The sequence below is a fragment of the Narcine bancroftii genome, chromosome 10 (genome assembly GCF_036971445.1).
Source record: "Narcine bancroftii isolate sNarBan1 chromosome 10, sNarBan1.hap1, whole genome shotgun sequence".
Classification (NCBI taxonomy): domain Eukaryota; kingdom Metazoa; phylum Chordata; class Chondrichthyes; order Torpediniformes; family Narcinidae; genus Narcine; species Narcine bancroftii.
The window spans coordinates 39,077,208-39,365,565 of record NC_091478.1 but is presented as its reverse complement, the minus strand read 5'-3'; the positions used below and the strand labels follow the sequence as shown (position 1 = coordinate 39,365,565).

At 41.2% G+C, this 288,358-nt stretch overlaps 4 protein-coding genes and 1 pseudogene across 6 annotated transcripts; 2 read left to right on the top strand and 3 right to left on the bottom strand.

Moving 5' to 3' along the window:
• Positions 1-21,740: 21,740 nt before the first annotated feature.
• On the bottom strand, positions 21,741-45,756 carry tfam (transcription factor A, mitochondrial). The gene is made up of 7 exons (XM_069899496.1): positions 45,648-45,756; positions 38,100-38,233; positions 34,655-34,725; positions 34,343-34,492; positions 34,067-34,162; positions 28,547-28,603; positions 21,741-22,461 (listed from the first exon to the last, which is right to left on the bottom strand). Exons 1-7 carry the CDS (start codon positions 45,725-45,727, stop codon positions 22,216-22,218), a joined length of 834 nt encoding a protein of 277 aa, XP_069755597.1. The 5' UTR covers positions 45,728-45,756; the 3' UTR covers positions 21,741-22,215.
• Positions 45,757-56,199: 10,443 nt separating this feature from the next.
• LOC138744474 (ubiquitin-conjugating enzyme E2 D4-like) lies at positions 56,200-85,107 on the bottom strand. Its single transcript, XM_069900686.1, has 7 exons — positions 84,951-85,107; positions 67,009-67,072; positions 66,881-66,912; positions 66,701-66,778; positions 66,499-66,604; positions 57,468-57,561; positions 56,200-56,346 (listed from the first exon to the last, which is right to left on the bottom strand). The coding sequence occupies exons 1-7, from the start codon at positions 85,083-85,085 to the stop codon at positions 56,301-56,303; spliced, it is 555 nt and encodes a 184-aa protein (XP_069756787.1). The 5' UTR covers positions 85,086-85,107; the 3' UTR covers positions 56,200-56,300.
• A 7,309-nt stretch (positions 85,108-92,416) lies between these two features.
• cisd1 (CDGSH iron sulfur domain 1) lies at positions 92,417-100,982 on the top strand. Its single transcript, XM_069899495.1, has 3 exons — positions 92,417-92,552; positions 96,031-96,233; positions 100,847-100,982. Exons 1-3 carry the CDS (start codon positions 92,528-92,530, stop codon positions 100,934-100,936), a joined length of 318 nt encoding a protein of 105 aa, XP_069755596.1. The 5' UTR covers positions 92,417-92,527; the 3' UTR covers positions 100,937-100,982.
• A 26,349-nt stretch (positions 100,983-127,331) lies between these two features.
• LOC138745142 (U6 spliceosomal RNA) lies at positions 127,332-127,428 on the bottom strand (annotated as a pseudogene).
• Positions 127,429-140,318: 12,890 nt separating this feature from the next.
• Positions 140,319-254,062, top strand: ipmkb (inositol polyphosphate multikinase b). 3 transcript variants are annotated; one of them, XR_011345561.1, is made up of 7 exons: positions 140,319-140,563; positions 145,935-146,020; positions 178,181-178,277; positions 180,251-180,423; positions 203,438-203,519; positions 248,725-249,759; positions 252,437-254,062. XR_011345561.1 is itself a non-coding variant. In XM_069900685.1 (6 exons), the coding sequence occupies exons 1-6, from the start codon at positions 140,437-140,439 to the stop codon at positions 249,351-249,353; spliced, it is 1,194 nt and encodes a 397-aa protein (XP_069756786.1). In that variant the 5' UTR covers positions 140,319-140,436; the 3' UTR covers positions 249,354-254,062. The 3 variants fall into 3 exon arrangements, 1 of the variants encoding a protein (XP_069756786.1); XR_011345560.1 differs by having other exon boundaries at positions 248,725-252,611; positions 253,027-254,062; XM_069900685.1 differs by having other exon boundaries at positions 248,725-254,062.
• The last annotated feature ends 34,296 nt before the right edge of the window (positions 254,063-288,358 follow it).

Here is a 288,358-nt window from a genome sequence, read left to right as displayed (position 1 = left end):
CTTTGGTGCACCTCTGTCTCAGTGGCCACTGGAGAGCTTGCCATAGAACACGATCTTGGGAAGGCGATCGTCCTCCATTCTGGCGACGTGACCTACCCAGCGCAGTTGCATCTTCAGCAGCGTGGATTCGATGCTGTTGGCCTCTGCCATCTCGAGTACTTCGATGTTGGTGATGAAGTCGCTCCAATGAATGTTGAGGATGGAGTGGAGACAACGCTGGTGGAAGCGTTCTAGGAGCCGTAGGTGATACCGGTAGAGGAGCCATGATTCGGAGGCGAACAGGAGTGTGGGTATGACAACCGCTCTGTATACGTTAATCTTTGTGAGGTTTTTCAGTTGGTTGCTTTTCCAGACTCTTTTATGTAGTCTTCCAAAGGCACTATTTGCCTTGGCGAGTCTGTTGTCTATCTCGTTGTCGATCCTTGCATCCGATGAAATGATGCAGCCGAGATAGGTAAACTGGTTGACCATTTTGAGTTTTGTGTGCCCGATGGAGATGTGGGGGGGCTGGTAGTCATGGTGGGGAGCTGGCTGATGGAGGACCTCAGTTTTCTTCAGGCTGACTTCCAGGCCAAACATTTTGGCAGTTTCCGCAAAACAGGACGTCATGCGCTGGAGAGCTGGCTCTGAATGGGCAACTAAAGCGGCATCGTCTGCAAAGAGTAGTTCACGGACAAGTTGCTCTTGTGTCTTGGTGTGAGCTTGCAGGCGCCTCAGAATGAAGAGACTGCCATCCGTGTGGTACCGGATGTAAACAGCGTCTTCATTGTTGAGGTCTTTCATGACTTGTTTCAGCATCATGCTGAAGACAATTGAAAAGAGGGTTGGTGCGAGAACGCAGCCTTGCTTCACGCCATTGTTAATGGAGAAGGGTTCAGAGAGCTCATACTTGTATAATCAGATGACAATAAACTTGACTTGAGTACAGGTTCTTTGAAGCAGCATTTCTGTGCCAAGATATAAATATCATAGAACTTTACAGCACAATACAGATCCATCAGAACACGATGTGCCAATCTATATAAACCTAATTAACTGTAATTTTTCCCATTACCCTCTATTTTTCTTACATCATGTGCCTATCTAAGGGTCTTTTGAATGCCCCTATTGTACCAGCCTCCACCACCACCCTTCGCCATGCATTCCAGGCACCTACCACTTTCTGAGTTAAAAAAAAACTTACCCCTGTTATCTCCCCTAAACTTTCCCCCATTAATCTTAAACAGATGTGCTTTGATATTCGCTATTGTCACTCAAGGATAAAGGTGCTGGCTGTCCAACCTACCCCAGCCCCTCCTAATCTAATTCACGTAAATCTTGTATATCAAGTTAAATTATTCCTGAACTGTTGACATTAAACAAAATGTAACGTAGCCTTGAGTATCTGAATTGTTATATTTATCCATAATGTTCACAGATACAAAAACTGGAATCCTTTCCCCAAACAAGAAAAGGGGGCATAGTGGTTAGTGCGCCCTTACATAGCCAGCGATCAGGATGGAGTTTGATTCCCCTACTGTTTGAAAGGAGTTTGTACACTCTCCCTGTGTCTGTGTGGGTTTTCCCCAGGGGCTCCAGTTTCTTCTCACCATTTGAAACGTACTGGGGTGTAGGTTAATGGGGTGTAAATTGGGCAGTACAGACTCGTGGGCCCAAATGGCCTGCTATCGTGTCCAAATTTAATTTTTTTTTAAACTGTTTCATCTTTTTAATAATTTTCGATAGAGCTGTGGATGTAATTATAGATTTATTCATTCTTCTTTCACCAAATACCTCTGCTTTATTACAGCATTTCACATCCCCTTCTAGCCTACCATGGTGGACATGCAATTCTCACTGAGGCTGCAGTCAGAATTTACCTCCCAATCCACGTGTGTTTACACTTTTAGGTATCCCAAAACCCTCCTGTACATTAAAAAATAGAGGAACAGATCGCTGATGATTAAATATTTTATTTCAGTCTACTGATCTTAATTCATTATTTCACTAGTCGTCTTCTTTGGAGGTTAATGTGGACAAAAGAACTGAAAGAGATCAACTAAAGATGTACACCCGAGATCTGTAAATATAGTCTCCATATTTGCAGAAATATGTCATTCTTAGGTCATCAGTAATTTTCTCAAAGGGAACACTATGCATTTCTGCATTCTAGCGTACCCTACCTAGATGGGAGTCAGACTACCAAGTAACTGCAAACCACTTTCTGGCCACTGCCAATGCAATTTTAACAAATTCAACTTGATATTTAGGTAATATTTAGATTTGGGGCCAACAATGTTTTTATTAAAGTGTACTGATGTGGAGACACTGATTCAAAAGGGAAGCACAAAGAAATTCACTTTGGCAATGTATTTCTTATTTCAAACAGGAGCCCCTAAACAGGGGATTCATAAGTCTAGATGGGCATCAGGTGTAAATGTAAGTTTTTTTCTTTGGCTTGGCTTCGCGGACGAAGATTTATGGAGGGGGTAAAAGTCCACGTCAGCTGCAGGCTCGATTGTGGCTGACAAGTCCGATGCGGGACAGGCAGAGATGGTTGCAGCGGTTGCAGGGGAAAATTGGTTGGTTGGGGTTGGGTGTTGGGTTTTTCCTCCTTTGCCTTTTGTCAGTGAGGTGGGCTCTGCGGTCTTCTCTAAAGGAGGTTGCTGCCCGCCAAACTGTGAGGCGCCAAGATGCACGGTTTGAGGCGATATCAGCCCACTGGCGGTGGTCAATGTGGCAGGCACCAAGAGATTTCTTTAGGCAGTCCTTGTACCTTTTCTTTGGTGCACCTCTGTCACGGTGGCCAGTGGAGAGCTCGCCATATAATACAATCTTGGGAAGGCGATGGTCCTCCATTCTGGAGACGTGACCCATCCAGCACAGCTGGATCTTCAGCAGCGTGGACTCGATGCTGTCGACCTCTGCCATCTCGAGTACCTCGACGTTAGGGGTGTGAGCGCTCCAATGGATGTTGAGGATGGAGCGGAGACAACGCTGGTGGAAGCGTTCTAGGAGCCGTAGGTGGTGCCGGTAGAGGACCCATGATTCGGAGCCGATAAGTATTGATGAGCAAATCTGGTCTGATTTATGCAAAGACAGTATGACAAATACAATAAATGGAAGATATAGATTAGGACAATACAATTTTTTTGCATCAATTATATCTCATGCCACAGAAATTAAATAAGTTAAAGTCAGACTTATCAGATAAATGTTTTAGATGTGGTGAGGAGATCAGAACTTTCTTACACTCAACTCGGTCATGTTCCAAAGTGAGACCATTTGGGGTGGATTTAGGACTTTATTTTCTTAGAACAGATTATTGGAATTCCATTCCCCAAAACCCAGCATTGTTTTTACTGGGAAATATAATGGGGATAAGACCAAAATTGAAATCATTTAAATATCAAGGTCCTGCTCCTCTTGCATTTTACCTTCCATGATTCAAGTGGTGGAGGTATGCAATTATAAATGGAGGTCTGTGATTGGTGGTGCTCTGCAGAGATCAGTGCTAGGATCTTCGTGTGCAATAGATATACAAAAAATATTTGGATAAAAATGTATGTGGGCTGATTCGTAGTTTGAAGACCACTCAAAAATCAATAGAATTACGGATAGTGCGGATAGTCGTCAAAGCTTACGGCAGGATATCGATCAATGGCAGGGTTCCCTGAAGAGGTTCTCGAAGGTTTTGCCTGTGAGATCCTGGGCTGTGTCCATTATCTTTTGGAGGACTTTACGCTCAGGGATATTGGTGTCCCCCTACCAGACTTTGACACAGCATATCACAACATGCACAGGTCCTTTTTTTAAAAAAAAACATACATTTCTGTCATTAATTAATGAGCAAATACTGTGATTGAATAAATGAAAATGGTGCTTATGAGATTCTTGCACACTGAATAGTACAAATGTTACTTCCAGCTGTACATATCTTGGTAGCAATCTACTAGATTAATTATTCACTTTTCCCCTTTGAAACTTTCAATTGACTTTCAGTTTGCAATGTAATGATTAATAAAGTTATGTCATTCCCAGCACCATTTGCTCTGTAGAATCATATCTCTTAAGCATTAAATAATAGTTTTGAATCCAATATTTCTAATCTTGATACCTGCAGTGAATTTTGGACTGAGGGGTGGATGAGGAAAATACATGAATATATCTGCAGCATTGATAATAAGTAATCTAACCCCAGTCGGGCCTTGTAAAAGCAAACTCTAAAATCCAGTCATGATTTTTTTACATTTCTCAGCAGCCATTTTTGAAATCTTGCTGAGAAAGAAAAATTACAAATGCTTGATACTTCAGTTATAAGGATCAGAGCAAGGGCAAAGCTGTAATTTACCCAAAATCTTGAAAGAGCACTGAATGTAGAATTAACTCAAAACCCTATCCATCAGTTAATTGTTCTGAGAATCACTGAAGCAGTAAAACTCAAGTATGATTTAAATCCCAAATTAACCCTTGAGATAGAGGATGTTCTATTATTACAATTGTGGCGCAGCTGTTCATGACTGCTCGACTTGCTCAATTCTTTCTGTAAGTTTATGTATTGTAGTTAGTTGCTTAGAGACCCATCATATGCTCAATTCAACTAGTGTGATTGATTCAGCATACAGATTATAATGACATATATCTTAAATAGGTCTGCTGCTAAATCAAATATAAACAGTTCAAAAAACAAATGTTAAGCCAAAGGTCAAACAAAGTGCTTCCAAGTAATATACACAGAAAAGTGTCATGGATAAACTGATTGCAGAATGACTGAGCATAACTGGCCATGTTAACTAGCTGCATAGTTTTTCGCTTCCTTGACGTGGAAAGGGCAATGAACAGCATGGACTGCAATAAAATGTGCTTCAGTGTACAGCTTAATAATTCCATTCTCAAAAATGGTTTATTCATTTCTGTAATGACGTTGCTTTCTTTTCTTTTAATTTTCATTGAAGCATGGTCAAATCCTATTTATTTGAAATTCAAGCAACTGGCAAAAAAATATATTAAATTAAATGGGTAAAAAACACTGAAGTTAACCACTTGGCACCACCTAGTGGTTAGTTCGCCAATCACACAACAGACAGTTTCAAGCAAACAGAAAATTCACTTATCTGGCATCTAATATTCCCCATAGCTGCCAGATACCGTGGGTTTTACTATATTGCTGAAGGAAAGCTAATGCTTTACTCATAGCCATGTTCAGTAAATAGATCAAACAAATTTAAAGGTAAGAAACAATTAATATGCATCACTGGGTTATTAGATAACACCATAACCAAATTAGTTTTACTCAGCATACTTGATGTATCAAATACAGCTGAATAGTGTTATATGTTTTGGAAATAGCTATTTATTGGTCAGTTAAACTTTGCATACAATGTCAGAGGCAAGACTTCATTGCAAAGTTTCTATGGATATGGGTTTGATACACGAGCTTGGGACAGCTTTGACTTGCTGTATTAAAGCAAAGACAAACTGGCTCTACCAGTTAAGACTGCCTAAATAATACTAAAATTCCTGAATTCTACCAGCAGCTCATTTTCTGCACAATGTAATTAAACACCTCTGCAGTCTTGGTCAAATTTTAAATGAGTTTATAACTTCTGCAGCACTAATGTTCCACAAGCACAAAAGGAGATAAATCAGTTTGGCTCAGAGCAAAATTATTCCAAGCAGACATTTCTAGGATATGCAGTAATACTGGAAAAATTTAAATTCAAAATTCAAGTAGTGAAAAATTTACCTTTGAATTGGATTGAATAGTGTTTGCAGCACTTTTAACAGGTTGATAGCATTTCTCCCCCTCCCACACACACTTTTTCTCAGCCCCTAGCTCATTTCTCATTGCATTCTTGCTTCTTATACTTACTCAGCTTTAAGGGCCTCAATGCTATTTACCTCAATTAATCCTGTACAGTACAAGTTTCACATTCTTCTACTACTGGGCCTGCTGCAGTGTGCCTTCTCATTCAGTCCCCCCCCCCCCCCCCCCCACCAAAGTCCAAATCTCCATTGTAGAATCCAGTTAAAATAAGCTACCTATTGCTGCTCCTTGCTATTGTAATACCTACTGTGCAAGGTCAAATATTAGCTGAGGGTCTCATGTAAGCACAGGTGAAAGTAAATTTCTTATTAGTACAATCTGATTACAACTTCAGCTACCATCTTACTAGTACTTTTTATACAAGCCCACACCAGCTTACATTCACCTCTGCATATAGAGCATTTTAAAGGTTCTTACTTTTGAACAGCCAAAAGGACAGTTTAAGAGGCTCAAGAAAGCTGTTGACCAAGTGACATCTGCATTCTTCCAGTAAAAAGAGAAGTCAAAACTACAAATATCTTCGCTCAACCCAGGTTGGCAACAGCACATCATTTGGGCAGAGTACTGATGCAAGTGGCATTTTCTGCCAAATGGAAAGCTCCGAGGTGAGATTGGAAAAAACCCAATGCACTAACACAATACAGAAGAAACATCTACTGAACTGACACCTAGGTACAAAAGCCCCAAGAGTTTTCAGCGTCTGGAGAAAGCTGATCAATATACAAACGTTCAGGTCATGCAGCATCTATAGGAAGTAAAGGTTAACCAATGCTTCAGGCCTGGGTCCTTCATCAGGTACAAGCAATCTACTGTTATGTGGCAATGTTCTTGTGTCCAAGGTGGATGGCTATATCCTTAAAGTGCACTCCACAGAAGCCATAATCCATGTTGAAACTCCTGTTGGATACCAAGAGTGTTGGACATCTCTCACGAGACCTTTAATTGGAGGTTTCATCAACTCCCTTGGAAGATCTAAACATTTCCATCTCTTTGTTTTGTCATCGTATCTTGGCCAAGTCACTTTTCAAATAATATTACTATGATGACCCACTGACCAGCATGCAAACTGGCTCCCAAAATGACACAGGTGCTGTGGAAAACAAGGAAATTTGACTCAAATCCAACACAGGTATTTATCTGAGCTGGTGATATCACTGATGACATCACTTCCTGTCCATGTGATAGAAGCAGTGATGTATACAAGCCAAACATACATGCCTGGAGGTGTCGGTCTTGCATTAGACTCCACAGCACGTACATTGACTTCCCTGCATATACATCAACTTGACAACGTGTACACCAATGTCTATAGTAGCTCAATATAGAATACTTCACCACAACTAAATCATTATTTCAGGTTTTTTTTAAAGCATACATCGGACATTGGTTAGATAAATACTTAGGGACGAAAAAAAGGCAACATGGAATTTCAGAATGATTTTCGAAGACACAAAGAGAAGGTGTAGGACTACACCTTCTCAGGTAGGGAAGATGCACCTTGTGGGGTGTTTGAGCTTCCTTTTTATAAAAAAGGGTTTTTTTTTATTGTTATGCAGGTGCCTAACCTTTTATCCGGAATTCAGAAAACCGGCACCTTTTTTTGGGAGATGACACCTGCTCAAAGGTGGAGTTTGGCACCAAACATGATCCGACGTGACCCTCGCTCATCTCCCATGTTTCCCGTTGCATTCTGCGTCAATAATTTGTGATATCACCGCCTAATAAGTGGCCCTTCATGGCACGAGCCGTCGCTAATTAGTGCGAATATCACTTGATAAGAGTAACACCATCGGGTGCCATCTCTGATTAGTATGATTGTTACCTTAAAAGAGTCCTCTCCCTATTGAGCATCATCACCACTCGCCAACTCAGTCGACACTACCAGTCAGAAGCCTCTGGGAGGCCTATGAACACGGCAAAGAGGGCTGCAGAGTCCCCTATGGGTATCAGTGAGATGCAGAAAAGGAAGCGTCTTTCAATATCGATTGCGCAGAAGGTGGAGTCATTGAGGAAACTTGATCGTGGCCGAATTTGTGCACAGTCTAACAGAAAATTATGGTGTGGGATTGTTCACACGGGTCCTTGGAAAAGGCCAACATCCTCACTGCTTTAAAGGTTAACTGAGCATTATTATGCCAATAGGAAAGCATGGGTAATGCAAGAAATTTTTACTGATTGGTTCAATAACCACTTCGTACAGGCTGCATGCGCACATTGTATGGAGGCTAGCCTTGAAGAGGACTGCAACAATTTTATTGCTCCTCGACAATTGCTCCACGCATCCTCCTGCTGAAGTTCTTTTATCATTTATATAGCCTTGCGTCCAAGGAATTGTACTCTCAATGCAGAGCAACTACAAGGGCTTTTTTTTCCCTGAACTGAATGCTTAATGCATTCAACAGAGGCATTAAAGATGTCTTGAAAGCTTTCACTCTAAAGGATGCAATTTATGCACGTTAATGCATGGAGAAATGTAACTGAAGCAACATGCTTGGCGTAGACTTTAGCCATCAACAATGTTCAATGAAAATGAGCCTAGAGGTGAAGACTTTGAAGGTTTTTGTGCCAGTAATGAGGAGGACGGCCTACACCAAAAGTGTTGCTGCAAAAATGTAAACACATTAGAGGCAGCTGACATCGGAGAAGTGCTGTTGTGCATTCCTTGTGTGAAGGGGAAATTGCTGAAATGAGCAGGAGGAGAGTAGTGAAGGCGAAGACATTGTGGCATAGCTGAAGAAATGACCATTGATGATATGGTTAAAAATGTGCGAGCAGTTAATTGGTGGGATGGAACAATGTCCATTTATCATTTATAAATGTCCATTTATCAGGCTGTTTATTTAATTAAAGAGAGACTGCTTAGACAAAAATCTCTTCATTAAACAGACGACACTGGAAGAAGTCTTTAGAGAGTTCATTCTGATGCAATGTTTGAGCTGCAATGTGCATTTACTGCATTTGCAATGTTTGAGATGTCTGAGCCAGTTTTATTTTGAAGTTTTACTTTAAAACAGTGGTTCTCAACTTTTTTCTTTCCACTCACATATCACTAAGTATTCCCTATACCATAATGCTCTGTGATTAGTAAGGGATTGCTTAAGGTGGCCTGGGAGTGGGAAGGGAAGGTTGAGAATCACTGCTCTAGCCCCAGTTGTTACTGAAATATTTTGCTTGAGAAAAATTGTCGTTGGCCCATATAACGACCTTGAACATAATGAGTCAATGAGGTACAATTAAAACAGTGGTTCTCAACCTTTTTCTTTCCACTCACATACATTCCCTGGAGTCACGTGATGGAGTAATGGCTGGTAGGAGAATACCAGCCCTCTCCAGAAAAGAAGGAAAAAAGTAAAAAACAAAGCCCCAGACACATAAACCACAACAGATAAGAAACAAAGGTGTGGAGGAAATGGCACCAAAGAAAGAAAAGCTAAAAACAACAGGAAGAAAAGAAGGAAAGATGCCGGAAGAGAAAGGTGAAGGGCTTACCTGTACGAAGAAGCAGGGACCCGCCGTGGAAAGAGGAACCCACTCCCTGAGGTCAGTGGAAACCCCACAGAGTCGCGCAAACGCAGGACTACAAAGATGGCTCACGGAGCCAAACAGAGGTGCGCAACCGCGCAAAGAATCGCACGTGCGTGATGCGCACGACAAAGACAACACCGATGGGAAGGGGGATCAACTGCGGAGTGGCTTGAACAGCTGAGAAAGACCTGACAGCAGGGCTCCCAGCGGGAAGATACAGAAAATAATGGGAATGGGAGGGATGAGAAATCAGAAAGGAAATCAGAGACACAGCAGATGACCAACCCAGAAGAAGAGGACCAACATCAAGACACTATTAAAAAAAACCCCAGCAAACTGAGACAAACAGCCCAACAGGAAGGTCAGGGGAGACACAGATACAGAGAAGAGAGGTAGAGAACACAGACCCTGGAGCAGACACAAAGGAAGAGGAGGGAGAGCATCAAGCTCTGAACAGAGAAATGGAAGATGAAGGGAATGGATAAAAAAAAATTCAAGAATATATGGAAGCATTAAAAGAATGGCTGACACGAGAATTTAGTGAAATAAAAATAAAAGGTAGAGAAGAAAAAGTGAGTAGATTAGAGATGATCATGACAAAAATAGGGCAAAGAGTAGACAAGGTGGAAGAACGAGAAACAGCCGTAGAAATGGAAGTGGACGACTTAAAAAGAAAATTGGTTGCCTGTTTCTAACAGTACACACGGAGCTGTATTGTGCTAGTTTTCATTCTGGGTCAGTGTATTGCCAGTAAAAAAAAAACTGGAGGGAGAGTGTTCAGCACCGGTTACGCATTTTTTTTTAAGTTGGTGCCCTTTGTAACATAAGTGAGACATTGTAACATCTTGATTGTTGACAAATTGTTTTATGGTTATATGGAAGAAACTGATAAAAAAGTTAAAGAAACACAGGAGTTGTTAGCTCGGAAGATGGATATAATGGAAAACTATAATAGGAGAAATATAAAGATAGTGGTCCTTGAGGGGACGTGGCAAGATGGCATAGAGTCTAGACGTGTAATCTCGACCTCTCTGGCCAGACTTTTAAGTACCTGTTTTTTAACTCTTTGTTTTCAAGTTTAATTTTTTTAAATTTTAGTTTAAAGTATTAAGGAATTATTATGGCCACTAATGGTAAAAAGATTAAACCTCAAGTGCAGAGGAAGTTACATTTTCGAAGTGCTGAAAATTTGGGGCCTAGACGACTTGATACAGCCTCAGGCTCAATCTCTTCAGTGTCTAAACCTCAAAGACTCCCTGTGGGAGCTGGAAAGAAAAGGTATATTACTCACCAGGTGAAGGATGGCGCTGGAATTACCCGTTCTCTGGAGGAAGGTGCGTGTTCCCAAGAAGTAGACCCCAATTTGGAAAGCCTTTCGATTTCAACAGAGGGAGCACGCAGGAAGACGACTCCATTGTTGGAAATGCATCAGGTAGCACTTCAATCTGAAGAAATCGCTTATCTTCATGAATTGATGGAAAAACATCGAGATAAGGGGGGAGTCCAGCGACGACTCCCTGAGGAAGTCGAAGTGCCGTCACTGGGAGTCCAGACCCACAGTAAATCTTTTAAAATGCCTTCTGTTGAGTTGCAGCAGGAGCTGCAGTTACCTTGTTCTGCCACCATGTCAGAGAGAGCAGAGTTGAGATTTAGGGATTCACAATGTATGCAATTAAATGCAGTTATTCAACCTATGTTGACATTTTTAATGAATGAGATGGTTCAAGTGAATGCTGGTGTAAGTTCAGAATTAAATATGGTTAAAGCACGTGTGGATGCATCTTATGAAGAATTTTAAAAATTTCAGACTGCTTTTTTGGACTGTAAACAAGTGAGTTCTAACACAGAAAAAGTGCTGAAGGTGGAAAAATCAGTCATAGAACTAGGAGAACGTGAGAAGGAGTTAGAAAGAAAAATAGATTACTTGGAGAATCAAAGCAGAAGGAATAATGTGAAAATTGTTGGTCTGCCAGAAGGTATAGGACAAGATCCTCTTCGTTTCTTTAAAGAACACCCTCAGCTGGTCAACCACTGATGTTTGAGTTATTTGGACAGAGAAGCAATACTTCGACTAGCAGTGCAAAATGCGAGACAACGACAAACTCTGTTAATGATTCAGAATAGCAGAGTTTTTTTTATCCTGATTTATCCTGATTCAACGTCGATTCAATCCAGTTAAAGAAGTTTTGTGGTGTAAAGGTTATAAGTCTACTTTTCATTACCCTGCAGTGTTGAAGGTGTTTTATGGAGACTATCAATTTCAGTTTTTTGAAAATGAATGTGAAGCAATGATTTTTGCTGATTCATTGCCAGATATAAAAGGTCAAAGACTTAGTCCACCATTATCCCCTAAAGAAAAATCTGGTTGTTCTGCAAACAGAAGAAATGGCAGAAATGAGAAAAACGGGAATGGAAAGAGTCTACCTCCTTCTGAAATGGGATCTCCGAGATTGGAATCTTTTGGATGAAAAGAAGAATTTTCTTATTCTATTTTTTTTTGTTATTATGATATTTCGATGTTATTGATTGTTTGGCTGAGGAGGGTGAGATTTGCACTAGGTTCTTTACTAGTCATCAGCCACTGGTGGGTGACCCACACCCAATTTTTGTTTAGGGGATTACTACCTTTTGATAGTTTTTTTTTGGGGGGGGGGGGCGATTTTCTTTTTTTTCTTTATTTTTTTTAATTTTAATTTTAGTTAGTTTTTAATTTGTGATTTTTTTCCTATTGGAGGGCCTATATACATTGATTTGAGTTTTTATATAAAGATACTATTGGTATTTAGTAATAATAGTAGGTATGTCAAAGTTGAGGTTTGCTACTTTTAATGTACGAGGATTAAACAGTACAATTAAGCGTAAGCGAGTCTTGGCGTATATTAAGAAAATGAAAATTGATATTGCTTTTTTACAAGAAACACATTTGAATGTGAAGGAAAGCATGAAATTAAAGAGGGACTGGGTTGCGCATGTATATTCTTCTTCATTTAATTCTAGGGCTAAAGGCGTAGCAATTTTGAATTACAATCAATGGATGGAAAAGCAGGGTGTAATCTTAAATTGAATTGTAAGATTTTTAGTGAATTTTGGACTTTACTTAATATTTATGCCCCAAATCCAGATGATGAAATATTTATTTCGGATGCATTTTTTAATGTTTGGGTCAGGCTGATAATATTTTAGTTGGTGATTTTAATTGTGTTTTGGAACCTTTATTAGATAAATCTCCAAACAAAGTTAAGAAATCCAAGATGGCAATTCAGGTCCAAGCGTTGATGAAAGATCTTAATTTAGTAGATATTTGGAGACGTCTTAATCCGACAGAGAAAGATTTCTCTTTTTATTCATCTAGACATGAATCATTTTCGAGGATTGACTTCTTTTTAGTATCAGCATATTTACAAGGGAAAATATAACAAGCGGAATATAAAAGTAAGGTGATTTCAGATCACTCTTTGTTATATTTTACATATGCAACTTCTAAAAAAATCCAAGTGGCCTATCGTTGGAGGTTTAATACAATGTTGTTAAAAAATACGGAATTTATTGATTTTTTGAAAAAACAAATTAATTTTTTTTAAAAGAAAATTCTAATTCTGTTCAAAGTAAGTTTGTATTATGGGATGCTATGAAAGCTTATTTGAGAGGCCAAATAATTAGTTATACTTCTAAAATGAAAAAGAATCGATTAAATCAGAGTTTTGAATTAGAGAAACAGATTGATGAGTTTGAAAAGGAATTTCAGAAAGATGCTACAGAAGATCAGAAAATAGAATTATCTAGGTTGAAATTGGAATATAATACTTTGCAATCTTATCAATTTGAATGTGTGATTAATAGGACTAAACAACGGTATTACGAATGGGGAGAGAAAGCACATAAGGTATTGGCGTGACAATTAAAGAAAGAACGGGTTTCGAGGACTATTAATGCTGTTAGACGGAATTCTCTTATTACATAAACCTCGTGAGATTAATGATGAATTTTATTCATTTTATAAAAAGTTATATACATCTGAAGGAAAACAAGACACTGGATCGATTGATCTTTTTTTAAATCACAGTTGAATTTACCGATATTAGAGGATGCAGATATACAGGAGTTAGAAGAACCATTTACTGATTCGGAAATTAAAATGGCTATGCTGGAAATGCCGAACGGTAAATCGCCTGGTGATAATGGATTTTCAGTTGAATTTTATAAAATTTTTTATGATGATTTATCTAGTGTTTGGGGATGTATTACGTCAAGTTGGAGAACATTATGAATTACCTGAGTCTTGTTCTAGTGCTTTAATAACAGTAATTCCTAAAAAAGATAGAGATCCTTTTGAAAGTATCTTCATATAAACCAATTTCATTGTTAAATGTAGATTATAAAATAGCTAAAATATTCGCAAATAGATTTGCTAAATTTTTACCCAAGTTGATTCATATTGATCAAACAGGCTTTTTTAAGAATAGATATGCTTCAGATAACATTTTGTGCGTGATTAGTTTGATTAATTAGATTTTGACCATCCTCAGATCATCCGATGGTGATATCCTTAGATACAGGAAAAGCATTTGACAGAGTTGAATGGAATTTTTTGTTCAAAGTTTTGGAGAAATTTAAGTTTGGTCCTTTTTTTATTGGTTGGATTAGGGCTCTATATAGTAAACCAGTAGCTAGAGTATTGACGAATGGTTTGATTTTGGAATCCTTTAAGTTAACTCGATCAACTTGTCAAGGTTGTCCTTTATCACCAGCTTTGTTTGCGTTAGTGATTGAACCTTTAGCACAGTTGATAAGACAAAATACAGATACAAGGTATGAAAGTTTTAGATGAGGAGTATAAAATTAATTTATTTGCTGATGATGTATTGGTGTATTTAACAAACCCAGCTCAGTCACTTTTGCACTTGAAGGAATGTTTAATACAATATGGATGTCTTTCTGGATATAAAGTTAATTGGGAAAAAAGAGAACGAGGAAACAAGTTGTAAACCCAAACAAAAGTGGGAACAAGATCTAAACATAAAGATTAAAAAATGAAAAATGGGAAAAGCTATGCTCCAGAACTATGAGAAATACTATAAACATGAGGTTACGCATGATACAATATAATTGGTTACACAGGCTATACACCACGCCCCAAAAGTTAAATAAATGGGACCCAACAGTATCAGATAGATATTTTTGCTGTAAGAAGGAAACGGGACCCTTTCTCTTTCTTCCTTTTCAGTACAGGACAATTTACTATTATGTGCCCTGGCTTCTTACAATAATGGCAAATAACACTTGAAAATTTTTCCTTCACCCATTTCTCTTGCTCTCTTCCTTTAACCTCACTTCTAGATTTTCTTTCCACTCTACTTGGATTATCACGCAGGGTCCCTTCTGTCATTTAAGAAAAGGTTGGATGTGTACATGGAGGTGAGGGGGTTGGAGGGTTATTGGCAGAGTGCGGGAGCTTTGAGTTAGTGGAGTTGTTCTAGTGAACCGGTGAGGACTCGAAAGACTGACAGGCCTGTTTCCGCTCCGTATATGGTTATATGGGAACAACAGTACCTGCAATTTGGGCATGTGAGAAAGTGGAAAAGTTTTGGGAAAATCTAAATCAGGTATTAAATAAAATCACAAAAAGCAACATACCAAAAAATCCAGAGATCTTTCTTCTAAGTAATATAAGAAGTAAAGAACTTGGACTCGATTTGGATGGAGCACAAAAAAGATTTATTATGATAGCCTTAGCTGTAGCAAAAAAATGTATTATGTCAACCTGGAAATCAGAAGATAGCCTGAGAAGACAGCAATGGTACATAGAAATGAATAAATGTATTCCATTGGAAAAAATAACATATAATTTAAGAAATAACATCACAGTATTTGAACAAATTTGGGAACTGTACATGGAACACAAGTCATACCGCAGACCTCCACCACCTAAAATGACAGAAGGAGAAGACAAAATGAAGTGACCCAGTAGATAAAAGTGAATATTTTCATTGTGTGAGGACATTGTTTAATGGGTTTAATGCATCTTATATGTTGAACGTTGAGTGGGTGGGGAGGAGGGGGTGAAGGAGGGAGGGGAGGGGGAAAAGGGGAGAAAATGACACTGTGTATATTCAAGAGGGAAATGTTTGATGTGTATTTTGATCAATATGGTTCATAGTGTGAAAAATAAAAAATTATAAAAAAAAGTATTCCCTATACCATAATGCTCTGTGATTAGTAAGGGATTGCTTAAGGTGGTGTGTGAGTGGGAAGGGAAGGATGAGAATCGCTGCTCTAGCCCCAATTGTTACTGAAATATTTTGCTTGAGAAAAATTGTCGTTGGCCCATATAACGACCTTGCACATAACGAGTCAATGAGGTACAATTAAAACAGTGGTTCTCAACCTTCCCTTCCCACTCACATTCCACCTTAAGCAATCCCTTACTAATCACAGAGCATCGATGGCCTAGGGATTGCTTATGGTGCTATGTGAGTGGAAAGAAAAAGTTTGGACAGACTTTAACACATTTATTGCTTAGGCTTGAATACATTCCATGCCTTAGCCTTCAAGCCCCCTCAATCACCGAGTGCGTAGACCCAGTTTGCCTCTTCTGCATGAACTAATCCCACATCCACAAAACGGTCAGGTGAATCTTCATTGTTTTCTCTTCTGCAAGCAAATCCTTCCTTAGGTAGGGAGCCTTATAGTAAAACCAACATCTCTTGCCTTCTGCATATACACATTCAGTGTCTTATACAGGCACAAAACTATGTGAATTTTTGAATCTAGCGCTATTTAAATAAAATTCAAATATTTCTACCAAAGTGGAAGAATGGTTTCTTTATTAATCTGTCATGTTCTTGCCTAGTCATTTAGCCCTCAACATAAACAAACCCTTCTCACAGTAATCCCACCCAGCATGAAATCAACAGCAAACCTAGATTTACTGCTCTTGGTTTGCTTGACCAAATCATTGGTACAGATTGCAAATATCTGGGCTCAAACACTCATCGTTGCAATTTAACACTAATTACTTACAGCTCTTCATCCGAAAATGTTTATTCTCAATTTCTGCAGAATATGGTTTCCAGGTTGATCTGAGCTGCTCATTCCTTGTTTACTTCTCTGTTGCAAATTCACGCGAGTAGCTTGATAGATGTTTTTATACACAAGTTACACTTGCTTCGAATCAGATACAAGCCAGACTGGGCAAAGTCAGATTCAAATCATTATGCAACATGTTTGATAACAACTTAGTAACATCTGAATGTGCTGCATCAAGGAGAACTAATAAATTTTAAGTAAATTGGCATTTAAAAAAAAAATAGGGAATTTAACAAACATATCTTGCATTCGCTTCATTCCTGGTATAGAGATGATTGCGATTATTGGAAGTTAACTACTCCAGTCCCAAGTCATCACATCAAGTGCTCCTCAGGGCAGTGTTTCTATCCAACCATGTCCGATGATCTTCCTTCTATCATTAGTGATGTTCAGTTCAATATTTGTCCTTCAGCAAATATGGCAAATCATAGTTACACACAGAAAGGCTTCAAGCACATTCAGGCACAAACTTGAAGTGTCAGGCAATGATCATCTCCAACCACTTACCCCTGGCATGCAATGACACTCCCATCTCCCATAATAAACATGTTGGGTTGGTTACTAATGACCAGAAACTCAACTACTAGTCTCATTGGCTACAAGTCAAAGTCACAACTGGGCAACCTGTATTGAGTAATTCACTTCGTGACATCCCAAAGTTTTTTGCATCTGCAAGCCACAAGTCAAAAGTGTAATGAAATATTCTCCACTTGCCTGGGTGAGTGCAGTTCCAACTCTCAAGAATCTCAAAACATTCAAGACAAATCAATCCCCTTAATTAACACCCATCAACTATTGTAAACATAAATTCCCTCCACTGCTAGAGCAGTGTGTATTATTTACAAATTGTACTTGGCTAAGTTACTCTGACAGCACTACCCAAACTTAACTAGCAAGGAAAAGAGCATCAAGTGCAGAGAACATCACAACTTGAAGGGTTCCCTCTGTCAAAAGCTATCTTGATTTGGAAAAATATTACAGTTCATTACCATAACTAGGTCTACATTCTTGAACTCCCTATCCTATAGCACTATGGGAGCACCATAGTTCACCAGGAAAATTGAGGATGGACAATAACTGCTGACCTTACCAGAAACTCCCAAATTCTTGGGACTGCCTTATTGTGGGAATTGTTTTTAATTTTAGATTTATTTAATTGAGCAAATATAAATTGCCCCAGTTAGTGTGACAGATTCTAAGATCAATCCTCTCGTGTCAGTGTTCAACAACAGTCGGCAAGCAATGATGGATTCCAGCTGTCCTCTCGTGTCAGTGTTCAACAACAGTCGGCAAGCAATGATGGATTCCAGCTGTCCTCTCGTGTCAGTGTTCAACAACAGTCGGCAAGCAATGATGGATTCCAGCTGTCCTCTCGTGTCAGTGTTCAACAACAGTCGGCAAGCAATGATGGATTCCAGCTGTCCTCTCGTGTCAGTGTTCAACAACAGTCGGCAAGCAATGATGGATTCCAGCTGTCCTCTCGTGTCAATGTTCAACAACAGTCGGCAAGCAATGATGGATTCCAGCTGTCCTCTCATGTCAATGTTCAACAACAGTCGGCAAGCAATGATGAATTCCTGCTGTCCTCTCGTGTCAGTGTTCAACAACAGTCGGCAAGCAATGATGGATTCCAGCTGTCCTCTCGTGTCAATGTTCAACAACAGTCGGCAAGCAATGATGGATTCCAGCTGTCCTCTCGTGTCAGTGTTCAACAACAGTTGGCAAGCAATGATGGATTCCAGCTGTCCTCTCGTGTCAGTGTTCAACAACAGTTGGCAAGCAATGATGGATTCCAGCTGTCCTCTCGTGTCAGTGTTCAACAGCAGTCGGCAAGCAATGATGGATTCCAGTTGTCCTCTCGTGTCAGTGTTCAATAACAGTCGGCAAGCAATGATGGATTCTAGTCTCGTGTCAATGTTCAACAACAGTCGGCAAGCAATGATGGATTCCAGTTGTCCTCTCGTGTCAGTGTTCAACAACAGTCGGCAAGCAATGATGGATTCCAGCTGTCCTCTCGTGTCAGTGTTCAACAACAGTCGGCAAGCAATGATGGATTCCAGCTGTCCTCCCGTGTCAGTGTTCAACAACAGTCGGCAAGCAATGATGGATTCCAGCTGTCCTCTCGTGTCAGTGTTCAACAACAGTCGGCAAGCAATGATGGATTCTAGTTGTCCTCTCGTGTCAGTGTTCAACAACAGTCGGCAAGCAATGATGGATTCCAGCGTTCCTCTCGTGTCAGTGTTCAACAACAGTCGGCAAGCAATGATGGATTCCAGCGTTCCTCTCGTGTCAGTGTTCAACAACAGTCGGCAAGCAATGATGGATTCCAGCTGTCCTCTCGTGTCAGTGTTCAACAACAGTCGGCAAGCAATGATGGATTCCAGCTGTCCTCTCGTGTCAGTGTTCAACAACAGTCGGCAAGCAATGATGGATTCCAGCTGTCCTCTCGTGTCAGTGTTCAAAAACAGTCGGCATGCAATGATGGATTCCAGCTGTCCTCTCGTGTCAGTGGTCAACAACAGTCGGCAAGCAATGATGGATTCCAGTTGTCCTCTCGTGTCAGTGTACAATAACAGTCGGCAAGCAATGATGGATTCCAGCTGTCCTCTCGTGACAGTGTTCAACAACAGTCGGCAAGCAATGATGGATTCCAGTTGTCCTCTCGTTTCAGTGTTCAACAACAGTCGGCAAGCAATGATGGATTCAAGCTGCCCTCTCGTGTCAGTGTTCAACAACAGTCGGCAAGCAATGATGGATTCCAGTTGTCCTCTCGTGTCAGTGTTCAATAACAGTCGCCAAGCAATGATGGATTCCAGTTGTCCTCTCGTGTCAGTGTTCAACAACAGTCGGCAAGCAATGATGGATTCCAGTTGTCCTCTCGTGTCAGTGTTCAACAACAGTCGGCAAGCAATGATGGATTCCAGTTGTCCTCTCGTGTCAGTGTTCAACAACAGTCGGCAAGCAATGATGGATTCCAGCTGTCCTCTCGTGTCAATGTTCAACAACAGTCGGCAAGCAATGATGGATTCCAGTTGTCCTCTCGTGTCAGTGTTCAACAACAGTCGGCAAGCAATGATGTATTCCAGTTGTCCTCTCGTGTCAGTGTTCAACAACAGTCGTCAAGCAATGATGGATTCCAGCTGTCCTCTCGTGTCAGTGTTCAACAACAGTCGGCAAGCAATGATGGATTCCAGCTGTCCTCTCGTGTCAGTGTTCAACAACAGTCGGCAAGCAATGATGGATTCCAGCTGTCCTCTCGTGTCAGTGGTCAACAACAGTCGGCAAGCAATGATGGATTCCAGTTGTCCTCTCGTGTCAGTGTTCAACAACAGTCGGCAAGCAATGATGGATTCCAGCTGTCCTCTCGTGTCAGTGTTCAACAACAGTCGGCAAGCAATGATGGATTCCAGTTGTCCTCTCGTGTCAGTGTTCAACAACAGTCGGCAAGCAATGATGGATTCCAGCGTTCCTCTCGTGTCAGTGTTCAACAACAGTCGGCAAGCAATGATGTATTCCAGTTGTCCTCTCGTGTCAGTGTTCAACAACAGTCGTCAAGCAATGATGGATTCCAGCTGTCCTCTCGTGTCAGTGTTCAACAACAGTCGGCAAGCAATGATGGATTCCAGCTGTCCTCTCGTGTCAGTGTTCAACAACAGTCGGCAAGCAATGATGGATTCCAGCTGTCCTCTCGTGTCAGTGGTCAACAACAGTCGGCAAGCAATGATGGATTCCAGTTGTCCTCTCGTGTCAGTGTTCAACAACAGTCGGCAAGCAATGATGGATTCCAGCTGTCCTCTCGTGTCAGTGTTCAACAACAGTCGGCAAGCAATGATGGATTCCAGCTGTCCTCTCGTGTCAGTGTTCAACAACAGTCGGCAAGCAATGATGGATTCCAGCTGTCCTCTCGTGTCAATGTTCAACAACAGTCGGCAAGCAATGATGGATTCCAGCTGTCCTCTCGTGTCAGTGTTCAACAACAGTCGGCAAGCAATGATGGATTCCAGTTGTCCTCTCGTGTCAGTGTTCAATAACAGTCGGCAAGCAATGATGGATTCCAGCTGTCCTCTCGTGTCAGTGTTCAACAACAGTCGGCAAGCAATTATGGATTCCAGTTGTCCTCTCGTGTCAGTGTTCAATAACAGTCGGCAAGCAATGATGGATTCCAGTTGTCCTGATAGTGCTTTTCACCATGTGAATGTCATTTGGTGCTCTATAGTTGTCCATAAAATTCTCAACCACATCTTTAAATGACTTCCAACCATATCCAGGCCTAAGACAACATTTCCATAGCACCTGCATCCTTGACCAAACCAGCTTGCTTTGTGGACAAAATAAGGGGAAAAATCATGAAAATAGGCTACACCTAAAAAAAAGTATGTGATATGAAAAAATATAAGTAATTTTCATAATCAGCAGTTCGATATCCATAAAATACACCCAAGAGTGTTCAAGAAGCACTGAAATACTTCAATTCTTCTGTACCTGGATGAAACTTTTGTGTGCTCATTTTCAGATGATTCCAGCTCTCCTCTGCAACTATATTAACACCTGAATGCAATGAGACATTGTTCAGCAAGACATTTTGTCACCAAGTCCTCCAGGTCATTAATCCTGCCACCAAGAATTCCACTGTATAGGTCAGGCTCCATTATATTGTACTGGAGCAGGTAGTAATTCACCCCTCCCCCCAACTACACAAGTGCAGTGATCAAAATCCAAAGAAATTCTGAGATTCAGTCTCCAATACTTTGATGACACCACATCCTCACAACCACTAAACAATTCTGAACAATTACTCAACTTTTAAATTGTAATTCTCTTATTCTTTAGTTTGGATTAAGCAACTTTTAGTGCCCCAATGACTCATAACAGAATCAAATTCCAAATATTTTAAATCTGGTCACTCCTCTCTTGCCACCCATCATATTCAGCCTTATTTTAAGGTTACTGTTTGTAAACAGAATACGAGCACCCTTTTTACACTTACAATTGATCCACAACTCTGCTACTCATATCCTGTGGAAGAAATCTCACAACAATGCCCAAAATATAATTCCAGATGTCAACTTTCAACTCTACCTTCACAAGTACTAAGAGTTGCACAGTCCATCCCAGACTTTGGCTCTACCTACCCTAACCATTTTTTTTAATGAAAGTTGAACTTTTTACTATTTATGGTCTTGCATTCTACAATTCCACCTCAAATTTATTTTCCCTTCATAGCTTTGGCTAACTTAGCTCACATTGGCCTGTACATTTCTATCCCCAATTAAATACCAGGTAACGTTTCGCTATATTGATTATGCAAAAAGTTGTGTAAATATTCTCTGAAAATTTGAATCTTTATTTACACATCATAATTGAAGATTCTTTTAGCTGATTATTTGCTGCATTCATGATTTCAGTTCACAAAAAAAATGGGAAAATTCAAACAGATCATGTTCACAGGGGAGTTTCTGACTCCAGAATACATATCACCAAAGTAAATTTAGTTGACATTATTTCAGACAAGTCCTGTATATTTACAACAGGTAAATTATAACCTTTCTACTGAGGCGAAGAGGCTCATTGCGTCAGCCAATTTAAACTACAAGCACTACCTTTCTAAGTGATAACTCAGACTGTGCCTTGTACATCTGCTATTATCCCTTTTTCAGCAGACAACCAGAAATCTGATGAAATCTTTCAAAAAAATGTTCCATGCAGATCCTTGAAATGGCAGAATTAGTCTGTTTTCACCATCAGTTACCAGTACAGACAATTTTTAAAAAATGATCTCTTGGGCACAGCCTTATTTTTCAGTTTTTTTTCTTGCTTTTTACTGCCTTGGCTGTTTTTGAAGTTGTGGACAATTTTGAGGCTTTAGCTGTTTTGGGAGTCGTTCGTAATACAGCTCGTTTTCTTTTTGCTTTCGACAACTTTTGTTTTCTTTTCTTTTTTGTGTGAATGACATCTTCATGCCCTGTCTCAATCATCTGTTCCTCCCAGGATTTGATTTCATTCCGGTAGCGGATTTTATCATCCTCAGCCAGCTGTCTGTACACCTGAAAAGTAACAGCAAGTGCAAGAGGTTTACACAGCAAAAGGAAAACAGTACTTCTGATGGCAAAAGGGGCTCATGTGCCTCTGAGTTGGGTCAAATGGCACATACCTGGGTTGAAAATGCATACACAATAGATCCAAAAAAATGCAGGAACCCTGTTCTGTTATTAATCTTTCTTTGACCATTGAATTCTCTTTCAAAAGAGAGCATAATAGGTACGAGCTTGGAACCAAAATTTTGCCAAGAGGCTCCAATTACCTCCACTTGTTGTGAGTGCAGGCTTGGAAATGGAGAACATGGGAGCAGTGGAAACAAGTGGTGGATTGAAATACAAATAATCTGCATCTAGACAAGCCATGAAATTAACAAGAATCAAGGAACGCTACAGCACAGAACACAGGCCATTCTGCCCCTCTAGTCTATGCCAACCATCATCTCGCTAGTCTCACTGACACTCCCATTCCATAACCATCCAGACCACTCCCATCCATGTATCCATCCAATTTATTCTTAAAACACAAGATCAAGCTCTCATTCACCACTCCCACCATTCTGAGTAAAGAACTTCTCCCTAATGTTCCCCCGAAACCTTTCCCCCTTCATCTTAAAACTATGACCTCTCATATTTATCTCCCCCAATCTAAGTGGAAAAAGTCTTCTTGCATCCACTCTGCCAATACCTCTCAATCTTGTAAACCTCTATCAAATATCCCTTCATTGTTTTTCACTACAAGGAATAAAGTCCTAACCTGTTTAATCTTTTCCTGTAACTCAACTCCTGAACAATCGGCAGTATCCTAGTAAATCTTCTTGGCACTCTATCAATCTTTTTGATATCCTTCCTGTAGGAAGGCAACCAGAACTGCACGCAACATTCCAAATTTGGCCTCTCCAATGCCTTAAACAACTTCAACACAGCATACCAACTCCCATACTCAATACTTTGATTTACATGGCTAAAATGCCAAAAGTTTTCTTTACAACCCTGTCTACCTGCGACACCACCTTCAGGGAACAATGTATCTGTATTCTCAGATCTCTCCGCTCCTCCACACTCCTCAGTGGCCTATCATTTACTGTGTATGTACTACCTTGGTTTGCCCTTTCAAAATGCATCACCTCACACTTGTCTGCATTAAACTCCATTTGGCATTTTTTGGCCATTCTCTCAGTTGTTACAGATCTCTCAGCAAGCTTTGAAAATCTTCCTCACTGTCCACACCTATCTTTGCATCATCATCAAACTTGCTGATCCAGTTCACTACATTATCATCCAGATCATTAATATATACAACAAAGCCACCGTGACAGAGGTGCACCAAAGAAAAGGTACAAGGACTGCCTAAAGAAATCTCTTGGTGCCTGCCACATTGACCACCGCCAGTGGGCTGATAACGCCTCAAACCGTGCATCTTGGCGCCTCACAGTTTGGCGGGCAGCAACCTCCTTTGAAGAAGACCGCAGAGCCCACCTCACTGACAAAAGGCAAAGGAGGAAAAACCCAACACCCAACCCCAACCAACCAATTTTCCCTTGCAACCGCTGCAATCGTGTCTGCCTGTCCCGCATCGGACTTGTCAGCCACAAACGAGCCTGCAGCTGACGTGGACTTTTTACCCCCTCCATAAATCTTCGTCCGCGAAGCCAAGCCAAAGAAAGAAGAAGACAACAAAGAATAATGGTCCCAACACAGATCCCTGAGGCACACCATTAGTCACAGGCCTCCAGTCTGAAAAGCAACAGTCTTCTCCCACACAGCCAATTACAAATCCAGTTTACAACCTCACCATGGATACCTAATGTCATAACCTTCTGAACTAACCTCCCACGTGGAACCTTGTCAAAGGCTTTACTAAAGTCCATGTAGACAACATTCACAGCCTTTCCTTCATCTAGGTAACCACCTTGAAAAACTCTACAAGATTTGTTAAACACGACCAACCTACCTACCTATATCCTGTCTCTCAGAACTCCTAATAATTTACCTACTGTTCACTCTATTTACTAGGCCTTCCAAATCCCTGATGATTAAATTTGAACAATATTAATGTGGTCAGTTTCATTCCAGGCTTTGAATTTAATCTGGAACAGTTCTGCTCAAGGAGCAAGGAGCTGTTGCACTGTGCAGGAAAGGTTAAACTAGAATCACATTTTCTATTTTTGTGATTAACTTAGCTAGTCATTAAACATTTCATGGCACCAAACAAGGCCCAGGATTTTCCATGTGATCAATAACACTCCCTCACCCTACCTCAGCTTTGGTTATTTAATGTGGTGAATGCTTCTTGCAGAATAGTTGCTGTCATTGAATAATACATTTGTCCACTGTAAGGCAAATCGTAGGCATTGGTCGGAACCCCTAACAATAAGAGAAAGGGAAGCAGAAGACAGAGCCTTAAGTGACATCAAATATCCATGCATTTGGTTCTAGTATCCCCACAGCCACCTCAGCTGCACAAACTCCAATTCAAGACATCAGCAACTCGAGCTCCAGATCCAAACTTTTGGAAGCCATTCTTGCCCTCAACATCCTCCTGGATCACAGTTACGATGCCTGGTCTCCAGCAGCCCATATAAGTCTTTCAACAAGTCGCAAGCAGCCCGCAGCCTGCGTGAGTCCTTTGGCCATCATTCACCAATAGCCCGCAGCCTGTGTGAGTCCTTCAGCCACTGAGCCCCTTGCTGGTTCACTGCCATGGTTACCATCCTGTTGGATTGTCTCATGTGCTTTTCTTTCTCAACAGGGGTGTTCTCCTGTTTCTTGTGCCCTGCACTGGCCTGCTGCTCTCCCAGAATGTGCAAAACCTTGTGGTATGCTGCCTAACACAGACTTTGCCATCTTGAGCACAGACCCCATGGTTTCATGATTTAAAAAAAACACTGTCAGATCCGTTAACAGGATGTTTAAAACCTGAACAGAGCTGTTGGCATTAGTACTCTGCTGAGTAGCACCATGTCTCCTCTCCCTGCTCTGCACCAGTGGCAGGGCAGCACCATTATTTATTCTAAATGCAGGATCATAGACCTACTATCCAGATTTACTTCTTTCCATCCATGTGAAAGCCAGATTCCACAGTTCTCTCCACAGGAAGGTAATCATTCATAATATTCAAATCTTATATTGACATACCAGCTTCAAAATCTGTTATCACTGAAATGTAAGATCTAATGCTTATTTATAACTGAAAATCCTGCAATTATAAATTCAATTATAGTGCTGTTGGTGTTTTGGGTCTCAATTCATCAGCTTAGACCAAGGAAAAAGGACTGTCCTCTACAAGATTTTATTTCATTGCTCATCAAGCCAGTTTTCAAAGCAGAAAAACATTTAAAAAAATAAACGAGGAATTGCTCAATCAGGGAAATCATCATCTCTGCATTTTAAGAATTCTGCACATTTCAAGAAGATTTGCTGAAGAATTGCCTGCTCACTCTTCTAATGTGACAAAAATACCATTCTTGCAACCAATTAACTTTCCTGCAATCCCTCACTGGCAAGTGCATCCTTTCTTACACATATTTAAATGCTCAGTGATGTTTCACATAATTCTATTTAGATTCAAGATAACATAAAACTTGGAAATGTAATGAAGAGTTGATATTTTCCTCTGGTACAGGAGCTGAAGACAGACACTCGTCGTTACAAAAACAGCTTCTTCCCCTCTGCCATCAGATTTCTGAATGGACAATGAACCTCTGGACACTAATTCACATTTTCTGTTTTCTTTTCCACTTTTTTTAAAAATCTTGTATTTACGGAATTGTAATTCATAGTTATTTTACACCTTGTTCTACAAAATACTGCTGCAACAAAACAACAAATTTCTTGACTCGTTCATGACAATAAACCTGATTCTGATTTCCGCAGACAGGTAAAATGATAAATAATTGCTCTATTAAATTTCTCCCATTATTTTCATGTCAACAAAAAAATTTATGATAGTCTATATAAATCAAATGAAACAATTTTAAGAAGTTTAGGAACAAAAAACTTCCAATCTTTGAGATGTGACAGATCTACGAGATGGCCAGTAAGAATCCTTGACTTTATTTGGAGGAAGACCTCATACTCAAACTGAGTATGAAACTAATCAAAGATGGGGATTTTAGAAATTGAAAAGAATTACAAACCTCGGAGCATTCTCAGCATTCAATTTGATCAAACTGTTCAAAGTCATGAACAATTTTGAATAAATACAAGAGTTAATTTGTAGTGTAAGTCACCAGCAGACCCAGATTTAAGTTAATTGGGCATTGGGTCAGAAGCAAATTTCTGTGATCTATACCACTGTGAGTGGTAGATACACACTCAACAACAAAATTGGACAAATACTTGAAAGGGCTGTGGAGTGGGCTCATTTAGTTAGCTTGACTAAAGAATGAGCACTCCCACAATGGGCCAAATGACCTCCTATGTTGTAACATTTAGTATAGAAACAAGAGAGGATATCTGGTTTAATATAGAGCTGAAATATTCATAATTATTTGCCAAATCTTACTCATCTGAAGATTGCTTAGGTTTGACTGTGTGGAACATTTTAGGAAATGTAGGACTCAATTTTACTGTCCAAAATAATTATAAGATTGCCACATAAATTTTAAACATACCCATTAAATGAAGTAGATTCAGGACTGATTCCCCCTTTTAATATTGATATTGAGAATAACACGAGACAAAGTCTCCAGGAATTCTCAGACATTATAAATGACCTCCTTGTCAAATTAATAACTGGGCAAAAATCTCTTGGAATTCTCAGTTGGAATGACAGTCTTAATGCTTTTGACAATTTAGAAACCTGCAAGTTCAGTTTATTTCCAATACAAACTATCCTAGTACCCTACAGATGTATTGTGAATCAATAAATACTTACCAGAGGGACCATGATTGGTTGTAATATAGATAATGACTTGGATAAGAATGATGAATGTTCAGCAATTTTGAACAAGTCACAAAAATTGGTGGGTAGTATTGGAGCTACACTGCTCTAGATCAGAAGCAGAAGACAGTGATGAATGCAGCTCAGAGCATCACACAAATCTGACTGATCTCCATCAACACATCCTAGTACCTCAGAATGGTAGCTAACATACTGGACACATCCCACCCCTTCTTCCCTCTGGCTCCTGTTATTGTATTCCCATGCTGCCCTTGTTATGTCCAAATTGATCTTTCCATTTTAATACCACAGCTCTTGGGATTTGTACTTCAGTGTGCAAAAGAGTCAGCTTGCGGAACTGCTTGCAAAACAAACCCCTCACTGTACCACAAATAATGTGACAATAAACTTGAATTTTGTGGAGTCAGAAAGAAATGAAAGTTATCTAAAGATACTGCAGGACATATTCTCTGATACTAGTTATGAATTGTTTTAGATACTAGCTTTTCTTCTCCATGTAATTCTTACATAATAAAGCTAAAAGAGATCAGGATATAGGTTACCTGATGCATGTTTGTCAAATACTTAACCCTAATCCAGCTATTGTTAGTAATTTTTTTTTTAACTCAAAATGGATACTACCACTTTCCATTTAAAACACTCCACCTCATCATTGAAAGTACACCCTCTCTTGCAGTGATATTATCTAATTTCCCAACCCAGTCATACTTTACTTTAGGGGGTTTTGCTCAGTGTTCAAGTATAGTCAAGAATAGATTGATAGATTAAGGAGACTAAGGTTTTGGGAATAGACAAAAGAGGAAATTAGATGGAAAAACATGCAAATCTCAACACTTGTTAGGGCATGGTTGGTCATGCAGGCTTTCAAGTCCTTAAACCAGCCTGAATAACTGAGACAAATTAGGGGGAGTCATATCATGTAGGCATTGATTAGCAAGAAAGAGAGAGCAAATAACCAAACTAATTCCACATAGAAGTCTTGTAGCCATCACAGAGACTCCCACAAGTCACAAATGGGTTTAAGGTTGCTGGTGTCAAGATGGTAATTTCTGCTATTTCACAGGAAGATGAAACTGAAAATATATCATAATGGTAATTGCAAATGAAATTGTAATAGAGATGAGAAAACGACAACTCATTTACGTAGCATTTAATCTAGAAATACAAACAAACAAAAGCCACTCATACCTGTTTCTGTGTATCAGATAACTGATGCCATTCATCTTGGAGGTTCTTCAGCTTTGCCTAGTAAAATAAAATTGATGTTTGTTTCAAAGAGAAATAAAAGACAGAAAACATACACAATACTAAATGGCAGCACTCGTCAAATTACACATACTGATATTTAAAAAAAGGTCATTCTTGGAAACTCAAATATATTCCAATTGTCCAATACTGAATGTCATGGAAACATTTCCAACAATTCACAAACCCTAAAATGAAAATAAACTCAACTAAACGTCTGAAGAATTATTTGTTAAATGACCTTATGAATGACAAACCAACTTACAGAAATTATTACACTGACCAAAAGCATAATTCAGAAATGTGCTATTATCTTCTGGAGGTCAAGGGCTCTCTCAAGCATGGGGTCATCAAATCAGACGAGCTACCATTAATCCCATCTGAAACTCCTGTTGCTACGTCAGAAATGTATCTCTGCCTTTACTATACAAAAGACACTGTTTGCCTGCTGAGTCTTTCCAGCATTACATGTGTTTTACTTCAACCACAGAATTCTGTGTTTTATCATTAATCCCTTTGAGGTTTAGAGCTACTGTGTATTCCCACAAGTGTTATCTGGGGCAGCACAACACATAGTCCAATATAAAACATCATTATTTCAAAACAGATTAAAAACAGATTTTCCATTGAAAATAGAATCAAAGATTCGGCAGAATCAGGAAATTAAGATTGAGGATGTTTTTGAACCAGGGAAATTTATTTCATTTAATAGAATGAAGGAGAAGTTCAAGGTACCTGCTAATACAACACTCAATTATCAGGTTATGGAATTTTTACGTGAACTTTGGTCAAGAGTTGTTATTAGAATTATTGTTGTGTAAAAGAGATATAAAGAAATTTGTTTCAGTGATGCACAGGTTATTACCAAAGAAAGCCCAAAGAGTAGGGAAGTAGATTTGAATAAACAAATAGATGAATATGGTTGGATTGAGATATGTAGGTAAAATATGAAAAGTACAATAAATGTGAGATAGACTGGTACAATATAATTTTATTCATCAGTTACATTGACACCATACAAGTTAAAAAGAAAAATTGAACTAGACTCTTTTGGATTTGTTTTAGATGTGGACCGGAAATTGGTACATTTTTGCATTCTACTTAGCAGAGTCCTCGTTAAACCTTTTTGGTTAGAAATAGGTAATTTATTTGAACGAATAAGAGGATTGATTCAGAAACTTGAACAAGGTTTGAAAAGGAGTGCTTCAAAATTTCCAAAATTTGAAAAACATCAGCCTATAAATATAGCATTGTTAGTAGAATAGTCATCAAGTTAAAGTGAGATACTTTGTGTTATTGAGGGAAGGAGTGAACATCGCAGAGGATCTGGCTTCAACCTCAAAGTATTCCTTAGAGATGGGCACAATGCCAAAAAACTGAAGTACTCTAAATGTAAAGCACTTCAAAAAAGTATGGAAGTAACAGAGACAATAATCCAGGGGGGAAAAAAATCACTTTGAAAAATGTAATTGTCACTCATGAACACAAGGCTCATTGTGTTTATCTAAATGCTCTGCGATCACTGATAAAATGGAGAAATCTGGTGACGGTTATATTTGTACAGACTTTCACACGGGTCTTTAATCAACATTTGCAAACTTGAAACTCAAGTGATTAAACATTTACAGAATGGTAAACAAGTTAGAAGAGAGGTAAATGGCTGCTTTCAAATCTGGTTGATGGCACAGAGCATGCCATTGCAGATGTCCAAGCAAAGATCACACCTAGTGATCAGTGTTAGGACCACCATTCTTTTTTTTAAATCATCAGCTTAGGCAGTCCCCTGCATTTGAGGATGAATCGTTTTCAGTCCAGGTCTGTGATATGAAAAGTGAATGAAGAGCCCTGTATGAGATCCACAGGCTCCATCATAAGTGAGGCAGGTAATATGGGAAGCAGTTCACTCCTTCACCACTTTATCTGGACTTCTGCACGCTCCTGAAGACATTCCAGGTTCTTGGTGCAATTTTCCATGTTCCTCCTTCACTCCAAGAGATCCAAGAAGTCAATGAGTATCTAACTTCCATCACCTTCCCTCCCTGCCTCCCCAAGCACTCGAAGCATTCCCTTAATTTTCCTAATAATCTCCTGCCAAATGGAGTTTATGATCGACAGCTAATTTCAAAGGTACGATGCAGACAATATGGCCCACCCACTGATTCAGGCAATTGGAGCCCCAGCAATAAGAACAGTGGCACGAGAAAAATGCTGACCTTGGTTTGTTTGCCACATCACGTAGAGGATTTTGTGGACATCAATGATGGTGCTTTGAAGTGCCATGTCTTTTTACAGGTAGTTCACGTCTCAAAAGTGTACCAGGAGATGCTAACTGCTGACATCCAGTGTGCATTAAATTTTGCGATTTGTTTGATGTCTTGATCTTCAAAAAAGTTGTTTTTTTTTTTAAAGTTGATCAAAGAATATGCTAACATAATGACATCCATGATAAATTTACTCTTCAATCTTTATCTCCCTAGAATATGGCTCCTGAATCAAAGAAAGTGAGTGTTTTCCACCCTCGTTGTCAAGGAATGCTGTCTTGGAGTTGGAACAGGTTACTTGAGGAACTATGCTTCAGTGAATGTGTCAATTATCTCCTAGAGCTTGAATTCTTGAGTGTACACACACAAGATTCACATGTATTGCAACTTGATAAATGAAGTTGAAACATTCTTGGATCTGGAATGAATGTAAAATGGGTTGAAACTGTTCTTATTCATCCTACAGATTAGCTCCTCTGCAGCAGCAAGCTGAATGGAGACAAGGCAGCATATTTTGGCACATAGTTGATTAAAGGGACCAAAAAAATGATACAGATTGCTTGGCTCCAGATTACACTGGGATTGGATCTACAGAAAACCCAAATGAAAACAAATTTATAAAGGCAAATTTCAAGATTTTCCAATTTCTGATAACAGAATTAATGTCTCTTGTTAGGTGGGCAAAGGCTACTTTCTGCACATTTCTGGGTGCTGCTGTGTGGCAAAAATCAAGTCATTGGACACATTGATACACAAAATCTATAATGCAACTAGGGGGCAATAGAATGCTTGGTAAGCTTGTGTTTAATGGGCAACATCTGAAGATCAGCAAACAGGGAAGAGAATATTCAGGATGGGTAAAGTCTGTCATATGAAATGCAAAAGATACTCGAAGAGATGTAAAATGAACACGTGGTACAAAAGAGAGATCACATGAATATACATAAAGCTCTGAGTCTTGAAAGTGCACGTGGGATTCTTAATTTTATTAAAAGAATAGGGGAGAAACAATGTCAGGAAGTTTCACAGCATCTTCACAAAATCACATTAGATGTCAATTGGTCTGTTAATCCAGCATCGTGTTTTAGGAAAGATATTAAGGCCTTACACAGCTACAAAGGATACTTATTTCTGAATGGACAATGAACCACAGACACTACCTAACTTTCTCTTATTTTATTTTTGCACCAACTTACTTATTGTTAAATGAAATTTATAGCAATATTTGCACCTGTGAATTTTGTGACATTCATGACAATAAATTCTGATTCTAATACTATATGCAGGGCTTCATTTAAATGGGGCAACTAAAGAAACAGTGAGTATCCTCTATATAGTGAAAAAGGATAAGAAGTGATTTAATGGTGGCGCTCAAACTGAAAAGGACTCATGACTCTGATATGGAATGCCTGGAGCACTAGTGGAAGCAGATTCATGCGGGTGCTTTCAAAGCGAATTGAAAAATTGAAAGTTTGCAGGATTATGGAGAATATAACTAATGGAAGGACTGACAATGTCAGAAGTACACTGAATGGCCTTGTGTGGCCCATTACGTTCACCGATTCTTAAATGCAAATATGTCCTTTGCTAATATAAAAAATTTGACTTCATAAACTTGCTTGGAAAATACAGATGCTTGAATAATAAAGAAATACCCAAATTGAAAGAATATTTTTAGGTCTTTCCTATCAACCAACTCTAAATGGTGAATCTATATTCATAGGCCCTTAAATTGGCAGAAGAGGAAGCAACTTTAACAAGATATTATTTCAATTCTTTAATTTTATACCTAGTTGCTCAGCTTGATCTCCAAATTTGCTCCTTTAAACAAAAATACAATGCATGAGGAACAACTGCAATTGTTATCTTTATTTCTACAGCAATGTTAGAATGGAGGATTTTATTAGAAATTGACTATGAAAATAAAACACATACATCCTGCTCCAATCTGGCTTTCAAAGATAACCAAGTCTTTTGAAATATGCTGATCCTTGAGGAAATTCCAATGGCTAAAATATTCAGTGAGCTACAGAGAGCCCTTCAGAATGAGAAGGTTCTTAGTTGGTCCACAATTAATGCATGAAAAGACCGTGGTTGCCGAGCATCTATAAAATATTTGGGAATTGCTGTGGGGTAGCACAGTTAGTGCAATGCTGTTACAGCGCCAGCAATCGGAACTATGATTCAAATACCATGCTGTTTGTACGTTATCCCTGTGTCTGCGTGGGTTTTGCCCAGGTGTTCTGGTTTCCTGCCAGTGTTCATAATGTACCAATGGTTGTATGTTAATTGGGTGCAATTGAGCAGCACAAGCTCCTGGGCCAAAATGGCCCTTACTGAGCTGTATGTCTAATTTTTTTTTAAAAAGAAAACTAATTTTATTTGGTATTATTCAGTTTCCCATTTTTGGGAAAAGAGCAACAAGAATTTAGCAGTCATGCGCAAGACCATATAAAGTAATTGAAGTCAGTGTTCTTAATTTGCCTTAATTTACATCCAAGGGTGATTCCTTCAATAAAATGAATTTTATCACATCAGGAGGATTTTACTGTGTGAAATAGTGTATAAAAATGGTTCTACTGGCCTAAAATCAGAAACAAAAAATTAACAAGTATTTCTCAGTGGGCTTGGTTTGAAGCTTTAAAATTGAAAACAGCAAAAACATGTCCCCAAGCTTTGTGACAGATCATATTAAAGATTAGGATTCAAGCATTTTTCAAATTCAGATTCCTTCTCCAGTGCTAACAATCAGTGACTTAAAAGATGTACTGAAACCACAAAAATTAGATTAAAAATATCTGCAACTCCAAAGCTTAATCTGTTAAGAATCTCAATACAATTCTCCATTATTTCACACCAACTGCTTCCTACAATATTTCCAACAATCAGAACATAGAATAGCATCACTTGCAAATCTCATTCCACATTGGATAGAATGTCTCTTTAAACCAATGCGCATCATCATTTATTTAAGGTTAGCTTTATAACTGTACCACAATTACTACCAAAAAAAGGTAATGAAATATTTGGGCAACCTTAATGCTCTACTTATCACACCGTTAAAAATAAATGCAACATATAAAGCAGTGGTGCTTTAATAAATGGAAAGACCACACTGGTCTTTCACGTTCCTATGAAATGGCATAAATGGGTTTTAAACACAAGAGTGTTTTAATTATAATTATTGTTTTATTATTCTTACCGCAGAAGTTGCACCTTTGGTTTCATCGAAATTTTCCGCCATGAAGATGTTGAAAGGCGTCCGCGGACGTTTAGGTTTCCCTAACATTGTAAGCTTCTACATGCAACAAAAACAAATTTAACGTAAGCAACAGCTTCTTAAACCAATGGTCGCAAATCGTGGTTCATCTGAGCTACATGGAGAAAAAGAAAGACACCACCAAGAACACCAAAATGCTGGCATAACCTGTAGAATTATTTACTGTCTGGCAAAATACAATCCTTACTTGGTACTTACTCGTTTCTTCCTCATTGTTCTCCGCTTGGCCAATTTGTGTCTCCTTTCTTCTTTCAATCTGGCCAATTCAGCTGGGGTGAGTTGAGCTGTGAAGGCCTCCAATTCCAATTTATATTTCACTTTACCATCATTTGCTGCAATTTCATATGGCTGGAAGCAAGAGATGAGATTACCAGGCAAGTCAAATCAGTGAGCCTTTTTTGATAGCAGGAACAGCAGCAAAGAAGTGAAAAAAATAAATGATTTTTTAACCATTTTTATGAGAGACAGTTATTACCAACAACTCTTGACCAGTAAGCTGAGTACACTCACTTGCTTCTGATCTGCTGTTAACTGTCTCCAACCCTGAGCAATCCATTTTGTTCTTTCGACCACACTGAGATCTGTAAATAGATTATTTCATCTTAGGTTAAAACAAAATGGCACTGGCGTGTGACAATCTAGCAAAATGGCAATCATAAAGCAACCCAAAGCTTCGATCTGGATTGTTAAACAGCAAAATGGGAACGTTCTTCAAATTGCCATTAGGTATATTTTTTTAAATGGCCTGACATCAGCATTAACGATGCCCAAGAAAAAAAAAAATCAGACACATGCATATTTTTGGTGCAAGTTTAAACATTTGAGTTCAGAAATCTGAAAAAAAATCAATTTTTAAAGCTTTAAAAATACATTCTAAAATTGCAAAGGTTAGTGTGAAACAATAAATAGAGCAATATACACACTCCAAATATTGTACTTAAAGAACTAGAAAAATTACTCCCTTTGGATTCTGTCTGAAAACGTGACATTGTTCGGAAAAAGTGGAACTGATGGATCTTGTATCTGAGAGTCAGTGATGTGGTCACTTTCATTTAAAATAATTTTTAACTTCAATCCAAATGCAGGCCCTTAAGCCCACAAGCCTGTGCCACTCAACTACATCCATGTGACCAATTAACCTATTAACCCTTGATTCTTTGGAACTTGGAAGGAAACTGGAGCTCTCGGAGGAAGCCCTCACAGTCACAGAGAGAGTGTACAAAGACACTGACTGCTTCAAATCTGGGTCACTGGTGCCCTAATAGCATTGTGCTAACTGCTACACTAACCATGAATGATGATTCAATCACTGAAGGCTTTATGCACAAATACACAAGACTGAGAATAATTGGCTATTTTTGCAGATGGTGAAACCACCAATGTGCAATGGGACCAGCCCAAAAGCTAACTTGGATCGTCCAAAGGGCCTGTCAATGACAATGTATCCCCAATCCCCAATTCAATTTATTTTTTCCTCATAGCGATCAACCTGCCCCACATATCAAGAAGCACTCCAAATGAGAAATATTTGTGCCCAACCTATTATCCACCACTCAACAATGCAGTTCTTTAAGTACAATATTTGGACTGTATATATTGCTCTATTTATTGTTTCACACTAACCTTTGCAATTTTAGAATGTATTTTTAAAGCTTTAAAAATTGATTTTTTTTTCAGATTTCTGAACTTAAATGTTTAAACTTGCACCAAAAATATGCGTGTCTGATTTTTTTTCTTGGGCATCGTTAATGCTGATGTCAGGCCATTTAAAAAAATATACCTAATGGCCATTTGAAGAACATTCCCATTTTGCTGTTTAACAATCCAGATCTGTCAGCCTGGGAGAGTATACTCAGTGGAGAGCAGTGGAATTATCAGCTAATAATGAGCTCCTTTCAAATTCTGACAGCTCAAAAATGAAAACAAGATTGCTTGTTTTATATTTTTCTGACCAATCCACTGTAACTGATCTCAACGATTCAATTCAAAAGACGCTTGTTTATTCCTATTCTAAGAGCGATTGTATTCATGAGGAATTCAAGGCAATAGCAATGCCAGAGCAAACAAAATGATTATAAAGATGCTACAGGTACACAGTCCTTTATCCGGAACCCTTGGGGGACAGTGTGTTCCGAATTTCAGATTTTTTTTGGATTTCGGAAAGCCCACCCGAATTGTGGTGCCGTATCCACCCCCACCCCCTTCCAGTCGCGCTGCCGTCTTCCCCCCTCTCACCCGCCCGACTTGCACTGCCGGACTCTGCCCCTTGCCCACCTTGCACTGTCGGTCTCCCCCCTCGCGTCTCTCGCCCACCCGACTCGTGCTGCCATTCTCTCGCCCACTGGACTCCCGCTGCTGGTCTCTTCCCCCCCCCCCCCCCCCGCCTGCACGACTTGCACTGCAGGACTCTCCCCTTGCCCACCTCGTGCTGTCGATCTCCCCCCTCGCATCTCTCGCCCACCTGACTCACGCTGCCGGTCTCTCGCCCACCGGATTCCCGTTGCTGGTCTCCCCCCCCACCCCGCCTGCACGACTTGCGTTGCCGATCTCCCCCCTCCACCTCCCCCTCTCCCGCCCGACTTGCGCTGCTGTCTCTCTCCCCACTTGCCGGATTTTGGAGCTTTCCGGATTTTAGATGTCCGGATAAAGGATCGTGTACCTGTAATGTCATTTGGTTTGAGAGTAGCCTCGGCTTGGCAGTCCATAGGGCTATGGATAGACATATCAGTGTAGGAATAATATGTGAAATTAGTTGGATATCTTTTCCCTCCTATAGATGCTGCGTGACTTGATGAGTTTCTCCAACACTTTTGTGCATTGCACAAATTATGAAGATACAGTGCATTTATATAGCAATGATCACAATTGCAGAATACTCAAAAGCAAAGTAAAGTGGAAAAAAATCTTTATGAAATGAGCAATACACAAAAGTGCTCAATACAGATCTTCTGCAGAAAGATCTGTTTAATGTGCTCTGTTGCAAGATAATGTAGTCGATTGCACATTGAAAATTCTAACTACACAGGTAACAACCCCATAGCATACATAGGCTGGAACTTTTGACTCCACCTCAGTGTAATACCTGGATGGATGCACATTTCTCAAATATTCCAGTTTCTTTCTCATGGAATCCAAGGGGGCAGTGAAAGTTTATGCGAGCCTCCCAGCACGCAGGGTGGAAACCTGGCTGGTGAACTTGCAACAGGTTTAACCAGTCCCACTGAAATTAACAAACCATCTTCTTTGGCTTGGCTTCGCGGACGAAGATTTATGGAGGGGTATGCCCACGTCTGCTGCAGGCTCGTTGTCCGATGCGGGACAGGCAGCCACAGTTGCAGCAAGCTATATTGACTCTGTTAATATAGTGACCTTTACCAGACTTGGTCACCGTTGCAAAGCTCATTTCGTGTTCTGCAAGTCCAGCAGGTTGCCAATGCTAGACCAGCACCAGAGACACAGAACTCCATTGAAGTGAGGTTTTCTATGCTCTTGTGTACACGACAACAAACAGCACGAGCAGAGGCAGAGAATGATTCACTCAATTGAAAATCTGTCCCTAGTCTTTTGCAAAATGCTGTCTGCTAAAGAAAATGTTGGTCATGATATTGAAAACAAAAACTAAATTTGGAGAGAAACAACTGGAAATGAAAACTCAGAACTGCTGATGCTGGATCTCAGATATGAAAATCAGACACATGGGTAACATGCAGGTCAGGCAGCAGGTATGGGAAAAGTTCACGTCTTATGGTCGCGATCTTTCCACCAAGATGATTTCAACCTAAAATATTAACTGTTTTAACTTTCCATAAATTCTACTGGGTATTTCAGAGTTACAGCTGGTCCTCGTGGTTTCCATATCGGCAATTAAAGAGGATTTCCTGAAGAATATGATGAAAAATACTACGCTTCAAAGGGTATCCTATCCTGATAACACAGAATTTCACTTTGATTTTACCTGTTTTCTGCTGAAGTAGGATCTGTTGCTGCTCCATCACATAGCGCAGGTAAGCAGTGAGTGGTCGTTTTGGAGGGATGATGGAGGGCTTATCCAATGATAACCTTCGTATTGCTGAGCAAACATTGATGCAGCTATTTCACAAAGAAATGTTTCTGTTACTCCTTAAAATTCACTGACCTCAATCAAAGATTGGAAAATGAGTATTTATTTCATTTTGACACTAACGATCAACCTTAAACTCATTCAAAAAAGAAATTTAATGGTTATCAAAAGTTAATGATGTACAAGGAATTTAAATGACTTAGTGCATAATTTAAAAACCTATTGCACTGCCCTTTCATACTGACATCTTGTCCTAGTAAATTACAGTTAAGAGTCCAGTGTGAAAGCTCCTTAATTGGCATGCAGGCGTCAAATCACGTCAAGGACGGATTGCCTAGGTAGGCTGTATCATCCCCAGGGTCATCGGATGCCTGTGTGCTGATTAGCCCAGTGTGAAAAGGGTATCTACTATCCAGGGACACATTGATGACGTCTTTGTGCAAATGCAGGAACGTGAAAGGAACAAAAGATTAAAAAGGTACAAGCTTTGCCGTCCTTTATAAATTTCTAAAAAACTGTGGGAAAGTCGCAGCAGGAGAGAGAGAGAGAGAGAGAGAGAGAGAGAGAGAGAGAGAGAGAGAGAGAGCGCGAGCGCACAATGGCAGACCTGCCCTCCCAGAATTCCGTGCGGCTGAGAAATCCCTCCAAGAGTGCTCCATGAATACAGCCTTTTCTCTGCCACATGCAATTCTGGGAGGGCAGGTCCACCATCGCTTATCCCCTCGGTCTTAATAAATTGTGCTTATTCCTGCTACCATGTTCCCACGGTTTTTATAAATTTATAAAGGTTTATATAGGTTGGTACAACATGGGCTCTGAGCTCATACTGTGCTGTACATAAGGCTTAATTATGTTATAATTAGGCATGATTAATTTTGTTTAAATATAAGATCATAATACATTGATCAAGAATTAAGGAAGGTGTTACAAGCCCAAAGGACCCCAAACCCCAGCAGCAATAGACATTCACCAAGTAGTTTTTAAACAAAAGTTGTTTTTAAATCAACTTTAAACATGAAAGCAGAATCAAACTTTAACTTAATACTTAACTAACCCCCTTCTAATTCCAAGCGCACGTGTAAGTAATATAATTCAAGAAAAGTTCTTTGGTTCACGGTTCAATCTCACTTCTTCTTCCAAGTTCTTTGGATGCAGCCAATTCTTATACAGTGCACAGAATTTAACATGTATAAAGTTCACCAGGCTTTGGTGCTCGAAAAGTAAATGTTTACCGCTCAGGAAGGTTCTTGTAGGGTTTTCAGAGATTTGTTGTTCCAGGATTTCCACAACTGTGGAACCACCATTAGTCACCTCAATGTCTCGCTGATGAAACTTGTCCCATCAAGGTTCTCCAAATGGTAACCTCTTTCTTTCAGGCCATCTCAGAGTTCCTTTCTGTTTCTCTTATTCCAAGAGAAACATCAGACAGATAGCACTTCCAGTCATCCACTGCTCTGGAACTTTTCTTCAGTTTCAACAAGCTTCCTGGCTTGCACTGTTGAGCTACTTTCAGTGTCGCACATACTAGCTGAGAGAGCTTCTTGAACTTTTTTTAAAATCCCTCTCTCTCTCTCTCTCTCTGAGACTGCCAGAAAGCCCATTTGACTCTCTCACTTGCAAAAACCCCCACCTTCTTCAGCAAACCACAGGAGTTCTCGTCCTTGGTCAAACTGTTGTCTTACAAAACCCAGGAGTGACCCTTCTGTGAGCACTTTGCAGAAAGGTCAGACTTATAGTTATCCAACCATCCAGCCTGTCTCCAATTCCAAACAATGGTCTATTCATTTCACGATGTCATCTCAATTAGCACCTACTTGTGAAATGTGCATACAAGCCTCCCTAGATCCTGCAATATTACTGAATATGAATTCTTCAGTATTTCAAATAAGATCTGTTTTAAAATGTGTGTATGTATGTAAGCTACTTTAATTTTACCAAATTCTACCAAATATTTATCCTCCATTACAAAGGACCATCGCTCGATGTGTCACTCAGACATCACTGGTGGAGGATAGACACTCCTGTCCCCGGGATGCCCTGAGATGTGTGTGAAAGGACACAGAGAACCGATTAACAATGGTCCAGTGTGAATGGAAAAAAAAGCTTCTTTAACTGGTTCACTGAGCAGCCAATTTACTGGATAGCCAGTGTGAAAAGGGCTATTGAAACTGCATGGGACTCAAAAGAACTTGCAACACCATTGGACCAGTTGGCTGCACGTTTGACAATTTTTTTTAAAATGTGGAAGATAGGTATGCAAATTTGACAAAGTCCCTGATAAGCATTTCAGGGTTAGTTAACCAGTGACAAGTTTTATTTGGAATCTTTACAAAATAAAATCTTCAAAACAAATTAGCCATGTGGATGCTTCTGTGTCCCCTTGTGTTGACACAAGTTCAACAAACAATGAAAAGTTCTTTGCAAAATTTAAAAGGTAGATTTCAAAAAATTTAATTTTTAAAAAATCAAATGAAGAGACAGTATGCTAGTCACCAAAGTTACATTGAGGGTATCTTCAAAGCACTGAACTAGAAACCAATCCAGAAATAGCTGGAAAATCTAGTCCTAGGTAGGGCTCTCAGCTTAAAAGCAAGGGGATACTCATTTAAGACATGAGCTATTTTTTTCCTCATCAGTTTGATAGAACTTAGAACACTTCTTTCTCAAAAGTGGTAGCTTTTTGAAGATTTTTAAGGCAGTAGTAGATTGTCCTTGATGGGGAGGGGAAAGATTATGATAAAAACGCAAGAAATCAAGTGCTAAGATTACAATCAGATCAAGTGTGACCTCCGTAACGTTCTTTCTTGCCCATCTTTGTGATATCAACAAAATTAACAACTATTCCTTTGGGATAATGGATTATACAACGGAGCAGGTACCAGAGTCCCAGGAGCCTACACCTCATCCTAAATCTTGTGTTCAAATGGGTAAATACACTTGCAATTTGCTGATGTTGGTTAAAGAGGGGCTTGAAAACTACTTGAGCTTCACTTGATGTGACATTGGTTTTACATTTCATCTGAAAGTTGCACCAGCCAACAATAAATCACTTCAGCACTGCAATGGGACATAATTCCAGACTTCTGGCCTATCACTGAATGAACCTGACACCAAAAACAATTGGATTGCTTTATTTTTATGCTGATACTACTTCTTTCCTGCCAATGAGTCAGAAGGCAGATGATGGGTGTTTGAATCCGTCAGCATCTTTCTGCCTTGTGAACCTATTTCTAAAATTTGCAGTGCAATAAACCAACACTAGATGCTCCCCAAATATTACTTCTAACCTGAAACCATTCGTGACTAGGTGGTGATTCAATCTATTCCTTATGATGGGAGATTTAAAAAGTTGATAAAAGATGGAAAATGTTAAAACTTACTGGCCATTCACTGCAGCAAAAAAAAATGTTTTCAGCAACATGCATTTCCACTATTTGCTGCTCCAACAGAACCACAGCATTCTGGGACAGAGGTGAAATGAACAAGAGGGACAGGGTGCATCTGAACTGGAGGAGACCTATATCCTGGCAGAGAGAATTACTAGCTATTTGGGAGAGATTAAACCAGTCTAGCAGTATAGTGGAATCAAAAGTATTAGCATAACAGATGAAAAAGTTAAGGTAAATGCAGAAAGTTAAAGCTAATCCAAAAGTAAGGACAGAGAGTGAGGAAGGGCTCATAGGCTAAACAGCATACAACTGAGAGTGAGGAAGGACTGATAGGCTAAACAGCATACAACTGAGAGTGAGGAAGGACTGATAGGCTAAACAGCATACAACTGAGAGTGAGGAAGGACTGATAGGCTAAACAGCATACAACTCCGATTATCCAACATAGTTGGGACTGGGCCTAATTTTTTTCCGACTCCAGTGTACCGAAGAGGGAATGCCACTGAGCCCAAGGTCCCGCTCCTGCCTGGATGACGCTGGGACAAGGGATTCTTCCGACTGCTTGCAGCTGTGAGACAGTGGCAACAGTTTGAGAGGGAAGAGTTGTAGAGAAAAGTAAATAAGGGAAGATAATGAAGAAACGGAAAGAAAGAGGGTAGGGATTTACCTGAAATGAGGACAATCATTGTTCTAATTTCATGTTTTTCCAACCTGTGAGGTCAGTTCGGCTCCAAAAACATTTTGGATAAATGAGGAATTCAGAGAATCTGAATTTGGATAATCAGAGTTGTACAGTATTTTAGTGTTAGGAATCTGACATGCAAGGTATATGATCTCAGGGCATAGACCAGCCCTTAGAATTGTGATGTAATTATAAAAATATGATTGAGAGATGGGCAGGGCAGGCAGCTATATATTCTGGGATACAGATGCTCCAGACAAAGTAAAGGTGTAAGTAACAGAGATGGGGCAGTTAATTTTTGATTAGAGAGAACAGTACAATGGTACTTAGAGAAAATATTCAAGGAGGAACATCCAGTCAGGCTGTTTCAGTAGAATTTATTAAAAAAAAGATGGGATTGAACTGTATGCATCTGAATAGAGAAGCCCTTTATTCAGATACCTGTCTGCTTTTTATTCATACTTCGACAGAGGGCACAGGCCCGAAATATTGGTTAAGTACCTTCGCTTCCCGTGGACACTGCGTGACCTGCTGAGTTTCTCGAGAACTTATAACATTGCACTACAATCATAGCATTTGCAGACTTTGCTGTTTAACAGTTTATGGATAGGAAAGGTTTGGAGGGATATGGGCAAAATAGGACTATTGGAGGAAGGCAGCCCTAAGTTGACATGGATGAGTTGGGCTGATGGGCCTGGTTCCAGGCTGAATAATTGTTTTTCTTTGGCTTGGCTTCGTGGACGAAGATTTATGGAGGGGTATGTCCACATCTGCTGCAGGCTCGTTGGTGACTGACAAGTCCGATGCGGGACAGGCAGGCACAGTTGCAAGGGAAAATTGGTTGGTTGGGGTTGGGTGTTGGGTTTTTCCTCCTTTGTCTTTTGTCAGTGAGGTGGGTTCTGCGGTCTTCTTCAAAGGAGGTTGCTGCCCGCCGAACTGTGAGGCGCCAAGATGCACGGTTTGAGGCGATATCAGCCCACTGGCGGTGGTCAATGGGGCAGGCACCCAGAGATTTCTTTAGGCAGTCCTTGTACCTCTTCTTTGGTGCACCTCTGTTTCGGTGGCCAGTGGAGAGCTCGCCATATAACACGATCTTGGGAAGGCGATGGTCCTCCATTCTGGAGACGTGACCTACCCAGCGCAGTTTGATCTTCAGCAGCGTGGATTCGATGCTGTCGGCCTCTGCCATCTCGAGTACTTCGATGTTGGAGATGAAGTCGCTCCAATGAATGTTGAGGATGGAGCGGAGACAACGCTGGTGGAAGTGTTCTAGGAGCCGTAGGTGATGCCGGTAGAGGACCCATGATTCGGAGCCGAACAGGAGTGTGGGTATGACAACTGATCTGTATACGCTAATCTTTGTGAGATTTTTCAGTTGGTTGTTTTTCCAGACTCTTTTGTGTAGTCTTCCAAAAGCGCTATTTGCCTTGGCGAGGCTGTTGTCTATCTCGTTGTCGATCCTTGCATCCGATGAAATGGTGCAGCCGAGATAGGTAAACTGGTTGACCGTTTTGAGTTTTGTGTGCCCGATGGAGATGTGGGGGGGGCTGGTAGTCATGGTGGGGAGCTGGCTGATGGAGGACCTCAGTTTTCTTCAGGCTGACTTCCAGGCCAAACATTTTGGCAGTTTCCGCAAAACTGTATAATTGTACAGTGTAATAATCACAAACATGCTGGCTATTGACCCCTGGAACTATTGCAAGCAAGGCCACTTCACAGAGTCAGAGAATCCTACAATACCAGTTAAATCTCAACTTGATTTTTTTTCAGTCACAAAGAAGCCAGATTATTAGTTTTCATTATTCTGCAAGACAAACAAATCCACTCCACAAAATAATGATGCAAATCATTGATTAAAGCATGCTTTTTCTTGTACAACATTCAAAACTGGGAATATCAAATAGCATTTGACAATTTCAACAATGTATATATCTTCTCCACTTCGACAAATCAAACTCTAAAACCCTCTGATTTGCATCCAATCAGAATGAGAAAATAATTCTTTTTGTTCATCCTCATATTTTTGTCAAGGTCAGTCTTTAATACTAATTGTAATGACCCAGAATATAGTAGTCCTCATGGGCTGCCTTCATCAGCTGAACTCTAAAGGCAGAGATTTCTTTGTCTTTATTTCAATATCGTTAAAATATCTGATACATTTACAGGCTAGGGAAATCTTAGGAATGGTAACACCTGGAGCATGATGGAGTGCCATGTATTAAAGGATTGATTGTTATTTAAAGGGAGCAACCAGTTGGGAATATAAAGAGTAAAATGAGTCACAATAAAATAAGGGGACGGTGGTGTTGGAAGAAGGCAGTGCTTCAGGAGGCAAAAAGAGCTTTTTTTTTGAAGTTTGAGGTGAGGGGAAGAAACGATGGAAATATGCCTCTGGGGAGCCAAGAGGGAGGTTTGTGAAAGGGTACACGAACACAATGACTGGCAGGTTGTTTGGGGATGAAGGTACTGTGTTATTCTTTGACTAGAGAGGGGTGTTTTTGACATTTCTGAGGAGGAAAAGGGTTTATCCTTCTCTGCGAAACTAGGAGGGAGAAGGGCTGGTGTTTGCATTTTTTGGGAGAGGAAGCTAGAAAATGAAATGAGGAATCTTATGGAGGTGCGGGAAGGATGGGGTGATGAGACACTTTAAAATAAACAGAGCAGTGGAGCTTGCTGGGGAAGTCTTTAGAGAGTCCATTTAGGGATTCAGAGACCACAAATCTTGCTCACCATTCAGTGCCTCCCAGTTTCTTGTGGTTCTCCTTATGGAGTCTCTGGGGCTTCAAGCAACGGGAAGGGGGGGTCACCCTTGTGGAAGCTCAGGGCTGCAGACAACAGGAGGGGACATCAATGTGGAGGCTTGGGGGCAGCAAGGAGTGTCCTTGTGGAGGCTCAGGGAAAATGGGAAAGGTCACCCTTCTGGAGCCTCAGGGCTGCAGGCAACAGGAAGAGACATCAATGTGGAGGCTCGGGGGTTGTGACGAGCACCCCGAGGTCGTCCCTGTGGGGCTGGGAGGTATGGGGGAGGGTCGTCAATGTGGAGGCTCGGGATCTCCCTGGGGTAGGCGGAAATGGGAGGGGTCCATGGAAGACTTTGTCCAATGGTCCATGGAAGAAATAAAGCTCGGAGAGCGCGGCTTAAGGAGAGCGGGGCCACTCACTGCACGGATACACGAGCGCAGAGTCTGCGGCCTCTTCAAACGGGGCGGCGAACGAACCGGGAAAGTGAGGCGCGCTCTAGCCGAGGGCTCGACTCGAACCCCCCCTCCCTCCTCCCCATCCAGGCCTCAGGCCTCGAGCCCTGGCCCCGCAGTGCGCGCTGAGACGCAACCCCTCCTGCCGGATGACCTTCCGCCCTCTCCCTGTGCTCACCTGACGGCCCGCGGGCAACCCAGCAGCCCTGCCAGTCCTCTCCCGAGCACGCCCACGCTGAGAGGCATCAGAGTCGCCATTCCCGCCTCCAGCCCGTTGCGCGTGAGGGATTGTGGGACGAGCTCGCAGGCGGCCAATCAGCATCGGCTCCGAGTTATGGCCAGGTCCGGGCGGCAAAGTTCAAAAGGACAACTCTCTCCTTGCTACAAGGATGCAGGAGACTTTATCCATGGTCTTGCTGCAAGGATGCAGGAGACTTTATCCATGGTCTTGCTGCAAGGATGCAGGAGACTTTATCCATGGTCTTGCTGCAAGGATGCAGGAGACTTTATCCATGGTCTTGCTGCAAGGATGCAGGAGACTTTATCCATGGTCTTGCTGCAAGGATGCAGGAGACTTTATCCATGGTCTTGCTTGCAATGATGGAGGTGACTTGCTTGAGAGCAGTGGTTCTCAACCTTTTTCTTTCCACTCACATTCCACTTTAAGTAATCCCTATGCCATAGGTGCTCTGTGATGAGTAAGGGATTGCTTAAAGGGGGGGGGGGAAAAAAGGATGAGAAATACTGCTCCAGACCAGGGGTGGGCAAATTTTTTGAAAACTCACTTTAAAGTGTTCTCTAATCCCATCGGTGGTCTGTGATTAGTAAGGGATTGCTTAAGGTGAGTTGGAAGGGAGTCACTGCTCTCAACCCAAATGTTACTGAAATATTTTGCTTGAGAAAAATTGCAACTGGCCCATTTCCTTTGGAGTTATGAAACTGTGCACATAATGAGTCAATGAGGTACGATTTAAACAATGGTTTTCCATCTTTTTCTTTCCACTCACCTAGCACCTTAAGCAATCGCTTACTAAACACATAGCGCAGATGACATAGAGATTACTTAAGGTGAGTGCAAAGAAAAAGGTTGAAAAACACTGGATTACAAAAACACATAATTGCAAATCAGGTCATGAGAGACTCACGATCCATGAATAGAAATGATCAGTCATTTATTTCAATAACTTTTACCAAGACGATCCTGTCACTAAATATATGGGATGGGTAAAGAAAGAAGCTGGAGAAGGGATGTGATGCTAAATACAATCTGCTGGAGGAATTCCACAGGTCAACAGAAACAGTAGCCCCTTTCACAAAGAGCTTGAAAGCTGGGTTTTATTCATCTTTTGACCTCTGTGTGAAAAAATATCAAAGGTGGATTGGGGGGGGAGGCCTAATCTTGCCCATCTTCGATCCACCAAGGTAGGCACTCTCAGTAGTGGAGCGTATCGATGCTGGACCCATCTAATACGGTGTTGCTGGGTCAAAACAGCAAGGGAAGATAACGTGATGTTGGGTCCAGAAATGGTTCATTGTCAGTATCGAGTAGAGCAGTGGACATTAGTAGGCGCATAGTGTCCCGAATGTCGGCAACACCTGTGTGGATCAGATTCGGTGGGTCTGGGCACAAGGGTTTTCAAACACACGAGGCTTTTATTAACACAACAATTTGTAGAAGTGTGGGGAAAATGTTACAAGAATAAAACACACACGTGCACAATTTATAAACAATTACTGCTCCTATGTCTTATAGTCTTATAAAAGTGTGCTAAAGGGCCCCTTGTAACTGCCGATTGAAGTTGGCAGGAAAAGCATATCTCATGCATTAGTTCAAATTACAATTTGATTACCTATCATATTAACAATGGAACATTTATAGACACTTATTACACTAGCATGCATTTGTTGGCAGATAGCTACAGTTGCTATAATGTAAAACCATTCTATAGCCTCAATCTTAGCAACCATAACAATTCTATTTTTTTAAAAATTTTATGTCTATCTAAAAATTGATAAAATCGACAGAAAATCTACCTTTTATAAACTGTGTGCGTGTTTTATTCCTTTAACATTTTCCCATGCTCCTTTATAAATTGTGTGCGCGTGTGCTTTATTCCAGTTAACATTTTCCCACACGCTTCTATAATTGTTGTGTGTTAATAAAAGCTACATGTGATTGCAAACCCTTATGTCCAGACACACCGAATCTGATTCTTTCCTCAACACATCACAACATCACACTAGGTGCTGATGATGCTGTGCTACACGTCCTGCCTTTTATGCTCTGGGAAGCCGGATTGCTGTGTAAAAAGACTCACAGAGCTGTTTTCTTTCTGTTCTGTGCGAACAAGCAAGCCAACTTCCAAAGACAGGTCACGTATACAGCAATAAAGTGGGTTTTCAGTGTAAAAGGGGCTACAGGGAGAAAAAGAATGGTTGAGTTTTTGAAGCAAAACTTTTTGTCAGGACTAGGATTTGGAAGTACTCAGCAGAGCAAGCAACATAAATACAAATGGCCAAGTGAAACAAAAGTCTGCAGACACTGTGACTGTAGTGAAAACAGCTGGTCTTTTCAGCTTCCATGGGAGACAGAGATATATTGCCAGTGTTTCAGGCCTGAGCCCTTCTTCAAGGAATAATCTGGAATCGTATCAGAAAATGGAAAGCTCAGGGATTCAGCTGAGTTCCTCGAACTTCTCTTTTTGTTTTAACAATTGTTTAGCATAGCCTATCATCATGCCAATGCCCAGCATTTTCTGAAATTAATAACCTGTTTACATAAAGCATGATTTTGGCAAACAAAAATGCCAACACTCATCAATAAATCCAATTGCAACCATTATCCTCTTGAGGGAAAAATAAATAATTGAGCTGCAGACACCATATGAATGACACCTTGATTGTAGAGCAGGTACTCGGAGAAATTTGCTTTCAGTGAGGTAAAGAAAGCTGAAGTAGGCCCCGTTCAGACTGAGCACCAGGAATTGTTCGTGGTTCGAAAAGCATTTGCCTCTTTTAAGAAGCCTATTAATTTTCCTGTATTTCTTTGGGATGTGGGTGGAAACAGTATTATCTTGGAGGAAATCAATTATTAAGGGACGAGATAATTTATCAGATTATGACAGAAATTGTACTGCAAAATTTAGGATCTTCAACGACACATTCTAAATGGCACCCAGTGGCACAGCTCGTACTGTTTCTGATCCAGAGTTCAATCCTGATCTGTCTGGAACTTGTTAGTTATCTCTGGGTGTTCTAGTTTCTTTCCATATCTTGTGCAGGTTGGTAATTAATTAGTCACCTTAAATTGCCTACTTCATAGGTGATATAAAATGGTGATTAAAATTGTATTGTTAGTCAGTGAGTGGTGAAAGGGTGGTGTGTACTCATGGGTCGAAAGGTCTTTCCTCGTTTTACACATGCAATTGGGAACTCTTTGTAACATCTTAAGATTTTTTTTAGACAGCTGATGTGTATCTTCTATCAAGATTTTCTCCCCTCCCATCGACGTGAGCTAACGGGATCATTGTCCAAAATCATTGCGGACCCCTTCCACCCTCCACACAGAATCTTTCAGCTGCTCCTGTCAGGGAAGAGATAGAGGAATATCAGAAGCAGCACCTCTAGGCTGAGGAACAGCTTCTTTCCACGGGCAGTGAGACTGCTGAATGACTAATGAAACCACTCACACTGACTATGGGAGACTCAACCTTTTATTAAATAATGTTTATTTTTATGTGTGTATATCTGCCCTGCAGATGTATTGCTTGTCAGTACGTGTGTTATGTTGAGATGTGTGTTTGCAAGTTTTGCACCAAGGACCTGACAATGCTGTTTCATCAGGTTTGTTACAAACTGCAATAGACAATGAAGCAGACAGAGTTTAATTTTAAAAGCTAATTTTATTTCTGACTCTTAAACTACATTCTTAACTCTTAAATTATCCTTTTTAAAAAAAATTATTTAATACATCACAATATAACAAATCTAACAAAATCTACACAAACTCAGTACATATATAGATAGTGACATTTTCCATTTTCCTTTCCACCCTTCCCCAAATAACTATAAAGAACAACAAAACAGAATTAAAATTAAAAAATAAAGACAAAAAGGAACGTGTCATCTAAATATTGTGTGATTCACTTTTTCTTTACATATATGTAGAGTTGGAGGCCTGAAGTTGGCAGTTACTAATAAACTTCATATATGGGTCCCAAATTTGTTCACATTGAGCATAATTATCCCTTAAATAAAAAGTAATTTTCTCTAATGGAATACATTGGTACATTTCTATGTGCCACCGCTGTATTCTCAGAGGTGTTCCCATTTTCCAAGTTATCATTATGCTTTTTTTTTGCTGCCGCTAATGCAATTTTGATAAATTGCTTTTGAAATTTATTTACATTTAGCTTTAAATCTTTATCTTTTACATCCCATTTTTTTATAATTCAATGTAATGTTGAATTTAAGTTGTCCCAAAAGGGTTTCACTTTTGCCCATCCAAATTGAATGTACCAATTTCTTGTTTACAGCAGATGCATTTGTAACACTTAAACTATCCTCAACACTAAATCTATCCCCAAATATGCGCAGGTGTACTATTGTGTGTGTATATGCCAAACTATTACTGTCCAGGCCAAAATCTAGAAAGTTACTTCAAAGTTCAGGCTTTCAAATTCAGCGTTGAAGTTTAGGCCTTTAAAATGTGATGCCCAGAATTAATGTTGCAGCTGCTACAGACACGAATTCTCCTTGTGTTGCCTTTAAAGAAATGTCCATCCACACAAGCTATGGTCATAACACTCTTGGTCCTTTTGTACGTTAGACTCAAACTGGCAGCCTCCATGAAGCTTCCAAGATTCTGGCTCCGGTCTCTCCAAGTGATCGTCACTGTTGATCACACTCAAAATGAAGCACTTTGGTTCCCAAAAGACCCTCCTGGCACAGGTCAATCCAATGAAAAGGCCAAGTCATTTACAGAGCATCCTTTGCTCTGAATTCCACAAAATGACTGACACAAAAGCTGCTTCAAAAAGCTGTTTTCTTTCCAGCCATCAGAATGGTTCTCCCTTTGCAAAAATCACCATGTCTTTGCAAATGTATCAAACCTGGAACAGAATGATCCCATTTTACTAAAACGGGTGTTCATAATAGGTTCTAGTTGTGCAATCTAATGATAAATAAACATGAACTTGAAGACTGACTCAACTAAATAGGAATTGCAAGCGTACTCAATTAATTTGCAAACTTGTACGTTTGAAAAAAAAATAAGACAAGGAGAGTAAAGTAACAAGGATTGTTTCAGATTATCTTAACTGTGCTCATACAATTCAACTATAGAGCTGGGAGGTTTAACCTATAACTTCACCGATCTTCAGAGATTGTCTGGCATTTCTTTAGATGGGTTCTTAAATTAGCTTGCATGTTGAAAATGGCCCACTATTGGCTCAGAATTGACATGGAAAGTTGAGATTTCTCTGCAAGCCTTGAATTTGTTGCAGGAATGTAGGCTAGGATGAATGGATTCCTAGATTTGTAGCAATTTTTCTTAGTTTTGTTATTGAAATTGCATAGTAAAATTGCATACGGTATTGGATTACAACTAAAAGTATTCAAGACTATAAAGCTAGCATCTGAAGATCTTTAAATCAATGGATTCCAGAATACTTAAGGAAATTAAGATGTAGGGGTGAGGCACAAGCCATAATTTTCTAATTATCTTAATAATTATATCATAGACTAGCAGCAATAAAAATTTGAGTTTTTTTAAAAAACAATATATTAATAACTTCTAATAATGTAACAGTTTAGTTAACTTAACCCCAATTTTTTTTTGGAGGGGTGGTGTGTGACTCAAACCATGAGTCAATTCTGGGAAGTCAATTCAAAGTTCAATCTTACAAATCCTATGTTGAAATTCAGACTTTATAAGATGCTTATAAGTAATTATCAGGGAGGTGAGAGACTGAGTGATCAAACTCCCAAAAACTTAAAAAATCCTTGTTGACTTGCTTCCAAAGAAATGTCCTTTCAAACAGTTGTCAGGACTCCCCTCTTCCTTGAGTAGTGGAAACAAAACATGTGACTTGCACAATACTTCCAAAACCCAGCCATAGGTCAGTCAAAATGAGAATCATAATTGTCACAATTCAATTCAGGAATCCACCTGCTTCCTTGACCTAGATATGGGTCGATCAAAATGACTTTTACAATGGTCACAATGATTCCTCTGACAAGAATTAGCAGAAATGTCCATTTCCACAGTTATTCCACCTCTGTGTTTTCCAGATGACTGAATGATCAATACTGAATTCTGTTTCTTTAGATAAGGGGGGGGGGGGGGGGTGGTTGGAGGGTTAAGGGCGGAAAATAGGCAGGGAGATCTACCGGAGTTGTTTGAGTGAACCGGCGTGGACTTGAAGGGCCGAGATGGCCTGTTTCCATGACATAAGCTGTTAAGTGTCCCAATCATGTCTCATAATAATGACTCTTCTCTCACCATCTGTTTTTTCTTAATAAACAACTTGGTTTTTTTTTTGTTCTTAGTTTAGAGCATCAGTCTTATTTATAGTTTGGACCTGATGGTGCCATAGTGTCTGTAAATGTTGTGAAATCTATTAATTTTTGCAGCCTGCATCAACCCCCAAAGTGTGTCACTAAATAAAACAGGAAGTTGTAATATAATAAATAGAATTGTCCCAAAACAATGAAAAGCAAGTAAGCACACTAATTACAGAATATAGGAATTTAACTCAAATTAGTCTTAGTTTGTCTCATTAAATAATAAGAACCAGACCATCAGGGATAATTAGTCTTGATTTGTGAAGTAAAGACTAATTTGTAGGAACTACATTAAAAACTAAGGGGGGGGGAAGGGTGCGAGAGTGAGAGGTTAATGGAGTAGGACATCGTTTTCATGGTTCCTGGGGACTCTATTTATAAAATATAGTTCAACAGCACTTTTTGTTCCACTGTTGATGCTCGGTGATGCATTACAACTGCATGTGTTGACTTTGAAGAGTTGAGAAGTCCAAAAAGAAAACAAAAAGTCAGAACACCATGCAGCTGCCTCTGAGTCCTACCCCACAGACAGAAGCCTCGACGTCACATGATTCTACCTCACTGGGCAGTTCATTACCCAACCAGGAAGACCTAGTAATTGACATTGAAGTGTTAAAGGTCGAAGTGTTAATTGCATTTTGTAAAGGTTTTGCAGAGATTAATAAAATGGAGATACAGACATGTCTTTGAGATGATGTATCTGCCATTGGGTCGGAGCTGCAGGCCATAAAAACACAACTCGCAAATGATAAAGTGACCATCGATAACTTTTTGAAAGAAATTAAAGATACTGTTGGTGAGATAGTGTTCATTGTCTTCCCTTCCTTGGTTCACCAATCCCCAAATAGCCCCATGACCAACCTGTCCTCCTGAAGTTGGATATCTCCCCTCTGCACTCCCAGACTTGAAGGGTTTCAACCCAAAACACCAACCATTTATTTTCTCTCACTGATGCTACTCAATTTGAGATCTTTCAAGATTTTTTTTTTCTCTCCAGATTTCCATCACCTGCAGTCTCTTGCATCTCTCCATAACATACTGTATTGTTCGGCTTGGGGGCAGACATTTAGGGACTTTTTTGCAGTTATCTACTTTCATTTTCTGATAACTGTACCTGGCTTGCAAAATCTTCCAATCTCATAATCCCATTATAGTTTATCAATAGAGATTCTCCGCCCTTCCAGAGAAATTTCCTGATGCTTTCATTTAAGTCTTGAAAAAAAAACTTCTGAAGTCATGGAATCGGTAATATCTGGAAGAGATATTGGGCTCTTGGCAACACATTCATTGTTATACAATTGACCCTGCCAACAATAGTTATTGGGAGAGTCATCCATTTACCAAGATCGCCCCAAATTCTCTTAAGCAAGGGAAGATAGAACTTACAGAATTTATAAAAGTTGAACTATCTACCTTTATCCCTAAATATTTTATACCATTTAGTGGCCACTTAAATTGTGAATTTCTCTGGTTGATTATAATTCCCTCATGTGGCATAATTTTGCTTTTATCCTAAAGAAAATTTCAAAAGCGTATTTCCTACTGTTACCTACAGGGGTTACATAAAATTGTGGTGCAATACAATTTTTTGCACCAACTGTTCCAATGCCAAAATTACACAAATTAAAATCATAAATATCAGATCAATGTTTTAAATGCAGCAAATAGGAACCTTTTTGTATTCAACCTGGTCATGTTCCAAGGTGAGGCCTTTCTAGGAAGACTTAGTGATTTGTTCTAGATTTCCCAAGATTTGATTTACACAGACACCAGATTTGTTTATATTGGGAAACATAGCAGATGTAAGACCCAAAATGAGATTGCTGAAACACCAATTGGAATTTGTAAAGATTGCATTTGTGATGGCCAGGAAGTGTATAGTGGTTACCTGGAAATCTGATTCCATCTAGATATGACTCACCGGAAAGCAGAAATTATAGTCTTGTATTCCCCAGAGAAAATTACTTATAACCTTAGGAAAAAATACAATGTTTTTATTAAAATATGGAGTCCACATCTTCAGGTGTAGATTTTAATGAATCCCCCCCCCCCCTCCCACCCATGCCCCTTGGGTTTCCAGGCAGATCAGAATATTTGTCCCTTGGCAGGAGATTGATGAATCCAATGAAACCTATCTTTTTCTTTTCTCTCTTCAATTTTATTGAATATTTCTCTCCTTTTTTTCCCTTGGGTGGATTTGGGAGGTGGAGAGAGAGAGGGTTAGGGCTGGTGGTTCTTGTTTTTTTTTCCTTACTCAAAATCGATATTGAATGATAAAATACTTCTTTTAAGTAATTGATAAATTTCATGAATCAAAAAAATACATTATAGACCAGTGATGGCCATTTGGCTCAGCTAAACAGGCTCCCATTTGCAAAAGATGATCAGGAAATTTGTTACCCAAGCCAAAATACTGCAAAGTCAGAAGCTTTCTTATTTTATATTACTCACTGGTTTCTTTTTTGGTGTGCAAACACAGTACATGAAAAATCTGAAAATCCCAGAAGGCAACCAGGACGGTTGAAAGGGGTTGGGTGGAAGGGTGCAGGGTAGAGGAAACACTAATGCAAGGTACATAGGATACACAGTTATGATTTTTACTGCAGTTGAGTGATTTTTTTTAACCTCTATTTGAACACAGACATACAACCTGTGTGAATTTTCAGTTTTAAAAATGATTTAAAATGAAAATCACAGATCCATAATTAACAATTCAGCAATTGTCTTGTGGATTCACTCTTTATCTACGTGTTGTTTTAAGAATTTTCTTCATGTTAGCTTTGTGCTTTCACAAAAAAGTGAACTGAAAAATGTGATGATTCTTCTTTAAAATAGATTTTTTGTTTGAATGCAACCAGTTCACAATTTAATCCAGATTTTGTACATCATGGACCAGCCAATATGGACATTAATGCGGAACAAAGCACAGCAGTTTAAGTACTTAAAACATTCAGAATATTCAGATCAGGTAGTATTTGCAGCACAGGAAGTTAGTCAGTGCTTCAGGTCCAATGACATACCTCAGAGGGTGAGCTAAAGCTTATAAGACTGAAACAATAACAATAGTTCCTCTAAGTGCTCTAAATGAGAAAGCAGCTTTTTATAAAGAATAGACAAACCACCTAAAAGCCATAAACATTTCATGCAGCAAAATAAAATTCCATACTTCTGGAAGTTTTGAATGAAAATCAATTTAGAAGGAGAAAAAATAGTGTCCAACTTTTTATAAATTAAAAAAAAAGACTGGTAATGCATTCAAATGGCTTTAATTACCAGTGCAACAGTTTAGTTCTCTGCAACCAAGATAAAGATAATCTTCAGTAATATTTTGTACATAGTAACATGGTTAAAAATTAGTTTGCAAATTCAAGACCTGCAATATGCATCATAATGAGCTGCAAAATCATTGTTTTCTATGAATTAAAATCCATTAAAAATGTATAAACAAAACTACTTGTTAAAGCATCTCTACAACATTGTTCAAACTTATGGAATTCATGCATCTAGTTGCAGCCCATTTTCACTTTTGCATCAATTGGCAGACTTGCTAAAATGATTAAATATCTGAAAAAATATCAAGAGGCTGACAGAAAATATTGGTTTGATGTTTGACAGGGTAATAAAGAATTTTAAATATATATGATACAATACATGCACTATAACACAAAGGTTGCTAAGTGATCCAATTAAATGCATGTTTAAAAACCCATTTGAAGAATAAACATCAGAATGATGCATCTCTTTCTCTTACAGTAAATAAGTGGAATACAGCTATAAAGGACAGGCTATAGTTTACACCACAAAATTTATTAATAGCAATCATTTGTGGCAATTCTAATTATTCCCATGTTTTAAACAATATTTTAGACCAAGGACAGGAAAGCAAAAAGGAAGTGGCCTCAAAAACACAGTGTATGTTAGTATTGGAGAAAAATGAGATGAATAGAATTGTTAAGTAATTTTACTGGGGAACTGATATATTTGAATCAGCATTAGAATGCTAGTAAGGACTGGGTTATAAAAAAACCATGTGGCACTTTATTAATAAACTGTTTGGTCCAGTGCTCATTTGACAATTTCTGGAAAAACATTTTTTCAGTTTTCATCAAAGTCCAATAAGCATTTATCTATTTGCAGTTTCATCTAAAAAAAAATGACAATACTCATCCCCAGAATGAACATTTATTGTGAAATCATGTGTTCCATTTCTTTAAAAAAGGTTGCCAGGTTTTCTTCTTGAGATGACTGTTATACAAATAATATAATTCTACATTGCATACTTCTGAGTCCAGTCTCTTGCTTGCTTGATGTATCTACCAAAAGTAAAACAAGCAACACAAACTTAGCACTCAAAAATACTTAACAGAGATGTGATTTAAGTCTGTGGGAATTTTAGAAGACCAATTTTATTAAAAGCACACAATACAGGAAAGTATCATCTATAATAGATTTGAAAATAGCAATGGCCTCTGGACCCAAACTGACACTTTACCACACACAAAAATTAAGGGACCACTGGAAGTATTAAGTATATTAGATAGTTAAATTGAATTGCTGATTGTTCTATATTTCCCAATTGGCCTTTGTCAGTCCTCTTCTCCATTGGTTGAGATGCATCCATCATCTGACTCATTTTAAACTGATCTGATGTCAGTCCTGGGCCAATGTTATAATAGTTTCTGCACAGTTTTTCCTCTTGACTTTTCAATGTTTAATCTATAGCTAGGGAGCTTATAATTAGGTGAATATTCAAAACATCCTTTCTCAGACAGTTCATGGCCTATAGACGTTTTCTTTGTTGAAAGGCTATCTGTATTCTGAAACAAATTAAAATACTGGCAGCAGTGTAGAATGATTCTTTGTCATTGCCTTGTGTGGATAATGTGAAAGTAAAACGAAGTCATGCATGTGAATTTAAGAGAGGCATTGGAAGTTGGCAAAAACAAGTTTTTGAAAGAAGTAAATGTTTTAATTAGTTCTGTAGTCAGATATATATATATATGTGTGTGTGTATATATATATATATATATATCAATCAATAAATGTCCATATCATTTCTTCAGTGATAATCAGATAAACTGCAGTTTATATACAGAGTCAAATGCACCAAAGGGGGGTGTGTGTGTGTTTTTTTTTACAGTGCTGAATTTCAAGAAGCGATCAATTAACAAAAAAGTAAGCTTCATTGAGTTTCCTGAGAATCTTACCCAGTTCTTTTCCCCAGGTAAATTTAAGCAGAACGATTACTGAACTTGTTATAGCTTTATAACAAGCATGCAACTGAACTTTATAACATGCATGCAACATATTTATAGGAGCAAATGGCCATTGCAGGAGTGCTTTTATTTGCACTTCAATATTTTAAAAATGCAATAAAAACATTGATTAAACTGCATTTGCTGATGGCTCCAATAATTCTGTGGATGGTACTTACTTCTCTTTATAGATTTTGTACATTTGTGCAATTTCTGGAACAAGTGGATCATCAGGATTAGGATCACACAACATTGAGCAAATAGACAACAAAACTGTCAGGAAAGAAGAATGACAGCCATTACTCCTAAGTGTTCTGCTACGAATCAGCATATTTGCTGTAATTAACCAAGACAGCATATCAAACTACAGTACAACTCTGGTTATCCAAAATGGTCGGGACCAGGTCTATGTTGGATAATAAACTTTTTTTTCTCCAGAGAACTGGTCATTTTTACAAATAGTCTAGTAGCAACAGCAAATCACTTCAAACATTGTTTAAACAACAACACACAAGAGAAGGCTTTAAGTATTAAAATAATGATTAATTCTCACAAAAAAAAGCTGATCACCAACACCTCCCCATTGAGGTCCGCACTATCGCTGGGAGCCTGAGGTCTGCAGCCAGTTTGGCCCCACAAAATTAGGAAAAATTAGGATTTTGAAGAATCCAATTTTGGAGAATTTAGGTTGTAATGTATATCAATTATTCTAACTTTTTAGGACATCCAAAGTCATTCATCAGAGCACATGATCATCGAGCCTGCTCTGCCATTTAATAAGATCATTATTGATCTACCCAATTACTCATCTGCTTATTCCCATTAAACTTTAATTTCCTCGAGTATGCAAAAATCTATCTGCATCTTGCGTATTTCCAACACTGTATTTATATTTTACCACTGTACTCCAGTTAGCAAACCCTGGCCCATACACAATCTATCTACAGCTCTCTGTAGACTCTCCATATCCTCTGCAACAGCTCTTCCACAGGATTCAGTGCCATCATCAAATTTAGATCCTCTTCGAAATCATTAATGTTAATCTTGAACAATTGAAAGTCAACTGAATCCTGCAATACTCCACTCACCACTGATTGCCAACTGGAGAAACAGATTTATCCCAACTCTAACCTGTCTGTTCAGTAACCCTCTATCTATTCTGATACACATTACCCTTACTTAACTCCATGCATCCTTATCTTAAGGATTAGTCTTTTTATGCAGCATCTTATTAATCATCTGGAAATCCAAGTACTCAACATCCACATGTTCCCCTCTATCTCGGACACTTGTTATATCCTGTTTAGGATGAACAATGTCCGAGGTATCAGGGAAAAGTCTCTTGCTTTTCTTTTAGTTGTTTCATGGGTTCTTTTAAATTAATTGTTCTGGGCAGTCAGGATATTAGATAAACATCCCATACAAAATAGGTAATCTTCAACAATTCAACCCTCTGAATGAGGGAAAATTAATGATAAACAAGAGAGGATACATGATTGAATTGATAAAATATAGAGAAGTCAGTTTAATGCTACTACTATAAAACCACTACTAGAAGAACTTACTTTTTTAAAAAATTTTTATTTTTCACACCATAAACCACATTAACCATGATACATACTTTTTCCTTTTCAAATATATACAGTGCCATTTTCTCCCCCCCCCTCCTCCCATCCCACCCTCCCTACCTCCCCCCCCCCCCGTCCATTTAAAGTACAAAATCTAGGATACATTAAACCAGTCAAACAATGTTGTCATTCAATAAAAATAAACAAGAAATTCCACTGAGTCAATTCTTTTCATTTCCTTCTCCTTTCGTTAATTTAGGTAGTGAATGTCCCCAGTAGGTTTTCTCTATTGTGTTTCATGTAAGGCTCCCATATTTGTTCAAATATTTCAATATTATTTCTTAAACTATATGTTATTTTTTCTAATGGAATACATTTATTCATTTCTATATACCATTATTGTATTTTCAAATTATCTTCCAATTTCCAGGTTGACATAATACATTTTTTTGCTACGGCTAGAGCTATCTTAACAAATCTTTTTTGTGCACCATCCAAATCAATTCCAAATTCTTTGTTTTTTATGTTACTTAGGAGGAAGATCTCTGGATTCTTTGGTATATTGTTTTCTGTAATTTTAACAATTCAACCCTCTGAATGAGGGAAAATTAATGATAAACAAGAGAGGATACATGATTGAATTGAGAAAATAAAGAGCAGTCAGTTTAATGCTACTACTATAAAACCACTACTAGAAGAACTTTCTGAGGGACAAAAATAACACATTATTTCCACTCCAGGACCAATTTCATCTCAACTTTAGTCATCATGTTGCATGAACTTTCAGAGGTCAAGGTCACGCGAGTCACATGATGTAGTAGTGGCCGGTAGGAGAATACCAGGCCTCTCCAGAAAAGAAGGAAAAAAAGTGAAGAAGAGCAGTCCCAGTCACACAAATCACAACAAATAAAAAATAAAGGTGTGGAGAAAATGGCACCCAAGAAAGAAAAGCCAAAAACAACGGGAAGAAAAGAAGAAAGAGAGATGCCGGAAGAGAAAGGTGAAGGCCTTACCTGCATGAAAAAGCAGGGACCCGCCGTGGAAAGGTTAGTGGGGACCCTGCAGTGTCGTGACCCAGGAACCGCAGGACTGCAAAAATGGCTCACGGAGCCAAACAGGGGTGCACAACTGCGCATTTGCGAGAAATCGCACATGCGCGATACACACAAGGACAACACTGACAGGAGGGGTGAAACTCCACAGCATGAACAGCTGAGAGAGACCCCTCAGCAGGGCTCCCAGCTGGAAGATAAAGAAAACAATGGAAAAGGGAGGGGTGAGAATGAAAAAAGGAAACTAGAGATACAACAGATAACCAGCCCAGAAGAAGAGGACCAACATCAAGACACCATGGAAAAAAAAACCAATAAACTGAGACAAGCAGCTCAACAAGAATGTCAGAGGGGACACAGATACAAGGAAGAAAAATAGAAGACACAAGCCTAAGAGCAGACACGGAAAGAACACCAAGCTCTGCACAGAGGAATAGGAGGTAAAATGAATAGACAGTACATAGATTAAAAAAAAAATTTCAAGAACAAACGAAAGCATTAAAACAATGGCTGACACTAGAATTTAGTGAAATGAAAAGTACAGAAGAAAAAGTGAGTAGAATAGAGCTGGTCATAACAGATGTAGGGAAAAGATTAGAAAATGTGGAAGAACGTGTAATGGCAGTAGATATGGAAGTGAACGACTTAAAAAGAAAAATGAAAGAAAGTGAAAAAAATGTTAAAGAAACACAGGAGTTGTTAGCTCAGAAGATGGATATAATGGAAAACTATAGTAAGCAAAACAATATAAAGATAGTGGGCCTTAAGGAAGATGAAGAAGGCAAAGATATGAAAGAATTTATAAAAGAATGGATCCCAAAATCCTGGGAATGCCAGAAATGCAGGAAGGAATGGAAATAGAAAGGGCACACAGAACATTAACCCCGAAACCACAGTCACAACAAAAACCAAGATCCGTTTTAGTAAAATTCCTGAGGTACACAAAAAGAGAAAATATATTGGAGAAGGCAATGAATAAAAAAACCACTGGAATACAAAGGTCAAAAAAATTTTTTCTACCCAGACATAAGTTTTGAGCTCCTGAAGAAGAGGAAGGAGTTTAACGCAGCAAAATTGATCCTATGGAAGAAAGGCTATAAATTTATGTTAAGATATCCAGCGGTGCTTAAAATAGTTATCCCAGGGCAGCAAAACAGACTGTTCTCGGATCTGGAGAAAGCATGAGAATTTGCAGAACGCCTGCAAAACAGAGAGATGAAGAGATGTAATAAGAACAAAAAATGATGACAAATTACATATAAAGAAGTAAAAATAATGTATAAGTAAGAACTAAAGGAGAGAAGAAAAGGGAAGTAAGGGAGAAGGGGGAAAAAAGAGGGGTTAAAAAAATTAATAAATAAATAAAACAAAAAGAGAAGAAATGAGGGGGAGCTTTGTTGTAATGTGAAGATAAAAGTCTTTTCTGGAAGGGGTTGCGTGGGAGAGAATAACAGTCACTGCAAAACAAGTTGACACTTGTGAATGGGTTTGCAGTCCGAATGGAGAGGGGAGTTGTGGTTGTCCAGCAAGGGACAAGAGGCAACTCAGAGAGGGGGGGGGGGGGGGGAGGGAATTTTAGATGTGGGAATGGTTGAAATATTTTATGTTTTAGAAGTGTTGTCATACAGTGTGTCCAAAAAAGAAAAACTGAGAAATGGAAATGGGAAAAAGGGGAAAGGTGGTGGTGAGGGACCGGAAATGAGATGTAAACAAAGTATGAAATGACCATGTTGAACTATATGACTATAAATATTAACGGAATACATAACCAAATTAAAAGGAAGAGGCTATTAAATTTACTGAAAAAGTAAATAAATTGATATAGCATTCGTGCAGGAAACACATCTAACTGAAGTGGAACACAATAAATTAAGGAGAGAGTGGGTAGGGCACGTAACGGCAGCGTCATATAACTCAAAAGCCGGAGGTGTAGCTATATTAATCAATAAAAATGTACCAATGAAAATAGAGGAGGAAATAATAGATCCAGCAGGGAGTTATGTAATGATAAAGTGTCAGATATATTCAGAATTTTGGAATTTGCTCAATGTATATCCACCTAATGAAGAGGATCAAAAACTTATGCAAGATATCTTTTTGACACAGAGAATGGTGGGTGCATAGAATGTACTGCCGGCTACTGTAGTGAAGTCAGGGACAATAGGATCTTTGAAGAGACTGTTGGATAGGTACATGGAACAGAGAAAAATGGAGGGTCATGCAGCAGGGAAAATACAGGCCATTGGTAGAGTAGGTTATTATGTCAGCACAATACTGTAGTTGAAGGACTTGTACGGTGCTGTAAATTTCTGTTACATTATACAAATAGTCTACCTATCAGCAGTGGTTACTGCCCTCCTTTGCACTTATAACAGGTACCTCAAACTTCTGGAGAGATGCCACCAGTGCCGTGGTGACAACATCCTCCCAATTCATTAGCAGGATAATTGAATCAATAGTAATTATTTCTCCGAGGCCAACGCCCTGAACATTGAGGACCCAAGTACAGTCTGTCATTTAGTTCTGATTGGTTGGTCATGTAATTTGCATATCAATACCAAGACCCCAAAACTTACATACCACTCCAAACTGCATCACATCAAGAAACTACCAGATGGACAGAACAGAATATACAAGGTTCTCAAAGTCTTCTTGAAAAATTCTGGAAGGATTTGATTTTCTATTTTCAATGAAGACATTTCTCTTGAATCCTGGACCAACAGGCACAATTGCAGAAAAAAGGACTGAGGTGAAGAAAAATTTTGTCAGAGTTGTGAATCTGGAAATTCGGTCATTAGATTCATTCAAAAAAAGAGATTGATGGATTTCTGGGTATTAATAATCAAAGGATATATATATATATATATATAAATATGGAATGCTGTTAGGAAATGAAAATGAGGTACAAGATCGGCCATGTTCTTGATGAAAGGCAGAGCAAGATTCAACGAGCATATGGCTTACTCCTGTTCCTTATTTCTGATGCACAAAAAAGCCTAACAATCTAACTGTCTTCTGGGAATCCTTGGTCCATGACCACTTAAATACTTAAATGGTGAAGCATCTGGGATAAAATCAAGACCTTTGTCCATTTACCAGGAACACAAAGCTGCCCAACATAAATGGCAGAAGGAGCACATCTCCCAGTTTCCAGTGTTTCATATTAGCCTTGTAAGTATCTCAATACTCATAGAACTGGAGCAGAAGCAAATTTTCCTCAATCATCAGATATTGCCCAAAAAGATGCACAATCTTTAATGAATCACTGTGCGGCAGCTTGATCGAGATTAAATTGTCCGTGGACGCAGGGGAAAACAGAAAGCAACTCGGCAAGGGAACAAACGATGATTGTCAGGAATTTCATGATTAGATTGTCAGCAGTGGTGTTCTGCAAGGGTCTATACTAACTGCTTGCTTTTCATGGTAAACCCACATGATTTGAACTGATATGCAAGAACATTTTTGTTAAATGCTAGTTACACCACTATTGGCAGTAAAGAAGAAAATTCAAGATGATGGGAGGGTAAGCCAGAGAAAACACAATAAATGGTACAAGGTTGGGTAAAGAAATCTGAACACTGGAAAGCATGTATCCTGATGGTATCAAGATATAATTAAGACAGCAAAATGAGATGCCCTACATGATTGTAGGCATGGAATAAATCAACAGGGAGGTTAAGCTTGAACTACATGGACCAGAGGTGTCGTACACTGTACCAAAAAGAAGGCCACCAGGCTACAGGAATTATATAGTAACAGAGGAAGTAACAGATTTCCAGAGGAAATCTGACATTGCCACAGTTGGGGAATTATGAGGTTTCCCAAGTTAGGGATATTTTCCTTGGAAAAAAACAAGCCTGGTGAAGGATTTGAATGAACTATATAAAAAGCAAGCTTAGTCAGTGTAAATGAGAAGAGTCTCCCTTAGGAGAGGTCGATATCTGGAGTAGCCAGCCTTGGGTTAATTACAGGAAGATTGCAATAAAGTGATTATATTTACTGATTGTTGAAAATCTGGACTTCACTGAAATAGTACTAGAAACCCTGATCATTTTTAAAATATATGACTGAGGACTTGAGAGACTCGATATACTTGGCTACACAGTAACAGTAAGAAAAGGAAATGAACCTGCAATCAAGTTTTGGCTTACCAACTCCCCTCAATCCCACCAATTTCCATTTCCTCAGTACTACAGTTAAAGAATAACTGCAAAACTCACAGGATTTTGACACTGATAGAAATATAGTAATGAAGGCATTTGTTCTAGAAAATATCTGTTCTAGAAAATAAACATAACAATCTTCTTTGGCTTGGCTTCGCGGACGAAGATTTATGGAGGGGGTAAAAGTCCATGTCAGCTGCAGGCTCGTTTGTGGCTGACAAATCCGATGAGGGACAGGCAGACACGGTTGCAGTGGCTGCAGGGGAAAATTGGTTGGTTGGGGTTGGGTGTTGGGTTTTTCCTCCTTTGCCTTTTGTCAGTGAGGTGGGCTCTGCGGTCTTCTTCAAAGGAGGTTGCTGCCCGCCAAACTGTGAGGTGCCAAGATGCACGGTTTGAGGCGATATCAGCCCACTGGCGGTGGTCAATGTGGCAGGCACCAAGAGATTTCTTTAGGCAGTCCTTGTACCTTTTCTTTGGTGCACCTCTGTCACGGTGGCCAGTGGAGAGCTCGCCATATAACAAGATTTTGGGAAGGCGATGGTCCTCCATTCTGGAGACGTGACCCACCCAGCGCAGCTGGATCTTCAGCAGCGTGGACTCGATGCTGTCGACCTCTGCCATCTCGAGTACTTCGACGTTAGGGATGAAAGCGCTCAATGGATGTTGAGGATGGAGCGGAGACAACGCTGGTGGAAACGTTCTAGGAGCCGTAGGTGATGCCGGTAGAGGACCCACGATTCGGAGCCGAACAGGAATGTGGGTATGACAACGGCTCTGTATACGCTTATCTTTGTGAGGTTTTTCAGTTGGTTGTTTTTCCAGACTCTTTTGTGTAGTCTTCTAAAGGTGCTATTTGCCTTGGCGAGTCTGTTGTCTATCTCATTGTCGATCCTTGCATCTGATGAAATGGTGCAGCCGAGATAGGTAAACTGGTTGACCGTTTTGAGTTTTGTGTGCCCGATGGAGATGTGGGGGGGCTGGTAGTCATGGTGGGGAGCTGGCTGATGGAGGACCTCAGTTTTCTTCAGGCTGACTTCCAGGCCAAACATTTTGGCAGTTTCCGCAAAGCAGGACGTCAAGCGCTGAGGAGCTGGCTCTGAATGGGCAACTAAAGCGGCATCGTCTGCAAAGAGTAGTTCACGAACAATTTTCTCTTGTGTCTTGGTGTGAGCTTGCAGGCGCCTCAGATTGAAGAGACTGCCATCCGTGCGGTACCGGATGTAAACAGCGTCTTCACTGTTGAGGTCTTTCATGGCTTGGTTCAGCATCATGCTGAAGAAGATTGAAAAGAGGGTTGGTGCGAGAACACAGCCTTGCTTCACGCCATTGTTAATGGAGAAGGGTTCAGAGAGCTCATTGCTGTATCTGACCCGACCTTGTTGGTTTTCGTGCAGTTGGATAATCATGTTGAGGAACTTTGGGGGACATCCGATGCGCTCTAGTATTTTCCAAAGCCCTTTCCTGCTCACGGTGTCGAAGGCTTTGGTGAGGTCAACAAAGGTGATGTAGAGTCCTTTGTTTTGTTCTCTGCACTTTTCTTGGAGCTGTCTGAGGGCAAAGACCATGTCAGTAGTTCCTCTGTTTGCGCGAAAGCCACACTGTGATTCTGGGAGAATATTCTCGGCGACACTAGGTATTATTCTATTTAGTAGAATCCTAGCGAAGATTTTGCCTGCAATGGAGAGCAGCGTGATTCCCCTGTAGTTTGAGCAGTCTGATTTCTCGCCTTTGTTTTTCTACAGGGTGATGATGGTGGCATCACGAAGGTCCTGAGGCAGTTTTCCTTGGTCCCAACAAAGCTTGAAAAACTCATGCAGTTTGGCATGCAGAGTTTTGCCGCCAGCCTTCCAGACCTCTGGGGGGATTCCATCCATACCTGCTGTTAATCCCTTTATTTTTCTTTCCATCTCATTCTATTCCAGGTAATTTTGTAGTTTCTTCCTCAATAGCTATTTGTGGTTAGCATACTATCATCCCAAAACTCTAAGTTTTCCAACCTGAAATTTCATTCTTTTGCTCATATTCCATTTCTAAAACCTATTTTCAAACTACACAAGGCAAGGTTCAGCACACAGGCTTTCATGATAAAAAGTTGCCTTGCACCTATCTATCCACCCACACCTCTGCTTCAGAAATGTACCTTACTCCTCTGAGCGATAATTTCATGTTTCCTTCTCTAACTTTGCCAAATGTACAAGCTGCATTGACAACAATTATGGAAATGAATTGCACCTCCAAAATATCAGTAAACTTGACTCATTTGAGCTTAGTTTGAAAATAGTTCAAATTTCATCTACTGATCTTCATTTTCAAATGTTGGCCTTGCTAAATGAAATATTTTAGTGCAAATCCAAAAGAGATTCAGAATGAACAATGAAAAGATATTCCCAAATAGTGCATTCAACAGGCCAAAAATGTCAGCCTTACCTTTTGATATCGTTAATGCAGGTGACCACTGTGAACGCAGAATATCAAGACATATACTCCCATTGCTGTTTATGTTTGGGTGGTATATTTTTGTTGTAAATACAACCTTAATTTAAAAAAAAATATATAAAAAGTGATTATTACTGAGAGAAGTTACCTTCTTTTATCTCCCAATGTGCAGAATATCCAAAGATCAACTTACCTTTGGTGGTTTAAAAGGGTAATCTGCAGGGAAGTTTATTGTAAGGAAAAACACTCCTCCTTGATATGGACTGTCACACTAAGGAAAAGAAAAATAGAAATTCCTGTATTAAATACACCCAACATTTGCCTCTTAAAATACTGTATGTAAGTAAAATGTGGAGAATTCTGAACTACTCACGGGTCCTGTTATAGTCGCTTGCCAAACGAACACTAAACATTGAAGGCAAAGAATATTAATCAATATTCAGGATGAGAACATTTGAGAAAAATATCTTGAAGATGTGTCTAAACAAAAAACACCCTTACAATTATCTCCTGCTGGACCTGCTGAACATTGAGCTGGTGGATCTTGCTGCAAATCTTTTAATTCCTAAATGATAAAAAAGAAAATATCATCACTGCAGCAAAAAAAAAAGACAAATTGCACAAAATAAATTGTTGAAATACATGGCTAGTAAAATACTCATTGTCTATGTTGTGGTTTTGTACAAATTTGGTTACTGTAATTTTTCTTTAATTTTTTTTAACAGCTACATCTATTTTTTTTTTCATTAAAATTCAAACTAACAGTTTGGTCCCATCAGATTCTTGAATTTTTCCAATTCTGTTTCAACAATGAACTCTATTCAGGAATCATTGTTTGACTGTGTCATCCAGTGATTCTATGGATTCAAATTCCAGTCAATGAGCTCTACTTGTGATAGATGCATTATTGATGTGGCTTCATTGATTCATATGTTTTGGTCATGTCCTGTGTTAGAAAAATTTTGGAAAAATATTTTTAAAACTCCATCAATGGTACTGGTTATTCAATTACAACCTAATCCCTTAACTGCTCTTTTCAGAATTACAGGTGTAGGTTGTTTACCTACTTCTGCATAATGAGTTGTAGCTTTTTCTACACTATTATCTGGAAGAGCCATTTGACTTAAATGGAAAGATTCTGATTTTCCTACATTATTTCAATGGCTTTCTCATGTTCTGTCTTCTTTAAATCTAGAAAAAAAATTCATGTTGTACTTTAGAAACAACTACTAAATTTGAAGAAATATGGCAACCATCTATTGATTACTTTCATGGGATATAACTGACGTTATTCCAAGATTAAAAGTTGCCTGTGCTATACACATAGAAATCACACAAAATTTAAAAGCCTGCTCTTTATCAAGACAGCAAATTTGTATTTCTGCTCTAACCAATGATAACCTTGTAGGGCTAAAGCAGCAGAGGTTCTCATCTGGAAAACCATGATGGGGCAAGTTTCTTCCGCAAGACACTGACGTGACTAATTAGAAGAGGTCAGTTTGAAGAACAGATCTCGCTCTGAAAACAGACAAGAACCTTCCTGAGCGTTAACCATTTACCTTTCAAGCACCAAAGCCTGGTGAACTTTATAAATGTTGAATTCTGTGCACAGTATAAGAATTGCCTGCAACCAGTGAACTTGGAGGAATGAGAAATGAGATTGGACTGTGAACCAAATAACTTTTCTAAATTTACACACACATTACATACACGTGCACTTAGAATTAGAAGGGGGTTAAGTTAGTTAATAGTGATAAGTTAAAGTGTGATCCTGTTTTCTTGTTTAAAGATGATTAAAAGCAACTTTTGTTAAGTTGGTGAATATCTATTGCTGCTGGGTTTTGGTCCTCTTGGATCATAGCATTTTATAGAATAAAACAGCAAACATAAAATTTTTTAAAATATTATGTCCAGAGGTTATGAAAGTAATCCAGGAATGGTCCCCACAACATCTGAAATTATATATTTGAATTATTAATTTAATAACATGTCTTTTCTAAATTTAAACAGGACATGATGCCCCTGAGCCAGAGAGCATGAGTGGGCAGGGCAGCATCCTTCTATAAACAATATTGCACATCTAGCCAGGAGAGGTTTAATTGGAGTTGGGAGGAATATCATCATCTCCAGTTGTGTCAAAAAGAGCAATCAGAGGATTAAGCTCTAAATTTACATTTAAAATTAAGGATAGAGTTGAAATAAGACAACTGAGCGGCCTATCCCAAGGATCTGTCGAATACCTACAGATTACAAAAACTGCAAGGATTATATTAAGTCTGGAAAGGAAGAGTTAATTCATAGAATAACGTCAGTTATATCCCATGAAAGTAATCAATAGATGATTGCCATATTTCTTCAAATTTAGTAGTTGTTTCTAAAGTACAACTTATGAATTTTTTTCTAGATTTAAAGAAGACAGAACATGAGAAAGCCATTGAAATAATGTAGGAGAATCAGAATCTTTCCATTTAAGTCAAATGGCTCTTCCAGATAATAGTGTAGAAAAAGCTACAAATCATTATGCAGAAGTAGGTAAACAACCTACACCTGTAATTCTGAAAAGAGCAGTTAAGGGATTAGGTTGTAATTGAATAACCAGTACCATTGATGGAGTTTTAAAAATATTTTTCCAAAATTTTTCTAACACAGGACACGACCAAAACATATGAATCAATGAAGCCACATCAATAATCCATCTATCACAAGTAGAGCTCATATTAGGAAAGATGTGAGCTCGTTTATCTTCAGACGTACAAGCTGTATGAAAGAATAACATGCATAAAGTGAAGTAATAACTAGTCTAGTAATTCTTCCCCGATGTTTCAGGAGATAATGTTAGTTGAAGTTCCGATTCCCATGTTTGTTGAATTTTATCCATGGGGACTGATCTCAAATTTAATTCAAGTGTATAAATAGTACCAATTAAACCCTTCCAAAAGGGGTTTAACTGGAACAAAGTGTCAAGTAAATCTGGTTGTTGTGATGTTAGATAATTAGACACTACGTATTCAGAAAATTTGTAATCTGTAGATATCTAAACAATGTGTGTATGGTAAATTATATTTGGTAGAAAGCTGTTCAAAAGACTTCAAACCTCCATCAGCGAATAAATCTACAAGAGATCATTCTTTTAATCTTCCAAACAAGGAAGGTTCAGCCAAGAGTAGATGGTGTGTAAAAAAAATACATCAGCCAAGGCAAAAAATTTTAATCAAAAAAACCTTCCAAATTGAAACCAAATACATAATGAATATTTAATAATTGGATTGGAAATATACTTACTGATCTTAGATAGTGTAAAAGGTGATGGTGGTTCTAAAAAAACTAACTCTGGACAGTTTTCAATTCCAAATCTATCGAGAGTGGATGCTCAAATTTATTGAAGTAATAAATCCAAAAAATAATATAGTGAATATTAACTGCCCAAAAGTAAAAGCTCAAACTTGGTAAGGCCATATCACCATCCTTCTTAGGTTTCTGTTAGTGAGGCTCGTTCAATCTGGCCCCTTTCAGATTAGCTTTCGTAGCATCCCAAAAAAAAACCAGACTGGAAGTTTTTGATGAATTGTTTGTATCAAAGAAAAAGGGGTTATCTTGCTTCTCCATAAATTTCACAAATTCATTATTTGAGAGCAAACTCGAATGAAAATGCAAATGTCTTTTAATTTGAGGAAAGCCAGGAAAAGTCATAGCAAACACAACAGGGGCACGATCTATTACTATAGTTCGATAACTACAGAACCAAATCAGAGGGGTCAATTGGTTAATCAGTAAGAAAATAATCAATTTGCGAATACATTCGATGAACGTGTGAGAAGAAGGAACACTCTCTTCTATTTGGGTATTAAACAATGAAAACATCAGAAATACCATAATCTTATATAAAAAATGATTTAATGAGGCAAATTTACTTATTATGGCAGATTTAAGAGAAGAGCAATGCAAAGAAAGGTCTAACCAACAATTAAAATTCCTACCAAGTACTAGAGAGTATAGTTCAAAAAACACAACATTATCTGTATTAGGGTCGTAGATATTAGCTAAAACTATCATTTTATTGTTCAATTTCCCTGTAATAATAATATATTGACCATTTATATCTAAGATTACTCTGTTGGACAAAAGGACAATATTGGTCAATAAGTATAGAAATCCCCCTAGCTTTAGCCTGGAAGGAGAAATAAAAAATCTTTTCCTCTCCACTTTATCATGAGACAAGAATTATCGCAACTACGAATGTGTTCCTTATAAAAATACAATATTAGCTTTAAGCTGTTTCAAACGTGAAAATACTTTCTTCCACTTCATCATACCATTTACATTCCAAGTGAGATAGTTAATAGAATTATCCATAATTTTCCCTTATTAATGTGAACTGATTAGAACAACCAACATCTAGGCACCAGGTGACAACCTTGAAGTGAAAATATGAAACTGGTGATACATTGAAAAAATCCATTGGACAATCAAAGTTTAAACACATGCCTAAAGCCATAATTACATGGAAGAAAAAGAGCCCCAATCTCCCCTCCTCCACCTTCTGGAATCCAGAATGCGATTAAAGATTTCACAGCTCAAACCCAATTATCTTCCAGCTGGAGTTTGTTGACAAAATCTCCATTGCTGTAAAAGTAAATATATAGTATTCTTCTAAGCAAAATAATTTATTTTGACTACAAACAATAGTTACTTTCCAAATTTCTCATGTACTTTTCCCTGTGAAGTAAATAATTAAATAATTTCACTTGAAAGAAAAATACCAAATATTAAGCCAATATTTCTGAAAAAAGTGAATATATATTCAAAACTCATTAAAAGAATAAAAATTACTTCCATAAATACAACCCTAGTAAGTTGATTATGCCAGAAAATAAATAAATAAAAGAAAAAATGCCCAAACAAAAAAAAACAACCAAATTTTATGTAGGAAAATCTCAGTTAATAGTTGATCTTCATTCTTCAAGCAGAAGTTCCCACAGGGAACAATGTAGGCGTAAATTCTTCTAAGAAGCTCTGAGCCTCGTCGACAAAACACAGTAGCCTCCTCTGTCCATTAGAAAGTTCAATAAGAAGCTGTACAGGATATAACAGGGAAGGCTTTAAACCATGCTCTGACATTACTTCTTTCTATTCGCCACACTGTTTCATGTTTCAGGACAGTAATCTTCTACAATTCTTATGCGTTGACTGCGAGTATCCATCTGTCGGGCTTCACAAATCAAAGACTCCTTTACTTGATAAAGATGTGGCCGATGAATAACCGAACAAGGTCTCTGCCCTGGATCTGGCTTATGTAATAAAGAGCGATGTCCTCCATCAATCACTGGGGCAGATGAAAGAAACTCTTTACCAAAGACCATGAAAACCAAGTCTGAAAATAATTTAGTCGGTTGCCCATTGGATTCAGGCAAACCCAGGATTTGTAAAATCTGTTGTCTACTCCTTCCTTCCAGACCAACTACTTTTCTCCTTAGTTTCAAATTACTGTCATTTAACCCCAAGCATGTATTTTCTACTTCAACGCGTTGAATTAAATTGCTCAGTTCTTCCTCAACCGTTGTCAAATGTTCTCCATATTCTTCAGTTTTTTTTTGTACTAGGTTGAGTTTATTATTAATCTGACTGAAGACATCTTTAAGATCATCAGTTATTGTCTGTCTATGCTGATTGAGTATCTCCATGTTAGACGTCATGGTCAGATTCGCTAACACTACTTCTTTCTTCCAAATTTACTTCTTGTAGCCATTTCAATACAAGTAGAAGAAAGAAAGACAAGCAATATAGAGCACTTTAGTTGTAAAATAAAGAGCTGGGAAGATGGAAGAAATAAAGTAATAGGAGCTGTAGACTGCTGCTGTTACCCCATGAACAGCCACTGGGTCCCGTTTAATTACATCTCCACAGATGCTGCCTGAACCATTACGTAGTTCTTGCATTTTTGTTTACTTCAGATTTCCAGCATCTGCAGATTTTTTTTTGCTTTTCGAATAATACATTCTGATGCTTGATCAAATTTAACTAGAATCAGAGATTTTGCATGACCCAGCACCATAAGGTTTTTTGTTAAATTTTAAGAGGTGAAGCATATCATATGCAGATGTATGATGCACATACAGGGAGGAGAACCTATGCAAAGGAAATACAAAGAGCTCAAGGAGCAGCGGAGCTGGGTTCAAGCAGCAGCACATGGCCAAAAGGAGGAATGGAGCTGGATGGCATCCTGTTATTGTCAACAGTGATGGAAAAGCCAAGGAGGAAGTGGTGCGCAAGGTAGAGGAAAGGCGGTAAGTGAGCGGGGGTCATGTTAGACTAAGGGCAAGCCCCTGAATCCCAGCTCTCCCGTCCATCCTGCTCTCCAATGTCTGTTCCCTGGTGAACAAAATGGATAACATCCAACTTCGGAAGTCTGCACAGTGTGAGTACAGGGGCTGCTGTGTCTTGGTCTTCACTGAAATGTTACTCAGTGACATTGTCCCAGATGTGACCATTCAGCTGGACGGGCTCGCTTTATTTCGGGCTGACAGACATGCAGTTCGGTGTGGTAAAGTCTGTGGCGGCGGCTTGTGTTTACATCAGCACAGAGTGGTGTAAGGACACTGTACTGGTTTCCAGTCAAATTTCTGAGTGTCAGTAGACCATTTTATCTTTTGTGGAAATTTACCACGATCCCAATAGTTTGAGTGTACATCTCCCCAGCGCTAATGCTAAGGAGGCAATCTGGAATCCGTATGGGGCTAAAAGTGAACTCCAGATCGCACACCGATGGAATGATTACTATTGCTGGGGATTTCAACCAGGTGAACCTCAAGTCAGGGCAATCTAAATTCCATCAGTTATGTAGATTTTGCTACGGGAGGGGTGAACTCATTGAACCTTGAGTTTACTAACTTTTCCAACGCACATCAGGCAGAGTTCTGCCCCACCTCAGATATTCAGACTACATTTCTGTAATGCTAATACCGGCATACAGATTCTCCAGACCAGTTCTGAAGCAGGTTAAAACCTGGTCAGCAGGAGTCATTCATGCACTTCAAGACTGCTTTGAGCGCACTGACTGGCGCACGTTCAAGGAAGCAGCAACTGGTGGCGACTGCATCATTCCGGAGGAGTATACGCATCAGTGACCAGCTACATTAGTAAGTGTACTGAGGACATCACTGTGCCCAAGACCAGCATTACTCACTCAAATCAAAAGCCTGTGCTGCTGAGGAACTGAGACTCTGCTTTCAGAGCAGACAACCAGATAGTCCTAGCTATTGCAAGAGCCAAGCTGTCTAAGGCCATTAGCGAAACAAAGTGTGCGCGTGCCCAGAACATTCACAGTCACTTCTTGGACAGCAAGGGCATGTGACACATGTGGAAAAGCATTCAAGATATCACCAACCACAAGACTACACCATCTACATGTGCTGGTGATGCCTCTCTCCCATATGCACTAAACAACTTCTACATGCATTTTCAGGAGATAAACCATGTCACAGAGAAGGACCCCCCCCTACCCCACCACCACCACAAATGATCAGGTACTGTGTCTTACAGTGGCCGATGTGAGGAGAGAGTTAGGCAAAGTCAACCCACGAAAAGCTGCTAGACCAGATAACATTCCTGGCAAGGTATGTGTAGCAGATGTTCTCACTGATGTCTTTAACATTTCCCTGAGAAGTGCTTCGAGAGGCTCGTCAAGGAGCACATCAAACTCCTGCTGCCCCTGTCACTGGACCCCCTGCAGTTCACATACAGATCCAACCCCTCTACGGATGATGCCATCGTCATCATCCTCCATCTAGCCCTCACCCACCTGGAAATTTGGGACATGAATGTTCGAATGCTGTTTATGGACTTCAGTTCAACATTCAACACAATCACACCTCAGAAAACCTGATAGGAAAGTTGAGCCTGCTGGGTCTAAACACCTCCCTCTGCAATTGGATTCTTGACTTTCTGTCGGGGAGATCTCAGGCAGTTCGGATCGGAAACAGCACTTCCAAGACAATCACACTGAGCACAGGGGCCCCCCCAGAGCTGTATGCTTCATCCACTGCTGTTCACTCTGCTGACCCACGACTGTGTAGCAAAACACAGCTCAAACCTCATCATCAAGTTCTCTGACAACACAACTTTATTAGTAACTATGATGAGTCAACATCCAGAGATAAGGTGCAGATGGTGCAGAGCTAACAACCTGTATCTGAACATTAATAAAACAAAAGAGATGGTTTTCGACTTCAGGAGGGCCCGAAGGGAACCACGCTTTGCTGACCTTTGACGGCTTGACCATTGAGATTGTCAAGAGCATCAAATTCCTCGGAGTGCATTTGGCGGAGAATCTCACCTGGTCCATTAACATCAGCTCCATAGCCAAGAAAGTCCAACAGCGCCTCTACTTTCTGCAAAAGCTTAAGAAAGGTCATCTCCCACCCTCCATCCTCACTACATTCTTCAGAGGATGTATCGAGAGCATCCTGTGCAACTGCATCACTGCCTGATTTGGAAGCTGTACCACTTCAGACCACAAAATGCTGCAGAGGATAGCGAAGTCAGTGGAAAAGATCACTGGGGACTTTCTTCCGACCATGACAGACATCTACAATACATGTTGCATGCAGAAATCAATAAACATTGTGAAGGACTTCACACACCCATCATGTAAACCTTTGTCCCTTCTGCCATCTGGTAGGAGGTACCATAGCACTTGGGCCCTTATATCCAGACTGGGCAAAAGTATTTCTCCCCCCCCCCAAGCCATCAGGCTTCTGAATTCCCAGAACATGTGTACCATAGACTTTTATTATGTCTTAATATTTTAACTTCTATTTTAACTTGTATTTATGTAAATCTGCTCAATGGTCCTGGAGAAACACCATCTTATCTTTACCACACAATGCATGGTATGAACAACAAATAAAGGTGACTTGATTTGAAGTGAATAAAGAGATTCCAAAATTGAGAGGAATGCCAAAGTTTTTTTTGATGAAAAAGTTAAACTATTTATCTCCCATACTTTATGGTCATGTATTTACAGCTACTCATTCATTTGGTGCCAAGTTCATTTTTGTTACAGAGTTATGTGTTATGTATTGACCTATGTGTTGGGTGGTTTTATGTTAAAAAATGACAGTTTGCCTTTGAGAGCCAAGGTGAAGGTGGACTGCTGAGAGTGAGAGACAGACTGAGCATGTGTTTCTGGACTTGGAAGACAAACCATGACTGAGTGTGGCTGTAGAATGAAAGGAAACCCAAGCATGAGTCATTGTCTAAGAGGCAGTTTGGAATGTTGGGCATCTTAAAAAGTAAATGAAGATTCCAAAGGCAGCCAGAAGGATCCGGACCAAGCCATTTTTTTTCTCTCTACGAGCAACACAAGACGACCACTTCAAATCTCTCTCTCTCTCTCTCTCTCTCTCTCTCACAAAGATCTTTTGGCTTCAGTTTATCAAACAAACTGAATTTTGTTTACCATCTTTACTTCGATTGCAATCAAAGTTTTGTGAGTCTTATGTGTTTTGTGTCTAAGTTTTTTTTTCTGTGGGCTGGTTGGGAATATAACTTAGACTTTGATTACATGTGTTATATTTAGGCTGGGGAATTTATTAGTTTTACACTGTTATAGATATTTGTATATTAACCAGTGGACATTGTTATAAAAAAGGGGGGGAGGCGGGAAGAGATTTGAATTAAAGTTTGAAGGTGAAATTCTGTTAATAAAATAATTGTTCATTTTTACCCCTGTGTGATATGCCTTCTTTGTGGTTGCTGGTTTGATCTTGTAACAATTTTAATTATTTTTTAAGAATAAAAGTGTTCTTCAGAATCAGGATTCACTGTCATGAAATCCAGGGTTTTGTGGCAGCGTCACAATGCGAACATTCATATTATAACCACCTTACCACATTACTATAAAAATACTAAAAATAATAGTGCACGAAAAGTAAGGCAGTGTCTTTGGTTCATTGATTATTCAGGAATCTGTTGGCAGCAGAGAAGAAGCTGACCTTGTGCTCGTTTAATGCTCATCTTTTGGCTCCTGTACCTTTTCCCCAATGGTAACAGAGCAAAGAGGGCATGGTCTGGGTGGTGGGGGAGTCTTTGGGGCACCTTTCCTTCAAATCTCTTAAAATCTAAGTTTATAAACTTTTTTTATATACATAAACTGCTGCATGGCAGAGTATAAGACAGTAATTAAAACGAGGAGTCCTCTAATACGATAAGTATAAAATCTGAACTTTACATTAAAACAATAAAAATGTATTATAAGTCTGTCTAACACATCTTACAGCATACACCAGTCGCCATTTGCAACAGTTGAATAACAGGAAAATCTCAGCACTCCCCCGCGGCATCCATCCATCCGCCCAGTTCGACTGCTATCAGCTCTGTACAGGCTTTAAATGGCTTGTTAAAGGAAGTTCGTTTTAGACTGTACTATTTAATCCTTTACTGGGTAATTTGCTTTTAAAATATTGTAAATTCATATTTTAAATGTGCCTAGCAGCACCACTCCACTGGTAAGTGCCTGACTTGGTGCAGTCCTACACAGTAGAGCTCAAACCTGATTTTATGTGGAATTTCTGGGGTTTTCTTATACACTGAAATATACAGTGTCTGTAATTTTGCTGTTTTGGTTCTCATTTGGACTGATTTTAGCTGATTAGGCTACATGTACTAAGGGATAGATCCATAGTCTTTCATGGCATTGCTCAAAGCAGAGCAGGAAAAGTTGGGGGGGGGGAGGAATGGAAGATATGTAGCTGAAGCATCCTGAATGCAGCTCCAGGGTCTGCGAAAGGTCAACCATAGAAATGGAGCATCAGCTAACAGCAGAAGAGGCATCTTCCACCAGGAGCAGCGATAGCAGCAATCATAGAATCCTTCTGAGATAAGATTCACAATCATTTAGTAGTACTGATGCTACTAAATGCAAAACTTAAGTTAACTTGATACCCTTGTTTTTAAACAAATTATTTGAATTTAATGTAGCTTGGAGTTTGCTGCCACTGGAAATCTAGAAAAGTGAAATGTAAATGTGAATGTGGCTGATAAAAGGAGGGAAGAACTTTCAAAATTACACTAACGATGAAGCAGAGAACAAAACCATAAAAGTAGAATCAATACAATAATTTACCATCCAATTCAAAGAAATACAATCCAGTAAGGAATAGATTTAAACTTTGGGAATCTAGATGCTTTAAATTGATAGGTATTTAAGGAAAGGTATTGGTGGTGTGGGTACAAAAAAACCAAGAATTTCATATAGAAAAGTACTCTTTACAGTAACATTCTTGCTAAAGGGATAAAGTATAGCACATTTTACAAAACAAATACTTCATTGTGTATCTCCCTAATAGATCAGCTGGTGAAGGCAGAGTTTGACTGAGTGACGTCAGCCAGAAAATCCTAGATTCAATTCCCAGTCTGTGCCGAGTTAGCTAGGGTAGCAGGATGAGTTCTCAATGCCCATGGACTGGAGAAAGTAAAAATCAGCCAGGGATCCAGGTGCTGATCAGAATTCCCCTGTTGTGAAGTGCATGCATGGACAAATCAGGCTCTGCTGTGATGCCCCTGAGGCAGAACAACTTGCAAAAAAACCCATTGTCTGGGTTCACATATGAAGAATGGCCACTTGCACGAGATAGCGAAGGGTGACATGTACATGTTGAACTGTGTCCCAGCATGAGTCAATGCCTTTAGTGGAGAAAATGATTGCTGGAGAGGAAAAATAAGTTTCATTTGTAAAAACTGTACAAAAATAGTGTTATACTCAAATTCCATTACTGTTGGTAGAAGCAAACCCTACTCTAGATTTGCAAGGCTTGGCAACCATTTCTACTGTAGGCAAGCTGCGCACAAACTGATACCCGCAGGCCGATCCCATTTCACAGGCTGCCTATATGGAAGCATGAGTTTCAAAAGTTCACTCCCAATGTTTCAAAAAAGTTAATCCAATGTTATTAAAATGTTATAAATGCTGTACTTTACAGGAGCTAAGTAATCTTAAAAGTAAATTTAAAAATTAAGTCACTTTTTTGTCATTTTGTGCACTTGAAGCTTGTATTGATAATTGAAAGACTTGGTATTTTGCAGAATTGTATTATTTCACCTTCAGAAATTCACAGCATCACATTGAAGAATGTTGAACAGAATAATGTAATTTTTCGACCGTCAGTCCAGATAGTCCCATGTCCTGCTCTTTCCCCATATTTTTCCATTAAGTATACATTCAATTCCACTACTGTGAAAAACTGCTGTGAACTTACATTAGCGATAAGATTAGAGTAGGTTATATACATGCACACATTTTGAAACGGATCTTATTTGAAAGACTGAAGAATTCATATTCAATTAACTTTTCAGAAACAATGGAGAATACGGAAGCACATTTCACAAGTAGGTGCTAATTGAAATCACATCATAAAATGAATAGACATTGTTTGAATTGGAGAGAGGCTGGCTGGTTGAACAACTACAAGGGTTCTGACTTTTTTAAACTACAGTGCTCACAAGAAAGGTCACTCCTGGATTTTATTTACCCAAGATAACAGCTTGACCAAGAAGGAGAACTCCTGTGGTTTGCTGAAGAAGGTGGGGGGGTTTTGCAAGTGAGAGAGTCACATCACATGAGCTTTCTAGCAGTTGGAGAGAGAGAGAGAGAGAGAGAGAGAGAGAGAGAGAGAGAGAGAGAGAAGACAAGCTCAACAAGTTCTCTCAACCAGTGTATGCATGACACTGAAAGAGACTGAACAGTCACGGCTGAAACAAGCCAGTAAAAGCTGGTGGGAAACAGAAAGCTCCAGAGCGGTGGACGGCTGGAAGTGATAGCCTGAAGGAAAGAGGTTATCATCTGGAGAACCCTGATGGGGCAAGTTTCATCAGTTGTGGAAATCCTGGAACAAATCTCTCTCTGCAAACCCTACAAGAACCTTCCTGAGCGGTAAACATTTACCTTTCGAGCACCAAAGGCTGGTGAACTTTATACATGTTAAATTCTGTGCACAGTATAAGAATTGCCTGCATCCAGGAAGGAGGAGTGAGATTGAACTGTGAACCAAAGAATTTTTCTTAAATTTACACACACATCATACACATGTGCTTAGAATTAGAAGGAGGTTAATTTGGGTTAGTTAAGTAAATAGGGATAAGTTAAAGTTTGATTCTATTTTCATGTTTAAAGTTAATTTAAAATATTTTTTGTTTAAGTAACTACTTGTCTTGATGAATGTCTATTGCTGCTGGGTTTTGGTGTCCTTTGGGCTTGTAACATTATTAATTTTACTCCAACACTTGTTGGTTTAATTTTTATTTATTTGTATAGCTATTAATGTAGCACTAAGAACATTGGCTCTCAATCGTGAATCAGGTATAAAATATATATACTGTATCTATAATACATTCGTCTATTACCTATTGAAGTGACTTCAATTCAGCACTGAGGAGAGTGCAGCATATCCAATTATATACCAAACAGATTTATAACTATCACTTACAAACTTAAAATGATTTCCAAAATCAATTCTGATATCCAAGTAATGCCAGTAGTTATTTGATAAAGGAATGTTTAATTATGTACATGACTTTCAAAATTAAAAGTCCCCATATTTTACAATGTAAACAATGGTGACAAATAAGGGTTATGGGGATAAGGCTGGAAAGGGGTACTGATGGTTGTGATCAGCCATGATCTGTAAAATGGCGGCACTGGCTCGACGGGCCGAAGGGCCTACTCCAGCTCCTATTGTCTATTGTCTATAAATATTTTTTTAACTATCAAATAATGGAAATCTATAACATCTTATTGATGGGAAATATATGTCATTACATCAGCATTCCTCATAGAACAGAGATGATAGTTGATTGGCACAATTTTTAGATTTTTTATTTCCTGGTGAAATTTTGTGGAATAAAACATAGGAGCTGGGTGGCACTTTCACCTCTTCTAAGAGGCAGAGTTAAGAATTATTCTCCTCTTACAAAATAGTTTCTGAGCTTTAAAGGCCACAAATCAACAATTGTATCTCATATCCTCTGACAACACCAATTTCCATATATTCCTCGGGTTCAAGGATCTGTATTATCTTAACTAAATATTACTCTAGTATAGTTCATATTTTAAATGCTTTAATATTTTCAGCATTTATCTCTGGACAGGTTGAGCCTGTTTCACATCAAGTACTTTTATTCTCTCTCTTTTAATTTCAACTTTTTTTAAAAATGGGCAATTCATTGAGGATCTCGGATATATCCATCAAATAAAAGATGATCCAACAGTCTTGGAATGAATCCGTTCATTATTTTTCTTGTGCCTCTGTAGCTGCTTCTCTTAATCTCCTGAATAATTAATGCACCAAAGACACTGCCTTACCTGCTGTGCACGAATTATTTTTATATAGTAATGATGTTTATGATGCTGTCGCAAAACACCGCATTTCATGACTTGTTCATAATAAATTCTGATATTAACCATCTGTGTTTGGATCAATGCACTATTCTTCAATGCTATCCAGAATTATGCATCGACATACACTCTATCTGCCACATTTTAATTTCCAATTTCTCTTTTCCAGAACAGAGAGTTCCATTTATTTTCACCATCCAAACTCGACAGATTGTCATTTCCTTTAGTCATTTCAATTATTCTATTCCTTCCATTTCATCTCCTCCTGATCTTTCCTGTATTTTATTTATTCCATTAAATGTTTTCAGCTTACACTATCATTTATTTTTGAAATGCAATCTTCCCTGTCCTTCATATTTCCAGAAACTTTTCCTTCCATTCTATCAGCCTTAACTAATCTCAAAATTCATTCAACAGTAAATTTTTCAGTAACAATTGGGTCCAGAGCAGTGGTTCTCTCAACCTTCCCTTAAGGTGGAATGTGAGCTTAGGGGAGCAGTTTGAAAACCACTGTTCTACACTCACAAAGTTATTTTCCTTGCCCCGATGCTACAAGTAGAAATAAACATAACTTTCCAACATTGATTCTTCAATTTAAGAGATATTCTTCTTTTTCTCCCCAAGACAAATGTGGTTCAGCATCCCTTTTCACTGCATTTCTCTTCACAGCTGCCAGGTTACAAGAACATTCAGCATTTCCTGTACCCTCCTTACACCAAATTTTCCATTTTATTGGAAAAATCAACCAGATATCTTCTGCAATTCCTCTCTTAGAGGATAGAATTGGCAAAGAGCTGATCAGGAGAATGGAAGGTGACGATACGATACAATGTGCATTCCTGCCAAATACCACTGAAGGTCTCCACCCATTTGTTTAAAAAGTCACTGCAGGCTTGAAAAGGCACACCAAACAATATTTGTTACAGCTGTTTTTCTTAAGGCATTTGATTGTTGAAATTTTCACAGCACATAGGTTCCTCACAGGACTGCAGTTCCGCCAAACTACCAAAATAAAATCTGACTTGGCTAAACACCCGATATATTTGGCTAATTTTTTTTTACAACTGAAACACCTTTTCATATAATTTTGTTTTAGTCCCAACTGCTTATTTTTACAGAGCAAACAAATTGCTGGAAGTCTATCAGCACCCATCAGTAGAAATAGTCTGGACCCTTTATCGACACTAAAGGGGTGCTATTATATCTACACAAAGGGGGAAAGTAGCTTGAAGAAGGGTCCATGGCTATTCTCCCTCCAGGTCCTATACTCTTTGCCATTATTACCCATCACATCTGGGCCACTTCCCAGCTTCTTTCCTTTTTTATACAAGTAGAATCACCTGATTTCTTCGGACTTGATAAAGAGCCAGGATCAGAAACCTTGACTGACAATTTCTATAAATGCTGTGTGACCTGCTGATTTCTTCCAGCAATTCCTTGTTTGCTCAAGATACCAGCATCTGCAGCTTCTGTGTTTGCCTATTTTTAATGTTGTCCTCTTGTGGCTTCAAACACACCTGGAACTGGGCATGACACTGCAAACTTTAATAATAGGTTAAACAATTTTGAATACGTGATTACAGACACAATGATAATTAAAAGATTTATAACAAACATGTACATCAAGCTGCAAAAGAAAGAGAATGATGAAATAAGCTGTAAACCCAAACAAAAGTGGGAACAAGATCTAAACATAAAGATAAAGAATGAAACATGGGAAAAGCTATGCTCTGGAACTATGAGAAATACAATAAACACAAGGTTATGCATGATACAATATAATTAGTTACACAGGCTATACACCATGCCCAAAAAGTTAAATAAATGGGATCCAACAGTATCAGATAGATGTTTTCGCTGTAAGAAGGAAATGGGAACAACAGTACATGCAATTTGGGCATGTGAGAAAGTGGAAAAGTTTTGGGAAGATCTAAATCAGGTATGAAATAAAATCACAAAAAAATAACATAACAAAAAATCCAGAGATCTTTCTTCTAAGTAATACAAGAGTAAAGAATTTGGCCTCGATTTGGATGAAGCACAAAAAAGATTTATTATGATAGCCTTAGCTGTAGCAAAAAAATGTATAATGTCAACCTGGAAATCAGAAGAGAGCCTGAGGGTACAGCAATGGTACATGGAAATGAATAAATGTATTCCAATGGAAAAAATAATATATTTTTAAAAATAAAGTCACAGTATTCAAACAAATTTGGGAACCGTACATGGAACACAACAGAGAGGGCCTACCGCGGACCCCCACCCCATAAAATGACAGAATGAGAAGACGACGAAGTGTGTAAAAGTAGATGACACAATTTTCTTCTTTATTTTCATTGTGTGATGACATTGTTTAATGGGTTTATTGTATTGTATATGTTGAATGTTTAGTGGGTGGGGAGGGGGTGGGAAGGAGGGAGGGAAGAAAAAGGGGTGAAAATGACACTGTGTATATTCAAGAGGGAAATGTTTATGTGTATTTTGGTCAATATGGTTCAGTGTGAAAAATTAAAAAAATTAAAAGATAGGTTAACAGAATGAGATTACCATAATCATTTATAATTAACGTTAAATAATGGAATGCAGAATGTTCAAAGAACAGGAACTCCCCATAAAATGGAAATACACTTGTTCCCTCAGTATTGCGGACACAGCAACACCAACTTTAGTTTGTCAGAAACAAGCAAAAAGTGGCAAGTATCAACTTTAACAATGACTGATTTCCTTCCATAATTAATTTAGGAGTCACCTAAATGGTTTCCACAAACAGAAACCAATCATAGGAAACCAATATTTTTCTCGAAGAACAATATTTTGACATTATGATGAAATGGTAGAATTCCTTTGGGTTCAATATAATCTTAAAACTGATAAACATCAGACAATCCTGTCCCATGGACCATCTAACAAAATCAGTGAGTTGAGTGATCAACAAGTATGACACTATTTACATATTAAGCAGAACTAGTCAAGGCAGAAGTCACACAGCAACTAATGCTGTGGTTCTCAACCTTTTTCATTCCACTCAAATACCACTTTAAGTATTCCCTATGCCATCAACTGCCGCACCTGGGTAGCTCTCCTGGGACCCAGGTGCATTAAATGGGTCTAAGGTGCTCGCAACACCTTTTAACCTGCAGGAGGAAATTGCCCCATTAAATCACCAACCCAGCGATTTAAGGGGGATTCCGCCCCCGCCACGCACTCCCGGATGAAATGAAGTAAAAGATGTTAACCTTACTCTTCTTGGGAAGCACATTTAAACCACATTATAATATCCCCTTTCCTGACCTGCACTGTTGAGTTCCTCCTCTACATTTGGCGTGAACATGCTGCCCAGTGGCGCCTGGAATAATCAAATCAGCTATTTTCAAGCTGCCAGTGGACAAGACCTAGGTAAGTTTAAGTGGGTTCCCTGATTACCTCCGAGGTAGAGCAAGGACCCAATTGATTTAGGAGCCCGCTAACCGGGTCAGATCCTTTCACGCTGCCTTGTGAGTGGGTCGCTAACCGGGCAAATTGCCCGGTTAACCCCATTTTACAAGGCAGCTTGAAAGTGCCAAATGGGAGGAAACGACTGGCCCAACCCTCCAACATTGCACTGCCAACTCCCCTCTGCACTTTCAAGCCCTGAAAGGGTCCGACCCAAAAGGTCAATCACTCTTTTTCTACCACAGATGCTGCTCGCCGAGTTCTTCCAACACATTGTTGGGTGAGGGGGAGGAAACAACACCCTTTTTTTTCCCGAGATCTCACGCTCCACATCGCAATAAATCGAGTTAACCCGGTTGGCTCGGGTCGCACCCGTTTACTTTGGTGGAGGAGAGGGCGGTAATAGAGCAGGAAGGAAGGAAGGAAGGAAGGAAGGAGACCCCCATCCCATCACCACCACCACCACCACGGAGGCCTCGGGCCATGACACCCGCCGGACAATGAGCTTGGGGAAAGAAAAAGGGCACGATAATTCTATCTGCGTAACTATCGAGGCCGAGGTCCGGCCCCGCACTCGCTGACTTGGCGAGGGATAATCCCGCGGACAGAGGGATGCCTTTACCTTCTCTATCCGTTTCTTGGCCATGATGTGGGCAGAAGGGGAAAGTGGTCCGGAGCAGGAGCCGTTCCCTATCACCAACCGGTCTCCAGGGGTACCTTCTTGCTCGACTTCCGGCTGCAAGGTGACAGTGCGCATGCCCACAGGCGTGCCTCCTCGCCGGGGGGACGGGGAAAGGGAAACTACATTGCCCAGAGTGCCTTGCAAGGTCACCTGACTCTGCTTACCACCAGGTTGCAGAGATGGAAACTGGGGTCAAGTGTCTCCCACCCGGACGTTGAAGCCTGTTTCCCTTTGGTAATCTTTTCTAGTCTCATTTCAGATTTACACTAGCTGAAGCTTTTTGAGGAGGCAGATTACTGGGTGGGTTTTCCATGGAGGGACTTCGGTTTTGTAGGGCACTATCAGTAACCACAGAGACAAGCGGAGGGAACTATAGGCTTTAATACACAGAAGAAGCTTGCTGGCATGGATCCCAGGATAGAAATGGCAGCAAGGGAAAGGTGGCCCAGGACCACGGAGGGGGAGGAATCATAGGGTACGAGTCATCCGTGGGTGGGCCAGCTCCACATATACCACCGACAGTGATAACTGGATCTTCTTTGGCTTGGCTTCGCGGACGAAGATTTATGGAGGGGGTAAAAAGTCCACGTCAGCTGCAGGCTCGTTTGTGGCTGACAAGTCCGATGCGGGACAGGCAGACACGATTGCAGCGGTTGCAAGGGAAAATTGGTTGGTTGGGGTTGGGTGTTGGGTTTTTCCTCCTTTGCCTTTTGTCAGTGAGGTGGGCTCTGCGGTCTTCTTCAAAGGAGGCTGCTGCCCGCCAAACTGTGAGGCGCCAAGATGCACGGTTTGAGGCGTTATCAGCCCACTGGCGGTGGTCAATGTGGCAGGCACCAAGAGATTTCTTTAGGCAGTCCTTGTACCTTTTCTTTGGTGCACCTCTGTCACGGTGGCCAGTGGAGAGCTCGCCATATAATACGATCTTGGGAAGGCGATGGTCCTCCATTCTGGAGACGTGACCCATCCAGCGCAGCTGGATCTTCAGCAGCGTGGACTCGATGCTGTCGACCTCTGCCATCTCGAGTACCTCGACGTTAGGGGTGTGAGCGCTCCAATGAATGTTGAGGATGGAGCGGAGACAACGCTGGTGGAAGCGTTCTAGGAGCCGTAGGTGGTGCCGGTAGAGGACCCATGATTCGGAGCCGAACAGGAGTGTGGGTATGACAACGGCTCTGTATACGCTTATCTTTGTGAGGTTTTTCAGTTGGTTGTTTTTCCAGACTCTTTTGTGTAGTCTTCCAAAGGCGCTATTTGCCTTGGCGAGTCTGTTGTCTATCTCATTGTCGATCCTTGCATCTGATGAAATGGTGCAGCCGAGATAGGTAAACTGGTTGACCGTTTTGAGTTTTGTGTGCCCGATGGAGATGTGGGGGGGCTGGTAGTCATGGTGGGGAGCTGGCTGATGGAGGACCTCAGTTTTCTTCAGGCTGACTTCCAGGCCAAACATTTTGGCAGTTTCCGCAAAGCAGGACGTCAAGCGCTGAAGAGCTGGCTCTGAATGGGCAACTAAAGCGGCATCATCTGCAAAGAGTAGTTCACGGACAAGTTTCTCTTGTGTCTTGGTGTGAGCTTGCAGGCGCCTCAGATTGAAGAGACTGCCATCCGTGCGGTACCGGATGTAAACAGCGTCTTCATTGTTGGGGTCTTTCATGGCTTGGTTCAGCATCATGCTGAAGAAGATTGAAAAGAGGGTTGGTGCGAGAACACAGCCTTGCTTCACGCCATTGTTAATGGAGAAGGGTTCAGAGAGCTCATTGCTGTATCTGACCCGACCTTGTTGGTTTTCGTGCAGTTGGATAATCATGTTGAGGAACTTTGTGGGACATCCGATGCGCTCTAGTATTTGCCAAAGCCCTTTCCTGCTCACGGTGTCGAAGGCTTTGGTGAGGTCAACAAAGGTGATGTAGAGTCCTTTGTTTTGTTCTCTGCACTTTTCTTGGAGCTGTCTGAGGGCAAAGACCATGTCAGTGGTTCCTCTGTTTGCGCGAAAGCCGCACTGTGATTCTGGGAGAATATTCTCGGCGACACTAGGTATTATTCTATTTAGTAGAATCCTAGCGAAGATTTTGCCTGCAATGGAGAGCAACGTGATTCCCCTGTAGTTTGAGCAGTCTGATTTCTCGCCTTTGTTTTTGTACAGGGTGATGATGGTGGCATCACGAAGATCCTGAGGCAGTTTACCTTGGTCCCAACAAAGCTTGAAAAACTCATGCAGTTTGGCATGCAGAGTTTTGCCGCCAGCCTTCCAGACTTCTGAGGGGATTCCATCCATACCTGCTGCTTTGCCACTTTTCAGTTGTTCGATTGCCTTATATGTCTCATCCAGGGTGGGAACCTCATCCAGCTCTAGCCTTAGGGGCTGTTGAGGGAGCTGGAGCAGGGCGGAATCTTGGACTGAGCGGTTGGTACTGAAAAGAGATTGGAAGTGTTCTGACCATCGGTTGAGGATGGAGATCTTGTCGCTGAGGAGGACTTTGCCGTCTGAGCTGCGCAGCGGGCTTTGGACTTGGGGTGAGGGGCCGTACACAGCCTTTAGAGCCTCATAGAAACCCCTGAAGTCGCCAATGTCCGCGCTGAGCTGTGTTCGTTTGGCGAGGCTAGTCCACCACTCATTTTGGATCTCCCGGAGTTTGCGCTGAAGATGGCTGCATGCGCGACGGAAGGCTTGTTTTTTCTCTGGACAGGACGGCTTTGTAAGGTGAGCCTGGTGGGCAGCTCGCTTCTTTGCCAGCAGCTCCTGGATTTCCTGGCTGTTTTCGTCAAACCAGTCCTTGTTTTTCCTGGATAACTGGATACAATGGAGGAAACCTATCACCATAGGTTTCCTCTCACCGTTCGAAACGTACTAGGGGTGTGGGTTAACTCGGTGTAAATTGGTCCGAAATGGCCTGATACTGTGCCGTATGTCATTCTTTTTTTTTAAATTGTAGAATCTGGCAACAAATCAAAGCTCCTCAAGATGTTTGCTCTCGACTCGTCCTGCAGGAAATGCTCATCGGGTCAGGCAGGGTCACTGGATTGGTAAACAGGGTTGGTGTTCCACTGGGAAATGCAATGGGGAGGAAACCTCTCGGCCCAAAGTGGGCTGGGAACGTGGGACCCTTCCCACCGGGAGTGGTGGGGGAGCAGTGCGGGAACACGTTTAAGGGGAATGAAGCGCAGAAGTCTGCAGACGCTGCGATTGTGGTGGAGGCACGCTAGGGTGCTGGGGGGGAGGGGGGTCGGCTAGTTTTCCGGGGTCTGGGCGGGGGGGGGGGTGATATGCGTGTTACTGATGTTCCAGGGCTGAGCCCCTCGTCAAGGTATAAGGAAGAAGGCAGGCGTCAGAAAAAAAGACTGAAAGCTGGCATTAACATCAACTTCAACAGTTTCCATTAAACGCTAACCACCCCTCTCCCCTTCTTTCCCCTGTCACTTTCTCTTTCTCTCCCTCCCATTTTTCCTCTGTCTCCAGAGCCAAAATCACCTTTCCTCTTATCATATCGACTGAACACCTTTTGTTGATCTGGACTCCTCCCCCTGCTAGACTTAAATCTTTATTCAGAGTCCTTCCTAATTTTTAGTTTGTTTCTTGAGGAAAGGCTCGACCTTGAAGCTTCATTTATGTGTCTTTGCCTCCTGTGGATGCTGCAGGACTGGTTGGGTTCCTCTGGTATTTCTGTGTGTTTTTGCTATAATCAGAGTATCTGCAGACTTTGTGTTTTACTCTGTACAATGATGAAGTTCCACTGTCCCCATTCAACCCCAACAACCATATCTTCCTGTCTCCTTGTAAATAATTAAAGACCTTTATTTATCACATTTCCAAGCCTGATCTTTTCCTACCATAGACCTGAACTCCATTGACCATGGCTTTCTAAATGCAGATGAATTCAGTGTAGGCACTTGAACCTTGGGTTGGTTAAGTGATAAGTTCAGAAAATCTCGAGGCATGGGATCCATGGAACAATTGGCGTGCCTGTAGACAGCAGAGAGTGTAGTGGACAGAAAGTATTCTGCCTGAGGTGAGTGGCTAGTGGAGTTCTGTGGGGATCTGCTCTAGTACCCCTTCCATGTGTGATTTGTATAAATGATTTGAAAGAAGAAGTAGAGGTATGGGTCAATAAGTTTGTAGATGATATGAAGCTTGGAGTGGTAGTAGATAGTGTTGAAGGTTATCGTAGGTTACAACAGGAAATAGATTAGATGCAGAGTTGGGCAGAAATGTGGGAGATTGTGTTCAATCCGGATAAGTGTGAGCTGATGCATTTTTGAAGGTCAAACCAGAAGACTGAGTACAGGGATAATGGTCGGATATTTAACAGTGTGGAAGAACAGAGGGACCTTGGGGTCAAAATTCATAAATCTCTCAACATTGCCACGCAGATTGATAGGATAGTTAAGAAGGCCTATGGGATTTTGGGCTTCATTAAAAGGGGGATTGAGTTCAGGAGTCAAGAGGACATGTTACAACTCTACTCATCAGTAATATATATTTACCTCCTATGAATGCTGTGAGATCTGTTGAGATCCTCCAGCATTTCTGGGTGTTTACGTTTAAAAGGAGGCTGGAAGAGTGCTGATGAATTTGGAGTGGAGCCTAAATGCCAGTGTGGAGTAAATATGTCAAAGGTCAGCAGGGAATTGTGCATGCCATTGACATGTTGGCCATCCACCGAACTGTAAATGCAGGTGAATGGTCGGATGATGTGACCTCCCAATTACAGACCAGTAGAAAATCAAAATAGTGCAGATGTAAGAAATCTGAAATAAGTCTGGAAAAACTCGAGATACACTCTGCCTCTGTGGAGAGCAGAACAGCTAATTTTTCAGGCCAGGGACCTCTCGACTCAGTTGTGTTGTAGCATTCAGTCTGTTTGCTGGTGTTTTTATTCACTGCCTAGCTTTTACTGAAAGCAAACAAAGGCCTGTCCTCCCTGGAACATACCTTTAGACTGGTGACTGAGTGGGAAATGCCAAAACTAAGTTGCTTGAGGAACAGGTTTGACGGGTCAGAAAAGTAACAAATCTAGGCACAGTTTGAATGTGAATGTGATAAAGAGCAGGGCACTGAGGAGTGCGGTAGAATTGGAAACTGGCAAAACAGAATTATTAAAAAGTTGATTCCCAGGTTCTTAGCTATTACTTGTACTTCAATCAACCCTACCAAAAAATGAAGTTTGTTCATTTTTGCACTGCACTCTGTTGGGATTTGCTACATACAAATTGGCTGCTGCATTTCCTGCAATGCATTTCATTGACTGTAACACATACTGGCTGTAATGTGGCGATGCACATTCTTGTAGTGGTGAACCGGCCCTGCTTGTCACGTGCGGTCGGCGGGGCAGCCGTGGCAAGGATGGCATTGCAGGACCGTCTCTTCTGGTCCAGGCCGGAAAGTCGCTTACGCGCTTGCATCATCAGGACGTTTGGGGCATAACCGAGATGGGGCTTGAAGGCTGCAGCGCGAGATTCAAATTAAAGCAGTTGTGATTCCGGAGCACACAGCCGTTGTCTCAGTCTCTTCACTGCACTTGCTCACAACATGCTGTAGTAACATATTTTCAACTGCTCTTTGCTGCAGTCAGAGGTTCCCACCTGCCTCAAAAGGGCATCAATCATCCTGGTGCCCAATAAGAGTAGTGTGAGCTGCCTTAATGACTATCGCCCAGTAGCACTAACTTCTACTGTGATGAAATGCTTTGAGAGGTTGGTCACGGCCAGAATTAACATGGACCAAAGTAAAGGACTGGACTCACTGCAAATTGCCTATCATAACAATTGCTCCATAGCAGACGCAATATCACTGGCTCTCTACTCAGCTCTGAATCACCTGGAAAACAGCAACTCATACATACGGCTGCTCTTCATCGACTACAGCTCAGCCTTCAACACCATTATTCCCTCAGTGCTGGTCAAGAAGTTCCAAACCCTGGGACTCAGATTATAGATTTATTGTCAGAGTGCATACATGACCTCACATACTGTACAACCCTGAGATTCCTTTTTCCTGAGGGAGTAGCAGAATTCCTACTAATTGGTAGTGCAAAAGATAAACTGTACACAGTGCAAAACATGTGAACAAACAAAGAACTGGCTGTACAATACAGAGAGAACAAAAAGAAAATCAATAAAGTGCTCAAATAAGAGTCCCTAATTGAGTTTGTTGTTGAGGAGTCTGATGGTGGAGGGGTAGCAGCTGTTCCTGAACCTGGTGGGGCGAGTCTTGTGGCACCTATACCTCTTTCCTGATGGCAGCAGCGAGAACAGAACGTGTGCTGGGTGGTGTGCATCCTTGATGATTGCTGCTGCTCTCTGACTGCAGTGTTCCCTGTAGATGTTCCCAGTAGTGGGGAGGGTTTTACCTGTGATGTCCTGGGCTATGTAAACTACCTTTTGCAGAGCTTTACTCTCAGGGGTATTGGTGTTTCCTTATCAGACTGTAATGCTGCCCCCACCAACCATTCCCCCCCCCCACAAAACTGGATCCTTGACTTCCTCATCAGAAGACCACAGTCAGTATGAATTGGAAACAACGGCTCCTCCTCACTGACTTTCATCACAGACGCACCTCAAGGATGTGTACTTAGCCCATTATACACCCATGACTGTGTAGCCAGGCACAATTCCAGTGCTATCTACAAATTTCCAGATGACACCAAATGTGTCGTCAGAATCACAAATGACAATGAGGAAGCGTACAGGAGGGAGATAGATCAGCTTGTTGAGTAGTGTCACACCAGCAACCTTGCACTCAACGTTAGCAAAACCAAGATGATTGTGGACTTCAGGAGAGGACAAGAACCAGTCCTCATTGAGGGTCAAGAACTTCAAATTCTCTGAGGATCTGCCCTGGAGCCTCCATGTCACTGCAATCATGAAGAAAGCTTGCCAGCAGCTATATTATGTGAGGTGTTTGAGGTGATTACCTGTGTCACCAAAGACTCTCGAAAACTTCTACTACAGATGTACTGTGGAGGAGAGCATTCTGGCTGGCTGGTGCATCACGCTCCAGTGCGGAGGTGCCAACACTCAGGACAAGATAAAACTGCAGAAGATTGTTAACTTGGCCTGTGACATCACGGGTACCAGGACTCCCACCACTCAGGCTGTGCCCTCTTCACTCCGCTACCATGGTGCTGGGGGAAGGCACCATCGCTGGCGTCGCACATCAGTGCAGCACAGCCACGGACTTTCCGTGCACTCTTTTTTATTTATTTTCTTTTGTAAGCTAGTTTATATTAATGTTTGCACCGTGATGCTGCCGCAAAACAACTAATTTCCTGACTTGCTCAGGGCAAATTCTGATCCCTTGGAACTTTCAGACAAGGTCAAGTCCTTGGCGGGGGTGGGAGGGGCGCCTGCGGCTGACGTCAGGTGGCCGCCAGTCGTCTGCGTCGCCCTGATCCCCGTCGCCGTGACGTCAGCAGCCGGCCCGCCTTTAACTCGGGCACGTGACCCGACAGCTGATCTGCTCCTTGTCGCCGCTCCCCGCCACCCGCAGGTGAAGGGCAAAGATTGGAATTGGCCGAGGAGGAATGGGGAGCAAGTCCGCGCTGAAAGGTAATGCGAGAGCGAGCGGGGTTGCCGTCTGGGCCTGGGGGTGCGTGTCACCTTGCAGTCCGCTTCCAGCGGGTTCGCCCCGATCCAGGCGGCGTGAATTCTCTTTCACACGAGGTTCACTTGGTGGGGGTGGGAGGTCGGAGGGAGGGGGTGGGAGGTCGGAGGGAGGGGGTGGGAGGTCGGAGGGAGGGGGTGGGAGGTCGGAGGGAGGGGGTGGGAGGTCGGAGGGAGGGGGTGGGAGGTCGGAGGGAGGGGGTGGGAGGTCGGAGGGAGGGGGTGGGAGGTCGGAGGGAGGGGGTGGGAGGTCGGAGGGAGGGGGTGGGAGGTCGGAGGGAGGGGGTGGGAGGTCGGAGGGAGGGGGTGGGAGGTCGGAGGGAGGGGGTGGGAGGTCGGAGGGAGGGGGTGGGAGGTCGGAGGGAGGGGGTGGGAGGTCGGAGGGAGGGGGTGGGAGGTCGGAGGGAGGGGGTGGGAGGTCGGAGGGAGGGGGTGGGAGGTCGGAGGGAGGGGGTGGGAGGTCGGAGGGAGGGGGTGGGAGGTCGGAGGGAGGGGGTGGGAGGTCGGAGGGAGGGGGTGGGAGGTCGGAGGGAGGGGGTGGGAGGTCGGAGGGAGGGGGTGGGAGGTCGGAGGGAGGGGGTGGGAGGTCGGAGGGAGGGGGTGGGAGGTCGGAGGGAGGGGGTGGGAGGTCGGAGGGAGGGGGTGGGAGGTCGGAGGGAGGGGGTGGGAGGTCGGAGGGAGGGGGTGGGAGGAATCGTTTTCATGGGCGTGTGACGCATCCATAGCCGTGCACTCATAGCAGCGGGATGGCCAACGTTGTCTCGGTGAAGGCACGGCGCTGGAGGACGCCAGAGAAAGCCCAGCCTTGCATTGGAATCGACAGCCCCCGAAATTCACTCTCAGTAGTTTCGGGCGTGCAGCTCGGCCCCCTGAAATCGCACCTTTTCCACTCAAATGCCACTGATCCCTCGGATCTGGCACGTTACAAAGATTAAGGAGGCTTGTAACCTGCTGACTTTATTAATTTGCAAATCAACGTTTCCGAGGGTGATGTCCAACGCCTGTTTAGCTCTGTAATGAGACTGTTTGCCAGTTGCCTCTCCTTTTCTCTTTCGGAATTCCCACAATGGTAGTATTACGGGCTAAATAATCACAGGGTTGAACCGCTTCAACATTTGTGTTTGTTTTTTTTTCCGGTTCACTGCAAGCTGCATAAACTTGTTAATTCAGCTCCGGAAATCTCCACTCTGCAGTTTAATGGGAAAATGCATGAATTCCACATGATTGTTAGCCGCACGTGGACGAATTTCCACTTGCATGCTGCAAAGTGCTACTCCACAGGCAATGCCTTAGCAATGCATAGGTTTCTATTCGTGGCCATAACTGCGTAACTGTATACTGTAGTTATATAGCACAAATCGATAAGTGTTTGATTTGACGTGTTACACTTTAAGGTTCTGTACCAGGCTTTCTTAGGCTTCACTGGTTCTGTACCAGGCTTTCTTGGGCTTCACTGGTTCTGTACCAGGCTTTCTTGGGCTTCACTGGTTCTGTACCAGGCTTTCTTGGGCCTCACTGGTTCTGTACCAGGCTTTCTTGGGCCTCACTGGTTCTGTACCAGGCTTTCTTGGGCCTCACTGGTTCTGTACCAGGCTTTCTTGGGCCTCACTGGTTCTGTACCAGGCTTTCTTGGGCCTCACTGGTTCTGTACCAGGCTTTCTTGGGCCTCACTGGTTCTGTACCAGGCTTTCTTGGGCCTCACTGGTTCTGTACCAGGCTTTCTTGGGCCTCACTGGTTCTGTACCAGGCTTTCTTGGGCCTCACTGGTTCTGTACCAGGCTTTCTTGGGCCTCACTGGTTCTGTACCAGGCTTTCTTGGGCCTCACTGGTTCTGTACCAGGCTTTCTTGGGCCTCACTGGTTCTGTACCAGGCTTTCTTGGGCCTCACTGGTTCTGTACCAGGCTTTCTTGGGCCTCACTGGTTCTGTACCAGGCTTTCTTGGGCCTCACTGGTTCTGTGCCAGGCTTTCTTGGGCCTCACTGGTTCTGTGCCAGGCTTTCTTGGGCCTCACTGGTTCTGTGCCAGGCTTTCTTGGGCCTCACTGGTTCTGTGCCAGGCTTTCTTGGGCCTCACTGGTTCTGTGCCAGGCTTTCTCCAGTTTCCTTTTTACGTTTGCTTCCCCAGTTCAAATGGTTGCTGAATGCCCTTCGGTTACTGAATGACCTTGGTTTATTTAAAAAAAACACAAAGGCATTCTTTTTTTTTAAGAGTGACCGTATGGAGTAGAAGTTTATATTATAAAACTCAATAAAAACGTTTTAAAAAGAAAGCAGTCAAATGTACCCAGACTCACTCCACTGTTTTGATCAGGAAAAAGGAATCAGTGTGAACAATAAATTGGAAAAATAGCAATTTGTAGAAAGTATAGATTAGTTTGAAGGGGAAAGGGTTTTACAATGCGAACTTTGCCAATAGCAAGGTTGCATGAGCTTACAGTACTTTGTGGAGGAGATTCGCACCTCGCCTGTCCACTTCGCCGCCGTTTTCACACAAAGGCATTCTTTGTGTTTTTTAATTAACTGTTGCCACACGTACACAAATGCATTCTCTTAAATGTTGCTTGATTCTTGAGTAATTATTACCAAATAACGCAGAAGGTTTTTGCAAATGATTTCTGTTTTAACTCCCTTGTCTTGGAATCAATGAATTCTGACTTTCAACACAATGCCAGGTGGCCAGAGAAAAAAAGATTCAAGTATTTTCTCAAAACCTCTGAAAATCTGCAATAACCTCACTTGGCCTTTGCAAATTCCTGGCCCACCCCAGCTCCAAGGGAAGGAGGAGAATTTGGGAATCTACTGATAACTTTGTCTATTGGCCAGGAGTGCACACAATCCCAGAATAGTAATAATTGGACACCACCTCAACAGCCATGGATCTATCCAAGTATCTGCTCTGTTGGGCACTTTCTGCCCAATCTGTGCTAGTTTGTGGATTCCATAGTGGAATTCAGAATCCACAGAACTGGAGTGGATATTAGTCAAGCTTGATTACAAGTGACCACTTGCATTGATGATGATAAACTGCCTGTCTTGATAAGTTATGACACCAAATTTCCTTGAAGAAAGGCTCTGACCCAAACTGTCTGCAATATATCTTTGCTCCTACGGGTGCTGAAAAGACCAGCTAAGTTCCTCCTGCATTTTGGTGTGTTTACCTATCGTGTTTCACTCAATATATTTATATTAGGACAAGTATTTAATAGCTCATGATTACACCAGAATATGATAAAGGCTGCATAATATGTATGAGCAATAGCCTTAATATGTTTATATTATGGGAGAAGTTGGTGTTTGTTGGATTTTGTATCCCATAGAGTATTGTACAATGTTTCAAAATTAATAACTCTATTTGATTTGGTAAATGTTGGAAGCTACATAATTTTAACCAAACATTTTTCTCTTGATTTCTTCCCTCAAACAGAATGGGCTGCAGCAATTTCACTGGCAGTTGGAACTGCTGCTGTTGGATATTTGGCCTATAGAACTTTATACTCAAGAGACAAAAGTCATAAGTCATTGGTTAACCTGGACATCCAGAAGGATACACCTAAAGTAGTTCATGCATTTGATATTGAAGATCTCGGAGACAAAGCTGTGTATTGTAGATGCTGGCGATCTAAACAAGTAAGAATGCTAATTCAGTTGCCTCATTTTATGTCATAGAGACATGAGAATGTACAGAATTATTAGCTGAAACTAGTTAGTCATTCCACATCATGTTTATGGTCACATTCATATTTTTTCTTGTTTTAATAATTTTAAAAATTTTGATTATTATTTTGGGGGATTTTATGTTCCTTATGATTTCCTCTACAGTCACTTGGTGGAAATAATTGTTTAGTATTTATTATCAGATATTCTTTGTATTGGTTCTAAGAAATACACATACCCTGCCATATCCCAAAAGAAAGAAACCCAGTTTCCTTTTTGACAGTATTGACGATATCTATTTCCACCACTCTTTCAGGCAATCTGTTCCAAATCATGTCTGCCGCTGCGAATAAATGTTCTTCATATCTTTTTTTTGTATTTATTACTATTAACTTAAATCCCATTTCTTGATCCTTCCTCCGATTGAACCAATTTCTCTTCATTCATGTTTTCTGTTTTGAATATTTTTTAAGCTCTATCAATTTTAGAGCTGATTTTGACAACTGAAAGAATAATGATGGAGCATTAACTTTATAACTGAAATTGGAATGTCATGGTTTTCGTCAGAGAAAAGAAGCATGCGATCACTGGGTATGGAGATTTGAAAGCCTAAATAAAATATTCAAGACTTGAATGCTGCTAAGACATGGCTCTGTGAAATCAGAAACCAAGGAGTGAAAAGTGACGTGGGAAGCAAAATTTTGGAAGACCTTGTGTTTGTGGCACATGCTGGAGCTTGGCCAAAAGTATATTGAAATAGATGCAGAGATGTCAGAGCCATAACTGCAGTCATTTGATTGACAGAGTAAGGCCATGTAAGGTGACCAGAAACAGGATGCCTTTCTGATAAAGGAGATGTGTTGCAAAAGTCATCTTTGGTCAAATATAGTATGAAAGTTAAGATTTCCTCCCTGCTTTGGATTGGAGTTGCTTTCAATTTGTACATGAGGCAATTTAAGGTATTAAATATGCTATCAGTCTTTTTCGATCCCAGGTAGTTGCTTGGAGGGAGAAAGTAACACTGTTTAAGAGTGGAGGAATTTTATTCCAAGTCCTTTGTCATGTACCTATTAAGTGTCTGTGGATTCTCCTCCTGTGCTACCATAACTTCTGCAGTCACAAGGCCTCCTGATCATTCCAGTGGGGAACTGGACTCCTCAATCCAAAATTAGGAAGCTATGAGCACCTGAAGCCCTTTGGAAGCCGTGCTTGCCATTGGCACCCAAGCAATTCCCATTCCCAATACCTGATTCTCACGAGTTTCTTTCCTGCAACCTGACATGAGTCCTTTTGCCACTGGACCCTATGTTGGTCTGTTGCCGTGGGCCTTCTCCTGGATGGGGGGGGAGGAATATTCTAGCACACTGGTGTCTGCTACTCATCTTTGGTCTGCTGCCAAATGTGGGTGTGGCCATCTTGGACACAGATTTCTGGGTTTGCTGATGTATATAAAAAAATTACTGCCAGTCCCTCCTACAGGCATTTAAACCTGTACGTACCAATCAGTGTAACGACTGGGCAGTAGGACCCTGAAGACGAACACTCTGTCTCCACTCCCTATTTATTCTCTCCGGTTTACTCCAGCAGCCACACCATTTGATTCCACAATACATTGCCATTGTGCATTATTTAGTTTGCATAGCTAACAGAAAATTGTACCTTTACCCTACTCTTGTCGCCACATATTTAACGTTCACCATAAAAGCACTAGTCACTTTACCAAAGAGTGGCTGACAGTGATTCATCATATGAAGCACTGAGATGCAAGGAAAAAGTAGATGACTTTTTGAAGCTTGTCTAATCCTGAAAATTTCCAGATATCCAACATCTTCCTTGTAATCATCAATGTCTGCCATAGTGATGGTCTTTTTTTTAAATTAATTTTACCGTTGTTATGTATGTTTCAGATCAGATGATATATGAGTATCATTTACGATTCAGCACCATATTTATTGCATCTGATGCTGCATTTTAAGGACCCTGATTTTTAAAAAAATCTGAGGTATACCCTGTTTTATGAATACTCGCTTTACAAAAATTTGCTTTTACAAAGAAATCTGTTTGCTTTTTTGAATGGGTTTTTGGTTTATGCCATTTCGTCTTACGAAAGGTTTGTAGCCACGCTCTAGTTTTGTAAAGCACGGTATACCTGTATTCACCGAACACAATGCAATTCTGTTTCCTGTTATTCTGTTCTTTTTTCTATATTTTAAATTTTACTTTCTCAACACCTCTTCATTTGTATTCATATGATAATGACTGCCATCTTTTACCCTGCAGGAACTCCCTTTGTTCATGCCCATAAAGATCATTGTATGTCATGTTTAAAAAATGCCTATTGATCTCAAATATTGTTTGAATACTATAAACATTTTGCAGCTGTCTGCCATTGAAGAACTAGCCCCTCCTTCCCAATAGCAGGTTCATTTTTATCCAGGGTCTCTAAAACTGACAGGCTCCAGCTCTTTTGTACTTCCAAATACAGAACTATTTTGACTTGATTCATTTTCCTTTTCCCTGCATGTTGTTGGCGCTATTTGACATTAGCAAGATGTGTGTCACCTGACAATACAGTTACACTTTATATTATTTTATTATTATGTATCATGCTGATTTCTTCAATGAGAAAAATTTAGCACAGAAATATTGTTGAGATAATGATCATCCAGTCTAAATTCACGTGAAATGTAGTACAGTATTCCTATGCCTCACCGTTGGAATGTACTCTATATTTAAATCTCCTTAACCTCCGATTTTGTTGTTGGTGGATGTGTATATACTGCAAAAGGTTGAGAAATTTGATGTTGGGAAAAATATTTGCATATTTATGACTGTATATTCGGATCCTGCAACACTCACCTTGGTGCTTGGATTTCTCTTCATTTTTTGGTCAAGCTCTATATTCTTTGGAAATGCGCTCTTTTGCAAATGCTTCTACCTATTCAATTGAATTCAGTGCATCCCACAAAGTTGCATCTCTTCCCTGCAAAACCACCTACGGTGCTGTTGATTTGTGGCCCCACCAACTCATTCGAATCATTACGAGGGCAGGATTAGGTTCCAGATAAAACAAAAAAAATTGCTGGAATATGAAACAAAAACAGCTGCTAAAAGAGCTCAGCCAGTCGGCATCTGTGAAAGGAGAAGTCATTTAACTTTTCAGATCAGGGACACTTCCTCAGAACTGGGGAAAAGCACAAGCATTGTCCATTAATGAGGAATTCTATAAAAATGGGGTGAGAAAGAGACATAGCGTGATAAATGGAAATTGATGAGAGAGCAGTTTACCTGAAGTTGGAAAATGAAATGTTCATTTCAGAAATTTGTAAAGTGCCTACATAGAAACTGAGTTCTATTTGCATATTGACAATGTCCATCTTCACAATATTGCCTGTTATTTTAGTCCATCTGTACTGTTGATTGACTACACTGACATTCTGGTAAATCAAAATGTCATCTGTCTGAAATAGTCACAGTTCCTTAACCTTTCTATAGGCCTTGATTCATTCCATGGACAGTGTCTTTGATGGAACCTGGCTATTAAGACATTATTTAACCTTGATTCCTTATTTCTACAATAACAAGGGCTTCCATCTGTTTCTGTTCAGTCCCTTCCTCAGTCTGAAACTGAGCCTATGCATCTGATTCATTGATAGCTCTCTGATCAGTTTCCATTAGTTTTCTTTCATTTGAAGCAGCTGCTCATGCCTCACTTGCTGCCTGACATACATTGGTCAGCAAACATTAGTGCCCAAAATGTAAAATTGTCATCTTTGTGCTAAATTAATGCAGTTCGCTACTGGACTTGTGCATTCTCCCACACACGGAAAACTTGGCATCACTGATTCCCACATTTTTGCATCCATGTTCCTTCATAGGTCCCTGCGTTTTCAACTGAAATTTTAAAATCCAACCATATTGTTTTTAATTGCCCTTCCTTATTGTCTTTGCTCATTGTCCACTTGTCTGATTATGCATTGACCCTGTGACCTATAATACTTTTAATAGGTACTAGTGCTTTTTTAAATGTAATTTATTTAAAATTGAAGTGCACTTGGATCTCTGTTCTGGTTCACTTGGTTAACATCACCATTATTTTTCCAAAGTGCATTCTTTCGTCTTGCATTGCTCTGTCCTAAGCTTCATTTGCCATCTATCTGCCCATTTCACTGATCTGTCAATGAACTGAAGTCTGTTGCTATCTTCTCTATTTACTTTTTAATTTTATGCCATTTGTTAATTTAACTTTTTCATTGCACTGAAGTTCAGGTCTCACTATTAAAAGACAATAGTCCTAATGCCAATCTCCATCAGGTACTCGTCCCCCAATCAGGTTCCAGGTTGGAAAAGCAACTGTTTACTGTGTTAGCATCCAGACAGTGACTGTCCCTTAGTTCCAGAGTTTTGCTATCAAGTTGGTTGTGCTTCATTATTTGAAATTTCCTTTGGAAATGTTTAAACACATCGGCTGCATTATTTTTTTTCAACTGTTTCACTGAGGACGAATTTTATTGTATCTTGTAAAGATGAGCCCATAGGCGGAATGTGAAGCAGAAAGCTAACTCCGTTTCTCTTTTGTGTTTCAGTTCCCAATGTGTGATGGTTCTCACACTAAACATAATGAAGAAACTGGAGACAATGTAGGGCCATTGATAATCAAAAAACGAGAGGCCTGATTCGAGGATAATTTTAAAATGTATTAAATGTGTTTGCTGCAAACCACCTCTGCTGGTCTAAATGAAATAGATGTATACTTTGTCTAAATTTCATCTAAATGAAATAGATGTATACTTTGTCTAAATTTCATCTAAATGAAATAGATGTATACTTTGTCTAAATTTCATCTAAATGAAATAGATGTATACTTTGTCTAAATTTCATCTAAATGAAATAGATGTATACTTTGTCTAAATTTCATCTAAATGAAATAGATGTATACTTTGTCTAAATTTCATCTAAATGAAATAGATGTATACTTTGTCTAAATTTCATCTAAATGAAATAGATGTATACTTTGTCTAAATTTCATCTAAATGAAATAGATGTATACTTTGTCTAAATTTCATCTAAATGAAATAGATGTATACTTTGTCTAAATTTCATCTAAATGAAATAGATGTATACTTTGTCTAAATTTCATCTAAATGAAATAGATGTATACTTTGTCTAAATTTCATCTAAATGAAATAGATGTATACTTTGTCTAAATTTCATCTAAATGAAATAGATGTATACTTTGTCTAAATTTCATCTAAATGAAATAGATGTATACTTTGTCTAAATTTCATCTAAATGAAATAGATGTATACTTTGTCTAAATTTCATCTAAATGAAATAGATGTATACTTTGTCTAAATTTCATCTAAATGAAATAGATGTATACTTTGTCTAAATTTCATCTAAATGAAATAGATGTATACTTTGTCTAAATTTCATCTAAATGAAATAGATGTATACTTTGTCTAAATTTCATCTAAATGAAATAGATGTATACTTTGTCTAAATTTCATCTAAATGAAATAGATGTATACTTTGTCTAAATTTCATCTAAATGAAATAGATGTATACTTTGTCTAAATTTCATCTAAATGAAATAGATGTATACTTTGTGGCGCAGACTTTAATTTTCAGCACCATATTGTAGTGAAAACACTAATTTTGGGTAAGATAATTCGAGATGTTCTTTTAAATGTCTGTTTGGTCATTTCTTTGAGTATGTTAAGTAAAATATTGGAGCAGTACAACATAAAATTATTTTCTTCCAATTGTAATTGACAATTTGATCTCCTTTATGAAGGTCGTATAAATGAAGGATTGGAAGTTGTTTGAAATCTTCACTCAAATAATAAAAAATCTTGCTCTTCAAGGGCTTTCCATCTTATTTTGTATGTAGAGAAACATGATAAAGTAAGTGACAGAAAAAGACTCTTCAAATGCAAGAGAAGGTGGCATTCAGAAAGCAATTTTGCTGTCAGGGTGCCCAAAATTCCTAAACTGCCGTGAAGTCCTGTTGAATTGTAATGTTGGTCAGGAGGCCAACAATGAGCATAGATCCCAGCTCCTGAAAATAGTAATGGATTAATCTATTTATTGTGCATAAGGATGACTATTTTACTGTTCAGAAGAATATATTAAGGCCTTGAAGCTAGAAAGCACACACTGTCTTGGCCAAGACCTGAACTGAAAGCTGGCACTGCTAACAATGCAACATTCCCTTAGTGGTGCCTTGGAACGTCGGCTTAGATTGCTTATTTACTGAAGACTCTGGGACTTGTATTTGGACCTTCTGTCTTGGATATGAATTTTATCCATTGAGGTAAGGTTTACAACAATGTTGCAACCTAATAAGAAGAGTTCCACTGCCTTGATTGACCACCCAGGTCTGAACTAACATTTTCTATGTAGGGATCTGGGAATGCAGATCCATAATTCCCTGAAAGTGGCATCACAAGTGGATAGGGTTGTAAAGAGAGCTTTTGGGATATTGGCCTTCATAAATCAAAAGTGTTGAATACAGGAGTTGGGATGTTGAGTTGAAGTTTATAACACATTACTGAGGGCAAATTTGGAGTATTGTGTGCGATTTGGGTCACTAACTACACGAAAGATGAAAAAAGCAGAAAATGTTTACTAGGATGATTCCCAGACTTCAGGAACTGAGTTACAGAAAAGGCTAAACAGATTGGGACTTTATTCCTTGGAGCGTAGAAGAATGAGGGGAGAGTTGATGGAAGTACTGTATTTAAGATTGAGGGGCACAGACAGAAAAAATGTAGGTAGGATTTTTTCCACTGAGGGTAGGTGAGATTCAAACCAGAGGACATAGATTAAGTGTGAAAGGGGAAGAGTTTGGGGGAAATTTCTTCACACAGAGACTGGTGGGAGTGTGGATCAAGCTTCCAGCTGAAGTGCAAATGTGAACTCGATTTTAACATTTAAGAAGAATTTGGGCAGGGACATGGATGGGAGGTATGGAGGGCTGTGGACTGGAAGCAAGTCAATGGGACTAGGAAAAGAGATGGCTCAGCATGGATTAGAGGTGGTCTGTTTCTGTGGTGTAATTGTTCTTTGGTTCCGTTATGTTCAATCTATTTGATTATCTTTGACACCATTCTCTAATTTAATGAAATCATATTGTCTGTTGCCTCTTGGTGAGCTTAAATTGCATTATGGTTACTTTGAAATTATCTTTTATATTTCAATGTTTCCCCATGTCTGTTCAGAATAATCAGCCTTCCAAATTTTCCTGAGTCAGTTGCCTTAAACAGTTTGTGCTTTGCTAAACAAATGCATTTAAATAAATAAATAATAATAATGATTCAGCATTCTGTATCCATTACTTGTCTGCCTTTGAGAAATAATTATTGTTGCTAAAGAATATGAATTAAATAATACATTTATATATTGTTTAAGACTGTTCCAAAATGCTTTCCAGCTAGGGAAGTTCTTTTGGTAGTGTGACAATTTATACATTGATATTTAGAAACATTTACAAATTTCATAAAGCTATGTCTTGTGTATTTTGTATGTGGTCAAATGCAATGTTGCCTGAATTTTCATGGAGCAAAATGTCAAATCCCTCCTTGAGGGCAACTGGATGGTAAGGTAGATTTACCACACTGTGAAAAATGGTATGAGGATTTAAAAAAAAAACAACTTTAAATTGAATTTGAAATATTCTAAATGTTTATAGTTTGAATTTATGGTGCATTGGGATAGAATTTTTTGTTTTGGATATTAGCATAAAATAGTCAATAGTTCTCTGTTTATATGGCCCTCCTGCTGAAAGTGAGGAGAAGGTGAGCTATTAAGGTCGGGGGCTTACTGGGGCTTGGGCCTACTTGGTTCGGCTGGGAGTTGGAGGAGGAGCTTGGAGAGAGTTGGGCTGTGAGTCCGAGGAGGAGGAGCTTGCTGAAAGTGAGTCCGAGGAGGAGGAGCTTGCTGAAAGTGAGTCCGAGGAGGAGGAGCTTGCTGAAAGTGAGTCCGAGGAGGAGGAGGAGCTTGCTGAAAGTGAGTCCGAGGAGGAGGAGCTTGCTGAAAGTGAGTCCGAGGAGGAGGAGGAGCTTGCTGAAAGTGAGTCCGAGGAGGAGGAGGAGGAGCTTGCTGAAAGTGAGTCCGAGGAGGAGGAGGAGCTTGCTGAAAGTGAGTCCGAGGAGGAGGAGCAGCTTGCTGAAAGTGAGTCGGAGGAGGAGGAGCTTGCTGAAAGTGAGTCCGAGGAGGAGGAGCTTGCTGAAAGTGAGTCCGAGGAGGAGGAGGAGCTTGCTGAAAGTGAGTCTGAGGAGGAGGAGGAGCTTGCTGAAAGTGAGTCTGAAGAGGAGGAGGAGCTTGCTGAAAGTGAGTCTGAGGAGGAGGAGGAGCTTGCTGAAAGTGAGTCCGAGGAGGAGCTTGCTGAAAGTGAGTCCGAGGAGGAGGAGGAGCTTGCTGAAAGTGAGTCGGAGGAGGAGGAGCTTGCTGAAAGTGAGTCCGAGGAGGAGGAGCTTGCTGAAAGTGAGTCCGAGGAGGAGGAGGAGCTTGCTGAAAGTGAGTCCGAGGAGGAGGAGGAGCTTGCTGAAAGTGAGTCTGAAGAGGAGGAGGAGCTTGCTGAAAGTGAGTCTGAGGAGGAGGAGGAGCTTGCTGAAAGTGAGTCCGAGGAGGAGGAGGAGCTTGCTGAAAGTGAGTCCGAGGAGGAGGAGGAGCTTGCTGAAAGTGAGTCCGAGGAGGAGGAGGAGCTTGCTGAAAGTGAGTCCGAGGAGGAGGAGGAGCTTGCTGAAAGTGAGTCCGAGGAGGAGGAGGAGGAGGAGGAGGAGGAGCTTGCTGAAAGTGAGTCCGAGGAGGAGGAGGAGCTTGCTGAAAGTGAGTCCGAGGAGGAGGAGGAGCTTGCTGAAAGTGAGTCCGAGGAGGAGGAGGAGGAGGAGGAGGAGCTTGCTGAAAGTGAGTCCGAGGAGGAGCTTGCTGAAAGTGAGTCCGAGGAGGAGCTTGCTGAAAGTGAGTCCGAGGAGGAGCTTGCTGAAAGTGAGTCCGAGGAGGAGCTTGCTGAAAGTGAGTCCGAGGAGGAGGAGGAGCTTGCTGAAAGTGAGTCCGAGGAGGAGGAGCTTGCTGAAAGTGAGTCCGAGGAGGAGGAGCTTGCTGAAAGTGAGTCCGAGGAGGAGGAGCTTGCTGAAAGTGAGTCCGAGGAGGAGGAGCTTGCTGAAAGTGAGTCCGAGGAGGAGGAGCTTGCTGAAAGTGAGTCCGAGGAGGAGGAGGAGCTTGCTGAAAGTGAGTCCGAGGAGGAGGAGGAGCTTGCTGAAAGTGAGTCCGAGGAGGAGGAGGAGCTTGCTGAAAGTGAGTCCGAGGAGGAGCTTGCTGAAAGTGAGTCCGAGGAGGAGCTTGCTGAAAGTGAGTCCGAGGAGGAGCTTGCTGAAAGTGAGTCCGAGGAGGAGCTTGCTGAAAGTGAGTCCGAGGAGGAGGAGGAGGAGGAGGAGCTTGCTGAAAGTGAGTCCGAGGAGGAGGAGGAGCTTGCTGAAAGTGAGTCCGAGGAGGAGGAGGAGCTTGCTGAAAGTGAGTCCGAGGAGGAGGAGGAGCTTGCTGAAAGTGAGTCCGAGGAGGAGGAGGAGGAGCTTGCTGAAAGTGAGTCCGAGGAGGAGGAGCTTGCTGAAAGTGAGTCCGAGGAGGAGGAGGAGCTTGCTGAAAGTGAGTCCGAGGAGGAGGAGGAGGAGCTTGCTGAAAGTGAGTCCGAGGAGGAGGAGGAGGAGCTTGCTGAAAGTGAGTCCGAGGAGGAGGAGGAGGAGCTTGCTGAAAGTGAGTCCGAGGAGGAGGAGGAGGAGCTTGCTGAAAGTGAGTCCGAGGAGGAGGAGGAGGAGCTTGCTGAAAGTGAGTCCGAGGAGGAGGAGGAGGAGCTTGCTGAAAGTGAGTCTGAGGAGGAGGAGGAGCTTGCTGAAAGTGAGTCCGAGGAGGAGGAGGAGCTTGCTGAAAGTGAGTCCGAGGAGGAGGAGGAGCTTGCTGAAAGTGAGTCCGAGGAGGAGGAGGAGGAGCTTGCTGAAAGTGAGTCCGAGGAGGAGGAGGAGGAGCTTGCTGAAAGTGAGTCCGAGGAGGAGGAGGAGGAGCTTGCTGAAAGTGAGTCCGAGGAGGAGGAGGAGGAGCTTGCTGAAAGTGAGTCCGAGGAGGAGGAGGAGGAGCTTGCTGAAAGTGAGTCCGAGGAGGAGGAGGAGGAGCTTGCTGAAAGTGAGTCCGAGGAGGAGGAGGAGGAGCTTGCTGAAAGTGAGTCCGAGGAGGAGGAGGAGGAGCTTGCTGAAAGTGAGTCCGAGGAGGAGGAGCTTGCTGAAAGTGAGTCCGAGGAGGAGGAGCTTGCTGAAAGTGAGTCCGAGGAGGAGGAGGAGCTTGCTGAAAGTGAGTCCGAGGAGGAGGAGGAGCTTGCTGAAAGTGAGTCCGAGGAGGAGGAGGAGCTTGCTGAAAGTGAGTCCGAGGAGGAGGAGCTTGCTGAAAGTGAGTCCGAGGAGGAGGAGCTTGCTGAAAGTGAGTCCGAGGAGGAGGAGCTTGCTGAAAGTGAGTCCGAGGAGGAGGAGCTTGCTGAAAGTGAGTCCGAGGAGGAGGAGCTTGCTGAAAGTGAGTCCGAGGAGGAGGAGCTTGCTGAAAGTGAGTCCGAGGAGGAGGAGCTTGCTGAAAGTGAGTCCGAGGAGGAGGAGCTTGCTGAAAGTGAGTCCGAGGAGGAGGAGCTTGCTGAAAGTGAGTCCGAGGAGGAGGAGCTTGCTGAAAGTGAGTCCGAGGAGGAGGAGCTTGCTGAAAGTGAGTCCGAGGAGGAGGAGCTTGCTGAAAGTGAGTCCGAGGAGGAGGAGCTTGCTGAAAGTGAGTCCGAGGAGGAGGAGCTTGCTGAAAGTGAGTCCGAGGAGGAGGAGCTTGCTGAAAGTGAGTCCGAGGAGGAGGAGCTTGCTGAAAGTGAGTCCGAGGAGGAGGAGCTTGCTGAAAGTGAGTCCGAGGAGGAGGAGCTTGCTGAAAGTGAATCCGAGGAGGAGGAGCAGCTTGCTGAAAGTGAGTCCGAGGAGGAGGAGCAGCTTGCTGAAAGTGAGTCCGAGGAGGAGGAGCAGCTTGCTGAAAGTGAGTCCGAGGAGGAGGAGCAGCTTGCTGAAAGTGAGTCCGAGGAGGAGGAGCAGCTTGCTGAAAGTGAGTCCGAGGAGGAGGAGCAGCTTGCTGAAAGTGAGTCCGAGGAGGAGGAGCAGCTTGCTGAAAGTGAGTCCGAGGAGGAGGAGCAGCTTGCTGAAAGTGAGTCCGAGGAGGAGGAGCAGCTTGCTGAAAGTGAGTCCGAGGAGGAGGAGCAGCTTGCTGAAAGTGAGTCCGAGGAGGAGGAGCAGCTTGCTGAAAGTGAGTCCGAGGAGGAGGAGCAGCTTGCTGAAAGTGAGTCCGAGGAGGAGGAGCAGCTTGCTGAAAGTGAGTCCGAGGAGGAGGAGCAGCTTGCTGAAAGTGAGTCCGAGGAGGAGGAGGAGCTTGCTGAAAGTGAGTCCGAGGAGGAGGAGCAGCTTGCTGAAAGTGAGTCCGAGGAGGAGGAGCAGCTTGCTGAAAGTGAGTCCGAGGAGGAGGAGCAGCTTGCTGAAAGTGAGTCCGAGGAGGAGGAGCAGCTTGCTGAAAGTGAGTCCGAGGAGGAGGAGCAGCTTGCTGAAAGTGAGTCCGAGGAGGAGGAGGAGCTTGCTGAAAGTGAGTCCGAGGAGGAGGAGGAGCTTGCTGAAAGTGAGTCCGAGGAGGAGGAGGAGCTTGCTGAAAGTGAGTCCGAGGAGGAGGAGCTTGCTGAAAGTGAGTCCGAGGAGGAGGAGGAGCTTGCTGAAAGTGAGTCCGAGGAGGAGGAGGAGCTTGCTGAAAGTGAGTCCGAGGAGGAGGAGGAGCTTGCTGAAAGTGAGTCCGAGGAGGAGGAGGAGCTTGCTGAAAGTGAGTCCGAGGAGGAGGAGGAGCTTGCTGAAAGTGAGTCCGAGGAGGAGGAGCTTGCTGAAAGTGAGTCCGAGGAGGAGGAGGAGCTTGCTGAAAGTGAGTCCGAGGAGGAGGAGGAGCTTGCTGAAAGTGAGTCCGAGGAGGAGGAGGAGCTTGCTGAAAGTGAGTCCGAGGAGGAGGAGGAGGAGCTTGCTGAAAGTGAGTCCGAGGAGGAGGAGGAGGAGCTTGCTGAAAGTGAGTCCGAGGAGGAGGAGGAGGAGCTTGCTGAAAGTGAGTCCGAGGAGGTGGAGGAGCTTGCTGAAAGTGAGTCCGAGGAGGAGGAGGAGCTTGCTGAAAGTGAGTCCGAGGAGGAGGAGGAGCTTGCTGAAAGTGAGTCCGAGGAGGAGGAGGAGCTTGCTGAAAGTGAGTCCGAGGAGGAGGAGGAGGAGCTTGCTGAAAGTGAGTCCGAGGAGGAGGAGGAGCTTGCTGAAAGTGAGTCCGAGGAGGAGGAGCTTGCTGAAAGTGAGTCCGAGGAGGAGGAGGAGCTTGCTGAAAGTGAGTCCGAGGAGGAGGAGCTTGCTGAAAGTGAGTCCGAGGAGGAGGAGGAGCTTGCTGAAAGTGAGTCCGAGGAGGAGGAGCTTGCTGAAAGTGAGTCCGAGGAGGAGGAGGAGCTTGCTGAAAGTGAGTCCGAGGAGGAGGAGGAGCTTGCTGAAAGTGAGTCCGAGGAGGAGGAGGAGCTTGCTGAAAGTGAGTCCGAGGAGGAGGAGGAGCTTGCTGAAAGTGAGTCCGAGGAGGAGGAGGAGCTTGCTGAAAGTGAGTCCGAGGAGGAGGAGGAGCTTGCTGAAAGTGAGTCCGAGGAGGAGGAGGAGCTTGCTGAAAGTGAGTCCGAGGAGGAGGAGGAGCTTGCTGAAAGTGAGTCCGAGGAGGAGGAGGAGGAGCTTGCTGAAAGTGAGTCGGAGGAGGAGGAGGAGCTTGCTGAAAGTGAGTCGGAGGAGGAGGAGGAGCTTGCTGAAAGTGAGTCGGAGGAGGAGGAGGAGCTTGCTGAAAGTGAGTCGGAGGAGGAGGAGGAGCTTGCTGAAAGTGAGTCCGAGGAGGAGGAGGAGCTTGCTGAAAGTGAGTCCGAGGAGGAGGAGGAGCTTGCTGAAAGTGAGTCCGAGGAGGAGGAGGAGCTTGCTGAAAGTGAGTCCGAGGAGGAGGAGGAGCTTGCTGAAAGTGAGTCCGAGGAGGAGGAGGAGCTTGCTGAAAGTGAGTCCGAGGAGGAGCTTGGAGAGAGTCAGGCTGTGAATCAGAGGAGGAGGAGCTTGCTGAAAGTGAGTCCGAGGAGGAGGAGGAGCTTGCTGAAAGTGAGTCCGAGGAGGAGGAGGAGCTTGCTGAAAGTGAGTCCGAAGAGGAGGAGGAGCTTGCTGAAAGTGAGTCCGAGGAGGAGGAGGAGCTTGCTGAAAGTGAGTCCGAGGAGGAGGAGGAGCTTGCTGAAAGTGAGTCCGAGGAGGAGGAGGAGCTTGCTGAAAGTGAGTCCGAGGAGGAGCTTGGAGAGAGTCAGGCTGTGAATCAGAGGAGGAGGAGCTTGCTGAAAGTGACAGGGTTAATTGGTCAAGGTCCCAATAAAAGGAGTGAAAGGGAGGGAGCGGCCAGCGAGGAGTGGCTCAGTGAGTGAGTGGAGCAGTGAAGGAGTGAGACTTCCTGGCTTTGGCTTATCAGGCTTCGGCAAAAGCAGGCAAGGAGAAAAGGTAAGCTGAGTTATTTGCCTTCGTATTCAGAGTCATGCCAATAGGGTAAGTGCTCTGTACTGGGTGTCAGATGTGGGAACAATGGGTGACCTCCACCCTCCCAAATGGCCACATCTGCACCAGGTGTACCGAGATGCAGTTACTAAGGGAGCGAATTAGGGATATGGAGTTCCAGGTTGATGACCTGCGGCTTGTAAGGGAGAGTGAGGAGTTAATCAACTCAACTTTCAGGGCAATAAATACTCCAGAACCCGTGTCAGGTAAGTGGGAAACCGTCAAGGGGGGAAAGAAAAAAGCGAGAAAAACGGAGAGCACACCAGTGACTATCCCACTCAGCAACAGTTATGTTGTGATGGATTCTGTTGAGAGAGATGACCGGACAGAAGATGGCCACGGGCACCAGGTCAATGGCAATGAGCCTGGCAGAGTGGTGCAAAAGAAAAGTAAAAGGAGAAATACAGTAGTTATGGGGGACTCCATTGTCAGGGGTACAGACAGGAGGTTCTGTGAGCCAGATAAGTATACCCGCATGGTGTGCTGCCTCCATGGTGCAAGGGTATGAGATATCACAAATCGGGTCCAAAATATTCTGAGAGGAGAGGGAGAGCAGCCTGATGTCTTGGTACATGTGGGTACAAACGACATTGACAAGAAAAGGGAGGAGATAATGAAAAGGGATTACAGTGAGCTGGGACGAAAGCAGAAAGACAGGAACGCTAGGGTGGTGATCTCGGGATTACTACCTGTTCCAAATGCAAGTGAGGAAAAGAATGTAAGGATAAGGAAATTGAACGTGTGGCTGAGGTGCTGGTGTACAAGGCAAGGATTTGGTTTCTTGGATCATTGGGATCTCTTTTGGGGAAGGCATGATTTTTACAAGAGGGACGGGTTGCACCTAAATCCAAAAGGTGTCAACATTTTGGCAAGTATGTTTGGTACAGCAGTGGGGCAAGGTTTAAACTAATTTGGCAGGGGTATGGGAACCAGAGTGATAGGGAAAGGGGTAGGGAAGATAAAGTAATGGCCAGGAAAAGTAAAATAGGAAAAGTAATGTTGGGAGGAGAAAGTAAAAAAAATCAGATGGTGCAGTGAGTTTTCGGGTCAATGATAGTTTTAAGAAAATTACAAAAAAAAATTGTGGGCAGAAAAATCAAAAGAAAAGGTTATAGAAGTCACTAGATATTAGAAGGACAAAGAGCATAAGGGCACTTTATCTGAATGCCCGCAGTATTAGAAATAAGGTTAGTGAACTTGAGGCGCTATGATTTGGTAGCCATCACGGAAACATGGCTACAAGGTGACCCTAAATGGGAATTAAACTTTCAAGGGTATCAGGTGGTGCAAAGAGATAGACAGGATGGTAAGGGAGGTGGAGTTGCACTCTTAATCAAAGATGAGCTCCAGGCAGTAGTGAGGAATGATATAAGATCTAAAGAGCATAATGTTGAGTCCATTTGGGTAGAGATAAAGAATAACAAAGGGAAAAAATTATTGGTGGGTGTTATCTATCGCCCACCATATAACAATAGTTTAGTGGCACAGGAAATAGAGAGATAAGTGAGGCATGTAATAATGATACGGCAGTCGTCATGGGAGACTTTAACTTCCTCATAGATTGGGAAAATCAAGTTGGTCGTGGGAGTCTGGAAGAGGACTTCATAGAATGCATCCGCGATGGCTTTCTTGAGCAGCCTGTTAAAGAACCCACAAGAGAAAATGCTCTCCTGGATCTAGTGTTGTGCAATGAGATAGGTAGAGTAAATGATGTAATAGTCAGAGACCATCTGGGAATTAGCGATCATAGTATGATTGAATTTCTCATTCAGATGGAAGGGGAAATAGATCTAAAACTAATATATTATGTTTAAACAAGGGTGACTACCATAGGATGAGGGAGGAATTGGGCAGAGTGGACTGGGAGTACAGGCTAATTGATGAAACAGTTGAGGAACAGTGGAAGATTTTCAAAGAAATATTTTGTAATGCTCAACAAAAATATATTCCAGTCAGGAAAAAGGGCAGCAAGGGAGGGAAAAATCAACTGTGGTTAACAAAGGAAATAAAGGAGAGTATAAAATTGAAGGCGCAGGTGTACAAAGCTGCAAAGAGCAGTGGGAAACTGGAAGATTGGGAAAACTTTAAGAGACAACAAGGGGTTACAAAGCAGGTAATAAGAAAAGGGAAAAAGGATTATGAAAGTAAATTGGCACAAAATATAAAAACAGAAAGCAAAAAATTTTATAAATATATAAAACGGAAGAGCGTGGCCAGAGTTAACATAGGACCCTTGGAGGATGAGAAAGGAAAACTGGTAGCAAAAAATGAGGAAATGGCCGAGGCATTAAACAAATATTTTGTGTCAGTCTTCACGGTGGAAGACATGTCCAGCATGCCCAAGTGCGGAGTTAAGGATGCGAATGTTGGGGAGGGCCTTGATAAAATAGTTGTTACAAAGGAAGTAGTGATGGAGAAACTAATGGGACTAAAGCCAGACAAATCACCTGGTCCTGATGATATGCATCCAAGGGTTCTGAAGGAAATGGCAGAAGTTATAGTTGATGCATTGGTGGTCATATACCAAAATTCCTTGGATTCTGGGCAGGTCCTGGCAGACTGGAAGACAGCAAATGTCACGCCACTTTTTAAGAAGGGATGTAGGCAGAAGACTGGAAATTATCAGCCAATTAGCTTGACGTCTGTAGTTGGAAAAATGCTTGAAGCCGTCATTAAAGATGAAATAGTGAAACTTTTGGAACGTAAGGGTTCAATCAGGCAGACGCAGCATGGTTTTAGAAAGGGAAGATCTTGTTTGACAAACTTGTTAGAATTCTTTTGAGGATATAATGGGTGCGGTGGATAGAGGGGAACAGGTTGATGTTGTATATTTGGATTTCCAGAAAGCGTTTGATAAGGTGCCGCACAAGAGATTTATCAGTAAGTTATAGGAAAGTGGAGTCCGGGGAAGTATATTGGCCTGGATTGAAAATTGGTTGTCTGACAGGAGGCAGAGAGTCGGGATAAATGGGAGTTTTTCAGGTTGGCAGAGAGTGGTAAGTGGGGTGCCGCAGGGGTCAGTGTTAGGCCCACAACTGTTCCTTGATGACTTGGAGGAGGGGACAAAATGTGGTGTAGCCAAGTTTGCGGATGACACCAAATTGAGTGGAAGAGCAAATTGTAATGAGGATGTGGAGAGTCTGCAGAGGAATATAGTTAAGCTGGATGAGTGGGCAAAGGTCTGGCAGATGGAGTACAATGTTAGTAAGTGTGAGGTTATCCACTTTGGCAAGAAAAATAAAAGAGCTGAATATTATTTAAAGGGTGAAAAACTACAGCATGCTGTTGTGCAGAGGGACTTGGGAGTGCTTGTGCATGAATCGCAAAATGTTAGGTTGCAGGTGCAGCAGGTTATTAAGAAGGCAAATGGAATGTTGGCCTTCATCGCTAGAGGAATTGAATTCAGAAGCAGGGAGGTAATGTGCAACTGTATAAGGTACTGGTGAGACCGCACCTGGAGTACTGTGTCCAGTTCTGGCCTCCATATTTGAGGAAGGATATACTGGCTTTGGAGACGGTCCAGAGGAGGTTTACTAGGTTGATCCCTGGGATGAAGGGGTTGACTTGTGATGAAAGATTAAATCATCTAGGATTGTATTCGCTCGAGTTCAGAAGAATGAGAGGAGATCTTATAGAAACATATAGGATTATGAAGGGTATGGATAGGATAGATGTAGGAAGGTTTTTTGAGCTGGCTGGGGAAACTAAAACGAGAGGTCACAGTCTCAAGATTCGGAGGGAGTAGATTTAGGACAGAGGAGGAAAAATAGTTTTTCCCAGAGAGTTCTGAATGTTTGGAATTCTCTAACCAGGGAAGTGGTTGAGGCTGCCTCATTAAACATATTTAAAATTCAGTTAGATAAATTTTTACATGATAGAGGAATTAGGAGATGTGGGGAGAAGGCAGGTAGGTGGAGTTAGGTCATAAATTAGATCAGCCATGATCGTATTGAATGGTGGAGCAGGCTCGATGGGCCATTTTTGGCCTACTCCTGTTCCTACTTCCTATGTTCCTATGTCAGTTTTTGATTTCAAGTAAAAACACACAGAAATGCTGGAGGAACTCACAGCCTCCACAGGAGATAACGATATATTACCAATGTTTCGGACCTGTGCCCTTCCTTAAGGTATCATACCCTAAAGAAGTGCTCAGACCTGAAACATTAGTAATATTATCTTTACCTCCTATGGAGTCTGCAAGACCGGCTGAGTTCCTCCAGCAGACTAAGCATTTACTACAGTCTCAACATCTGCAGACTTTTGTTTCACTCAATTTTTCGCTTCACTGTATTGCATTGTGTAGTCTATTTCTTTTTGCCCTTGATCAGAGTTTCTGGCCAAGATGTTCCTTTCCCAAAAATGGCCATGCTGGAGGCCTGGGTGGATACCCAGGATTCTTGCTATTCCTGCAATGAAGAAATGTGATTTTGTTTTTTAGTGGTGAGGTTGGATGCCACATGAAATGTGGAAACATTTGCAGTTAATTCTGGCTGTTTTTAAAATATGTATATATTCTATTGCTAAGTAATGAAACAGACATCCATCAGCCCTACAATTCCTGGTGTAGGCCCCTTTTATTAAAAAATAGTTATTCCATTTCTCTGTCAATGTACAGATGAGTGTTGATATTGTGCATGCTGTAGAACAGGTTTTGTGTTAATAAAGCAGAAATATGCTCTTTATTTAATAATCTGAAATTACACCAGGTTCTTTTTCAACATGACTGGCTAACTTGTTCAACCAAAGTGTTTTCTTGATATATTTACTAATTTATTGGGATACCAATGGGAAGCTGTACTGAATGGCAGTACAAGTCAGGGATGACTTCTATTCTGAATTTTGAAGTTGCCCTTTTTTTTAGCACTACAATTTTTCTTATTTTTAAGGACCTGGGGGTGCCACTGTCAAAGCCAGCAATTATTGTCTGTTATTTTCCTTGAGGAGGTGTGCTGAGCTTTTTAAATCCAACAAAAAGATAGATTTGCAGTAGCTTTTCAGATTTGTGATAGTTTGCCTACCAGATCACTTTCTCAATAAAGTAGTGCAGTCATACTTAAATTTCTGAATGAGATGGTAAGCTCATCCTATCTTGGATGGATAGAAAAGATTTGATTACATAATTGAAGATATTTTATCTGGGCTTCAATCAGAAAGGCTGTTACTCTTCAGAAATAAGACAAACCTGACTGATTTTTGTTTTAAGGTAGAAACGAGTACTTTATTAAAAAGATGTAGGAAATACATTTGGAAAGTATATGGCAATTAAAATGGAGAGCAGCCGCACTGGGGGATAGATTGTCCTCTTCCTTCATTGGAATTCTCTCAATGTAAATTTGCAATGTAAAAAGTCCAGGGAAATGGTTTTGAATGTAAAATCCATTGAATACCTAAATTGTGAAACACTTGTGCAATCTAATAAATAAAATATGGACTGGTTTTAGCTATTGAAGTGCAATATTATCTATGTATTAGCAGCAAATGTCCCATACTTGTTTAATATAGAGGGTTATGACCAACGTTGCAACCCTTTTCCTGCTGGGAGAGATGGAATGAATGGTTAGGAAGCATTTATGGCTGTGTCTGATGATAATAGCTTCTCACTGTTCAATATTCCACTGAAAATAATTCCCTGCTTATCTGATATTGCTGGGAGGCTATCTGATTTGAGGTGAAAATCAGTTCCAAGGCCTATCTGAAAGTTCAAAGAAAGTAGAGAGTCATGAGAGGTAATGGCATGGTTGAACTGGGAACAATGCCTATTCTAGGACAATGTTGTAAATGACCACAGATTTGAAGGAGCTCGCATCCAAGGACCAATGCTTGAAGCCTCCAGAAATGATATGGCAATGGGAAGAGAATGTATGAATCTTTGGCAAATATTAGATAAGTGAGAATGGAAACAGTTGTTGCCTAATCCATTTGGAGAAAGGGGAAGCCAGGAGGTGGAGGTTGATATGGTCTATGTTCATGGCTGCTTATAGGATGTTGCTTGTGCCTTTGAAAAGAAGTGTCAAAGGAATAAATCTTCAAATAAAAGTTCAAGAATGACCAATGTGAAAGCTGATGACGCATTCGGAGTCTAATGAGATTGGTGAAGGTTTTGAGGTTCTCTCCTAGTTCAGAGGTAACACACTTTCAATCATTGTCCAAAGAGCTAGTGAGTGAGTTCTACTTTGCTAAAAATGATGTGGACTAGGAGCCTGGCTACGTGTTTTTGTTTAGGAGATTCTGGCTCAACTTTGGTGGACATGGCCCATCAGGAAAAGGCAGCAGTAGCCAGGATCATGAGTGGCTCTGCTGTGCAAGAGGGAGGGAAAGAGCGGTCGAGCAATAGTTATAGGGGAACAGACAGGAGCTTCCATAGCTGCAAACAGGACTCCCAGATGGTGTGGCCTTCTGGGTGCAAGGGTCAGGGATGTCTTGGAGCAGCTGCAGGACATTCTGAAAGGGGAGGGTGAACAACCAGCTGTCGTGGTCCATATGATACAGGAAGATGATGGGATGAGGTCCTACAAGCTGAATTTAGGGAGATGAGTAGGACGTCAAAAATAATCTCAGCTAGCCAGAGTAGAAGCAACAGGATAGTTGCAATGAATATGTGACTTGAATGGTGGTGCGGGAAGGAGGGTTTGTTTCTTGGGGAATTGGAACTGGTTCTGGGGCAGGTGGGACCAGCACAAACTGGATTATCTACTTCTGGACAGGGCTGGGATTAATGTCCTAGGGAGTTTTTTTAAAACTAGTGCTGTTGAAGGTTTAAACGAATGGGGCAGGGGGATGGGAACCTACAAAGATAGAATGAGGAAGGTGGTACAAAGACCAAAGCTAGAGTTGGGAAAGAGAAAAAGAAAAATAGAGGGCAGAAAAGTCAAGCTAAAGATGCGGAGGTCACTAGATTCTAAAAGAACAATAAGCATAAGGGCACTTTATCTGAAGTATCGGAAACCAGGTTAGTGAACTTGAGGTGAAAATCAATTCCCAGGCCTATGATTTAGTGACCATCACAGAAACATGTTTGCAAGGTAGGCATGATTGGGAATTAAATATTCAAAGGTATCAGGTAAAAAGATGGATAAGAAGGTAAAGGAGATGGGGTGGTGCTCTTAATTAAGGATGAGATCAGGCAATAGTGAGAAACGATACAAGATCTAAGAATGTTGAGTCCATCAGGGTAGGGATTAAGAATGGTAAAGGGAAAAAAAATCACTGGTGGGAGTTGTCTATTTCCCAGCAAATAACAATGGCACAGGCAATTAATCGAGAGCTAACTGAGGCATGTAAGAAAGGAATGGCAGTTGTCATGGGGGGCTTTAACTTCCACATAGATTGGGGAAAATAAAATTGGTCGAGGTTGTCTGGTGGATGGCTTCAGAGAATGCATCTGTGATAGCTTTCTCGTAGTTAGGGACCCTCTTGGAAAAAGCAATCATAGTATCTATAACTAGTGTAAACTGCTTGAACAGGGGAAATTTGAACAGGATGAGGGAGGAATTGGTCAGCATGGACTGGGAGCACAGGCTAGTTGGCAGAATGGTTGAAGACTTTCAGAGATTTTTCACAGTGCTCAACATATTCCCATTTTTTTTTTAAAGGGCAATAAGAGAGGGAAGAGCCAGCCTTGGTTAACTCAGGAAATAAAGGAAAGTACAAAATTAAATGCTCATGTTTAAAGTCACCAAGAATGGTGGGAAAATGAAGGATTGGGAAAACTAAAAGGCAACAAGGGACAACTAAACAAGAAATAAGGAAAAGCAAGAAGGATTATGAAGGTCAATTAGCACCAAATATAAAAACATAGCAAAAAGTTATAAATGTATAAAACAGAAGAGGGTGGCTAGCATTAACATTGGTCCCTTGGAAGATGAGAAAGGGAAATTGATATTGAGTAATGAAGAAATGGCCGAGGCTTTGAACAGATATTTTGTGTCTGTCTTCACGGTGAAAGTCGTGTCCAGCATGCCAAAGAGTAGTGTTAGGGATGCGATAAAAATAATTGTTATAAAAGAGATGGTGATGGGCAAACTAATGGGACTGAAAGTGGACAAATCCCCTGGTCCTGATGGGATGCATCCTAGGGTACTGAAGAAGATGGTGGGAGTTAGTCGATGCGTTGGTAGTCATTTACCAAAGTTCTCTGGATTCTGGGCATGTCCTGGCAGATTGGAAGACATCAAATGTCACACAAGCTTTTTAAAAAGGATGTAGGAAGAAGACCAGTAACTATCGGCCAGTTAGCTAGTCTGTAGTTGGCATGATGCATGATGCTGAACCAAGCCATGAAAGACCCCAACAATGAAGACGCTGTTTACATCCGGTACCGCACGGATGGCAGTCTCTTCAATCTGAGGCGCCTGCAAGCTCACACCAAGACACAAGAGAAACTTGTCCGTGAACTACTCTTTGCAGATGATGCCGCTTTAGTTGCCCATTCAGAGCCAGCTCTTCAGCGCTTGACGTCCTGCTTTGCGGAAACTGCCAAAATGTTTGGCCTGGAAGTCAGCCTGAAGAAAACTGAGGTCCTCCATCAGCCAGCTCCCCACCATGACTACCAGCCCCCCCACATCTCCATCGGGCACACAAAACTCAAAACGGTCAACCAGTTTACCTATCTCGGCTGCACCATTTCATCAGATGCAAGGATCGACAATGAGATAGACAACAGACTCGCCAAGGCAAATAGCGCCTTTGGAAGACTACACAAAAGAGTCTGGAAAAACAACCAACTGAAAAACCTCACAAAGATAAGCGTATACAGAGCCGTTGTCATACCCACACTCCTGTTCGGCTCCGAATCATGGGTCCTCTACCGGCACCACCTACGGCTCCTAGAACGCTTCCACCAGCGTTGTCTCCGCTCCATCCTCAACATCCATTGGAGCGCTCACACCCCTAACGTCGAGGTACTCGAGATGGCAGAGGTCGACAGCATCGAGTCCACGCTGCTGAAGATCCAGCTGCGCTGGATGGGTCACGTCTCCAGAATGGAGGACCATCGCCTTCCCAAGATCGTATTATATGGCGAGCTCTCCACTGGCCACCGTGACAGAGGTGCACCAAAGAAAAGGTACAAGGACAGCCTAAAGAAATCTCTTGGTGCCTGCCACATTGACCACCGCCAGTGGGCTGATAACGCCTCAAACCGTGCATCTTGGCGCCTCACAGTTTGGCGGGCAGCAGCCTCCTTTGAAGAAGACCGCAGAGCCCACCTCACTGACAAAAGGCAAAGGAGGAAAAACCCAACACCCAACCCCAACCAACCAATTTTCCCTTGCAACTGCTGCAATCGTGTCTGCCTGTCCCGCATCGGACTGGTCAGCCACAAACGAGCCTGCAGCTGACGTGGACTTTTTACCCCCTCCATAAATCTTCGTCCGCGAAGCCAAGCCAAAGACAAAAAAAAACAAGTTGGGAAAATACTTGAAACTGTCATTAAGGATGAAATAGCAAGGCATTTAGAATGAAGGGGTTCCATCAGGCAGACGCAGCATGGATTCAAAAAGGGCAGGTCTTGTTTGAAAAACTTGCTGGAGTTATTTGAGGATATAATGGGTGCAGTAGATAGAGGGGAACAGGTTGATTTGGATTTCCAGAGGTGTTTGATAAGGTGCTACATAAGAGACTTACCAATAAGATACAGATGAATGGAGTCGGGGAGAATATATTGGCATGACAATAGTAACTGACAGAAGGTAGAGAGTTGGGATAAATGGGTGTTTTTCTGATTGGCAGATAGTGGTAAGTGGGGTGCAGCAGGGGTCAGTGCTGAGCCTGCAGCTGTTCACTATTTACATTCAGGATTTGGAAGAGGGGACAGTGTAGTGTAGCCAAGTTTGCAGATGATACTAAATTAAGTGGAAAGGTAAACTCTACAGAGGATGTGGAGAGGCTGCAGAAGGATACAGTTAAGTTAGATAAGTGGGTAAAGGTCTGCCAGATGGAATACAATGTTAGTAAATGCGAGGTCATCCACATTGGTAGGAAAACTAGAAAAGCAGGTTATCATTTAAATGATGAAAAAACTGCAGGATGCTGTTATGCAGGACTTGGGAGTGCTTGTGCATGAATTGCAAAAAGTTGGATTGCAGATATAATAAGTTATTAAGAGGGCAAATGGAGTGTTGGCCTTTCTCACTGGAGGAATTGGATTCAAGAGCAGGGAGCTCATGCTGCTTCTATACAAGGTACTGGTGAGGCCACACCTGGAGTACTGTGTGCAGTTCTGGTCTCCATTCTTGAAGAATATACTGGCCTTGGAGGCAGTCCAGAGGAGATTCACCAGGTTGATCCTGGAAATAAGGAGATTGACCTACAAAGAGAGACTAAATCGTCTGGGATTATACTCACTCGAATTCAGAAGAATTAGTAGATCCTATAGAAACATAAAATTATGAAAGGGATAGACAAGATGGAGGCAGGAAAATTTCACTGGAAGGTGAGACCAGAACTCAGAGACACCTCAAGATTCAGGGGATTAGACTTAAGATGGAGATGAGGAAAAACTTTTTCCCAGAGAGTAGTGAATCTGTGGAATTCTCTGCCCAGGGAAGTAGTTGAGACTACTTCATTAAACATATTTGAGGTTCAGTTATATTTTAACATTTAAAAAAAGAAATTAAGGGAATATGGAGAAAAGGCAGGTTGGTGGAGTTAAGTCAATGATCATATAAACCATAATTTTATTGAATGGTGGAGCAGGCTCAAATGGGCAAAATGGCCTATACTGTTTATGTTCTATGTTCTAATTATTTGCATTGGTTCGAGCCATGATATTGTGACATTTCACCTCTGACCATCTTTTATATGCTTGTTTTGAAATAATTCTTTACTGCAAATATCACGTGGTCTCAGTGAGATATTTCGTGACACGTGGCGTTCTTCTAACCTTTGTCTTTACCAACTGCATCCTAATTTTCCCCATACTTTGTTCCTTCACTATCTGACTTTTTCTTCACCTCTTAATCTTGGGATTAATACAATCTTTCTATCTCTGTAAATGGCCTGCATGCTGGGTATGTTTGTCTATCTTATTTACATGGCATTGCGATATCATTTGTCAGACCAAGAGTTTATTGCCCAATAAAATCGAACAGTATAGCACAGTATGGGCCCTTTGGCCCATGATGTTGTGCTGATCAATGATAATCTAATCCCTCCTTCCCCACAACCCATAATCCTCCATTTCTCTTGCACCCACATGCCTATCTAAGAATCTTTTAAATGTCCTCATTTCATCAGCCACTACCACCGTTACCAGCAATGCATTTCAGACACCCACCACTCAGATTGTTTTGGGGGGAAAAAAAACTGACCTCTCCCAAAAATGTTCCTCCACTCGCCTAAACTGGTATCCTCCGGTGTTGGTCATTGCTGCCCTCAAGTGGGGGGGGGGGGGGGGAGGTGTGGCTATCCACTCTGTTTTTGTGTCTTGTCATCTGTACACCTCTATTGTTGCCTCTCATCTTTCACCATTTCAAAGAGAGCCCTGAGCTTGAGAGAGAGAGGGAGATGGTTGGAATTTATGGCAAGCTGACAGGCTTGTTGAAAAGCCCATTTTAAAGACTGGTTGTGAGATCTGACTTCAGCCTGTTGAAAACCCTTGTGGTCCTTACAGTGAGAATGGCTCTGTGGTGACTTGGAGGAAGAGGTTATCTGGAAAACCCATGATTGGGTAAGTTTCTTTGGCAAGGCACTGAAGTGACTGATTGGAGGAAATCAGTTTGTTTGTGTCCAACGAGCAATAAATCTTTCTCTGAAACCAACAAGAACCTTCCTAGGTGGTAACCATTTAACTTTAAGCACCAGAGCCTGGTGAAAATTCATAAATATTAAATTCTGTGCACAGTCTAAGAATTGCCTGATACTAGTGAACTTGGAAGTGAAAAGTGAAAGATTGGAATGTGAAACAAAAGAACTTACTTGAACATGTACACACTACATTCACATGGGCTTAGAATTAAGTTAATAGTAAAAAGATAAAGTTTGATCTTGCTTTTATGTTTAAAGAAAATTAAAAGCAACTTTTGTTCAAATAATCATTGACTTGGTGTATTTCTATTGCTGCTGGGTTTTGGGGTCCTTTGGGCTTGTAACACTTCACCTGATGCTTTTCCCCATCCTAGCTCCATCTGCCCTCCCTTTCTCCTTCCCCATGTTTTCTGCTTCTACTTATCACCCACTACCTTATTTGGAGTTTGTTAATGCTGTCTGCAACCACCCCCCAACCTCTGTCCTTGAATTTTTTGACCCAAACAATCGACCACCCATTTCCCTTCAAGGATGCTGCTGTGTTTATTGCTCATTGGACACAAACAAACTGATTTCCTCCAATCAGTCACTTCAGTGCCTTGCCAAAGAAACTTACCCAATCATGGGTTTTCCAGATAACCTCTTCCTCCAAGTCACCACAGAGTTCCTCTTGTTTCCCTTATTTCAGGAGAAATGCTCTAGCCAGCCTTTTTCCTCTTGTAAGGACCACAAGGGTTTTTGGCTATAGGTTCCAGCATTTGAAATTTCTTCTCACTGTCTTAGTACCACCACAGAGTTGAAAATTTTAATCTGCCTCTAAATCTGAATAGTATCAATGTAGGGGTGCTTGGAATATACTGCCAGGGAAGGTCATGGATCCACTTGTAATATCAATATTAAAGGAGTATTTAGACAGGCATGAACAGTCAGGAGATGGAGGGATATTGGCCATGTTCATGAAGATGGGATTAGTTTACATTAGCATCATGGACAAAGCCTATTCCTGAGCTGTATTGTTTCATATTCTCAAGCTTCCTGATGCTGAGAAAAGGGGCAAACAAAAATGGAAGGTGGGGATCAATAAAGGGTGAGAAAAGATGATTCACTTCAGTTACAGAGGTAGCTTGTGACTGGTTTGACTTTTGCCAAGTACAGAACAAGGGATGTTTCAGGATGGAGTTGAACAGAGGCTTGAAAAACAACTCAAGTGGATATTCATGGAAGAATTTCTCAAATAATGTTATTGTTTTAGAACTCTTGAAAAATTAAATACAAAAATAAATGGTGACTCCAAAGTAGTACTTTTTTTTTTAAAAAAAGCTACACTATTGATGTGAGCTTTCTGCTATTTTTTTGGAGGCGATCAAATAGTTAATAGAATTACAAAATTGAGCGAAACACGAGATGACGAGTTGTTCATTTGGTATTGGTTTCACAGTGAAGCCATGTCCTCTGCTCAGACCTCCAACTCTATCATGAGACAATGAAAGTAAATATTGTCATCGATGTTAAAGTTTTGAGTTTGGGTGGTGACGTGGGACATTTAATGCAGAGCCACTGTTGAACCTACAACTTCAAATGGGTCATAAAAGCAAAATGGTAATGATTTCTGATGAGTGTACTTTGCAACATCTAATTAGAGAAGAAAAATTCTTCTGATTTCGTCAGAACATTATCAAAGTTTATTTTCATGTGTATCCAGGTACAGTGAAAAGAGTTGTTTCATGTGTTTTTAATCAATTCTATCCATACACAAGTGGAGCAAAATAAAACACCAGGCAGAAAGTAGACTTGGAGTGAGATCAATTTGAATAGAGTAAAGAGCAACAATGATCATGGATTCACTGATAAACCAAGCCTTCCTACATTTCTTTAAAGAGTTTGCATTTGTATTGTCTTCCAGGAAATGAACCAAATCAGAACTTTAATTGTTGGATACGATGATAGGATACAGTTTTTCTGCAAATTACCGCTGGAGGAAACAATCCTCACCAATCTCAACTGTACTGTCACAGAAGAAAGGAGCATTTTAATGTCCTCTGATGTTTGGAATAGACATGGGGAAAAGACATTTTGTTTAAATGGAGATCATAAAGGAGGTAGACTGACACCTACTGGAAGTAACCAAGACTTCTGACTTTTTAAAAAATAATCTCGGGACCTTTCTGCTTCAGCAGAGTTGGTTGTAAGCCAGGACAAGTGTCTTGAGTTCAGAGCAAAGTTTACTAAATAATTAATGACGTGTTCTAAAGCAGGGGTTCCCAACCTGGGGTACATGTACCCCCAGTGGTACATTTGCACTTTTCAGGGGGTACATTGGGTCAAAGAGAATAACCACGACTGTACAAGACATGGTGTTGTAATCTGCAGTCAGATTGCACAATGTCGTTTTTTTTAATCCTTAATTTTTAGGGGTACATGGGAACCTATAAAAATGCCCAAGGGATGCAGAGGAAGAAAAAGGTTGGGAATCGCTGCTCTAAAGCAACAGGTTTATAAAAAAAAAAATTACAGCAACTCCTGATCAAATAGTTATTTCAAGTGGTTTATTGTCATCTGATAGTACAAGTGCAACCTGACAAAACAGTGTTTTCCATTCATCGGTACAAAACATGAAAATAACCAGACATAATAACAAATACATATGCAGGACAGATATACAATGTTCTAATATACGAGGGTCCCGATGGTTAGTGTGAGCAGTTCTTTTAATTTGGCATTCTCACTGCCTGTGGGATGAAGCTGTTCCTCACCCTGGTGGAACTGCTCATATTAACTATCCAAGACTCCCGTATTCATGAAACAATATTTATTGATATGGATGAAATACTTGACCTGCCTATGTATTGTTTATCTGTATGTGTGTTATATCTGGATGTGTTTCTGTGTTTTGAACTGAGGACTGGAAAATGCTGTTTCATCAGGTTGTATTTGTAAAATCAGATGACAATAAATTCGAGTATCTCCAGCAAGTTTGCGTATTGAACCACCATCACAGCTTCAGTCTACTTTCTTGTTTAACTGATATACTTCCATTTGTTTTGTAGCATTTATCCTAACCCCTTTCCCCACTTCAGCAGCTTTATAGTTATCACAGGCCAGGGGCAAAAACTAAACTTCCAAGGCACAGATAGAAGCAAGAGGGTGGGAAGATTGCATATAAAGCTGCTACAGATATAATGGGGACCATTTATCATGTTCATGTCACTTTAAAACAGCAGCACGTTCTTATTCCAGCAGCCCTCCAAAAGGTAGTGGTCACGGCCCAGTGTATCTATTGAGTGTATCTACAGGGAATGCTGCCCTCAGAGAGCATCAGCAATCATCAAAGACCCTCATCACCCAGCACACACTGTTCTCACAGCTGCCATCAGGAAAGCGGTATCTGTGCCACAAGACTCGCACCATCAGGTTCAGGATCAGCTACTACCCCTCCAACATCAGACTCCTCAACAGCAAATTCAATCAGAAACATTTAAGGACTCTTGTGCAATTATTGATATTTATTCTCCATTGTATTGCAGAGTTTGTCGACTTGTTTTACACTGTACAGTTTATTTTTTCCACTACCAATTTGTGGCAATTCTGCCACACCTGCAGAAATAAAAGAACTTCAGGGTTGTATGTGATGTCATGAATGTACTCTTGTAATAAACCTGAAATCTATTGGAACAAAATATCCTTTAGTTGCAAATCTATAGGCAAAGTTGTTAACCAAATCAACTAAAGCAGCGTTTTCTTCACAAAGAGGTTTACATGCAGGTAAGCTGCAAAGTCTGCAAGTAAGACGTCTGTTAACATCAGCAAGAATTGAAGAAGCAAATCTTCAGCTGCAGAAAATAATGTTGTAATAGTAAGTAATTTAAACTGGGACTCCCATCCTTTAATAGGGCTGAATGGGTTGGAGTTTGAAAATCTTTCCTGAACACATTTAACAATCAATATATTGAGAGATCTGGGATTACCGAAGCACAGTCCCCTGAAAGTGCCATCACAGGGAGATGGGGTCATGAAGAAAACTTTTGGCACATTTGCCTTCATAAAGCAAACTATTGAGTATATAGAGTATAGAAATGCTAGGAAATTGTACAAAACATTGGTGAGGCCAAATTTGATATATTGTGTGCAGTTTTTGTCACCTAATTTCAGGAAGGATATCAATAAGATTGAAAGTGTGCAGAGGAAATTTGCAAGGATGTTTCTAGAACTTGAGGAACTGAGTTACAAGAAAAGGTTAAACAGGTTAGGACTTTATTCCCTGGAGGGTAGAAGAATAAGGGGAGATTTTATGGAGGTAGACAAAATTATAATGGGTTTTTCCACTGAAGTTAGGTGAGATCAACATTGGAGGTCATGGATTACAGGTGAAAGGAAAAAAGTTTAAAGGGAACATTAGGGGAAACCTAAAACAGAGGGTGCTAGGAGTGCCAGGTGAATTAGTAAACATAGGCTCAATTTTGACATTTATGAAAAATTTGGAGGAGTATGAGGGATATGGTCTGGTCAGAATAATAGTTTGGCACAGACTAGAAGGGTTGAAGGGCCTGTTTCTTGATTCTGACATTAACATTGAAACAATTGATCAATCGATATTGGGTTGGTAAGCAGGAGTAAAGTTTCATGCACTGCAGGGAAGGGGAAATGAGGGGACTGTATAACAATCACTGCAATTTCTACATGGCCAAACTAAAACATTCACAATACCCTTTAATAAAATCTGGAATGTGCACTTTAATCACGTGAATTGTTTGATTAAAAATCCAAAACTGTGGAGCATTGGGGCAAATAAAGGAAAATAAAATGCCTTTGTCCCAAACATTATGGAGGGCACTTTATGATGGCAAATTAAAACTCTTGCTTACGTCCAATAAATAATCCCTCTGTTCCCTGCAATATTTGTGTCCTTCTCGATCCTTCTAAATCGCTACTGTTGTTTCTGCTGCCTTCACAATTCCTGATAACCTCTGCAAAAAAAACTTGCTCCATACAAATCCTTTAAATGTCCCCCCCCGCCCCCCCACCCAACCCTCTTCACCTTAACTGCATGTCTTACAGCGTGTATTCTGGGGGGGATTCTATCTTCCCTTTCAGTACCTCTCCTGATTAAAAAAAAATGTTAAGGTGTCCCCTCAGCCTCAATACTCCAAAGAAAATAACCCAAGTTTGTCTCATCCCTTCCCATAACACATGTGCTCTAATCCAGGCAGTGCCCTGGTAAATTGCTTCCATTCCCTCCACATCCTTCCTGAAATGGGTTGACCAAAATTGTACACAATAGTTCATCTATGTAATACACCAAGTATTGATATTAATGGATGAAGGAACGAAGGATATTTGAGCTAGTAGATAGGTTCAGTGAGCAACAGAGATGAAATAAGAACACAGTGATAAGAATAGTTTGGGGGGAAAATTGGTAATGGGTTATAATGTGGGGAATTGTGATGGTTTCCACTTTGAAAGGAGGACTGGAAGGGCCAAATTATTTTTCTAGTGTTTGTTAGGCATCATGATCAGCATGGATGAGGGTTCCATTCTATGCTGTATGACTTGGAGCAAGACCACGAAGTGTTTCTGTACAAGAGAATATGGTGGTTGTCATTGTATATGAAACACAAAGAGTTACCATTTAGCAAGTAGTCAGGATGACCTTTGTTGTATAGGATGGAAGTATAACATTAGGGAAGTTCTTTTTTTTAAAAAAATGGAACGCTTCATGAATTTGCACGTCATCCTTGCGCAGGGGCCATGCTCTATCATTCCAGTTTTAGTATATGTGGTGGCGAAGCGAACACCATTAGGGAAGTTCTGATGCAGCTTGATATTGTCTTTGAGACAGCAACTGGAGTACTGTGACATTTTGGTCTCGATACAGAAGGAATTGTATTGCAGTGGAAGCAGGGTAGAGAAGGTTCATTATGTTGGTTTCTAGGATGAAGAGATTAATGTCATGTTGAGAAGGTTGAGGCTCGGTACCGAAAAGGTTAACAACATAGAGAGGAGAAAAGATCACATGATCCTGATTGGCTTCATCTTCGGATGTTAAAGTAAATTGCAGAGGCTCTGGCATTAATTTTCCAAACATCTACAGATTTGGGAGAGGTGATTGAGGACCAGTAATTGTGAACATTACATTCTTTGACCCTAAACCCAGTTGCTAGAGAGATTTGATTTCAGTGGAGAAGTCGTTTCAAGAAACAATAATTAGGGTCAGAAGCAGCAGTTATTTCACCTGTCGATTTGATGAATGTCGAAAGGCAAATCAAGTCTAACTATTTTGATAATGATATTTGAAGTACTACAGAGAGGGAAGTGCAGTTGGAGTGGTCTTCTGAAAATAGTTTTCAAAGATGTCATGCATTCTGGCAAATATCAGGCAAGCACGGGAGGGGCTGAGCATTATGATCAGCAGCCATGAGAGAGAGCACACACTGATACCTTCCCGATCATTTCAGGGGACTTCAACGAGGCCAACCTGAAGAAGTCTCTAATGAGCTACCACCCACATGTTACCAGCAAAACCAGAGGAGCCAACGCACACGACCACTGCAACGCTACCATAAAGAACACCTACCGAGCCATCATGCAACCATACATTGGCAAGTCTGATCACCTGGCTGGACCTGTACTCCTGATGTACGAGTAGTCAATGAGGACCAGAGCACCAGTGGTAAAGAAGGTGAAGCTATGGTTGAGGGAGGCGAGGGAGCATATTCAAAGACTCGGCCTCAAAAATGAATGAATATGCCATGGCTGTCACTGACTTCATCAAGTATCCCAACCGGAACCCGTGGATGAATCAAAAGATTCACAGCCTGCTGAGGACGTGATTGATGGCATTTAAGCTGGTGATCTAGATTTCTAAGGGAAGTCCAAGTATGACCTGTGGAAGGCCACCACAGCACCAAAGAGGCAATTCTGAGGGAAGTTTGAGACACAGTCTGATACTTGCCAGCTATGGTAGGGAGTGCAGGAAATTACATTCTACTAGGCAAGGCCGAACACCATAAATAGCTATGACACTTCACTGCGTGATGAGCTCAACACCTTTTGTGCTCGCTTTGAGAGGGAGAACTCAATAACACCTATGAGAACTGCAGAAGCTGATGACCCTGTGAATCTGACTCAGGCCAATGTCAGAACATCTTTCAAGAGGTTGAAACCTCGCAATGGTGACCTGCCAACTAACAAGCCTGAGTATTAATGGACACTTTCAATATCTCATTGCTGCAATTGTGGAGGTTCCCACCTGCTTCTGAAGGGCATCAATCATCCCGGTGCCAAGAAGAGCAGGGTGACTATCGCCCAATAACACTCACAGCTACTGTAATAAAATGCTTTGAAAGTTTGGTTGAAGCCAGAATTAAATCGCACCCAAGTCAAGATCTGGACCCACTACAATTCACCTACCACCACAATTGCACCACAGCAGATACAATATCACTGGCTCTCCACTCCGCCCTGGATCACCGTGACAACAGGATCACGTAAATCAAGCCACTCTTCATCGATTACAGCTAGCTTTCAACACCACCCTTCCCTCAGTGCTTGTCAACAAGTTCTAAAACCTGGGCCTTTGCACCTCCCTCTGCAATTAGATCTTCGTCAGAAGACCATAGTACAAATCAAAAATGTCTCCTCCTCACTGTCAATCAACACAGGTGCACCTCCTGGATATGTGGTTTGCCCACTGCTCAACTCACTGTACACCCATGATTGAATGGTTAGGCACAATTAAAATGCCGTCTACAAATTGCATCACAGTCGTCAGCAGAATCACAAGAGCAAGGAGAGAGAGATCAGCTCATTGAGTGGTGTCACAACAACAACCTTGCACTCAATGTCAGCTAAACTAAGGAGCTGATTGGGTACTTCAGAGGCAGGGGAAACCATGAGGATACAAATCGAGGGGTCAACAGTGAAAAGGGTGAAGAACTTCAAGTTCCTAGGTGTCAACGTCTCTGAAGATCTGTCCCAGGGCCTCCAAGTTGATTCATTTAAGAAGAATGCTTGCCATTGGCTATACCTCATGATGAGTTTGAAGAGATTTGGTATATTACCAAAGATTCTTGCAAATTTCTACAGGTGTACCATGGCTAGATGCATCATCTGGTATGGAGGGGCCAATGTACAGGATGAGAAAAAAACTGCAGAATTGTGAACTCACTAGCGCCATCACTGAGATCATAAAGGACATTTACAAGAGGTGGTGTCTTAAGAAAGCAGTCTCCACCCTCAAGGACCCTCACCAGCCAGATCTTGCCCTCTTCACACTGCTACCATCGGGAAGGAGGTACAGGAACCTGAAGATGAACCCCCAGCAGCAGAAGGACATCCTCTTCTCCTCTGCCATCATATTTCTCAATGGACAATGAACTCTAGACACTACCTCCCTCTCTCATTTTTACATGAATTTATTTATTTTTTAAATGCAATTTCATAGCAATATTTGCCCTGTGATGTTGGAAAATAAATTTCGAGATGTGTTCATGACAATAAATTCTGATTCTGAAGATTGAAGGCTGAGGAATGAAAATTGATGCAGCAGCTCGGATATAAAATTGACCAAGTTCAAGCTTCTTGTCCTATGTATTGAGAGGCAATGAAGAAGTTTATTTTCCAAGCAGTCTGTCTCATCAATCAGTAGCTGGCATAAACATGGAACAGCGTTACAGAGAGATCAGTTAGAGCTGAGGAAAAGTAACCGCACTTTACAAGAGCGGGGTTTGTTCAGAAGTGTGATAACAGCGGAGTTCAAAATAAAACTGTCCTTGAGCCTGGTGGGGCACAACCAGTTGTAGTTTTGGGGTGGTACTCCATGATGAAACCATGATATCACTGATACTGTTGCTAACAAATTATTACCTAGCAGACATGAATATGGAACACTCCCCAGTAGCAGAGTATACTAAGATAAGATGCCAGGATTATCTCATTGAGTTATTGAATCAGATGCACAAAAGAGTTCCATCAAATGTCCAGCTGTTGGAATCTTTAGCTGATTTGAGCCTGTCCATCATTCTCAGATCAAAAAGACCACCCTTGTCTAAGCTCTCGTTTTTGTCACAGTTTACTAAAAAAAGAAAACCTTGGACTGTTATTCTAACAGTGGAACAAACTTCATTTAATGTCATGGTCAAACGTAGATGAATGTTGAACAATTCTGGATCAATGCCATCAACCATATGGATACAGCAGGTAAACATGACTTGTAGGAAAGAGGTAATTTTGCATTATCGTTCTTGGCATTGCCTTTCAGCAATATGGCCGGTTGAAAGAACTTTCTCTCAGACGAACTTGATCAAAACAAAACTGAGAAACAGAATGCAACAAGAACTGCTGGAGGCAATATTAAACATTTGTGTGTATACGTCCAGAAACAATTTCTGCTGTAACAGTTTCAAGCCAACGCCATCTCTGCTGAGCCATTTTACATCAGATATGTACAAATGTTATGACAACTTAGATTTCTAGATTTTTCTAGCCTTGTTTAAGACTTTATTAAACATCCATAGTTATGAGACGCAGGATTTTTTTGTCAATTTTTCTGCATTGTAATGCAGGACTTTGTAGAGAATCCATAATTAATAGAATCTTTCAATTTTGGGCTAGATCAGTGGTTCTCGACCTTTGCCTTTCCTATGCCATCGGTGCTCTGTGATTAGTAAGGGATTGCTTTTTTTTTTAATTTTTTTATTTTTCACACCATAAATCACATTAGCCATGATATACACTATTTCTTTTCACACATATACAGTGACTTTTTCTCCCCCCCCCCCCCTTTCCTCCCAAACCATCCCCCCACCCCCCCCTCTCATCCATTTTAGGTATACAATCTAGGTTGCATTAAGCCAGTCAGACAATGTTGTCATTCAACAAAATTACACCAGAAATTCTACTGAGTCCATTCTTTTCTTTCCTTCTCCTTCCATCAACTTAGGTAATGTTTGTCCCCGGTAGGTTTTCGCTATTGTATTTAATGTAAGGCTCCTATACTTGTTCGAATATTTCAATATTATTTCTTAACCAATATGTTATTTTTTCTAATGGAATACATTTATTCATTTAAATTTGGTAGTTTCTTCCTTTTAATTTGGTTATGTGTTCCATTAATATTTAAAGACATATAGTTCAGCGTAGCCCTTTTATATTTTGTTTATCTTCTCTTTCCGTTTTTCCATCATTACCTTTCCTCCTTTTCCATTTCTGTTTTCTTATTTTCAACTCTTTATAAGACAACATTCCTACAACATCTAACATTTTCCTTATTCTCCTATTTCTATCTTATTTATCCCCAATCTCCCCTTCACCTCCTGAGTTGTCCTTTATCCCTTGTCGGACAACCACATCTCCCCTCTCCATTTGGATTTGCGAATCCACTCGCAAGCGTCAACTGATTTTGCAGTGACCGCTATTTCCCCCCACCCCGCCTCCCCCAGAAAAGATTTCACTTTTCATATGTCACAAAGGTCCCTCTTTTAATTCCCTCCTTATTCTCTCTATTCCATTACCTTCCCTTATTAATTCTTGTCTATACTATCTATATTTTCCTCTAAGTACAGATACATTCATGTATGCTCATTGTCTCTATTCACTCTTATACCTCTTTACCTGCATACATATCAATCGTGATCATTTTTACTCTCATTACCCGTCTTCATCCCTCAGTCTATTTTTGTCTTTACCCACATACATATCAGTCGTGATCATTTTAACTCTCATTACCCGTCTTCCTCCCTCAGTCTATTTTTGTAATTGTTCTGCAAATTTTCGTGCTTCTTCTGGATCCGAGAATAGTCTGTTTTGTTGTCCTGGAATAAATATTTTCAATACCGCTGGATGCTTTAGTATAAATTTATACCCTTTCTTCCATAAAATCGCCTTTGCTGTATTGAACTCTTTTCTCTTCTTTAGGAGTTCAAAACTTATATCTGGATAAATGAAGATTTTTTGCCCTTTATACTCCAGTGGTTTGTTGCCCTCTCTTACTTTTTCCATTGTCTTCTCCAGTACCTTTTCTCTTGTAGTATATCTTAGGAATTTTACTACAATAGATCTTGGTTTTTGTTGTGGTTGTGGTTTAGAGGCCAATACTCTATGTGCCCTTTCTATTTCCATTTCATGCTGTAGTTCTGGACATCCTAGGGTCTTAGGGATCCACTCTTTTATAAACTCCCTCATATTCTTGCCTTCTTCATCTTCCTTAAGGCCCACTATCTTTATGTTATTTCTTCTGTTATGGTTTTCCATTGTATCTATTTTTTGAGCTAGTAGTTCTTGTGTCTCTTTAGTTTTTTTATTAGATTTCTCCAATTTCTTTTTTAAGTCTTCTACCTCCATTTCTGCTGCTACTGCCCGCTCTTCCATCTTGTCCATTTTTTTTCCCATTTCTGTTAAGGTCATCTCCATTTTAATTATTTTCTCCTCTGTGTTGTTTATTCTTTTTCTTAAATCCTTAAATTCCTGTGTTTGCCATTCTTTAAATGACTCCATGTATCCTTTAATAAGAGCAAGTATATCCTTTACCTTGCCTATCTTTTCTTCTTCTATTTCACCATACTCTTCCTCTTCTTCTTCCTCTGGGTTGACCATCTGTTGTTTCTTTGTTGCCCTTTCCTCCTCTTCTATCTTGTTTCTATTGTCTTCTGTGGTCTCTTCTTGCTGCAGGTGTTCTGCAGCTGTCGTTGCCGGCTGTGGAGATCGACTCCCCAGCTGGTCCCCCCTCCCGTCGGTGTGTTTTTTTTCATTCGCATCGCGCATGCGCGGTTGCGCACTTTTGCTCGGCTCTGCGAGCCATTTTTGTAGTCCATTATTTACCGACCTGAGGGAGCGGGTTTCTCTCTCCGCAGCGGGCCTCTTCGGACAGGTAAGGCCTTCACCTTTTTCCTCCTTTGTCTTCTCTTCCTCTCTTCTTACCGTTGCTTTCGACTTTTCTTTTTTTGTCGCCATCTTCTTTCCACCTTTATACTCACTTTTCTGTAACTTTTATTTCTGTGCCTTTGTGTTTTCTCTTGTTTTTCCCGACTTTTCTGGAGAGGGCTGGAGTTCACCGTCCGGCCACTACTCCATCGCGTGACTCCTCCCCCAGTAAGGGATTGCTTAAGGTGGGATGTGAGTAGGAAGGGAAGGTTGGGAATGACTGCTCTAGACCTAATTGTTACCGAAATATTTTGCTTGAGAAAAATTGTCAGTGGTCCATTTCCTTTGGAGTTAGGAAACCGTGCACATAACGATCAATTAGGTACGATTTAAACAGTGGTTTTCAATCTTTTTATTTCCACTCACCAACCACCTTAAGCAATCCCTTACTAATCACAGAGCACCTATGGCATAGGGAATACTTAAAGTGGTAGGTGAGTGGAAATAAAAAGGTTGAGAACTGCTGGGCTCGATTTTGAGACGGGTTGTGCTATAAAAAATTTGCATACCTGGCAACACTTACAGGAAGAGGGAGAAAAGAGTGCAGCCAGGGTGAAATGAGTCTTTTGTTATGCTGGCTGCTTTTCCAAGGCAGAGGGTAGATGGAACAACAGCGAAAGTTTAAGGCAGTGTCGAGGAGAATTCTCCAGACGTTGGTACCATTGCTTTTCTGAATATACATTACTGACTCATGTTTGCAGAACACAATTCCTAAATAAGCAGTCAACACAACTTTGGAAGTATAGTAATCTGAGGAACTTTAGAAATAGATTTCTGAACCAATATTCAGTTAGATGACAGATAATGTGTAATATTTCATAATCTGGTGCGCTATGTGTTTGTGAGAAAGATGAGGTTACAAAATAAACAAGACACTTCGAGAATGGGTACAAAAAAGACTTGTGAGGTCTTGGTCAGTGCTGCTTGTGGGAAGCGCAAGGATAGCCAGGAAAAAAAGTGCTTAGGGGAACCTAGATTTTATAAATGAAGACTTGAAAAATCAGAGCGAGTAAGATATGACGAACTTTTATAAAACAATGATTCAGCCACATCTGCAATATTCATTTTTTTTCTCAGTGCCTTGCTTTCCGATGAAGGTATTTGGACAGGTTGCAGAAGACATTTAGTAAAGTTATTCTAGGAATGTGGAACTTTGTTTATGTGGGTAGAATGGTGAGACTGAGGTTTGATCTCCTTTGGCAGTTAAACAGACCTCACAGAGACACTTTTTACACTGAAAAGTGATGTTTTTGCCATATACATGACCGTTTTCTGGAAGCTGGCTTGCTTGTTCACACAGAACCGAAAAAAAAAGCCAGCTCCATGAGTCAAATAGGCTCCACTGCTGAGACTAAACTACCTAGGAGGGTCGAAGATGATCAAGTCTAGACCCCCCCCCCACCCCCCCACCAATCTACCTTGTGATTGTTTCACATATCACTCAAAAGGCAGATAAAACCCTGTGCAGTGAACTGTGATTCATTGGTGGTGTTATACTAATGGCTGGATCCGCTCCCATCTACCCACATATAACCTGGTTTACAGCCTAAACCCTGAGCCCTTCTGAAGACCACTGTAAGACTCTACCCTTAGTTATAGGCTAATAAAAGCATATGTTCACCTTTCATTTGTGAGAGCTTTTATTCATGCTTCAATTTTATTAGCTTATTCCACAAAAGAGGGAAGAGCCGGTTATGCTGCAGATGGACCCTCTGTTCCCCAAAGCAGCTGAGGAGTTCACATACTAGACTATTTCCAGGCCTACCTGAACGTGACCAGAGATGTCTTCCACACCAATGAACTCGGGAAGTCTGCACTCGTTTTGAGGGTAGGAGCGAAAGGGTATGCAGTCATCAGGGACTGCACTACATATGATGCTGCCATCGAGGCGTTGAAGGTTCGGTACCTAAAGTCACAAAATGAGATCCTAGAGAGGCACCAACTCGCTCTATGTCATCAATGGCCAGGGAGACCATTGATGACTACCTGCTGGATATGTGGATGCTTGCTAAGAAGTGCAGGTATGAAACTGCTATGAGGTGTGTTCATGAGAAAGAACAGATCTGGGGGTCTGCTTGAGGTACATGAGGCAGCGACTGCTCGAGTTGGGAAAGAAGGACCTGGCTAGCCACGTTAAACTGGCCAAGTGGCTGGAACAGGCCAAGCTCGAGAATGACTACCTCGAAGCCCGCGAGCTCACTCACCCAGTTGACGCTTTCCAAGGACTGGCTGCTCCTGCTACCCCTGCCCTAACAGTTGCCGCTTCCCTTGCTAGGGAGTGCTTTTTCAGTGGCAAGAGCCAGAACACCCGATCTTGTTGCCTGGCTAAAGACACAATTTGCTCCAGCTGTGGCAAGAAAGGACATTAGGCAAGGGTTTGCCAAGTGAGGGGAAGTCCATGGCTTGCGACTCTCCCAGATTCCAGCCCCAAGCTGTTGGCCCTGAATTCGCCTGAACCTACCTGCTGCACTACACGCCGAAGGAGGGTGGCTGCGAGAAAACAGTGCAAAAGGCTCGGCGGCTATCTTGCCGCAAATCAAATTCAAACTCTGCGCCATCATCGTCGGAGGAGGAAGGAGGGCAGCCATCTTGCTGCACCATCAGATTGACGCCATCTTACCCATGGGCAATCCAGGACAGTGGGGGCCACTCGAGTGAGGAGGATGGAGTCTCTGGGATCCTAGCCTTTATGGTTCTAGATCAGGACAGACCTCACCAGCTCAGCAACTCCATAGTGACTGTGAAGGTAAACAGACATTCCACTAAATGCCTCATCGACACAGGCTCTACTGAAAGCTTCATAGACTTTCAGACCCTGCAGGAATACAACCTAAAGATGTATCCTTCCAATTATTGCATATTCCTTGTGTCTCATTCACTCTCCACTTGTATTCGAGCACACCAGTTTTTTTTTGGTGGGGGGGGGGAAATTTTGTAAAATACGTCTGTATGTACTTGATGAATTGTGTGCTCTGGTGTGTTGGATCTGGATTTCTTGTGTCACCTTAAAAATGAGTCCTTGGAGTAATCTGGTCCCCTCCCAACTATAACGGTTTGGAATGGAATTCTAAAATCCGAATCCACACTGAATATCGACTTTCCCCCCCCCCCCCACCACCTCTTCATGAATCTCTCCCCAAGCTGAAAACCAATTGCTCCCGAGAGCAGGAGGTACACAGCACAGCAGATCAAGATTTTGTAAAGTCTGAGACACCACGTCTGCTCAACGAAGGTATTATCAAACCTAGCACAAGCCACTGGAGAGTGCAAGTGGTAGTGGTAAAAGGGGAAAACTAGTCCAGGCTAGTAATTGACTATAAACAAACTATTAATTGGTACTCGCTTCTGAATGCTTTCCCCTCCCTCGAATTGTGGTCATGGTGTATTATGCAGTATCGGGTCCATTCGACCAATGAACTGAAAGCTGCCTATCACCAGCTGCCAATCTTTTCCGAGGATCATCCAATCATGGTGTTTGAGGCTAACGGTAGTCTCTATCAATTCCTTAGGGTCACTTTTGGTGTCACATGAATGTGACTGAGTGCTGGTCAGTGAGGAGTGCAAATTTCCTACCAGCCAAGTAGTGCCTCACTGCTTCTAAAATGGCTTGAGCCCCCTTTTCCACAGTGAGGTCTCGGAGTTCGTGGCATTGCAATGTCCAAGGTAAAAAATGCAACCGGCCTGCCCGCCTGGTTGAGGATAGCGGCCAGGGTCACGTTGTCTACCGCGTACATGACGGCTTTTGCAATGTGGTTTCGGAGGTATTTAAAACCCGTTTGAGCTTTGGCCAAAGTGGATCCCTCAATACACTGATAAGGTTCAACCTCTCTTAAAAGCTACTTCTTTTCCCTTCTTGGCCGAAGCTCAAACAGCTTTTAAATACCTCCGAAACCACATTGCAAAAGCCGTCATGCACGCGGTAGACAAGAATGTACCTTTCCAAGTGGAAAGCGACACTTCAGATGTGACCCTGGCCACTACCCTCAACCAGGCGGGCAGGCCGGTTGCATTTTTCCCTTGGACATTGCAATGCCACGAACTCCGAAACCTCTCTGTGGAAAAGGAGGCTCAAGCCATTTTAGAAGCAGTGAGATACTACTTGGCTGGTAGGAAATTTGCACTCCTCACTGACCAGCGCTCGGTCACATTCATGTTCAATAATGTTGAGGGGCAAAATCAAGAATGACAAAATTGCTAGGTGGAGGATTGAGCTCTTCACCTATAATTATGATATTGCCTATTGGCCAGGAGCCCTTAATGACCCTCCAGATGACTTATCCACACACCGGTCAACTATGGTCTCTACATGAGCTCTGCCATCCAGGGGATTACCTGCATGGCTCATTTTGTCAAGGAGCTCAATCTCCCCTACTCCATGGAAGGCATCAGGGAAATGACCAGGTCTGCGTGGAGTGCAAGCTGCACTTCTACTGCCTCGCAAAGGCACACCTGATCAAGTCTCCAGGCTCTTCGAACGGCTCAGTATTGATTTTAAGGGACCTCTCCCCTTCATGAACGGGAACACTTTCTTCCTCTCTCTCATTGGCTAGTACTCTCGCTTCCCGTTTACCATCTCATATCCAGACACATCCACTTCATCAGTCATAAAGGCCCATGATTCCATTTTCATCCTGTTCAGGTATCCATAGTGACCGGGGCACATCTTTTATGAGTGAAGAGCTATGTCAGTACTTGCTGGTGAGGGGCATTGCATCCAGCAGGACTACAAGTGGGGCAGGTTGAAAAGGAAAATGCCATGGTCTGGAAGCCTGTCAAACTGGCCATCAAGAAGCCTTCCAGACTCACACTGGCAGGAAGTTCTTCCTATGGCAGTCCATTCCATATGATCGCTACTATGTACAGGGACCAATGCTACTCCTCATGAGCTCCTATTCAATTTTGAGACAAGGTCAGCATCGGGATCTACACTCCCAACCTGGCTCACCCCTCCTTGTCCAGTCCTTCTCAGGAAGGATGTGAGGAGAAGCAAGATTGACCCCCTGGTGGAAAGAGTGAAACCGCTCCATGCCAATCCCATGTACATCTTTGTGGAGTACCCAGATGGCAGAGAGGACACCATCTCCATCAGGGGCCTCGCACTGCCAGAACAGAGGGTCCATTGCCTCCAGTGCCCTATGAGCTGCTGAGCTTATTCCCTAGTCAGGGCCTCGAGGAATCTGATTCAGGTGGAAAGTGCATCCACCTCCACTGTAAAGCTGGGGACCCTGCCCTCCACTCTTCCCTCACAAGGGGACCAGGAGACCCAAGGAGTCCAAGGCCCTACTGTGCTTAGGCGCCCCAGCACATTCTCCATACCCCCAGATCGCGTACATTTATAAATAATGTATATATTATCTGGCTTCATCCACAGACGCTAAATTCTGCAGGAAGGTTGTGAATGCAGTGAACTGAGATTCACTGGAGGTTTTATACTGATGCCCCCATCTTTTATAATCCTCATTTCCTGCCTGAACCCTGAGCCCTTCTGAAGACCACTGTAAGACCCTACCCTCAGTTTTTCTTTCTTTGGCTTGGCTTCGCAGACGAAGATTTATAGAGGGGTAAATGGCCACGTCAGCTGCAGGCTCGTTTGTGGTTGACAAGTCCGATGCGGGACAGGCAGACACGGTTGCAGGGGAAAATTGGTTGGTTGGGGTTGGGTGTTGGGTTTTTCCTCCTTTGTCTTTTGTCAGTGAGGTGGGCTCTGCGGTCTTCTACACTCAGTTATAAGCTAATAAAAGTGCATGTTCTCCTTCCAGTCATGAGAGCTTTTATTCACGCTACACGTGGCTTTCGAGCTCTGCGAAAAAAGATAATCCAGCACGTTAAAGCAAGCCCTCTGGTCCAATTTGTCTCTACCAACCACGGTGCTCACTTGTTTCTTTTGCATAAGCTGCACTATTCCATCCTCATCACCGACCCCCCCCCCCACCTATAAATGACAACATTCTGAAGAAGACGCCTTGGTTGAAGTAAAAAAACAACAAAATGCTGGAGAAGCTCAGCAGGTCAAACGGTGCCCTTTAGGTAGCAATGGTAAAGACACGTCACAGGCGCTTCGGGCTTGAGCCCTTCATCAAAGTACGGGAAAATGCCGACAGGCGTCCAAACAAAAAGGAGAGGGGGTGGGGTGGCAAAGGCAGGAGATGAAGAAGGGAGGGTACTGCAGCATGGGGTGGGTGTAAGAACTGGAAAGGGCAGAGGTGGGCAGGTTTAGTGGCAAGCAGCAAGAGATGGAAACTAAGGCGTTGCTCCTCCAATTTGTGAGTGGAACAAGTACTCAAGGGCATGGAGAAGCAGGTGAGTGGACACTGAGCAGGGGGTTGCAGACGCAGCCTCTGTCCCAATGCCCAAGCACACTTTTCCATATTTAAAAAAAAGCAAGAGGACCACTGATGTTTAAAAAAAAGCTAAGGCTGGCAATGCTCAACAAGTCGGGGAAGCATCTGCCCTGAGAGAGAGAGGGAGAGGATTGAACTGCTCCAAAGTCATGGCTGTGCAAATCCTTTTCTATTCAGCACGACTCCATCCCCAGCCCTTGAGTGTAAAGGCTTCCTGGCTCCATCTACACTTCCAGGAGCTCCGTCCGGCCGCCCCCAGGCACAGGGTGCCTCTGCCCTCCGCGCACCCCGCGGACCTCCCCCCTTCAGCCCGTCGCGCTACCTGCTCGGGGCAGCCGCCTCGCCCCGCTCCCCGTGCGCGGTGGCGTCAGTTCCGACGGTGCGCGGCCGGACCCGGGAAAAGGGAGGGGGGGGGGGGGCCGGAGACGCGGAAGCGCGAGGCTCCGGGGGCGGAGGAGCCTCCATGGGTGTGTGGCGGCGGCGGCCGAGCAGCGGCCAGGGCCGTGGAGTCCGGGCGCTCGGCGGGTAGAGGATCGTTCGGCGATGGAGAGCGGGGTGAGCGCGGGCGGCCAGGCCCCGGCCCCGGGCCTGGGGCTCCACCGCTTCCCGAATGGCTGCACCCCTCTCAGCCACCAGGTCGCTGGGCACAAGTACGGGAAATCGGAGCTGGGTGAGTGCGGCGAGCCCCTCGTACCCGGGGCTGGCGGTGACCGCGGGGAAGCCCCTGGGGCTGGCGGTGACCAGCGTGGGAGGGAGGGGAGGGGAGGGAGCCAGGGAGCCCCTGGGGCTGGGTGTGACCGAGGGGTTCAGTCCCTGGGGCTGGGTGTGACCGAGGGGTCAGTCCCTGGGGCTGGGTGTGACCGAGGGGTCAGTCCCTGGGGCTGGGTGTGACCGAGGGGTTCAGTCCCTGGGGCTGGGTGTGACCGAGGGGGTCAGCCCCTGGGGCTGGGTGTGACCGAGGGGTCAGCCCCTGGGGCTGGGTGTGACCGAGGGGTCAGCCCCTGGGGCTGGGTGTGACCGAGGGGTTCAGTCCCTGGGGCTGGGTGTGACCGAGGGGTCAGTCCCTGGGGCTGGGTGTGACCGAGGGGTTCAGTCCCTGGGGCTGGGTGTGACCGAGGGGATCAGCCCCTGGGGCTGGGTGTGACCGAGGGGTCAGCCCCTGGGGCTGGGTGTGACCGAGGGGTTCAGCCCCTGGGGCTGGGTGTGACCGAGGGGTTCAGCCCCTGGGGCTGGGTGTGACCGAGGGGTTCAGCCCCTGGGGCTGGGTGTGACCGAGGGGTCAGCCCCTGGGGCTGGGTGTGACCGAGGGGTTCAGCCCCTGGGGCTGGGTGTGACCGAGGGGGTCAACCACCCCCACCCTGGAACTGGGTGTGTCCAGGAGGCACTCCCCGGGGCTAGCTGTGACCAGGGGGGTCACCCTTAGACCCAAAACATCTTCTGGATCCCACCCCCACAATGAACCTTATCTCCACTATTGTCTGACCACAGGTGGATCTCAGTCCCCAAAACATCAACAGCGAACCCCTCAGCCATGTTGCTAAAGCCCACCAGACCACTCCTATCACATATGCCTCAACCTAAACCCTCATCCCATTTATCATTCCCAAGCTGGAACATAGTTACCTGGATCCTCAATGCTGAAATCCGCACCCCAGTTACCATATGCTAGACCTCACAGTCAACCTGGACTTTCCAAAATTCAACACCCCACTTCCATTACTATATCAAAGCCCACCCTACCAATATTTGCCTACCTCACCACAATTACCATAATACAAATGGCATCCCAGACTTCACATTGAAATCTCCCACTCTAATCTAATGCCATAACTTTATCTCCAGTACACCTTCCTCTTCCATTATCATCCTCAGCTCTTGCTTTTGTTTACTCTATCAGTCTTCTAAACAGGATCACCCTGCCCCCACACCATCTTTTATCTTACCCTATTTGCATAGCCACTATCTGCTCCCACTACCTTCCAGAGCCTGCATCATCTTTCTCTCTCATGCCCTACAATGCTCATCAACTCTTCCTACTGCCGCCAGATGTGATCATCTGTCCCTCGCTATAGTCCTCTTTCCTTCTCCATACCCCACCACCTGTTCTGCATTTCCCCACACCCTAGCCTCATTGCCCCACCCTCTCACCACCCCTTGGTCTCCTTGCATCTCTCTCTCCCCACCCTCTAGCCTCCAGCCCCCTTCCCTCTACCCCCTGACTCCCATTGCCCCATCCATTTCTCCTTTGCTTGTCCCCATCACCTCTTCTCCATCAATTACCTTCATTTCCTCTCCCTGGCCCCTTCAACAGTCTTTGCACGTCCACCTCTCCCTGACCCCTCCAACAGCCTTGTCACCTCTCCCTGCCCCCTGATTATTTTTGACACCCAGCATTCTTCTCTCCCCACCACTTCAAGTGCTTTGCCGAAGTTTTACTTGTACTTATCAGAGACTTCACATGTTTCACACCAACCTCTGCCTCCCCCAACTCTTCACCCATCATGTCCTTCCATCCAAGCTTTGCTCTTTCCTTTGGCCTAAGCCAAAGAGCAAGGGCTCTTTCTCACCATGTCCCACATTGATCCCTTGCCCAAGAGACAGAGGGTCACTGCTTGAAATCTTGTCCAAACAGCCTTGAGCTTCCTATCACTCACCCCTCTGAATCCTTTCTAATAATGCTTCCAGGGATGAGGAATTTTAGAAGTCAGGTTAGATTAAATAACATGGAATTTCCCTCCTCAGAGCAAAAATGTAACATGGTTTGCAGTTACTAAGTTTCTTCGATGTAATTTCTCGTACTGGACAAGTCGAAAACTTGTGTGCAAGGAAGTTCAATAAATAATCACTAAGTTATCAGATGCTCCATTTTTCTGCTCGTATCAAACATGATAAGTTGGAAATAGTAGATGAGGAACAAACAGATAATCTACCTTTCATCTGAGTTTTCATCAGTTCTAATGATCGACTCTGGTCATCATTCTGAAGCATTAGCTCTCTCTTTTGCATTGAAGCAGAGAAGGCTGGGGGGAAAAGTATATAAAATTATGAGGGACAAGGTAATTAAGGTAGATGTTCTTTTTCCCATGTGTGGGAAAATGGGTGATTGGTTAAGATTAATTTTTTTTAAACACAGAGGTCAGTAGGTTCCTGAAACATGCTGTCAGTGGAGGTGGTAGAATCAGAAATGATAGTAACATTGAAGAAGTATTTAGATACATCATAAAACATTACAGGCCCGTCATCCCACAATGTTATGCTGACCCACATATACTTATTAAAAAAAAAACAAAATCCTTCCTACCTCATAACCCTCTATTTTTCTTTAATCCATGTGCCTGTTAAGAGTCTCTTAGGCTCCATCACCATCCCTGAGAATGCATTTCAGTAACCCACAACTCTGTGGGGAAAAAAAAAGAGTACCCCTGATGGCTCCCCCATACTTTCCCCTTCTCTTTGTACAGTTCTACTCTGCCCACAGCTTCATTAGTTATTGTCATCTGCAAAGTTTTCACCCAAGTCACTGATATTCTGCACGGGTCAGTCCCAACACTGACCCGTGCAGAATATCACTAGTCACAAGCTTCCAGCCTGAATAACATTCTTCCACCACTGCCCTCTGACTTCTCTGAGCTGACTAATTTTGTATCCAAACTATGAGTTCACCATGGTTTTATAAAACCAGATAATCATTCTTGTTTTGTATGAAATAAAAATCCTTGCATTCCACTCCCTTTGCTTTTACTTTTACATTCATGTCTCCAGACCTTGAACCTTCAATTAAAGGGACTAGCTTCTCTTTATGTACCCTATCTCAATTTATGATGTTGTACACCCTTATAAAATCTCTGCAACCTTTGAAGTAATAGAGTTGCATAGCATTGGAACAGGGTGCTCATCCCACAGCATCTATACTGATTCCATTGTCCATGTAAATTAATTCCACTTCCCTGCATTAATTGCATTTCTCTTTATGTCCTGCTCATTCAAATTCTTGTTCAGACGCCTCATAAATGTTCTGTTCTTGCCTCCACCACCTCCTGACATTCCAAATTTCCATCACTTTCTTTGAAAAATTTATCCTGCAACTCCCCTTTGAATCTCTTGCCCACACTCTGCCTTACTCTTGAGGCTTCTTGCATTAAACTAAATACTGTTTACCCTATCAGGCTTTTTGAACTCCCTGTACTGATACAGTCTGGCCTATTTATTAGACTTGCTTGCGTTAACTTTGAAATTTATTTCAACCTTCTCACTTATTGAACTACTACTTTTGGGTTTCACCCTTCTGCTCGACAGCAAATCTCCCCAGAAGGATATGGGACCCCTCCAGTTCAGATGCAATTCTTTCAACAGGTCATCCAATGGTCCTTTTATCTTCACCAATTTCTCAGCCACACATACAAGTGTCCTGAAACCATAATAGTAATTTTCTTCATCCTTTTCCAAAGCCTTTGTGCCTTTCCCAGAATGAGGTAACTCAAATTAGATGCTTAACTGTCATGCCCTAACCAATATGCTGTAAAGATTCAACATGAACTCCCTGTTTTTGTAGTTGATTGAGCAATATTCCATTCACTCACCTGTACTGGCATTTATACTCTAGAAATTAGAACGAGAGCAACCAGGAATGCATTGGAAATTAAGGCACTTTGAAAGTGTTTGTCTTTCTGACATGATAAGGAGGGGCAGAGTTGGGGAATTTTAGAAACGGTAATGGACAACTTCATCATGGTGCGAAAATTAAATCCAAAACAAAAAATGTCCCCTGGAGGAATTTAGCAGGTCAGGCAACATCTGTGGAGTCAGAGATGGTCGTCATTTCTGGTTGAGACCCTGCATCAAGACTCTCTTCACAGATGCTTCTTGAGCTGCTGAAGTCCTCCAGCGGGTTTTTTTTTTGGCTCATGATTCCAGCATCTGCAGTCCTTTGTGGTGAGAGTTGAAAACTAAACTCTGGGACAGATTTGACACCAAAGTGTCAAGTTCAAGGAGAGAACAATGAGTTGTGGTTTAATTAATGGAGTTTGTGGAAGGGACTGAAAGTAATGGAAGAATTTTTTGGACATCCTATACTGCAGATCAATTAAAAAGAAAACCCAGCAATTTACAGATAGTTGGAAAAGTACTGGTGAGGTGAAATCAGTATTCACATGGAAATTGAGCCTTTGGCTTTGGTTATTGTTGCTGAGTAGTGTCCAAACATCTATCATTGAGAAACTTTTAAATAAATGTAAATATACACAGGAAGGCTGTTGACTTACTGACTACAACTTCGGATAAGTATGGAACCAATTTAAAGCAGTCCCATGCTTGGTTGACTGTACTGAAGGATGTCGAAAAATTTGGAACATAGAATGATAGACAAGTTTTGGTATGATAGTAGAGCAGAATCTTGTTTGGAGAGACTTGAACAAGAAGTTCTGTTTAAGGTGTTGGTGTTTTTTAACATGCTATAATGGATTGTTTATTTTTTTATGAAAGTGGTAATAAAATTTGAGAGGGCAGTCCCTGAAGGGGGATACATTAACATTAAAGTCTTGAAGGGATGTTAGGTGCTCATTAGTAGGGAAAAAAGATCATGTGAGCAGGAGGTAAGTTCATTGAGCAGAGTTAATTTGTAGAAGGTATGAACAAAATTAGGGAAGTTGGTTTACAAAAAAATAGAAGTTTAGCATAAATACTGAAAGAAACATTTGAATTTGAGCTTCTCGGTTAAGGAAGGAAGGGAATACCATAGAAGTAGCAGACGGAATCATTTGTGTCTTGATGCATTTGTCATGAGTTATTGGTGGGTATGAGGTGAAGAAGGTAGGGGAGGGGCTTCAGAAAAGTCTGGAAACTAAATCTTGAAATAGTATCCAGTTTTGGTAAGTGAGATCATGGTTTATGTGGTCTGGCCTGATTTGACAATGAATGGCAAAACCGTGCCCTTTAAAATACAATGTTCAAACTCATTGGTTGTGTGGCTTTATGTTGCAAGTATAAAGAATGCACTGGATATTCAAAAGCATAATTTCACAAGTGATTTATCTTATTTCTAGGTATGTTACAACATCCAGATGGCACAGTATTAAAACAGTTGCAACCACCACCTCGTGGACCCAGAGAAATGAATTTCTACAACATGGTAATTTCTGTTTCTGTAGATCATTGCAGAAGGTATAATTGGCCTTCAATCCTGCTAATTTGTAGCTAGAGTTGAAAATTTGTGCACACAGATGCTATTACATAGCATTTGAAATAATGGATTAATTCAGATTTATTGTCAGAGTACATACAACCCTGAGATTCATTTTTCCTGAGGGCGCGGGATAATTACCACTTATTGGTAGGGTAATACAAAAAACTGTACACAGCATGGATGTGATATCCCATCTTGACTGTTACACCCAATCCACTAAGTCGCTGAGGCTTTGTATGTTGGTGATTTATGAATCTTAAAGTGGTCAGGCTTTGTATTGAGGAAAGGTATTACATAAATTAATGGGAAGTAATGAAAATAGGACAGGTATATGGATAAGGGCCAAATGCCGGCAAATGGGGAATAGCTGAAGTAGACAACTTGGTTGTCATGGACGTTGGGTTTAAGAGCCTTTTTTCTGGGCTGTATAATTAACTATGTGACCATGACTCTAATAGATGGATTAGATGTTGTCAAATAAGTCAAGCCATCGTGCTACCACAATACTTATCGCTGCAGGCTAAGAATAAGTAAAAGTTGAGAGTGGGTGATCCTGTGAAAGGGAAAGGTCTTTGTGTGCAGAAGAAACACCATTCTATCTCATAATCTGAATGTTGCAACAGTCTGATGACCCTTGTGTTGACAATTGTGATGTGAAGAGAAATTCATGACAACAATTAAGAGTGCAATTGATATTGCAGATATAAAGAAATATTACGGAGTTCAGATTTTAAAAAATGCTATTTTTGAGAAACAGCACGGAAACGGGACCTTCTGACCCACGAGCCTGCCACCCAAATACACCATGTGACTAATTAGCTTTTAACTAGTTTGAAAAACAACAGCAATTCCTCTGATTTATCAGGCCAGAAGCAGCTGTGGTGTGTTCATAATCTTATAAAATCATGCATATTTCAGGGAAGTGTTCCACTGTTTACGCCTCACATTTGTTAGACACTTTGAACTTAAATCTTGATGAGAAAAATGACTTTCTCGACCACAGCTTTGCTCTTGATTAAATAAAAAGTAATGATGGTAAGCAATTTCTGTTTGTACACAGTTCTGTACATTCCTAGTCTCTGGTTCCAAGCTCAGTCTTTGTTATGTTGTGTGAAAATATATATTAAAAATAATTTTATTAAAGTTAATGGGGCAGATAGCATTTTCCCAAACTTCTACCTCACTAGGCCTGCATTAAATTTCTGGAGCAAAGTGGGTTTACATTTGTGCTGTGCTCATGCATAAATGGCTGCAGAATTAAAACTGTAATACCATAACCTGGATGACAGGCATTGATCACTTGCACTTGTTGAGGCCATGAAATTGAATGATTCCAGTATTCAGGGCCTTCCTGGGTTACAAGCCCTAAAATCCTGTAATTACAAGTGACCCTCTAGGAGACTGGTGGGATGTAGGCATTTTCTGTGTGCTTTATATCCTCTCAGTTGGGAGAGCTGAGCAGACTCATTCACTCACTCACCGAGTCAGTGAAGCCAGCTGGCGGCTACACTTTTTGCTCCTGCTCAGTCTCCTATAAGAACAGCTTCTGTGATCCTCTCCCACACATTGTTTTTGTTCATATCTGACTTTAGGTTATGAATAGTTCTCTGTAACAGAACCCTGTTGTAACCTGGATCTTCCTGTAGAGGAGAGCAGGCATGTGGTGTCAGAGTGATGCTGTCTCCACTCTCTGCATCATGGTGAACCTTGCAGTTGTAACACAGCCACATGTTCATTATTTTAGCTTTTATTGGCAAGGATGAAAGAAATGTGTATTCTTTTCTTTGAATCGAGGGAATCAGTAAACTTCTGTATGCAATTGTAGAGAGCAAACTGAAACACTGATCTGAGTATAGCTGCTGGCTTGGAGTAGCTTGTTTGGTTCATGGCTGTTGCAAGTTTGAAAGTCACTGGTAATTCTCAGTGTAGAGGTTTTGCAAATCTCTTCTCCCCCTTTTTACTTTCTCCAATGGACTCTTCCAGCAGTTTGTCCTGTTCTTTGTTCCCTCTGCTTATTCTACCGGATATTTTATATTCTAGAGGTTGCATACTAACTTACCCAAGTTTGGAACAAATGGGTTTCACAGAAGACTTGCAGTTCACAAACAGTCCTGCCACACTACCCTCTGTAGAAATTTGTAGCTTCAGATAACTATTGAAATGTGTAACCCCTCATGAGAGGAAGGATGCAGAGGCTAAGGAGAGGGGTGCAGAAGAGATTTATCAGGATGTTGTCTGGATTGGAGAACGTGTCTTATGAGGCAAGGTTAGTAGAGCTTGGGCTATTTGGAGCATAGGATGAGTGGTGACTTAATAGATTATGGGAGACCTAGATGGGGTGGACAGCCAGCTCCTTTTACGTGGGGCAAGAGTAGCAAACTCCAGAGGACATCTGTGCAAGGTGAGGAGAGGAAAGGTTAGGAGAACTATTAGGGTAAGTTTTTATCAGAATAGTTGGTGCCTGGAATGAGTTTTCAGGTTGGAGGTGAATTATGGTACAATAGGCAGATATAAAACACTCTTAGACAGACAAATGAATGTAGGAAAAATGGAGGGTTGTGGGTGTGAGGGAAGGAATCATCAGGATTCCCTGCCATCAGGACAGAGGTATAGTTGCTACAAGACTCACACCACCACATTCAGGAAAAGCTGCTACTCCTCCACCATCAGATTCCTCAAAAATAAACTCAATCATGAACACATTTAAGGACTCTTGTACACTTTATTGTTTTTTTTAATTCTCTCTGTATTGCACAGTCAGTTTGTTTACATTCATTATCTGTTTACAGTTCTTTATTTGTTTATGTATATGCTGTGTACAATTTTGTTTGCACTCCCAATAAGTGATAATTCTGCTTTGCCTGCAGAAAAAGAATCTCAGGGTTGTTGATGTCACGTGCGTACTCTGGCAATAGATCTGAAATCTGGAAGGGTTAGATTGTTGTGGAGTAGGTTTATATTGGTCAACACATCATGTATTGGAGGGCCTGCACTCTGCTATAATGTGCTACATTCTAAAACTATAAAAAGCACAATAATTGTAGCATGGCCAGAAACAAATCACTCAGCAACTGAACTGAGAAGTTGATCTTTTAAAAAAAGACTGATATTTCATACTGCCAAATGTTATTTCATCTCTGTGAGGTTTAAAATGGGTATTGCTGAGCCTCACTGAGGTAGTGTTGTCATATCAGTCTGCATGCTGATTACAACAAAGATGCTCATATTTGGGTCTATTCTGTTTTAAATGTTTTGGTACAACCAAAAAGAATCAAGTCTCCTGTTTCTAAATACTGTACCTTGCAAGTAACTCAAAACGATTTTGCGATAGTCTTGGTGTGATGCTAAACAGTAAAAGATTTTGTCGACAGGCAAATTTCTCCATAATCCTTCTCAGTGAAAGGCTTTTTCTTCAGTTTAAAAAAAAAAGTCACGTGGATGTTATTCTACATTTTATTTGGATTTAATGCAGTGAAGACCGTGTCTATTGGAATCTGCATTGCGATTGATTCTTTGGCCACCAAGAGGGGACATGTGAGAATGATTTGTTCATGCTTATCCTATGGCAGAGAGATTTTCTGTACTTGCTAAGATCATATTAATCTTTCTTGAAGCTGGTCATGTTTACCAATATCTTCTGGCATCCTGGCCACCAGAGATAATAAATTTGTATTAAATTTTGCTATACTCCAGAAACTTTGCTTTTTCACTTGATGATCTGCTGTCCAGCTGGGATTACACAAAGACTGCCAAATCTGACCCAAAGTTTAGTTTTAGACTTACAGCAGACTGCAGATTCTGCAATCTTGAGCAATTAAAAAAAAAATCAACTGTAAGAATTCAGGATTTTAGCAGTTCAGAATATATATGTGAAAGGAGTCTTGATGCAAGGTCTCAACCAGAAATGGTGACCATCTCTGGCTCCACAGATGCTGCATGGCCTGCTAAGTTCCTTCAGAGGCACGTTTTTTGTTTTGGATTTTATTTTCATGCCATGATGAGGTTATCTGTTGCCATGTCTAAAATTTTCCATCTATCTCCCTCCTCATCACATCAGAAATGCATTGGATGGGAATTACAAGTGTTACCATTTTCACCTGCTCACAATGTGATCCTTAAGAGTGCATCTATTCGGTACCCAATCCCAATTAAAATGAATGCCTTGCAATTGCAAAATTGTCTGTCCTTAAACTTCCTTGCCTCAATCTCTTACCTCTCCTTCAACAAGCTGAGGACATGAAATTATTCAAAATCGTTTGTTTCCACTTCAGACTATGATCGCTCAAACCAAACTGTTGAATTACTGTATGCAGTCGATATGAATGTGCCTACAAACATGGAGGTTGACCATTGCAAGATTGGAAGAATCTTTAGCAAAGTATATTAGACTGGGCATCATGCTAAACGTCTGTGAGACAAAAGGTTCCCTTATTAACCCTCTCTTACTGAACCCTTAAGATCACAATGACTCCTGTACCCAAGATAGTGACACCTATGACCTGCAGCAGCCATGAGGGGTTGCAGACTCCAGAGGAGCAGAGGACTTGGTTAGGGCATCAGGAAGAAAAATTGGAGAAATCCACCTCTCTCTCTCTCTCCCCCCCCCCACCCCCTCCCCCCCCGGTAGTGAGTGACTCAAGACATGCTGGCTGCAGTCTGCTGGAGACTGCAGTGAAGGGATCGAGACTGGCTGAAGGTGTACTAGGAATGCGGGAGAGAGCTGAGGGCAGTGAAGGACTCCTAATTGTGTCTGAGGTTCAGATTTGGAACTTGGGCTGTCGATGGTTTGTATTGGAGTCAGTGTGGATGTGGGAGCGCTTGTGGGGATTCCATGAACACTTGGTGACTCTATTTGGGGTGGGGGGGAGGTGGAGGCGGAGGAGGAGGAAACACTCTCTTTTGTTTCCCTTTCTCTGAAAGAGGCGCTTCAGGCAATTTCTGCCAATAGCTGTACCTATCTGCCTTATAGCAGACAAAATACAATTTCATGTAATACAAATTATAACAATAAATCGAAACTGGAAATCTTGAAAATGTTGTCCATGCTTCATTAAGGGAGCCATTATACAGTGAGGGCAGATAGTGATCCACCTCAAACTGGTTTGGGTAGTGTAGGAATTAGCTGTGCTGAAGAGTCTTTTAATTCTTGATCAAATTAATTGTCACTTAAAAGAATGCAAGACAATCAACTTGATTTTATAGAGGCAAGTTGTGTTTGTTTTCTTTTGTTGAAATGATTGGGTTGATGGGGCTACTGCTGCTCATGTGTAAGTAGTATTTCAAAAGATATTTGTTAACATGCCACAAACAAGTCAGCAAGATTGAAATGTGACATGTTAAAGTAGTAATAACAACTTGAATAAAAAGGGCAGAATGTACCCCGCTTTACAAATACTCACTTTACAAAGAAATCTTTGTTTACTTTTATGAAAGCATTTTCACTTTTACAAAAAAAACGGCCGGCGGGGTGGTCACAGGACAGCCAGTGGAGTGGTCACAGGACGGCAAGTGGAGTGGTCACAGGACGGCCAGTGGAGTGGTCACAGGACGGCAAGTGGAGTGGTCACAGGACGGCCAGTGGAGTGGTCACAGGACGGCCAGTGGAGTGGTCACAGGACGGCCAGTGGAGTGGTCACAGGACGGCCAGTGGAGTGGTCACAGGACGGCCAGTGGAGTGGTCACAGGACGGCCAGTGGAGTGGTCACAGGACGGCCAGTGGAGTGGTCACAGGACGGCCAGTGGAGTGGTCACAGGACGGCCAGTGGAGTGGTCACAGGACGGCCAGTGGAGTGGTCACAGGACGGCCAGTGGAGTGGTCACAGGACGGCCAGTGGAGTGGTCACAGGACGGCCAGTGGAGTGGTCACCGGACGGCCAGTGGAGTGGTCACCGGACGGCCAGTGGAGTGGTCACCGGACGGCCAGTGGAGTGGTCACCGGACGGCCAGTGGAGTGGTCACCGGGCGGCCAGTGGAGTGGTCACCGGGCGGCCAGTGGAGTGGTCACCGGGCGGCCAGTGGAGTGGTCACCGGGCGGCCAGTGGAGTGGTCACCGGGCGGCCAGTGGAGTGGTCACCGGGCGGCCAGTGGAGTGGTCACCGGGCGGCCAGTGGAGTGGTCACCGGGCGGCCAGTGGAGTGGTCACCGGGCGGCCAGTGGAGTGGTCACCGGGCGGCCAGTGGAGTGGTCACCGGGCGGCCAGTGGAGTGGTCACCGGGCGGCCAGTGGAGTGGTCACCGGGCGGCCAGTGGAGTGGTCACCGGGCGGCCAGTGGAGTGGTCACCGGGCGGCCAGTGGAGTGGTCACCGGGCGGCCAGTGGAGTGGTCACCGGGCGGCCAGTGGAGTGGTCACCGGGCGGCCAGTGGAGTGGTCACCGGGCGGCCAGTGGAGTGGTCACCGGGCGGCCAGTGGAGTGGTCACCGGGCGGCCAGTGGAGTGGTCACCGGGCGGCCAGTGGAGTGGTCACCGGGCGGCCAGTGGAGTGGTCACCGGGCGGCCAGTGGAGTGGTCACCGGGCGGCCAGTGGAGTGGTCACCGGGCGGCCAGTGGAGTGGTCACCGGGCGGCCAGTGGAGTGGTCACCGGGCGGCCAGTGGAGTGGTCACCGGGCGGCCAGTGGAGTGGTCACCGGGCGGCCAGTGGAGTGGTCACCGGGCGGCCAGTGGAGTGGTCACCGGGCGGCCAGTGGAGTGGTCACCGGGCGGCCAGTGGAGTGGTCACCGGGCGGCCAGTGGAGTGGTCACCGGGCGGCCAGTGGAGTGGTCACCGGGCGGCCAGTGGAGTGGTCACCGGGCGGCCAGTGGAGTGGTCACCGGGCGGCCAGTGGAGTGGTCACCGGGCGGCCAGTGGAGTGGTCACCGGGCGGCCAGTGGAGTGGTCACCGGGCGGCCAGTGGAGTGGTCACCGGGCGGCCAGTGGAGTGGTCACCGGGCGGCCAGTGGAGTGGTCACCGGGCGGCCAGTGGAGTGGTCACCGGGCGGCCAGTGGAGTGGTCACCGGGCGGCCAGTGGAGTGGTCACCGGGCGGCCAGTGGAGTGGTCACCGGGCGGCCAGTGGAGTGGTCACCGGGCGGCCAGTGGAGTGGTCACCGGGCGGCCAGTGGAGTGGTCACCGGGCGGCCAGTGGAGTGGTCACCGGGCGGCCAGTGGAGTGGTCACCGGGCGGCCAGTGGAGTGGTCACCGGGCGGCCAGTGAGGCTGTCAAAACTCACTGTTTTCCTGATTCTGGTGAAACTACACTGCACATACATTATTATATCATTCCTGCTTTTACTATATGTTAGTGTTATTTTAGGTTTTGTGAGTTATTTGGTATGATTTGATGGGTTATTTTTTGGGTCTGGGAATTCTCAATGTTTTTTTCCCATAGAAGTCCATGGTTATTGCTTCTTCGCTTTATGCCATTTTGGCTTACGGAAGGTTCTGTAGTTTTGTAAAGCAGGGTATACCTATACCTGAATGCAGTTAAACAAGAAGGTCTGCAGATGCTGTGGTTGTGATTTTATACACAGAAGCGCTGGAGAAACTCAGCAGGTCACACGATGTTCTTTTTGTAGCAAAGGTAGATAACCAATGTTTTGGGTGTGAGTCCTTTGTCAAGTTGCTCAGGCCTGAAACATTGGTAATCTGTTTACTAATGAACGTTGTGTGATGTGCTGAGTTTCTCCAGCACTTTTGTGTATAGAATGTAGATATGGTTGACCTTTAGACTGGAGAAAAGTATGCAATGAATGCAGAAATGCTGGAAGCACTCAGCAGGTCAGGCAGCATCTGTGTAAAGGAAACCTGGAACATCAGAATTTATTGTCATGAACATGTGTCATGAAAAACGTTATTTTGTAGCAGCATGACAGGTGCAAAAGTTAGTAAAAATTACATTTAAAAAATAAATACTAGTGCAAATAAGAGAAAAAGTGAGGTAGTGTTTGTGGTTCATTGTCCATCTAGAAATCTGATGGTAGAAGGAAGAAGCTGTTTTTTTCTGTACTGTTGAGTGTTCGTCTTCAGGTTCCTTTACCTCTTTCCTGATGGTAGCAATAAGAAGAAAACATTCCCTGGGTAGTGAGGGTCCTTAATGTTAGAGGGGAATTTCTTGATACACTGCCTAATGATGGTCCTTAATGGAGTGAAGACTAATGTCCATGACAGCACTGGCTGAGCTCACAACTCTCTGTAGCCTGTTCCTGTCCTGTGTATTGGCACCTCCATACCAGACAGTGATGCAGCTCGTCAGAATGCTCTCCACAGTATACCTGTAAAAATTTGCAAGAGTCTTTGGAGTCACACCAAATCTCCTCAAACTCCTCATGAACTATAGCCTCTGGTGAGCCTTCTTCATGATTGTATCGACATGAAGACCCCAGGATAGATCTTCAGAGATGAAGACACCCAGGAATTTGAAGTTCTTTACCTTTTCCACTGCTGACCCCTCAATGAATACTGGCTTATGTTTTCCTGATTTCCCCTTCCTGAAGTCCAGAATCAGTTCCTTTGTTCATGTTAATGTTGAGTGCAAGGTTGTTGTGACACCAATCAACTAGCTGATCTATATACCTCCTATATTCTACCTCATTGCCATCTGTGATTCTGCCAACAGCTGTTAATGTTATTGGCAAATTTGTAGATGGCATTGGAATGGTTCCCAGACAGTCAGTCATGGTTGTAGAGAGAGTAGAGCAGTGGGAGAAACATGCATCCTTGAGGTGCACCTAAGTTGATTGTTAGTGAGGAGGAGACATTGTTACCGATTCGCACTGACTGTGGTCTTCCGACGAAGAAGTCAAGGATGCAGTTGCAAAGGAGGGTGCAGAGGCCCAGGTTTTGGTGCTGTTGACCAGCACTGATGGCCATATAGTGTTGAAAGCTGAGCTGTCGACTATGAGTTGCTTTGTCTAGGTGATCCAGAGCTGAGTGGAGAACCAGTGATATTACATCTGCTGTGGAGCGATTGTGACAGTCGGCAAATCGCAACGGGTCCAAATCGTTCCTTGGGTACGAGTTAATTCTGGCCATGACCAACCTCTCGGAGCATTTCATTACAGTAGAAGTTAGTGTTACTGGGCGATAGTCATTGAGGCAGCTCCCACTACTCTTCTTGGGCACCGACCGGTATGATCGATGCCCTTTTGAAGTCAGTGAGAACTTCCAAATGCAGCAATGAGAGATTTAAAATGCCCGTGAACACTCCAGTTAGTTGGTTGGCACAGATTTTCAGTCCCCTGCCATCATGGCCAGAGACCTTGCGAGGGTTCACTCTTGAAGGATGCTCTGATGCTGGCCTCAGAGGCTGATATCACATGATCTTCAGCTTCTGCAGGGATTCTCATCATACCATTGAATTGCCCTTTTCAAAGCAAACATAAAACGTCTTCAGCCCATTGTGATAGTACAGATTCTATCACCAATATGTATATGTGCATATGTACAGATGGTAGTGTAGGATGACTGTGATTGGCTGAGAGCATAGCCACACCTACTGGCAGGTCCTAGCCAGACCAGGTCATTCTGGACTGGTTGACCTGCTTGTGATATGCTCCATAAAAGCCTTGGTTTGGATCAACAAGTCTTTGGTTCTTTCGACCCGCATTACACCTATCAGAGAGTGATGGGCCACAGCCTTGTAGGATGTAATGGCCTGCAAGCCCTGCCATAGCTGCCAAGTATCAGACTCTAATTCTAGCTTCCCTTGGAATTGCCTCTTTGATGCTAAGATAGCATTCCATAGATCGTACCTGGGCTTCCTGTAGAGATCTGGATCACTGGTCTTAAACCCCATCAACCTTCCCCTCAGCAGGTTGTGAATCCTTTGATTAGTCCGCAGCTTTTGGTCGGGGACTCACGGTGTGTGCGAGTAGGGAGCAACAGTGGGTCTTAATCAAGTCGGCGACAGCAGTGACATAGTCATTCATGCTTGTAGATGAGTCCTTAAATGTGGTCCTTAAATGTGACATAGTCATTCATGCTTGTAGATGAGTCCTTAAATGTGGTCCTTAAATGTGACATAGTCATTCATGCTTGTAGATGAGTCCTTAAATGTGGTCCTTAAATGTGACATAGTCATTCATGCTTGTAGATGAGTCCTTAAATGTGGTCCTTAAATGTGACATAGTCATTCATGCTTGTAGATGAGTCCTTAAATGTGGTCCTTAAATGTGACATAGTCATTCATGCTTGTAGATGAGTCCTTAAATGTGGTCCTTAAATGTGACATAGTCATTCATGCTTGTAGATGAGTCCTTAAATGTGGTCCTTAAATGTGACATAGTCATTCATGCTTGTAGATGAGTCCTTAAATGTGGTCCTTAAATGTGACATAGTCATTCATGCTTGTAGATGAGTCCTTAAATGTGGTCCTTAAATGTGACATAGTCATTCATGCTTGTAGATGAGTCCTTAAATGTGGTCCAGTCCACTGATTCAGAACAGTCCCTCAGGTACTCCTCTTCCTCCCTCGACCATATTCACTGTCTTCACCACTAGTGCTGTCGTCCTCAGTCTTTGCTTGTACGTCAGGAGTAGAAGTACAGCCAGGTGATTAAACTTTCAAAAGTGCCATTATGGGATGGCTCAGTTGGTGTTCTTTATGTGGTGTTGCAGTGGTCCAGTAGGTTGGCTCGTCTGGTTGCACAGGTAATATATCGGTGTTAGTTTGTTGGAGACTGCCTCATGTTGGCCCTGGTTGAAGTCCCCGACAACGATTGGAAAGGCATCAGGATGTGCTGTCTCGTGGCTGCCGATTACAGTGCTCAGCCCCTCCAGTGCCAGCCTGGCATTAGCCCGTGGTGGAAGGTACACTACAACGAGGATGATGGCGGAGCATTCCCTTGACAGATCGAATGGTTGCCATTTTGATGGCCAGATTTTCCAGGTAAGGCGAGCAAAACTTGGACATAACCGTCACGATTGTGCATCGCGGTGAATTGCAAATGAAACAAACATTGCCACCTCTGCCTTTATCGGCATCCGGTCCGCATTGTGGAAGGTGAAGCCCTCAGACTGTACTAGCTGTATCCAGAATGCTCCTGTTCGGCCACGTTCAGCACATCGCACAACAATCCCTGATGTCCCTCTGCTGCTAACCTAGCTCTTGAGTTCATCCAGTATATTTTCTATAGATCGTACGTTGGCCAGGAAGATGGTAGGGAGCGAGGCCTCAGGGCTCGGTGTCTTAGTTTAACTTTTAGCCCCGTCTATGTCTGCGTGGTCTACTCTTCTTTAAATGGCCCGTGAGCTGGCTGTTGCCAACAATCCTTGGTCGACCAATAGCCTTAGTATGTTACTTGCAGGTATGTTGGTTTTTGTGTTGGTGGATTTGAGCTCACAAAGATAAGCATATACAGAGCCGTTGTCATACCCACACTCCTGTTCGGCTCCGAATCGTGGGTCCTCTACCGGTATCACCTACGGCTCCTAGAACGCTTCCACCAGCGTTGTCTCCGCTCCATCCTCAACATTCATCGGAGCGCCTTCATCCCTAACGTCGAAGTACTCGAGATGGCAGAGGTCGACAGCATCGAGTCCACGCTGCTGAAGATCCAGCTGCGCTGGATGGGTCACGTCTCCAGAATGGAGGACCATCGCCTTCCCAAGATCGTGTTATATGGCGAGCTCTCCACTGGCCACCGTGACAGAGGTGCACCAAAGAAAAGGTACAAGGACTGCCTAAAGAAATCTCTTGGCGCCTGCCACATTGACCACCGCCAGTGGGCTGATCTCGCCTCAAACCGTGCATCTTGGCGCCTCGCAGTTCGGCAGGCAGCAACCTCCTTTGAAGAAGACCGCAGAGCCCACCTCACTGACAAAAGGCAAAGGAGGAAACACCCAACCCCAACCCACCAATTTTCCCCTGCAACCGCTGCAACCGTGTCTGCCTGTCCCGCATCAGACTAGTCAGCCACAAACGAGCCTGCAGCTGACGTGGACATTTACCCCCTCCATAAATCTTCGTCCGCGAAGCCAAGCCAAAGAAGACAAAGAAGGATGTGAGCTGTAGAATTCTCAACAGGAATATTTGATGATTCGTGTCGGAGCTTTTGAGATTGATGTTCTGTCATGGAAATGTTAACTCTGCTTCTCCTACAGGTGTAATATGGAGCTGTTGAGTGTTTTCAGCATTCTCTGATTTCATTTCAAATTTAGTTTATCTTAAAGTAATGCAGTAAATCATTGAAAATTTTTCTTCAAGGGCCCATGTTTGGACCACTTCCATTTTATGAAAATTCTTAACAACTTTGGTAAAAGTTTGCATAATTTCAAAGGTTGCAGATGATACAAATTTCAGGAAAGTAGTAAACGGTGAAATTTGTAGAATGGTGAAAGAAAATGTGAAGACATGCACACTTGCAGGGAGAATAAAGCAAGGGTATGTGCAATAAAAGATACTATCCAGCTGGAGTTGTGTCCAATTCACAGCAGCAGACTTCTGGAAGAATGTCAAGGCATAGGAGACCCATGTGGAGAGTCTAGTTGGAGCTGAGGGTGTTCTTGTACGTACAAAGCTAAAATAAAAATATCTTGAGTGGAATAAGGAGAAAATGCATCAGTATTAGAAGGTTCAATAAGCAAAACTAGAACTATTTACCTTAGTTCATATTTCACTTATTCTGCATCTTAACAGATTATATCTATTCAATTGCACTTCCAGGTAAATCTGTCTTTATATTTTTCTTCCTTCTCGAGCAATCTCTTAAATTGAGAATAATTTGCTTCCACTTCAGTTCTGTGGGTGCTGAGGTGGCTAAGAGGCCAAGGAGAGACAAACATGGGGGTAGCAGGAGAGAAATCTGCCTGTTTGCTATCTCAATCTGACTGTTAAGTGGGTTGAAAGTACACTTTTAAAAACAATGTGATTACTAATTCTATTTTCTTCTGCTCAATCCACATGATTTCATTTGTTCATAACTGATGCAGAATTGATAGAGGCTACTGGTTGGTTTGCTTTAGCCTGCTAAGGGATTTGGAAGATTTGCAGTTTCATTTTACTCTCATCTGAGCACCACAAATCAAAGCTGTATTTTGAGCTGCAATTTCTCTCCACCCCCCCCCCCAAATTAAATTAATGAGTCATTATTTGCTTACATTTCAAAGCCTTCCTTTTCATGATTCCTCAAACTATAGCATATGCTGTAATTCACTGCTAAATCTGTTTATTTTTCCATCTAAATTTGTTTCCTCAATTTTACAAAATTGTTCCTCTTCATTCCATATTTTACTAACTCCTAACTTTAGGCTTTTTGCCTTTGCCTTCTGCAACTGCTCCCACCTTCCTGCTAATTTAATTCAACCCATTTTTTAATTAACCTTTATGTGACTACAGAATTGCTCCAGCATTGGGCTATGCTTTCCTGTGGATTTCTGCAGCTACCTTCATTTACATAACAAATGGACATTTAACTAGGTAGTTAAAGAGTTATGGTTTTTACACTGCCGCTGCGTTCCAGGAAATTATTCCCATTTTCCCAGAATGCATGTTGTGTAAAAATCTTGGAACGGGAATGAGGGATCCATTCCCATTCTGACATTTTACCTCCTAGACCAGGGGTGGCCAAACTGCGGCTCTTTGACGTACAATGTGTGGCTCACGGAAATATGTCGGCTGAGACGGGAATCATCTAAAGTGACTACAGGCATTCAGTGAACATAGCCTTGTCTCGTAAAGCGTGTGACATTGCAGCTTTTCATTGTAATACCGAATGCTAAATAAATTGAGTATTTTGATGCCATCAAATAATTTATAAAATGTAGGCTTCAAATAAAAATTGCCTGCCTAACTGTACCATTAATAGAAATGCAGTTGGAGATATTGGAGTGATTTTAAAAGTTTGGTTGTAATTTACAGGTGCTTGGTTCTAATAAGAGATGTCTAATAAAATGTGACTGAAATATTTTATTGATTGTATATAATTTCATGCTTATGTATCTGAGTAAAAGCTAAACTGTACATTAGCAAAGGTGAGTTCGGCATCTGATTATTGTTGTACATTTGGTCCCCTAATTACTGGTGGGAATTCAATAGTGGAAGTAATCTTTAACCTTCTGTTCATCTTGTTCCTGTTTATTCATTCACATAGCACAACCCTCTTAACCTTTTTGAATATAGCTTTATAGTTACATGATTCAGTCATTCCAATTTATCAGGTGACTCTTCTCTCTGAATTAAATTTAAAAGCTTCATTACTTAATGATACATAAAAAATCAACAACATTGTCAATAAGTATAATTATTTTATAATTGTAAAGTATAATTATTCTATCACTTGTGTAACAATTCACATCCTAACTAGTTATCCCACAAGATCGATGGAATTACATTAAGTTTCTGGTCACATGTCTGGAGTCAATTTTGAATTAAGAGTGCCAGCCCTACCTAGCCCGAGATTAAATAATTTCTACAACAATATGTAAAAAAACTTTCTGATTGTGTGCTTTTACTTATAACTGTGACATTTATTTAATATGGACAGAAATGTGTAAATGATGATGTTTTGAGTGGCTTCGGTTTTGATCAAGCTAAGAGTTCCAGAACCACCTACAACCCAAGCAAGAGAAATGCTACATGTAGATTAATTCATTTCCAAATAATCATGGTAAACGTGAGCTGAACTAGTTGAGCATAAAGTTGCTGTGACTGACAGGTCGCCATCATACAACAAATTGAATCAAAGCCTTTAAACTTGGTTTCCATATAACCATCTGTTTAACTTTTTTTTCTCTCTCATGTCATTTGCTCTGCATTTTTCTACGCTCTCCACCAACCCTCCATCAACAGAAGGAGAAATTCGATCAGGGCTGAGGACTGAGGTTTCAACGGGCAGAATACAGCAATATACATTAAATGAGCACGACCGGGATGCCAGAAAGGAATGGTTTTCTAGAATGATTAATTTTGCTTTGTCTTCACAGAGCCAGAGAAAGTGGCTATTCATGATTATTTTAATCCAGAAAATTGCATAAGCAATACGGCTTAAACATTTTATCTAAGACACCTATCAGTTATTGATGTGATTCCCTTTGGGCTGCTAATTTTTTATTCATATTTGACATTTCTTTTCCCCAAACACTGGAGCCGTGCACCATGGTGAATAAATACCGGGAGAAACATTTAAATTTAACAATCATTCCGGGATTTCTGGCATCCTAAAAACAGGAGAGTGGAGCTGAATGTTTTAACCCAGATCGATTCCCCTCGGTCTGTTCATCATGTGACACATGGTGGCTGTGAGCATTAAAAGCACCTCAGGATCTATAGCCATTTTGCTCTATTTGCTGGATATGTTGGACGTGTATGATAAACATCACAGTTAACATCGACGCAATGGTGCTGTACATCCCACCTCTTTACATACCGCACTGGCGGTATGCTATCTAAAATCGTGGTCAGAAATGCAGATTTGCAGTTTTGGTTGTTCCTGAGTGAACAACCACTGCTGGGATGTTGGGAGACTCTTCATAAGCAGTAAAATCCCCTGAAATCTATGTTTTAAAAAAAAACAAAAAAACATAGGAGATAGAGAGATACTGCATGGAAACTGATACTTTGGTCCATTGAATCCATGATGACCATCAACCACCCATTTATACTAAACCTATGTTAATGCCGCTTTAGTTGCCCATTCAGAGCCAGCTCTTCAGCGCTTGACGTCCTGCTTTGCGGAAACTGCCAAAATGTTTGGCCTGGAAGTCAGCCTGAAGAAAACTGAGGTCCTCCATCAGCCAGCTCCCCACCATGATTACCAGCCCCCCCACATCTCCATCGGGCACACAAAACTCAAAACGGTCAACCAGTTTACCTATCTCGGCTGCACCATTTCATCAGATGCAAGGATCGACAATGAGATAGACAACAGACTCGCCAAGGCAAATAGCGCCTTTGGAAGACTACACAAAAGAGTCTGGAAAAACAACCAACTGAAAAACCTCACAAAGATAAGCGTATACAGAGCCGTTGTCATACCCACACTCCTGTTCGGCTCCGAATCATGGGTCCTCTACCGGCACCACCTACGGCTCCTAGAACGCTTCCACCAGCGTTGTCTCCGCTCCATCCTCAACATCCATTGGAGCGCTTACATCCCTAACGTCGAAGTACTCGAGATGGCAGAGGTCGACAGCATCGAGTCCACGCTGCTGAAGATCCAGCTGCGCTGGATGGGTCACGTCTCCAGAATGGAGGACCATCGCCTTCCCAAGATCGTGTTTTATGGTGAGCTCTCCACTGGCCACCGTGACAGAGGTGCACCAAAGAAAAGGTACAAGGACTGCCTAAAGAAATCTCTTGGTGCCTGCCACATTGACCACCGCCAGTGGGCTGATAACGCCTCAAACCGTGCATCTTGGCGCCTCACAGTTTGGCGGGCAGCAACCTCCTTTGAAGAAGACCGCAGAGCCCACCTCACTGACAAAAGGCAAAGGAGGAAAAACCCAACCCCAACCAACCAATTTTCCCCTGCAACCGCTGCAATCGTGTCTGCCTGTCCCGCATCGGACTTGTCAGCCACAAACGAGCCTGCAGCTGACGTGGACTTTTTACCCCCTCCATAAATCTTCGTCCGCGAAGCCAAGCCAAAGAAGAAGATGTTAATCCCATTTGTTTATTTTTACTACTTCACCTCTACACCAGGAGAATTTACAATGGCTAATTAAGGGGATGCACGGTTTCCATAGTGGTTACCGCAACGCCTTTACAGCGCCATCAGTTGGGACCAGGGTTCAAATCCTGCGCTGTCTGAAAGGAGTTTGTACATTCTCCCTGTGTCTGCGTGGGTTTTCCCTGGGGACTCCGGTTTCCTCCCACCATTCAAAATGTACCGGGGGTGTAGGTTAATTTGGTCTAAATTGGATGGCATGGACTTGTGGGCCGAAATTGCCTGTTACCATGCTGTATGTCTAAATTTTTTAAATGTTAAAAATTTAAAAAAAAATTAACTTACTCAACTTTGTCATTGTGAAGAGGAAAGTATCTGGAGCTACACCAAAAGAAAACCCACATGGTGATAGGGTAGCTTGCAAACTCCACACAGAGAGCCCCAAGCTCAGGCTTGAACATTTATTTCTGGTGCTGTGAGTTGTTGAGCTGCTCTGCCACCTAATTTTACCAATTTCCAACCTTTCTTCATTTGTCTTGTGTACTTAATATAGCAACATCAGTACATAGTTTTTGTTTTCTATTTGAAGTCTTGTCCACTTTCCCCAAATTATATCTCATAATTTGCAATATATGTGTAGTAATTTTTGGGTAATACTCTTGGATTGAAGATGACATGCCTCTATTGGTAGCTGAGTCTGTGTGATTTCATTTAACATGGGATAGTTGTGCCAGACTGGTCATCCTGTGGTTTTGTCAGCGAGTAGTTAGTCCAATAACAAATATTCCAAGTCCTATCTTTCTCTCACATACGTGAGCACACACACACACACACCCACACCACACCCTGGTCTTTTCCCTTAATCTATTTGCTGGTAGATTAAGGGAATCATTGCTGTCAAAACCACAGGATGGTTAATCTGTAGCAGCAAACTCTACTATCTCCTTGTAATGGAGGATTAAAACCATGTACCCAGATGCTTTTTGCTTATGTGGAACTGACGACACTGGGTCCACACGCAGGTCACCTTACTTTCAGAACTAGCAGATGTAATTAAACTCAGCCATGGGGACTTATCTGAAGATACACTTTGAAATGGAATTCCACTGTGAGGCCCAGGGAAAGCAGTTGTCAAATGCAACACTCTGAAATTGACGAATTGGTCACAACCTGTCTTGCTCGAGAAGTTTTAATAAGTCTTTGTATCTACGAGATAAACCAGGAAATTATAACATCCTGGTTCCATAATAATTAATCTTCTAAATTGTAGAATGTAATGTTCAGTTTTGATTTTGACTGACAAATATTAGAAGGAGTAGGCGCATGATTAATTGTTTTTGGGGTATATAAGCCTGTGGTCCTGCTGCTGAAGTTTAGATTCTCCGAGGGGTGGGAACACCCCTTGTCAAGAAGGAAGAACAGCCAGAGTCCAAGCAACGTCTCGGTCGGGGGAGGTGGAGAAGCTGCTACCAGCGCCCTGACAACCTACTACAAGTGTGCAGTCGTTGCCTTGCTTCGGCAGTTGGGACCAGTCCAAGCGTTGATAAGTATAGTTGGGAAGGGCTTGCATATTGTAGTGTGAAATCAGCTTTTGAATTAGTAATAAACATTTGTATAAACTGAACTGCTCTCGGTGTGTGTGTCTATTTTCTTTCGGTAGCTCAAACACTGTGACCAATCTAAAATGAACAAAATGAGAGGTATAAGTTTACCCAAGACAATTGGCGCAGCGAGCAGGGTTGGTCTCAAGATGTTTCGCTGAAAGAAAGAGGTGAGCCCTGAGCAGTTCTTGATTCCTGGATGGACTTCCAAAGACGATGGGTTTGGCATGTTGGCCAATACCCTGTCTTTGTTGGGACCACCCATTAGTTGGGATGAGAAGTTAGACTCATCAAGTGCACCTCTGGGAGAGCGGGTTGCCACTCTCCTTCGAGAAAGTAAATTTCCTGATAAAAAGGGAATGCTGACGAATGGTTTTTGGTTGCTGGCCACAGCATTACGCCACTCCGTTCAGCGTGAAGCAGAATTAATTCAAAGAGAAGTAGAATCTCAGTGCAAAAGAAAGCAATTAGAGGAGGAGCTAGAAGTCCTGCGACAATGCTGTTCCATGATGAGCGAGATTGTTCGCACCAGTCAGGACAGAGCCAAAGAATGGGAAGATAAGCATGTCCAAATGATTTGCCGTAATATTAAACTCCGGCAGCAGCTCTGTGCAGATAAGGAAAGGCATGGAGTAGAACCCGATCCATATCGTATTCATGCCATGATAAGGAATGGTAACGATCCTGATGTAATTGAGGATTGGGATGGGAATATCTGGAATGACAATGGTAATAATGCAGATACTCCTCAGCATGTGTCTAACATACTACCCTCTCCATCTGCTGTTCACGCCCGCCCTATAAGGCAGCAGATTTCCCAAACAGACAGAAGGGGGGATGATGTAAGGGTAGAGATGGAAGGGATAGATACCCCGGTTTCCCATGTGGACCCAGGGGAAAATACCCAAACCCCTGCTTATGCTCTATGGCCTACTCCCTCTGTTGGATGGCCTCCACCTCCTCCCCTAGACTGGGTGGAGGACCCTGTGAGTCAAAGTGGGAACAGGGGTCGGAAGGAGTCAATGATCCGTGATTTCTCTGTAAAAGAGCTGGCTGCCATTGGAGATCGATTTAGGCGAAAAGCAGGGGAACATCATCCCCAGCTGCTGAGTCCTCCTGGCCCAGCTGTGCTTTCTGCTCCCACTGCTGCTTCTATCGAGCTGGCTTCTCCTGCTCCAGTTACTCATGATGAGGTAAAACAATGGGTTAAACAGGCTCTTAAAGATAACAATAGCATGTGGTCCTGGAAGCCCCCGAACCCTTCTGAAGCCTCAAGGTGTGGGCAGGATTCCCGTGTCTACTCCATCGAGACACGGCGCACACACGGGGATCCGCGGCCCTACATACCGTTAACAATCCACTGGGGTGGGGGTAATGATCGCCAATACTTGGCTTTGGTCGACACCGGTGCAGAGCACTCGGTGATTCCTGGTAATCCCGACCTCTGGACTGGACCGGCCTTTCAAATAGAGGGGTTGGGAGGAGCGGTCACCCTGGCAAAGGAAATAAAAGTCTGTGCCATGGTGGGTGATAGCCCTTCCCCTGTCTGGTTACATGCCCTGGTGGCTGCTACTGACGAGTGTATCCTGGGTATTAATATGTTGGCCGGTATGGCCCTTAATACTAGCCAAGGGGGATTTGAATTTGGAATTCGAACTATTACAAAAAAACTAGTAGTGGGTCAGGTTAAGTGGGATCCTGTGATGGTGCCAGCCCCCATGAAACCAGTGTGCATTCCACAATATCGTCTCCCTGGGGGGCAGGAAGAGATTACTGCCACCATCGATGCTCTGCAAGAAGAAGGGGTAGTGAGGCCCGCAACGTCGCCCTTTAATAGCCCTGTTTGGCCGGTCCAGAAGCCAGATGGCTCCTGGAGAATGACAGTTGATTATCGTTTTTTGAACAAACATGCCCCACCACTTGCTGTCATTGATCTCGCTAACGCCTTCTTCAGTATTCTTATAGCTGAGGATTCACAGGATCAGTTCGCCTTTACCTGGAAGGGGCGCCAGTATACCTTCATCCACCTTCCAGTATCGCCTTCCCTCTCAATTCACCATTATATTGATGATGTGGCCTCCTGGAGCCTCTGGCAGAAACAAGAGGGTCGCCGAGTCCCACTGGGATTCTGGTCACGTACCATGTCCGAGGCTGCCACTCGTTATTCTGTTTTTGAACAACAGTTACTAGCCTGTTACTGGGCCCTGCTAGAGACTGAAAGAATGACAGGTGATGCAGATGTTCAATTGCGACCTGCACTTCCTATAATGAATTGGGTCCTGGCTAATGATGCTAATCTAAAGATCGGGCGGGCTCAGCAGTCTTCTATTGTTAAATGGAAGTGGTATATTCAGAGTCATGCGACCAGAGGGCCTGAAGGGGTGGGCCACGTACACGAACAGGTGGCTTACCATCCCAGGTCAGGAACTCACTTATCGGAGGAGGGGGATGGTGGCTCCAGTCAGTATGCTGAGTTGAAGGCAGTCACTTTACCACTAGATCCCCATGATCACCCTCTTCGCCTGTTTACTGATTCCTGGGCTTTGGCTAATGGACTTGTGGTATGGATGCCTGATTTGCAAAAGAACAACTGGATGATACATGACCGCCCAGTATGGGGCAAAGAGTTGTGGCAGCTGTTGTGGGATGCTTCCCACCATCGTGAGATAACCATTTATCACGTTGATGCCCATACCAATATGGCGACTAACATGGCTCAACATAATGCAGTAGCAGATCAGCTTGCCACTATCAGCTGTGCTGATACCGTCCCCCTGGCTCGATGGGCACATGAACAGAGTGGTCATTTGGGGGAGAAGGGATCAGCTATGTGGTCCCGTACACATGCTTTATCCGTCCATCAGGATGATGTCCGCATGGTCGTACGTACATGCCCAGAATGTCAGCTTGTGAAGTTCCATACCATTCCACCTGGTCCACATGGCCGAATAAAACGGGGTGCTCACTCAGCTGCGGTCTGGCAAATTGATTACATAGGCCCCATGCTAGACTGTATGGGTAAATATTACATCCTAGTAATGGTTGACACCTTTTCGGGCCTGGTTTTTACTTTTCCCACCAAGACGGCTGACCAAGCTAGCACTATCCAAGGACTAAACCTTTTGATTTATCGTTATGATGTTCCAGAGGAGATTCACTCTGATAATGGCTTGCACTTCTCCAGGAAAGCAATCTGCGATTGGGCAAATGACAACGGTATTTTATGGATCCACCATATTCCTTATTACCCGCAGGCTGCCGGGTTAGTTGAACAAATGAACGGCTTACTGAAGGAACAAATTCGTTTGGAAACATCACTGGGGACCCAGAAGGGATGGTGCCATGTGCTGCAGCAGGCAGTCGACAATTTGAATCATCGCCCTTTAAAAGGAGGTACACCTTTCCACCGACTTCTTCACGCTCCTGAACTACAGCCTATTCCAGAGGAATAACAGTCATTGCCCCCCATCCCCGAACTAGAGAATGTTGGACAAAAGGTATGGGTGGCACCACCAGGTAGTGGCCCTCCTGTAAAAGGGGAAATAGTGACACCTGCCCAGGGTAACACTCACTGGGTAGCTATTGAGGGACAGGATGATTTAGTCTGTTTAAACACTGAACGCTTATGGTATCATGAGTGACATGTGTTAGGTCTGCTTTGTTCATGAATGAGTGAGACAAACACCAGACTGAGTCGAAATCAGGGTTCTTTGTTCTTTATTACCGGATTGTAACACTTGCGACTAACCATGTTAGTCGGAGAATGCATTCTGCCGTTATCAGCAAAATGGTGATTTTTTATACCCTTGGATATGTGCTTAGAACATCATCATATCATTACTTGTCCAATGACTAAAACTGTTGCTATCCTTTCCCTGCTAGCTTCCTGCCTCTCAATCCATCAATGTCTCTCTTATCTTGTAAGTACAAGGATGCATTCACATCTTGTTACAGCCCTGCACATTCCCATCTCATGATGTTTTACCTAACAGTAGTACAAGGACACCTCCCCTTCTTGTTACAGCCTTGTACAGGGTAACTCCTTACACATTCCCATCTCATGATGTTTTACCTTACACATGTGTCAGGCTTCTTTGTTCCAGGTTCTCCATTTTACACTCCTGGTGATCTGGCGTAACAGCTGCTTTGATGCCAGCAATTGGATTTGTAATGTCGAGGACGTTCCAAGGGAGTTACCCGTGGGAAACACGGTCCGATGCATTACACCAAGGAAGTCCTCGGTCACCAGCCTCAAGTGCAGCTTATATAAATATGTTATTGTTCAGCATGTTTCAAAATCTGTTCGTGAGCTCCAGTACCTGGGTATTGTGGCCAACAAGGATAATTTGAGCCTTGGTTGGAATCCTTTCTCATGGCTAACTGCTACATTTGGGGGGGTGGGCCACACTATCCTCCGTTGGTTGCTCGCGTCATTGCTTATCTTTGTAATTGTTGTTTTGATTTCTCTTTTTTCGCTCCCTCTGTACTCAAATACTGGTTAGGCCTCGCAAATGACAGATTGTGACCAAGGGGTGGGATGTAATGGAGGATTAAAACCATGTACCCAGATGCTTTTTGCTTATGTGGAACTGACGACACTGGGTCCACACGCAGGTCACCTTACTTTCAGAACTAGCAGATGTAATTAAACTCAGCCATGGGGACTTATCTGAAGATACACTTTGAAATGGAATTCCACTGTGAGGCCCAGGGAAAGCAGTTGTCAAATGCAACACTCTGAAATTGACGAATTGGTCACAACCTGTCTTGCTCGAGAAGTTTTAATAAGTCTTTGTATCTACGAGATAAACCAGGAAATTATAACATCCTGGTTCCATAATAATTAATCTTCTAAATTGTAGAATGTAATGTTCAGTTTTGATTTTGACTGACAAATATTAGAAGGAGTAGGCGCATGATTAATTGTTTTTGGGGTATATAAGCCTGTGGTCCTGCTGCTGAAGTTTAGATTCTCCGAGGGGTGGGAACACCCCTTGTCAAGAAGGAAGAACAGCCAGAGTCCAAGCAACGTCCCGGTCGGGGGAGGTGGAGAAGCTGCTACCAGCGCCCTGACAACCTACTACAAGTGTGCAGTCGTTGCCTTGCTTCGGCAGTTGGGACCAGTCCAAGCGTTGATAAGTATAGTTGGGAAGGGCTTGCATATTGTAGTGTGAAATCAGCTTTTGAATTAGTAATAAACATTTGTATAAACTGAACTGCTCTCGGTGTGTGTGTCTATTTTCTTTCGGTAGCTCAAACACTGTGACCAATCTAAAATGAACAAAATGAGAGGTATAAGTTTACCCAAGACACTCCTTCTCTTGGATTCTGGCCCTTGCTGCTTCACTATCAACCTGCTTCTCAGCTCATTCCATCATCCTTTTCTTGATGTCTCCTGACTTCAGTGCTTCCCAAGCCCAAATGTTCTTCCTTCCCTTTCACTGCCCTGTCCCAGTAGCCACATCACCTAAGTCTGTAGTCTCTTTCAGAACCCCAGGCCTGTCTCAGAATTTGTCAGGGTAATCTTTATTTGCCTCCCTATGTTCTTTCCGTTCCTTTGATCTTTGGCATTCACTGCTATAAGCCTGAGCTTTTTATCTGGCAGGTAATCACCATTTCTTTTTCCAAATACTACCTTTGGAGGCAAAGGTCCGATGTGATACTGGTTGTATTTGATGCAGTAAGATTTGTAATTGCATTTTACTGTGGTGGTATGTGTAATTTCACAAAGTCACTAACCCAGAATGACCCAGAACAAGAGGTACACTCTGGGCTGCTTGCATTACTGTATAGTTGCATGGAATCCTTAATGTTAAAACTTAACAACACCCTCAGGTAGTAGAAAACTCTTGATGTACATTGTTGTGTTATGAAGCCATTCTGTAACTTGAAATTCTGAACATTGCTATATGCACACTCAACAATACATAGTGATATAAGTTAATTTAGCAGCAAACTTGGATGGGCTTGTGTGAAATGATACGTATACACGTCATCACTATCAATATTTGCCCTACATTTTGGAAATATTAAAAAGACTCTTGTTGATCCTTACAGGTCAGATACACCTGGTGTATTTTTTCTCTCATGGCATTTTAAATATGAAATTTCTTGTAATGAAATCTGTATGTAATGCAAATTAATCAGAAGCAGACTTCAGAATGGCCTCATGGCCACCTCATTAGAGAAAGGATGTAGAAGCTATGGAGAGGGTGCAGATGTTGCCTGGATTGGAAAATAAGTCATATGACGCAAGGTTAACGGAGCTGGGACTTTTTATGGAGCCTAGAAGGATGAGAGAAGACTTAATAGGGGTCTACAAGATTGAGAGGCGTGGATAAGGTAGACAGTCAGGACCCTTTTCTCAAGGCACAAGTAGCAAATACCAGAGGACATCGGTGTAAAGTGAAGGAAGAAAAGTTTAGGGGAGAGATCAGGGGCAAGTTTTTTTCATTAGAGAGTTGTGAGTACCTAGAATGCCTTGTCAAAGATGGAGGTGGAGGCTGAAACATTTAAATAAGAAATTTCATTTAAGAGATTCTTAGACATGGATGGAAGAAAAATAGAGGGTTCCGGGTTAAGGTTAATAAACACTAGCCTAACTAATTTAGATATGAAGTAGGTGGTTCAGTTATTGCATAAAATTTGCTGTGAATTCTAATATGCTTTGTAAGGATGAGAAGAATCTCACATCAGAGGAACATGAAGGATTAAAGAATAGAGACTAGATCGACATTTCTCTTTAGCAGCAGTCAATTTTTACTTTTTACTCTGAATAAGCATCAGATCAATAAATCTTAAAAAAAAAGGCAATTAAAGTTGGAGCTTATTTTAAAAATTGCACACACAGTCCTTGGGTTTAGAATGCAGAGCCCAAAAGTTATTTTAAACCGAAAGGAACATTGATAAGTTTCCAGTTTTGAAAATAATTTTTAGGAACGTAGAACAGGATGTTAAAATCCAGAAAGAAGCAAAAAATGCTTGAAGAACAGGTGAGAGAAATATGGTCTTGGAAAGAACAAAAAAGTGAAAGGAAAACATGTTTGAAATTGTGAAGAATTTGTATCTTTTGAATAGGAAAAATCTATTTATTCTTGGTCAAAGGAACAAGTTTACTTCAGGGACAAAAGTTAAAATGTTTACTTTTACTATGGCAAGGATATCAAAAGAGAAGCTCTAGTTTGTATAAATTTGGATTAAAGAATTCAAATCCGTAAAGAAGAACATAGAAGAAGTGGCTTAAAAATAAAGATGAATATAGTACAGTTATAAAATAAAGTACAGTTCTCCCCAGAGCTAGGACTGGGGACAGGCTGAAAAATATTGTTGGATCCTATGACTGTAAGCCATGCAATAAGGATTTCCTTTGTGTTATCTGGCAGCTTAATTAACTTTGGAAATCCTGTTGCACATCATTCATGCAAGCAACATTTTCAATTTTCTGTTCTGTACCTTGCATTATTTCAGACCTATTGGGGCAAATCGATGATCTGTATGCAGGTCTTTAAGAAAATGTGTATTGTTGACCAAAACACATCACATGATACAATGTGGTTTTGTTAAATGCTTTGATGAATTTCAATTGCTTTATTACACAGCAGGTGCCACATTGCTGTGGCTGCTCATTGAGCCAAATAGATTTCTCTGTCCCTTTGAACCCCAACAATAATCAACACCATCTTAGTACTCTTTCTAATTTGTCGTTCATCTTGCTTTTCTTTTTGACAAAGGGAGCTTCCTGACTGAGAGTAGAATTTAATCACTTTGATTTTTATCTGTACACAATTTTTGAACATGTCGAAAAAAGCCACAAATTTCTACAGTTTACTCTCTAAGAAAATATCAAACCATTTTGATTAACTTCACTGAGAGCTAAATGAATACAATGGAACTTCGATTGTTGGTAGATGTTGATCAAAATAATGTAAATGTGTACAAATAGGTAAAAACTAATTTGTGATGGTGGCTGTATTTTATTGCCTTGAAAGTTTCATGGCTTTGTAAAGGGAGAAGCACTAGATTGTGGCCACTGGAATCACAGTGGACATGACAAAATAACCACACAGGGCGTTTTTAGAGTGGATCAAACGGATTTATTCTTCATAACCCGCACAACCTTTTTAAAGTCAGAATCACATGCTTGACACGCGCTGACGTCATCACCCACTGACGTCACATAGCCGGTTCGATGCCTTCTGGGAAGTGCTGCCATAGCGCTGCTACACGGTTCTATTTTTCATGTTTAAGTGGGAGTATGTGCTCAAAAAAAGTTACCTTTTTTGAAAGCTCTAGATCACACATGTCAAACTCTGGCCCGCGGGCCAAATATTTGGCCTGCAAGATCATTTCAAAAATGTATTAGAGGTGGCCCGCTGATGCTGTTTTTTGGTAATGTCAGCCCCACCATCCTCCCCCTTCATTGCACATCCTTCCCCATTGTAACACGAGAAATTGTAACACGAGAAGTCTGTCGATGTCATCAGCCGGTTGGAAGGCTCCCCGCACAACCAGTCACTTCTCCCACCTGTCGAGCAGTGCGGCGGATTGGCGAGTGCCTGTGATTTCCTGTCGGCGCGACGGGCATGGCAGGCTGCGCACGGCCCCCGGGCAGCGCGAGCCACGCGCGACTGGCACCGGATGGCCCTTCCACAGCGACTGCGCACTTCTCCCGGTCGCCACGGCCTTCAGTGCTTGCACCCGCGCGGACCCCAGGGACGGCTGGTTCGGCCCTGCACGTGAAGAGAGAGATGGTGGCTGTCCGCAAAGGCTGATCGGCAGCGCGCTGGGCCTGAGTGGGTGGGTAAGCAGGGGTGGGCAGAGGGTGTAGGTGAGGAGTAATGGGCAGGGGAAGTTATGGTGGTGCGAGGGGCAGTTAGAGGGAGGGGTGAGTAGAAGGAGGGGTGGATAGGGAAGAGGTAAAAGGGGAGGGGCAGGGCGAGTAGGGGAGGGGTGATTAGAGGGTGAGACGGGTAGAGGGAGGAACAGGTTGAGGGGAGAGGCAGTAGAGGGGCGTGTATAGGATGGGGTAGGTAGAGGCAGAGCGAGTGGAGTGAGGGGTGAGTAGAGGTTGGGTAAAGGACTGGTCAGGTAGAGGGATGGTGGGTCGAGGGTGAATAGAGGCCTAGAGCCTGAGGAGTGAGCAGGAAATGCTGAGTCCTGATGCAGGCCAAAATGGACACAGCCTGTGAATGCTGACTACATCTCCACAGGGACCAAATGTGTTTCCCTCAGGTCAAGCAAAGGGTGAACTTGAGCTACCTACTCCTGACCTGTAACATTATCCTCCTAAAGTTATATCCTAAAGTTTAACATTACATATGTTGAAAGAAGAGAAAACATGCAGATGTTGTTGAAAAATTTCAATAAATATTTAGTTCGGCCCTCGACTTAGTCCAAGTTTTTAATTTTGGCCCTCCGTGAACTTGAATTTGACACCCCTGCTCTAGATAATGCAACAATTCTAGCTCTTAAAGAAAGTGCAGCTAAATGACAATTATTTGTGGCTGGGAGATTGTGATATATCAGGATTTTGAATCCAGGAGCCTGAACCGCCGTAGAACATTACAGCACAGAAAAAAGGCATTTGGCCCTTCGAGTCTGTGCCAAAACATCACCCCGTCAGTCCCACTAACCTGCACCCACTTCATGACCCACCAGACCTTACCTATCCATGTATCTATCCAAGTTATTCTTAAAATTTTAGTGAGCCCACATTTACCATTAGCAGATCAGTTTACAGCTCATTTTGGCCATCTTCCAGCTAACAAGTCATAAAATAACAATGATCATGAGATTATTATTATGTACATCATACAGTGCACATGTGCACCAAATGTTTTGTGCAACTGAACAGGAACTTTGCAAAAATAAACATCTGCAATAGTATAAATTAAATTAAAAAGAGATAATAAATACAAAAGTCAGATGGGAATTAAATATTCATAGTTTCCATAGTAAGAGAAAGAAAAAATGACTTTCCATTAGGGCAGGCAGGCCTTTTTGTAGCCTCGAAGAAGTTTATAATTACTGAGGTTCAAGAGTCTGATGGCCATTGGAAAGAAATGTCATTGAATCGAGAGGTTTCTGCTCATTTTTCACAAAGGTAGCAGTGACAAGATGTTGGGACCAGGGTGATGGGGGTCCTCACTGATATTGGCTGCTTTTTTCCACCTCACATCGAGGTCTTCAATAGATTGGAGGTCGGAGCCTGTGATGGTCTTCTGCAGCCTTTGCTCTCCTGGAAGCTCAAATGACCAAACCAGTCTGTGATGCAACTTTCCACAGTGGATCTGCAGAACTTTGAAAGAGTTTCCAACAACATGTCAAACCCCCTCAGCCTTCTTAGAAAGTTTAGGCATTGATGTGCTTTTTCACAGTTGCCTCGATGTTCTGGCTCCAGGAAAGTCTTCTAATTAATTATATGGACTGTCAAGAACTTGAAAGTACTATCTCCGCTTCTTCTTCCTAAAATGAAAACAAGCTCTTTGATTCTGGTAACGTTGAGAGCAAGATTGTTATTCTAGCACCACCCAACCAGATTCTTGATCCGAATCCTGTATTCCGCGCCATTTCCAGTTATTCACTTGCATTGAGCCAACATGGAGAAGGCACACAAATGCCTCGACTTGTTTAGGAGTCTGAGGAAATTGTCAAATTCTCTATCAAACCTCTCCAGGTGCACTGTAGGAAGTTTAAAGACAGGTTGGATCATAGCCGGGTTTGGGAATTTGTCGGCCCAGAAATGCAGAAGGTTGCTGAAGATTTTTTTTTTAAAGAAGCCAAATTCATCACAGGATCATTGAATATGTGAAAGCACTACCGCAAGAAGGCAGCCAACATTGTAAGGATCCCCATCATCCTGGTCACACTCCTTTTTCACTGCTACCTTTGGGCTGAAGGAACAAGAGCCTGAAGACCAGCATTTCCAATGGTTATCAGGTTCTTGAACCTCCCCTTACTACACTAATTATAAACTACAATTCTGCTAAAGGATTGTCTGCACTATTGCTGTCCCTTTTAGTATACAAAGGGCGACATGGTTGGGGTAGTGGTTAGCGCAACGCTCGACGTGCACTATCAGGTTCAGGGTTCGAATCCTACGCTGTCTGAAAGGAGTTTGTTCATTCTCCCTGTGTCTGTGTGGGTTTTCTCCGGGGCCTCTGGTTTCCTCCCACAATTCAAAAATGGATTGGGGTGTAGGTCAATCGGATGTAATTGGGTGGCATAGACCGAAATGGTCTGTTACTGTGCTGTATGGTTAAATCTAAATTTAAGATAACTAAATAGTTATCTATTGTTATCTATTTATTGTCTCTTAATTCAATCAAGTCTACTGATTTTCAGTTGCTTTTGCAGCTTTTCCTTTCAAAGTGTCTGTTCCGCTGCAGCAGGTAAGAATGTCAGTGCATATATATGTACATTGTACAACGTATATGACAATAAAGTCTCTTAGCAGCTGTTGTGTAAAGCTTGATTGTGGTTCTTTTGCCACAGATATCTGTCATATGTCAGAGAATTTTATGACCAAAACATGCCATGTGCTTTGGAGATATAATTTAGAATAAAATGCTGCAATGCCATAATAAGTACATCCACGTTCAACTAGAAAGAATGCTCATTTTAGGTGATTCTCTTCCAGCTGAGGGAGAAAGTCACTGTGCTCCAACACATAACTCCTTGATTGATTAATTAAACTGGCATCCAGCCTGTTTTTAGAAATTTCTGGCTGCTATAAAGTTTTTAAAAAAAAAAGTAGGCATTTAGTTAAAAATGTTCTGAACCATTCTAATTACAAAAAAAATAAAACTGCATAAAATGCTAATGGCATTCAAAAGGCAGTTAGAAACAAATAGAGCAATGTTGTAGTGGGCTATTCTAGAATTGAAACCTCTGTCAAAATTAAAAGAGTTGATCACTCCTCCTCTCTTCCATTCCTCCCTCTCAACCTGATCCATTATTGGTAAGAGAGATCAGTGGTGATTATTAAGACACTCTGTTGACAAAAGTTTCAGGAAATTGGAATGTGTGTTGGAATGCAAACTATGCATGTGTTAAAGCCAGGAAGAAATGAGGGTGATCCAGCCACATATAAAGTTCAAAATATTGGGTCATTTGCAGTTCCATAATTAAAAGATAGGAATCTGATAGATCAAGAGATATGTACACTGATTGTAAATATTTTTGCCTTGGACATGGAGATAAAACTGCCCTAATTATACCAGGGCCGCCATTCTCAACCTTTTTCTGGCTATGGCTTCCTTTGGACTCCGCTCAAAGTTTAAAAGCCCCCTTCTCTGTGAAGCAGTCAAGTGTAGTTGGCTTCTTCCACATTTCTCTCTTACGGGCTACATCAAAAATAGTTTTTTTAATGATTTCAGTCTGTGCCCCCTGTTAAATGTGCTGTGGCCCAGGTGGAAGGGGGTCATATGGTCCCCTTTGAAAATGGATGTGCTTGGGTACTCACTCTGTCGAATCTATCAATGCAATGCAGTCAGTTCTGGTTGGTGAAAGACTGGAGTCCTTATTCATTTGAATATGATACCTATATTTTTGATTAGTGTGTAAATGTATTTGTTTTATTTTATTTTGATGTTTATTTTTATTCTTTATTATAAATCTTCAATATAAATATTGTTTATTGTGCAAAGAAATGCATGGAAGGATGCAGTTTGGCTATGGTCGTCTTTTGAGTTGCTTTGTTCTCAAACTCTCCCAAATCTTTTATAATTTTTTTTATGGGAGTTCTGGTGTATAAATTATGTAAATTATATACATCTGATCTCCAATAATAAATGGTGTAGTTAAAGCTATTGATTGTTTTTTAAATTAAAATTAAACTATTGGAACAAAATTTACAAGAACAAAAGATTAGAATCCATAAATATCATTGGACTGTTCTTAATTTGTTTAGATTTCTACTATGCATGATGAAGTAGCTATCTATGAGGTGGTCATATTGATTAATTGCATGCTATGGCTTGGTGTTGATGTTTCTTCTTTCCTATTTTCCCTATCAAAGAAGGCTTTGAGAGTGGCCTTGCCATTCGTGGTGAGGAGCACATTCCTGGACCATTGGAGTTTTTGAAGTATTAATATAGATCCGATTGCTATAGAAGTAGCTGAACAATAATTGGGAGTTACTGCCGGGACAGACCCTGAATATAGAATCACTTTTGTGAAATATTTCAGATGGTAGAAATCTGAAATTAAAACAGAATGCATGAGAAATATTGTGCTTATCAGGCAGACTCAAATCGATTTTCCTGAAACTGTCATCTTGTTTTCACTTTCTGGGTATGTTGTTGGACTTGCAGAATTTTTTTTCCCCCCGTTTTAGAATGTGACTGTGCAAAATCAATCTCATGAGCAAAGGTGATTATTACCTACTACTGATTCAATATTGAGCAATTTTACTTGTTAAAAATTGGAGTATATTTAGTCTAGAGGCTGATCTTTGCATCAGATTGTTTATATCTTTGACTTTTAAAGGTTTTGTCCCATGGTTTGATATAATATTTTAGCTAATATTATTTAGTTTTATTTATCTTTCTGAAATTACTGATTTAGATTTTTTCTAATATACATTGCTAGTGTTCAGTGAATGTTTAATTATAGGAATAAATAGAAAGGTTTAGGTTTAATACCCATTTTGAACTTTTATTGGTTGAGCAATTGATGTACAAATTTTGATTGACAGTTTTTTTTTAATACCAAAATGTATGAACTTGTTTCAGTTTTGTTGATTAAATTGCCCTGCAACAACTCTTGATTATTAATGCCATTACTTCCTGATTGAGATGATTTTGGTCAAAAGATATTCTGGAGACCATTCGATAAATACTTCCATGAATTAACAAATTTCCTTGCAGTTCAAATATACTATTATAATATTTTTTGGTTTCCAACATTCTTTCTTTCTCTTTACAGGTGTTTAGTTCTTCGTGTCATGATCAGGTATTCTTAGAGCTACGTAAATTCCTGCCAAAGTTCCTTGGCACCTGGGCACCAACAACTGCACCTAATGGTATCCTTTTAAACAAAGTACAACTATGAATCAATTTTTGTGACTGACTAATGGATCTAGATTATTGGGATCAAGACCCATGATATCTGGATTTTATTGATTTAATGATTCCTGTTGCAAACAAAGAATTGTTGGAGGAAGTCAGCAGGTCATGGACAGAAATGTCTGGACCTTGATCTAATCTAAACATTTTGATTTAATTCCTGCTCCTTTTACCCCATCACTCCCCTCCCCAACAGAATCAGAATTTAATTGTCCTGAACAAGTCAAGAAATTTGCTGTTTTGTTGCAGCATTAGTGCAAACATTCATATAAACTGCCTCATAACAACAATAATTTGTTTTAAAAGTGCACGAAAAGTAAGGCAGTGTCTTTGGTTCATGGATTATTCAGAGGAATCTGATGGCAGCCAAGTGCTCATCTTTCGGCTCCTGCACCTTTTTCTCCGATGGTAGCAGGGCATGGCCTGGGTGGTGGAGGTCTTTAGGGATAGAGGTTGCTTTTGAAGACACCATCTCTTGTAGATGTCCTTGATGGAGTGAAGTCTGCTGCCTGTGATGTCACAGGCTGAGTTAACAACGCTCTGGAGTTTTTTTCTTGTCTTGAGAGTTGATGCAACCAGCCAGAATGCTCTCCACGGTACACCTGTAGAAGTTGATGAGACTCTTCCATGATGTACCAAATCTCCTCAGACACTTCACAAAGTATAGTTACTGGCAAGCCTTCTTCGTGATTACATCGACATGAATGCTCCAGGACAGATTCTTGGAGATGTTGACACCCAGAAATTTGAAGTTCTTGACCCTCTCCACTACTCGATGAGGGCTGGGAAGTGTTCCCCTGACTTCCTCCTGAAGTCCACAATCATCTCCATGGTTTTGCTAACGTTGAGCGCAAGGTTGTTGGCGTGACACCATTCAACGAGCTGATCTATCTCCCTCCTCTACACTTCCTCATTGCCGTTTGTGATTCTGCCGACAATGTCAAATTTGTAGATAGCATTGGAATTGTGCCTGGCCACACAGTCATGGGTATATAAAGAGTAGAGCAGTGGGCTAAGTTGCGCCGGTGTTGATAATAAGTGATGGGGAGACGTTGTTTCCAATTTGTACTGACTGTGGTCTTCCGATGAGGAAATCATGGATCCAGTTGCAGAAGGGGGAACAGATGCCCAGAGTTTCTAGCGTCTTGACCAACACTGAGGGAATAATGGTATTGAAAGCAGCCATATGGATTATTTGCTTTTTTACAGTTGATCCAGAGCTGAGTGGTAGGTAAAGCACGACTTTGAAATTTACTTCTGTGTGACCAGGTGATTTGTTTTAAAGAACCTTCATTGAGAGTGCATTGAGAGCATTTGAAATAAAAATAGCCATTTGGATGGAATACAACTGAATTGATGACACAGCACCCAAGGTGTGAATGATCATTCTGTCACCAGTGCAAATAATAATTGATTGCAGTTTTTCGACGGTGCAATAACCATGTAAGAGTTTAGAATGAATTAGCCTGAGGACATTCCTAACTACTACCACTTTATCACAAATGCTCCCTTATTGATATAAAATACCCTCTGACAGTTATTGGTTAGGTTTAATGTTCAAACAATTTAAAACAAAACTTGCTGATGTATTTAGCTTCCTTTGAAAGTACTCTTCACATTCTTATATTTGTATTTTGATTTTGTTTAGTTACTCCATATCATTGCAGCTTTTTGTACTATTTTCATGGTTGACGAACTGATTTTTATGTTAAAGAAATCTATTTGTAATCAACATTAATTGATTGTAGTAGATTTCCCATCCATCCCTCCCGTTGCTAAATTATAAACATCAATAATTTGCATGAAATTGTGAAGGAAATGTATGATAGTATCCTTGTCTTGAAAATAATAATGAAGTAATTAAAATAGTGCACAGTGATATTTCATGAACCGTGCTGAGGCAGGTTTGCTCTTTAACCTTGAAGTTCAGAGTTGTATCTTAAACTGGAAGACGTGACACGCAGGTTCAGTAAACCGTGTATCATGGATGTTAAAATTGGGAAAAAGAGTTATGACCCTGATGCTTCAGCTGAGAAAATACAACAGCAGATCAGCAAATATCCACTGATGGAAGAAATTGGTTTCTTGGTACTTGGCATGAGGGTAAGATACATTTAATGTCAAATCAAAACTCCTCATTGTGAAATGTATTTGCTGTTGCCCTTTGATTGTTAGAGCTAAACTTTTAAGTTTGAAAGGATGGTGATCTGCACAGCCATTGTTGGCAAGACAACATTAACATTCGGACTTTACATCTGTGCAGAACAGCTGTGAATTGTACTCCAACATGTGGACTGAGTGATGTCACGAATAAATAATAAGCAGAATATTCTTAAGTTGCTAGATTTGGTTGCTGTAACCAAGGAAAAGAAATGCAAATTCATTCAAACAGATTCTCCAGTTCATGGTTAAAGGAATATAAATGAACACACCACTAGCTGTTCTAGTGAACCGGTGTGGACTCGAAAGGCCAACATGGCACTGGTAAATGGTTATATGGTTAAAAATAATTTGATGCTACGGGGAAACAGAATTTTTGGAGGAGAAATACAATTCTTTGACCAGAAATTTAAAATTTGAGTGCTCACATCTACTTGTGGGGGGGGGTGTTTCATGTGAATTTCCATATTAATGGGATGGTCAGTTGTCAGCACAAATACATGTGGTCCTTTGTGTTATTTTAAAATTAACTGTCTTGAAATATTTCCTTTCTTTCAGGAAAAGTAAGATTTATTTTCTATGATCTGTATCCCAAAAAGATGTAACTGTTATTTATGTTACTGTTGCATGACACTGTTTATAAATAGGTATTGAAGTTGTGCTTTCACCATTTAATGTTCCTACTTCCTTTGATGCTCCTGTATTAAATGTGATTAAACCCATTGCCCTTCCTCATGTGAAATCTAACCATGTTGCCATAATCCTCAAGCAATGTCCTTATTTATTGGTGGGATCTTGTACTTGGTGTTGTGCTAGTAATGTTATATCCAAGTTAGCTATCCTATGAATGCTAGGTTTCTGTACGTACCAATGCAAAATGTTCTGATTGGTCACCAATGCAATCCTACAAGATTGAAACAATCCCTGTTACCTTTCTGTAGCTTTGTTGGTTCACTCTGCCATCTTTCAAATATCTTTCCATTGTTTTGTTCCTGATTGGTGTTGTTCTAGCCAGGGGTCTCCAAACCTTTTAGACTCTTGATCCCTTCAGGGACTATGTGGTCCCTCATTGATCCCCAGGTATGGATGGGGGTTGGGTAGGGTGGCTAGCTGTCCGGTTTTAGGTCAGATAGTCAGGCTATTGAGCCCTCTGCCCTCTGTCCAGTGCCCCCTTGAGCCGTACATTAATTTGTCTTCCATTTTGGGGTGTAGGCCCTACACCCCCAAATGGAGGACATATTAAGGGGCAGAAAGGGCACTTATCTGGAGTCTGCAGGCCATGCGCAGCCAGCTGGTGCATGCACGATGAAGGGCAAATGTGATGGTGATGCTCGAAGTGCCTGCTGATGCATGCGTGATGAGGGGAAAGTGTGACAGCAGCGCACAAAGGTTCATGGCTGGTAAGCCTCCCACTACCCGATGGCGGCTATGCTGGATCTGGGTGGGGGGGGGGGAAGGGGTGACGGCAGCTGTGCTATTTTAAATTCGACCCTTCCTCCCATGTTATTGACCCCCCTGGCATTTATCAATCCCCGGGGGTCGATATCAACAACTTGGGAGACCCCTATTCTAGCCTGTCTATTCACACTATCTGGTTATAGCCAAAGAATCATCAACAATAGTTTTTTTCTGTCTGCCTGTACTCACTTACTTACTGCCCTTGGTAACATCATCTAAAAACAAAGCTTTGGTTTCCATGTTTGCTGACGATGCACAACTTCACCTCACAGCTAACTTTTTTTAACCGGCGCTGGAATGTTGCTGATCCTCAAATTTCATCGCTCTATAATTGCTAGGATGCCAACAAACAAGGCTGATCCTTTCCCTAAGTCTTCTTGCTTTTATGTATCCTTTCCTAATACAGTACTTGTCCAGCTTGTTATAATGTTTAGATTGATGACAATATGGTAAAGTGTTTTGGGGCTTTTTTCCTACATTGAAGTTGCTATTTAAATGGAAATTGTTGATATGGGAACAGGCAGGTCTGAACGTTTCAGCTCCTGTTGGTCATCCTGTTTAATCATTAAATGTGGCTCACGTTATAAAGGTACTCACCCTAGTTGGCTTTAAAGTGCTCCAAGGCTTAGTGAAAGTGATGTAAAGCATGCCATATGAATTTCCTTCTATTTTGTGATACCTACTGGGTGTCTGTTGAAAATTTAATGAACTCCATACTCTAAATCTTTTTGAGAATGTAATTGTAACCTTTTATGCATATCTAATTGATCAAATCCCTTTATCATTGTGAAGAATGCTATTTGAGGAACGCTTTACCAATGTATATTCAAGGGATTTTAAGTCTTTAGTCATTCATGTTTTTTAGACAGCAATGTCGGAAAAATTTAACATAAATTAACACAATTACTCCTTATGGTCGTTTACACTGCACGCCTTAAGTTTCTATGCGCTCTAGTCCCGGTGCTTTTACGTGGAGCGACGTGGCCTGATTCATCAGCTGGACGCTGAATTCATGAGATGAGTTTTGGGGTGCAATTTAGACTGTAGGCTTCCCCCGAAAGTAGTAGAGGTCCTGCAGGATAAATTGCAGTGCAGGAATTGACTAAAAATTCCTTCACTTTCCTTTTCCATGTAATGGCAAATTTCATTGATTGTGCCGTCATATGCCTGCAGTCTTGTTGACGGGCCAGTGGACCTAGTTCTGCTCCTGTATCTAGTAATCTTATGAATATAACCCTTTGATGTCATTCAGTAAAAACTGAGGGGTTGTCTTTCAACACTTTGTGTTTAATATTGACTGCTGCATCCTGAAATGTATAGCTCACCGGATGCCATAGGTGTTCTATAGTTAGTAAGGGATTACTTCAGGTGGTATGTGAATGCAAAGAAAAAGGTTCAAAACCAGAGTTATAGTCTGTTGTGCAAGGAGATTCCTGCTGATCGTAATACAAAATATTTAAACCTGCCAGAGAGGAAACAGCCACAACCCACCAATGCTGTTTAATTCCCTCAGGATCTTAAAAATTTTGTGCTTGGTGGATAGTTTCAAAGATCAAAATGTTTTTCTACTGTTGTGATTGTTTTTGAATTATGAAATCTTCACTCACTTTTATTTCTTCTTTGCTTGACAACCAATTGACAGAGCTACTTAAAGGCATTAATCTCCCTTTTGAGGGTTGGAAATTGTAACCCTTCAAAAGGACAGTTCACTATGGTAATTTGCTGTGGAAGTTTCATACAGTGTAAGCAGGTTTTAATGCAACCAAATTAAAAACGGCAAGAAAGTTTAAAAATCCGAATCAACAACAACCACTATTGATTATTGAAACCCAGCATCAGTAAACAATTAATTGTTTGAATATACAATACAGCTCTGATTATCCAAAATCAGATTATCCAAAATCCTCATTTATCTGAATTTTTTTTGGACCCAGAAGTGATGTCTGTTCATCTCTGAAAAATTTCAGATGAATGAGGATATCCAAAACAATCAGAAATCTTCATTTATCCAAAACTTTTTCAGAGCCGTACTGGCCTCACAGGTTGAAACAAAATTCACCCAACATGAAATTAGAAGGACTGTTGTCCTCGTTTCAGGTAACTCCCTTCCCCTCTCTCTTTACCTTTCCCTAGTGACTTTTCTCTCCAACTCTCCCTCTCAAACTCCATGCTGTTGACACTCAGCCACAAGCGAGTGAAATGTATAGCTCACCGGATGCCATAGGATTACTTCAGGTGGTATGTGAATGCAAAGAAAAAGGATCCCTTGTCCTGGCATCATCAAGAAGATTGGCCCTCCCGGGCTGGAGTGGGACCTCAGTGGGGAGGTGTTGGTGATTGTTGGCGGCGATTGGGAGGGGGAGTGTGCGCAGGCGAAGATTGGGTCTGTGTCAGGCTCCAACATCGAGATCCAGGACGCAAAGCCGGAACAGCCCCTGACAGAACAAGCTCACAGGGAGACAGGAGCCCGCCAACTTGCCAATGAGTGTTGCAACTCCCTGGGGATCAGTGGCTGCGATGGGGATATGTCAGGGATTGGTGGCAGTGGTTAAGAGGTCTCAGTGATTGGCGGCGGAGTTGGGGACTGGCGACGGCCAGCATTATTTTGGTGAGAATTAAACATTATTTTAATGCTTAAAAACCTTCCCTTGTTGTTTGTTGTTGTTTAAACATTGATACCATTGATTTGCTGTTGCTACTGGGCTGTTTTTAAAAAATGACCACTTATCTGAAAAATTCAGATATCTGAAATATCCTTTGTACTGTATTTAATCATAATTTTTTTTGCTGTCTGTTGCATTGGTCTATTGAGGTTCTATTCCACTTTCTTTAAATAGTTAACAGGTTACAGGATTAGGAGAAACAGAAGACCATTCTTTGCATGTAACATATTGTATAATTGCAAAACCCTGATGTGAGGAAGCACAAGGGACTCAACCATCAAGTCTCCATCAAATTGAAAAAATAAGACTGAAATGGGGAGATTATTCAAATGACATTAAATTTCAAAGCTTTTTAAGAAAGCATGTGATAGCAAAATACTTCACCCATAAGCTACTTTCCTGCCTTCTTCCTTTGAGAGACAAAGCAAATGTAATTCACATAGAGAATAACTTTTAAGAAAGATTTTCTCAATACGGCTGGGTTTCTTTATTGAGTCTGTTCCTGATCTCTCAAACCATCGCCTTTGGCTACACTATAATTCATGGCACCTTCTCCAGAGAGTAACATCATTTGTTTAAAATTGACATTTTGATTAGAAATGTGCATACCTGCACCTGCCTGTTGGCCCTTTGTTCTTGTTGATATTCAAAATATTGTTGATGTTTAGCCAAGGATGAGTGTTCTGTGATATCTATCAGTTCTAGTCGACAGTATTTAGCACAACCATCTGATTCAATCTTTGTGCCCTCTCTGGTGCGAACACTGCACTTTCCTGTACTATAATGATCGTACTCAAATTCCACCACTTTTTATTCATCAAGCTTGAGGTTGATTTGTTTCATCACACAAGAACTGGAAAATAATGTATATAAAAGTCTTTGATGAGCACATTTTTTTCCCTGAGATATAGAAGAACATATGGAGGTGATGGGATCCCGTTGATTTGAAAATTACGTGGTCACATTTTCAAATGCAAGTGCCTATTCTAGCATTTTCTGCTATTCTTTCAAATGTACTTGGTAATCTTTTTAATATGTTTTAACTTGTTTATGAAAAGTTTTCTTTGGTTTTCCATCCCTTATTTATGCAATATGCAAGTTCTTTATAGTAATAGAGGACCCAGAAGGAGGCCAATTATCCCACTATCTGGCGTCTGGCAGAGAGGATCACTTGAGTCTCCCTACCCCACTGTCGACGTGATCTACTGCGATCGTTGTCTGAAGGGAGCACGCAAAATCATTAAGGAGCCATTCCACCCTGGACACGGCATCTTTCAGCTGCTCCCGTTGGGGAGAGATACAGGAGTATCAGACTGAGGAACAGCTTCTTCCCACGGGCAGTGAGAATGCAGAGCAACCAAAGGAATTACTCATACTAACCATCCAAGACACTCAGATGCACAAAGCAATATTTATTTATTTATTTGTATAGATGGAATACTTGTCCTGCATATGTATCGTTTGAGTGTGATGTCTGGTTGTGTCTGCATGTCCGAGGTCTGGAAAATGCTGTTTCATCAGGTTTTACTTGTGCAATCAGATAACAGTAAACTTAATAAAGCTATCCAGTCTGATCCCATTTACCAGTAGGTTCTTCATGTATGCATCCATGTACATCTTAAATGAGATCAGTTGAGCTTCTGCTTTAATGCCCACTTTCAGGCAGCAAATTTAAACATTTTAATTTCTTATGTGATTTTTTTTTACCTTCTTTAATCCTATCAATTGCTATGGATCAATGCTGTAGATTTCAATGCTGTTCCCAAAAAAAGAAAAGGGAAATGGGTCCATTTTATTTATTCTGTCTTGATGCCTCACAATTTTCCACATCTCTGTTCCAAAGAAAATAACAGCAAATTAAAAATGTTCCAGTCTTGGCCAATGCCTTTTAAATCTTCTTTGTGCCCTCTCTGGTGCGATCACTGCACTTTCCTGTACTATAATGATCGTACTCAAATTCCACCACTTTTTATTCATCAAGCTTGAGGTTGATTTGTTTCATCACACAAGTACTGGAAAATAATGTATATAAAAGGCAGCTGGTTGTTGTCTTCTTTTTTTAAAAACCCTATTTATTCATTCAAAATACAGATAAGTAACATATATAACAATAAACTAAACATGAACGATATATTTTATATATATAAAAGAAAAAAGAGAAAAAAAAATGACCCACCCCCCCCTTTTCAGCCAACTCTCCTAAGGAGAGCCATAAAGAAAGAAAAATTAAGCATACATATTAAGATCTAATCAATGTAAATCAAAATGTAAATATTCTGAATATAACAACCACTTATTAATAAAAAAAACTAGTTATCACGCGAAACATACATATGTGATTTTTTCCATTATTAAACAATATTTCATCTCATTATGCCATCTATTAACATCAATCATATTCGTATCTTTCCACGTACTAACAATACATTTTTTTGCTACAGATAATGCTAAATATACAAAAGCAAGTTGGAATTTATCTAATCCCAGACCTTTCAAAGGTTGCAAACTACCCACTAAAAATACTGTTGGATCTAAAGGTATCTTAATCTTATACAGATATTACAGAAACAATTGTACTTTCTTCCAAAAAGATTGTATATATATATATATATATATATAGATACACATAACCAAACTATGTGGAAAAAAAGTTCCAACAGTGTTACCACATCTAAAACACAGATGTGATTCATGAAAACCATATTAAAAAAGCGACATCAATTTTTCTTTTTCTTAATATACGCCAAAATGTGTTTACGCTTAATTGATGTGTTTAAACTTCGAACATTAAAAGTAGCAAACCTCAACTTTGACATATCCACTAATATTACTAAGAACTAATAATAGCTATATATAAAAACTCAAAGTAACATAAATAGGCCCTCCAATAGGAGAAAAAGAAACCACAAATTAAAGTCTAAATAAAATTAAAAATTAAAAAAAATAAAGTAAAAAAATAAACCACCCCTCCCCCAAAAAAACTACCAAAAGATAGTAATTCCTAAACCAAACTTGGGTGTGGATCACCCACCCGTGGCTGATGACTAATAGATTTGCTCTAAATCTCTCCCTTCCCAGCCAAACAAAAAATAACAACGATATCATAATGACATAAAAATAAAGTAAGAATAAGTAAGTTCTTCTATTCATCCAAGAGATTCCAAACTCGACGACCCCATTTCAGGAGAAATTAGACTCTTTCCATTCCCATTTCTCCCATTTCTACCATTTCTTCTATTTTCAGAACAACCAGATTTTTCTTTAGGAGACAATGGTGGGCTACGTCTTTGTCCGCCTACATCTGGCAACGAATCAGCAAAAATAATTGCTTCACGCTCATTCTCAAAAAACCGAGATTGAAAGTCTCCACAAAACACCTTCAACACTGCCGGATAACGAAAAGTAGATTTATAGCCTTTACACCACAGAACTTCTTTAACTGGATTAAATCGACGCCGACGCTGAATAACCTCTTGACTCAAATCGGGATAAAAAAAACTCTACTATTCTGAATCATTAACAGAGCTTGTCGTTGTCTCGCATTTTGCACTGCTAGACGAAGTATCGTTTCTCTGTCCAAATAATTCAAGCATTGAATTATTACGGGTCTTGGTGATTGATCAAGCGGAGGCCTTCTTCTTAAGGCTCTATGAGCTCTTTCCAATACCAAGCCTCCAGAGAAAAATTCTTGTCCCAATATTTGTGGGATCTATTCTGTAAAAAAACAAAGAGGATCTTGTTCTTCCATATCTTCCGGCAAACCAACAATCTTCACATTGTTCCTTCTACTTTGATTTTCCAAATAATCTACTTTTCTCTCTAACTCCTTTTCATGTTCTCGCAATTCTTTAACGGATTTTTCCACCTCCATCACTGGTTGTCTTCTTAATCTTAATCTTAAAAAAAGAACAACCTAATTATCTAAATAACTCAAGTAAGGAATAAAAGGAAAAAATTTTAAAAAACTAAAATAAAACAAATTAAAAAGGGGCTAAAAAGAAAACATGCCCATCACCTGTGCCATGTTCCATTTCCTTAATCCCAATCTTTTCCCTACGAAGACAGGTTTTTATAATATCCATATTTCATGGGGAGGGGAAGCCAGTCAGTCTACACGCCCATGTATTTCACATATGGTTGCCACACATTGACAAATGTTGCCACACATTGACAAATGTATCATGTTTCCTCCTTAGATTGTATGTGATTTTCTCCAGGGGAATGCAATTCTTTGGAATATCTAATACATTCGAGAAATAAATTTACACACATTCCCCTGTTGAATTAGAATCTCCGCTTTACTACACCTAGGGTGGGTCACAGATGGTCTTAATTTTCCCCATTAAAAAAAGATCTAATTTGCAGTTTCTCCAGTACCTTAAAAAGTCCCACTCCAGTCTGTCGAAAGCCTTCTCCGCATCCAGAGCTATGGCCACTCCTGGATCCACCCCCGACAGTGCCAGATGCACTATATTAAGCAGTCTAGTTATATTGTTTGCTGACGATCTCCTTTCTACAAATCCAACTTGATCTGGATTTGCTAATTTTGGAAAATATTTTGCCAACCTGTTCACTAATGTTTTTGCAGTAATTGTATAGTTATTAAATTGTATTAAATAACTAGAGGATCTATATGAGGCATGGCTCAAAGGATTCCTGCCTCTTTTGGGTATCACCGTGATGATTGCTGTTGAGGAAGATTCCAGGAGGGTATGTCTCCGCCGCTCGATCCACCACCTTCATAAGAAGGGGCATAAGCAGAACTTTAAACTCTTTATAAAATTCAATGGGGTAACCATCCTCTCCCAGCAATTTGCCAGCTTGCAAAGAGCTCAGGGTCTCTGTGATTTCCTCTTTAGAGAAAGGGGAATTCAACCCCTCTCGATCTTCCTTATCCAAATTTGGGAAGTGCAATGAAAGCAAGAAATCATATATTTTGGTGGGATCACCCCTTGATTGCAATTTGCAAAATTCCTTGAAAAACCTTCCAAATGTATCATTTATTTCTTTTGGCTTATATGAGATCTTGCCTTCCCCTTTCGGAATCGCATTAATTGTTCTTGAGACCTCCTCCACCTTCACCTGCCAGGACAAGACTGTAAAATCAACATTTCTATTTTATATGTTTGCAACGTATTGCATTTGAGCTTTTTGTTCACCAAATTCCTGTATTTTTCTGCTGTGCCCGCTCTTTGGTAGTCCTTTTTCAATTGAGCTATCTCCTGTTCTAGGGCGCTAACCTCCTTCACGTGCCTCTTTTTAATGCTTTTGGTATATCCAATGATCTGACTTTAAATGTCCAATATTAAGAAATTATCTTCAGTAGAGGGGCAATTCGTCTCACAGAACAATTTTATCTGGGCCCTGACAAAGCTACAAAATTCTGTTTTCCCAGCAGCATTGTGTTCAGACACCATCTATATATCAAGGCTTGCTTACCTGGTATTTTAATGATAAAGTCAAGGGAGAGTGGTCCCACAGTAGCTGTGCCGAATACTTGGTTTCCACTATTCTACCCTCCAATTGGGCTGATATCAAAAATAAATCAATTCTAGTGAAAAATCATGTTGTCTTGAATAAAAGGAGTAATTAATTTCTTTCAGATTCAGCCTTATTCAGACATCTATGAGATTCACTTATTTCATAAAGACCAGGGTAGACTTTCTTTGCTGGCTTGTCCTTGACTCGATCCAGACAAAAATTGAAATCCCCTCCAATCAAGACATTCTCACACTCTTCAGTTACTTTCAAGAATATATCTTGTATAAAATTTTCATCATTGAAATTTAGGCATATATATTTATGTGTCCAGGATTCTGAGTATATTTGGGAATGTATCATTATCAATCTCCCCACCGAGTCCACTACCACACCCTTGACCACCGCTGGAACATTCCTTCTTATCAAAATAGCCACTCCCATGGCCCTGGAATTGAAGGAGGACTACCTCCTGGATCACCCACCCCTCTTTAATTTTAAATGCACTTGTTCTATAATAGCCCCTTGCCCTAACACCAGTGTCCTCAAAGTCTTTTTAATTTGCCAAATTACCTCTAATATTTCCTTGGTAAAGGACATCAAACCCTCTCCCTCTTTTTTCTATCTTCTATCACTTTACACTGTCTTTCTTTCACCTCCTTTTGCTTTTCTTCTTCATCTTCCTCCCAGCTCACTCTCCGAGTCTAGGCTGCCCTGCCATGCATCTTTCCTGTCACTCTCCCTCTGGCCGTGTTGCTCCTGGAGTCTATCAGGCCTAATGTCTTGGGTGCTGTCCGACGGCCCGGACCCGACCTCCTCTCATCTGCCTGTTGGAGAGATCTTACCAGGTAAGTCTTCATTTTCCCTGGCTCTTCTCTTCTCAACCTGTGGACTCCTTCTCTCTGTCACTGCTGAGGTCTGACTCCCCTGGTCCTGAGCCTCCCAGTTTCCCTCTGCCGCTGATGTCTCATCCTCAACCTGGTTCCACCCCTGGCATTGTCATTGATGTCTCCTCCCTCTCCCTCTCAGCCCGGGTGTCCCAACCTCAAGCCTCCAAGCTCCCTGTCCTCGCCATCACCACTGCTATGTCTGCATCTGTTGCCATCCTCTCCATTCCAGCTTGACCACCTTCCTGCACTGCTGACAATCCTGCAGCTGACACCGCTCCTGGCTCCATGATTGCTGTCGTCACTGGGCGCCTTCTTGGGCTAGCCTCCTGCAGGCTGCCCTCGCTCACCTTATCCCGTGCGCTCTTCTCTTGACCTGAAGGTCCCTGTTCAGGTGCCAGCGTTGCAGCCATCTCCATCCTTGACCCTTGGGTAAGCCCCTCCTCAGCTTTGCTTTCTCTGCCATGAGGTAGGCTGTTTTCACTTTGTCCTCTTGTTGCTTTTACTTTCTTTCCCATTCTTTTATCTCTTTATTGTTCTCTAAACTATCTGTCTATCTTCTGTGGATTGCCACTGGGGATTTTTGCACCTTAACATCTTTTTTCTAATCCTTCTTTGGGAAGCTCTCCAACCTTGCTCAGCCTCTACTCTGCTACACCTCCCCATTTCCAATCCGTAACCTATTCTGACTGAAGTCAACTATTTCAGTAAAGGTGGGTAATTAAGATGGATCTAGCTCTTAGAATCTTTAAGGAACCTTTGAAGATGTGTGTAAGCTGTTACTTAAATACAGATTCAAAGTATCCATGCTAAGTACTTGATTGTGCTCATCTTGGTTTCTGTGTCATTTCATAAGTTCAATATTTTTCTGATAGTCTCAATTATATTTATCAACTCATTTCAAAAATTCGAGTTTACAAACCATTGTAAGACCCTATCCTCAATTATAAGCTAATAAAAGCATGTGTTCTCCCTCCAATCTTGAGAGCTTTTATTCACTCTACAATGTGCTCCTCAACTAACAATGGTTTTGCGTTCCAGCAAACCCATCATAAGTTTTTAAAAATCGTAAGTTGAAAAAGAATACTGCACCTACTGTATTTTATATTTAAATTTTGAATACCGTATATTTCATTGTCTCAGTCGACCAGCTGATAGGTCGACCCCCCTCCTCATTTTAATGGTTTTATGGTATATCTGGCGAATAAATCGACCCTCATTCTTTGGGCTGTCCAGGCCTCCCAGGAACCACTCAAAATTTTTTAAAACACCCCAATCACAAGTAACAAAGTTGTAAATTAAGTAAGAAAAAATAACCTCTGTCTACCGGGCAGAGCAGCAGCGGTCCAGGGAGCTGGAGCAGCGACATTGTGCTCCCGGCGGGAGCAGGAACTTCAGTCTACCAGGCAGGAGCGGCTACGGCGATGTCAGTGTCCCAGGTAGAAGTGGTTATGGTGGCGTCCAGCAGTGGTGAGGTGTTGGGGAGCGGCGTCGCTGGCAGTGGGAGGTGCTTCCAACATCGACGTAGGCAGAATCAACGTGTCTGTTTTATATGGTGAATTTAAGGTCTCAAAGGTAAATCTGGCGTATAAGTTGACCCCCATTTTTTGAGTGATTTTTGAGGGTTTTACGACAAATTATATGCTGAAATATACGATACCTTTATTCCACATTGAAAAAAACCATTAATGTACACAGCTGAAAGCACCACACTGGGCATGAAGAATGTTTGAAGCATTGAGATTGGGAGCATGGTTGCGTCAGCATCGCAAGAGAGTTTGCTGTACGATACCCTTGTGCGATGCTGCCATCTCCCAGCATCACAAGAGCATAGCGTACCACATATCGCAAGTGCGGGAACTTGAAATTTAAAGTACGGATTCAAACCCTCTTAACTTTGAAAAATTATAAGTTGGACCATTGTAAATAGGGGAGCACCTTTTGTATATCCCACAGCATCTACTGGTATCTTTAAAAAAAACTTTCAGAACTTGTGTTAGGTACATATGGAAAAATTATTCCTCAAGATTTATTTGCCATTAAAATTACTTATTTTCCCTGGCATGGTTTTACCCAGCTGACGTGGACTTTTACCCCCTCCATAAATCTTCGTCCGCGAAGCCAAGCCAAAGAAGAAGAAAAGAAAGAAGAAGAATAATTTAATCTCTGTGATGAGCAAGGAGGCCAAGGTGAACATGTCCATCTTATTGTGAATTTGTCACCCACCAATTAATTGATGACATTTTTCAATACAGCTTCAAAGTAGTAGCAAAACTATTTAAAACACCTTTTTTCCTCATAAATCAGCACTTTAAATCAACTAAACATCGAGGTATGTGGACATTTGAGATTATTGCAGTTGAATATTGTTTTCAAACATAGCCTTATTACACAGAAACAAGCCCTTTGGCTTGCCTAACATCCATATCACCCAATGTTGAATGTGAGTTTATTATATAGCAATGCATTAAACTTCTTATTTGCTGCAGCCAAACAGGTACATGACAACTGCCGGTTGTCTGACCATCCCCTTTTCTTCCCACCCACTAGCCCTCAGACCCTCTCATCCCTTCCCCAGTTCCCTCCGACTCCCCTACCCTCCACCTCCTCCTACCTGCTACTTCACCCTCTGATCACCCTATCCCTCCATCTATCCCCCCTGACTTCCTCAACCTTCTATTCTTCCCCTATTTCTCCCCCAGCTTCTCCATTCAAAGAGCTAACCCCTCTCCCCATCACCTCAGCTTTTTTTCTTGTGCTCTTCCACCCATATCCACCTATGACCCCCTGCCTGTACTCCTGCCCCTCCACCCTACTATTTTATTCGGGCAGCTGCCTGCTTTCAATTTATATCTTGAGGGAGGGATCAGGCCCAAAACATTGGTTAGTCTCTTTTGCTACATAAAGAACATTGCATGAGTTGCTGAGTTTCCCCAGCATTTTGGTGTTTGGAACCGTATATACTTGTGTAACAGTTGACCCTGTATAAAAGCCCCTTCCTGCCCCCCCCCCCGCCCCACAATTGCATATTTTCAATATATCCTGAGTAAAAGTTGATTCATTTTCCCTCACTTTTCATTTGGCACCAATCACCCACGCTTCCGAGCTCCCAACGCCCTGACTGTGGATCCTTGCTGTCCATCCAAGCTCCCAATATCACGACTGCGGATCCTTGCCCCGACCGCCCTCCCATCCGAGCTCCCGATGCCATGACTGCACAAACATCTGAGTCTCTGACGTCCTGAGCGCAGACTTAGCACCCGGTGCCAGCTATCCAAGCTCCCGACGCCTAGAATGATACAGAAACTTACCGTAGTCAAAAGTAGTATCCATGTTAAAGTCAAACCCTCCCTCACCCCGACATTTGACCCGAAAAATTAGTCCACATAACTTGATTATTATGAAAATATATGCAGTATACAAAATAAACCAACTACAGTGATAAAAATTACAGGCCTGAGCAAATATACTCCTTTGAGTTCCTCTTTGTGTGCCCCGTTTTTCAGCATCTGCAGCTTTTGTGTTTCTCTATTGTGCTGCTTCTCTGCAAATTCTCAAGGTAGACCTACTTTGAAGAAATTTTCTTCTGCTCTCTCAAGAGAGTTGTATGAAGTCACTCACTGCTCAACCCTGCCTTCTGGTCTTCACAGAGGATCCCAGCATTTCTTCCCATGTATCCGTGTAAATTGTCCATCATTTAGGTTTTGGTTGATTTGTTTGGTATTCACTTGTACTGTTCTTCATAATTCATCCGATGCAACTGTAATCCAAAAATCTTTGTGAAACTTTGTCCACGGGTTCAAGATACCCTATTTTTACGCATATAACGCATTATATGCCTATTTTACAAACTAGGCACCCCCTCCATATGTTATATGCATGTGTGCTCTATATGCGTATTTTTTTTTACGTGTTGAAAGAGTGCACACAATTAGTAGCAGGCGTGGGAAAGTGGAACTGACCATTTTTAGCGCATGTGCGACTATAAGAGTGGCATTGAAAGAATGCACACAGTTTATAGCGGCTGTGGGAAAGACGCGCCAGCAGTTTTATAGTGACCATGGGAATGTTATAGCGAGCATGACAGTATAAAAGCGGCAATGAAAGAACATGACTCTTAATAGCAAGCGTGGGAATGTTATGACCAGCATGAGAATATAATAGCAGCAATGAAAGAATGCGCACAATTTTAGTGGGCATGAGAACTTTTGATTTTGGGAATAGCTCTTTGTACTGAATGCCATGGTATTGCTATAAACAGGACATTCTGGCTAGGGCATTGCATCATATCAATGTTAATTGCCCAGACCCGTCCTTCAGGGAGGAGATTAGAGAAAGTGCCTCTGATTTGAGACATAATTAGAATTAAAATCTTGTTCAACTCTGGAGGTTTTCTTCAACCAATTTAATTGGTTCCTCTCCAAAGCTTGTTAATGTGTAATAGCAGCATATTATGTATATAATGAGCGATTGACCCGTCGGAGTGAAGTTGATGGAGTGTTAATTGCAGGAGATTAAGATGCTGGTATGTGCTTTATCTCATGTCCAATTTAAATGCAAATTGGTTTTGTCAGTCAGAATTTAGAATACTACCCGCGCAGTATATGTGTGTGCGTGTTATATGAAAATAATTTTACACCATTTATGATTTTCTGCATGTTATAGGAGTGAAAATATGGTATTCCCACAAAGGAAACTCCTCCCTCACTATTTACTCTATCAGGCCCCTTAAAAATATTGTTTAAATAAGATTAGTTCCCATTACTTTCAGTCAGTGTAATTATTCCTCATTGGATAACTCCATCCTAGAAATCAATGCCTATATAATCCCTCTTTAAAAAAAGAAGGTCAAATATTTACACAGAAATCATGGTGTGGTCTCAGTAAAACTGTATAATTGAAGCAGAGCTTTTATATTCCATTGCTGAATGTTTGTCCTTCATGTATGGACTATCTAAATCTCTCTATACAGCAACATTCTGTAGTCTCTCCATTTAAGCAGTATTTTGTTTTTTGATTTATCTTCTCCAAAATATACAGTATTCGAAATGCTGGGGTTTTATTTGTGCATTGACGATCTATATTCCTTTCAGTCTGTCATTCTGGCATTGTTCTTTTCCACCTGTTGTTTGTATTAGCTGGAAATGTTGCTACTTTACACTCATTATTTTTCAATTAGTGTGTACTGTAAACCTTTCTACTTCACTATTTACATGTTGCAAACCTGAAAATATGCCACTTATCCTGATTTATTTTCTGTTAGGTCAGGTAATATTATGCTTCAAATACACCACCAGGTCATATCTTGTGCAGTGCCCATTTATGTGGAACATTACTAAGTGTCTGTTAGAAATAAAAATACAGGACACCTGCTGGTACCCCTTTATCCACCACGCACAAAGAATTCTTCAAAATAAAGCAGTAATAAATTTATCAATCAGGGATTTTCTTTAACAAAATAAAGTCAGCCCTTATTGAATTTCTACACATTCTGCAATTAATTTTTCATTGTAAACTTAGAGGTATATAAAGTAAGTGGTGGAGAAGGCCATTTGGCCCTTTGAGGCTGCTCCATCATTCAAAATGATGAAGGATCATCTAAAATCAGTATCCTCGTCGTGCTTTCTCTCCATCACTAATGATTTCTTTACCCATAAGAGTGATATCTAACTCCTTTTTGAACATATTTAATGATCTGGACTCAATGACATTCTATGGTAAAGGAATTCACCCTAGAATGAAGAAATTTCCACTCATCGTAGTCCTAAAAGGCTTAATCTTTGGATGCAATCTCAAGTTCTGGGCTTTCACACTGCAAAAATATCTTTCTTGCATCTTGTCTGACAGAATTTTATGTTTCAGGTGATACTCCTTTTCCTCAATTCTGGTAAATATAAGAGTAATCATCCAATTTATTTTGATACATTAGTCCTGTCATCCTTCAGCAGTTTTCCAGTGACAATTGTTGGACTCACTGGCCCATGTTTTCCTGCTTTTTTTCCTCTCAGTACCGTGCTAATTTTTTGGTGTTGTTTTCCAGACTACTGGGATTTTTTTTTTTCAGAATCTTGGGACCTTTGGAAGACAATAATCAATGCATCCATTAGTTGCACAGCTACTTTTTAAGGCACCAGGAGTTTCTTGAGTTCTTTTAGAATTGCGTTTATACAGGCAGTTGTAGCAGATTCCATGATTGCCTCTGATATGTACCTTGTAGATGGGGAAAAAAAACTTTTCTGTCAACCACAGGATGCCCAGCCTCTGACTTGCTCTGACAACAGTATAGTTATGAGGCTGTCACTGCCACTCCCCCCTTCCAAGTTGATGGAGAACTTGGAAGTGTAGATGCTGTTGAAAGTCGAGCACAAGTTGTTTGATACTCTTTGTTGAAGAATGCCTGTGCCTTGTGGTTATTTGTGTTGCATGCAGCATATCCCCCCACTTGCCTGAATGATGTCTTAATCTTGCTACATTTAGATGGAGTGCTGGTTGTCTTCTGGTGCCGAAGTTTGGCTTTCATCATCCCTAGTTGATCCTTGATTGGGATGGGAAATGACTAGGGGTGGCACGGTGGGGGGTAGTGGTTACAGAGCTAGCGATCCTTACCACGATTCAAATCCCACATTGTCTGTTTCTACCTGTGTTTGTGTGGGTTTTCTCCCATCATTCAAAATGTACCAGGGGTGTAGGTTAATTGGGTGGGACGTACTCGGGGGCTGAAATTACCTGTTACCTTACAGTATGTCTAAATTTAAATAGAACTATTGTCCACATAGCCGCCTGTCGTAAAACAAGGAAAGGATCTTGACCAATTTTTTTGTACCTTACCTACAGCTACTAAAGTTTGTTCTAAGAACAACGTTTCAGGTTCTATAATTCCATGTGAGCTTGAGATCGAACACGTCTCTACTTGGTCTCTGTGGCTTAGTAACTTCATGATCTGATGAGACTAGAAAAAAATTAAACGGAGTGGACTTTTCATTTTCTTGTATTCTCCTTTGGTTAATATATAAAAGCTATTACATTCAGAGCAGTTGACTTGCAATATAGTTTCTGAATTTTATAATTGTTTATTAAGCTAGTCTTTCAACAGAAGCTCATTTGGAAAAATAGACTAGGTTACAGCAGGATGTCCTGGTAAGGTGTCAAAATGTAGGGAATATTTGACAGTTAGTCTGCTTCATCCTTCTCCAGGTTACATCTTGCATCGGAAAAGGGCAGTAAAGAAAATTATTGTATAAATGAGTAAAATTCATTTCAGACCAATTATTGACAGGTATGTTAAAATTACTACATATCCACTTACAAGTAATGCTAATCCAAAATGCCACAGTATACACAAACACTGGAAGATGCATCACTTGGCATGAGTATTTCCTGTTTATCGGTGAATGCTAAGATTTAGTATGTTAACACAAGGCTTCAACAGTATCTTTCATGTATGTCTTTCTCACAACTATTCCACCCTTTCTGTTATGCCTTTACACAGTAAGAGATCACAACTTTGCTCTGGCTACTGCTTTACTGTTTTAAAAAAGCCTTTTGCAGATCTCATAAATTGTGCTGTTTCATTTGCATCTTAGTAGTGGTAGTACAAAATATGTATGCCTCACTTTAGAATTAAAATTTGTGTGCTTGGTTGCTGGGATTGTCAATCTCAATTTATAGTGCGGAATTGCCAAATATTTATTTTAAATTGTAACCACTAATTTTAAATTTTAAATGTGTGCGCGTATTGTGTTGCATCAAACTGCAGCAGTATAAAATATTTTGAGAACCTACAGTATTAACAATCTTCTGGTCTTAGTGTAAAATCACTGATCTGATCTTCTTTAACTTTTTCAACACTGTGATGTAATATAAACTTCTGTGGATTCCTGTTCTAATCCATGAATTTTTAGTCATATGTGTATTAACCTGAACGTCCTTAATTAACTTTTTAAAAAAAACTTTGACTATAATTGACATTCAAATTTCATGAAAGAAAATGACCAATTGGAGATCGACCTTTTATAAATGTTCAGTTAATTTGCAATAAGATCTTTTCAAACAAGAAATTGACAGACGATTACTGATCACCTGGAGGATAGGTACTGTGATGCTTTACAGTGTAGTCAAAAATCTGTCAGATTTATAAATGGTTATGAGAATTTTGTAAGAATGAGGTCATCATGATTGTTATTTTTGGCAAGTCATTTTTAAAATTTCGTCTGATTTTGTCTGGCAAAACCCTGGGTTTTAGAATTTATCCTTTCCTATTGAATCCACAGATCTCAGGCAACAAAATCTTTTTGGGATTAAATTTAGATACAATATTTATAATCATTGTTGCAAATTATAAATGGAGATTTTATCACTGCAAATTTTACAAATTAATTTTCTTGGTCATTTAAGAAGCTTCCTTTGGAAATTTAAAATCTGTGACCATTTGGTTCCAGCTGACTTTTTGCAGTGATTTATTGTTTTACGTCTTTCCCATCAACATCTATGTGATTTGAGGCTCCTCTTTCCCCTCAATTTAAGACCACACACCCACACACTTTCTATATTCCCAGTTTTCAGTTTTTAAATCTACCATTTACTTTTTTTTTAATCCCTTGACTTCTAAGGTTTTTGGAGTTGCTGTCATAAGAAATAGGAGCAGGAGTCGGCCATCTAGCCCGCCAAACTTGTTCCACCATTCAGTGAGATCATGGCTGATCTGATGATAGGCTCATCTCCACCTACCTGCCTTTTTTCCTAGATCCTTTAATTCCCTTACTGTGGGGGGAAAAAATCTATTTAACCTTGTTTTAAATAAATTTACTGAGGTTCCACTGCTTCAGTGGGCAGTGAGTTTCCACTGCTTCACTACCATCTGGGAAAAGCAATTCCTCTTCATCTCTGTCCTAAATCTACTACCTGGAATCTTGAGACTATGTCCCCTAGTTCTGGTCTCTCCTACCAAGGGGAACAATTTGCCTACCTCGATCATAGCCTTTCATATTTTTATATGCTTCTATAAGATCCCATCTCATTCTGTAAAATTTCAGTGAGTACAGTCCCATATGACTCAATCTCTCCTCGTAGGCTAACCCCTTCATCTTTGGAATCAACCTGGTGAACCTCTGCACCATCTCAAAAGCCAAGAGACATCACTCCTCTTGTAAGGAGACTAGATCCACACACACTACTCCAGATGCAGCACAACATCCCTGCTCTTAAATTCCACCTCTCTGGCAATGAAGGCCAACATTCCCTTTAGCATTTGCCTTCTTGATGGCCTGCTGCACCTGCAAACCAACCTTCTGCAATTCATGCACAAGTACTCTCAAGTTCTTCTGCATCTCTTGCCACTTAAATGATATTCTGATCTTCCATTTTTCCTTCCAAAGTAGATAACCTCACATTTGCCAACATTGTGCTCCATCTGCCAGACTCTTGCCCATTCACTTAACCTATCTATATATCTCTACTGACCCTCCATATCATCGGCGCAATTTTCTTTTCCACTCAATTTAGTGTCATCAGCAAACATAGATACACTACACTCTGTTCCCTCTTTCAGAACATTTATGTATACTGTGAACAGTTGCGGGCCCAGCACTGACCCCTGCTGCACACCGCTCACCACTGATTGCCTACCAGAAAACACCCCTGTCCCAATCTTTCTCCCTTGCAGAAGTGATCCAGAGATGACCACCTTGGAGTTTTTTCTCTTTTATTGCTATCAACCGTAAATGCTGTTGTATGGAACGATCCTCGAAACTTAAAAATTTCACCTTAAAATCAGGGTCACCCAATACAAAGGGTCTAAAATTCGTATCTTGCTGACAAAGTTGCAACAACGCCAGCATCTTCCTGATGGCTCCAATCCAATCTTGTGCATGCCCCATGAGTTATTTGTGAAATCTCAGCACTCCTCCGCTGGGTCCGTCCATCCAGTCCAATGGACTGCTGTCGGCTCTGTGCAGGCTTTAAACGACCTGTTAACAGGAACCAACAGTAGTTTATTTTAAAATATCCAAATAAAATGTTAACTTTTAAATGATAATTTGTAATTAAAATATAATTTGCTTTTAACAGCATCCATCTGGTCAGTGGTAAGTACCAGATTTTTTGGGAGGGGTGGGTCACTTTATACAAAGGGTATTGCTCAAAGCCAACATTTTAGGCAGAAATTCCGGGGTTGGAACTGGCATGTATTCCGACAACTGGTTGTTCACCCTCTCCCTTCAGAGGGCCTAGCAGCTGCTCTGTGACATTCCTGATCCTGGCACCATGAGACAATGTACAATAGAGATCCCTGTCACTTTCGCTCTAAACTCACCATGATGCCACAAACTGTTTTCCCCTGAGAGATCATTCCATCTAACAGTATCCAACTTAGTATATCTGTTTAAGAGGTGTATGGTCACAGAGTACTTCTACACAATGTGTGTGCTACTCTTCCTGGAACTCTACCCCTGCAACCCTTGCTTGTTACGTGACCAACTCACTAAGCATGCTCTGCATGTAGATATTTTGCAGTGAGTCCATCTGCTACTCATGCTCAGTCAGAAGCTGCGTCTGAGGAGACCTGCTACACATGGGATTGCCAGGGAAAAAGCACCTCTCTCTCATTTCCCATGTCTTGCATGAAGAGCATTCCATGGGTCCATGTTCTCCTACCAAATCCCTGGACTCTGCAATTAATTGTTTTTTTTAATTTACTGTATTGGTAATGCCAGTGATCTTCTAGTTTAAACATTTAGAAATGCAAAAAATCCAGTTCTTTCTGTTAATCCCTACTATTCACTCATCACTCTCCTTACTAAAGTGCACATTCTGAGACTGCTGCACCCTGGCATCCGCTGTGCAATGCCACACTGTGCCACATATTTAAAATCAACTCATTCACAGCTTAATAGATTACCTGCATATTATCAACTAGCTTGTTGAATTACCAACTATAAAATGCATGGGATCGATTGACTATTCAATATTTCTGAAATTTATTACAAAATGATGATGGAGGCATTGTCAATGCTGAAACACAATTGACGGTGAGTTCCACATGTATACAATGGTTTTGAAAATTATCAATACAGTAAAACCTTGGTCAATGCCAGATAAGTGCATTTTCAGGTTTCTTGAGATTGGCGTGATTGGCGAACTAACGGAAAACCTCTGTATTTTTTACCTATTTATGTTCTGCAATTTTTTTTGCCAGTTGCTTGAAGCTTGAATTCTGGACAAGGGTTTTACTGCATTATCAAAGCAGCCATTGACAAGTGGCGCAGTTGTATTGCCAAAGACTAAAGTTTAAAGTAATGCATGGCTTTTAATAGTCTATTTTGAGTCACTTTCCTAGCTTTTAATTTTTTGAATAATTAATCATGTTATTCATCAGAGGCTTACAATTAATTTATTGTTACTTGTCATGTCAATTTACTTTTGTAATTGTACTGACATTGTATTATTGCTGTAATAATTTCTGGAATACTGGTTCAAATATCACTGACCATCTGAGGCATTCCAAATACAATTCTAACAATCTAAGATTTACAAGTGAGTAAAATAGATTCCTCTGCTTCTGGTATAGTGGTAAAACTGTAATTCAGAATCTTATTTAGTCTGGATTTCTTACTGCAGTACCGTACTTTTTTCTCTCACCATTTCTCATTCTCCAATTGCCTTGATCAGTTTTATAAGATTCTCCAAGATGCACTCTTGATTCAGACAATATTCAGTTGATACATTTTAGCTTTAAAAATCAGATTAGTTGTAAAATGTGGAGCCCATATCTACAAATTGTTGGTATTAAAATTTAAATGAATCTCAAACATGCTCTTTCTCTTATAGGTCTCTACAAATATTCATATGTTTAAAAGTATTGGAAAGTGAAGTATTCCTGTTGTGGTTTTCTTGTCTCTTTTTTTTAGTTGGTAGGGGGTTGGGGGAGGTGGGTGGGGGGGATTTATAGAAGGCTTTTCTTTGTATTTTCTTTTTTTTTTTAAATACCACATGTATTTGGATTAAATTTGAAATATTGTGATATGTTTGATAAGTGATTTTATATTAAATAAAATATATTAAAAAAGAATCAGATGAGAAAATGATGCTGCTTCCAAAACGAGCGCTGTAATATATACGAGTGTTGATGTGCCTTTCAGAACTGAGGGTGCTATATAGGATGACCTTCAATACAATGTATAACCAGTCACTGCTGTTGGGAATTGAGCTGGCTTCATTGAGGGATGTCTTGGTTGTCGATCTCAATTGTCTGAAACTGTAGGATTTCTAAATATATTCCTTCTCTTGGTTACATTTCTTCCTCATGATCTTTCTGAATATATTTGAGCATTAAAATATTTTCTGTAGAAATGCTGTCTGTTCTTTTTAAACTTTAATGTTTTTATTTAAATGATCAGCACTTCATTTGTATTCAGCAGATCTGTTAAATGAAATGAACATAAAACACAATTTTTTTTGTATTCTTTTTCTCTTGAGGTCTACCAGTTTTCATCTGATAGCTATGTGGCGTATGATCAACTCTATGGAAGAGGCTTAACGAAAGAAACTTTGAAAGATGGTGAGATTCTAATCTTAAATTCTGAAAAGATTATGCATTGTGCTGAGATTATTTTTATAGAATTATAAAACACTACAGCACAGAAAACAGGCCATTCGGCCCTTGTCTGTGCTGAAAACCTCATACCGCTGGTCCCACTGATTGATCATGTATCTATTCAGTTTATTTTTAAAACTTAAGAGTGAGCCCACATTTACAACATTAGATGTAACTTGTTCCACACTCCCACCACCTTTAGTGGAAAAAATTTGCCCCCAATGTTCCCCCTAAACCTTTCACCCTAAAGCCATGTCCTCTTCTATTTATCTCTCCTAATCTAAGTGGAAAGATCCTTCTCACATTTACTCTGTCTATACCCCTCATAATTTTGTAAACCTCTATCAAATCTCCTCTCATTCTTCTACATTCCAAGGAATAAAGTTCTAACCTGTTTAATCTTTCCCTGTAACTTAACTCCTGAAGACCCAGTAACATCCTAGTAAATCTTCTCTGCACTCTTTCAATCTTACAGATGTCCTTCCAGTAGCTTAGCGACCAGAACTGTACACAATTCTCCAAATTTGGCCTCACCAATGTCTAATACAACCTCACCATAACTCCTGTACTCAATACTTTGATATATGAAAGCTAAGATGTCAAAAGCTTTCTTCACAACCCTGTCTACCTGTGATGCCACTTTCAGGGAATTATGTATCTGAATTCCCAGATCCCTTTGTTCCTCTGCACTCCTCAGTTCCCTACCATTTACTGTGCATGTGCTATCTTGGATGGTCCTTCCAAAATGCAACACCTCACACTTTTCTGCATTAAATTCCATCTGCCACTTTCGGGCCTATTTTGACAGTTGGTCCAGATCCCTCTACAAGCTTTGAAACCCTTCCTTGCTGACAACAATGTCTCCAATCTTAGTGTCATCAGCAAACTTGCTGATCCAATTTACTACATTATCATCCAGATCATCCTGGTAAATCTCTGCTCTCTCTCCAACATCAGCACATCCTTTTTAAGATAAACTTCGCAGTTCTCCAAATGAGGTCTCTCCCATGCCCCATCAACACCTCTCTACCCTCGAAACAAAGGCCAACATAGAATTTCCTTTCTTTTCCTGCCGATCCAACCTGGTGGTTACCCACTCACTATGTTTTCCTGAACGAGAACCCCCCAAGTCCCTTGACACTTGAAATAATTACATGTAATTTATGTAACAAATTTGAAATTTCTGGAAAGGTTTGGGAATCCTATTTATAAACTGTAGGAATTAAGTTGTAATCGCCCAACCTGAACCTTCTGACTCCTAAAATCAAGAAAATTTGTTAGATTTTATTTGATAGTTTTTTAGTAATTTTTTTATAAATACTTAGGGTGGTGAAGAAGGCTTTTAGTATGCTGGCCTTTATCAATCATTGCATGGAATATAGGAGTTGGGAGGTGATGTTGAGATTGTATAAGACGTTGGTGCGGCCTAATTTGGAGCTCTGTGTGCAGTTCTGGTCGCCTAATTATAGGAAGGATATAAACAGAGTGGAGAGAGTGCAGAAAAGGTTTACCAGAATGTTACCTGGGTTTAAGCATCTAGAGTATAGGGAGAGATTGGACAGATTAGGTCTTTATTCTTTGGAGCGTAGAAGGTTGAGAGGGGATTTGATAGAAGTATTTAAGATTATGAAAGGGATAGACAGAGTGGATGTGGATAGACTATTTCCGTTAAGAGGAGGAAAGATTAAAACAAGAGGACATGAGTTAAGAATTAATGGGCAGAGGTTTAGAGGTAACATGAGGGGGAACTTCTTTACTCAGAGAGTGGTAGCCGTGTGGAATGAGCTTCCGGGAGAAATAGTGGCGGCAGAGTCAATTGTATTATTTAAGAAAAGGTTGGACAGGTATATGGATGAGAATAAGATGGAGGGTTATGGGCATTGTGCAGGGAGGTGGGACTAGAGAGGGGTGTTTGGTTCGGTGCGGACTAGAAGGGCCTAATGGCCTGTTTCCGTGCTGTAATTGTTATGTTATGTTATATATATATATATATATATATCATTGAAATAGACAACAAACAACAATGATCCCAGCACCGATTCCTGAGGTACATCATTAATCACAGGCCTCCAGTCTGAGAAGCAGTTATCCACTACCACTCTCTGTCTTATCCCATTCAGCCAATTACGAATCCAGTTTACATTCTCTCCATGGATACTTGGTGTCTGAACCTTCTGAATTAACCTCCCATGTGGGACCTTATCAAAGGCCTTACTAAAGTCCATGTAGATAACATCCACAGATTTTCCTTCATCTACTTTCTTGGTAACATCCTCAAAAAACAAGAAGATTCATTAAACACGACCTACCACGCACAAAGCCCTGCTGACTATCATTAATCAGTCCTTAGTTGTCCAAATACTTGTATACCTGATCTCTCAGAATACCCTCCAATAATACGTCAGGCTCACCGGCCTGTAATTTCCTGGTTTACTTTTGGAGTCATTTTTTTAAACAACGGAACAACATGAGCTACTCTCCAATCCTCCTGCACCTCACCTGTGGATAAGGATGCTTTAAATATTTCTACCAGGGCTCCTGGAATTTCTACACTCGTCTCCCTTAAGGTCCAAGGGAATATCATGTCAGGCCTGGGGGATTTATCTACCTTTATTCACTGTGAGACAGCAAGCACCTTCTTTAATCTCTATATGTTCCATGTCACTATTGCTTGTTTCCCTTCCTTCCTTGTACACTATGCCAGTTTCCTGAGTAAATACTGATGCAAAAATCTGTTTAAGATCTCCCCCATCCTGTGAGGCTCCATACATAGATGACCACTCTAATCTTCTAAGGGCCAATTTTGTCCCTTGCTATCCTTTTACTCTTAACATACTTGTAGAACCCCTTCAGGTTTACCTTCATATTAACTGCCAAAGCAACCTCATGTCTTCTTTTTGCCTTCCTAATTTCCTTCTTAAGTACCGTATTTTCTTACATTTTCTATACTCTTCTAGTACCTCATTTGCTCCTTGTTACCTATCTCTTCTTAACCAGATCGCAAATATCCCTCGAAAACCAAGGTTCCCTATGCCTGATAAGGTACTTACAAACTTCTGCACTCTCAAAATTTTGCCTTTGAAGGCCTTCCACTCACTGAATACACCCTTGGCAGAAAGAAACTTATCCCAATCCACTTCCAGATACTTTCTCATTTCTACAAAATTGGCCTTTCTCCAATTTAGAATCTCAACTCAAGGACCAGATCTATCCATTTCCATAATTAACTTGAAACTAATAACAGTATGGTCACTGGACCCAAAATGTTCACCTACACATACTTCTGTCAGGAGTTGAGCCAACTTTCATGGAATTTAAGATTATAATGGAACTCAATGATAAATATATCTTGCTTTTGGGTCTCCTGTACAAGCTTATTACTGTAGAATAATGAGTGCTGGGCATTTGGGCTTTAAATATTGTGTTGGATTAAAAAAATTATGTGAAAAGGAAAAAGTAGATCCATTGGGTGACTTTTCCAATAATAAATACAAGGAACAGTCAGTTGTCATTTATGCTTGTAATGTACCCTCAGCCTATAGATATTTCCAAGAAAGAGTCAGAAATATGTACCATATAAAAGAAGCAACAGCTTTGTAAATGGCATGTTTCATAGTCTGGATATAGAAGTGTTTTTATTCCCTACGCTCTCTCTGTATGACCGAGATGGTTCACACTCATACAGTTGATCCAGAAGGTCTATAATCCTGTGCAATCAATTATCTTACATGTGCATCAGTTGTTGAAGCCTGCTGTTAATTAAATCATGAAGTCTGAGCCCAATTTAATGCTGACTTTTCTTTTCCATGTGATAATTCACAGAATTAATTGTTAATAGTTTGCATTTCCGATGTCACGATTCTAAAACCTGAATTTATGGTAATGTACGTACCGGAGGTTCAAACCAAAAAGTATTGGTAGAACAACTTCAGTTTGATCATTAATGATTCTGCATCTTCATTATCCCACAAGAAGTCCAAAAGGAATAAAATATTGGTTAGAATTTTATAAACATTTTCAGAATATATAAAATTATTGGAAATCACATTTGAAACATTTTCCAAAATTTGATTATTGAATATAGCATTATTCTGGAGATCAGAAAACAAATAGTGGATTGTCACTTTAAAATGGTGTATAGATATGAATCTCAGGCTTTGTGTTTGAATTTTAAGTATCTTTTAAAGTCTATGGACAGATGCGAATAATTTATATTGCCATGTAGAACTTGTTACTCTTCTTTTCTTTCTTTCTTTGGCTTGGCTTCGCGGACGAAGATTTATGGAGGGGGTAAAAAAGTCCACGTCAGCTGCAGGCTCGTTTGTGGCTGACCAGTCCGATGCGGGACAGGCAGACACGATTGCAGCGGTTGCAAGGGAAAATTGGTTGGTTGGGGTTGGGTGTTGGGTTTTTCCTCCTTTGCCTTTTGTCAGTGAGGTGGGCTCTGCGGTCTTCTTCAAAGGAGGCTGCTGCCCGCCAAACTGTGAGGCGCCAAGATGCACGGTTTGAGGCGTTATCAGCCCACTGGCGGTGGTCAATGTGGCAGGCACCAAGAGATTTCTTTAGGCAGTCCTTGTACCTTTTCTTTGGTGCACCTCTGTCACGGTGGCCAGTGGAGAGCTCGCCATATAATACGATCTTGGGAAGGCGATGGTCCTCCATTCTGGAGACGTGACCCATCCAGCGCAGCTGGATCTTCAGCAGCGTGGACTCGATGCTGTCGACCTCTGCCATCTCGAGTACCTCGACGTTAGGGGTGTGAGCGCTCCAATGGATGTTGAGGATGGAGCGGAGACAACGCTGGTGGAAGCGTTCTAGGAGCCGTAGGTGGTGCCGGTAGAGGACCCATGATTCGGAGCCGAACAGGAGTGTGGGTATGACAACGGCTCTGTATACGCTTATCTTTGTGAGGTTTTTCAGTTGGTTGTTTTTCCAGACTCTTTTGTGTAGTCTTCCAAAGGCGCTATTTGCCTTGGCGAGTCTGTTGTCTATCTCATTGTCGATCCTTGCATCTGATGAAATGGTGCAGCCGAGATAGGTAAACTGGTTGACCGTTTTGAGTTTTGTGTGCCCGATGGAGATGTGGGGGGGCTGGTAGTCATGGTGGGGAGCTGGCTGATGGAGGACCTCAGTTTTCTTCAGGCTGACTTCCAGGCCAAACATTTTGGCAGTTTCCGCAAAGCAGGACGTCAAGCGCTGAAGAGCTGGCTCTGAATGGGCAACTAAAGCGGCATCATCTGCAAAGAGTAGTTCACGGACAAGTTTCTCTTGTGTCTTGGTGTGAGCTTGCAGGCGCCTCAGATTGAAGAGACTGCCATCCGTGCGGTACCGGATGTAAACAGCGTCTTCATTGTTGGGGTCTTTCATGGCTTGGTTCAGCATCATGCTGAAGAAGATTGAAAAGAGGGTTGGTGCCAGAACACAGCCTTGCTTCACGCCATTGTTAATGGAGAAGGGTTCAGAGAGCTCATTGCTGTATCTGACCCGACCTTGTTGGTTTTCGTGCAGTTGGATAATCATGTTGAGGAACTTTGGGGGACATCCGATGCGCTCTAGTATTTGCCAAAGCCCTTTCCTGCTGCAAGGACTGGTTTGACAAAAACAGCCAGGAAATCCAGGAGCTGCTGGCAAAGAAGCGAGCTGCCCACCAGGCTCACCTTACAAAGCCGTCCTGTCCAGAGAAGAAACAAGCCTTCCGTCGCGCATGCAGCCATCTTCAGCGCAAACTCCGGGAGATCCAAAATGAGTGGTGGACTAGCCTCGCCAAACGAACACAGCTCAGCGCGGACATTGGCGACTTCAGGGGTTTCTACGAGGCTCTAAAGGCTGTGTACGGCCCCTCACCCCAAGTCCAAAGCCCGCTGCGCAGCTCAGACGGCAAAGTCCTCCTCAGCGACAAGATCTCCATCCTCAACCGATGGTCAGAACACTTCCAATCTCTTTTCAGTACCAACCGCTCAGTCCAAGATTCCGCCCTGCTCCAGCTCCCTCAACAGCCCCTAAGGCTAGAGCTGGATGAGGTTCCCACCCTGGATGAGACATATAAGGCAATCGAACAACTGAAAAGTGGCAAAGCAGCAGGTATGGATGGAATCCCCTCAGAAGTCTGGAAGGCTGGCGGCAAAACTCTGCATGCCAAACTGCATGAGTTTTTCAAGCTTTGTTGGGACCAAGGTAAACTGCCTCAGGATCTTCGTGATGCCACCATCATCACCCTGTACAAAAACAAAGGCGAGAAATCAGACTGCTCAAACTACAGGGGAATCACGTTGCTCTCCATTGCAGGCAAAATCTTCGCTAGGATTCTACTAAATAGAATAATACCTAGTGTCGCTGAGAATATTCTCCCAGAATCACAGTGTGGCTTTCGCGCAAACAGAGGAACCACTGACATGGTCTTTGCCCTCAGACAGCTCCAAGAAAAGTGCAGAGAACAAAACAAAGGACTCTACATCACCTTTGTTGACCTCACCAAAGCCTTCGACACCGTGAGCAGGAAAGGGCTTTGGCAAATACTAGAGCGCATCGGATGTCCCCCAAAGTTCCTCAACATGATTATCCAACAACTTGTTACTCTTACTGAATCAAAATTTATCATAACTGGAAATGTGAATGTGTAGGGATTTTGGTACAAAAAAAAGGAAAGTATAAATGCAAGCTCTGGTTGAAATTTTCAATCAATCTGACTTCTCAAATGTCTTCCACATTCAAAGGTGATTTTTTGGGATTGTTTTCTCTGTTCATTCTTTAGTTTACATTTATAAAGGAGAGTCTGTAGCGGTGGCTACACCTGCTCCTGCAATAACACACGCAACCAGATGGGTTGAGCTTAGTGAGCAAACTGGTTTATTGCAGGCTGCTGGGCTGCACTTGTACTCCCAGCCCAGACCTGGCTGTGAACCGCGCTGGAGGGTGCTGACATTACCCAGGCGTCACGTGGTCCCCAAGCGTGGGTTTCTGAGCCCCGGGCTGGAAGGAAGGGAGATGACACATGTAGATTCACAAGTGAAATGTTGCTTCACTTGGAAGGACTATTTGAATAGCAGTGAAGGAGGAGGTGCGGGCACAAGTGGAGTACCTCATGTGGTCACAGGAATAGGTGCTAAGTGGGTGATTGGTGGGGAGAGAGGAGTGGATGAGGGAGTAATGGAGAGGTCCCTGCTGAAGGTGGAGGGAGGAGGAGAAGGGAAGATGTGTGCAGTTTTGGTCATCTAACTACAGGAAAGATATCAATAAGATAGAGTACAGAGAAGATTTACTAGGACGTTGCCTGGACTTTATTTGCTGGAGCGTAGAAGAACGAGGGGAGATTTGATAGAATTATTTAAAATTATGATAGAGTAAATGTAGGTAAGCTTTTTCCACTGAGGATAGGTGAGACACAAGCCAGAGGACTTAAAAGTGGAAAAGTTTATAGGGAACATGAGGGGGAGATTCACACAGAGTGCTGGGAGTGTGGAATGATCTGCCAGCTGAAGTGGTGAATGTGAGTTCAATTTTAACATTTAAGAAGAATTTGGACAAGTACATGGATGGGAGAGGTATGGAGGGCTATGGATTGGGAGCAGGTCAGTGGGACTAGGCAAGAAAAATGGTTTGGCACAGATCAGAAGGATCGGAGGGGCCTATTTCTGTGCTGTAATGTTCTAAAGTTCTATGTGACTGGTGATGGGATCATGTAGTATGTTTCTGAAATGGCTGAGGATGTAATGTTGAATGCTGAGACTGGTGGGATCGTAGTTGAGGACCAGGGGGATCCTATTGCTTGAGGGGGTGGAGGGAGGGGTCCACGGCAGAAGAGGATATGCAGATGAGGGCAGAGTTGATGGTGGTTGAGGGGAAGACATATTGTTTGAAGAAGGATATCTTTGATGATCTGGCATTGAAGTCCTGGGAGCAGATGCAGCAGAGATGAAGGAATGAGAGGAAGGAAGGTATGAAGAGGTGTAGTCCAGGTAGCTGTGAGAGTTGGTGGGTTTGTAGAAGATGTCCGTTGATAGTTTGACTCCTGAGATGAAGACTGAAAGATCGAGAAAACGGAGCATGTTGCTTGAGATGGACAAAGTGAAGTCAAGGTTAGTGTAGGAGTTGGCATCAAAGTAGACAAAGTCAATGAACTCATAATGGGAATTAGGAAAATCAGTATTCATGCTGTCAGATTTAAGGCTGTCTGGGAGGAGTATAATGTGTTGTGCCTCAGCTTCACATTTGTCCTCACCCTGATAATGGATGTCAAGGATAGATGTCACTGAAGGAGTGCTTGGAGAAATTGAAATACAGGAAGCTCAAATATAGATCCACAAATGCTTGCACTCTTTTTGTGCAGGGAATATGCCTACGCTAACACATTTACTCCTAGCTTTGCCCTCCAATTTTTGCAGCTTAAACATACTATGTCCTTCCAACTTAAACTAATAGTGCCAAACCATCAATCAATGGAATTTCTTCTTTGGATTAAGATGTACAACTACTGTCATCTGTAATCAAATGCTAAGAATTTGTTGCATCTGCATTGCCTTTGCTTTAGAGATGGAAGTCCTTGTAGAAAAGGCTGCCAAGGTTAAATGACAATATATTCTCATTCTTTGGATGTAGTGGTCATAACAAAGTACAGTATATAGGCTACAGCAGGACTGAGACTATTAATGATGACTGTATGTCTATCCCTAATGTTCCTTGCATTCTATTTTCCCCTCATTCTATAATCTATTGCAGGGGTGTCAAACTCAAATTCACGGAGGGCCAAAATTAAAAACTTGGACTAAGTCGAGGGCCGAACTAAATATTTATTGAAATTTTTCAACAACATCTGCATGTTTTCTCTTCTTTCAACATATGTAATGTTAAACTTTAGGATATAACTTTAGGAGGATAATGTTACAGGTCAGGAGTAGGTAGCTCAAGTTCACCCTTTGCTTGACCTGAGGGAAACATATTTGGTCCCTGTGGAGATGTAGTCAGCATTCACAGGCTGTGTCCATTTTGGCCTGCATCAGGGACTCAGCATTTCCTGCTCACTCCTCAGGCTCTAGGCCTCTATTCACCCTCGACCCACCATCCCTCTACCTGACCAGTCCTTTACCCTACCTCTACTCACCCCTCACTCCACTCGCTCTGCCTCTATCCACCCCATCTTATACACGCCCCTCTACTGCCTCTCCCCTCAACCTGTTCCTCCCTCTACCTGTCTCTCACCCTCTAATCACCCCTCCCCTACTCGCCCTGCCCCTCCCCTTTTACCTCTTCCCTATCCACCCCTCCTTCTACTCATCCCTCCCTCTAACTGCCCCTCGCACCACCATAACTTCCCCTGCCCATTACTCCTCACCTACACCCTCTGCCCACCCCTGCTTACCCACCCACTCAGGCCCAGCGTGCTGCCGATCAGCCTTTGCGGAGAGCCACCATCTCTCTCTTCACGTGCAGGGCCGAACCAGCCGTCCCTGGCGTCCGTGCGGGTGCAAGCGCTGAAGGCCGTGGCGACCGGGAGAAGTGCGCTCGCGCTGTGGAAGGGCCGTCCGGTGCCAGTCGCGCGGGGCTCGTGCTGCCTGGATGCCGTGCGCAGTCTGCCATGCCCGTCGCGCCGACAGGAAATCACACGCGCTCGCCCATCCGCCGCACCGCTCGACAGGTGGGAGAAATGACTGGTTGTGCGGGGAGCCTTCCAACCGGCTGATGACATCGACAGACTTCTCACGTTACAATTTCTCGTGTTACAATGGGGAAGGATGTGCAATGAAGGGGGAGGATGGTGGGGGTGACATTACCAAAAAACAGCATCGCCTCTCGCTGCAGGGCGGGCCACCTCTAATACATCTTTGAAATGATCTTGCGGGCCAAATATTTGGCCCGCGGGCCAGAGTTTGACATGTGTGATCTATTGGTTAAGAAGTTATGGGTATAATAGGTGTCATTTCATCCATTGTCTTTATATTGAAGCATTTGGGTTACAGCATCTTTCTGTTGTTCCTCCTCCAATGCACATCTCATTATTTTTTGCATGTGGTAACATTTTTGCCTCTTCTTACCTTTGAGACTGTGAACTCCAGAGTTGCACCACTGTTTGGCAGAAAAATAATTCTTTATTCCCTTTTCATAATTTTACCATTTAAATATAAATCTCTGACCCAAGTTATATTATTGACCGCTCTGCCAAGGGGACTTGGTTTATTTTGGAATATCACCTTCTGAATTAAAGTTTCCCCAGTATCCTATTTGTAAAGAAAATAACCCCAGTCATTCTCTCTGTATGACTGCAATTCTTCCATTAATGTAGATATCTGCAACTTCTCGAGTACAATCGCGTCCTCATTAGATTTGAACAATGCTGTGGCTATGGACAAATTAATGAGTTGCACCTCTTATAATCTGTGCTTCAGAAATAATAGGGAAAAAAAATCAATATCCAAGGTGCTCTTAAATTTCATCCTGGCTAGGGAATGATTGAATAATTAGTGCAAAGGTGACATCAGTTACCAATTCAGATACTGGCACTTTAAACATTGTGAGATTAATTTAGAGGTCAGACCTGCATATGGTGTAATGCTGAGCATGAGTGATCTGCAGCTGGGGCAGGAGAGAAGGGAAGCCCAAGTGGCAGCCTCCATGAGGAGAACATTGTATTCAAAGAGTTCAGATGAAACCTATTCTCAGGATGAGGTGAAGGTTTCCTCTTCTTTCTCTTTCATGTGGTAGATGCAGAGATAATGTTTCCCAGGCTTGTATAACAGGGTCTTAAGCCAGAGAATGAGAAGAATTTCTTCACCTTGAAGGTATTGAAGCTTTACAGTCCTCCAAGGCTTGTGGCACCACACTTCCTGAGTATATTCAAGATAAAGATTGTTAGGTTTTTAACTGCAGTACAACCCCTGTTATCTGGCACCAATGGGGATTGATTGATGCCAGGTCAGTGTAATTTCTGGTTGCTTGAGACTGACATTACCAAATAATATACTTTTATTAAGAATAAACAATTTAAAAAACAAAAATACTATACTGTATTTGCACTGAACAAACTTCATTTTATTTTCACTCACATTCTTTTAAAACATTTAACTGCCACTGGTTCCTACCCCTCCACGGATCTGTGCAAAAAATGAACAATAACATTATAGATAATTAAATCCCTCTTACCCCAAGTTTACAGATAAAGCTTCTGACTGGGATGACTTACGAGGAGACATTTTAAGAGTGTCATGCCAAAGGGGAGCAGCATCAACCAGCTTTTCATGCAGGGCGACACCATTGGTGTTTCACACCACTTTATTCAAACAGCTGCGACAAGCAAAGCACGACAAGGCCCCCCCCCCCCCTCCGTTGGCTGAATATTTGCTCCCATCTTCATCGAAGGTTTATGTTTTACTCCAGAGAGCATTTACTTAATTTGAAACTTGCATATTTTTTACTTATTATTTTATTCTTACTTACTTTTAAAATGTATTTTCCTCTCTTTTGCTGGTTGCTTGAATTCTGGATATCAGGGATTTTATTAAGTGAATCCAAGATATATGATGTAAATTCAGGAAAGTGGCACTGAGGTAAAAGATCAAAATGATCTTTTTTCAGTGCTCAAGCAGGCACGGGCTCAGAATGGCCTATATTTGTGTTTCTCGTGGACCACAGGTGGTGCTGTAGGCTAGCTTTATTAATAAGGAATTAGGAAGGCTTTTCCATTGGTTTGGATTCCACACAGCACTGAACAATGTGAAAAATAAAATCAGTTGACATACAAGAATATAATTAAATTAAAATCAGTAGTTAATTATAACTAGAGAACCAAAAAAACTGGCAGTCTTGATTAATTCACTATTCATTTTCTTCCTTGTTACTTTAATCTCATGATCCTGCCATAAGGAAGCACATCAAAGTTGGAGTAATAAGTTAAAAGTTGACTTTTTTAAAAAAAATCTATTCAGCCTAAATGAAAGAAGGAAGGCACCAGCTTGATGACCTTAATAATTGTGGTTTGTCTTTTCAAAGTCTACTCAGTATGTTGGAAAACTGAAGCAAATAAAAAAGCAGGGAAGGTTCAGCAGGTGTGCAGAAATTGTACAAAGCAGAACAATTAATATTTCAGGCTGATGGCCTATTATTTTTCAGAGCTAATGTAAAGGACTTGAGCCAAAATGTTACTTTTATTTCTTCACTGATACTGGCTGATTGGCTGAGTATTTCCTGCATTTTCATTTTCTGTTTTGTGCAATGTACACTGAGCCGAGATAACTCAGAATTACTTGAAGATGTATTGCATTTCAATATAACCAATATTGAAAAAAGTTACCTTTGTCTACTTAGGCTGCCTATATGGATCTACATACACATGCACTAAAATTTCTCATCTGTGTTTGGGCTGTCATTAAATACAAAGAGGAAAAATGGCTATTTAGAGATTGGGAGCAGTGGTGAACACCATTGATTCATTTCTTGTGAACTATTCAAGTGTGCTGTCTCCATGGCCGCTTTTGCACAGGATCTTTAAACAGTTAAGCTGTCTGGTGGTGGTCATTTGCACTAAACTTTACAGGTGTAATTTCTTCACTAGTATAAAGAATTTTAGCAAAATTCTCAAGGGAATTAGTTTGCAGATGTTTTATCCAGAAAATTTGGAATTGAAATGCCAATGTGATTTCTTTCTCTTAAATTATCACTCATTTTCTGATTTCAGCAATTTCAGATGAGTTCTTTCTGAAGTGGTTAAATTTGACTTAACCATGGTAACTATCTGTTGAGATTAGTTAAAACTATACTACAATATGTCAACGAAATTGCAAGGACTATCCAGACTGGCTCATGAGTGGAACCTATCCCATATAAATCTCATATTTAAATTCAAGCTCTTATTGGAATAAAATCTCTTATTGGATAAAATAAAATAGAAAATCCTCAGTAAAGTCTAATTTTGCTGATTAAACTCCAGCAGGTGACAATTGGACTGACATACAAGTCAGAGAATTTTACAGCATTTTTCAGTACAATTCATCCTTGCCAACCATAGAGCCATTTGCCTATCTTTGCCCTACATCTTTCTGACCTTCCCTTTTGACTGTTGAAATGTCTTTTAAATACTCCAATTATACTCATTCCTCATATCTACCAACCCCTTTGTGATGGGTCTCTTTTAAATTTTTCCTCTTTCACCTTGAATATATGCTCTCTAAACACAGTGAGTATTTGCCCTGTCCATGCCCCTCATGCTCTATCCACGCCCCTCTTGATTTATCCATGTCTTATCCATGCCCCACATGCTCTATGCATGTTCCTCATGCTTTATCCATATCTTATTGGTGTTTCTCATGATTTATTCATGCCCCTCATGCTTTATTCATGTCCTATCCATGCCCCTCATGCTCTATCCATGCCCCTCATTCTCTACCCATGCCCCTCATGCTCTACCCATGCCCCTCATGCTCTACCCATGCCCCTCCTGCTCTACCCATGCCCCTCCTGCTCTACCCATGCCCCTCCTGCTCTACCCATGCCCCTCCTGCTCTACCCATGCCCCTCATGCTCTACCCATGCCCTATCCATGTCTCTTAGCCTCCATGCTCCAGGGAGAAAAGTCTCAGCCTCTCCTTTTAGCTCAAGCCTACTAGTCTTGGCAACATCTTCATGAATATTTTCTGCATACTTTGCAGCTTAATATCTTTCCAGTAGCTGGATTATGAGAATTGCACATGATACTCTGCACTGTCTTACCTGCATTTTGTATAAGTGTAACAAGACATCTCGATTTCTATGCTCAATGGAACCTGAGGGGTGATTATTTTTTTTTTTTTTACAGAGGGTGGTGTGAGATTAGAATGGGCTGCCATAGGAGGTGGTTGAGGCAGGTACTGTTGCAATGTTTGAGAAACATTTGGACAGATACATTGACAGGGTGGGTTTAGAGGAATATGGGCCAAATGCAGGCAGGAGGGTCTCAGATTTTCGGAGATCCAAGTTAATGACCATGAGTCAGAAAGCAGGATGGAGATCAAGAATCTGGTTGTGTGGTGCCAGGACAACATTCTTGCTTTCAATTTCAATAAGATTCCACCTGCATTGAATTCGCCCATCGTTATTGAATGAAGATCTACCGGGACCAATGCCTGAAGAGGGGGCATAAAATCACTGAACCGGTGCGGACTCAAAAGACCAACATGGCCTGTTTCCGCTCCATAAATGGTTATATATGGTTATGTACTAACCAATGAAGACAAGAGTGTCACACATTTTCAACACCACCACTTGCTGTGTGCCTATACCCTTTGTCTCTATTCTATGACATTCTCCAGTGCCCTACCATTTACTTCACAGGTTCGGTTCTGGTTTAATTTACTAGTATTTGGCCAAGTTAAATTATATTTCCAAATTAATTGAGATCCTGATGTAATCTCAGATAATGTCACCATCTACCATGCTACCAATTTTGTATCATGTGCAAACTTGCTCACCGTGTTAACTACATTGCCATTCAAGTGGATAACAAACAACGTTGGTTCCAGTGCTGATCCCGTAACACATCACTGGTCACAGGCCTTCAAACTGAATAACAAACCTCTACTACTACCCTCTAACACCAACCATCAAGCTAATCCAGTTTGCAAGCTCAACCTAGATTCCATGTGATTTGATCTTCCAGATTAGTCTACCATGTGGGACCTTATCAAAGATGTGCTAAAGTCCATGTAGACAATGTCCACTCCTCTGCCTTAGTCAATCCTAATTCAACACCTCTTCAAAAAAAATCGAATTTGTGTGACACAATCTCCCATACAAAAAGTCATGCTGACTGTCCCCAATCATGTCTTGCTGATTGATCCTGTGCCTTAAGAATTCCCTCCAGTAACTTTCCCATAACTGATGTTTGGCTCACCAGCCTGTTCCCTGATTTGTGTTTGCAGCCCTTCTTAAATTATAGCACAACATTAGGCATCCTCCAGTTTTCCAATACCTCATTTGTAGAATGAAGCAAATATCTCTGCCAGGGGCCCCAGCAACTTATTTTGTAGTTTTTCACAATGTCCTTAGATGCACTTGATCAAGCCCAGGAGATTTATCTACATTTATAAACATTTAATATCTCAAGTACATTCTAAGACCTCACTATTCATTTACCTTCATTCCTTAGCTACTGTGACCGCCACACTAAATATAGATGTGAAGTATTCATTCTAGACTTCACTCATCTGCGTTGCTCCACACATAGACAACTGCATAGACATCAGGGGTGTCAATACTCCTGAGTTACAATCAGACTCTCAATAGGATCTTGTAGGGTTCTCCTTCACTGTATCTTGTGCCACTTTTTGCCTTCCTGATTTCCCTTGTACTCAAGGGATTTGCTTGAATCCAGTTGTTTGAGCATGTTGTGAATCATACATGTGTGGATTCTCATCAACTCAAAACTGTATGTCTTATACCTGCCTTGCCTACTCCATTTCCCTTTCCCACTCATAATTATTTATGAACAATTTCTGGATACCCTCTTTCTTTCTTGTGCCTATTTTAAATGTGGCATTTGCAATTTTTACTATTGTCCAATCCATTGATTACCTTGGTGATAGACTTGAGAATTTATATGTAAACAGTTACAAGGTTGAGTGAGCAAGAGACAATAATATGCAGTTGATATTTACAGGCAGCTCAAGTGAATACCACTATGAAAGATTTCATTCTGACAACAATGCAGAAATCTAATATTGACATTTATTGTAATGGGGCAATTCAGTGGGTTGTACTTCCCCTTGTAAGGACTGCCTAAAGAAATCTCTTGGTGCCTGCCACATTGACCACCGCCAGTGGGCTGATAACGCCTCAAACCGTGCATCTTGGCGCCTCACAGTTTGGCGGGCAGCAACCTCCTTTGAAGAAGACCGCAGAGCCCACCTCACTGACAAAAGGCAAAGGAGGAAAAACCCAACACCCAACCCCAACCAACCAATTTTCCCTTGCAACCGCTGCAATCGTGTCTGCCTGTCCCGCATCGGACTTGTCAGCCACAAACGAGCCTGCAGCTGACGTGGACTTTTTACCCCCTCCATAAATCTTTGTCCGCGAAGCCAAGCCAAAGAAGACTTCCCCTTGTAATACAGTTCAACTCCAATTAACCAAAATGGTCAGAACCGGACCTATTTTGAATAAACAATATTTGTGGAGAAACGGTCATTTTTTAAAAACAGCCCAGTAGCAACAGCATATCACTTATAACACAGTGTTTAAACAACAGCAAACAAGGGAAAGCTTTTAAAGCCTGAAATAATGTTTAATTCTCACCAAAAGCAGCCTGAACAAAATAAGTTAAATCCAACACCAAAAACTCAAAATTCTACTCAGAAATTTTTCCAAAATTCAAACATTTTTTCAACTTTTGATGTCAGTTTGGCTCCAAAAAGATTTCAGATAATTGAAGATTTCTGATTGTTTTTGGATATCCTAATGCAGCCAGAATTATACAACCCACTAGTGTGGTATTGTCAGAATTTGTAGATCGTGTTGTTGTCTTATGACCATGAGCTACACATGCAGTCATGGGTTAAAAACACATTTTTAACACTTAATTACAAAGATTACTGTATTTTACAGCATATAAAATCCACAGGCATATAAGATTGTCTTCCCCCCATTTAAGCGGGAAATATTTTTTTTAAATTGTTTTTAGGGTATTTACAATAAAACTTGGACAAAACATGCAACTAGGACAATGGTTAAAAATCATTTTAATAATAATACTGCTATAATTAACAAGAAAACATTAAAACAAGTTAAACAAAAACACAATCAAAGTTTGGGAAGCATCAAACACTTTAATCATCCTCAATTGCTGGTAGATATCTCTGAATTCAAACAATGCATTGTCTTCAGTGCTATTAAGGGCATTACTATTTCCACACTTCTTAAAAATAACGCTAACTCCAGTTCTTTGTGCCCTGAACTGATCCCAGACCACAATGCAGGTATTTTTTTAAAAAAGTCCACCAGGATGTCTTTGCCATATTTTCTATAGCCACAAATTGATTCCAGCTTTGTCCATCCAGCCTTTCGGATGAACACGAAGAAACACATCACTTGGTTTTTTTTTGGGGGGGGGGGCGAGTCTTTCTCTTAAATACAGTACAACTCCGATTATCCAAAATGGTTGGGACCAGCCCCATTTCAGATAAACATTATTTTGGAGAACCCGTCATTTATTAAAAACAGCCCAGTAGCAACAGCAAATTACTTGTAACAGTGTTTAAACAACAATCAACAAGGTAAGGCTTTTTAAGCATTAAAATAAAGTTTAATTCACGGCAAAACAAAAATTGATGCTGACCGCCAATCATCGACATCTCCTGTACTGGGAGCCTGAAGGTCCCGCTCCTGTCTCAGAGCTTGAGGTTCCCGCTGCCCCTGGAAGCCTGGGGTCCGCTGCTGCCACCGCCAGGAGCCCTAAGTCCCCGGTCAGTTCAGCTCCGAAAAATACCCAGATAAATGAGGATTTCAGATCTGATTTTGGATAATTGGAGTTGTACTGTATTACAAACAGTGGCAGTTTTATGCTATCAGCAAAACAGGCCAGAACTACTGTATAGTGTATCTTTTACTGACCAGTGATGTTCACTATGACTGTTTTAGCTCATTTAACACTCACATTTTTGTTAGAACCATCCATGTTCCCTATTTGGCTTAGTTCAAAGCAAGTTTTTTTTCGTGCATTTATTACAAATTTATGAAATTCTAATATTTTGTCTTCATAATCTGCTGGCATTTTCTGTGCAATGGATGATAAACTGGTAACACTAACCTATTCCTGCAAAACCCCGATGCCTTTGTTTTTCTCCTAATCTCCTGGCCTCATGAATGGGTAGAAAATGCATTTCCCTAAATCCCTTTCATTTATCACCCATTTTTAAAAATTCCTCCGCAAGTTGTGGCCAACGTGGGGCTGGACAATGAAGGTTACGTTTACCTTTTTGTTTGCAGTCTCTAGCCGTTTTCCTTGCTTTCTTCATGCAAGTACCATTTTTGCTTTAGTCGGAGATCCAAAGACTTTAGCTGCTGCTCTATTACCATGCTCCTCAGCATACGTTATGACTTTTCGTTTGTATGCACCACATTTGTATTTTGTTGCACGATACAAGATAGCAGCACCAAAATGTCACCTCCACAAATAAGACCTGAGAGGGGGGGGGGGGGTTTGGAGCGATATTTTTTAGGAGAAAATTGTGTTCTTATATGCCGTCAAATATGGTAAACTCTTAAATCAAATTCTTCCGTTTCCAAGCCATTACTTATTGTTTAGATGGCATAACACCACAGTGCTGCTTGCTGTCAAAATTGTTTGATTACGCATTGGTGAAGCTTCTCAATGCTTTACTACAAGAATAGAATCACATAAACAAATACAGTATTCTTCTCTTTCTTTCTTTGGCTTGGCTTCGCGGACGAAGATTTATGGAGGGGGTAAATGTCCTCTACCGGCACCACCTACGGCTCCTAGAACGCTTCCACCAGCGTTGTCTCCGCTCCATCCTCAACATCCATTGGAGCGCTTACATCCCTAACGTCGAAGTACTCGAGATGGCAGAGGTCGACAGCATCGAGTCCACGCTGCTGAAGATCCAGCTGCGCTGGATGGGTCACGTCTCCAGAATAGAGGACCATCGCCTTCCCAAGGTCGTGTTATATGGCGAGCTCTCCACTGGCCACCGTGACAGAGGTGCACCAAAGAAAAGGTACAAGGACTGCCTAAAGAAATCTCTTGGTGCCTGCCACATTGACCACCGCCAGTGGGCTGATAACGCCTCAAACCGTGCATCTTGGCACCTCACAGTTTGGCGGGCAGCAACCTCCTTTGAAGAAGACCGCAGAGCCCACCTCACTGACAAAAGGCAAAGGAGGAAAAACCCAACACCCAACCCCAACCAACCAATTTTCCCCTGCAACCGCTGCAATCGTGTCTGCCTGTCCCGCATCGGACTTGTCAGCCACAAACGAGCCTGCAGCTGACGTGGACTTTTTACCCCCTCCATAAATCTTCGTCCGCGAAGCCAAGCCAAAGAAAAGAAAAAGAAGAAATGTCCACGTCAGCTGCAGGCTCGTTTGTGGCTGACAAGTCCGATGAGGGACAGGCAGACACGGTTGCAGCGGTTGCAGGGGAAAATTGGTTGGTTGGGGTTGGGTGTTGGGTTTTTCCTCCTTTGCCTTTTGTCAGTGAGGTGGGCTCTGCGGTCTTCTTCAAAGGAGGTTGCTGCCCGCCAAACTGTGAGGCGCCAAGATGCACGGTTTGAGGCGATATCAGCCCACTGGCGGTGGTCAATGTGGCAGGCACCAAGAGATTTCTTTAGGCAGTCCTTGTACCTTTTCTTTGGTGCACCTCTGTCACGGTGGCCAGTAGAGAGCTCGCCATATAACACGATCTTGGGAAGGCGATGGTCCTCCATTCTGGAGACGTGACCCACCCAGCGCAGCTGGATCTTCAGCAGCGTGGACTCGATGTGAAAGCGCTCCAATGAATGTTGAGGATGGAGCGGAGACAACGCTGGTGGAAGCGTTCTAGAAGCCGTAGGTGATGCCGGTAGAGGACCCATGATTCGGAGCCGAACAGGAGTGTGGGTATGACAACGGCTCTGTATACGCTTATCTTTGTGAGGTTTTTCAGTTGGTTGTTTTTCCAGACTCTTTTGTGTAGTCTTCCAAAGGCGCTATTTGCCTTGGCGAGTCTGTTGTCTATCTCGTTGTCAATCCTTGCATCTGATGAAATGGTGCAGCCGAGATAGGTAAACTGGCTGAGGCAATAGAACAAATTCCCTTTCTGCATGTGGCATTGCCGTGAAGCACTTGTCCGTCCCCAACTGTCGCCAAAAAGCTGATTGTGAAACTACCTGGACATGTAATTTCAGAACATTTTGTACATAATACAGTCATTGTGTATCAATGATAGAGGATGTATATTGAAAGTAATGGATGAGATAACAATCAACCAGACCAGACTGCTTTATCCCAGATTATGGAGAGCTTCAAATTTTGTTGGTGTTGTTAGCCTTACAAAAGTTTATCTTCGTGATTCTGATGGACTGTATTTTCACGCATATAATGCACACACACATATAACATGCAGAAAATCATAAATTATGTAAAAATATTTTTGTATAACAGGCACAGGTATATTACCACACAGGTGTATAATTCTGAATGACAAAAGCAATTTGCATTTAAATGGGACATGAGATAAAGCACATACAGTTATCTGCCACAGTTAATCTGAATTTAACACCCATTCAACTTCTCTCCCCCCCCCAGAGTGTTTTCTCATTGCCGCTATTACATTCTCATGTTACATTCCTACACTTGCTATAAATTGTGTCTTTCCCATGACCACTATAAATTGTGTGTATTCTTTCATTGCTGCTATTATTTTCTCATGCTTGCTATAAATTGCTGGCATCTCTTTCCCACACCTGCTATAAATTGCTGGTTTGACTTTCCCACGCTCACTATTAATTTCAACATGTAAAAATATTCTCGTATAGCATGTATATAACGCGTGGGAGGGGTGCCTGGTTTGTAAAATACGATAGTTTGTGCATGGTAGAACACTACAGATAAAATAAAATGCATTGACCAGCATGGTTTGTTGCTGTTGCCAACAACGGACGGGGAGAGAAAATACACATGCTAGTCTCGGGTGGGCATTGGTGTGGGGGATTGGGGAGAGTGAAATCATCAGGTAATTTTCAAAACTTAACCTTCCACAAGCTGTGATGTTTTGAAATAAAGAGAATCTTTTATCCTCCAGAAAAAGAATTAATGACACTATTGTGTCCCTTCATGTAGCAGTGGCTTATTTATATGTGGCATCTCAATGAATTGAAAGCACAACGGCTTTCACTCCAAGATGCATTGTGCAACTGGCTCACTAATCAGATTACTTTAGAAAGGTTTCTTGACCAAAAAAAAACAATTTTTTCTCTTTCAATCCCATCGACAAAGCAGATTGAGCCAGAAATACTGTCTTTCAGCCACAGGTCATCTGCTTTTTACAGGCATTTAAAGGGGCTTAATGAGGCCTGGTGAGGCTGCACGTGGAGTACTGCATGTAGTTCTTGTCTCCAAACTTGAAAAAAGGATGTATTGACTTTGGAAGTGGCGCAGAAAATGTTCAGTAGGTTGATTCTGGAGATGAGGGGGTTAGCCTATGAGGAGAGATTGAATTTCCTGGGACTCTACTCACTGGAATTCAGACGAATGGCAGGAGATCTTGCAGAAACATAAAACAGTGAAAGGAATAGTTAAGACAGAAGCAGGAAAGTTGTTTCCACTGGAACTGGGGAACATAGCCTCAAGATTTGGGGAAGTATGTTAAGGATAGAGGTGATCTGTTTTTCCCAGAGAATAGTGAATCTGAAATTCTCAGCTCAAGGAAGCAGTCGAGGCTGCCTTAATAAATATATTTAAGACACAGTTAGATTTTTACATAATAGGGAATTGAGTGTTTTGAGGATATAAGGCAAGTTAGGTAGAGCTGAGTACGTGAACAGATCAGCCATAATTTTAATGAATGATGGAGCAGGCTCAGTGGGCCAGGCGACCAACTCTTGCTTCTTGTGCTCCGAGTTTGTTTCTTTTGGCATTTAATTTTTTGATCATCTGGCGGCAGCAATACACAGTTAATATTTCACAATGCAGAAATGTCTTCAGAGATCTGAAAATCAACATGACATTACTCTCTCAGGATCCAGAATTTGATTAGCTCCAGCTCAAAAAATTACTGGAGCCTTCAGAATTTTCACAGAAAGGAAAAGCTGCTGTTTTATAATTTTGACAAGTGACAGCTTCAGACAAAACGATCTTTTCAATTACAGAATAACAAGGGGAAAAAAAACACCACAGGGTCATTGCATTTATGCTGCTCTATGCCCTTCATGATATTTGAATATCCCAAATTCATCAGTGGAAATCACCTCTCATTCTTCTAAAGTTGAGCAGAGGACAAACCATCAGAATGCAGATTTTCCCATATTATGTATTTTCTTCCATCTTGCCCACTCACTCATGTCCACTTGTAATCTATGCTCCCCTCATGTTTTTAAAATTAAACCTAGATATGTTACACTCTAACTTTTTTTTATATATTTATGTACATTTTAATGGAAAGCTGTACTTAATTCTACTCTTTTTACACCAGTCCTTTATCTATTAAATCTATATATACGTCTTAAGACGATGCACTTTAATTTTGTGAAATAAACAATGATCCAAGGGATGCAGGGTTGTCCTGTGGTTTAATTGAGATGGTTTGTCTTATGCTTAACTTTAGAAGAATGAGAGGTGATTTCACTGAGGCATGGAGGGTATTTTCTCTGGGTGTGGAGTCCATAGTTATATTTTTTAGCATGGTATTATAACATTTGTAATTCTCATCCTTACAGGCCAATTGATGAATATATTCAAGGCTGAGATTAAGAGATTTTTGGATCTACAGGATTAGGTGAAAAATATACACAATTATCCATCATCTTAGTGGTTGAACTACATCAGTTTCACTTTTCCATCTAATTTCCAACTTAAATAGAGAGACCACAATCTATTTTCCTAAGAAGATTCAGAAAGTGAAGTTTCTTTTCAGTTCTAAAGTGCATCTGACAACTTATCCTAAGGTTTTGATCTCCAGGTCTGAGTCTGAAGCTTGGGAAAACAAAACCTATATGAATTCCTCAGAGAATTTTACACCTCCCTCTAAGTGATAAACTCATGAAATTTGATCTTTCATCGAAGCATATCCCATTCATTGTAGGAATCTACAAAAATTACAATCTTTCTTGTATCCCCTCTCAGGCAAGTACCGTAAAGACTTTTAAACAAACGTCCTCAACTTGGCCCTTTATTACTCTAGCTGGATTTCCTTTCTTTATATGACAAAGGCCTTGCAATTTTTTTTTATTAATAATTTTTATAATTTATCATCATGGTAATGGTTCTTGTGCAAAAGGCTACAACCTTGTATCCGTGAATAAGTTTGCACATCCCTAAGTAGGGCTCGGTAACATGGAAAATTGAAACCAGAACAGGCCATTCAGCCCTTCAATCTTGCCCTTGGTGGTTCATCTGTCCTAATAGCATATTTGAATTCTCTTCTCTTATTTATTGGTGTCTTTTAGCTCTGAAATGTGTAGCATCTGTAAATATACAGTAAAACCCCCAGTATCTGGCATCTATGAGGATTAGTAGATGCTGGATATGTGTTTGCCGGTTGCTTGAGATTGTGTTGTGCGATAGGCAAATTGACCTCTAGCAGCACCAATTTTAAACTTTAGTGTTTTTTACCTATTTATTTTCTGCAATTTTTTGCTGGCTGCTTAGGCTGCTGGTTGCTTGAAACCCAGATAATGGGGATTTTACTGTATTCAGAGACAGCCTCTGGAGCTTTCTCTGGTAGTAAATCCCACATGTTCAGCACCTTCAGGATGGAAGCTTTTTTTTCTCATCTCTGTCCCAAATCTCTTGTCTTGAAGCCTGAGACTGACCTCTTGTTCCAAACATTCTCCTGTCCTGTCTCTTGTCCTGTCAGAATTTTGTGAGTTTCAATCAAGCTCTAGTGGAGATAAATGTTGACTTGATCTGTTGTCATATAACAGTGTCTCCATCTAAGGATTCAGTTTGATGAACCTGTGCTTCATTCCCTCTGTGGAAAGTGTATCTTTTTTTTGAAAGAAGGACTAAAACTGCACACAATATTCGATGTGTGGTCTCACCATCTGAATAATTATTTTCTCTTTTCACCACCCCCTATTAAACAAGCTCTTTGTGTATATGTGCATATTTCTATGTCTGCTTAAATTCCTCTGTTATCTTGTTTACTCTGTTCTGCTTTTTCATGCGCCATTTTACACAAAGAACATTTTAGCTTTTTCCTTGCTTTTTCTTTCTACCTTCTATAACTGTTTCAGAACTCCTACCATTAAAATAATAACTGTTTCTAAACTCCTACAATTAAAATAATAACTGTTTCTAAACTCCTACCGTTCACACATATTGGAAGCTATCAATTGAATCCCTACAATTTGAGAAAAGATAAAATGGGAAACTTTAAACCGTCTAGCCAGACATTCGCAGTAGGAAACATGATGAAATGTTGTAAGGGTTAAAATGCAAGTTTAGCACGCAGATTCTGCAAGGAGCCGTAGATGTTGTTCACATCTTTGAATGTCTCCCTAGAAATGCTTTCTTAGCCAAGGTCTCTCTCTTTCTGCATCTTTCAGATAAACAGTCAGTTTTGGATTTCCTTTCTTCTGTAAAGATGGAGGGACTTGAAATGGTTCAAGAGCTTTTATTGACCATTTTAAATAACGTTTTAAGCATCATTTAATTGTATAACAAAATTGTAATAATGTATTAACCCGTAAAAGGTTTAATAAACCTTGGAAAACGCAACTCAACTTTGGTATTGATCTCTTTTGAAAAGTCATAAACAACAATGACATTCTAGTCTCTCCAGGTGATTATAAAGGAAGCGAGTTGCAGCAATTTAGTCAATAAAAGAGTATCTATTGACTCGTTAGAATTTAAGACAATAGAAAATGGGAAATTCGATTTTGAATTCGGACTGGATCGATTAGGCTTTGTTTAGAGGTTTATGAAGAAAGGCAGAAACAACAACAGCATTAACAAGGCCAAGAGGAGCGGTAAGCCTTACTAAAGGATTCTTTTTGTGTGTTTATTGCAAGTTAGAACACAGTTTGGAGAAACTGCTGCTTGCCCGTTGAGGACTGTTTTAGTTTTGGGGTTATTGTTGTGAATGTTTACTGTCTGAGCGCGATGGTCGGCTGAATAGATAAGATGGCAGCCACTGCTGAAACTGGAGCACCTAAGGAGCTATGTGTTGAGAAGATGAGGTCATGGATAAAGAAGAATTGCCAAAACGGCGATTAGATACCAGTGGCAACAAAGCTACACTTCAAGCAAGACTAAAGGAGGAAATAGAAAAGCAAAAATTTTCAGCTGCTGGGGAAACCAGCCACTTGGAAATGTGTGAATGTGTGCTACAAGATGGTGGTGTGGAGGATGGCAATCCAGAGTGGAGACAAAGTCAGATATTAAGACAACATCTGACATACCTGAAGAGGGTGCTTCAAAATGCTGGGAGTAGAAGTAGTAAGAGGAGTTCTCAAGCAAGTTCCAGTGTTTCAAGTACTGCATCAACGCGTGTAAAAGTTAAGGCAGAAAGGCTGCTCTTATAGTAGATTAAGAATGGCTTAAGGGTAAATATGTCTTAGAAGATCTTGAGGAACAGCTACAGAGAAAAAAGCAACCGATACGGAGAGAAAAGGAGCTGAAATGGGAGCAGCTATGGGGAGAAGCGGAGCTGAAATGAGAGCAACTACGGGAAGAAGAGGAGGTGAAATGGGAGCAGCTACGGAGTGAGGAGGATCAGTTAAGAGGCAAATGAAACTGGAAAAAAAATAGCTGTTTATTGAGTCCAAGTTGAGGGGACTAGAAAGTTCCGAGGTATCTGGTGCTCAAAGTAAATTATCTAAAGCCTCATGTTTTGAGGAAGGGCACCAAAAAAGAGAATATTTAATACCAAGGCTGAGCCCGTGCTATGATGACGAGATGTGTATGGTCCTGTACTAGACAGGTTAAGACAGGTGGTACCAACTCTCAATCCCTAATAATGACCCTATTGGACAGAAACAGAATATCACCCACTCCCAGCAGGTAATAATCTCCCAAGGCATGAGAAGAGAAGATGAAATGGCTGCATTGTTTATTCTCTGCCCAAGAGAAAGATTCCAGTGTTAGATTGTGACCCACTTGAATTCCAAGAATTTATGAAAAGCTTAGAACACAGTATTGAAATTAAGTGTCAAAGCTCGGAGGATTGTTTATATTACTTGCAGCAGTTCACGAGCGGACAACCACAAGATCTTGTAAAGAGTTGCCAACATAGGGCTTCGAATGAATGATTCAAACAGGCCAAGTTTTTACTAAAGAAGCATTTTGGCAACAAGTATAACATTTCTACAGCTTATAGACAGACTACTCTTTCGTGGTCATCAATAAGCCCATCAATAACAGTCAGTATAATACACGATCCTCTAGGAATATTAGCACCAGTTGTCATGACTGCTAAGAAGATCCTGCAAGATTTGTGCAGGAAGAAAATTGGTTGGGATGATGAGATACCAGAACCCATTGTACAAAAATGGACGTATTGGATATAGGATTTTTGTAAGATGGAAGACTTGAAGATTGACAGATGCTTCAAGTCCACAAATTTTGGAACTGTAACATCTGCTGATGCATGTGAAGATCGTTCTGGAACTGTTAGTTACCTGTTACTGCATGAGAACAAGCTTTTGTGGTTTTGCAATGAGAAAGGCCAGAGTGGCTCCAATGAAACCAGTCACTATCCCACAAATGGATTTGATGGCTGACACCATGGTGAACAGAATGCACACAATATTAAAAAAAGTTGAAGATTAAACCAACAGACTCTGTATTTTGGACTGATAGCATTTCTGTGGGGATGTTGTGGTCATCATGAACCATTCAGCTTCTTGAAATTCTTGGTTCATAGCGAAGATTGTTTAATACCATCCAGGACAAAAGAGGGGTTGTGCGTCAAGTTTGGATTAAGACTAAAACTGGCTTTCTGAACAGACCAATTACCAAAATCTGTCTTTTACAAGAAGAATAAAAGCTTTGATAATTGACTTTCACTTTCTTTTGATCACTTAATGGATATATAATACTTACTTGATTTTTTTTCTTTGCAATGGTAATTATTTTTTTAGATATAATTAGGGGCTAGTATTATAAAAGTTAAAATGCAAGTTACAAGTAGATTCGGCAAACGGCTATTGATATTGTTTAGATTCTTTGAACATCTCCATAGAAATGTTTTCTTAGCCAATCTCCCTCTCTTCCCACCACCCCCCCCCCCCCTGTCGTTAAGATAAACAGTTTTGGATTTCCTTTGTTCTGTGGAGGGGCTTGAAATGATCTGGAAACTTTTATTGAGCATTTTAATTGTACAACAAAGTTGCAATAATGTAGTAATCTGTATCAGGTTTAATAAACCATGGAAAGCTCAACTCTGCTTTGGGACAGATCTTTTTTGAACATGTCATAAACGCCAATGTGAGTTCTTCTACCGAGAAATATTTTTCAAAATGATGAGAGATTGAGGTGTGTTAACGTTCAGAGGGACCCAAGTGGTTCTTATACATGAATCAGAGAGAGAGTTGGGAAGGCCACCATTGTTTGGATTTCATTACAAGATTATTTGAGTATAAGAATGGAGATTGTCTTGATCTAGTTTTATAGGATCCTGCTCCTGAAATATTGTGAACATCTCTGATTTTTCTCCCTTAACCTGTAGTTGAGGGAGTACAATATCACTAGAATTATTTGTGGGATTTGTTCTGTGAGAAGAGATTACACAGACGACCCTGTACTCTCGAGTTCAGAAGAAGGAAAAGCATTCTCATTGAAGCATAAAAATTCATGTGGTGCTTGGTTGTGTAAATGAAGGAATAATATTTGTCCTGGCCATTCATTTCCTGTGTTTATTCCCAAAAAGTTTTTTTGCAAACCAATGCTGCTTTCTTTGAGCTTCTCACTCATGCTCTTTTTTTCTTCTTTGGCTTGGCTTCGCAGACGAGGATTTATGGAGGGGGTAAATGTCCTCGTCAGCTGCAGGCTCGTTGGTAGCTGACAAGTCCGATGCGGGACAGGCAGACATGGTTGCAGGGGAAAATTGGTGGGTTGGGGTTTTCCTCCTTTGCCTTTTGTCAGTGAGGTGGGCTCTGCGGTCTTCTTCAAAGGAGGTTGCTGCCCGCCAAACTGTGAGGCGCCAAGATGCACGGTTTGAGGCGATATCAGCCCACTGGCAGTGGTCAATGTGGCAGGCACCAAGAGATTTCTTTAGGCAGTCCTTGTACCTCACTCATATTTGATCTATGGTAAAACACAGGATTCTTTTGACACTGTGGTTAAGTGAAAAATCCACACAAATACTGGAGAAACTCAGCAGGTCAAACAGTGCTTTATGTAGCAAAGGTAAAGATACATCACCAATGTTTCAGGCTTGAGCCCTTCATCAAGGTGTGTGAAGCCCAAAACATTGGTGATGTATCTTTACCATTGCTACATAAAGGCAGTGGTTGACCTGCTGAGTTTTGCCAGCATTTGTGTGTTTTTTTCCATACTTGATCTGTAGTCACCTACCATTTCTCGGGGGATTTCCTGCATGGTCCATGGTTGATCTTTGCCATTTTCCAGCATGTATCCCACTTCCATTGATTCCAGTCATATCTAAAAATCTATTGATCTCTTTCTTGAATATACTTAGTGACAGACTTTTCACAGTCTCATTGGAATAAAAAATTCACCTTTTTCTGGATGAAGAAAATTTCCACTTGTGTCAGTCCTACATGGCATCTTTTATTTGATACCATGCATTGGAGGTGTAGAATGATATGGTATTGTCAATCATGCATTTGTCACCATTAGCAGTGGTGGTGTGAGAAGGGTGGTGCAGAGGCCAGGTGACTTCTATTGGTTTGGAGTAGGGTTAAAGTCAGAATTTAAGAAAATGAAATCATAGTTGACAAATCTTACTAATTTTCTCAGGGAAAGTCACTAATATTATCCCTGAGCTATGTTTTTTGTGCTTTCCAAAGCTTAAATCCTGATTACTGAATTGAAGGCGTTGGCCCAGAGTACTTGCCCATTGATTGGTTTATGGCCCGTTGGATCAGGAAGTGCTTGGAAGGAGATAAATAATGTACAGACTTTTAATATCTTTCAAATATTCATGATTTATTCATTTTGTATTTTGCCTGGTTTATTGAACTACATATTGTATGAAATTGTTGGGAAGTTCAAAATCCCTTTTTTTGGGTAATTCTTTATTTTTCGCACTATGAACCACATCAACCAATATATTTACAGATGCATCTCTTTAAATATTCACATTTACATTTTCTCATTTTTCCCCCCATCCCTCCCTTACCCCTTCCCACCCCCCCAAAACAGTAAATATTGGACATATAAAATACAATAAAATAATAGCTTTATACAAAAGGAATAAAAACAAAAAAAACGTATCATCTACTTATTCACATTAAATCTGATTGCGTTTATCATTTTAGATGGTGGTGGTCCTAGGGCCACCATCTTTCTATGATGTTCCATATATGGTTTCCAGGTTTCCTCAATCATTATAACTTTGTCTTTTAAATTATATGTAATTTTTTTTCCCCAATGGGATACTCTTAAACGTGGCTCTATATTCCATTAGTCTTTAGTCCAACGTGGCCATCTTTATTTTCACCTCTTCACCACCCCATCCCTTTTTTCCATTACTGTTTTTTAAGTTTTCCTTTTTAATCTCAATATATGACAATGCATTTAAGACATGAAATATCCCACCAATCCCCACAAGCAATAACCCTTTAACCCCAAATGAACCTCCCCTCCTTGCATTGCCTCCTGTCCCTTGACAGCAACCACAACTCCCCTTTCCATTCAGTTTGCAAACTTACTCACAAGCGTCAACCGATTTCGCAGTGACCCTTATTCTACCCCCCCCAGCCTCCCCCCCAGAGAACACTATTTTCCTACACTTATAACAAAGCTCTCTCTTTTTTTTTCTTTCTTCCCCTTCTCTTATCCATCTTTAAATCTTTATATAAACATTATCTTTACTTTATATTTTTACATATTTTTGTATATTTTCTTGCCGGTCATCCTTCTTGTCACTCCTCCTCCTCTCTTCTCCTGTCCTGCAAATGTTCAGCAAATTCTTGGGCTTTCTTTGGGTCCGAGAACAGTCTATTCCGTTCCTCATGATATAAAGTTATACCCTTTCTTCCATAAGATTGTTTTCGCTGTGTTGAATTCCTTCCTCTTCTTTAAAAGTTCGAAGCTTATGTCCGGGTAAAAAAATATTTTTTGTCCCTTATATTCCAACAGCTTATTGTCTTCTTTAACCTTCTTTCTTGCCTGCTCCAGTATGTTTTTTCTTGTCACATGTCTTAGAAATTTTACCAATATGGATCTCGGTTTTTGATGTGGTGGCGGTTTCAGTACCAGCGCTCTATGCGCCCTTTCGATTTCTATTTCCATTTCTATTTCTTCATGTGAGTCTGTTTTTCCCAACACCTTCGGGATCCATCCTTTTATAAATTCCTTCATATCTGACCCTTCTTTGCCTTCTTTCAGGCCCACTATTTTTATGTTGTTTCGCCTACTGTAGTTTTCCAATACGTCAATTTTTTGTGACAATAAATCTTTTGTCTCTTTAATTTTTTTCCGCTCTCTTCCAACTTCCCTCTTAAATCATTTATCTCCATTTCTACAGCAGCTTCTCGTTCCTCCACATTTTCTATTCTTTTCCCTATTTCAGGCATGACCAACTCTAAGCTTTGCATTCTGTCTCCAGCTCTTTTCATTTTTCTTTTGATTGAACTAAATTCTAATGATAGCCATTCTTTTAATGACCTCATTTGTCCTATTTTACCTTCTTCTTTCCTTTGAAATTCTTGGTCTTCTTCCTCCTCTTCTTCTGTGTCTATATCTATGTCTGTGTCATCTTCTTCTCTCTGTATCTGTGTATCTTCATCCTCTCTGATGAGCTGCTTCTGTATCCTTGCTGTGCCTCCAGCTGGTGTGTCTCCTGTTGTTGGGCCTCCTGCTGTAGGTTGACCCGCTGCTGGGCCTCCCGTTGCAGGTCGACCCGCTGCTGGGCCTCCCGTTGCAGGTCGACTCGCTGCTGGGCCTCCCGTTGCAGGTCGACCTGCTGCTGGGCCCCCTGTTGCAGGTTGACCCACTGCTGGACCCCCTGTTGCAGGTTGACCCGCTGCTGGGCCCCCTGCTGCAGGCTGACCCGCTGTTGGGTCTCCTGCCACAGGTCGTCCCCCTGCCGGTCGCCCCGTTGCCGCTCATCCTCTTCCCGCCCTTCGTTCTCTTTCTCACCATTCTTCTTTTCTTCTTTCTTCTTTACTTACCCCAGCCAAATGTCTCTCAGCTGGCCCCTCTGTAGCTGGCCACTCCTCAGCTGAGTCCCCCTCCCATCGGCGTTGACTTTTCTTTTACTTGCATACTGCGCACCTCTTGGCTCTGAGAGCCATTTTTTAAGTCCGCCAGTCGGGAGGACACCGCTCCTCTGGGAACTTACCAACACCGGAGATTGGCCGCTCCTCTCCACACTGGCTCTCTGCTCTGACGTGCAGGTAGGCCTTCTTTCTTCTCCAGTGATTTTCCTTCTTCCCTTTTCTCTGTTATTCTTACTTTTTTCTCTTTTGGGTGCCATCTTCTGTCTCTTCTCTGTAACTTTATCTTTCTCTTCCTGTATTTTATGTTTATTGAGCTCTGTTTTTTCACACTTTTTTCTTTGGAGAGGGCTGTTTCCACCCGACCAGCCACTACTGCATCACGTGACTCCTGAAGTTCAAAATCCCTTGAGGTAAGCAAGCAATGCTTTATATAGTTTTTAATATATAATACAGTATACCGTTTTCTGGGAGTTGATGGTGTTATGTACTAGACAGGAACAATATAAATTAGCCCACACAGTTTTTAATTATTAATTAACAATAATATAACACCTTCTCTGTTTTATCTAAGCTTAACAAAGTTTATCTAAGCTTATCTACTCAACCCCCAACTATGCACGAATGTGTTGGTGTGTGTGGAGTACCCCAAGCCACTACAGCTCGGGCATAATTCTCAAAAGGCAGTTCACAGTTCGGTTTTAGAAATTCCAATTTTGACACTCAGGCTTTAATTTGATATGAAGACGTTAACCACTCCTCGACGAGGTGCTTCCAAAGAAATGTCCTTTTCTTTTAGCCACGGTGGGGTCTAACAATTCCCCTTTCAAAGTGACCTTTCCTTTTTTGGTCACAGAGTGACATACTCCTTCCCCCTGCAACATGGAGAAGCCAGATAAATTGTCTATCACCACACAAGGACTTTCAGCACAGTATCCCTTTAAAGGATGCTGTGCCAAGTGCTGTCTCCTGAAATTGGCTCCTACTCGTTGTCCTATAACATGGAGAAATCAGACAAATTCATCACAGCATCCCTTCAAAATATGCTTCTTCAAGTGCTGCTTTCTTAAAATGGGTCATGAGCAAACTGTGTTCCGAGTCTTCACCTGGGTTTTTCCAGGGCCCCTTCCTCTCTCTTGAGACGCATCCAATTTAGTACAAGCTGTCAAACTCCCAAACTTGCAACTTGCCACTCAATTGAAAATGAACTGGGAGCATGTAATACTTGCAAGTTATTTTAAGCGACCGATAAGGCAGACCATTAATCTGTGAAGAGTTCCTACATTCTGTTCTATAGCAAACAATGATATTAGGTGAATGAAGATTATGAATAATTTATCCATACCCTGTTGAAAGATGCTTCTCATGATGCTTTGTTGCATCTTTTCTCTAATTGGCATACAGCAGAAAAATTGGAGTGGTGGCTGTGGGCCGAGGATTGCACGATGTTATTATTTTCACGATTTGAGAGAGGATTGGGCAATTTTGGTTGTATGTGATCTTTTTAAAAAAATTTTTATTTTTCACACTATTAACCAAAATACACACAAATATTTCCCTTTTGAATATACACAGTGTCATTTTCTCCCCTTCCCCCCCCTCCATTCCCTTCCTCCTTCCCACCCCCCCCTCCCTACTCACTAAACATTCAACATATACAATACAATAAACCCATTAACAATGTCATCACACAATGAAAATAAACCAGAAAATTGTGTCATCTACTTTGCACACTGGGTCAGTTCATTTCGTCGTCTTCTCATTCTATCATTTTAGGGGGTGGAGGTCCGAGTAGACCCTCTCTGTTGTGTTCCATGTACGGTTCCCAAATTTGTTCGACTACTGTGACTTTATTTTTTTAATTATATGTTATTTTTTCCAATTGAATACATTTATTCATTTCTATGTACCATTGCTGTACCCTCAGGCTCTCTTCTGATTTCCAGGTTGACATTATACATTTTTTTGCTACAGCTAAGGCTATCATAATAAATCTTTTTTGTGCTTCATCCAATTTGAGGCCTAATTCTTTACTTCTTATATTACTTAGAAGAAAGATCTCTATTTTTTGGTATGTTGCTTTTTGTGATTTTATTTAATACCTGATTTAGATCTTCCCAAAACATTTCCACTTTCTCACATGCCCAAATTGCTTGTACTGTTGTCCCCGTTTCCTTCTTGCAGCGAAAACATCTATCTGATACTGTTGGATCCCATTTATTTAACTTTTGGGGCGTGATATATAGCCTGTGTAACCAATTATATTGTATCATGCGTAACCTCGTGTTTATTGTATTTCTCATAGTTCCGGAGCATAGCTTTTTCCATTTTTCATTTTTTATCTTTATGTTTAGATCTTGTTCCCACTTTTGTTTGGGTTTACAGCTTATTTCATCATTTTCTTTCTCTTGCAGCTTGATGTACATGTTTATTATAAATCTTTTAATTATCATTGTGTTTGTAATCACATATTCAAAGCTGCTTCCTTCTGGTAACCTCAGCCTGCTTTCCAATTTGTCCTTTAAGTAGGTTTTCAGTTGGTGGTATGCAAACATTGTACCGTGAGTTATACCATATTTGTACTTCATTTGTTCAAAAGATAATAGATTATTTCCCAAAAAACAATTTTCTATTCTTTTGATCTCTTTTCTCTCCCATTCTCTAAAGGAAAGGTTATCTATTGTGAAAGGGATTAGTTGATTTTGCGTCAATAATAATTTTGGTAGTTGGTAATTTGTTTTTTTCCTTTCTACATGAGTCTTCTTCCAAATGTTGAGCAGATGGTGCAGTACTGGTGAACTTCTATGTTGTGCCAGTTTTTCATCCCACTTATAAAATATATGTTCTGGTACCTTCTCCCCTATTTTATCTAGCTCTAACCTAGTCCAATCTGGTTTTTCCTTGTTTGATAAAAATCTGATAGATATCTTAATTGCGCTGCTCTATAATAATTCTTAAAGTTTGGTAGCTGTAAGCCCCCTTGTTTGTACCATTCTGTTAATTTATCTAGCATTATCCTTGGTTTCCCCCCTTTCCATAAGAATTTCCTTATTATTTTCTTTAGCTCATTGAAGAATTTCTCTGTTAAGGAAATTAGTAACGATTGAAATAGGTATTGTATCCTTGGGAAGATAGTCATTTTAATACAATTTACCCTTCCTATCAGTGTTAGTGGTAAATCTTTCCAATGTTCTAAGTCATCTTGTAATTTCTTCATTAATGGCTGATAATTTAATTTGTATAGATGGCCTAATACCTAGGTATCGGATTGCTTGTGTTTGCCATTTAAATGGTGATTCTTTCTTAAACTTTGTGGGAAATCCACATTATTCATTGGCGTCGCTTCACTTTTATTTACTTTGATCTTGTACCCCGATATTTCTCCAAATTCCTTCAATTTTCTATGTAATTCTTTTATTGATAATTCTGGTTCTGTAAAGTATACTATGATGTCATCTGCAAATAGATTGATTTTATATTCCTTCTCTTTTATTTTTATCCCTTTTATTTTCTGTTCATCAGTTCTGCCAAGGGTTCTATAGCTAAAGCGATAGTGGACATCCCTGCCTAGTTGACCTGTTTAATTTAATTTGGTTTGATATATATCCATTTACTGTCACCTTCGCCAATGGTCCCTTGTATAATGCTTTAATCCAATTAATATATTTCTCTGGTAGGTTGAGCCTCTGTAGTACTTTGAATAAATAATTCCATTCTACCCTGCCAAAGACTTTCTCTGTGTCTAAAGCAACTGCCACTGTTGGCGTCCTATTCCTTGTACTGCATGGATTAAGTTAATGAAATTACAAATACTGTCCGTTGTTCATCTTTTCTTAATAAATCCAGTTTGATCTAGTTTTACTATTTTTGGTACACAGTCGGCCAATCTGTTTGCTATTAGTTTTGTTATTATCTTATAATCTAAGTTAAGTAGAGATATTGGTCTATACGATGCTGGTGTTAGTGGATCTTTCCCTGTCTTTGGTATTACTGTAATTATTGCTGTTTTACATGAATCTGGCATGTTTTGTGTTTCTTCAATCTGGTTCATTACTTCCAAGAGAGGAAGAATTAATAAGTCTTTAAATATTTTATAGAATTCTCTTGGGAGACCGTCCTCTCCAGGCGTTTTATTGTTCGATAGCTTTTTTAATATATCCTGTATTTCCTCTATTTCAAATGGTTTTATCAATTTGTTTTGCTCTTCTTATTGCAATTTCGGTAGTTCAATTTTTGCTAGAAACTCACCTATTTTGTCTTCTTTCCCTTCGTTCTCAGTTCGGTATAATTGCTCGTAGAAAATTCCTTGAAGTTTTCATTGATCTCTGTTGGGTTATATGTAATTTGTTTGTCCTTTTTCCTTGATGCTAATACCATTCTTTTAGCTTGTTCTGTTTTAAGCTGCCAAGCTAGTATTTTGTGCGTTTTTTCTCCTAGCTCATAATACTTGTGCTTTATCTTCATTATGTTCTTCTGCACCTTATACGTTTGTAGTGTTTCTTATTTTATTTTTTTGTCCGCCAATTCTCCTCTTTTTGTTGTATCTTCCCTTGTTACTAGTTCTTTTTCTGTACTTACTATTTCCCTTTCCAGCTGCTCTATTTCCCGATTGTAGTCCTTCTTCATCTTAGTTACATAACTTATTATCTGCCCTCTGATGAAGGCTTTCATTGCATCCCATGATATAAATTAATATTTCACCGATTCCGTATTTATTTCAAAGTACATTTTAATTTGGCGCTCAATGAATTCTCTAAAATCCTGTCTTTTAAGTAGCATGGAGTTTAATCTCCATCTATACGTTCTTGGTGGGATGTCCTCCAGCTCTATTGCCAATAACAGGGGTGAGTGATCTGATAACAATCTAGCTTTATATTCCGTTTTCCTAACTCTCCCTTGGATATGGGCTGACAACAGAAACAGGTCAATCCTTAAGTATGTTTTATGTCTACTCGAATAATATGAGTATTCCTTCTCCTTTGGGTGTTGTCTGGTTGTATGTGATCTTCAAGCAGCTTTTCAACTGCTCCATTTTCCATCTTTGCCAATCATTGTCACTGATGGCACAGTAATATACTGTCCCAATTGCTATGTTAACTTTTAATCTTGGAATTTCTTATTACTTTCCAAAGGCATTATATGCCTTCTAGTACATACCCACTGTTAATGTTACTTTGACTTCTCCCTGCAAGACAAGACACCTAGCTATCGTTTAATTGAAGCAGTGTACAAGAACGCGAGTGAAGCACGAAAGTATTTAAAATTTAAATTTTAAGATGTAGTAAAAGCACAGAAATGTTGGAGGGACTCAGCAGGACTTGCAGCATTCTTGGTAAAGATAAAGATATATAATCCACATTTCATGCCTGAGCCCTTCTTTGCTTATATATCTTTACCTCCTGTGGACACAGTGAGACCTGCTGAGACCCTCCGGCATTTCTGTGCTTTTACTCCGAGAAGGTAAGACCTATTCATAGTTAGTGTGATACTTAACTGAGGGTCCAGCTTCGATCCCATAATGCCAAAGTAAACAGACTATGCAGAGGCCCACATCTACAACAATTTGCTCTATTTGCTGGGAAAGATTGCAGGCTCATTGCTACACAAAGTCATATTATTAAATATTTAGGGTTTTTGTTTTGGAGTGATGGATTCTGCTTCCCAGAAATTAAACAACTTCCAACTTTTGGCTATAATGTGGCGTACTATGATCAAAAGGTAAAGCGTGAAATTTGTTAGGGAGTGACCCACAAATTAATGTCTAGATATGCAATAATTTGAAACTTAATTTATTCATACATGCTGGTAACAGGCCATTTTGGCCCATGCGTCTGTGCCATCCAATTTACACCCAATAAATCTACACCCTTAGTACATTATGAAGGGTGGGAGGAAACCGGAGCCTCCAGGGAAAACCCAGACATGGGGAGGACATACAAACTCCTTACAGACAGGGCAGAATTTGAACCCTGGTCCCAATCGCTGGCGCTGTGAAGAAGTTGCGCTAACGTCTATGCCAACCGTGCCACCTATACGCCACTGTGCTGCCAGATTCACTACACCATATATTTATACATTCGTATTAATTGAAGGTGGCATTTTAGTGCTAAGTTACGTTCAGCATTCTCCTGTATAATCGGAGCTGGACAGCAATAGACCATATGTATTTCACATGGTATTCTTAGTCTGGGTTTTTGATGTGCTATGGATACAATCTGAGAAGTCTGGATTTTATTCCCGTCGCATTATTTCAGATTCAGATTTCAAATTTATTGTCAGAGTACATACATGACATCATATAAAACCCTGAGATTCCTTTTTCCTGCGGGCACAGCAGAATTACCACTAATTGGTAGTGCAAAAAATAAACTATACACAGCATAAAACATGTAACAAAGAATTGTCTACAGATACGAATGTAAACAAACTGTGCAATACATAGAGGTCGAAAAGAAAATCAATAAAGCGCACAAGTAAGAGTCCTTAAATGAGTCTCTGATTGACTTTGTTATTGAGGAGACTGATGGTGGAGGGGTGGAGGGGTAGCAGCTGTTCCTGAATCTGGCAGTGCAAGTTTTGTGGCACCTCTACTTCTTTCCTGATGGCAGCAATGAGAACAGAATGTTTGCTGGGAGGTGAGGGTCTTTGATGATTGTTGCTGCTCTCATTTTTATGTAGGAAAGAAAATAAATGGCATGGTTATGTTTATAAAGAAGGCATAGGTCAAATAGCAAAGAAGAAAGATGGAGTAAATACATCAAGTTAAGGACACTTCATCAGAAGTCCTTTGTTTCCTTCCCTGTATGTTGTTTGACCTGCAGGGTGCTGTCAGCATTTCATATTTTTGTTTCACATTTGCAACATCCTGGTTTTTTGATCCAATTCATAACAAGAGGCTGTTTAGCGTATATGTAGAGTTGATTTGGTGGTGGAGCTACGGCTCCTAGAACGCTTCCACCAGCGTTGTCTCCGCTCCATCCTCAACATCCATTGGAGCGCTCACACCCCTAACGTCGAGGTACTCGAGATGGCAGAGGTCGACAGCATCGAGTCCACGCTGCTGAAGATCCAGCTGCGCTGGATGGGTCACGTCTCCAGAATGGAGGACCATCGCCTTCCCAAGATCGTATTATATGGCGAGCTCTCCACTGGCCACCGTGACAGAGGTGCACCAAAGAAAAGGTACAAGGACTGCCTAAAGAAATCTCTTGGTGCCTGCCACATTGACCACCGCCAGTGGGCTGATAACGCCTCAAACCGTGCATCTTGGCGCCTCACAGTTTGGCGGGCAGCAGCCTCCTTTGAAGAAGACCGCAGAGCCCACCTCACTGACAAAAGGCAAAGGAGGAAAAACCCAACACCCAACCCCAACCAACCAATTTTCCCTTGCAACCGCTGCAATCGTGTCTGCCTGTCCCGCATCGGACTGGTCAGCCACAAACGAGCCTGCAGCTGACGTGGACTTTTTTACCCCCTCCATAAATCTTCGTCCGCGAAGCCAAGCCAAAGAAGAAGAAGAGAGTTGATTTACCTCCCAACTCTGAAGCCAAATGGTGCTCAATGAGCAACAAAGCAGATTTACTGAAGTTGATAGCCATTAAAAAAAAATAAAGAAAAATTGAAAGCTTAAAAATGCCATTTTCTTTACTGAATTGTAGTGAAGTCATGCTCACACATAAGTGAATCTGTAGATTTGTTTAATAAGATATACACTCCTTAAACTCCATCATTATACAAGTTTTTGCAGTTAAATCATTCAGTGATTTAGCTGCTTTTAGGAAAATTTCCTTTTCATTTAGTAGTGTCAGTTTTGTAATGACAGAAAATGACGTCTTTATTTTCTGAAGATCAAGTGTTGAAGATGCATCTTCAATTAAATACATGCAGATGTTGAATTCAATATTATTCCAGTAGTAAATTTTTGCATGTAGCTTTAATTGGCAAATGCTCGTTGCAACGTGAACCAAGAAATACTTATAATGAGGAAAGTAATAAAGGCTGACTATTTAAATCGGGAAACATCTGGGAGTTACTGAGAGCAAGTTTTGCTTATTTATTGTATGTGGAATTACAGCATTTTCTTGTTAGTAATGATGGGAGGGTACATTTCATTGCATCTTTCCTAAACTGATTTTCTGTGTGAGTTGTTGCAATTTGTCCAATTACTTTTAAAATGCAGTTTGTCGTCGTACGGCCACCTGACCTTCAGAGGTGACGCCTTAGGACAGGAAAAAAACAATCCAAAAGGATTTTCCAGTTAGCCTCACACAGACTTCAAAATATAGTACAACTCCGATTATCCAAAATGGTCAGGACCGGGCCTATTTCGGATAAACTTTTTTGAAGAACTGGTCATTTTTTAAAAATGGCCCAGTAGCAACAGCAAATCACTTTTAAATAACCACAAACAACAAGGGAAACCTTTTTAAGCATTAAAATAATGTTTAATTCTCACCAAAAAATGGTGGCCGCCACCAGGAGCCAGAGGTCCGCGCTCTTGCCAGGAGCCTGACGTCCTGCTCCTGCCAGAGCCTGAGGTCTGTGCTTCCACTGGCAGCCCTATGTCCCTGGTCAGTTTGGCTCCAAAAATATTTTGGATTAATGAGAATTTCTGATTTGTTTCATATATCCTCATTTATTCCAAAATTTTAAAAAAATTTTGATAATTGACGATTTCAGAAAATCAGATTTCAGATAATCTATACTGTAAATTGAAAACTTTTCTCCAAATGATCTTCTCAACCGAAATCTCTGGAAGCTGCATGTGAGCAATCCTTGAAGGAAAGGAACAAACCCTGACAGCAGGCTCCACCTATAATTGACAGTCAACTAATCCATGTTTCCACTTGCTATTTGATTCTTGCCTGTTGTACCGAAGTGGATAGGACATCTAATTATTTAAAATGGTAAACTTGGGGTGATTAGAGGTAAGGGATGAGTCTACAAGGGAGTTGCAGAGAGAGTGATCCATATAGACAGTGGAGAGGGGAGGATATGTCTCGTGATGGGATGTAGTTTCAAAAATTGTTGGCTGTGGAAGATGGTGGGGTGGTAGGTGAGGTTGAGGAGAACGCTGTCCTTATTGTGTCTATGGGGGGAAGGTGATGCAGAATTGAGCCAGGGCAGATGTGGGTGAAGAAGTTCATCTTGGACGTCCTGGAATAGAAGGCTTCGTCCTGGGACCAGATGCAGTGGAGACGGAGGAATTGAAAGAAGTAGAATCCTTACAGAAGATAGGGTGGGAAGATACTGTGGGATTTGTAGGTTTATAAAATATAGCTGTGGATATTTTGCCTCCTGAAATAGAGACAGAAGGATGAGAAAGGGGAGAGAGTTACCAGAGATGGACTAAGTGAATTTGAGATCAGGGTGGAAGTTGGCTGCACGGTTAATAATGTTGATGAGCTTATCATGGATGTAGGATGCAGCACCAATGTAGTTGTCAATATAACAGAAGAGTTTAGGAGCTTTGTGTATGATACAAAATTAGTTTGGTGTTAGAAGCAGAGGGTGGTTGAGGCGGATTGTTTCTCATTTGGATGCCTGTTCCACAGGGATCAGTGATGGGTTTGTTCTCTATATTAATGATTCGGATGAGAATCTAAGTTACATCATTAGTAGGTTTACAGATGACTTCAATATGGGTTGTGTAATGGACAGAGAAGAATGTTGTCTTAGGTTTTTACAGGATATTGGTCATCTGGGAAAATGGGCTCGGGAATAGCAGATGAAATTTAACATGTGACACTTTGGGAAGTTAAACTTGGGCAGGACAAATGCAGTGAATAGAGTAGCTCTGGAGAGTGTTGTAAAATAGTGAGACTTTGAGGTGCATGAATTTGGTTAGGCACTGAACAACAAAACTCTTAACAACTAACACTCGGTCCCAGTCACACTGTACTTGCGCACAAGGAAAGCAGCATGGCCTCAGTTACCAAAATGCTCTGGAGAATTCCAAGCAGATTGTATTTGTTTTATATACAGACTTTTCTCCAGTAGAAACTTCATGTTTTCAAAATTCCTTGGCATTGAAATTTGCCAAGCATAATACAACTTGCAAGCATGAGTAACCAATAGTAATTGCAAGTTATTCAATTCTTTATTTGCATGCTCTGTAATCAAGGTGACCAGTCACACCTTAGTTTTATTGTGGCCTATGTTAATTGGCTGGTCCTGTTAGCATAGTGTTAATTTCTAATAGATTATAATTTAGCTACCAACATCTGTTACTGTGGGTAGCATCCTCTTTCTGGCTATGTTTCTCCCTTTCTCTTGGGCAACTTTGGCTATAGACAGTCTGTCTGGGATCTCTAGTTGTACATTTTTTCTCAGTTGCTTTTGGTGATTTCACCCTTAATGTGTTGTAACTTCCATAAGTACATCATTCATTCAGGTGCCTTGCCGTTAGGCGTGGGTGATCATGTCTCTCCATCCATCATGATCTTTGTTGCCTCCCCTGTTCTCCTTCAGTGAAGCCTCCATCTTTGAGCTGAGACCGTAGTTGATGTTGAGTTCATGATTATTCAAGGGAAGAATACTGAAGTGGTATCCCGTTGCCTTCTTCAGTTGCAGTGTCCATACGGGTAACCCTTGCCATTGATCAGCAGATTCATGTGCCCGGCGTTTTTAGTTTTGAAATCATAAATTCCAATTTGTAGAATCTGCTTGTAAAAAACCATCCACCATATGCAATCCATGGCTTCATGTGAACCTGATTGAGGGGCCAAATAGGGTACTAGACCTTGCCCAAGGGTGATTTGTAGGCTATTGGACAGAGGTATCGCCTTACACCTCCTTTTGCCAAGCAATTATGCAGCACTGATACCTACAAGTACATAGTTCCCTAAAAATGGAAACACAGAGAGGGAGTCTTGGTGATGAGGAAGGCATATTGTCCGCTTGCCTTCTTCATCCTTGGCACTGGGTAAAAACAAGGATGACTGTTCATAGTTGTTCAAAAGCATGGGAAGGCTGCACTGAGTGATTTCATCAAGTTAGATGTTGCAAAACTCGTGTTATAAGGAGAAATCAGATTGTTTGGGACTGTTTTCCCTGGAGCTTAGAGGCATAGATAGAGGAAATGGTCTAAAACTAGAGCTCATGGGTATTATGTAAGAGGCAGGAGGTTTAAAAGGGATTTACAGGAAAAATTCATGCAAAGGGTAATTGGGTATCTGGATTGAGCTGCTGGAGATGAGGTGGTGGAAGTAGGAACAGTATCAACACTCAGGAATCAGGACAGATGCTTTAATGAGCAAGGCATAGAGGTACAGTGTATTTCAAATTAATGGTAGTTCATGTTGGATTATTATATATAGGCTTAGAAGGTTGTCATGGACTCGAATAGGCCTGTTTTTAATCGATACAAGTCAAAGATGCTATTATCTTTTGATTGTTCTTTGTCGCGCTTTAGAGTAAGTTAAATGTTACAAGGTCATCTTTGGCAGCAAAAAGCATTGGGTGATTCTGTGATTACAAGCTAATGTGAGACTTTTTCTGACTGGTTTGCTCTCCTTTCCTGTTGATTTAACGTTCTACTGCTTGCTTCCTGGGCAACCCATTGAAGTCGAGGATGACTTGCTTCTACTCTAGTTTTGTAGGTTCTGAGGTAGCTAATGAGGCCAAAGTGGGAACCATAGATTCGCCCTAAGATGGGACGGGGGATATTTATTTGTTGATTTGTGAGCCAGTGTGCTCTCTTTGCAGGGCTTCTCTCTCTACCACTGAATGGGTTTGAGTTTTACAGTAGCATGGTGAATATTCCTTCTCTACTCTGAGTAATCATGGACAGAAATTCCCAGGACTTAAATGTAAATGTTAAGGAGACTTCGGAATATTATCACTTTTTTTTCTCTGGTTCTCTGGCATTTTGCTATCATGGCAGAGTTTGGTGGGGTGCTTGCAAATAATGTGGCGTGCCCAGTGTGGCTGACTGAAAATAACAAAATGCTGGGTTCATAGGTTTGGGAGAGGATGCTAACATTACAGTAGTTTGCTTTTCCTTCCAGTGAATTTGGAGGATTTATTAGAAACTTTGATGGTCCTGGTTTTCCAGTGCTTTCAGATGCCCAATTTTGACATTCTATGTATTGTTGGAATCAGAATTGTCATGAACAAGTCTCAAGACTTCTTGTTTTGTGCCAACGTCACAAAACCACCGTACAAAAATAAATAAATATAGTGCATGTAAATTCAAAGTCTTTGGTTTATAGGTCATTCAGGAATCTGATGCCAGCATGAAAGAAGCTGTCCTTGTGCCGCTGAGTGCTCATCTTCAGGTTCCTGTACCTTTTTCAAGATGGTAGCAGAGTGAAGAGGAAATGGCCTGAGTGGTGGGGGTCCTCGAGAATTGAGGCTGCTCTCTTAAGACACCGCCTCTTGTAGATAGATGTCCTCAATGGAGTGAAATCTGGTGCCTATGATGTCGTAGACCGAGATAGCAACCCACTTGAGTTTTTTTTTTCTTGTCCTGAGTGTTAGCACCTCTACCAGACAGTGATGTAACTAGCCAGAATGCTCTCCATGGTACACCTGTAGAAATTTTCAAGGGTCTTCGGTGACACAGCGAATCTCCTGAAACACCTCACAAACTATAGCCGCTGGTGAGCCTTCTTCGTGATTGCATCGACGTGGAAACTCCAGGACAGATCCTCAGAGATGTTGACACCCAGGAATTCGAAGGTCTTTACCCTCTCCATTATTGAGTCCTCGATGAGGACAAATTCGTGTTTTCCCAACTTCCTCCTGAAATCCACAATTATATCCTTGGTTTTACTGATGTTGAGCACGAGATTATTGGTGTGACACCACTCAATGAGCTGATCTATCCTGTATGCTTTCTCATTGCTGTTTGTGGCAAATTTATAGATAGAATTGGAATTGTGCCTGTCCACAGAGCCATGGGTGTGTAGTGAGTAGAGCAGTGGGCTAAGCGCGCATCCTTGAGGTGGGCCTGTGCTGATAGTCAGTGAGAAGGCGACTTTGTTTCCAATTCGTACTGACTGTAGTCTTTCGATGAGGAAGTCAAGGATCCAGTTGCAGGGGTGGGGGTGCAGATGTCCAGGATTTAAAGATTGTTGACCAGCACTGAGGGAATACTGATGTTAAAGACTGAGCTGTAGTCGATGAAGGGCAGAGCTGTATATATGAGTTGCTGTTTTTTTAGGTGATCCTGAGCTGAGTGGAGAGGCATCTGCTGTGGAGCCATTGTGACAATAAGGCAACTTCCAGTGAGTCCAGTCCTTTGCTTAGGTACATGTTAATTCTGACCATGACCAACTTCTGAAAGCATTTAATCACAGTAGAAGTTAGGGCTACTCGGCAATGATCATCAAGGCAGCTCACTTTGCTCTTCATGGCACTGGATGATTGATTCCCTTTTGAAGCAGATGGGAACCACTGAAGCAGTGAGAGATTGAAAATGTCGGTGAACACACCGGCTAGTAAGTTGGCACAGATTTTCAGTAGCCTTCCATGTATGCCGTCAGGGCCGAATGCCTTGCGAATGTTGAATAATGTCCAGACATTGGCCTCAGAGACAAATATCACAAGATCTTCAGCCTTTGCAGTTATTCTCATAGGCACTGTTAGGTTCTCCTCAAAGCGGGCATAGAAGGTGTTCAGCTCATCGGGTAATGAAGCATCACGGCCATCTGTGGTGTTTGCTTTCACTTTGTAGGCTGTAAAGGCCCGCACTCCCTGTCATAGCTGTCTCTGTCTCTATCTCTCGCTTCCTTTGGAATTGCAACTTGAAAGTATGCAGGAGGGTAAGGGTCACTGCGGACCAATAGACCATGCGTTTTGTGACAAGATAGAGATCTTGGCCTTTAAATTCCCTTTTTTTCCTCAAAAGGTACAGGAGCCTAAAGACGAGCACCCAGCAGGCTCTTCCCCACTACCGTCAGATTCCTGAATAATAAATGAACCAAAGACACTGCCTTACTTTGACTTCTCGTGCACTATATTTATTTATCTTTGCAAGGTTGTTGATATGAATGCTTGCACGCATTATTGTCACAATGTCCATTCTGTGGAAATATAGATTTCCTTTTTAAATTGGTTTTCAATTTAAAGTATTATAATTGAATGTAGATTTTGATGTGGACACTCAACGTTTTCCTACAAGGATTATGTTCTGCCTGTCTTTTTAGGTCTGTCGAAATTCTTCCACAACGGAAGCTATTTGAGAAAAGATGCTGTGACTTCAAGTATTCAAGAGATTGAAAAGATATTGCAGTGGTTTGAGAGACAAAGTAAGCTCTGTTTCTATGCAAGCTCCTTATTGTTTGTGTATGAGGGATCGTCTGAGCTGACAGCAACAGGTGACAGTCAGATGCCGCACAAACCAACAGCACCAAAGGGTATCAGGCGAACTGGAGAATTGATGGAATACAACAACAACATTCATGTGATGGGCTCTACTGAGAATGGAATGATGGAAGCCTCAGTTGGTCAAAGCCTCTCCAATATGTACGCACTGCACAGGAAGGATTGCTTCAGGGCACATCAACATGTGCCACTGCATCTGAAGAATATGGATCAAGACCATAGCATATGCAAATGCTTTTCTCTTATTTCACCCGGTCAGCCAAATGGCAATGAAATAAAACAATTGGAGAAGAATTTCATTCAGACATCCAGCATGCTTCCAAAGCCTCCAGAGGTTGCTGTTAGAATGATAGACTTTGCACATGTGTTTCCAAGCAACACGAAAGATGAGGAGTATATATATGGGCTGAAACACTTAATCAGTGTATTGAAAAATATGCTGGATGATTAATTTTTAAAATTTTTGGTGGGTGGATTTTGGCAAGGAAATAAATGTGGGGGGAGTTGTAATGCTTTCTGCACAAGTTCTAATCCATCATTTTGTGTTTATAATGTGATTCCAGGTGTACTGTATGCTTTTTTTCACTGTGCAGTACTTCTTGTGATTGATTTGATGTTTATAATAGCTCAGGAAAATTGACCAACTCGTCATTGACAACCACTGAAACAGGTCCAAATACCTGCAGAGGGCAGCTCAAGCCTAGTAACTACTGACAAGGAAATTTGAGTTCCCGCTGTTTGTAACAAACTTACAGACTTCAGTGGTAATTGGATTTTCAGATATGTAACCAACTGCCTGCCAATCCTAGGCATGGAATTTGTGCCTATGGAATAATTCTATCTTCAGTGAAGACCAGGTTAGTCAGACTTGCAATTGTTTTGGGGATGTTGTTGCCATTTTTCTGGAGATGTGTATTTTACTAGCATTTTTTTTTACAGTTGAATTCCTGCAATTTGTATAAAATGTCTAATAGAACATGTCAATGGTCTCTGATGCATTTAGCTAAAATCCATGTATTGCAATGGCTTGTTAATTTATGAATGTAATGAAAGCTAGTTCAAAATATCACCAGTGAATCACCTGGTTACCCATAGGCTAAGATTTTCTGCTGAATCAAGCAACACATGCATGTTAAGCAGATCCATTTTAAACTGCTTTCCTTTTCTTTAAAAAAAATCTATTGGTAGTTCAGAAGCTAAAATGAGGGAGGAGACAGAATACTTTGTGGTGCAGTCCATCCATCTACAAGCCTCGTGTTGAAGTTCAGCTTGTAACTTAAAAAAAATACTCCACCAAAATTTTAATCAGAGTTTTAGGTGTCATTGTCCAAATGCTTGTTTCCCTTCAAAATAAGCATGCTTTGACTTGTTCTATTTGCTATGTACTAGATGTGCTTTATCCAGTGAATTATTTCCAAAGTTATATTCTGAGCATTGTTCACCAAGTTACTGATTTGATTTCCTCTCATTAACCTCCATAAAACTTTATAAAACTGGCATATTGGGACAAGTTGTGTTGGGCCAACCATGTGTTTAATAACTTCCAAGACATGAACACTAACTATAGGAATCAGTGACTAAATGTCTCTTTGACTTGTCTTTAAGGGAACAAGCAACTGCACTTGCACAGAATATTTATGTACTCATAACTGACTTGTTACTTCAATAAGATACCCCTCATCCTTAATAAATGTATGGTTTGCTTAATTTCAATATTTACAATTGGATGATGGGAAAAATTTGATGTTTAAACAGATCCAAAAAAAAGCTCAATTCTTGGCACTGTTCAAGATATAACACACAGGCACTAAAATGCAAACAGGTTTTTGTAAAATGCACTAGATATTGAAACATTGGGTTCCTTTCATTTACAGTTTACATTTGCACAGACCCATAAACTATCAATATATTTTTAAAAGTTTTCTTTAATGATTTTAATTGTTATCACTTTGCCAGGGTTCATGGGGTGAATTTTGTGACATTAAATATGGTTGTGGAGTGAAATGTGGTACAAGTGATTAATGCATGTGGAGATTATGTTCATCATTTAAATGTATTTACCAAATAATGTGTGCTTTTTCTAAAAACAGTTATTTCTGAAATATTTTTTAATTGTAAACTACGCGTTTTTGTATGTTTGTTAACAGAGGTTTACATAATTCAGCTGTACATTTCTTATAGAACATTCTACATCCCTTTGACCTATTGACTATTTATGCAGGCTTCAAAATAATTAATTCTTGGCTTATTTTTGTCTTTAAGATCAAATCATCCACACTATTAATTATTTTCTAATTGAGACAGAGCAAGACACTCTTAGAGTGGTACATACCTCTGACCGACAATGGGCATCAAAATTGAGTGAGAAAATAGATACGGCAGGGTTTTTTTTGTTTAAAAAAAAAATAACATTTCATGTCTTTCTTTCTCCAATCAGTTGAATATAAGAAATGCTGCTACTTGATGCTGTATTGGGAATATCAGCAAGTTTTACTTGTTACCTTTCTCCTCCACTGATTTAAAAAAATATAATAATTTTCTGTTGACTTTCACCACCCCCCTTCCCAACTTCCTACTATTCATTCACCAATTGTAGTCCAGAATTTGCTAGGTACAGGCTTGTACAGGCTTTGGTGAATTGTGAAAAAAAAAATCATCTTTAGATTGATCCTTTAGGAAAACCTGCTGGATGAGTTTCAAGCATTTTTTTTTCCAAAAATAGACTTTTAAATATCTTTTTCAATTCTGTTTAAAAGGAAACATCATCTGAATTAGTTGTCTTGATTTTAAAATTGATCATTTGCCGACCTCTGTTTTATATCTTGAATTCATTTTATTATAGTTTAGAATTATGATTTCAAATACATTTAAAGCTGATTGAATTAACATGGTCATGGAGATAGATAGGTGAAGAAAGAGTTCAGTAAACCAGTACCAGTATTAGCTGGTAGAGTTGGTCTTTCTGTTACTCTTTCATCTTTAGGAATATAGTTTTTTCATTTTTAATCATCTCATATTGGTTTGTTATGCAAGTAATATCACTGTCTTTTCCTCCTTTGGGTTAAAGGTATAGGAAGTATAGGAAATGTGTAATCACATGTCAGAAAACATTCTCATTCTCTCAGATTAAATTGTTTTAAGCCCTTGTATTTTTGGTTATGAATTTTATTGGAATCAATCATGCAATGCAACCTCTAAATTTACATAGGATTATCTGGAAATACCACCAACTACTGAAATTTTACTACTACGATGGATGTGGTATATTTTATGTGAATGAGGATTTTGTAATCCATATTACCTTTTACTTTGAAGATTTTAAGTATAGGATTTTTGTGGCTGCTTCTTGTGATTACAATACAAATCTACATTTGCTAGAATACACATCTTTTTTAAAAAAAAGTTTTTCTTACTTAGCATCCATGAGCTCAATATCACTTTGCTCTCAGATCAAAAAAACAATTGAACCCTCCTCACAGAAACTTCCCTGCAGCGAGCAAAACATCTTTTTAAAGGCTTTTTTGCCATTTACAGAAGACCAAAATATTTGAACAGTTGAGGTCACAACATGCTCCTCAGTGGCTCCTGCTATGCTGGAATTTCTGCATGTGGCACTCTCATATTTATAGCTTCAACCGATGTCATGGTAGAAAAGCTTTATCAAGTGTGAACATCGCCAGTCGTTGAATCAACACTCTTGCATTGTCCTGTGAGTAATTCCTTCAGTGTCATTAATATTATAGGCAACATTTCAGTGAATAAAATGGAATTATTTTATATTCTTTCAAGATACAGAGTTCTGAAGAAATTATAATCATGAAATGTGTTTGTTTTTGTTTAAAAAAGAATGTGTATTAATCAGTTAAAATTCTGTGTTTTGAAAAGTAATTAATGCAATTTTTATAAAAACGTAGGTAATATGGATTAATTTGATTAGCTACATTGAAGTTTCATTTAAAATACCTTAAAATTTCTTGTTATTTTGTGAAATTAACTCAAACGATCAATTAGCCTTATTCTTATAGTCCCTGTTCAAATTATTCAATGCTTATTGTACTGTTTCATATACAGCGTCGTATTTTTGTTTAAACCAATATTGAATACAAATGTGACTTTTTCCACAGTGGAAGAATTTACACTGAAACTCCATTCACTTTTCATTGTACTCAAAGAGGACTGAGATGAAGATGGGTGGCCATTTCTTTTATTAGTGCATACTTCTCTTTTGTAGTGAAGCATGATGTCAAATCGAGAACGATACATGAACCAGACCAGTTTAATTTCTGCTCAACCTGTGGCCTTTTGCAGTGAAAGAGGGAAATGTGAAACGAGGTTGTTGAGTTAAATTGCTTCAATTTAATCACAGAGTTCAAAGCGCAACCTTAATGGGATCAGTGGGTGTGAGAGCCAAGTTGTGGGTGACATCTTCTTTCCACTGCAGTTCCAATAAAATTAGGAATTTACTGTCGTGTGAAATGAACATAAGTTTTGTTCTACACATTGGCCTCTCTGAGACTGGACATTAAATTTGAACACAATATAATTGCCATTCTTTGTTAATTAGGTCAGCTATTACATGAATATTAAATTTTTCAAATGCTCAAAAAAATGTGTATGTTAATGCAAAATTTATGTAGTAATTTCCAGTGTACTTAGTTATTTTTTAAAAAAGCACTGGCTTGAATTTTAATGAGCATTTAGAAAAGATGTTCCTTCAGTTTGAAATTAAGCAAAATTTTAACTGCAGCTGAGTTGGGCCAACAAGTGGTAATATTACCCCCTTTTCTTGAGCGTGCACGCAGACACTTTAGTAATTTGGGAAATGATGCTGGAACTAGTACGAAAGTATCAGAAAAGCAGCTGATGCACATTTATTTACTGTGGTTATTTATAATCAATCATGCATAATGTATCTCAGTCTGACTAATCTCTCTTCTAATATATCTTTGTTTTGATTGTGAGTTATATGCACAATTTGTTTAGCTACAGATGGAATGCAGGGGTAATTGCTGATGTAATGGGTGCTATTTTACAGAGGAATCAAAAGTACTAACTGAAAGATTGCTTAATTTTGTAATTTAATATGAAAAGATATTTAGATAAATTACATAGCTGTATATTTGGCAGAAATTGAATTACTAATAAACTTTCTGTAAATAATGTCTTGAATTTGTCATCTATCGCATCTAACTGGTACAATCAAATGGAAAATTCGCTTGAAGAGAATTCTGAAAGCTGTGCTCTGGCCTGATTTTTGCTCATTAGTTTGCATAGCTTTATTTACACCAGACATTCTCTTTACTAACTATAATGTGAAAGAAGTGCTCTGGATACTAGTGGTTAAGTGCCAAAATGACTATTATTTTACTTGTACGTTGTGAACAACTATTGTGGTTTTCATTTGTGTTGATTACATATCAGAATAGTTTCCACAGTATTTTAGTGTGGATTATTTGCTTAAGTCAGAACAAAGCCCTGATGGGTGGCACGGTTGGCGTAGCGGTTAGCGTAATGCCTTTATAGCACCAGTGATCAGGACTGGACTTGGGTTCGAATCCTTCACTGTCTATAAGGAATTTGTACATTCTCCCCGTGTCTGCATGGGTATTTTCAGGGGGCTCTGGTTTCCTCTCACCCTTCAAAAACATACCGGGGTATAGGTTAATGGGGTGTAACTTGGGCGAAACAGACTTATAGGGACGAATTGGCTTGTTACAGGGCTGTATGTCTAATTTTAATTTAATCCTGCATCATGAGCTCAGGAAAACTATGTTTCTAACAGCATTCTTAAATTTTGTTTACTGCAATGGTGGGGATCTCCCATGGTCACCTGTTTCAGTTCCTCAACCCACTCCCTTGCCGACCTTCATGTCCATGGTCTTGTGCATTGCCAGACTGAGACCACCTGCAAAATGGAGGAACACCACCTCATTCCATGTAGAAGCCCTCCAGCAGAACGGCATTGACGTCAACTTCTCCAGTTTCCATTAGTAATTGCTTAGTTCTTTCTTTCTCTCTATGTCTCTCTCTCGCTCTTCCCCCTCTCTCCCCTCTTCTCCGTTTCCACCCCAGCTCTGCATTCTCAGAGCCAACACCTCTCCAATCAATCCTTAGTCAATCTCCTGGCCTCCTCTCCAATATTCAGTTAAAACCTTTTGTAAGTTGGCAGGTGTCTTTTAATTCAGACACCTGCCTGCTTTTTAACCTCATACCCTTGAGAATGTCTCGGGCCTGAAGCATCAGTTATATAACTTCCTCCAGCATTTTTGTGCTTTTACTGTAATCACAACATCTGCAATGGTGACAGTGTTTCACTTCTTAAATTCTTTTGCTGTCCAATCAATCATGACCTATTCAGTTTGCTGTTGAGTAACTTCTTAAGCAGGCAGAACAAGACATTAAGCTTTGAGTTGATCGGTTTTTAGGAAATTAGAGCTGATGGATCTTTGTGGCTCACAGCATGGTACCAGTGATGGAGAAAAAAATGTAAGACTTCTAAGGCTAAAACTGGTTTGTGGGCCAAAGCCCTGAAAGGATTTGAGAACAAGGTCAAGGTGAAATGAGACACCAAGGCAGTAAATTGTCTGCTTCAGCTTCGTAATGGCCAAAGAGGGACAAAGTTGGATGCATGTATTGTACATGGACAAAATAAACCGAAATGGTTACAATAAAGTACTTATCTGCCAGTGAAAAGATGATCTTTAAAAGGAATTTCAGGCTCAATGTTGACTGTCAATTTCTTCCTGATCTGCTGAATCCCTTCAGCCAATTTACATACCTCGTTTAATAATATTTCAAGACAATTATCTTTTCTATATGCATGCACTCACATTTTTAACCTTTTAATTTATTAAAAGGTTTAATAAATTATTTTTCCAAATATATTTAAATGAATGATTAAAAAGTCCCAACAAAAGTCTGCTGTTTTAAGCTATTTTTTCTGTTTGTTTTTGGATAAAACTTAAAATGTACTTTTTATGTTGGCTCAAAGGGGAAACATGAATATTTACATTTTGAAATGTAAATGGTATATACTAGGTCTTTACTTTATTACTTAACTTAAACTCATATTTATTCAAATCAAAAAATTCACTGTTGGAGGAACTCTGTGGGTCAAGCAGCGTGTTTTGGGTTGGAATCTTTCATGAAGAAAGTACAAGGAGGAGATGACCAGTGTAACGATGGCAGGGTGGGAAGGCTAGACAGGGCCAGCAGGTAATTGGTGTATCGGTGGGGGGTGATGATGGACAAATGGCGGTGGTGGAGTTGGGGGGCAGGTACAGTTGATTGGCAGGTATCAGACTTGGAGGGAAAGGCATAAGAAAAAAAGGGCAATATGTGGAAGAAGATGAGACGTACAGAGTAAAGCCAGAGACAGCTGGGAGGGTCACATGGGGACAGAAGGCCATTTCAAGCTGCTGTGTAAAATGGGGTTAACTGGGCAATTTGCCTGGTTAGTGCCCCACTCACGCGGCAGCTTGAAAGGGTTCAACCTGGTTAATGTTGTCCAAATCCAACCTACCTCAGAAGTAGTCAGGGAACCCAGTTAAACTTAACCAGGACACGTCCTCTGGTGGCTGGAACAGCAAAATGGCTGACCCAGTTACTCCTGTGACGTCAGCCATTTTGTGTGGTGAGAGAGAGGAGTTGCTGCCCTGGGCCGCAGGGTGGGTGGGGGAGGGGTTGCTGCAGCGTTGAAGAGGGGAGAGTGGTGGGCCGCAAACTGTCGCTGCTGCAAACACCACTCCAGTTGTGACAGTTCAACGTTTGCGGCAGCAGGATGTTGCTGGGGGAGTGGGGGGTGCGATTGACGGGGTGGATGTTGACTGACAGGGGGAGGGTGATTGACAGAGGGGCAGTGATAGATGGTGGGGGTGTGACTGACCGATATGTCTCCTGAGTGCATGACGTGACACGTCACTTACTGCGTCATCGTGGGGGATGGCGATTTAATCGGTCAATCTCCCTGTAGCTTAAAAGGTGCTAGAGGCACTTTTGCCCCAGTAATCACAACTGGATCCCAGGAGGGCTACCCAGGTGCTGCAGCTTAAAAGTACTTAGAGATACCAGTTCTGGAATCTGAGAAAGAAGGTGACAATGTTGATAGAATGGATATTATTAGGGGAGTCATTAAAGACAGGTTGGACATGATGGAACCAAAAGGACAGGGAATCCTGTAGGTGAAATGCGAATAGGTTTGATCTCGAAGGGGAGGGTGGGTGCTCGCTTCAATTATAAAGTTAATTCTTGTGAATAACTCACCTCAGAATGTAATAAATAATTTAAAACTTACTTCTCATCAAGGTGTGTGTAAAAAAAAATGTTCATGCTCAACGTATTGTCAATTGAGTTACTCCTTGTGTAAAGCTTAAGTGACCGATTAATGAGTGTTAGCTTTTCAATGATAAAGTATCATATTGCAGGCCAACAAAAAGATGGAGTCAGTGGTGGAAGTGAGAGCAATTGCAGCTGACCACATAAACTAACCACAAATATTGACCCTTCTCCAGTCATTCTTCCCTTTTTCTTAATGCATAACTCTGTCAGCTGGACGAATGATCACTGGTGTCTGTAACTCTGTAACAAGCTGGCTAAGCAGCTAATTATGTTAAATAATTCTTCCTGACTCTAAAGAGAGAATAAATTTTTAAATAACCTTTGAAGTATCAGAATGGAAGCAGAATCAGGCTTCTCCACCTTGTGACCCTGCTTCATGTTCAATAAAGCTATGGTTGATCCCGTGGTTCAAATTCAACTTAAAGAAAAAGAATGTTAATGACAGGATTCTTAACAATGCGGAGGAGCAGAGGGATTTTGGGGTCCAAGCCTATAGAATCCTCTATGTTGCTTCATAAGTCGATAGGATTGTTAAGAGGGCAGCATCTCTGTTGCTATCGTGTTCTAGCCCTGAGGGAATTGAGTTTATGAGGCACACGGTAAGTTTGCTCTATAAAAACTGGTTAGTCCACACTTAAGGAGTATTGCATTCAGTTTAGTCCCCTCATTTTGGAAAGGATGTGGAAGCTTTGTAGGGTGTGCAAAGGAAATTTACAAGGATGTTGCCTGAATTGGAGAACACTTCTTGTGAAGAAAGGTTGACCATTTTTTCTCTTTAAAGTGATGAAGGATGAGAGACAACTTACCATTTATTTTGGTGTACAAGTTGAGTCGTTAAATCCTAAAAGAAATTCTCAAAAAGTGGGGGTGGGGGGTGGGGTTGGGGTGGGAGGGGTCCATTTATATGCTAGATATTCTTTTGAGACCTTAATTTCACCATGAAAACATCAATTCGGTGTATGTCGATGCTGGAAGCACCTCCCCACTGCCAGGGCCACCGCTCCCTGACCCCTCCCCACCTCTGGGCCCCGCCATAACTGCTCCTACCTGCGACTCTGAGGTGGCCATTGCTGGTCCTGCCTGATAGGCCGACGTTCCTGCTGCCATCGGGAGCACACTGTCGCTGCTGCAGCTCCGTGGGCTGTCGCAGTTGCTGTCTGGTAGGTCGAGTTTTTCTTTTACTTAATTTACAGCTTTGTTACTTGTGATTGGGGAGTTTTAAAAAATGTTGGTTTGTTCCTGGGAGGCCTGGACAGGCGAAAAATGGAGGTCAGTGTATATGCCAAAATATACGATGATAGAGGTGTATACGATTATGAGTAGGATAGATAGGATGGATGTTCAGCACCTTTTTCCCAGGGCGGCTGTAGTTAGTACCAGAGAACATGTTTAATCTGAGTGGAGGAAAGTTGAGGGGAGAGGTCAGAGGTTATTTTTTTACTCAGATAGTGATGAATGACTGCATTATTGGGGGTGATGGTACAATAGGGACATTTAAAAGACTCTTAGATGGGTATATGGAAGTAAGTAAAATACAGAATTATGGGTTGTGAGGCTGGGAAGCATTTGGTTGATGGTGGAATAAGTTTTGTATTAATTGGTGCCACATTGTGGGCCGAAGGGCCTGTACTGTCCTGTACTGTTGGATGTTCTTTGTTCTTTGGCTTGGCTTCGCGGACGAAGATTTATGGAGGGGTATGTCCACGTCTGCTGCAGGCTCGTTGGTGACTGACAAGTCCGATGCAGGACAGGCAGGCATGGTTGCAGCGGTTGCAAGGGAAAATTGGTGGGTTGGGGTTGGGTGTTGGGTTTTTCCTCCTTTGTCTTTTGTCAGTGAGGTGGGCTCTGCGGTCTTCTCCAAAGGAGGTTGCTGCCCGCCAAACTGTGAGGCACCAAGATGCACGGTTGGAGGCGATATCAGCCCACTGGCGGTGGTCAATGTGGCAGGCACCAAGAGATTTCTTTAAGCAGTCCTTGTACCTCTTCTTTGGTGCACCTGTCTCAGTGGCCAGTGGAGAGCTCGCCATAGAACACGATTTTGGGAAGGCAATGGTCCTCCATTCTGGAGACGTGACCCACCCAGCGCAGTTGGGTCTTCAGCAGCATGGATGTTCTTTGTACTCTACTGTATTATCACCATGACTTGGATTCTCTTGATGTTGAGACATTCGACGACCTCAGCCTTGAATGCACTGAATAACTGAGTAGCCTCCTGAATTTCAAGGGCTTACAACCTTGTACAAAGAAATTTCTCATCTTGAGTATTCATTCTGCTCCACTGAAAGGAATCAGTTCCCTCATCATCTATTCTGTCAGTCCTCTTCCAAATATATTTGTTCATTCTCATTTAAAAAAAAACATGTGTGCCTCAAGCTTCAATCACTTTTTGAGGGTCAGCCTTTCCATCCCAGGAATCAATCGTGTAAATCTGCACCATATTGACACCATGGGGAAATGTATTGTCACACGGGTATGAAACTCCGAAGGCCAGTATATCATTCTTCAGTTATGGAACTCCGAAGGCCAGTATATCATTCAGTATGGCAAAAGGCTAAGTAAAGATGGGAGTGATTTGTAGCCCCTTTGCTTCGTTTCCACATAATCATTTAGATAGCTCAAATGTGGGCATTCTATGGCTAGTTGATTAATATAGAAATAGGGATTCTAATAGAAAGCATATTATAATTTAGATCTGTAATTAATATTTTCCCTTACAAGTTTGAATAAGTTCTGAAAAAAAATGGATGAGCTCTTGAAATAGTGGCTTAATATACAAATAGTTTTATGAGAAAACCTACTTAGTGATTATTACACAATGACTCAAATAGAACCATGAAGTTTATTATGCCTGTGTGAACTATGTAATGAGTTGGGCAAGTTCTTTTCCTCCACATCTATGATTTCTTTTACAAGTACATATTCAATGATGTATTAAAAGTTTTCAGTAAATTTGCTTCCCTCGTTGCAGTGTATTCTAAATTATGAAAGTTTCTGCCAAAACTATATTCTCTCTTCCACCCCCATACGTTATAACTTATTATTGTTTTAATTGCTTTCACTTAAAACTTAAATCGTCTTATCTCATGATGGTTTTCAACTTTCCTGTTAAAATTCTCAGCATAAGCTAAGAACATTGCTCTGAATAATCTTCATGTTAATCATTAAAGCGCTCAGAAATTTGCAATGCATGGCAGAACTGTGAGTTATAATTAGAACGATCCAGGAGGGTTTTGGTCAATTTCTCCTCAGTCACTTTCACTTAACATTATTGACAAGATTAATCAAACCTGGCAAGCTAACATAGAGCTCACAAATGGATGTGGGCAATCATTGATTTATCTTCACTAACGGACTGAAGAGATATAATGTGCTTATTTCAAATTATAGCTATTTACGTGGCAGTTTGTGAAAATTGTCTGTACCTTTCGATAGATTAACCCCTGCTTGTCCTCATAAATTCACCTTTAAATCTGGTGGCAGTCTATTTGTATCATTGGGTTGTTGAATTTCTTACCCCACTGGGTTTTTTTTTTAAATAACAATTTAATGATCCAACGTACAAACAATCTGAACTTGTGGTGAGGTGAGTTTTCAGCAATTCTACTTACAACATTCTTGACAATAGTTCAAGGTACATGTGATAGGTCACGATTGTCTTCCAAACTAGCCATGGCTCAAGTGGAGATACTCTAATCCCTGAGTTGGAAAATGGAGTATAAAATTTGCACTGATGCACTTGATAAAGGTTTATTTTATTTTTTTTAAACTCTAATTATGTCATTCAAAAAATAATTAGTACATATGCAACAATTAACCCTAAACATGAATGTTATTTTTTATATATATAAGGAAAAAAAAGAAAAGAACTCCCCCTTCAGCCAACTCTCCTAAGGAGAGCCATAAAGAAAGAAAAGAAAAAATATTAAAAAAATTAAGCATACATATTAAGATTTAATCAATTTAAATTGAAATGTAAATATTCTGAATATAACAACCACTTATTAATAAAAAAACTATAATTATCACGCAAAATGTAATTTTTCCATTATTAATCAATATTTCATCTCATTATGCCATCTATTAATATCAATCATATTTGTATCTTTCCACGTACTAGCAATACATTTTTTCGCTACAGATAAAGCTAAATATACAAAAGCAAGCTGAAACTTATCTAATCCCAAGCGTTTCAGAGGTTGCAAACTACCCAATAAAAACACTGTTGGATCTAAAAGTATTTTAATCTTATACAGATATTCTAAAAACAATTGAATTTTCTTCCAAAAAGATTGTATATGTATACATGACCAAACAGCATGAAAAAAAGTTCCAACAAAATTACCACATCTAAAACACAAATCTGATTCATGAAAACCATACTTTTTAAAATTTTTCAGTGTTAGTATAATTGAAGTAAATAATTATAGTTTATCATTGCATAACGTGCATTTATCAATCTAGTTACACTATCATAACAAATATCTAACCAATCATCCTCGGAAAAAATAAAACCAATGTCCGTTTCCCATTTACGTTTAGACCTATCCCAACCCTTTTTATCCATACCATCCTGTAATATTTGATACATAGATGAAATATAACCCTTCTCTGGTACCTTTATAAGAAAAATCTCAAATTTAGTCATTTCAGGTAAAATCATATCTCTACCAAACGTACTTTTTACCAAAGATCGAATTTGATAATAGAGAAACAAAGAGTTCTTATCGATACCAAAATTGTCCCTCATCTGATTAAAAGATAAAAATTTACCCTCTTTAAAACAATCTCCTAAATTCTTCACACCTTTAAATCTCCAATGCAATAAACCAATTATGTATTGAAAAAGAAACAAGTTGCTTATCATACAACGGAGTCAAAGCCAATAATTCAGCCTTAGAGCCTATCATTTTATTTTTCTTAATCCATAGCTTCATTAAATGTTTTAGTATAGGCACATTATGTTGCTGTCACAAATTTATATTCCATCTAAACAAAAATTGATGTATTTCAAATTCAGAAATATTTGCCATCTCAATTTTGGCCCAACTAGGAGGCCATTCCACATCCATCAAGGAACTAATAAATTTAAGTTGGCTGCTTCATAATAATTTTGAAAATGTGGTAAACGTAATCCCCCTAACTCATAATTCCAAGTTAATTTATTCAAAGCTACTCTTGAAAATTTACCTCTCCATAAAAATTCCCTAACCATTTTATTCAAATCTCGAAAAAAATATTATCAAGTAAATACGGAATAGATTGAAACAAATATTGCATACGCAGAAAAACATTCATCTTAATTGTATTTATCCTACCCAATAAATTAACAGGTAAATCTTTCCATTTAATCAAATCAGTTTAAATTTTTTTTATTAATGGAAGATAATTTAATTTATATAAAGATTGATAATCAACATTCAGAATTATACCCAAATATTTAATTCGATCAGTCCAATTCAAATTAATAATATTCTTAGAAACTGAATAATCTCCTTCACTTACTGGTAATATTTTACTTTTTTCCCAATTAACTTTATATCCAGAAAGACATCCATATTGTATTAAACACTCTTTCAAGTGCAAAAGTGACTGAGCTGGGTTTGTTAAATACACCAATACATCATCAGCAAATAAATTAATTTTATGCTCCTCATCTAAAACTTTCATACCTTGTATCTGTGTATTTTGTCTTATCAGTTGTGCTAAAGGTTCAATCACTAATGCAAACAAGGCTGGAGATAAAGGACAACCTTGGTGAGTAGATTGGGTCAGTTTAAACGGTTCCGAAATCAAGCCATTCATCAATGCTCTAGCTACCGGTTTACTATATAAAGCCTTAATCCAACCAATAAAAAAAAGGACTAAACTTAAATTTCTCCAGAATTTAAATAAAAAATTCCACTCAACTCTATCAAATGCTTTTTCTGCATCTAAAGATATCACCATCGGGTGGTCTGAAGATTGTCGAAATCTATTAATCAAACTAATCATGCGCAAAATATTATCTGAAGCATATCTATTCTTTATAAAACCTGTTTGATCCATATGAATCAACTTAGGTAAAAATTTAGCCAATCTATTCGCTAATATTTTAGCTATTATTTTATAATCTACATTTAACAATGAAATTGGTTTATATGAAGATACTTTCAAAGGATCTCTATCTTTCTTTGGAATTACTGTGATTAAAGCACTAGAACAAGACTCAGGTAATTCATAATGTTCTCCAACTTGACGTAATACATCCCCAAACTCTAGAGAAATCATCATAAAATATTTTATAAAATTCAACCTAAAATCCATCATCACCAAGCGATTTACCGTTCGGCATTTCCATCATAGCCATTTTAATTTCCGAATCAATAAATGGTTCCTCTAACTCCTGTATATCTGCATCCTCTAATATCGGTAAATTCAACTGTGATTAAAAAAAAGATCAATCGATCCAATTTCTTGTTTTTCTTCAGATGTATATAACTTTTTATAAAATGAACAAAATTCATCATTAATCTCACGAGGTTTATAAAATTCTGTCTAACAGCATTAATAGTCCTCGAAACCCGTTCTTTCTTTAATTGCCATGCCAATACCTTATGTGCTTTCTCTCCCCATTCATAATACCATTGCTTAGTCCTATTAATCACACATTCAAATTGATAAGATTGCAAAGTATTATATTCCAATTTCAACCTAGATAATTCTATTTTCTGATCTTCAGTAGCATCTTTCTGAAATTCCTTTTCTAACTCAGCAATCTGTTTCTCTAAGTCAAGACTCTGATTTAATCGATTCTTTTTCATTTTAGAAGTATAACTAATTATTTGGCCTCTCAAATAAGCTTTCATAGCATCCCATAATACAAACTTACTTTGAACAGAATTAGAATTTTCTTTCAAAAAAAATTAATTTGTCTTTTCAAAAAATCAATAAATTCCGTATTTTTTAACAACATAGTATTAAACCTCCAACGATAGGCCACTTGAATTTTCTCAGAAGTTGCATATGTAAAATATAACAAAGAATGATCTGAAATCACCCTACTTTTATATTCCGCTTGTTGTATCTTCCCTTGTAAATGTGCCGATACTAAAAAAAAGTCAATCCTTGAAAATGATTCATGTCTAGATGAATAAAAGGAGAAATCTTTCTCTGTTGGATTAAGACATCTCCAAATATCTACTAAATTAAGATCTTTCATCAACGCTTGAACCTGAACTGCCATCTTGGATTTCTTAACTTTCTTCGGAGTTTTATCCAATAAAGGTTCCAAAACACAATTAAAATCACCACCAACTAAAATATTATCATTAGCCTGACCCAAATATAAAAATGCATCTGAAATAAATATTTCATGATCTACATTTGGGGCATAAATATTAAGTAAAGTCCAAAACTCACTAAAAATCTTACAATTCCATTTAAGAATAGATCCTGCCTTTTCCTCCATTGATTGTAATTCAAAAGATAAATTTTTATGTATCAAAATTGCTACACCTTTAGCCCTAGAATTAAATGAAGAATAATATACATGCCCAACCCAGACACTCTTTAATTTCATACTTTCCTTCAGATTCAAATGTGTTTCTTGTAAAAAAGCAACATCAATTTTCATTTTCTTAATATACACCAAGACTCGCTTACGCTTGATCGGACTGTTTAAACCCCGAACATTAAAAGTAGCAAACCTCAACTGGGTGTGGGTCACCCACCAGTGCCTGATGACTAGTAAAGAACTTAGAGCAAATCTCTCCCTCCCCAGACAAACAACGAATAACATCAAAATATCATAATAGAAAAAAAAAGTAGAATAAGAATAAGAAAATTCTTCTATTCATCCAAGAGATTCCAGTCTCGGAGATCCCAATTCAGAAAAAGTTGGACTCTTTCCATTCCCGTTTTTTCCATTTCTTCCGTTTCCAAAACAAGCAGAGTTTTCTTTAGGAGACAATGGTGGACTACGTCTTTGACCTCTTGTGTCTGGCAATGAATCAGCAAAAATCATTGCTTCACGATCATTCTCAAAAAACCGAAATTGATGATCTCCATAAAACAACTTCAACACTGCCGGGTAGCGAAAAGTAGACTTATAACCTTTATGCCACAAAGCTTCTCTAACTGGGTTAAATCGACGTCGACGTTGAATGACCTCTTGACTCAAGTCAGGATTAAAAAAATCTCTACTATTCTGAATCAACGGAGTTTGTCGTTGTCTCGCATTTTGCACTACTAGTCGAAGTATTGCTTCTCTATCCAGATAATTCAAACATCGAATTATTATCGGTCTCGGTGGTTGACCAGGTAAAGGTGTTCTTCTTAAAGTTCTATGAGCTCTTTCCAATACCAAGCCTCCAGAAAAAAATTCTTGTCCTAATACTTCCGGGATCCAGTCTTTAAAGAAACAAAGAGGATCTTGTCCTTCTATACCTTCTGGCAAACCAACAATTTTCACATTATTCCTTCTACTTTGATTTTCCAAGTAGTCTATTTTCCTCTCTAACTCCTTCTCATGTTCTCCCAATTCTATAACTGATTTTTCAACCTTCAACACTTTTTCTGTGTTAGAAACCACTTGCTGTTTACATTCCAAAAAAGCAGACTGAAATTTTAAAAAATCTTCACAAGATGCTGTAACAGTTCTGAACTTATACTAGCATTCATTTGAACAATCTCATTCATTAATGTTGAATGACAGCATTTAACTGCATACACTGTAACTCAGAAAAGCTCAGCCCTGCTTTCTCTAACGTAGTGGCAGAACCAGGTAACTGCAGCTCCTGCTGCAACTCAATGAAAGGCATTTTAGAGGTTTTACTGCAGGTCTGGACTCCCAGCGACGGCACCCCGACTTCCTCAGGGGGTCGCCACTGGTCTCCCCCTGCAGCTCGTTGTTTTTGCACAAAATCACGGAGGAAATCGATATCTTCAGGTTGAAATGCTTCCTGATGCATTTCAAACAATGGAGTCATCTTCCTGCGTGCTCCCTCCGTTAAAATCGAGAGGCTTCCAAAATTGGGATCCACTTCTTGGGAACACGCACCTTCCTCCAAAGAACGGGTAATTCCAGTGCCATCCTGCTCCCACAGGCAGTCTTTGTGGTTTAGACACTGAAGAAGTTAAACCTGAAGCGGTGTCAAGTCGTTTAGTCCCCAAATCTTCAGCACTTCGAAAATGTTACTTCTTCTGCACTTGAGGTTTAATCTTTTTACCATTAATGGCCATAGTAGTTCCTTAATACTTTAAACTAAAATTTAAAAAGTTTAAACTTGAAAACAAAGGGTTTAAAAACGGGTACTTAAAAGTCTGGCCAGAGAGGACGAGATTACACGTCTAGACTCTATGCCATCTTGCCACGCCCCCAGTACTGAGATTTATTATCATCTGACTGTTCATATACTGTACAACCAGAGGAATGAATCAAATGAACTTGAGGTTACTTTCATCTTTTGAATAAAGTAGAAAACCGTGGCACTGTCTTCCCTGCTGTTGAATCCGAAAGGTTCCAAGGCAGTATTTTGAAGAAGTGCTTGAGTGTTCTTTTCAGTCCTCTGGCTAATGTTCCAAATTGCCCTTCTCCCTCAATGTGTTTGTTCATTAGCTCCATATTTGTGTATTTCAGCAAGGAAACAAGGAATGCTCTGGAGTTCAGATGTGTCCTCGCACTTTGACCTTGGTTTCATTGCTGGGTCCAGAAATGGTTTCTGCCCAACCTGAACGGATACACTTTGTAACCAGCCCCTCGCCTTTTGAGCCAGCCATGGCTCATGTATCTTGTATATCCTCAGTTAAGTTAATGGTTATGGAACCATAGAACATTACAGCACAGAAACAAGTCCCTTCTAGTCTGTGCCAACCATTTTTTTTTTCCTACTGACCTGCATCCAGTCCATATCCCCCGTTTCTTGTTCCGGTCCAAATTCTTCTTAAATGTTAAAATTGAGCCGGCATTCACCACTTCAACTGGCAGCTTTTCTTTTCCCCTTTCACTCTTAACCTTCCTTTTTAATATCTAAATTTGAAATTCTATTTTCCAAAATTTCCGATGATCAGAAATGTTCTGAACCATTTGAAGAGGCCTTTGACAAAATGAGCTGTCAAGCCATATGTACCACCAGAAGGAAAGATGTATCTCATGGCAAGGAAACCTTAAGGTGGTTAGGACCTATGTAAAGTGTGGTCGCAGGAATAAGACAAGTTCTAGTCTGGTAAATACGTATGTTTCAACCAACACTGTCATTGGCCCTTAACAACTTGCTTCTTGTGAGCTGACGCTGTTTGTGAAACTGCACGTTTGCTCAGATTGGTTGCTGCTTTCTTGCATTACGACATCAGGGATCGCATTAAAAGACTTTATTATCTGTTTGTTAGAGAAACTTGTATGCAATTGTATTTCTTGGAATAAATTTGCATGATTATCTTGCGTTCTTTGGTTATCTTAACAGTTTTGCAACTTCACTTTGATAGGTAATTGTACAATGAAAGTTTTGTCACTTAATATGGCAACTAATTTGCCTAAACCTGTGGCTCTGCAAACAATACCTTTCGGAATGAAGTATTGTCCCTCTAATGTCCGTCCGTCCTCTGCCTATAATAGTTTCAATTTCCTGGATCTAACCTCATTCTCACCAATGATATCCAATCTTTATATACCTCCATCTCCCATCAGATCAACCTGTGTGTCTTTGAGTGAAAGCCAAACTCATTCTTATCCACCCTCACCTTCCTCCAGATGGCTGTTTATTCTTATATTGAACATTTTTTTTTCATTTTGATTCTATGTCCTTCCAAATAAGTACCGGTATTTTGCTAGAACCTCTAAATTTCCTCGGACATGTCAAACATTTTCTTATTTCCATCTTGCTCTAAAATATTACTTCACTTCTTTTCCCCATTGATTTATTGACCAATGTCAATCTGTTGCTATGGTATTTATTTTGAGCATTTTCTGATCTTGTTTCTTGTTGGTTGAGGAAAGTGTTCAGCCTTGAGGTTAGAAAAGCTTCCTTTACTTCTTTGTGTCATGGGGCATGGAGTTGACTTACCTTCATTTGTGCCAAGAGCATTATTGGTTAACATGCTCTGGTCCCTGAAGAACAGACATTCATGTAATGGAAAATAAGAGTGAAATCCACGGAAGAGATTTAGAGTGTAAAAAAGTTGAGAGATGGCAGGATGACTGAGGGGAAATGGAAAAGGTGGTTCTGGCAAATTAGTTTGAGGTACCTACTTGCATCCACCAAATGGAAAGAGAATGGCATTTATAAAGCACTAAAGCGTTTTCTTTATGTTGTAATCAATAACACTGGACAACAAATGTTTTCAAAAGGTTTGCTTCCCGAAAAAAATGGGATTATGACAACTTCTAGCTGAATACAAAGATAATTTCAGATTTGCTGTATCACAAAGGAACTTAGAGAAATATTAACTTTTATTGAATTTAACATGTTTATTTGCATCATGAAGCTGACACATTGTGTTAGTTCAACTGACCTAAAAATGTTTTTTTTTCGCTGATTTTCATTTGTACTCAGCACCTGATGCTTCTCATGTCAGTGTCCAACAGTCAACCAGCATTGCTGGGATTCCATTTGCCCTGATACTGACTTTCCATGGTCGCAATCACCATGTTCATCACTGACTGCACCAAGGTCAGCAGGGAAGAAGTCCACGTGCGAATGTAGAAGATTAATTTTCAATGGCATGCTGCACCTCATGGTTTTGCATGCTTGCAGTAGACTTGAAATATGACAGGAAATCACAAAAATAGGTTATCTCTTTTTTGTAAAAAAAGGTACTCGATAGGAAAATTTTAAGGTGATTTTCTTGATCAGCAGTCAAAAACCCATAAAATATACTCAAAAGTGTTCAGGAAGAAAAATCTTTGTTGTTTATGTAATTGGAACATACATCAAAGTATTCCAATAAAATTGAAACCTCTGAAATTATTCAATTAAGACTAAATGGATTTTAGCATGTGATCATTCTGGATCTCTCTCATCTGAATTAACTTGAGAAAGAAATTATAATAAATTTCATATCTAGTAATAAATCTATGTATTTTAGTTGGAGATATGGTGCCAAGAAGGCAATATTTTTGTAAACAAAACTAATTCTGCTGTTGGAGAGCCTTGTTTATTCCTGACAATATTAAAGGGCATCTGATTTGAAGAGTTCAGTTCTTTTTCTTTTTGGAGATTCAGCCTGCCTGGTGCTTTAATGATGCATGTGGATCTTCTTAACACAGGTGCTTGTGTTGGCTCTGCTGGTCCTCAACTGTGTAGTGTGACAAAATATGTTGTTTTCTATTGTATATAGATATGTTTTTGGGAGATAAAGTGTGTGGCAGGGTTTTTAGTGTAAGTCACATACAAACACTTCAAAACAGATCTCATTCAAGATACTGGAGCTCTGCTCAAGCCAGACAGGCTGACTCTGAATGCCTTTGCAAAATCTTTTCGGAGTGCTCAAGGGACTTCACTAATGGATTGTTGTTTTGAAAAGCAACAGATGAAAGAACTTGGAGGATTAGATTTGGAGCTACAGGCTGAGTGCTGCTTGTTGTTCTAAGGGGGTCATGTGGTTTTGCAAGCAGAGAGAGTCAAACAGGATTTTCTCTGGGTGAGAGAGAGAATTCAGTTCTGCAGTTCTACAGTTCAGCAGCAGCAGCTGGGACTGGAACAGGACCAGCTGGCAAACTTGTGGGAAAACCCCATTTTGAAGACCGGTTGTAAGTGCTTAGTTCAGCCTGATCAAAGTTCTTGTCATCCATACAAGAGAAGACTAAAAGGAACTCTGTGGTGACCTGAAAGGTTATCATATGGAAAACCTTGATGGGGCAAGTTTCTTCAGCAAGACACTGACGTGGCTGATTAAAAGGGATCAGTTTGTGTCCAGGAACAACAAATCTCTGAAAACCATCAAGAACCTTCCTGAGCGGTAGCCATTTACCTTTCAAGCATTAAAGCCTGGTGAAATTCATAAATGTTAAATTCTGTGCATAGTATAAGAATTACCTGGAATCAGTGAACGTGGAGGAATGAGAAGTGAAATTGGACTGTGAATTAAAGAACTTTTCTAAACTTACATACACGAGCACTTAGAATTAGAAGGGGGTTAAATTAGGTTAAATAAGTTAATAGTGATAAGTTAAAGTTTGATCATGTTTTCATGTTTAAAGATGATTAAAAGCACCTTTTGTTTAAGTAACCCTTTGTCTTGGCGAATATCTATTGCTGCTGGGTTTTGGGGTCCTCTGGGCTTGTAACACTAGTGCTGGTGGTGTTTCCTCTGTTACTGTGCAGGCTGCTCTGTATATGCAGAACTGGGGTTAATGGGAGAAGAGAGAGAGAGCTACAGGAAAGGAGTCATGGGGGTGGGGGGGGGGGTGGAAGAGGTGGTTGGGTAACAGAAACTGTTAATGCCATTCAGTTAAGAGGGTGCCCAAACGGAATATGAGGTGGATGGTCTCAGTCTGACAGTGCAAGAGACCATGGACAGGACATGTTGACAAGAGAATTGAAATGGGTGGTCATTGGGAGATCCCCGCTGTTGTGGGGGACAGAGCCACGGTGCTCAATGAATCAATCACCAAGTCTGCATCCAGTCTCTCCGATTTAAAGGAGACCACACAGGAGCACCGGATACAGTAGACGATCCCTGCAGATTAACAAGTGAGGTTAAAAAAAAAGGATGGACTGTTTGAGGCCCTGAATGGTAGTGAGGGAGGAGGCGTGGACACAAGTGGAGCATCTCCTGTCGTCACAGGGGCAGGTCACAAGAGAGATGAAGTAGAACAGAGGGAGTTTTGTGAGGGGTATAAACATTATGCAGTATATTTTATGTATCTTCGCTTTCACCACCTTGCTAATTAAGTTTGTTTATCATCCATTTGTACAAGTACAGTCCTCAGTACAATACACTGACAACATGCATACAGTCATAAGACATGTACAGACAAATGGTACATATGCACAGTACTTGTATACAAATATTAAAATATATAAATATCATTGTTAAATTGATAGTTGTGTCATGGAAGGCTTGTACAAGCAATATATCATTCATTCAGCATTCTCACTGCCCGTGAAAAGAAGCTGTTTCTCAGCCTGGTGGTTTTGGCTTTAATACTCCTGTATCTCTTTCCTGACAGGGGTAGCTAAAAGGTGCTCTATGTGGAATGGTAGGGGTCTTCACTGATTTTGAGAACCCTCTTTGGACAATGTCCCCATTGATGGATGGGGGGTGGGGTGGCAGGAAGGGAGACTCCAGTGATCCTCCCTGCCACTCATGGTCTTGTGGATTAACCTCCAAACCAGTGCTCTTCACCAATCATACCACACTGTCGCAGCTGGCCAGGACACTCTTGATAGTGTTTCTGTAGGATGTTGACAGGATAGTAGCCGATAGCATTGCCCGCCTCAGTCTTTTCGGGAAGTGCAGACTTTGTGATGCCTTCCTGGCAATTGAGATATTTTGTGTCCAGGATAGCGCACAACTTAAGAGGACTCCGAGGAACTTGGTGCTCTCTCCACTACCAAGCTATTAATCTGGTGGAGAGTGGTCAACCCTTAGTCCACCTGAAGTCCACGATCATTTCCTTCGTCTTGTCCATGTTGAAAATCGGGTTGTTATTCTTGCACCATTTCATGAGATATTCCACCTCTTCTCAGTAGTGTGATTCGTTGTTGCTGATGAGGCCAGCGTGCTTAGCCCACTGCCTTACTCGCTCTACACCCATGACTGTGTGGCTAGGCACAATTCAAATGCCATTTACAAATTTATCAAGACACCAAGGTTGTTGGCAGATGCCCAGAGGGCAATGAGGAAGCATACAGGAGCCAGATAGATCAGCTGGTTGCATGGTGTTCCAACAACAACCTTGCACTCAGTGTAAACAAATCTAAGGTGCTGATTGTGGACTTCAGTGTGGAGGTGGGGGTGGGGGTGGGGGTGAGTCAGGAGAATATGAACCAGTCCTCACTGAGAGGTCAATAGTGGAAAGGGTTAAAAATTTCGAATTCCTCGTTGTCAGCATCGTGAAGATCTATCCTGGGGCCTCAATGATGATGTAATCATGAAGAAGTCTCGCCTGTGGCTATACTTTGTGAGGAGTTTAATGAGATTTGGTGTGACACCAAAGACTTGCAAATTTCTACAGGTGTACTGTGGAGAGCATTCTGACGGCTTGCATCACTGTCTGATAAGGAAGTGCCAATGCACAAGTCAGCAAAAGGCTACCGAGAATTGTGAACTCAACCAGCAGCATCATGGGCATTGGTCTTCACTCCATTAAGGATGTCTACAAGAGGTGGGGTCTCAAGAAAGCAGCCTCTATCATCAAGGATCCTCATCATTTTGGAAGGTTTGTTTAAGCTGGAACTTGACCTGATGTCATTTTTTCTTGGATATAGCACAACATTGATTTTGGGTTTAAAATTGGAGAAGTCCCATCTTGCATTTATTCAACTGGTTTTAGCAGTGGCTAGGAAGTGTATTTTATTTGGGGTAGTTTTTAGGGGGGGGGGAGGAAAGTTTTGGATATCTGTATTTCTTAACACGCCTGTATACTTTATCTTTAATAAATAGAATATACAAAAAAAAAAGGATCCTCACTATTTTAATGGCTGCAGCATGAACTGTGGGGCTTTCGGTATAACCCTGGGTTGGTGCAGGAAGTTGGAAATGAAGTCCTGTAAGAGGGTTCATTTCAGCCCCAGCCGTTTCTTTTTCAGGTTGCTTCCTCTGCTTTTTCTTTGGAGATTGGTGTCTTTTGGCCACCTCCATCCATTTCTTAAAGGAGTCTAACATGCAACCAATTTTCCAATTTGAGTCCTATTCCCATTTCAGGTAATGTTCTCACATTTTTTGGATTAGGTTTAATGAAAACATCTCCCCGCACCTCCAAAAATACGGCCAGTCCCCATGCGACCACTTATACAAATCACTACCGAATGTTACTGTGTAACAATCATCTCCGAATTTATTACAATATCGGCTGGCGATCCCAGTTGTACAATGGGATCTCCTACCACCTTCCTCTGCTGCATGAGCTTTCATATCCTTTCATCCATCTTCTTATTTATTTGAATCTTACCCTCTGATGACATCAGGTTCACCCGCCAGCAGACTCTTCTGTCAGCAGGTCAGTTACAGGCTTATCAACTGCTGCAGGTTCCCATCTTCTTTCTCCTGTCAATATTCTTTCAAAACTTCAAGGTTAAGCAACCGCTAGTTATCCTTTATACAGAATTACAATTGAGCGCTGTCTTGGGTAAACTTATACCTCTCATTTTGTTCGTTTTAGATTGGTCACAGTGTTTGAGCTACCGAAAGAAAATAGACACACACACCGAGAGCAGTTCAGTTTATACAAGGCTTTATTACTAAATCTAAAGCTGAATTCACACTGCAATATGCAAGCCCTTCCCAACTATACTCATCAACGCTTGGACTGGTCCCAACTGCCGAAGCGAGGCAACGACTGCACACTTGTAGTAGGTTGTCAGGGCGCCGGTAGCAGCTTCTCCACCTCCCCTGACCGGGACGTTGGCTGGACTCCAGAAGTTCTTCTTCTTGCTGAGAGATGTTGCCACCTCTCGGAGAGTCTCAAACTTCAGCAGCGGGACCATGGCTTATATTACCCAAAAACTGCTTACCCAATCACCTATTCCCAGCACAGCAAGAAAGATAAGCAAGCAAGCAAGCTAGCATGCTAGGCTTCTAACGAATAACATAATTTTAAGCTTATCACTTTGAATACAATGGTTTATTTTGCATCAAGGCTAGGCCTCTGACAGTCTGTGACCAAAACAAGCAGGAAGATTAAATGTTCTTGGTACACAGATGTCCTTTCGTCAGATAACAGCATCTCTGGCCCCTTGGTGGAATTTAGCTTATGTCTGCTGATTCTAAAACACAAACAGGTTCTCAGCCTTGCAGAACCCAGAGCTGCAAGTTTAAAAAAACAGGTTAGAATCTTCCATTACAAGCGCTCACCTGTTTTATCTCTTCACGAGCTCTGAAGTTAAATCTTTTACCTTTTCTTTAGTAGCTACTCATTTTTTTAAATCAGAGTCCAAGTTTCTCTTTCTTCTTCTCAGCCTGTTGTGCATCTTGGGTATGAGTCACTGGCCAGACACAGGAGGTTACCAGGTGCTCTCCCTTCCCTATTTCAGCTAGGGCAATTCCTACTGAGTTCAGCTTCTGCTTTCCCTTTTTTTGTAGATCCCGTTTTAATAGGGATTCTGCCAAATGCACCAAATCTGGTTCAGTGATTAACTGAAAGATGGAGCCTTTGAGATTCGCTCTAAGAGTTTATTAATACAATAACATGGATAATCTGCAACCTTCACTGTCATCAGTGCCTACAAAGTTTATATTTATATATAAAACAGATAAACACATTCAGTGTCCAATAAATCTTTGAATAGATGTACTAATTAGTCTTTTAGCATAGCTTAACAATGTTCTCTATTTTGTTTAACCAGGACTCAGTAGTTACTCAGCAGACATCTCCTCCCCTGGCTCCCAGAGACTTCATGTCCTGTTTATTCCGATCTCCTGACACTGCGGTTCACACTGAAGGCTACTCTCAACTAGTATCAGCAGTTTTAAATTCAGCTTGCTTCTATATGGTCAGGCATCCCATCATACACTAGTTTTAACAATTTCTATGGCATCATCTGCAAACTTGATTACTCGCTTGGAGCTGAATTTGGCGATGCAGTCGTGGGTCAGTAGCGTGAACCAGGGTGGGCTAAGCGTGCAGCCCTGAGGTGCGCCAGTGCTCAGTGTGATGGTGGTCAACGTTCTGCTGTGAACCCAAAAAGACTGTGGTCTTTCCATTAAGAAGTCCAGGATCTAGTTTCAGAGAGTGGCGTTGAGTCCCATTGAGGACAGTTTATCTACCAGTCGCTGGGGTGTGATCATATTAAACACTGAGCTGAAGTCAATGAACAACAGCCTGGTGGATGAGGAGTTGTTCTCCAGGTGGGACAGGACAGAGTAGAGTGTTGGAATCTAGGGGTTAAAACATTATGAAAGAAATGATTAATTAATAAGTTTATATTTACTGCATGGTTCAGGGGAAAAGAGGAATGTGATTAAGTGGCAATCACAGCATGGAGCAAAGTTGGCTGAGCAAAATTGTCTGCTCACAAAATACAGGGAGAGGAAATGCATAAAACAATTTAGGAGGAATGCTCAAACTGAAGGAGGTGGGGAGTAGCACAGGAGACACAGGCCAGACCAGAACAAAGAATGGCCTGCAAGAAACAAAGGGAATGGAAAACCAGTCTAGGAGGAAGATTAAGGCATGAGGAGGTGTTAAAGAGTACAGCAGAAATTGGCCAGACAGGAACAGAATGATGATTAGAAATATCTGGGGATGAATTAATTTCTGATCAAAACAACAGGATAGTCTGACCTGGAGGATTAAGATGGGAGCGCTACACCCCAGATATCTGCAAAACAGGAGATGACTTGTGATAACCCTTATGCAAAAAGATCTAGCAAAGGAAGCCAACTTTTGTTCTGTTTGATAAGGTTGATCTATATAAACTGAGCCAACTGGACAATAGGGGTCAGTCTTGGGGAATAGCTCACTGTGCAGGTGACCTATGAACTAACGATTGACCCAGAGCTCTGTTAAGTTTTATTCTTGTGCTGTGTAATAAATTGACTGTTGAACCGAATACCTTCTATCACTTCATTCAAAGAACACGCTGGACTCAGACCACACATAGACTAAATTAAGAGTAAGGTAAAGCCAGATAAGATAACCTTATCTGTACGATAAGGTTGATCTATATAAACTGAGCCAACTGGACAATAGGGGTCAGTCTTGGGGAATAGCTCACTGTGCAGGTGACCTATGAACTAACGATTGACCCAGAGCTCTGTTAAGTTTTATTCTTGTGCTGTGTAATAAATTGACTGTTGAACCGAATACCTTCTATCACTTCATTCAAAGAACACGCTGGACTCAGACCACACATAGACTAAATTAAGAGTAAGGTAAAGCCAGAGTCCGACAAGAGGGACAAGGCTGTGGCATCATCAGTGGAATAGTTTCATCCATACGCGAATTGAAATGGATCCAGCATCTCTGGGAGGTGAGCCTTGATGTGTTCCATCACCAGATGCTCGAAGCATTTCATAATGGTGGCAGTCAGTGCCACTGGGAGGTAGTCATTGAGGTCTATAACTGTTGCCCTCTTTGGTACCAGGATTTTGGTGGCTGTCTTGCAATCTGTGAGGACGAAGGACTGCTGTAGTGAGGTGTTGAAGATGTCCACAAGGGCCTCCGTCAGTGTTCTGTACAGTCCCTCTGTACCAGACCGGGAATCACTGCCTTATGTGTGTTCACCTTGGATAGAGGTCTCCTCACCTTGCCCATGGTTATGCAAGGGGCCCATTCATCAGGTGGATCCTAAGGTTTCTTTGGCATAATCCTGTTCTTCTCATTGAACTGTGCATAGTAAAGTGTTCAGTGTCTGGAAGGGAGGTGTAGTTGTTTTTGACACGCAAGGTTGTCTCATGGTTTATTATGGTCTTGATCCCTTGCCACATGCACTTCGTATTGCTGGTGTGGCTATGGATCTATACCCACGCTTTGCCTTTCGGATTGAATGGGAGAGTTCAGCCCTGGCTGATCTTCGTGCCATCCTACACCTTGTCCTGAAGGCAGCATCATGAGCCCTGATGAGTGCACGGAACTCTGCCTCTGGCCATGGTTTCTGGTGAGTCCTGGTTGTGTAATAAAGATGCTCCTTGACTTATGATAGGGTCACATTCTGATAGACCCATCGCAAGTGGAAAAATCGTAAGTTGAAAAATAATACAGTACCGCACCTGCCTATCTTAAATGTGCTCAGAACATGTAGCCTTCAGCTGGGCAAATTTATCGAAAATGAGGCCTATTTTATAATTAAATGTTGAATACCTTTTATTCCATTCTGGGAAAAAAAAACAATTTTTAATCATAAAATATATATCCAGCCCAAGCATCCATCAGCTGTTGCTTGATAACCAATAACAACAGTCACACCGACACCACCATGTGGCGAATTGTGAAACTACAGTACAAGTATTTTCATGAGAAAGCATCTCACTATTGTAGTTAACTACAAAAAATCGTAAGTTGAACCATCATGTGTAGAGGAGTATCTGCACTTGATCTCCGTGACATCCTCGATGCACTTGCTAACGCAACCAGTCACCGAGCTTGTGCACTCTTGAGGTTTACACGGCCATTGCAGGTGGCTACCTCCCTGAAACAGCTCCAGTCCTTGACTTCAAAGCAGTCCTGTAATGCTGCTGTCCACACCCACACCTCCCCCCACAACCCCCGTCTCCCAATCATGTCCTCATCTCCCTGCGAACCAGCTTTGTTCGTTTTGCTGGCTGTCCGTATGCTGCGGTCAGCAGGATGGATATGTGATCTGATTAACAAGGGGTGGGGGGGGCAAGGGGCAGCCTTCTATGTACCAGGGGCGTTAGTGTATACCTGATCCAGGGTGTTCTCTCCTCTAGTGGTGAACTGGGCATGCTGTTCAAACTGTGGTATATCAGTTTTCAGCTTGGCATGGTTGAAGTTGCCATCTTACAATCACGGCACTATCAGCATGGGACCTCTGGGCATCAGATGGCACCATAAAGCTTCTTCATTGCTTCACTTTCATTTGCCTAAGGTGGAACGTATATTGTGGCAATCAGCATGGCTGAGAATTCCATGGACAGGTAGAAGGGTCTGCCTTTCACCAGGAGGTACTCTCTGTTGAGCAGAACATCTTTACAACAGAGACAACTTGTGCACCAGTTCTCGCTGATGAAAACGCACTGTCTCCTTTCTCGAGTCTTGCCAGAAGCAGCAGGAACTCTGCCCTAAAGGAGATAAGACCATCAAGCTGAATTTCTAGTATCCTAGAGCCATGCTTCTGTAATCACCAGAGCACAGCAGTTCCCTCTGGTTTAGATGCAGCCTCAGATAATCCACTTTCTTCTCCAGTGATCTTACATTTGTAAGATGGTTAGGAGCGCAGGTCTGAAGGGGTTAACTCCAAGTCCAATGTCTGCCTGCTTGCCACACTTCTGCCTTCTCACACAGCTTTTTCGATGGCCTCCCATGTTTCTCCAGGGATCTACTCTGTGGTTTACTGCAGTCACGCTCCTTTCGTATAGCAAGTTAAAACTGCTCAGTACCTTACTATTCTGATCTTCAAATTCATAAATCCAGTTCATATTTCTTAGTTTCTGTGGTGTTACATGATCATACTGAATACATAATGGGTTGGGGATTTCACTGTTCTATGAAGTCAAAGTGACCACTGCCACCTTGTGTCACCTTTTATTTTAAACCCACAACCCCTCTTCTCATTCCCAGAAGGTTAGATACATTTTCTTTAATGTGTTAAATATCATGAATAAATATGACTTCCTATTCTTCCATGTTCTTGTTTCTATTCATTTCCAATGTCTATTTATTAAATTGCTCCCATGCCTGCCTGAACCAGATCTCTCGAACCCCAACATCATTATTTCTTATGCTGAAGGTACTCTAACTCAGTCGTCTTATGCCAATTCTCCCTCTTTCCTCCCTCCCTCCCCCCATCAACATGATCTACCTGGATCGTTGCGGAAGATGGTGCGCAAAATCACTGAGGACCCCTTCCACCCTGCGCTTTCCCCTTTCAGCTGCTCCCGACAGGGAAGAGATACAGGAGGATCAGAGCCAGTACCACCAGGCTGAGGAACAGCTTCTTCCCACGGGCAGTGAGACTGCAGAACGACCAAAGGAACTGCTCACACTGACCATCCGAGACTCTTATTTATACAAAACAAAATTTATATGTATAATACTTGTTTTGCATATGTATCATTTGTTGTGTTATGTCTGGATGTGTGTCTGCAGGTTTTGCACCGTGGACTGGAGAACGCTGTTTCGTTGGGTTGTACTTCGACAATCAGATGACAATAAACTTGACTTTTTCTAGCTCTCTTGACATACACCTGATTTTATTACTACCTGTATTTATCCAATGCTTCCTTTTCTTTCTCAGCTCTTGACCTTTCTCGGTTCTGCTTATCTATAGTTAGAAGTCTTATCTACTTATTTCAAATGAATTTCAGTTCCTTCCTTTATTTTTAATAGCTAGTTTCTACTCATTCTGCCCTATTTAAAAGTATCCCATATTTCTGCTAACAACATAGTTTGACTCTGAAACAGCTGTTGATTATTATTGTTTATAAAACTCATTGGATATGACCAATATCATCCGACTCCATTTAAATTAGCTTCATATTTTGATGCAGAAAACACATTTCCTCCCGTTCATTTTTCTTGACCTTTGCAAGCTGAGAGAAGCTCCTTCATTTAAAATATTTTCATGCTGACAAAACAATTTCAAGCAGGCTGCAGGTAGCTAAAGGGCAGCACTTACCAAAAGGGAGAACTGTGAAATCATGGCATTGTGATCCATAGGGAAAAAAAAATCATATTTAAAACTCATGTCAAGTTATGCCCTTTGTGTGTGTGTGAGAGAGAGGGAGAGATTGCCTTGGGTAAAGCTATGCTTGACTGCTAAAGTCTGCTTTTTAATTTCAAACTGGACTGAACAATGCAAGTCGCTGAAGATTCGTAGATACTGCATTTTGTGTCATTAAGGCAGCAATCATTTTCACCCGTAACTAATAGCATATGTCATGCAGTGTTAACTGTTACCCTAGAGGTACCTATATGATCTGTCACTAACCAGTCACCAGTCATTCAACTGGCATAAAATGCTTCAATCAAAGTTTTTCTCAGCATGCAAGGGGCTGAAGTGGAAGAAAGAATCCTGATCTATTGAATATAATTATTTTGTGATCACAAGATGATATCATAGTAGTTTTTGGTGAGGATTGTAACGTTCTTGCATTTTATTTGAGCGGAACTGTCCCTTTAGATTAAGAACAGATTTAACAACCTGCCTGCAGGATTTGAAGTGATTGTGAAGCTAGCAGCAAGTTTTGAACATAATGTTCCTTTTACTGGGTACATTTGCAGAGTCAATACAGAAACCCTGGAGAAGCCAGGTGCAAAGACCATGTGACCAGGTTCTTAAGGCATCATTTGTTCAGGAGGCCATTTTAAGAAGACAATGCAAGAGTAAACAGCTTTTTGAAGTCCTTTGTGGGAATGAGAAACTTTGGCCTTATTGTGTGGTTATAGACAGAATGTCAGATTTCCTCCTTTTGTTTATGAAGAAAGGAAAAGACCATTATGACAAAAAGTGTTTTAAATTTGCAGAAGAAATAGTGCACCCTGCCTGACTGACCCACGAAAAGGGTTTTAAAGTTGCAGAAGAAACACTGCACTCTACATCAACTGACCCACAAAAAGGATTCTAACTGCAGAGGAGGGCACTAGTCTAAAAAGGACATTTCTCAACCATCTTAAAACCTGTGATTTGCATCAATTTCAAACCTATGTTTCCTCACTGAATTTCTGAAATTGAACTTTGAACTGCCTTCCAAGAATTGACCCTTGAGCTGTAGTGGCTTGGGGTATTCTACACACACCAACATATGTTCGCGCATGATTAGAGTTTAAGTTAAAAAATTGTATATAAATGCAGTTGTTTAGATAAATTAGTTAAATTAGATTGTGTTATATAATTGTTGATTAATCATTAATTTTGTTATGTGTACGACAGCAGAGGACTGGTTTATGTTTTCCTGATTTCCTCTTGAAATCCACAATCATCTCCTTGGTTTTGCGAATGTTGAGCGCAAAGTTGTTGTTGTGACACCACTCAACAAGCTGATCTATCTCCCTCTTGTACGCTTCCTCATTGCCGTCTATGATTCTGCCAACAACCATGGTGTCATATGTGGATAGCATTTCAATTGTGTCTGGCCACATGGACATGAGGGTAAGAGTGAGTAGAGCAGTGGATTAAGCTCACATCCTTGAGGTGCACCTGTGTTGATCATTAGTGAGGAGGAGACGTTTCCAATTCCTACTGACTGTGGTCTTTCGATGAGAAAGTTAAGGATCCAGTTGCAGAGGTGGGTACAGTGGCCCAGGGTTTGTAACTTCTTAACCATCACCAAGGGAATAATGGTATTGAAGGCCGAGCTGTAGTTGATGAAGAGTTGCTGTTTTCTAGGTGATCCAGAGCTGAGTGGAGAGCCAGTAATATTGTGTCTGCTGTGGATCGATTGTGACGATAGGCAAATTACAGTAGGTAAGACCTTTATTTAGGATCGTATTAATTCTGGCCATCACCAACCTCTTACAGTCACATTAGGGTGGTTGGGACTAAGTACAGTGAGGATGTGAATTTTTCCCACAAAAAAATGGGTGCATGGTGGTGGAGGCAGTACAAGATGATCTTTTAAAACACTTTGATATGTACATGGAAATGAGAAAAAAAGGAGAGTTATGTAGTAGGGAAATTCTAGGCATTTGTTAGGGTAAGATATTGGGTCAGGACAGCTCTGTGAGCAGAAGGGCCTCTTCTCTGCTGTTCTATTTCTATGTTCTAAAACTGAATGCTGTCAATGTAAGATTGAAGGGTTGGATTTTCTGTAATTGGTGAATGTAGTATGCCTGGATGGAAGGTGAGATGCTGTGCCCTGCATTGAGTTGTATTTGAATAGAATTGAATGCCAAATCAGAGATGCCAGGGTGGAACAGGAACTAATTACACCCACAACTGTGTGGCCAGGCACAATTTCAATGCCATCTACAAGTTTGCCGGCGACACCAAAGTTGTCGGCAGAATTATAAACGGCAATGAGGAAGCGTACAGGGGGGAGATAGATCAGCTTGTTAAATGGTGCTCAACATTAGCAAAACCAGGGAGATGATTGTGGGCTTCAGGAGGAAGTCAGGGGAACACAACCCCGTCCTCATCGAGGGCTCAGAAGTGGAGAGGGACAAGAACCTCAAATTCCTGGGTGTCAACATCTCCGAGGATCTGTCCTGGAGCCACCATGTCGATGCAGTTACAAAGAAGGCTTGCCAGCGGCTATACTTTGTGAAGTGTCTGAGGGGATTCAGTATGTCATCAAAAACTCTCGTAACCTTTGACGGGTGGACCTTGGATAGCATTCTGGCTGGTTGCATCACTGCTTGTTATTGGAGCCGCCAACTCTCAGGACATGAATAAACTCCAGAGGGTTGTTAATTCGGCCTGCGACACCACGGGCACCAGACTTCACTCCATCAAGGACATCTACATGAGGTGGTGTCTTAAAAAAGCAACCTCTATCCTCAGGCCATGCCCTTTTCATTCTGCTACCATCGGGAGAAAGGTACAGGAGCCTAAAGATGAGCACTCAGTGGCACAAGGACATCTTCTTCCTGAATAACCAAAGACACTGCCTTACTTTTCATGCACTACTTTATTTATAGTACTATTGTAAGATGGTTATAATATGAATGTTTGCTCTATGATGCTGCCACAAAACATCAAATTTCATGATTTGTTCATGACGATAAATAAATTCTGATTCTGATGAAGCAGCTCACCGTTCCAACCAAGGTGTTCAGCCAAGCAGTTATCAAATCTGAATTTGGTTTTTCCAGTCCAAAGGGGACCATGGCCTGAACACAAATGCAGTGCACTGAATAGAAAGAAATGTAAGCTAGCCTCTTCTTCATCTGTGGAGTGCTTTGGTCCTGGGACAGCAGGAAGGGAAGAGGCAGCTGCAGGAAAAGGTTCCAGGAGAAGGGTGGAGGACTCAGGTGGTGAAGTAAGAGTGGACACGGGTGTCCCAGAGGCTGAAATAATGTTTATACAGATGTATCATTATCTTCCTAGTCCTGTGTTCGAAGCGCAGGTTAATGAAATATCTCATATACAGTATCTTTTTAACCACCTCATCTGTCTGTGCTGATATCTTCAGGGATCCTTGGATATGAACATCATGATCTGGTTCCTCAGTCTATCAAGTCAAGCTTTTTGTCATCTGATTGCACAAGTACAATAGTGAAATAGTGTTCTCCGGTCCTCGGTGCAAAATGTATAGGCACACAACCAGATATAATCCATAAAGACAAATAATAGATATGTAGAACAAGTATTTCATCTATAAAATAAATAAAGAAATGTTGTTTTGTGCAAATGAATGTCTCGGATGGTTAGTGTGAGCAGTTCCTTTGGTCGTTCAGCGTTCTTGCTGTCCATGGGAAGAAGCTGTTCCTCAGCCTGTTGGTGCTGGCTGTGATAGTATCTCTTCCCTGATGGGAGCCGCTGAAAGATGCTGTGAGCAAGGGAGTCACTGAAAGATGCTGTGAGCAAGGGAGTCCTCAATGATTTTGCATGCCCTCTTCAGACAATGATCCTGGTAGATCATGTCGATGGTGGGGGAGCAAGACAACCGGTCATCCTCTCTACCACTCTTAAGACCCTGTGGATTGACCTACGGGGTTGTTTTGTAATTGGAACCCTGTAATCAGTAGCATGAAATCAGTGCTTGGAGTCTGACTATTTGTTACATCAGTGATTTGAATGTGAATGCAGGAAATGTTTAGTAAGATCACAGATAAGACAAATTGGAGATGTTGTTGATAATGTGAGGCTTCTCTTTGTGTTGATAGTGAGAAGCATTATTGATCATTTGTCAAGAAAGAGGAGAATGATGGCAGATGGAATTTAATCCTGAAAAATGTGAGGTGAAAACATTTTGGGAGAGTCGAACAGGGTAGCACATACTTTGTGGCTGTTCTTTCTTCCAGACATCTTTCAACCTCCTCTGTGGCCAGAGAAATGTGAAACTCTCTCTCAGGGCCTGAGAAATCAGAATCAGATTTATTGTCGCGAACACGGGTCGTAAAATTTGTTGATTTGCAGCAGCAGGTATTTTGTGGAACAAGGCGCAAAATTACCATAAATTACAATTCCGTAAATACAAGGTTTAAAAAAAATTAGTGCAAAAAAGAGAAAAATTTGAGGTAGTGTCTATAGGTTCATTCAGAAATCTGATGGCAGAGGGGAAGAAGCTGTTTTTTGCAGTGCGTCCTCAGCTTCCTGTACCTCCTTCCTGATGGTAGCAGTGCGAAGAGAGCATGACCTCGGTGGTGACGGACCTTGATGATGGATGCTGCTTTCTTCAGCCACCGTCTCTTAAAGATGCCCTTAATAACCATGATGGCAGCAGATCAAAGAGTGTGCATTATGTAGCAGAGTTGCCCTCCCATCGACTAATCCAATTTCTGCTGGCCTGCTCGTTCTTCTGCTCTTCCCAATCTTCTTACCTCCAGCTCTCCACCCCCTTCCCTCTCCATTTATACAGCCACCCCCCTTCCCCCTATTTGCTGGTGTCCTTTCCCTCTCTTATCCACCTATCACCTCTTACCTGTGGGACTGTGCTCTTCCCCCTACCCCCACCATTTTTTTTCAGGCAATTGCCTATAGTTTGCCCATACCTTGATGAAGGGCTCAAGCCCTTTGCTACATGAAGACACATTTTGACCTTCTGCGTTTCCTTAGTGTTATGTTACTTCAATCACGGTGTCCTTCACACTTTCAAATGACCTTTTTAATGGTAATTTGTTCACATTCTGAATTCTCCTCCTGCAATGTTCTTCTCCTTAATGAATACAGATGAGAAGCATTCATTAAGTCCTCACCTGGTCCATGCACAGATTGCTGCTGTTTTGGTCCCTAATGGACTCTTTTTTTTTCTTGGGTCCCCTATCGTGATGCTAACAAAATGCTTTAGGATCTTCTATGATTTTCTCACCAGAGCTGTTTCGTGCTGTTACGAATCCAGAGGAAACCCAGCAGCAATAGAAATTCACCAAGACAAATGGTTATTTAAACAAAAGTTGCTTTTAATTGTCTTTTAACATAAAAAGAGGATCAAACTTTGACTTGTTACTATTAACTTCTAATTCTAAGCGCACGTGTACGTAATGTGTATATGTTTAGGAAAGTTTTTTGATTCACAGTCCAATCTCACTTTTCACTCGTCCAAGTTCACCGGTATCAGGCAATTCTTATACAGAATTTAACATTTATGAATTTTCACCACTCAGAAAGGTTCCAGTTGGCCTCAGAGAGAGATTTATTGGTTGTTGGACACACACAAACTGATTCCCTCCGATCAGCCATTTCAGTGTCTTGCCGAAGATACTTTCCCCATCAGGGTTTTCCAAATGATAACCTCTTCTTCCAGGTCACCACAGACTTCCTCTCGTTTCCCTTATTTCAGGAGAAATGCTCTAGCCAGCCTTTTTCCTCTTGTAAGGACCACAAGGGTTTTCACCAGGCTGAACTTAGAACTCACAACCCGTCTTCAAAATGGGGTTTCAATGAGCTTTCAAAAGCCACTGCAGAACTCTCCAACTGAATTCTCTCTCTCTCTCTCTCTCTCTCTGCTTGCAAAAAAAAACCAGAACTCCTTGCAGGGCTCCAAATCCAATCTTTGAAAGATCTTATTAGCATGGACTATCATTTGGATCTGCTTTTTAAAATTCCTTCCAAAACAATTTCCTTGTCTTTGCAAAGGCACTCAGAGCCTAGATGTCTGGCTTTCAGCAAAAGGTCTTGCATTTTAAATGAGATCTCTTTTTGTGAAGTGTTACTGTGACCTACACATTGAATCCCTGCAATCTATCTCTTTTAAAGACATTAATATATAATATAAAATGTAATATGCCCCATAACAGTGCCTTCTCTTCACCCTCCTTAGTTTTTTCTGGGAAACATGACCATCTGTATTCTAGTAAGTCCCTTTGGTGCTAACAGTTCTTTATACCAGCCATAAGCCTCATTTTTTTTAATGTAACCTAACACTTTTGGTATTTGGGGATCCTTGGATTTGAGGCCTTATTGTATGGCCACATGCTGGCTGTGAACCCTATTTCATTTTGACTTACAGTTGGGTTGAATCTTCTCATTGAAATTTGCCTTTGCACCCCAAATCCAGGACATTCATGTCTTGTTTATCCTTCTCCTTCAAAACTAACATCGCAAGTTGCAGAGCAGCATAGTTAGCGCAACAATGTCACAGCACCAGCGATGGCGACCAAGGTTCGAATCCCGCGGTCTTTAATGAGTTAGTACATTCTCCCCGTGTCTGCGTGGGTTTTGCCCGGTGGCTCTGGTTTCTTCACACTGCTCGAAACTTACTGGGGGTGGAGGTTAATTTGGTGGCATGATCTTGTGGGCCGGAATGGCCTGTTACCATACTATATGTCTAAATAAATTTAAATTTAGGTTAGTTATACTTGCAATCTCTGAAGCTCTCTCCCACTGACACTCCTTCCACTTGGCCCAGTTACCTTCTTAAGGATTAGGTCCAGTTAGATCTGACTGCATTTTCATTTCCTTGCACTAATGGCAACTGCAATGTTTATCTATCCTTTTACATTTATCTTCTTTTATTCGCTCTTGGTATATTGTGGTCACTTAATTTTTGCTATTTTAGTTGGTGTATCTTACATGCCTGTGTGGCTGTGTTGAGGTATCTGTGCATTGTATTCAAGATTGAAGATTTAATTTTTTGTCATGTAATAATACAAAAAAATACATGAAATTTGTTATTTTTTGTCAGCTGTAAGGCAAACAGGGAGTCACCATTAGCATAGCTCCTAACAATAAAGAAAGTGAAGCAAAAGAGACCGCCTGTGGACTTGCCTCGAGAGCTCCCGCAGCCTCACAGACTACTTACTGTTCCATCCACTGACAACTTGAGCCCCAGATCCAAGCCTCTGATACAATCAGGAAGCTTTCAGTGCCTGAGGCCTTTCGTGGATGCTTCTTGGCCTCTGCACCCTTTCGAATCCTGCTACCTGTTGTGCACTGATGTAGCAGCTGTCGGACTCTGGCTTTACCCTACCCTTAATTTAGTCTATGTGTCGTCTGAGTCCAGCGTGCTCGTTGAATGAAGTGATAGGAGAAGGTATTCAGTTCAACAATCAGTTTATTACACAGCACAAGAATAAAGCTTAACAGAGCTCTGGTTCAGTTGTTAGTTCATAGGTCACCTGCACAGTGAGCTATTCCCCAAGATTGACCTCTATTGTCCAGTCTCTACAGTTTATATAGCTCAACCTTATCATATAGAACAAAAGTTGGCTTCCTTTGCTAGATTTCATTATCTTACAGAACAAAAGTTGGCTTTCTTTGCTAGATTTCTTGCATAAGATTTATCACAAGTAATTTCCTGCTCTGCAGATATCTGGAGTATAGAGCTCCCATCTTAATCCTCAAGGCCAGAATATCCTGTTGTTTTGATCAGAAATCAATTCATACCCCAGATATTTCTAATTATTTCTTTGTTCTCATCTGGCCATATTCTTCTGTTCTACTCAACACCTCCTTCTGTCTTAACCTTCTTACTGAGTTAGTTTCCATTCTCTTTGTTTCTGACAGTCTCTGTCAGGATTCTTTTTGTTCTTGTCTGGCCATCGTCTCCTGTGCTAATCAACACCTCCTTTTCCTTAACATTCCTACTAAATTGTTTCATACATATCCTCTCTTTTGTATTTGGGGAGCAGGCAATTCTAAACCTACTGTAATCAGCCAACTTTGCTACAAACTGTGGCTGCCCCTTACTTACATTACTCTTTCCCTTCACCATGAGGTAAATATTAAATTGTTACATAGTACTGGATTCATGTATACAAAATGAATAGTACATAAGCATATATTCTACATATTTTCTATGATTAATTAACCCCTATATTCCAACACAGCGAGCAAGCACAAAACCCATAAGACTATTCAGGCTTTATTCAGGTAAATGTCTGAACGCCAGTTCATGCTTCGGTGGCTCCCGTGTGACTGGTTCAGGAGGGGGCCGGCTTAGGTCTATATTCGGGTCGGCTGATTGACAGCCGGCCAGGTGGAGTCAGCCCCCTGGGGGGATGTCTTTCTACAGGTACAGAGAATGCCCCCTGCAGTAGGCTGGTGGTCTTATCACCACACTACCGACACCTGGTTCCATGAGCCAGTCTTCAGCTGCCCGCGATGTGGTCTGCTCTCCAGCACAGGCACTGCAAACTTCTGTAACTCCAGGATGTTTAATAAAAGCACTGCCAGCTTGTCCTCCAGGCTGTTCAAAACCTGTACGATGCCATCAGCATCACCACCAATCTGTAGAATGCTGTGGAAGAGGCGCTGAGCG

What these genes read in the sequence shown, in the direction of transcription:
- tfam (XM_069899496.1), bottom strand. Translation starts at nt 45,727, where the DNA reads ATGGCGACTCTGATGCCTCTCAGCGTGGGCGTGCTCGGGAGAGGACTG. An exon ending in CCTACTTCAGCAGAAAACAG is followed by an intron (nt 34,726 to 38,099) that starts GTAAAATCAAAG and finishes ATCTATTTACAG; the next exon opens with ATCTCAGTGTGGTCGAAAGA. An exon ending in GAACAATGAGGAAGAAACGA is followed by an intron (nt 34,163 to 34,342) that starts GTAAGTACCAAG and finishes TGTTGCATGTAG; the next exon opens with AAGCTTACAATGTTAGGGAA.
- LOC138744474 (XM_069900686.1), bottom strand. Translation starts at nt 85,085, where the DNA reads ATGCGCACTGTCACCTTGCAGCCGGAAGTCGAGCAAGAAGGTACCCCT. An exon ending in CCAAGAAACGGATAGAGAAG is followed by an intron (nt 67,073 to 84,950) that starts GTAAAGGCATCC and finishes TTTATCATTTAG; the next exon opens with GAATTAAAAGATTTGCAGCA. An exon ending in TACAAAATCTATAAAGAGAA is followed by an intron (nt 56,347 to 57,467) that starts GTAAGTACCATC and finishes TACTTTTGGTAG; the next exon opens with ATACATCAAGCAAGCAAGAG.
- cisd1 (XM_069899495.1), top strand. Translation starts at nt 92,528, where the DNA reads ATGGGGAGCAAGTCCGCGCTGAAAG. An exon ending in GAGCAAGTCCGCGCTGAAAG is followed by an intron (nt 92,553 to 96,030) that starts GTAATGCGAGAG and finishes TCCCTCAAACAG; the next exon opens with AATGGGCTGCAGCAATTTCA. An exon ending in GATGCTGGCGATCTAAACAA is followed by an intron (nt 96,234 to 100,846) that starts GTAAGAATGCTA and finishes TTTGTGTTTCAG; the next exon opens with TTCCCAATGTGTGATGGTTC.
- ipmkb (XM_069900685.1), top strand. Translation starts at nt 140,437, where the DNA reads ATGGAGAGCGGGGTGAGCGCGGGCGGCCAGGCCCCGGCCCCGGGCCTG. An exon ending in AAATGAATTTCTACAACATG is followed by an intron (nt 146,021 to 178,180) that starts GTAATTTCTGTT and finishes TTCTCTTTACAG; the next exon opens with GTGTTTAGTTCTTCGTGTCA. An exon ending in TCTTGGTACTTGGCATGAGG is followed by an intron (nt 180,424 to 203,437) that starts GTAAGATACATT and finishes TTTTCTCTTGAG; the next exon opens with GTCTACCAGTTTTCATCTGA.